Below are 288,358 nucleotides of genomic sequence, written 5' to 3'. Positions count from 1 at the left end.
CGGGATTCTCTGATCCAAGTCCATGCGACAAATAAACTTGAAGCTCATTTAGTTGTGAACTATCACCAAAATTATCACCTTGAGAATCCCTGAATTCCGTCCAAGAACTAATGGCTTTTAGGCCCGCAGTTCTTTTAGATGCTTGCGAACTAGACGAAGTAGGAGTTGGAACATTTGGTATAGCTTGATCTAAGGAAGGTTGATAAGCATTATAAATTGTTTGAGCATTTATTTTAATTGAGGCTTTTGCATCTCCAAGTGTAGCAAATTCCGCAGCTGAAAGTGATAAAGCGTTATAAATTTTTGAATACCAAAAGTGAGGACCTCCTAATTTCATTGTAGGATTTAACAATGCAGCAACACCAAAAATAGGGGGGATAGGGAAAAAATACTTTTTAAACTTAGCTTTCATAGAATTAATAGCTTCTTGATAAATTACTCCACCCTCTGAAAATTGAGCAAGTAAATCTACAACTGCTGCAATATAAACAAAACAGTTAGAAATATATTGGCCAGATAATTCATTTGTAACAATATGAAATTGTTCTAAAAAGTCTACAAGAATTTTAACATTACTCCAATATTGATCTGTAAGGTACTCATCATCATCATCATCATCACCATCACCCGCACGAGAATTATACCTTGCGCTTATTGGGTTCCTATATTCATATGCAACAACTAAACTTTCATACATGTAATTCCATCTAGTTGGACAAGGTTTAGGAACCTTTCTTTCTCTAAGGCCAAATTCATCACATTTTTAAAAATAGTCTCTAAGTCTACTTCTACGGTTTGAATAAAAAAGTCAATTAAGAGCCATTTTAACTTTTTCAATTTCTATATTTAAAACTTTCATACCAGCACCGACGATTAAATGGTAAATATGACAAATACATCTAACATGAAAAATATTACTAAATGCAGGATTTAGTGTAGTTGTAAGCAACCCTGTAGCGTTAGTGTTACTAGAAGCATTATCCATTGAAACCGACATAATTTTATCTCTAATGCAAAAATATCTACAAATATCTGCAACTGTGTTAGCAATAAACTTACTTGTGTGGCGTGAATTTATTATTCTATAAGCAATAATGCACTTTTGCATTATCCACTCCTCATCTATCCAATGACTTGTAACGGTTAGATAATCACAATCATTACCACTTCTACCAATATCAGTAGTAATAGCAATGCGACAATCTATATGAGTAAATAAATAGCGCAAATATTGTTCATATTCATGTTTATATTTATAAATATCGCTCTTTACGGTTGCGCGAGGTCATCCTTTATAAGTAGGATTAAAAACTCTTCTAATATAATGCACAAAATGAGGGTTAGAAGGAAAACTATAGGGTAAGCACATAACAGTAATCATTTTTGCCAATTCTTCACGATCTTTATTTGGATCATAATATAAAATGCCACCGGTAACACTGTTAATTCCTGGTTGAACTAGATTTGAACCTGTACTAGGGTTAACCGTACTATCTACACTTGTCCCCTCGTGCACAGCTTTCATTTGTAAAAATCTACCTTTATCTCTAGGGTGTTTCAATATGTGTCTAGTCAATCTACCCGTACCGCTACGGTCTCCAGTAAATTTATGAACTAGTTGAGACCCATAAGTTTTACACTTAGCCTTATTTTGTTCTCTTAGTTGAGTAAAAAAGTGCCAAACAAGAGATGTTTCAGGCCGTTTAGCAGGTTGTCTATTAAAAGTAGGGGTTACTACAGGAGGGTCAGACGGGACATCATTTGGGTTATTAACAGGACTAGTAGGTGTATCATTTAAATCCGGTTGCGTTTCATCTAAATCATCATTTTCCTCATCATTTTCAAAGATAGTTTCATTAGGATAAAGAGCATTCATAACTTCTTCATTTAATTGTTGACCCGGTGCAACATCATGGCAAAATTGACTATCGGAAAATTGAAAACAAGGGTTATCACTATCAAGAATAATAGGTGTAGGAGGACGGGTAACAGGTCTGGGTCGGGAAGCTGGGAGAAGAGTAGTAGCTTGGCTACTAGATTCACCAATTTTAAATTTTCTCTTACCCTTACCACCAAAAAAAATTTTCAAAGAAAATGCCATATTAATTTATACTAAATAAAACTAACAAAACTATAATATTAAAACTTAAGAGTTGGAACGAGTTTACCGAATTGACGAACAACTTCTTGAAAATTGAATATCGTTGAAGACTTGAATACTTCAATTCACCAAATTCACAATTTTTCACTAAATTGCAATAATAAAGTAAGCAATTATAGAAGAAAATTAGAGAGAGATTGAGAGAGATTGATGAATTTATGAGAAAAATTGAAAGAATGGGGGGGGGATATTTATAGTTGAGAATTAGAAAAAGTATAATTATAAAAAGTTTGGGGTTAAAGCAATGTTTGGGGGCCAAATGGCTATTTATTAAAGTGCATAACGAACCAATTTTGAAGCCCAACGGTCAGATTTTAAAATCTAGCCGTTGGGCATTTTTAATTTTTTTTTTTTAAAAAACAAATAGCCTTTGGGGCCCGTTTGTCCCGTTGGACCCGGTTGAACCGGCCCAGGCCCGCCTGCCGGTCCCGGGCTCACGGGCTATTTGTGTTGAACCGGCCCGCCGTGGTCTTTTGCATCACTTAAGCACAGGCCCACTTGAACCGGCCCATTAGGCCCGTAAGGTCCATTTGGCCCGCGATCCTGGGCCGGTCCCGGGCCCAGACCGGCCCACAGTATAGCCTTAATGTTGATACTTAATTTTTCCCTCATATATTTTAAACGGAAAAGGGTCATATTTATCCCTGTACTCTTTAAAAATAGTTATATTTGTCCTTCGTTATACCTTTTTGATATATTTATCCTTACCGTTATACTTTAGGATCATATTTGTCCCTGTACTCTTCAAAAAGGGTTACATTTGTCCTTCGTCATATTTTTTAACATATTTATCCTTACACTTATACTTTAGGATCATATTTGCCCCTCATCCATTAAATCCCCATGTCCCACCTTTCTTTTCCTACATGGTGCCTATGTGGATTTCTTTTTCCTCAAATTTAAATATGGTCAACTATTTAAGATAATTTAATTTAACCATAAACCATAAACTATAAACCATAATTTGGTTGTCTGCACTTATTTGTGTCTTTGGGCAGCCAATATATAAAATATAATGGCTTCATTCTGATAATTCACATTACTCTAATATTATTCGTCATTGTAGGTTTATGTTAAACCAGGTCGAAGATAAGGGGTGGAGCTAGAGTATTAGGTATGGTTTGAATGAACTCTATAGCTTTTGTTTAGATTTGTGTTCTATTAGGAAATACATTAAATATGTATAAATATTTAATTACGAACTTAATAACTAAAATGAGCTATGAGCAAGATCAGAACCCATAAACTTTAAATCATGACTCTGCCATCCAAAAAGTTGAATTATTTAGATATACTTTTTTAAATATGTAATTTTATTTTATTTTTGAAAAACATGAAAATTATATACTCAAATCACAAAAAAAAACTAGATGTTTTGACCCTTGTAATCGAATTCTTTCATATAAAATGAGAGGAGAGAGCAATATTTTCTTTTTGAGAAAAAATATGTTTGAGGAAAACATCCTAGACAATATTAGGCTTCTGGCAGTGCTCTATTTTAAGCACGGACCTTTGTCATTAACTCCATTGTTGTGCAACTTCTCGTAATTTAATTTGGTTACTGCAATAATTGTAAGCTGTATCAGATTAGTGATTTTGAGTTCAAAGTTCTTGTTTGCCAATATGTTGTCGCTGCTATCCGAAAAATATGGAGCTGAAAAAGAACTTTATCTTAAATAGGTGACCATATTTAAATTGGGTGGGCGAATTAAATTATCTTAAATAGGTGACCATATTTAAATTGGAGGAAAATGAAATCCACATAGGCACCATGTAGGAAAACAAAGGTGGGACATGGGGATTTAATGGATGAGGGACAAATATGATCCTAAAGTATAAGTGTAAGGATAAATATGTCAAAAAGTATGACAAAGGAAAAATGTAACCCTCTTTGAAGAGTACAAGGATAAATATGATCCTAAAGTATAACGGTAAGGATAAATATATCATAAAAGTATAACGAAGGACAAATACAACCCTTTTTAAAGAGTACAGAGATAAATATGACCCTTTTCCGTAATTTAAAATGTGCATACATATTTTCAAATATTGTACATGCATCTACAAACATGCACAAGTATTTTTACAATTTTTCTATAGGCCTTAATTCAATTTATTTCTATATTTTTAATTATATAAATCTTCAAGAATTATCCCCCATATTAATTTACAGTGATTTAGTCTTTAAGTTCATCATTTTTTGCTCATATAAGTGTTTAAATATTTTAAATGTATTTTTTACAATTACGTTTGGATTTTTAAGACTATAATTGCATATTTTGCAAAAATAGCCCCTACATATGCATAACTATATTATCTATACAAAAAATGACTTTTTATATATTTATAGTGTAATTAATTATTGTAAATCATCTTCATGCATAAAAATTATTTTTATCATTGCTATTTTTATAAATTATTTTATTAATTAATTGAGTATTTAACAAATAGCCCTTCAATTAGGTCTAAATTCGAACTCCCCCAATCCAAAACCAAATGAACTCTACCCGACCCAAATCCCTTCTAATCGTGGTCGTTGATCTTTGAGATCAACCGTCCACAATCACCCTTTCCTTTTTAAACCCAAATGACCCCCTAACCCTGTCACGACCTTAAAACCATACCCGGTCGTGATGGCGCCTCTCGTGAAGACAAGGCCAGCCGACAAAAACTTCCAATTAATTTAACAAATAATAATTCATAATTAAGTCATTAATAATGATAAATCCCATAATAGAGTGAAATATATCAACTGCGGAAAACCAAATACAACCCGACATCGGGGTGTCACTAGTCATGAGCATCTATCATAAGTCTACAAGTCTGAAAGAGTTTACACAATCTATTATAACTAGGACAAGAGAAATAAAATAGGAGGGAGAAACACAGGGCTGCGAACGCCGAGCAGCTACCTAGTGGACTCCGAGTAGCCTGCTTAGCAATCAACCCTCACTGGCGGGACCTGAAGCTCCTGAATCTGCACACAGGGTGCAGGGAGTAAAGTGAGTAATCCAACTCAGTGAGTAACAACAATAAATGAAGACTGAACGATAAGAAATCACGTAAAAATACAACAACATGCTATAAAGAAGCAGAGTAAAACCAAATAAACGTAATAAAACAGTGAAGTCTTATAAAACACCTTGGTTCAGAATAAGCTTCTTTAAAATACCCTTTTCAATAGTTAAACAAGAAAATGAAAAGCAGCTAGAAAATATAAACACATAAAATTCGCCCCTCAGGCACAATGTCAACAGAATCAGCCCCTCGGGCAGCAACACGGAACAACACCAACCCCTCGGGCTATATCTCATATCACAATGGGTACCTGCGCTTACTGGGAGTTTACAGACTCCGGGAGGGTCCCCTTACGGCCCAAGCGCAATATCAAGCCATCTCGTGGCATAATCAATAGGCTATTTGCCTCATATCAAGCCACTCGTACAACTCAGGCCCTCGGCCTCATAATCATAATCAGTACAACACTACTGCAGTGTGCAACCCGATCCCATAATAATCCTCACAACACAGGCCTTCGGCCTTACTCAGTCAGAAATCTCCAAAAGCCACTCAGGCATAGTAAAATATGATGCTCAGTCCAAAATATCATTTAAAGTGTTAAAAATAGAGTAAACATGGCTGAGTTATGAAAAAAGTATAATATAACATGACTGAGTACAGATAGAAAGTCAAAACAGTGAGGAAATAGCTGTAAAAATCCCCTAAGGGTCCAAATAGTTGGCACGAGGCCCAAATATGACATTCAGCCCAAAACATGATATAGCAAATAGTTTCCAATCAAATATGTGGTAAAACAGTCAATTAGGATGGACTAAGTCACAATCTCCAACGGTGCACGACCCCACGCTCGTCATCTAGCATGTGCGTCACCTCAATATAGCACAATGACGTGAAATCCGGGATTTCATACCCTTAAGAAAACATTTACATTCATCACACACCTCTATCCGGTCTAAACTCTAACCCGCGATGCCTTTGCCTCTCGGATCGACCTACGAATGCTCCAAATCTAACCAAAATCAGTGCAAAACCATCAAAATATGTTAAGGAAATAAAGCCCACTCGAAAGAAATCAAATTACAACACAAATCCCGAAATTGGCCAAACCCGACCCCCAGACCCACATCTCGGATTTCGATAAAAATTACATCAATAGAATCCTTATCACTCCCCTAGTTCAGTCATATCAAAATTACTAAAATCCAGCCACAAATGATCCCTCAAATCCCCAATTTTAGGTCTCCAATTACAAGCCCTAGTTCTTCAATATTAGGCTTAAATTCCACGATTAATTTGGTAGAAATCATATTAGGATTGAGTATTAAGTCCATAAATCTTACCTCCAAGTGTTTCCCTTTGATTCCCTCTTGAATTCTTCTAAAAAACCTCCAAAATTGCTCAAAAATGGTGAAAGTTAGATCCAAAATCGCGAACAATGGCTATTTAAACATTCTGCCCAGGCATTCAAATCCTTCTTCGTGAACGCGGTCAAAGTCTCGCATTCACGAAGCTCAACCTGACATTGACCACAAATTCCTCTTATGCGAACGCGGCCAACCCTTTGCGAATGCGATGAATCCACAGCTCAAACCATCGCGAACGCGTCTTCTCTCTCGCGAACGCAAAGCTTCCTGAATCCAACCCTTCATGAATGCGGGGCCTCCCTCGCAAATGTGAAGGCCAAACCTTCAGACTCACACTCTAGCCCTTCGCGAACGCGAGGGCCCACTCGCAAACGTGAAGCACTACAGTCTCCAACACTACAACAGATTTTTCTGCAACTTTTCACAATTTGAAATGGTCCGTTTAACCACCCGAAACTCACCCGAGGCCCCCGGGACCTCAACCAAACATGCCAACATATCCCATAACATCATTCAAACGTGTTACAACCTTCAAAATACTCAAAAAACATCAAAACACCAAATTCACATCGGACTCAAGCCTAAGAATTCCAAAATCTTCTAAATTCCGCTTTCGATCAAAAAGTCTATCAAACCACGTACGAATGACCTGAAATTTTGCACAAACATCCCAAGTGACACAACAGACCTACTGTAACTTCCGGAATTTCATTTCGACCCTTATATCAAAATCTCACCTATCAACCGGAAAACGCAAAAATTCCAATTTCGCCAATTCAAGACTAAATCTACTCCGGACCTCCAAAACACATTCCGATCACGCTCCTAAGTCCCAAATCACCTCCCGAAGTTATCCGGACCATCAAAACTCACATCCAAGCCCTTTATCACATAAGTTAATATCCGACTGTCTTTTCCAACTTAAGCTTACTCAAAAGAGACTAAGTGTCTCAAACATTACCAAAACCTTTCCGAACCCGAGCCAACCAACCTGGTAACACAAAATACAGCTGAGCAAGGAAACAAGATGCAGAAATGGGGGAAACAGAGTGGTAACTCATGAAATGACCGGCCGGGTCGTTACATCCTCCCCTCTTAAACAAACGTTCATCCTCGAACGAGTCAAGAAACGTACCTGAAGCCTCAAACAGGTGAGGATATCTTCTTCGTATCTCCCACTCGGTCTCCCAGGTAGCCTCCTCCATGAGCCGACCTCTCCAGTGCACTTTCATTGAAGCTATATCCTTTGACCTCAACTTTCGAACCTGACGCTCCAAAATAGCTACCGACTCCACATCATAAGTCAAATCATCATCTAACTGAACCGTTCTAAAATCCAAAACATGAGACAGATCCCTAATATACTTCTGGAGCATAGAAATATGAAATACCAGATGCACACTCGACAAGCTGGGTGGCAAAGCAAGGTGATAAGCTACCTCCCCAATCCTCCAAAACACCTCAAAAGGCCCAATGCACCGAGGACTCAATTTACCCTTTTTCCCAAATCTCATATCACCCTTCATGGGTGAAACCTTCAACAGAACCTTTTCACCAACTATGTAGGACACATCCCGAACCTTCCTGTCAGCATATCTCTTTAGTCTCGACTACGCTGTACGAAGCCTCTCCTGAATCACCTTCATCTTTTCTAAAGTATCCTGCACCAAGTCAGTCCACAATAGCCTAGCCTCACCCAACTTAAACTAACCGACTGGAGATCTACACCACCTCCCACCTCATATGGAGCCATATGAATACTCAACTAGTAGCTGTTATTATAAGCAAACTCTCCGAGTGGTAGAAGTGGATCCCATGACCCTATGGAATCAATGACACAAGCACGCAACATGTCCTCCAATATTTGAATAGTACGCTCGGACTGCCTGTCCGTCTGAGGGTGAAAAGCTATGCTCAACTCAACCTGAGTACCCAACTCTCGCTGCACTGACCTCTAAAACTGTGAAGTAAACTTAGTGCCCCTATCTGAAATGATGGAAACTGGGACACCATGCAAACGAACGATCTCCCGGATATAGATCTCTGCCAATCGCTCTGAAGAATAGGTAGTACACACATGAATGAAGTGCGCAGACTTGGTCAGCCGATCCACAATCACCCAAATAGCATCAAACTTCTTCAAAGTCCGTGGGAGCCCAACTACAAAGTCCATGGTGATCCGCTCCCACTTCCATTCTAGAATATCCATTTGCTGAAGCAAGCCACCCGGTCTCTGATGCTCATATTTCACCTGCTGACAATTGAGACACCGAGCTACAAATCCCACAATGTCCTTCTTCATTATCCTCCACCAATAATGCTATCTTAGATCCTGATATATCTTCGCGGCACCCGGATGAATGGAATACCGCGAGCTATGGACCTTCTCTAGGATCAACTCCCGAAGCCTATCTACATTAGGCACACATATCCAGCCCCTCATCCTCAACACCCCATCATCGCCAATAGTCACATCTCTAGTATCATCGTGCTGAACTCTGTCCTTAGGGACAAGCAATTGAGGATCATCATACCGGCGCTCTCTGATGCGATCATATAAGGAAGACCGAGAAATCACACTAGCTAATACCCTACTGGGCTCCAAAATATCTAACTTCACAAACCGATTGGCCAAGGCCTGAACATCAACTGCAAGAGGTCTCTCCCCAACTGGAATATATGGCAAACTCCCCATACTCACCGCTTTTCGGCTCAAGGCATCAACTGCCACATTGGCCTTCCTTAGATGGTACAATATAGTAATATCATAATCCTTTAGCAACTCCAACCATCTCCGCTGCCTCAAATTGATATCCTTATGCTTTAACAAGTGCTGGAGGCTACGATGATCAGTAAACACCTCACAAGACACACCATACAAGCAATGCATCCAAATTTTTAATGCGTGAACAGTGGTAGCCAACTCCAAGTCATGAACAAGGTAGTTCTTCTCATGGGGCTTCAACTAGCGAGAAACATAAGCAATAACTCTACCCTCCTGCATCAACACACACCTAATACCAACTCTCGAAGCATCACAATACACGGTGTATGAACCTGAATCTGATGACAAAACTAACACTGGAGCTATGGTCAAGGCAGTCTTGAGCTTCTGAAAGCTCTCCTTACACTCATCCGACCACCTGAATAGAGCACCCTTTTGAGTCAATTTGGTCAAGGAGATGTTATAGATGAGAATCCCTGAACAAACCGGCAGTAATAACCCATCAAACCAAGAAAGCTACGAATCACTGTGGCTGAGGACGGTCTGGGCTAACTCTGAACCGCCTCTATCTTCGTCGGATCAACCTGAATACCCTCGTTGGACACCACATGCCCAAAGAAAGCTACTGAACTGAGCCAAAACTCACACTTGGAGAACTTTGCATAAAGCTTCTCCTCCCTAAATCTCTGCAACACAACTCTCAATGCTCCGCGTGCTCCTCCTGACTACACGAGTACACCAGAATATCATCAATAAAAACTATAATAAATGAGTCGAGATATGGCCGGAACACACTGTTCATCAAATGCATGAACACTGCTGGGGCATTGGTCAGCCCAAAAGACATCACCAAGAACTCATAATGACCATATCGGGTCCTGAAAGCTGTCTTAAGAATATCCGAGTCCCTGATCTTCAAGTGGTGATAACCTGAACGGAGATCAATCTTTGAGAACACCCTCGCTCCCTAAAGCTGGTCGAATAAATCATCAATGCGTGGCAAATGATACTTGTTCTTAACTATTACTTTGTTCAACTGCCTATAATCAATGCACATCCTCATAGTGCCATCCTTCTTCTTCACAAATAGAACCGGCGTACCCTAAAGCGACACACAGGCCGAATGAACCCCTTATCAAGGAGTTCCTGAAGCTGCTCCTTTAACTCCGCTGGTGCGATACGATATAGTGGAATAGAAATGGGCTGAGTACCCGGCACCAGATCAATACCAAAATCAATATCCCTGTCCGGTGGCATACCCGGCAGATCTGCAAGAAACACATCAAGAAAATACCTCACAACTAGAACAGAATCAATATTGGGAGTCTCTGCAACGACATCCCTCACAAAGGCTAGATACGAAAGATAACCCTTACCAACCATACGTTGGGCATTCAAGAATGAAATTACCCTACTGGGAACATAATCAGTCGAACCTCACCACTCAATCCGCGGCACACCCGGCATAACTAATATTACTATCTTAGCATGGCAGTCCAAAATAGCATGACATGAAAATAGCCAATCCATGCCCAATATAACATCGAAATCGATCATACATAACAACAAAAGATCCACTCGGGTTTCTAGACCCCCAATAGTCACCACACACGACCAGTACACACGGTCTACGACAACAGTATCGCCCACCGAAGTAGATACTTAAACAGGTGAAATAAGAGACTCACGGGGCGTATCCAAATAATGAGCAAAGTATGATGACACATAAGAATAAGTGAAACCGGGATCAAATAATATAGAGGCATCTCTGTGGCAGACTGAGACAATATCTGTGATCACGGCGTCTGAAGCAACAACATTGGGTCAAGCTGGAAATGCATAGAAATAGGCCTGACCACCACCTGATCAACCTCCCCCTCTAGGGCGACTCCTAGCTGACTGACCTCCACCCTTAGTTGGCTGGGTGGGTGGTGGTGAAGTAACTAACGCTGAAGTCGATGGCTGACTCCTCTGCTGAGACGAACCCGCAAGACGATGAGGACACTACCTCCATATATGACCCATATTTCAATACTCATAGCAACTCCCGGATGCTAGAGACAGGGATTGAATGGAGCCCCTAGCACCGGAATGACTAGCAGATGCACCTGCCATAGAAGAGCCCTGAATTGATAGAGCACGAGACGAACTCTAAGCTGGAAGGACACTGAGTGATGACTGGCCCTGATGAGAACTGTGAGAACCATGACTCGATGACGTCCCACGATAACCTGGGAGAGCTGGCTGAGCATGCATGAATGGATGGCCTCTACCGTGTTGAAACTGACCTCTCAAAGGAGCACCACCATAACTATCAGATCCTTGAGGCCTCTTGGCCTCCCTCTTATCTCGCTCCTGGCGACGAACTGACTCAATTTCACGAGTAATGTCTACAACCTCATCAAAAGTAGCACCAGACACCCTCTCCTTGCTCATGAGGATACGAAGCTGATATGTAAGGCCATCAACAAACCTCCTAATCCTCTCTCTATCTGTTGGAACCAACCAAATAGCATGATGAGCTAACTTGAAGAACCTTAATTCATACTGCATCACAGTCATCTTTCCCTGACGCAACCACTCAAACTGCCTGCGTAGCTTCTCTCTGCGAGACTATAGCACATGCTTCTCCAAAAAGAGAACAGAGAACTACTGCCAGGTAAGGGATGCTGCACCAACAGGCCTACGTTTCTCATAAGCCTCCCACCAGGTTAAGGAAGCTCCAAAAAACTAAAAAGTAGTGAAAGCGACTCCGCTGGTCTCCAGAATATCCGCTGTACGAAGAATCCTCTGACACTTGTCCAAGAAACCCTAGGCATCCTCGCCCTCTGCACCACTTAACGTCGGAGGCTGAAGTCTACCAAACGTCTCCAACCTGCGCTGCTCGTCCTCTAGCATGGCAGGAGCTACATAGTTCTGAGCAGCTACAGCCGGCTGGGCTGGATGTGACCTCGGTGTCTGAAGTCCTTGCACGACCTGCTCAGGTGTGCGAGCGGCGGGAGTCTGAGTGCCTCCCCCGGCCTGAGAATTAGCTACGGCGGTAGTAACTGAAACCGCCTGAGCTAGGCCAGTGCATACTGATAGAATCTGAGCCAAGGCCTCCTGAAGACCCAGAATCACAATGGGCACAGCTGGTGCCTGAGCTGGTGCTGCTGGAGCATCCACAACTAGGACCTGATCCTGAACTAGAGCTGCTGGTGGATCTGCAAATGCCGCCCTAGCCGCTGTGTGAGCAACACCCCTGCCGCTATCGCAACCACGACCGCGTCCTCGGCCTCTAGTGGCCACAACTGGTGGTACTGGTGGTCGTCCATTCTGACCAATAGCGCGTGTCCTTACCATATGTGAGAAAATAGAATAGCAAAAGTTTAGTACTCGGATCAACAGATTCGCATGACAAGAATTTCAAGAATATTAAGTTTTTGCTAAAGGTTCTGCAGCCTCTCAAGGATAAATACTGACATCTCCGTACCGATCCGCGAGACTCTACTAAACCTGCTCATGACTCGTAAGACCTATGTAAGCTAGGCTATGATACCAACTTTTCACGACCCTAAACCCAGAGCCAGTCGTGATGGCGCCTCTCATAAAGACAAGGCCAGCCGACACAAACTTCCAATTAATTTAGCAGATAATAATTCATAATTAAGTCATTGATAATGATAAATCCCATAATAGAGTGAAATATATCAATTGCGGAAAACTAAACACAGCCCGACATCTGGGTATCACTAGTCATGAACATCTATCATAAGTCTACAAGTCTGAAAAAGTTTACACAATCTATTACAAAAGAGTTTACACAATCTATTACATAACTAGGACAAGGGAAATAAAATAGGAGGGAGAAACACAGGGCTACGAACGCCGAGCAGCTACTTAGTGAACGCCGAGTAGCCTGCTGAGCAATCAACCCTCACTGGTAGGACCTAAAGCTCCTGAATCTGCACACAGGGTGTAGGGAGTAAATTTAGTACTCCAACTCAGTGAGTAATAACAATAAATGAAGACTGAGCGATAAGAAATCACGTAAAAACACAACAACATGCTATAAAGAAGCAGAGTAAAAGCAAACAAATGCAATAAAACAATGAAGTCTTATAAAACACATTGGTTCAGAATAAACTTCTTTAAAACACCTTTTTCAACAGTTAAACAAGTAAATGAAAAGCAGCTAGAAAAGATAAACACATAAAATCCTCCCCTCGGATACAATGTCAACAGAATCAGCCCCTCGGGCAATAACATGGAACAACACTAGCCCCTCAGGCTATATCTCATATCACAATGGGTACCTGCACTAACTGGGGGTTTACAGACTCCGGGAGAGTCCCCTTACAGCCCAAGCACAATATCAAGTCATCTCGTGGCATAATCAATAGGCTCTCGGCCTCATATCAAGCCACCCTGTGGCGTAAAACTTAGACCATCGGCCTCATAGTCATAATAAGTACAACACTGATGCGGCATGCATCCCGATCCCATAATAATCCTCACAACAAAGGCCCTTGGCCTTGCTCAGTTAGAAATCTCTAAAAGTCACTCCGGAGTAGAATAATATGATGCTTAGCCCAAAATATCATTTAAAGTGTTAAAAATTGAGTAAACATGGTTGAGTTATGAAAACAATATAATATTAGATGACCGAGTACAGATATAAAGTCAAAGCAATGAGGAAGTAACAGTAAAAATCCCCTAAGAGTCCAAATAGTTGGCACAAGGCCCAAATATGGCATTTAGCCCAAAACATGATGATAACAAATAGTTTTCAATCAAATACGCAGTAAAACAGTCATTTGGGATGGACCAAGTCACAATCCCCAACGATGCACGACCCCACGCTCGTCATCTAGCATGTGCGTCACCTTAATATAGTACAACGATGTGAAATCTGGGGTTTCATACCCTCAGGACAACATTTACAATCATTACTCACCTCTATCCGGTCTAAACTCTACCTCGCGATGCCTTTGCCTCTCGAATCGGCCTCTGGATGCTCCAAATCTAACCATAATTAGTGCAAAACTATCAAAATATGCTAAGGGAACAAAGCCCACTCGAAAGAAATCAAATTATAACACAAATCTTGAAATTGGCCAAACCCAACCCCCGGGCCCATGTCTCGAATTCCGATAAAAATTATATCAATAGACTCCTATCACTCCCCGAGTTCATTCATATCAAAATTACCAAAATCCAACAACAAATGATCCCTCAAATCCTTAATTTTAGGTCTCCAATTACAAGCCCTAATTCTTCAATATTAGGCTTAAATTCCATTATTAATTAGGTAGAAATCACATTAGGATTGACTATTAAGTCCATAAATCTTACCTCCAAGTGTTTCCCTTTGATTCCCTATTCAATTCTTCTCAAAAAGCTCCAAAATCGCTCAAAATTGGTGAAAGTTAGACCCAAAATCGCGGACAATGGCTATGTAAACATTCTGCCCAGGCATTCAAATCCTTCTTCACGAACGTAGTCAAAGCCTCGCATTAATGAAGCACAACCTGACGTTGACCACAAATTCATCTTACGCGAATGCGACTACCCCCTCGGGAATGCGATGACTCTACAGCTTAAACTATTGCGAACGCGTCTGCTCTCCCGCGAACGCGAAACTTCCTGACTCCAACCCTTCACCAATGCGAGGTCTTCCTCACGAACGCCAAGTCCAAACCTTCAGCCTCATACTCTATCCCTTCACGAACGTGAGGTCCCACTCGCGAACGTGAAGCACTGCTGTCTACAACACTACAACAGATTTTTCTGCAACTTTTCACAACTTGGAATGGTCCGTTTAACCACCTGAAACTCACCTAAGGCACCCGGGATCTCTACCAAACATTCCAACATATCCCATAACATCATTCAAACTTGTTCCAACCTTCAAAACACTCAAAACAATATCGAAACACCAAATTCGCATTAGATTCAAGCCTAAGAATTTCAAAATCTTCTAAATTCTGCTTTCGATCAAAAAGTCTATCAAACAACGTCTGAATGACCTAAAAGTTTGCACACACATCCCAAATGATTCAAAGGACCTACTGCAACTTTCGGAATTCCATTCCAACCCCTATATCAAAATCTCACCTATCAACCGGAAAATGCCAAAATTCTAATTTCGTCAATTCAAGCCTAAATCTACTCCGGACCTCCAAAACACATTCCGATCATGTTCCTAAGTCCCAAATCACCTCCTGAAGCTATCCGAATCATCTTAACTCACATATGAGACCTTTAACACATAAGTCAACATCCAGTTAACTTTTCCAACTTAAACTTCCTCAAAAGAGACTAAGTGTGTCAAACCTTACCAAAACCTCTCCGAACCCGAGCCAACCAACCCGATAACACAAAATACAGCTAAACAAGGCAAGCAGAAATGGGAGAAACAGAGCGGTAACTCATGAAATGACCGACCGAGTCGTTACAAACCTTAGTCATTCTCCATAAACCGCCGCCCCTGAATCCCATCTTCTCTTTTCTCTCTGAGACCACCCAAACCCTAGATGCGCTGTCACCCCCTAAATATCCTAAACCCTTTCGACCCTCGACTAGATATGGAGTTATTTGGTGGGTTGCTACCCTATCTAACCTATTACTTCTGTTGATTGCTCAATTCTCGTTGTTTTCTGAAGGAACTTCGAAGAGGTTCGACTTAAAGTCGACCTAGAATTTTTGTTTCTTTATGAACACCGACTTGTGTTCATTAAACATTTGTGACTATCATTGGTCTGTGGGCGTGGTTAGATTTTTCCTTTAGCCTGCCCCTTTTATCAAATCCCTCATCTTTTCAACATAAATCTTTTCACATATTTGTAGATTTGGAGTGATTTTGATTTATCCAGTGGTTTTCTTTTAAAAAAAACTCTTGTTCTCTTTATTGTTAATCGATTTCAGTATTCCTCTGTATTAGGGTTTTGCTTCCTTGTTATTTGCTGTTCAAATCTTTTTGAATCAGAAAAGATTTTGATTTCCTACAGCATTTTCCTTAAAGATTTTCTGTTTTTCCTATTGTTAATCGATCCTAATGTTCTCTAAGAACTAAGGTTTCACTTCGTCTATTTCTATGAAACTTTTCTAAAAAAAAGTTCCTATGTGTTTGATTCTCTTTTTTCTACTGATTCTTCCATGACTATGTTCCAGTTTTTAGTTTGTTTGATTATTTAATTGTTCACTCCAATATTTGCCCATTATTTTGAGTGATTAACTGAGTACCTAAACTGCCTAGGATTCGAAATTTGCTTTGTTTTGCTGAGATGACTACTTCATATAATTTTTGTCTACTTTCCTTATTTTGGGACTCATAGTTGACACTACTTGCCTTAATTACTCTTGCTAAGCTTAATTTGGGGGAATTGATTGTTTTACCAACCCCAAATGATCACTAATTTACCTATTTACCTTATTTGTGTGTCTAATTGTCCTTGATACTGGCCGGAGTTTTGGTTTTCTAACTCTAATTGATTACCTACCTTTTTTGGACATCAATTCCGAGTTATTTTTGGATACAATCCCATGATTTTTGTCTATTGATTGGCCCTGTCATGCCTAATTGATGGACTGATTGCTTTTTTGCCTTATTTGCAAACCTTTAAACTATTTTACATTATTTACTCTACTCTACTGAATGCTATATAAGCTTCTCTCTTTTTCTTTAACACGCGCACATAGATATAGAAAGACACACAAAGTTCTTGCTCTCTTCCTCTATCATAGTCTTCTACTCTTTGTTTGTTGCACTGTCTAGCTAGCTGGAAGCTAAGGCTAGACCTTTGGACCTTGTTTGCTTCACTCTTCTATTGCTATCTCTTAACTGGTATGCCTTCAATTCAACCTATGTGTTTTCTTATAATCAACATGTCTTTTCTTCTGTTTAACTAAACCTATGTGTTTCCCTAATCAACATGTTTACTGCTATTCAATTAAACTATGTATTTCCTATTATCAGCATATCTACTTTTATTTTATTAGATCCATGTGCTTTATGTTTATTGTTCCTAATCAACATGTTTACTGCTATTCAATTAAACATATGTGTTTCCTTGTAGTCAGCATGTCTACTTTTGTTTAACCTATGTGTTTCCTGCAATCAGCCTGTCTATTTCTGTTTAATTAAACATATGTGTGTCCTGCTTTCAGTCTGTTTACTTTTGTTTTAACTAGACCTATGTGCTTCTGCTTTCAGCATGTCTGCATGATTGCTCATTGTTGATACCCAATTTTTCCTTGTATATTTTTAATATGCAAAATACTTTCAAAATAGCATGTATATGTATATATAAGTATGTCCAAAGGTTTTCCTATTTTTTTCCTTAATTTTTATTTTTTTTTATCAATTTATTGCAATATTTTATAAAGAAAAACCCAATAATTATTCTCAAAATTATATTTTTGGTAATTAATTTATTGGATTCTCATATTTGTGCTAAAACATAGTTAACACAATTTTTGCGTATTTTTACGAATTTATTTGGCATTTTTTAAAGCTAAATTGCATATAATTGCAATATTGGCCTCTTTTAAAATATAAATCATATTTATATTTATAAAATTGACTCCAATATTTTTCATTTGAAATTATGTATTATTAATCATTTTGGTGCCTTTAATTTATTTCCAGAAATTGTTTTACTATTTTTATAAAATAAATAAGGGGGAAATGGCTATTTTAATGATAGCCCATTTGCATTTCAATTTTAGCTAGATTTGAACCTCTAATTAGACCCAATTACAAATTCCATTACCCGGCCCAAGTACTAAACCTACCCGACCCACAACCCTTTAAAATAACCCGCCTGGCCCCCTTTTAATCCCAACTGTTGATCTAATAGATCAATGGTTCATATTCATCCCTTCCTTTTTTAACCCGACCTATCCCCCCCATAACCATGGCCATTTGCATCTGTAGCCGCCCTTGAATCCCCCCTTCTCTCAATTCTCTCTCAAAGCTTCTCGAACCCTAGCCGCCTCCCTCCACTTCCGCCGTAAAACCACCAGAATCCATGGCTTCCGAGGCCATTGAAGTCCTACACTGGCCTCCTATAACTCCTACACGCCTGGTTACTAAGGTATTAAGGCCGGACCACGAAGAAGTTTGGCCCAGACTTTGTTTGATTCGAGTTTTATGGCCATCTCCAGCCGGCTACGACTATTCAAGCCTGATTCCGACCTCTCATGCTTAGATCGATGATTTCCAAGCCTTTCTCACCCTTTGGGTTTCTTTCGAAACCCTAACCTTCGAGGTTCTTCTGATTCTTTTAGATCCATTGTAGATCTGTGTTCTCTTTAAGCTTTTAAACATTTTCTCAAAGTCTCTTTCAAAACTTTACCTTCAAAACCTTTATCTTTTCCGATTTAGGGTTTTGTTAAGTTAGTTCGAAGCCTTCTCTGATTTTTAGCGTGTTATACTGTGTTTCTTATGTTGTTCTTCTACTGTGTTTCTTTATGTTAAAGTCTTAGTCTTTTCTTAAGGTTTCTGATTTATTTTCTTTGTTGAAATTTTTTGCCTGACTCTCTTGTCTTTCATCTCTATCTCGATTGATGGTGAAAACCCTAGAATTTGGGGTTCATTCGAGTTTTGAGACTATTTGCTATGTGATTTGTTTGTTCCTCATCTCTGTGCTTGTTTTCAAAACCCTAATCTCTTTGGACCTATTCGAGTTCCTGAAGTCGTTTCATCTACTACTCAACTGAGTTTCGAGATCTTTGTTTCAACTTTTGTTTCTTTATATGATTCTGACTTCCTGCTAAACTCTAGAAGATCTTTTACTTGACCCTTTGCATGCTATTTGATACTCTCTCCCTTCTCCATTGCTGAGTTACTGAAACTGACCTATGTGACTACCATGTTCCTATAGTCTACTACTTACGGATTTTGTAATTGCATAACGCTTTCTTTTGTTTTAAATTCAGCCTCGCATACTTGTGTGCTCTTTATATGTGCTGAGCTTCCCCTCTAAATGACTTTCAATTTTTTGACTGATTCGACTTCCTTTGTGTAAGTCTGGTTGATTTCTTTCCTTGTTTGCTGATTTCCCTGTTACTTAGTTTGAGTCGAAAACTTTCCTTAGCCTTTCTGACTTGGTTTATTCATGAACCAGTAATTTCGAATCTCTAACTCCTTGATTTACTATGTACTGATTGATTCTTACCTTATTTATTTAACCGTGTATTTCAAAAATTCTTCCCTTAATTAAACTCATATATATTTACCCCTAGTTGCCTACTTTGCACAAGATGCTTACTTGATCTCTTTCCTTAAATAATTTTTTTGTTCATTACCGTTTAAGTTTGAACTCCTTAATTAAAGGAAGTTCTTCTATTGATTGATTTTAATTGGTACATGATTATTTTCTTACCTTATTTTCTGCATGTTTTCAATATATAAATACCATGCTCTTTCATTGACACAAACATACACCAACACTCGTAGTTTTTTTTTCTGAACTCACACTTACACCCATAAGTATTCTCTCTTGTCACTTGTACTCTGGTTTGTTTACAAGTCATGTTGTTTTTTTCTCTATTTGCCTCTTTGAACTAGTATGTTATAATTAAGATTCAGCACCACAACAGTGTGTTTATTTACTACCTTTACTTACATGTCTACTTACTGCTTATGTATAGTTCAATACTTACTTTAGCATGCTATAATTTCCTTCTGCCTATTCCAAATCCATTATGAATCCTAAATCCCACCTCTATGTGTTCATGCTATGCTTGAGGCATGGTAGTACTGAAAATTACTGCCCATGACTCAAACATGATCCCCCGGGATCCTAGCCTCTAATATTGTGTGTTCTGGCAGGCTTATAGGTATGCCAGCATCCTCCATTGCTGAGCATGCCTAGATTTTGCCCTTACCTAAGCAATAAACTCTTTGCAACTTCCCTACTCCCCTAAACCCCTTTTTGTGTACTTATTTGTAGCTGCTTCCCTCTCCTTTCCCCCATTTAGAATTCTGTTATTCACTTGCACACTTTTTAGTCCTTAAGTTCTACCCCCCTCTTGTGAGCCTTGACTTGGGACCCCATGAGATCCCTCTGAACTTGGACACTTGAGGGCTGGCACTTCCACACCGCACTTACCCCATTCTGATAATACAGTTTGGATGTGAGCATTGCCCGAAGTCCCATTGAGACTTTTAGGGAACTTTGGCACAATCAAATAGGAGAAAGGCTCTGGATCAATGGTTTTTTATGAGCTGGTCTATCTCATTACTCAAAGAGAAAGTCAAGAATCAGGCTTCATCTGGTTGTACTTTTCTTTATAGTTTCTGATGTAACTTTATTTATTCCGGGCTGTAATAATTTGTAATTAACACTTGGGGATGGTTAGTGAAAAGGGGTGGGTGACTATGTATGCAAAGGGTAGAAATCATGACTATAGGACTACTATATTCCTGCATATCCAACTTTCATATAGAAACTATGTCTATAGGTTTTCTGAATTCTGTATATTCAAATCATGCCTATTCTTCCATTCTGAATTCTGCATATTCAACTTCATATAGAAATCATGACTATAGGACTGTTCAATTCTGCATATTCAATTGCATCTAGATTCCATGCTTATAGGTTTAAAACATGTCTTCTGCATTTAGATACTATGTCTATAAGGCTTCTGCATTTTTATACCATGTCTACAAAGTTTAAAATCAGCAACGCATAGAAAGCATGCCTATAGGAATTCCTAATGGAATCTGATCCTCCTCACTCAAGTATAGATTTAAAAAACCTAGTAATAATGGTTACTATCAGTTGCAAAACATAAGATCAATTCGTTAAATCTTTCCTCTCTTTTGATAACCTGATTCCCTCACTAAGCAAGTTTAACAAGTATGCATTCAAACTGTTTATTTCAGGCCTTACTATTTCATCGCTTTCTGAATCCAGTAGATACCATGCCTATAGGATCTTTGTCCAATTTTTAACAAGCCTTAGGTTAATAATTATAAGCTGAAGCTATTTCCCTTAATTATTACAACCAACAGGCAGGCCTGATTCGGACTTCTTGTCTGAGTTATGAAATAAACCAGTCTGCCTCAATGTTCAACTCCTTGGTCTTTAATACTTTTAAATCGTACATAAACAGTATGTGAAAGTCATGCTAATTATGTGTTTGTTTGTTCAAAGAGGTATAACTGAGCCTCTGTTTGTGTATATGTTTCCCCTTAAATGTGCAAATGTGTTTTTGTATGTCGCCTTAGATTTTTACCTTTGAAACTCCAAATAAGCCAAATATCCCTTCCCTTTTAGGATTAGTAGTCCTAAATGCCTCCGGGACTCATATGATTGGGACGGGTAGAAGCATACAATAAGTAATCGAGACCATTCCGCGCTTTAATACCTTAACGGGATGGGAAGGGTAAATATGGATATGATGACCACGCGATAATGTCACGTGTAGCCCCTCATCGAGAAGTGATTACCGGGCATTGTGTGGGGTGATCCATATTATTAATAAACCTAGGACCCCCCTTTCCCTTATTTCTTTATTTCTTTTAGCATTTCAACTCCTTCTTTTAAAAAAACAGCTTTCTTTTCTAATTGCACTTCCTAACTCTGCTTATTTTCAAACCATTATATGAAATCCCCTCTTATTTGAGCCTTATTTGTCTGCGTGTTAATTGTACCCTAAATTCACAATAATTGTCTGGCCGGGAACCACACTAGTGGATTCTGAGGGGTGCCTATAACCTTCCCCTTGGTATAATTTCAAGCCCTTACCCAATCTTTGGTTGTTCAACTCAAAAATTCTTTTGGTGTCCTAATGCACCCCAATCATTAGGTGGCGACTCTTCAAATGCTAATCCCAATTCCCAAAAGGAATGAGTTGTCCTCCCAAATGTCATAAACCTGATTTCACGAGAAAAGGGGGCACGACAGCATGGCGACTCTGCTGGAGAATTTTTTTAGGCTTTTACCATTTTAGACTATTATTATGAATTTGTGCTTCTTTATGCGCAATTATCTGTTTATTTCATTCAAGCATTCAATTTTCTTTTTGATTGCAAAACTAACTTGTCTTTTTTTTTTCCTTTACTACTGCTTTCCTTTACTACCGCTTTAAGTTATGAAAAATTGTTGTATTTACTGCTTTCCTAACGTGCAAATACGTGACAATCTACTTTAATCGTTGCATAATCATGCTCAACATCATATTCCACTCGTGCCAAACAAAATACCATAGCAACACTTATAATGAGTGGTTGTGCTCTTCCGATGTTATCACTCCCTGAATCCGAAAAAGGTGAATTTGCGGTAAAACCAATCGATCAACGGTGTAGTTGACGGTTCCGTGCCTTTCCCCCTTGAGTTGTCCGCTCAAGGGTACCAGTCTAAAGCCCCATTGAAACCTTACTCTGTTTAACTGTGCATGCATCATGGTCAAACCTAGCCGAGTCAGTTATGTTGTCCGCATAATGACTCTTTAAGATAGCCTTGTCCAAAGTCCACTAGATTTCCCTAAAACCCAAACGGACGTTACCACGTTCTGTGCATTTATTTGGACAACTAAATGTTTTTATGCTAATTGTTGATATTAAATAGTCGATTCTGGTGGGGGTAAGGGCCTAACCCTTTTTGTCTTGTAGAAATATGAGGCACGAAGTCCCTAGATTCGGCATGGTCGCCAACATCCACAAAAAATTGCTAAGCTGGTGGGAGGATCTTCACTCTAGTAATCAAACCCTTGTCCGTATATATCTGTGCAACCTACCTTCTCTCCTGGAAACCCAACCCGACAACAAGATCATAGAAGGTGCCACTTTATACTGGGATTATGAGAGGTCCGTGTTTCGCTTTAGGGACATTGAAATGACACCCTTGCTACAATAAATAGGAGGATTAGCCGGTATACCATGGGAAACACTGGGATTGTTAATGCCTGAGAACCGCAAAGGCAGGGATTTTCTCAAAATGATGGGTTTGAAGAAGAATCCAGAACTGACATGTCTGAAGGAATCTTATATCCCATTCGACGATTTGTATGAGAGGTACGGTCACAACAAGTCCTACGGTACCTATCATGACGAATTTGCCATCACATTATTAGGGCATATTCACCGAAGGGTCGTTATATTTATGTTTTATTTCCTGGGGTTGATAGCGTTTCCAATGAAGAAAGCGAGGATCCATACCAGGCTGGCTATGATAACTAAAACTCTCATGGAGGGCATTAGTGGGCAACCTTTTAGCATTGTGCCCATGATTATTGCGGAGCTATACCGAGCCTTGGAGAAGTGTCAACGAGGAGCCAAACACTTCGAGGGCTGCAATTTGCTACTTCAGCTCTGGCTTATGGAGCATCTCCAAAGGGGTGAATACCGACAGGAAATTCAGTGAAGAGACTAGGATGATCATATCGCTTTCCATCATCCAAAGCGAATGAACTATATGCCCGACATGTTCGCCCAGCCAGAAGATGCCAGAGGATGGGTAGAGTTATTTGATAACCTTATCAAGGACCGGGTACAATGGATGTTCGAATGGTTCCCTACTGAGGAGTTCATCGCCCGATCCAAGGATGCACCATTTATGATATTAATCGGTCTGAGAGGAACCTACCCTTATGTCCCTCTCCGACTTATGAGATAGGCTGGTAGGAAGCAGATTATACCAAGGTTCGACAAGATGAGTCACATCTGGGATGACTTCCAAGCTGATGACAGTCCTTATAATTGCCAAGCTCAACATATGTGGCATTGCAAGATCATCATGGGAAGAGATACTATCGAGCCAGACAGATACCATGCTGATTACGCTCCCTACTATTCAGGCTGGTTAGAATCTAATCACAATGGTCTGGGTCAGCCAAGACTTGCTAGGGGCCACGAGATCATAGATGAGAGGGCCGAGGCATAGTTCAAATACAATCAACTATGCAAGAGGATCTGGGAATGTGAAAGCAAGCACCGTGAGATATAAGAAGCCAACCAAAAGCTAATCAAGGAGTGGAAAGACATGGCTATCAGTGCCAACAAACGACTGGGGTACTTGGAGCGAGGCATAGTAGAGCTGGAAAGGAAATTTCTCAAAAGAATCGAGAATTGCCAGAATGCTGAGGGAAATAAGGGCGGACATCTAGCCAAAGCTACCTATTGCTGGGACTTCGCGAGTTGGGAAAGCTGTTCGACAGAGCTGAAGATGCCGAGTCTGAGGAAGGTCTTTCTGAGACCAAATAGATAGGAGTTTCTCTTTCTTTAAGAAATGTAATAAGGCCAACGGCCACTACTAATATTTTATTTCCTGTTATTTAGTGTCAATTTGGGGCTTGTCTACCTTTTATTAATAAAATGAGGCATTTAGTATTCTAAGTTCTCCAAATCAACTTGTCGCTAGGCCTACCTCGGGCACATAGAGGTTCCCAAATAGGACACGATTTACACTATGTGTTTAAATATTGCAATATTTTCTTAATCCTTACTGACTTGTTACCTTTTTTGTTTTTACTTTTGTTCCCCTCCCCAAAGGTTAGTTCGTGCACTCTGGAAACATCATCTTATTCAATGAGATCCAGGGGCCCTCCTCCCACTCCTCCTCTTAGTCCTGTCAAAAATAAAAACAAAGGAAAAATGGAAGATTCGAACAATGCCAGAAAGGAGAACTCAACTGAACGGGTAGAGGTCACTCATGGTCTTGGTACTCTGGTTCCTAAGGAAAGTGCATCTCAGCTTGAAAAAAAACTGCTGAAATTCCAAGAAGAGCTTGATCAGGTTCGGAATCTGAAAATCTATCATTTTCCCTCACCACTCCAGATGTTAATTTCCCAAATGCTCAGAACCCCACACCTCCACAAAATATTTCCCGCTGCTCACCACCACTGCAACACCTGCCATACTTCCAACAATACTCTACTACTCATCCCAGAACCCCAAAACTCCACAAATGACCACTTTCACACCCATCATAATACCCCCATCTACGTGGAGACCATGCCACACTCCACCTAACCCATCTCAAGTGCACTCGAGTCTGATGATAAAGACTTGCTCATCAAGAATCTGGTTGGAGAACTCAAGAAATTGACTAGCTGGATTCGAGGCGTTGAAGGAAGCAAAGGAATTGAGGGTATAAACTATGAAGATCTTTGCATACAGCCCGATGTCCAATTGCCCGAGGGGTACAAACCCTCTAAGTTCGAGATATTTGATGGTACAGGGGATCCAAGAGTACATTTGAGAGCATACTGTGACAAACTGGTTGGGGTAGGGAAAGACGAGAGAATCTGCTTGAAGCTGTTCATGAGGAGCCTGAAAGGAGATGCTCTATCTTGGTACATTAGCCAAGATCCGAAGAAGTGGTCAAGTTGGGTAGGCATAGCGTCCGATTTTATGAATAGGTTCAGGTTCAACTCAAAGAATGCACTGGAGGTATTCTACATTCAGAACTAAAGGAGAAACTTACAGAAATGTTTCGCGAGTATGCTACTCGTTGGAGGTCCGAAGCTTCTAAGGTTAGGCCTGCCCTAGAAGAGGAACAGATGAACAAATTCTTTGTTTGGGCTCAAGAACCGCAGTATTAAGAATGTCTAATGATGATCGAAAGCCACAAATTTTCCGACATTATCAAGCTGGGTGAAAGGATTGAAGAAGGCATAAAAACGGTATGGTTACAAACTTCGAGGCACTGCAAGCCACAAATAAGGCCTTACAGTCCGGTGGTATGTCCAAGAAAAGGGACGTAGGAGCCATCATGGTGGCACATAAAACCAAATCCCCCATCAAATACCAAACCTACCCAATGCCGCCACTCACATATCAGCCTACTCCAAACTACCAAGCACCCTCACCCTCTTACCAAACTCCACCGCCCACTTATCAGTCATCTCCACCTCCCATATATCAACTTACTTCACCTAGATATTCCCAAGCCTACAATGCTCAACCATCCCACCATCAATCAACTACTACACACCAAAACTTCCCTAGACCTTGACCAAGTTTTGACCACAGACCTCCTAAACAATATACAACCATTGCTGAACCTATTGACCACTTGTACGAGAGATTCAAAGCCGTTGGTTATATCACCCCTATCCCTGCTGCAGCTCCTAAGAACCTTTCTCAGTGGGTTAACATAAACAAATCCTATGCATACCATTCCGGCAAGAAGGAGCACACCATCGATGAATGTCGTTCTTTGAATGATAAGATCTAGGCTTTGATTGACAACAAAATTATTATGGCAAAGGAACCCGTTCCGAATGTCCGCAATAAGCCTCTGCCAGACCATAAGGGTGGAGACGTTCACATGATTGAAATAGAGTATGATTGGGATCCCGAGGGGTCTATCAGAATGTGATTGCCCAAAGAAGCCAATAGTTACTCTTAATCCAATCATAGTTACTCTTAATCCAATCATAGTCCAGATTCAGCCATTTGGAGACACTGAGGTGAATCTGTCAGTGCCACTTGAGACACCAGCGCGAATTGAGGTCGAATTCGTGTCTCCAACAAATGCACCTACACCATTTGAAGTTGTAGTTTTGCCACCCAAGGGACATGCTCCGCTCGGAGTAAAGATAGCCATGCCGATCCCAGTGACGATGTCGGCGGCGACACCATTCCATACCAAGGCTATACCATGTGACTATACAGCCAAGGCAAGGAGGAAAGGCAAGGTTAGGTTCGAGGAAACTGTTGTCGCACAGGGTATGACAAGAACGGGTAGAGTTTATACCCCAGAACATCTAGCTGAGTCAAGCAAGGAGGCCTTCAATCGGCCTACCATCAATGAGATAGGTCTAGACGATATCTAGGGAAAGATACAGGACAAGGAATACTCGGTCATCGACTAGTTTAACAAAACACCAGCATAAATCTCCATACTTGCTTTCCTACAAAATTCCGAGGCACACAAGAATGCTCTATTGAGGGTGCTGAGTGAAGCATACGTACCAAGCAACATCACGGGTGGGGAAATGGCTAACATGGTAGGACAGGTGTTGAAGAGCCACAAGATAACTTTTCATGAGGATGAGCTGCCACCTGAAGGGTTGGGACATAACAAAGCACTACACATCACTGTGCAATATGAGGACCACTTCATCACCAGGATCCTAATCGACGGGGGTTCCAATCTCAACATTTGTCCATTGGTAACAATCAAGAAGTTGGGTAGGGGACTGGACGAGATAAAGGATGGAGCCATCAACGTGAAAGCTTTCGACGGTTCCCAAAGGTCCACCATTGGGGAAATTAGTCTGTGCTTACAGATGGGGCCAACTTGGTTCGATGTTGATTTCCAAGTGATAGACATGCTAGCGTCTTACAATCTGCTATTGGGACAGCCATGAATCCATGCTGCTGGGGCCGTAGCATCAACACTGTATCATGCAGTAGAATTCGAATGGAATCACTAGGAAGTGATCATTCACGGCGACGGTAGCAACCCCATATATTGTTGCCAGACCATTCCATCAATCGAGGGGAGAAAGAAGCTGGGAGGAGAGACTTACCTCCACATCGAACGGGTGAACGCTATTAACAAAGACAAATGGCAGGGTAACAAGATCAAGAGTATACTGAATTGGTGTGGGTACAAACCTGGCAAAGGGCTCGGCAAGAATCTCCAAGGAATCGCTAAGCCCATAAAGCTCAAGAAGCATGACACTACTTTCGGTCTGGGATATGAGTACACCTGGGAGGAATTCAACCACTGGTCGCCACCATGGCGGGGTCCTTACTACCCGCTGGAGCAGCCAATACCACACTTGGAGCAAAATTTCCAACCGGCCGATGTTATCTATGGGTCAGAAGAAGAAGAAGCACATACAACGATGAGGAATTTGTTCCTAGAAGACAATGACATGGACTGTTGTGTTGTTCTCGAAGTGGAGAGGGAGGAAGGCCCTACCATACAGGCCGTAAGCAGAGGGGCACACCTCAATAACTGGACCATCAGGACAACCAGAGCCCGACGAGTCTCGTGGTAGCAAGGCTAAAACAAGCATCATGCACTATTTTTATTTACTAAATAATTTTCCTTTCGCATTTTAATTCCCGTAATAAGATCTCAAATGTTCAAAACGATTGTGCAATTTATGAAAGCATTTTTGACTTTCCTTATGAATCAACACTTATTACTATTATTTTTTCTCAATACTTTACTTATACAACATTACTATTACCTGTCTTGATGAACCGATGACTGTGACGTGCAATAAGACAACGCAATAAATGGACACAAATTTAGAGGAAGATGAAATACCAGAAGAGGTTGTTAAAGAAGTTAAGAATTTTGAGAACAGACCTAAGTCCAACCTAGACGAGATCGATATTATTAACCTGGGAGATTTAGAGACTGTCAAAGAAACGAGAATCAATGTCCACTTATCGCCATCAGAAAAGAAGGAATACACAGAATATTTAAGTGAATATGAAGACATATTCGCTTGGTCGTATGATGACATGACTGGTCTGAGTACATCTATTATGGCTCACAAACTGCCAACCGATCCAACATGTTTGCCGGTAAAGCAAAAACCTCAGAAAGTTTAAACCTTACATGAGTCTGAAAATCAAAGAAGAAGTCACTAAGGAAGTAAAAGCCAATGTTCTCAGGGTAGTAGAATACCCAACATGGTTAGCCAACATTGTGCCAGTACCAAATAAGGACGGGAAGGTCAGAGTCTATGTGGACTACCGGGATCTCAACCGGGCCAGTCCGAAAGACGATTTCCCCTTGCCAAACATACACATCCTGATCGACAATTGCGCCAAGCATGAATTGTAGTCATTTGTGGATTGTTTCGCTGGGTATCAGCAGATTTGGATGGATGAAGAAGATGATGAGAAAATGGCTTTCATTATGCCGTGGGGAATGTACTGTTACAAGATGATGTCGTTCGGCCTGAAGAATGCAGGGGCCACCTACATGAGGGCCATGACTACCATCTTCCACAATATGATACACAAGGAGATAGAGGTGTACGTAGATGATGTTATTATCAAGTCCAAGAAAGCCACTGACCACATGGAAGATTTGAGAAAGTTCTTCAACAGATTACGGAGGTACAACCTGAAACTGAATCCCGCGAAGTGTGCATTTGGGGTTCTTTCCGGAAAACTACTTAGGTTTATTGTGAGTCGCCAAGGAATAGAACTGGATCCATCAAAGGTCAAAGCTATTCAAGAATTGCCACCGCCAAAGAACAAGAAGGACATGATGAGTTTCTTGGGGAGACTTAACTACATCAGCTGGTTCATAGCACAATCTACAGTTATCTGTGAGCCAATCTTTAAGATGCTGAAGAAGGGCACCGCTACCAAATGGACTGAAGATTGCCAAAGAGCTTTCGACAGAGTCAAGAAAGACCTGTCAACACCACCAGTTTTAGTTCTACCTGAGCCAGGTAGACCCTTATTACTCTACCTTATAGTATTGGAAGGAGCCTTCGATTGTGTTCTAGGGCAACATGATAAAACGGGGAGGAAGGAGCAGGCCATTTATTACCTTAGTAAGACGTTCACCCCGTATGAGACCCGGTATTCTCTGTTAGAGCGCACCTGCTATGCTTTGACTTGGGTAGTTCAAAAGATAAGGCACTACTTCTGTGCCTATACTACATACCTCATACCAAGGATGCATCCCTTGAAGTACATCGTTTAGAAGCCCATGCCCACTGGCAAGCTAGCCAAGTGGCAAATCCTGTTGAGTGAGTTCTACATTGTCTATGTGACTTAGAAAGCAATCAAGGGTCAGGCATTGGTAGATCACCTTGTTGAAAATCCCGTAGATGGAGAATACGAACCCCTGAAAACGTATTTTCCTGACGAAGAGGTATCATTCATAGGAGAGGACATTGCAGAATCCTATGATGGTTGGATAATGTTTTCAATGGAGCAACAAATTTCAAAGGAGTTGGCATAGGAGCAGTCCTAGTATCAGAAACTAGTCAGCATTATCCGGTGTCTGCCAAACTTAGGTTCCCGTGCAACAACAACAAGGCCGAGTATGAAGCCTGCATCTTAGGACTCAAGATGGCCATTGACATGAACATTCAAGAGATGCTAGTGATCGGAGATTCAGACCTACTTATACGTCAGGTCCGAGAAGAATGGGCAACGAAAAACTCCAAGATACTCCCATATATGCATCATGTATAGGAATTAAGAAAGAGGTTCACAAAGACAGAATTCCAACATGTTCCCAGAATCTAGAATGAATTCGCTGATGCATTGGCTACCCTATCATCCATGATACAACATCCAGACAAGAACTTCATTGACCCTATTCCGGTAAAGATCTAGGATCAACCAGCTTATTGTGCTCATGTTGAGGAAGAAGCAGACGGAAAACCTTGGTTTCATGATATTAAGGAATATTTGACGAAAGGAGAATACCCGGAGCTCACAAATCCTACTCAGAAGCGCACACTTCGGAGGTTATCCAATAAGTTCTTTCGCAGCGGAGGAATCCTATATAGGAGGGCTCCTGATTTGGGATTGCTAAGGTATGCCTACGCAAAAGAAGCATCCAGGCTACTCGAAGAAATTCATGCTAGGACCTGCAGTCCACATATGAATGGTTTTGTCTTAGCGAAGAAGATACTCCGTGCTGGTTACTTTTGGATGACTATGGAGATGGACTGCATCTAGTATGCCCGAAAATGGCACCGCTGTCAGATACATGCAGACATGATCAAGGTACCTACAAGCGAGCTTAATGCAACAAGCTCACCATGACCGTTCGCCGCTTGGGGAATGGATGTTATTGGACCAATCGAGCCTGCTGCTTCCAACGGGCACACGTTTATCTTGGTAACAATCAACTATTTTACCAAATGGGTCAAAGCAACATCTTACAGAGCAGAGATTAAGAAAGTCATGGCAGACTTTGTCCACGACCGCATCGTTTGCCGATTCGGGATTCCAGAATCAATCATTACCGATAATGGATCCAACCTCAACAGTGACTTGATGAAATCCATGTGTGAAACCTTCAAGATCAGACACAAGAATTCTACAGCCTACAAACCTCAGATGAACGGAGCAGTAGAAGTCGCCAATAAGAATATCAAGAAGATGTTAAGGAAAATGATAGAGTAGAATAACAGTGGCACGAGAAGTTATCGTTTGATTTATTGGGATATTGCACCACAGTCCGCACATCAACAAGGGCAACCTCCTATATGCTAGTTTACGGTACAGAGGCCGTCATTTCTGCTGAGGTAGTAATTCCTTCCCTAAGGATCATAAAGGAAGCTGAGCTCGACAATGCAGAGTGGGTAAAAAGTCATTACGGGCAGCTAGCTCTTATCGATGGAAAAAGAATGAATGCAGTTTGTCATGGTCAACTTTATCAGAACAGGATGTCCAGAGCCTTCAACAAAAGAGTCAAGCCGAGGCAGTTCACACCGGGGCAGCTGGTGTTAAAGAAAATTTTTCCACATCAAGATGAAGCCAAAAGGAAATTCTGTCCTAACTAGCAGGGTCCGTACATGGTTCACCGGGTTCTAACAAGAGGAGCCCTCATACTTGTAGAAATGGATGGAGAAGTCTGGCCAAAGCCGATCAATTCAGATATAGTCAAGCGTTACTATGTTTAATCTTTATGCTTTCCTATATGATGTAAATTGAACTACACCTGACCTAATTCCCATTTAAGAGGGTATACGTAGGTAGCCCTATGGGTTCGGTCATAATTCAATAAAACTTTTATTTCCCCCGCAATTGGAAACTGGGTCAGAATTTTGAGAAGGACCCTCAAAATTCCAAAGTTAATTTCAACCAATCATCGCTAGCAGTAGTCGAAAGCATCAATCCATTAAACTAGGGCAGAATTTTGAGGAGGACCCTCAAATTTCCATAACAAGAAGGGTTCCAATGTCTTGAACCACGTCGCAGTCGTTGGTTCATCAAAAGAAAACTATTCTTAATTATGTATTTATGTGTGCCTTTACTAAAGCATGCATTGCCTTGTTTGGCAATGCTACCCCAATGATACATGCAGTATCACTAGATCAAAGCCGAGCAGGTCAAGCAGATCCAGCGGGAATACGAACTAACCTCCCCTTTTACAAAACTCATAATTTTTCTTTGGATGCAGGCACTTGAATTGCAAAATCATCGAATATACTATACACTCACGAGACTCACATTGCTCAAGAATACAACTTTCTGAACCGTTGCACTTACTCATAGCCGCTATCTGCACGCAGTGTCCCCAGCAGACACAGTATCCCCAACAATTACAATATCGTAATCTGCTATCAGCTAAGAAAATTCTATTATCATTTTGCCCTTTTACTTCTTGCATAAGGCTACCATTCTACCTTCCGAGGTTAAGTTCTACCTTTACATCTACACTGGCTGAAAGATTGCCACCTTTACATTTGCATGGCTGAAAGAATAACCACCTTTACATTTGTATTGGCTGAAAGATCGCCACCTTTACATCTGCATTGGCTGAAAAATAGCCACCTTTACATCTGCATTGGCTAAAAGATCGCCACCTGATTTACATTTGCATTGGCTAAAAGATCACCACCTTTACATTTGCATGTCTGAAAGATTGCTGCCTTATTTACATTTGCATTGGCTGAAAGATCGCCACCTTTACATTTGCATGGCTGAAAAATCGCCGCTTTATTTACATTTGCATGGCTGAAAGATTGCCACCTATTGCATGTCATGGGTTGAAAGATCACCAAATTGTCCAAAGGTGTCATTGTTCGGAGGCATCATTTCCATAGCCCGAGAACGCCATGCCATGGCCCGAGGACTCCTTTTTATCTTTTGCATATCATTATTCAAAGGCATCATGGTTCGGAGGCATCATCATCATAGCCCGAGAGCATCATTTCATGGCCTTCGAATAATTTATTATACGCCTCATGGCCCAGGACATCATTGTCTAAGGACATCATCCTAACCGTCCGAGGAAAAACATTCATGGTCCAACGGGAATTTGCATCATATTTAAATTTACGCATAATATATGCTTGTGTTGCTTATTTTTAGGTAAACCGGTGAGTAACAACCATCTCAGTAGGTGCGATCCCGCTCCAGTTCCTGCAGCCCTGTTAGACTTTGACCATTCACCCCATCTTCAATATTGCGTCCGTTCTTGAAAGTCTCCACTGCCCTACTCCGCCGACGGATCCTGAACTACATACAGCCTGATTCCTGACTAGGGATATGTAGGTAGCTCAGGGGCTAGAGCACGACCTAGCTTCTTCGAGCCGTTGCGTTCGGTCAAAATTTGTCATCATATCTTTATCCGACAACTATTTCATCCTTCCCGGGTAAAGAGGGGCAGCTGTTGATACCCAATTTTTCCCTGTATATTTTTAATATACAAAATACTTTTAAAATAACATGTATATGCATATATAAGTATGTCCAAAGGTTTTCCTATTTTTCCTTAATTTTTAAAGATTTTTTATCAATTTATTGCCATATTTTATTAATAAAAACCCAATAATTATTCCCAAAATTATTTTTTTGGTAATTCATTTATTTTATTCTCATATTTATGCTAAAACATAGTTAACACAATTTTTGCGTATTTTTACGAATTTATTTGGCATTTTAAAGCTAAATTGCATATAATTGCAATATTGGCCTCTTTTAAAATATAAATCATATTTATATTTATAAAATTGACTCCAATATTTTTCATTTGAAATTATGTATTATTAATCATTTTGGTGCCTTTAATTTATTTCCAGAAATTGTTTTACTATTTTTATAAAATAAATAAGGGGGAAATGGCTATTTTAATGATAGCCTATTTGCATTTCAATTTTAGCTAGATTTGAACCTCTAATTAGACCCAATTACAAATCCCATTACCCGGCCCAAGTCCTAAACCTACCCGACCCACAACCCTTTAAAATAACCCGCCTGGCCCCCTTTCAATCCCAACTATTGATCTAACAGATCAATGGTTCATATCCATCCCTTCCTTTTTTAACCCGACCTATCCCCCCCCATAACCATGGCCATTTGCATCTGTAGCCGCCCTTGAATCCCCCCCTTCTCTCAATTATCTCTCAAAGCTTCTCGAACCCTAGCCACCTCCCTCCACTTCCGCCGTAAAACCACCGGAACCCATGGCTTTCGAGGCCATTGAAGTCCTACACTGGCTTCCTATAACTCCTGCACGCCAGGATACTGAGGTTTTAAGGCTGGACCATGAAGAAGTTTGGCCCAGACTTTGTTTGATTCGAGTTCTATGGCCATCTCTGGCTGGCTACAACTATTCAAGCCTGATTCCGACCTCTCCTGCTTAGATCGATGATTTCCAAGCCTTTCTCACCCTTTGGGTTTCTTCCGAAACCCTCACCTTCGAGGTTCTTCTGATTCTTTTAGATCCGTTGTAGATCTGTGTTCTCATTATGCTTTTAAACGTTTTCTCAAAGCCTCTTTCAAAACTTTACCTTCAAAATCTTTATCTTTTTTGGTTTAGGGTTTTGTTAAGTTAGTTCGAAGCCATCTCTGATTTTTAGCGTGTTCTACTGTGTTTCTTATGTTGTTCTTCTACTGTGTTTCTTTATGTTAAAGTCTTAGTATTTTCTTAAGGTTTCTGATTTATTTTCTTTGTTGATATTTTTTGCCTCACTCTCTTGTCTTTCATCTCCATACTCGATTGATGGTGAAAACCCTAAACTTTGGGGTTCATTCGAGTTTTGAGACTATTTGCTATGTGATTTTTTTGTTCCTCATCTCTGAACTTGCTTTCAAAACCCTAATCTCTTTGGACCTATTCGAGTTCCTTAAGTCGTTTCATCTACTGCTCAACTGAGTTTCTAGATCTTTGTTTCAACTTTTGTTTCTTTATATGATTCTGACTTCCTGCTAAACTCTATAAGATCTTTTACTTGACCCTTTGCATGCTATTTGATGCTCTCTCCCTTCTCCATTGCTGAGTTACTGAAACTGACCTATATGACTACCATATTCCTATAGTCTACTACTTACGGATTTTGCAATTGCATAATGCTTTCTTTTGTCCTAAATTCAGCCTCGCATACTTGTGTGCTCTTTATATGTGGTGAGCTTCCCCTCTAAATGACTTTCAACTTTTTGACTGATTTCAAACTTCCTTTATGTAAGTCTGATTGATTTCTTTCCTTGTTTGCTGATTTCCCTTTCCCCCTTTTAGAATTATGTTATTCACTTGCACACTTTCTTAGTCCTTAAGTTCTGCCCCCCTCTTGTGAGCCTTGCCTTGGGACCCCTTGAGATCCCTCTGAACTTGGACACTTGATGGTTGGCACTTCCACACCGCACTTGCCCCATTCTGATAATACAGTTTGGATGTGAGCAATGCCCGGAGTCTCATTAAGGCTCTTAGGGAACTTTGACACACTCAAATGAGAGAAAGGCTTTAGATCAATGGTTTTTTTAGCTGGTCTATCTCATAACTCAGAGAGGAAGTCAAGAATCAGGCTTCCTCTGGTTGTACTTTTGTTTATAGTTTCTGATGTAATTTTATTTATTTCGGGTTGTAATAATTTGTAATAAACACTTGGGGATGGTTAGTGAAAAGGGGTGGGTGACTATGTATGCAAAGGGTAGAAATCATGACTATAGGACTACTATATTCTTGCATATCCAACTTTCATATAGAAACCATGTCTATAGGTATTCTGAATTCTGCATATTCAAATCATGCCTATAGGTTCATTCTGAATTCTGCATATTCAACTTCATACAGAAATCATGACTATTGGACTGTTCAATTATGCATATTCAATTGCATCTAGATTCCATGCTTATATGTTTAAAACAGGTCTTCTGCATTTAGATACTGTGTCTATAAGGCTTCTGCATTTTTATACCATGTCTACAAAGTTTAAAATCAGCAACGCATAGAAAGCATGCCATAGGAATTCCTAATTGAATCTGATTCGCCTCACTCAAGTATAGATATAAAAAACCAGTAATAATGGTTACTATTAGTTGCAGAACTTATGATCAATTCGTTAAATATTTCCTCTCTTTTGATAACCTGATTCCCTCACTTAGCAAGTTTAACAAGTATGCATTCAAACAATTTATTTAAGGCCTTACTATTTCATTGCTTTCTGAATGTAGTAGATACCATGCCTATAGGATCTTTGTCCAATATTTAAGCAAGCCTTAGGTTAATAATTATAAACTGAATTTGTTTCCCTTAATTATTACAACCAGTAGGCAGGCCTGATTCGGACTTCTTGTCTGAGTTATGAAATAAACCAGTCTGCCTCAATGTTCAACTCCTTGGTCTTTAATACTTTTAAATCGTACATAAACAGTATGTGAAAGTCATGCTAATTATGTGTTTGTTTGTTCAAAGAGGTATAACTGAGCCTCTGTTTGTGTATATGTTTCCCCTTAAATGTGCAAATGTGTTTTTGTATGTCGCCTTAGATTTTTACCTTTGAAACTCCAAATAAGCCCAATATCCCTTCCCTTTTAGGATTAGTAGTCCTAAATGCCTCCGAGATTGATAGGATTGGGATGGGTAATAGCATGCAATAAGTAATCGAGACCATTCCGCACTTTAATACCTTAACGGGGTGGGAAGGGTAGATATGGATATGATGACCACGCGATAATTTCATATGTAGCCCCTTATCGAGGAGTTATTACCGGGCATTGTGTGGGTGATACATATATTAATAAACCTAGGACCCCCCTTTGCCTTATTTCTTTATTTCTTTTAGCATTTCAACTCCTTCTTTTTTAAAAAAAATAGCTTTCTTTTCTAATTGCTCTTCCAAACTCTGCTTATTTTCAAACCATTATATGAAATCCCCTCTTATTTGAGCCTTATTTGTGTGCGTGTTAATTGCATCCTAAATTCACAATAATTGTCTGGCTGGGAACTACACTAGTAGATTCTGAGGGGTGCCTAAAACCTTTCCCTTGGAATAATTTCAAGCCCTTACCCAATCTCTGGTTGTTCAACTCAAAAATTCTTTTGGTGTCATAATGCACCCTAATCATTAGGTGGCGACTCTTCAAATGCAAATCCCAATTCCCAAAAGGAATGAGTTATCCTCCCAAATGTCATAAAACCGATTTTGCGAGAAAAAGGGGGTGCGACACTCATATCTAAATTAGCATGTTCTTTCTATCATGTTTTAAGTGTTCACCTCTTACAGATTTCTGACTAACATTGCTCCCAATCCCTACTACCCCTTTGTATATGACTGTCTGATTGATCCTAGCATGTCATGTCTTTGTTTAGTGTTTGTCCATATACTCGCCTAGTAACAGCTAGTAAACTAAGTTGAAACTTTGCTTGAAGTGATCCTGTTTCTGTCTACTATTTGATTGCTGGAATTTTCTAAGTGTTCAATGACTCTGTTTGCTCCTTATCTCCTGAAAATCCAAAACTATTTTCTAAAAAATATCTCCTATTTTCAACTCCTACTCTTAGAACATCTAGGGTCATGCCCCTCCAGTGTGAGCATTGCCTAGGAGTCCATGAGACTCCTCTGAACTTTGACACACTGGGGCTAGCTCTCAAAACCTTGCTCACAAAAGGTTTCTTTAAAAGTTTTCTAGTGTGAGCATTGCCTGGAGTTCCTGAGGCCCTTGGAATATTTGACACATCAGGATATCATTGGGTGCACTATGAGAATATTGGCATTTTTATACTTGGTTGAAGGCCTGGCTTTTTAGGTTTACTGTCTGGGCCTATTCAGGATCCCTATAGTTTAGTAGTCTCTTTTTTATAATTCATTCATTCACTTTGGGTCTGCAATAATAATTCTTGTAAAATAGTTATTGGGGATATTAGTAAAATGGGAGGGACTTTTATATATGTTTTGTGGGGAAATCGGGTAGCAATTCTGCTCTTAGGACTGTTATGGTTATCTACCTGCATTAGCAATCATGCATGTAGATTGTTGTGTGCATTAGAAAACATGCTTATAGGTTTGTCATGTTACTTGCTCTAAGTTTTATTTATGCATGTTCACATCCGTGCTAGAAATCCTGTCTCTAGGTTATTGTTAACTCATCCTTAACAATCATGTTCATAAATTCTCCTATGTGCATTAGAAACCATGTTCTAGGACTTTCATATCATACTTGCGGTCAAATCGTATAAAATTAGTTTTTTTCCAGTAGCAATCACGCCTATAGGAAATAAGTATAAAAGCAATCCCAACACCTAGATATCAAACTTATATATAAAATTAGTTCTGCAACATTTGTGATTATTTTCAGCACCTAGACATCATGCCTATAGGACCTAATAAACCAATCTGCTTGCTTAAAATTATTTTACGGGTTTATTGCGGTTCTGATTAACGATTAGATATCATGTGCACAAGACATCTCTGATCCACGCCTACGAAAGCCTGTAGGCAGATTAAAATCTTGAAATTATAAAACTATGCTTTGTTTAACTGTTCGTGAATTGCCTAGATTCAGCTAGTCCTAAAATCAGTAGGCAACTAATTAAGTACCTTATGCCTCATTTTAATAAAACACTGCATATGTCCTGCTTTGTGCTCACCTATATATCCTACTATAAGACTTCTAAAGTGTCTGAAATACTGTTGTTTGAGACGTGAAATTGCCTGCTTATTTGTGGAGGTAAAATGTGAGCCTTTAATTGTTCCTTTATCTGACAGTCCTATTTGTTTTGCTTATCGCTTAGATTTTTTTCCTTTTAAACATTATAGGAGAATCTATATCCACCTTAACTAGAAGTTCTAAACACCTCCAGGAACATGAGTAAAGGACGGGTAATGCACGCATAGAGTACATTTAGCTAGAATCGCTTATATAACCACTAAGGGGAGGGTCATTGGGTAGTAAAGGATATGATGACATGTGCGCTAATACTACGTGTAGCACCCCAACTTGAGGAAGATTACCAAGTATTGCATAGAAGTGATCCCATAGGATAAAAAACCTAGGACCCCCATACTCCTTGTTTTTAACAAAATATCTATTTGTCTAAATTGCTTTGGTTGCTTATAAGACTAATTCACCTAATTCGAGTTCGGCCGGGACCCACCATTGTGGATCTCAAGGGGTGCCTAACACCTTCCCCTCGAGGTTATTTCGAGCCTTTACCCAATCTCTGGTAATGCAAACCAGTTTTATGAGTTATTTGCTTTAGGTGCCCGAACGCACCTTAAATCCGTTAGATGACAACTCTTCAAATTCCATACCAATTCCCAAATGAGTTGTCCCAAAAAATGTTGAAACCTAGACTCTGCGAGGAAAAAGGGTGCGCGATAACTTGTGTAAGTCATCGGTTGTGGTTTTCAGGTTAATCCGAATAAATATGAAGAATGATTCTCAGCTTGAAGCTTTGAATTTGAAAGGTTTGACCCAGTCTTGACTTTTTAGTATTCGATCTTAGGTTTGAGTTTTTATTATTTAGTTAGCTTCATCAGGTGATTTTAGACTTAGGAGCGCGTCCGGAATGGGATTTGGAGGTCCGTGGTAGATTTAGGCTTGAATTGGTGAAATTAAAAATTTAGCATTTCTGGCCGGCAATGAAAATCTTGATATCGTGGTCGGAATGGAATTCCGGAAATTGGAGTAGGTCCGTTTTGTTATTTGTGACGTGTGTGCAAAATTTTAGGTCATTTGGAAGTGATTGATAGGTTTCGGTGTCGTTTGTAGAATTTGAAGTTTCTAAATCCTTAGACTTGAATTCGAGGGTGATTTGATATTTTAATGTTGTTTTAAGTGTTCCAAAGTTTAGAATAATTTGAATGGTGACATGTGACTTATTCGTATTTTCGGTTGAGGTCCCGGGGGTGTCGAGATGATTTCAGATAGTTTTCGAAAAGTTTGGCCTTGAGTTGATGCTGCTGATTGTGTTGCTTCTGTCATTTCCGCACCTGCTGATTGGGGACTGCAGGTGCGAGGTCGCTTGTCTGAGTTGGGAGTCGGAGATGCAGACACTGTGGAGTTGGGTCTTTTCTGCAGAAGCGAAAGTTGAGTCACAGGTGCACAACCGCAGGTGCGATGGGGTTGATCGCGGATGCAAAATTGGTACATTTGGTGGGTTCCGCACCTGCGATTGAAATTCTGCAGGTGCAGTTTTGCTAGATAGAGAACCACCAGCTCGAGATTTGTTCTTTCATATTTCAATTTTGGGCTTAAGGAACTCGGAAGAGAGGTGATTTTTCAATGAATTTGAAGGAGCAACGTTGGGGTAAGTGAATCTTACCTATAATAGTTTAAATTTCATGAATCTATGATCTTATTCATCATCTAATTAGGAAGTTGGACAAGAAATTTGGAATTTAGGGCTTGAAATTGGAAAGTGGATTTTTAGGATTTGAGTGACCATATGAGGTCGGATTTTGGTAAATTTTGTATGCATGGACTCGTGAGAGGATAAGGATTCTATTAATTTGATTTTTATCGGATTCCGAGATGTGGGCCCGGGGGTTGGGTTTGACCAATTTTGGAAATTTTGATGTAATTTGATTATTTTTGCGTGGGCTTTGTTCCCTTAGCATATGTTGATGTTATGAATCAGGTTTTGGATAGATTCGAGGCGAGTTGAGGCCGAGTCGAGAGGCAAGGGCGCCGCGGAGTAGGATTTTCATCTGGTTTGAGGTAAGTAATGATTGTAAATGTTGTCCTGAGTGTATGAAATCCCGAATTTCACATCGTTGTGTTATTTTGAGGTGACGCACACGCTAGATGATGAGCGTGGGATCGTGCACCGTTGGGGATTGTGACTTGGTTCATCCCATATGACTATTAAGTCGTGTATTTGATTGAAAACTGTTTGATATCATTATGTTTGGAATGTATTGCTATGTTTTGGGCGGAATGCCATATTTGGGCCTCATGCCAACTGTTTTGTACCCTTATGGGGCTTTTTACTACTTTTCCTCACTATTTTGACTTAATATTTTTACTTAGTCATGCTTTGTTTTACTGATTTCATAACTCAGCCTTATTTACTCAGTTTTGATACTATAGTGATATTTTGGGTTGCACGCCCTATTTTACTGATAGTCCGAGTGGCTTGTGAGATTGAAGGCTGAGAGAGAGGCCGATGGCCTGATTGTGAGGGTGATGACTGAGAGAGGCCGAGGGCCTGGTTGTGAGGATTATATATTTATGGATTGGGCTGCATCCCGCAGTGAGATAAATTAAAAAAATGTTTGTGTGTGTGTGTGTATCTGTGTGTGTGGATCGGGCTGCACGTTGCAGCGATATAGCGATTGGGCTATAGGAGCCCCTCTGGAGTCTGCACACCCCCAGTGAGCAAAGTCGACTAAATATATTTATGGATCAGGCTGCAAGCCGCAACGATTAATATAAGGTACCTATTGAGCGCGAGTGCTGAGTGTGAGCGCTGATTGATGAGAATTTAGTCTCGAGTGACTGAGAGGCTGCCCGAGGGGCTATATATATATATGAGTGATGCTTTGCCCGAGGGGCTTATTTTTATGAAATTACTATTTTCACTCCTCTTTATACTGAGCCTCTATTGCAAATGTTGAACAATTGTTTTAAACAACTTTCATTGAGACTGGAGTTTTCAAAAGATGTTCGAAATTTACTTGTTTATTTGGCTTTGAAATTTTCATTGAGATTTTATGTTATGAGTTCTATAAATGATTTCCCGAGGGGCTATTTATGACTTATGTTGCCTGAGGGGCTATTTATGATTTACATTGCCCGAAGGGCTGTATTCGAGCGAGTTTTGCCCGAGAGGCCAACTACGTTATCCACCATTATAATCACTATTTCATCAATTGTTTTGAAAACCGCTGAAAGATGTTTTAAGTGGAGTTTTACACATCTTCAAATGATTTTCACCGAAAACTAAAATTTTGACGAAATGATTTGATTTATACACTGTTATGGAAGCACACTGTACTTACTGTGGTGTTATAATGTGGATTCTATTGTTTCCTATTGCTCAGTCTTTATTTACTTTTATTATTTACTGAGTTGGTATACTCACATATTCCTTGCACCTTGTGTGCAAATCCAGGTATTTCTGAGCTCGGTGGCAGGTTCATCGGAGTTAGCAAGGTAGCTGCCTGGTGATCGCAGCCCTGCTTTTCTCCCTTCTTATTCTCCCTTAGTGTATTTTTGTGATTTTCCCCGACTATGCTTGTCTTGAAGTTGTCAGAAAGTTATAGCAGATGCTCATGACTAGTGACACCCCGATGTCAGGCTTTCTTTTTGCACTGTTGTTTTATTTTAAACACTATATAAAGGTTTATTATTAAATGTGACAATCTGGCCAATCGTCTCATGAATTAACGCTTCGTTTTCCCAATTTCTACTTCTTTATGATTTGTTTATCCGTGTTATATGGTATTGGGTTGGTCGGATCAAGTTCGGAAAGGATTTGGTAAGGTTTGAGACAATTAGTCTCTTTAGAGTGAGTTTAAGTTGGAAAAGTAACCGGATGTTGAATTGCATGTTAGAGGGCTCGAATGTGAGTTTTGATGGTTCGGTTAGCTTCGGGAGGTGATTTGGGACTTAGGAGCATGATCGGAATGACTTTTGGGGGTTCGAAGTAGATTTAGGCTTGAATTGGCAAAGTTGATATTTTGGCGATTTCCGGTTGGTAGGCGAGATTTTGATATAGGGGTCGGAATGGAATTCCAAGAGTGTTAGTAGTTCTATTGTGTCATTTGGGATGTGTGTGCGAAATTTGAGGTTATTCAGACGTGGTTTGGTTGGGTTTTAGATCAAAAGCGGAATTTGGAAGATTTTAGAAAGGTTGGCTTGAATCCGATGTGTTTTGGTTGATTTGAAGTTGTTTAAGGTGTTTTGAAGATTTGTACAAGTTTGACTAAGGTATTAGGATATGTTTGCGCTTTTGGTTGAGGTCCCGAGGGCCTCGGGGTGATTTCGGAAGGTTGATGGGAAGTTTGAGACTTTATTTCAACTGCTGAATTTGCTGCTTCTCGTATTTCCGCACCTGCGATGTCACGACCCTAGTTCGCCCTCCGTGAACTATCATGGGCACCTAGTCTCTACGACCAGGTAAGCCTAACAAATGCAAAACATAACAAATCTTGCGGAAGAAATAATCAAAAACCAAAATAACTGAATGGAAACAATAGTTATAATGTCGCTCGGCATATACAACACAACATTCTCAAAACCAAGTACACTATCCCAAAACCCGGAAACTCACGGAAACACAAGCCTTTGGAATATCTAACAGTCTAACTCCAGAATATCTAACAAGAAAGAAAATACAGAAGGGCAATGTTTAACAGCTAGAATAGGAAGGGACTCCTCGGTCTGCGGATGTGACAGATGTACCTCAAAGTCTCTAGAGTAGTCGCCTCTCTCAATGATGGTAGGCCTGAGTAGCGGTACCTAGATCTGCACATGAAAAACATGCGCAGAAAGGGCATGAGTACACCACAACGGTACTCAGTAAATGCCAAGCCTAACCTCGGTTGGGTAGTGACGAGGAAGGTCAGGGCCCTACTGAGGTTAAATAAAATATAAGGATCAACAGTATAGAACAGAACAGTATAAAAAGTACAGCAGTAAAATAACACAGGATGTACAGGACAACAACAACTATACAGAAACAAGGTAAACACGGAAAGGAAATACATCTAAGCAACAATAATAACAATCGGGTATCTCCCAGGATACCGTCCTATAGTCCCATATGTACATATCCAGTGGATCTCCCGAGATCCCGTCCCATAGTCCAACTGATAGTGCGCGGGGATCTACCGAAATCTCGTTCCGTAGTCCCAAATGTAAATACCCAGTACTGGGGGAATCTATCAGGTGCATTCCCGTAGTTCAATATAACTGTGCAGGGGGTACCGAAATCCCACATCTGTAGTCCCAAAATAAACAGACAAAGGGGAGCTATTGGAATCCCACATTCGTAGTCCCAAAAAACACAGACAAGGGGGGAGCTACCGAAATCCCACATCCGTAGTCCCAAAATAAATGCACAGCAGCAACAAGAAAATATACAGAAATAGCAAAATTTTATATCAAGGCAACAAGTGATTCTAGCCTAGCATGCTGCACATAATTCAGGTAAGGCAGTTTGAGTAAGTAAAGCAGTTAAGTCACTTAGAAATGCTTTCCTAAGCTAACAACATGCTTAATAGTGCAAGTAATAGAAACAAGAAAGGAAACATACTAGTAATTACTTAAAGAAAATCAGATTTCCAACAATTAGCACAAGTACGCACTCGTCACCTCACGTACAAGACATTTCAATTACCAAATATACCAATCCTAAGGGGAAGGTCCCTCACACAAGGTTAGACAAGCCACTTACCTCGAACTGGCTCAAAATCAACCCAAGACCACATTCTTGCCACGAGTACTCGACTCCAAATGACCCAAATTTATTCAATTCAATTACATAATGTAAACAACACTTCAAGTAACAGATTCTATAATTAAATTCTAAACTAATACACAAAATTATGTAAAATAACCAAAACACCCCTCGGGACCACGTCTCGGAATCAGGTAAAATTTATATTTCCAGAGCCCTTGCACTCTCGCGAGTTCAGTCATATTAAAAGTACCAAAATCGGACCTCAATTTGTCCCTCAAATCATCACTGAAAGGTCTCCAATTAGACAAGCCCTAACCCCTTAATTACCACTGATTTATTTTAATCTTTCATGCTTAAATTGATAAAAATCATTCCAATAACGAGTTTAGGGACCAAAGATCTTACCCTAATGAACTCCTCTGAAAATCCCTCTTGAAAAGTGCTCCCCAAGCTTCTTCCCGTTTTGAAAAAGATGAAAAATGGCTAAATTTCGCGAAGGCAAGAATTTATATGTTCAGCCCAGCGATTTCCGTATTTACGGCCCGCTTCTGTGGAGCCAAGGTCGCACCTGCGACATTTCATTAAAGAAGGACTTTTCGCACATGCGACTACCTTACCGCAGATGCGGTGCCGCTTCTGCGGTTACCTGACCGCATCTGCGGTCGACTCCCTTTTTGCCTTAAACCGCTTCTACAACCTCTGAGCCGCTTTGGCAGCACCGCACCTGCGGAACTCAAACCGTAGGTGCGGTTATGACAGAACCAGCAGCTGAAGCTGCAACTCTAACTCCAAAATCTTTCCGTCAACCATCCGAATTCATCCTGAGGCCTTCAAGACCTCAACCAAAGGCACCAACAACTCACAAACCACTATCCAAACTTGTACCAATCCTTAAAACACCTAAAACAACATCGAAACCTCGAATTAACCATGGATTTAAGCCTACGAAATCCAAAATTCTCAAAATACACTTTCGATCAAAAATTCTACCAAACCTCGTCCGAATGACCTGAAATTTTGCACACACGTCACATTCAAAACTACGGATCTACTCCAACTTTCGGAATTCCATTCCGACCCTCGGATCAAAATCACACTATCGAACTAGAAACTTAAAAAATTCAACTTTCGGCATTTCAAGCCTAAATTAGCTACGGACCTCCAAAACACAATCCGAACATGATCCTAAACCCGAAATCACCCAACGAAGCTAACGGGACCATCAGATTTCCATTCCGAGGCCGTCTTCACAATGTTCCGACTATGGTCAACTTTCCAATACTTAAGCTCTCATTTAGGGACTAATTGTCCCAAAACCCTATGAAACTCGAAATCGAACATCCCGACAAATCAAAATAGCAGAAATAAACTCGGGGAAAGTAGTTAATAGGGGATCAGGGAATTAATTCTTAATACGGCCGACTGGGTCGTCACATCCTCCTACACTTAAACATTTGTTCGTCCTCGAACGAGCATAGAGACATACCTAAAGTAGTGAAAAGATGAGGGTAACAGTTACGCATATCCTGCTCGGTCTCCCAAGTCGCCTCCTCGACTGGCTAGCCCCGCCACTGAACCTTTACTGATGCAATGTTCTTTGACCTCAACTTTCTAACCTGCCTGTCCAATATTTCCACTGGCTCCTCAACGTAAGATAGATCCTTTTCCAACTGGACTGAACTAAAATCCAACACGTGCGACGGATCACCGTGATACCTCCAGAGCATCGAAACATGGAATACCGGATGAACTCCGGCCAAGCTGGGAGGAAAGGTAAGCTCATGAACAACCTCCCCAATATGCCTCAATATCTCAAAAGGGCCAATAAATCGCAGACTCAACTTTCCTTTCTTCCCGAATCTAATGACGCCCTTCATAGGCGAAACCCGAAATAGAACCCGCTCTCCAACCATATAGGAAACATCACGAACCTTCCGGTTCGTGTAACTCTTCTGTCTTGACTGGGCTGTAAGGAGTCTATCCTAAATCACCTTAACCTACTCCAAAGCATCCTGAACTAAGTCTGTGCCCAATAATCTGGCCTTACCCGGCTCAAACCAACCCACCGGGGATCTATGCCGTCTCCCATATAAAGCGTCAAACGGTACCATCTGAATGTTGGACTGATGGTTGTAGTTGTAAGAAAACTCTGCCAATGGCAAGAACGGATCCCAAGACCCTCCAAACTCAATCAAACATGCATAAAGCATATCCTCAAGAATATGAATAGTGCGCTCGGACTGTTCGTCCGTCTGAGGGTAAAATGTTGTACTCAACTCCACCAGAGTACCTAACTCATGCTGAACGGCCCTCTAGAACCGTGATGTGAACTTAGTACCTCTATCTGAAATGATGGACACTGGAATACCATACAGACGAACAATTTCCCGAATATAAATCTCCGCCAACTGCTCCAAGGAATAAGTAGTACACACATGAATATAGTGAGTGGACTTGGTCAGCCGATCCACAATCACTCAAATAGCATCGAACTTTCTCAAAGTTCGTGGGAGCCCAACTACAATGTCCATGGTGATCCGCTCCCACTTCCACTCTGAAAATCTCTATCTGCTGAAGTAACCCACCTGGTCTCTGGTGCTCACACTTCACCTGCTGACAGTTGAGGCACCGAGCTTCAAATCCAACTATATCCTTCTTCATCTGCCTTCACCAGTAGTGTTGCCTCAAATACTGATACATCTTCACGACACCCGGATAAATGGAATACCGTGAGCTATGGGCCTCCTCTAGAATCAACTCTCTAAGCCCATTAACATTGGGTACACAAATCCGACCCTACATCCTCAATACCCCATTATCACCAACAGTCACATCTCTGGCATCACCGTGCTGAACCTTGTCCTTGAGGACAAGCAAATGAGGGTCATCATACTACTGTTCCCTAATACGATCAAATAAGGAAGACCAAGAAACCACGCAAGCTAGAACCCGACTAGGCTCCGAAAGATCCAATTTAACAAACTGGCTGGCTAAGGCCTAAACATCCATCGTCATAGACCTCTCTGATGCTGGTAAATAAGCCAAACTCCCCAAACTCTCTGCCCGGTGACTCAAAGTATCGGCCACCACATAGGCCTTGCCCAGGTGATACAAAATAGTGATGTCATAGTCCTTAAGCAACTCTAACCACCTCATCTAGCGCAAATTTAGATCCTTTTGCTTGAACAAGTGTTGTAAGCTCCGATGGTCAGTATAAATCTCACAATGAACCCCGTATAAATAATGGCACTAGATCTTCAGGGCATGAAAAATGGCAGCTAACTCAAGGTCGTGGACCAGATAATTCTTCTTATGTATCTTTAATTGTCTAGACACGTAGGAAATCACCCTACCGTCCTGCATCAACACCACTCCAAGGCCAACTCTTGAGGCATCATAATAGACCGTATAAGACCCTGAACCTATAGGCGGTATCAAAATTGGGGTTGTGGTCAAAGCTGTCTTGAGCTTCTGAAAGCTTGCCTCACACTCCTCCGTCCACTGGAACCGAGCACCCTTCTGGGTTAACCTAGTCATAAGGGCTGCAATAGACGAAAACTCCTCCACAAAACGATGGTAGTAGCCCGCCAAACCAAGGAAACTGCAGATCTCGTAGCTGAGGATGGTTTGGGCCAACTCTGCACGGCCTCTATATTCTTTGGATCCACCTAAATACCCTCACTCGATACCACGTGACCTAAGAATGCCACTGAATCCAACCAAAACTCACATTTCGAGAACTTAGCTTATAACTTATTCTCTCTCAAAGTCTAAAGCACAGTACTCAGGTGCTGCTCATGATCTTCCCGACTCCGGGAATACATCATAATATCATCAATAAAGACAATGATGAATGAGTCAAGATACAGCCGAAACACATTGTGCATCAAATGCATAAAGGCTGCTGGGGCATTGGTCAGCCCAAATGACATAACAAGGAACTCGTAATCACCATACCGAGTCCTGAATGCAGTCTTCGGGATATCTGGCTCCCGAATCTTCAACTGATGGTAACCTGAGCACAAGTCAATCTTAGAAAACTTGAATGTCACGACCACAAATACCAACTTAGGGTCCTTACTACTGTGGTGTACTCATGCCTCTTTTGCGCATGTTTTTCATGTGCAAATCTAGGTAACACTACTCAGGCCTACCATCCTTGAGGGAAGAGACTACTTTAGAGACTTGTAGGTACATCTGCCACGTCTGCAGACCGAGGAGTCCCTTTCTATTCTAGATGTTAAACATTGCCCTTATGTATTTTCTTTCTTGTTAGATATTCTGGAGTTAGACTGTTAGATATTCCAAAGGCTTGTGTTTCTGTGAGTTTGGGGTTTTGGGATAGGCTTAACTTGAGGTGATCCTATCTTGTTTGTGAAGAAAAAGGATGGTTCTATGCGCATGTGTATTGATTATCACTAGTTAAACAAGGTTACAGTGAAGAACCATTATCATTTACCTCGTATTGATGATCTGTTTGACTAGCTTCAGGGCGCACGTGTGTTTTCTAAGATTGACTTGCACTCAGGTTACCATCAGTTGAAGATTCGGGAGCCAAATATCCCGAAGAATGCTTTCAAGACTCGGTATGGTCATTACGAGTTCCTTGTTATGTCATTTGGGTTGACCAATGCCCCAGTAGCCTTTATGCATTTGATGCACAATGTGTGCCGGCCGTATCTTGACTCGTTTGTCATTGTATTTATTGTTGATATTCTGGTGTATTCCTGGAGTCGGGAAGATCATGAGCAGCACTTGAGTACTGCGCTTCAGACTCTGAGAGAGAAGAAGTTATATGCTAAGTTCTTGAAATGTGAGTTTTGGTTGGATTCAGTGGCATTATTAGGCCACATGGTATGGAGTGAGGGTATTCAGGTGGATCAGAAAAAGATAAAGGTCATGCAGAGTTGGCCCAGACCATCCTCAGCGACTGAGATCCACAATTTTCTTGGTTTGGTGGGCTACTACCGTCGTTTTGTGGAGGGGTTTTCACCGATTGCAGCTCCTATGACCAGGTTGACCCAGATGGGTGCTCCGTTCTAGTGGACAAAGGAGCATGAGGTTAGCTTTCAGAAGCTCAAGACAGCTTTGACTACAGCCCCAGTTTTGATATTGCCTACAAGTTTGGGGTCTTATACGGTCTATTGTGATGCCTTGCGGGTTGTCCTCGGAGCAGTGTTGATGCAGGACAGTAGGGTGATTGCCTACGCGTCCAGACAGTTGAAGATACATGAGAAGAACTACCCTATTCACAACCTTGAGTTAGCTGCCATTGTTCACGCCCTGAAGATTAGGCGCTATTATTTATGCAGGGTTCCCTGTGAGATTTATACTGACCATCAAAGCTTATAGCATTTGTTCAAGCAAAATGAATTAAATTTGCACTAGAGGAGGTGGTGAGAGTTGCTGGAGGACTATGACATCACTATTTTGTATCACCCAGGCAAAGCCAATATGGTGGCCGATGATTTGAGTCGCCGACAGAGAGTTTGGGAAGTTTGGCCTATTTACCAGCATCGGAGAGGCCTATGGTGATGGATATTCAGGACTTAGCCAGCCAGTTTGTGAGATTGGATATTTCGAAGCCCAGTCGGGTTCTAGCTTGTGTGGTTCCTCGGTCTTCCTTATTTGATTGTATCAGGGAGCGACAGTATGATAACAATCATTTGATTGTCCTCAAGGACAAGGTTCAGCATGGTGATGCCAAAGATGTGACTATTGGTGATGATAGGGTATTAAGGATGCAGGGTCAGATTTGTGTACCCAATATTGATGGGCTTCAGGAGTTGATTCTAGAGGAGGCCCATAGCTCGCGGTATCCCATTCATCCGGGTGCCACGAAGATGTATCAGGATTTGAGGCAGCACTATTGGTGGAGGCAAATGAAGAAGGATATAATTGGATTTGTAGATCGGTGACTCAACTATCAGCAGGTGAAGTATGAGCACCCGAGACTGGGTGAGTTGCTTCAGCAGATAGAGATTCCAAAGTGGAAGTGGGAGCGGATCACCATGGACTTTGCAGTTGGGTTGCCACGTACTTTGAGAAAGTTTTATGCTATTTGGGTGATTGTGGATCGGCTGACCAAGTCTGCTCATTTCATTCCTATGTATACTACTTATTCTTCGGAGCGGTTGGCGGAGATTTATATTTGGGAGATTATTCGTCCACATGGTATTCCAGTGTCCATCATCTCAGATAGAGGTACTCAATTCACATCACGGTTCTGGAGGTCCGTTCAGCATGAGTTGGGTACTCGGGTGGAGTTGAGTATAGCATTTCATCCTCAAACCGACGGACAGTTAGAGCGCACTATTCAGATTCTTGAGTATATGCTCTGTGCATGTGTGATTGCATTTGGAGGGTTTTAGGATCAGTTCTTGCCATTGGCGTAGTTTGCTTACAACAACAGATATCAGTCCAGCATTCAAATTGCACGGTATGAGGCTTTATATGGGAGACGGTGTAGATTCCCGGTGGGTTGGTTTGAGCCAGGTAAGGCTAGATTGTTGGGCACAAACTTGGTTCAGGATGCTTTGGAGAAGGTGAAGGTGATTCAGGATAAACTCCGTACAGCCCAGTCCAGACAGAAGAGTTACGTGGACCGGAAGGTTCGTGATGTTTCCTATATGGTTGGAGAGCGGGTTCTTCTTCGGGTTTCGCCTATGAAAGGCGTTATGAGATTCAGGAAGAAAGGAAAGTTGAGTCCGAGATTTATTGGCCCATTTGAGATATTGAGGCATGTTGGGGAGGTTGCTTATGAGCTTGCCTTACCTTCCATCTTGGCCGGAGTTCATTCGGTATTCTATGTTTCGATGCTCCGGAGGTATCACAGTGATCCGTCGCACATGTTGGATTTCAGTTCAGTCCAGTTGGACAAGGATCTATCTTATATTGAGGAGCCAGTGACAATATTGGACAGGCATGTCAGAAAGCTGAGGTCAAAGAACATTGCATCAGTAAAGGTTCAGTGGTGGGGCCAGCCGGTCGGGGAGGTGACCTGGGAGACCGAGCAGGATATGCGCAGCCATTACCCTCATCTTTTCACTACTTCAGGTATGTCTTTATGCTCGTTCGAGGACGAACGAGTGTTTAAGGATGTGATGAAATTAACGCCATGATACCCTATTAACTGCTTTTCCCAAGTTTATTTTTGTTATTTTGATTTGCCGGGATGTTCGATTTTGAGTTTCGGAGAGTTTTGGGATGCTTAGTCCCTAAATGAGAGCTTAAGTGTTGAAGTTTTTGGTCTGATAGTGAGATTTTGATCCGAGGGTCGGAATGGAATTCCGAAAGTTGGAGTAGATCCGTAGTTTTTAATGTGACGTGTGAGAAAGATTTCAGGTCATTCAGACGAGATTTGATATATTTTTTGATCGAAAGCGTATTTTGAGAATTTTAGAGTTCTTAGGCTTAAATCCATGGTTAATTCGAGGTTTTGATGTTGTTTTAGGTGTTTTTAGGATTGGTACAAGTTTGGATAGTGGTTTATGACTTGTTGGTTCCTTTGGTTGAGGTCCTAGGGGCCTTGGGATGAATTCGGATGGTTGACGGAAGGATTTGGAGTTTGAAATTTGCTGCAGCAGCTCGTTTACTGTCATAACCGCACCTGCAGTTTGGGTTCCGCAGGTGCGGAGCCGCAGAAGTGGCAGAGCAAGTACAGATGTAGATTTGGAGAGGATCAGCAGGTTCCGCAGATGCAGTTAATTCACCGTAGAAGCGGTACCACACCTGCGAAAATTAGACTATAAGTGAAAGTCGTAGATGCGACGAAGTCCTCGCAGAAGCGGTCCAGGGCCGCAAATGCGGAAATCGCTGGGCAGAACATATAAATTCTTGCCTTCGCGAAATTTAGCCATTTTTCATCTTTTTAAAAATAGGAAGAAGCTTGGGGAGCACTTTTGAAGAGGGATTTTCAGAGGAGTTCATTGGGGTAAGGTCTTTGGTCCCTAAACTCGTTATTGGAATGATTTTTATCAATTTAAGCATGAAAAATTAAGGAAAATCAGTGGTAATTGGGGGTTAGGGCTTGTCTAATTGGAGACCTTTGAGTGATAATTTGGTGGACAAATTGAGGTCAGATTTTGGTACTTTTGATAGGACTGAATTCGTGAGAGTGTGAGGGTTCTGGAAATATAAATTTTACCCGATTCCGAGATGTGGGACCGAGGGGAGTTTTGGTCATTTTACCTAATTTCGCGTATTAACTTAGAATTTCTTTGTAGAATTAGTTATTTGAAGTGGTATTTACGTTATGAAATTGAATTGAATAGATTTGGGCCATTTGGAGTCGAGTACTCGTGGCAAGAGCATGGTTTCAGACTGATTATTGAGCCGGTTTGAGGTAAGTGGCTTGTCTAACCTTGTGGGAGGGACCTTCCCCTTATGATTGGTATATTTGGTAATTGAAATGCCTTGTACGTGAGGTGACGAGTGCGTACTTGTGCTAATTGTTGGAAATACAGTTTTCTTTAAGTAATTACTAGTATGTTTCCTTTCCTGTTTCTATTACTTGCACTATTAAACCTGTTGTTAGCTTAGGAAAACATGACTAAGTGACTTAACTGCTTTACTTGCTCAAACTGCCTTACTTGAATTCTGTGCAACATGCTAGACTAAAATCACATGTTGCCTTGATATGAAATTTTGCTATTTCTGTATATTTTCCTGTTGCTACTATGTATTTTTTTGGGACTACGGATGTGGGATTCCGGTAGCTCCCCCTTGTCTGTTTATTCTGGTAGATCCCCGCGCACTATGAGTTGGACTATGGGACGGGATCCCAGGAGATCCATTAGATATGTACATATGGGACTACAGGACGGTATCCTGGGAGATCCCCGATTGTTATTATTGGTGTTGAGTTGTATTTCTTTTCAGTGTTTACCTTGTTTCTATATAGTTGTTGCTATCCTGTACATCCAGTGTTATTTTACTGTCATACATATTTATATTGTTTTGTTCTATACTGTTGATCTTTATATTTTATTTAACCTCAGTACGACCCTGACCTTCCTCGTCACTACTCAACCGAGGTTAGGCTTGGCACTTATTGAGTACCGTTGTGGTGTACTCATGCCCTTTCTGCGCATGTTTTTCATGTGCAGATCCAGTTACCGCTACTCAGCCTACCATCCTTGAGGGAGGAGACTACTCTAGAGACTTCGAGGTACATTTTTCGCGTCCGCAAACCGAGGAGTCCCTCCCTATTCTAGCTGTTAAACATTGCCCTTCTGTATTTTCTTTCTTGTTAGAAATTCTGGAGTTAGACTGGTAGATATTCCAAATGCTATGTTTCAGTGAGTTTCCAGGTTTTGGGATAATGTACTTGGTTTTGAGAATGTTGTGTTGCATATGCCGAGTGACATTATAACTATTGTTTCCATTCAGTTATTTTGGTTTTTGATTATTTCTTCCGCAACATTTGTTATGTTTCGCATTTGTTAGGCTTACCTAGTCGTAGAGACTAGGTTTCGTCATGATAGTTCACGGAGGGCAAACTGGGGTCGTGACTCTGGAAGTATTTTGGAGATCCATCTCATGTTTTGGACTTCAGCACGGTCCAGTTGGAAGATGATTTGACTTATGATGTGGTGCCAGTAACTATTTTGGGTCGTCAGGTTCGAAGGTTGAGGTCAAAAGATATAGCTTCAGTGAAAGTGCAGTGGAGAGGTCGGCCTGTGGAGGAGGCTACTTGGGAGACCGAGCAGGAGATGCAGAGCAGATATCCTTATCTATTTGAGGCTTCAGGTATGTTTCTTGACTCGTCGAGGACAAACGTTTATTTAAGTTGGGGAGGATGTGACGACCCGGCCAGTCATCTCATAAATTATTGCTTTATTTTCCCCATTTCTGCTTTTTTATGCTTTATTTATCTGTGTTATGTGGTATCGGGTTGGTAAGGTTTGAGACACTTAGTCTCTTTAGAGTGAGTTTAAGTTGGAAAAGTCAACCGGATGTTGACTTTTGTGTTAGAGGGCTCGGATGTGAGTTCCGATGGTTCGGTTAGATTCGAGAGGTGATTTGGGACTTAGGAGCGTGATCAGAATTAGTTTTGGGGGTTCGGAGTAGATTTAGGCTTGAGTTGGCGAAGTTGATATTTTGGCGATTTCTGTTTGGTAGGCGAGATTTTGATATAGGGGTCGGAATGGAATTCCAAGAGTTGCAGTAGTTCTATTATTTCATTTGGGATGTGTGTACAAAATTTCAGGTTATTCAGATGTGGTTTGGTTGGGTTTTTGATCTAAAGCAAAATTTGGAAGATTTTAGAAAGGTTGGCTTGAATCTGACGTGTTTTGGTTGATTTGATATTGTTTGAGGTGTTTTGAAGATTGGTACAAGTTTGAATAAGGTATTAGGATATGTTTGTGCTTTTGGTTGAGGTCCCGGGGGCCTCGGAGTGATTTCAGATGGTTGGCGGGATGTTTGAGACTTTGTTGCAGCTGCTGAATTTGCTGCTTCTGGTATTTCTGCACCTGCGGATTGGGGACCGCAGGTGCGACGCTGCATGTGCAGGCATTTAGTCGCAGAAGCGAAAAGGGGCCTGATGAGCAGTGACTGTAGAAGCGATTAAGGTGACCGCATCTACGATGTCGCAAGTGCGGGTATGTGACCACAGAAGGGGACTAAGGGGAGGTATGTGATTTCCGCAGAAGCGGAGGAATAATCGCAAATGAGGTTCCGCAGAAACGATTAAAAGGACGCAGATGCAAAATTGACTGGGCAGAAAGTATAAATTTTGGCCTTCGCAAATTTTAGCTATTTTCACCATTTTTGTCTCGGCTTTGGAGTTTTTTGGACGATTTGAAAGAGGGATTTCAATGGAACTTCATTGAGGTAAGGAATTTGGACCTAAAACTCATTCCTATGCTATTATTACACGGATTAGAGCTATAAATCATGGAAATTAAGAGTGAAAATTGGGGAAACTAGGGTTTGTAAACTTAGACATTTGCTTTAGGATTTGAAGGTCCATTTGAGGTCAAATTTCAAAACTTTTGATATGTATGAACTCATGAGGAGATAAGGAATCTATTGATGTAAAAATTATCGAATTCCGAGACGTGGGCCCAGGAGTCGGGTTTTGGGAATTTTGAATTTTTGGTATTATTTGATTGTTTTCGCTTGGGCTTCGTTCCCTTAGGCATATTTTGACGTCATGATTGTAGACATGTGATTTTTGACCCTCCCCAAGATTTTCCATATTTTAGCACGTAAATATTTAATTTAGGCCTAATATAGCTATTCAACTCATTTTTACTCTTTTACTTTATTTTACTACAAGAAAATGAAAATTATAAAAAATATTTTTATTTTATATACCTTTCATAAAGTAAAAAAAAATACAAAAATAGTACCTTAATTTTATCTTTATATAATCTTGAAAAAATACAAAAAAAAATATGTAATAGTTTCATGTTTTAATATAATTTAGTTTAATTAATTAGAATTTATTTTGCATCATGTAGTATAGTTATCTTATATTAAGGGAATTTAGCTATGGTTTTAAATAATAATTCTTGGAGTCTTCTTAGCCTAAAATTGAAACACAAAAAAAAAGAAAAAAAGAAAAGAGACATGGTCCAACCCAATTACCCGTAGCCCATTCTTCCCAACCCATTAGCCCATTTAAGTGCAAGATTTAATCCTAGTCATCTATTTCCTTCTAATCCAATGACCATCATTCCTTCCCACTTCCATATAAAAGACCCAATTATAAAAACCCTACCCATAAGTTTTTCAATTCCTAGACCTAACTAAGAAAAGAGAGCCTACTCCCTAAGTTCACGGTAGCCATACACGATTTTATGGCTTGAAAGTTCCAAATCAACATCCTTTTCCTATAGGGAGCAAAAATATAGTGATGGAATCCAAATATATTTTCTGAAGGGAAAAGGTCTGAAGCAAACACCTTCAATTTCATGATTGTGCCAAATTAGTTACTACTATTAGAATTGAAAAGGACGAGACAATACTGGACATTGACAAATTTGCGCCTTTTGCCTAGGGCTCTTTTCTGATATTTATTCCCTAGTGGGGTACTTTATACCATTCAATCCCATTGAAGAAAAGTTACAAAACCTTAAATTGGCTCTTTTTTTTGGTAAAAATACACAAACATTGTCATATTATGTGGGTGTAACCGTAGGAAGAAAGAGAAATCACGGTGGAGATTGTTATTGGAGAATTGCAATTACCTTACTAATTACCTTACTGATGTTGTCAATTTCTTGGCGAAGCCTAATGAATCGGGCTACCGACATGTTTGGCCGATGTTAAGAGCACAAATGTCGAGCAGGGTCCGTGGTCAGATATTTGGAGGTTTTAGTTTATCGTCTAACTGAGGTCGATTTGGGTTTCGAGATTTCCGATGTCGATTCGAGGTTTCGGTTTGTAATTTCGGGGTTTCGGTCCAAAGATTGTTGCTTGTTTAGCCTGATTGGTTTGCAATTTTCATCTTGGTTCATCAATAAAAGGTCAATCTCTCAATTTTCATTCTCATTTTATTGTGTTATGATAGCTTGGTGCGCGTGTTAGTTGATTTGTGATTCTACGTTGTTTGAGTACTATGTCTTAGTTTTCATTCAAATTGTTTTAATTAGTTTTATTTCGATTGTGATGTATGCAGTCTTGGTTCTTGAATAGTTGCTTTTAATTGAGTAGATAGAAAAATTGGAGTTGTTTCTTTCTTGGAAAGGAATAAGAATGGGTCATAAGCTGTGTCTTGAACTATAAAGAGTCTAGGCCAAGTAATAGATCATGTTAGCTAGCCTTTGGCCCCAATAATATCTTGTTCATAAATTTGGCCTTATAACAATCTCAAAGATTAGGAAAATAGTTCAAATGCGTAGCTTGCTTTAGGCGAGCTAGTTAATAATATAACTTCCTAAACTCGGGTGCGCATTTATGTGACCCAAATCCAAATCTCAACAACATTGGATAAAATGTGTCGTGGACTGCGGGTGCATTTATGTGACGTGGTCCAAGATGTGTTTTAGATGGCGTTGAATCTTCCTAAAAATATTTAGATAAAAGCGGTTATAAAGTTAAAATTGTACCATAGGCTAAAACATGTGTTAAAATCAGATAATAGACCAATTATAACAGTTGAGCGGCCGTGCTAGAACCACGGAACTCGGGAATGCCTAACACCTTCTTCTGAGTTAACAGAATTCCTTACCCGGATTTCTGGTTCGCGGACTATAATACAGAGTCAATCTTTTCCTTGATTTGGGATTTGAACCGGTGACTTGGGACACCATAAATTATCCCAAGTGGCAACTCTGAATTTTAAATAAAAATAATCCCGTTTCGATTGTCCTTTAATTGGAAAAACTCCCTTATTATACTCCCTTTCGGGGGTGTAGTAAAAAGGGAGGTGTGACAGTGATTCTGATTTTGGATAGATTCGACGCGAGTGGAGGCCGATTCGAGGGGCAAAGGCGTCGCGGAGTAGTATTTTCACCGGTTTGAGGTAAGAAACCATTGTAAATCTGGAACTGAGGGTACAAACCCCGGTATTTGACTTGTTTTGATAAATACGGTGACGCACATGCTAGGTGACGAGCGTGTGGGCGTGCACCGGTAAGGATTGTGACTTGGTCCGTCTCGTAGCGACCATTAAGTTGCGTATTTTATTTGGAATCTTATATTATTCCGTACTTTAGTCATTTATATTGTATTATGGGTTGTACGCCATCTATGGGGCCTTGTACCGACCTGTTGAGACCCATAAGGATATTTTTACTTTTTTTCCTCACTTTACTTGTTGAAAGCATAACCTCAGTCATGTGTTACCTGTTTAAATGTTTAAAACTGGTTTTATCACTTCACTTCTAATTGTGAGGACTGTTTGGGCTGAGTTCCCTAATTTCTATTGTTGTGCCCGAGAGGCTGTGAGGTTAATGACTGAGAGAGGTTGAGAACCTAATAGTGAGGATATTATAGGTATATATTATAGATCGGGCTACACGCCGCATCGATACTTATATAGATCGGGCTACACGTCGTAGATATATATATATTGGATCGGGCTGCATGCTGCAGCGATATATATATATTGGATCGGGCTGCTCGCCGCAGCGATATGACTCTTGGGCTGTAGGAGCCCCTCCAAAGTCTGTACACCCCCAGTGAGCGTAATCGACTATAAATTACAGATCGGGCTGCACGCCGCATCGGTTACTATGATTTCTATTATTATGAGATATTAATGAGCCTGAGTGCTGAGAGTGAGTACTGAGTGACTGAGAGGCTGCCCGAGAGGCCATGTTCTGAGTGATACCTTGCCCGCGGGGCCAAGTTATGATATTTTCAGTGGTAACTCTTCTTTGAAATAGCCTTTGTTGGAAAAATTGCTAAGTATATGATTTCAAGTGTTTTAAACTGAAATTGATGATTTTACGACGAAACTGGTTTTAAACTGTGAAGTTGACCCGTTATCTTGTTGTTTATTCAGTTATATGATTTTTAGCTGCTCGTCACTGCTTTCAGACCTTATTTACTTTAGTTACTTACTGAGTTGGCATACTCATGTTACTCCCTACACCTTGTGTGCAGATCCAGGTGCCCGAGTGGTAGAGTGAGGGTCCTCGGCTGATCCAAAGGTCACCGGAGATTTCAAGGTAGCTGCATGGCATCCGCAACCCTGCTTTCTCCTTCTTATCTTGTTCTTTTCCACATTTTCTAGACTTACGTTGTATCAGACAGTCAGTTATGTAGTAGAGGCTCTAGACTCATGACACCAGATATTTGGGTTGTGTACTTCATGTTTATTTGACTCCCGCTTTATATTCTGTTTTTTAAAGACTTATTATGGAAATTTGGTATTTAAACCTATGTTAGAAATGGCTTACTGTAAGGAAAAGGAGTTGTGGTTAGATGATTGAGTTGGCTTGCCTAGTAATATGATAAGCACCATCACGACCGGTATTTGGGGTCATGACATTAAATAGATTTGATTTTATCCTAATAATGGAAAATACTTATTAGTTTTGGGTTTGTGTCGGCTGGCCTAGTTCCATGATAGGCGCCATCACAACCGGATTGGTTTTGGGTTCGTGACAAAAATATACTACAACGTGACTTCTTGCAACAAAATTGTAGCACCCCGGAAAATTTTGAAGTACTTAAGCGCCATTAAGAAAGTTGATTTGTGCTAATTATATTATTTTGTGTGGAGACGAGGAATATTAATATGATGGATATTAATTAGATATGATAATGAGTGTACGAGGTGTATTTGAAGTGATATAGGGCATAAGGAGAGCCCTTGGGACAAATCAAGTTGGAAATTACTTGATAGATTCAAGTTTCAAATGAGTACGCTTAAGACCTAACTTTGGACAATCATATATACATATATATATATATAAAGGTTTATGTTATGGAAAACCTATCAAATGAAAGGTCTTTGAGTCTAGTTTCTAACACTTCAAAATGTTTGTCATTTGGACATTCCTACAAGAAGTTATGCCAAAATTATAAAAGGCTGGCAGAGGAGTGTGCGGATGCGAAACATCCGAGGCTGCTTCCGAAAAAAGAGGCAGGCAGTGAAGTGCTGCCATAGCATCCAGGTCAGCATCCGAGCTCCTGAGAGGAGTGAACTGGGGATGTAAAGCATCCGAAGCCGCATCCGAAATCTAGGCCTATAAACACAATTTCGGGGTCCATTTTCCCTATTTCATTTGGACGAATCTTGGGGTTCTTCTTCACTCTCTCAACACCTCCAACTCCTCCCATCTTCAAGGTAAGAAATCCCTATTATCTTGGTGTGAAATTCCATCATTTTTACACTAGTATTGATAAAATCTACACATAAAATACTTAGATCTTCAAGAGATTTCTTCAAGAACTCAAAGGAGAGTTTTGCAAGATTTCTTCCAAAAAGGTAATCCTACACCCTTAGACTTACATGTATGGATTTATTAAGGGAATATAAGTATTAATTAGTATTGGAACGCTTTCTATGGATATTGGAAGCCATAAGTTCCGCGTTTAATTACATAACTATTGTAGAGATTGAAAGATGATTATTTAATAGAACTTTGTTGGTTGGGTGTGGATAGATGGTCATATAAGTGATGTTGAAAGTTATAAATTGGTTAATCATGATGGCAGGATAAATTATTGATGAATGGTGGTAGTTGAATGAGCTAATAATATGGTGAAGAGATGTAGAGATTTATGCCAATAAGGTATTTGATAATATGCTTAAATTGCTTAAGTTATGGAATTTGTTACTAATATTGGTTCCATTGGATGTTGCTATTGTAGATTGAAGGTTATTAGTATTGTGGATCATTGTAGATATCGACATGTTGGTGATGTTGAGTATTTTAATCAATGTTGGGATGATGGAGGAGGATTGAAAGCTTGTGAATATTAATAAAGTGAAAGCGAGGTAAGTTGATTAAAACTTACTCTTCTTGAGGTACTTTCTTTAAAAGCATGTTTCAAGTTAATACTTAAGTTGTTTGCAAATGTGCTTTCGTGCTTGTGGGGACAAACAAGTACGGATGTATTCATGTACTAAAATATTATATTGCATATGTAGTGTCATGCCATTTTGTAAAATTTTATTTTAAATCTTGTTGGCTAAATGACACTCAAGGTAAATGTTATAAGTTTTTATCAAAACTTATGTATTGACAAAAGTATACATATTTGAGTGCTAAAGAAAAGTTTTCATGGAAAGTATTTCTTATGGAAATTGATGTGCATAATAGCCCTTGTGATATCTTTTAAAGATTGATGTTAAATTGCTAAAGGCTTTAGCATGTAAAAGATTGTTTATTTAATTTTTGTTCAAATGATTTAGATTTTCCATAAATGCTATGATTTGAAAAAAATAGATCCTTTGAAGCTACTATGCTATGATCTATTTTTGAAGTATTAAATGTTTTGGGAGTTACTTGTGTTCACCGAGATTGACTTCAGATATATTGTGTTTGTCGTCATGAAACTACATGTGCTGGTGTAGGCATAGATGGCCACTTTGTGGTATAGACTACGGCAGAGTGCTCTCCCTCGAGAGAGTACTATTTTGTGCTATTATTAGCATGGCTGAGTCGATTCGCACGACACTACGATGAGACGACCTGAGCAAGTAGGGTACATGATACTTGTCGCTAGGTACATAACCTAGTTAACTTTCTTATGTCGGTGATGGTATAGTACTCCTAATAAAAGGTAAGGATGATTTTCTTATGTTTAGGCCTAAGGAGCCAAAAGTGATTTCAATGACTTAAAGCAAATGAATATGATTTTGTATGATTTTATCCAAAATCTTTGATTGGTGTAAATATTTTAAAGGTTTATATTGTGTGTTATATTTCACTTGGCTTTTGTTCAAAATGACAAGGTTCATGAATTGATAGAAATTCTTATCATTTTTTTTGAAATATTGGTGCATTATTCTTATAAAGTTTGTCCCAAGAACTTAAGTTAGAGAGAGTCTATGACACTTATTAAGTACCGCTGTGATGTATCAGCCCTTAGGGCCCCCTCCAGGGCCCTGCTTACTTTACATGTTTCAGGATGATGTATGATATGTGGCATGCGGTCAGACCAGGATGACTCTCTTTCTGAGGTATTATGCAGAACCATTTTTATTTCGTGGTAGCTATCATGTCCTTCCTTATTTTATTTTGTTGGAATTACTCCAACCATTGGTTCTATTCTTTGGTATAGAGGCTCCACAGATAGTTGTGAAAGGTTGTAGTAACGGGGTTACACACGACATTCATGAAAGTATATTTATTTTACTTAGTGTCATTGTTATTATCATAAAAGAGCGGCATGTGCGATTTTGAATTGGAAAATATTTTATCATTTAACTTGAAAATGTATAAGATTTTCAAGGAACTTCCGCAGTTAAATTGGTTTTCATGAATATGATTTGGGTGCATCACATGGTTTGGTTCGGTCGGATCGGGTAGTGTGTCGGGTGCTGGTCACGTGGTTTTAGATTGTGACAAACTTTGTATCAGAGCCCTAGGTTCTAAGTCGAGTCCTAGGAAGTCTATGGAGCCATGTTAAGTAGAGTCCCTCTTATCGGTGTGTTGCCAGCCACACTTATATCAGGGAGGCTATAATGACATCTAGGGAGTTTCACTTTCTTCATACTCAATATCATGTGTTTGTGCCTGAAGTGAGAGTACGGATTCTTTATCGCATTGTCTACTTGTTGAGGAAGATATAGAAGTGACGAGAATAAAGCTCAAGGTTCAAGTTATAATACAAGATTAATAGCTAGAAAGTGTCAGATTTGTTCAAAATGGAAGGATAAGTTGAGAATAAATTGGGAATAATACAGTTAACACGTATAACTTTGGTGAATAACAATTATCAATCGAATACTGAGAAATCATGGAAGAAAATAAGGTTATGATGTCATCTAGTATTGTCAGGATGGTGTCCTGACTTATAAAGAATTTTACTAATGGATGCGAATAAGGGCACCTATGTTAGATCCTGGATTTCAATTCAAGGTTGTTGTTCAAGATGTTGGAACGATTGTTTACTATGATAATCACTATTAACGAGTTTAGGAAAGGACAAAAAAAAGAGAATATTGTAAATGAAGATGTTTCATCTTAAACTATCATGACAAGATATAGAGAAGTTATAAATCCAATTGATAAGTCAATGTGAATCAGTCAAGTTTGTGGTAGACATAGTATGACTCATAAGGAGTATGGCATAGTTAAGACAGTGTGAACAATGACCAAAGACACATTCCCGAAGGAAAAAGAAAAAGACTTTCTTGATTATCCGGAAAGGGAATGTTATTAGATGAGAGAGATGACCCTTCATTATACTAGAGATTGGGTTTCCTCTGAGCATGATAGGTTATCTTTATGATTGTGTCATATGTAATAGAAGTGACACACAAGAAATAAAGTGCCACGTGTAAGTAAGAGTTGAGAATAGACGAATCATGCCATATGTAAAAGATGGGCATGACAACCTTGAGTTCCTCCATATGATGAATGTGATACAAATAAAAGTCAATCTCTAATTATGCATGCCAAGGCATGCGAGGATAAAGTATGGTGACTTAAATGGGTAAGTGTGAAAATATTTAGGCATGAGATGCACAAAATTTGTAATCTTGGAGGTTATAAGAAGCAATATAGATTGTCAGAGAAGGAAGAAAAAAAAATGATATGGAATAATAATCTTGAGTTTTTCTAATCGACGTATGTTGTATTTTATTCTGTTGAAATGATGAAAAATTGAGAATTTCGAAGAATGATCTCAAAGAAACTCTATATGTGCCCAATATTGAAAGACCAGTTAACTTGTGAGTGAACGAATCCTTATGATTTAAGAAGAATAAATGTTGGAATGGCTCATGGGCTAAGTTAAAGTTGTTGGAAAGTTATACATATAATGTGTACGACATAAGGCTCAAGAACAAAATTGAAAGCGGTTATGGTACGGATTGGAGATAAAGAAGTTACAAGAATTATAAGTCTACATGATAATGTGTCATAAATCCCTAACTTGATATGTATGGACAAGGTCAATGATACCATGAAGAATGGAAAAATATGCAAGTATATATTTATCATATGAAACGTATTGATATAAATATGTGGTATGAGCTATGGCCAAAGAGTTCACGTTATGATGTAGACATGAGGTAATAAGACCCTACATGCATGACATCTTTATCATAAGTATTAGCCTACTCAGGGGGGGAGGGGGGTGTCACGACCCCAATCCCGATCATGATGGCGCCCAACACACTGCTAGGCAAGCCCGACCATTCAACAACATTATCCCAAATTCTTATTCAGATTATAGATAAATATCACAGAGAATTTACTAAGTCATTTCATTCAAGTGTATAATTAATAATAAAATCTGTGGAAGTTCAATTAAAATACCACACCATAGCCCAACAGAATCCGGTGTCACGAATATGAGCCTTTAATACAGAATATCCACCTATTACAAGTTTTCTAGAAAAAATATGGAATAAAAGATAGAGATAGAGGGGAGAGATCAAGGCTGCAAACGCCATGCAGCTACCTCAATACTCCCGGATACTGCCTGCTCAGCTAATCAATTCCTCACTTAGCCTGTGGTGTACCTGGATTTACACGCAAGGTGCAGGGAGTAATGTGAGTACTCCGACCTAGTGAGTAATAAACATAAATAAAGGCTGAGAATAAGAAATCATGGAAAAATACAAAGTAAACTATAACTGGCAGTTTAGAACAACAAATAATGAAGCAACAAGTCAATTAAGTCAGAGTACCAAATACTGAGACAGGTATAACAGATAAAAACAAATGCATGAGTGCAATGCAATGCATATGATGGTACACTCTAGTACCCACTGCGGCGTTCAGCCCGAGCCATCCATTTATTTATCGTCGACGGCGCTCACTAGGGGTGTGTACAGACTTCGGAGGGGCTCCTACAGACCAAGCGCAATATCAAGCCATTCTCGTGGCATCAAATCTAGGGCCTCGGGCTCATATCAATCTCAGTATAATCAACCAAGCTCTCGGCCTCAATATCAATGTACTCAACCAAGCTCTCGGCCTCAATATCAATGTAATACTACTGCGGCGCACAGCCCGATCCATGTTCAGTCCAGGAACCATCATAAGCCCCTTGGGCATTTGTAAAACAGTAGTTCTCAGCCCGAAATATCATTTAGAATTATCATTTAAGTTTTTAAACCTTAGAAAGATGGCTGAGTTTGCAAAACAGTATTTAAAACCTTGGACTGAGGTCAAATGATATGCAAAATATGCGAAAGCAGTGATATCAATCCCTGAAGGATTCAAATAATTGGCAAGAAGCCCAAATGTAACAATTAAATCTAAGTAAGGATGATTCTCAATTTAGTTCAAGTAGAAAACACGGTACAAACATCTCTCGGGATGGACCAAGTCACAATCCCCAATGGTGCTCTACCCCACGCCCGTTATCCGGCGTGCAAGTCACCTCAATATAGCGTTACGATGTGAAATTCCGGGGTTTCAAACCCTCAGGACATCATTTACATCAATTACTCACCTCAAGACGGTCAAAGTCTAGCTCGCTATGCCCTTGCCTATCAAATTACCCTCCTCGTGTGATGAATCTGCGCAAAATCACAACGAATATGTCGCATTATGCTAAAGAAACAATACCCAATCGTAAGCAATCGAAAAATATCAAAATTCACGAATTTTACAAAACCCGAGCCCCGGGCCCACGTCTCGAAAAATTAGAAAATTAACATCACCAGATTTCTTGTCTCGCCACGAGTCTATACATACCAAGAACTCCCAAATCCGAGTTCAAATGACCCATCAAATCCTAATTGTTTGGTTTCAAAATTCAAGCCCTAGTTCTTGATTTGTAGGCTTATATTTCATGAATCTCTAGGTGGAATTCACAATAAAAATGAGTTCTAAGTCCAAGAAACTTACCTCAAGTCGTTCCCCCTTGAATTCCTCTTTAATCTCCACCAAGAAGCTCTCAAAATGATCAACCATGGCGGAAAAATGACCCAAAATCGCGGATGAAGTGTTTTATAAACTCACTGCCCAGAATTTTTCGGAAGTACTGTTCACGCGTGTTACTGTACACGGTACTGTTCACGGGGTACTGTACATGGTACTGTTCACGGGGTACTGTTCACGGGGTACTATTTCTGCAATTTTCTCCAATTTTACTATGTCCGAAATCACTCCGAAACACTCTCGAGCCCTCGGGGCTCCTAACCAAACACATACACTAACTCAAAAACATCCTACGAACTTAACCATGCGATCAAATCGCCAAAATAACGTCATATACCACGAATTAAGCTTTAAAATCCAAGAATTCTTTCAAATTTCATAAAACATCAAATTTTCCATTTTGAGTCTGAAACACGTCAAACGACGTCCGTTTTCAACCAAACTTTACAGAAAATGCTTAAACCATATATAAGACCTGTACCGGGTGCCGAAACCAAAATCCGGGCCCGATACCATCACTTTCTAATCAAATTTCATTTCCATTTTCCTTAAATATTTTCAGAAAGCAATTTTACTCAAAAACTCATTTCTCGGGCCTGGGACCTTGGAATTCGATGATTCTTGTTCCTATGAGTCACAAATAATAATACGAACATAGCCCTTTAGTCAAAACTAAATTTGAAGCTCATTTGCTCAGTTCAATACTCATTTCGCTCGTTAAACAATTAACTCATGTTTCGTGTCAAAAACCCAATCGCGACTTGATGAAATTAGACCAAACTTTCCAGATCAATCCTATAATTCATTATTTAAATTTTGGAAATCTCGAAATAAAATTTCGATCTCTAGAACTAAAAATGGACCTTTGGATCATTACATGATTATGCTCAAACGGCAAAAATCTTCCAAAAACTCTTCCAAAACTTATCTGAGCCTCATGGGACCCCGACCAAACATGCCAACATAATTCATAACATTATTCAAACCTATTCCAATCATCAAAATACCTCAAACAACATCAAATTACCCAAAACTCATCGAATTCAAGCCTAATTTTCTAAAAACTTCCGAAATACACTTTCGATCAAAACCCCGACCAAACCACGTCCGAATGACTTGAAATTTTGCACAGATATCTCGAATCACCTAATGAAGCTACAGAAACTCTCGGAATTCCATTCCGACTCTCGGATCAAAATCTCACCTATCAACCGGAATTCACCAAAATACTAACTTCGCCAATTTAAGCCTAATTCTACACCGAACCTCCAAAATTACTTCTAATCACACTCCTAAGTCACAAATCATCCTCCGAAGCTAACCGAATCATCGGGATTCAAATCCGAGCCCTCTAACATATAAGTCAACGTCCGGTTGACTTTTCCAAAACAAACCTTCCTTAAAGAGACTAAGTGTCTCATTTCCTACTAAAACCAATCCAAATCAACTCGTTCACACCCAACACTGATAATGAAGCATAAAGAAATAGGAAATGGGGAAAACGAGGCAGTAACTCCCGAGACGACGGGTCGGGTCGTCACATCCTCCCCAACTTAAACAAACGCTCGTCCTCGAGCGTACCCAGAGTTGTCCTAGAAGCCAACCAATAGCTGAAGGACTTTACCAAGAATATACCTGTGGGTGATCCCACACTACCCTATCTCGCATAGGTCCGATAACACAACATAGCTGAAATTTCACAATCCATCTAGTCCATAAACCATAGAACCACACTGCACCTTCCGAAATCATACACAAGATTAGAACTTCACATCCATACTCAGAATAAGCCTGAACCAGCTGTAATAACCCATACCTGCAACATCAGGTGCAATTATCTGATATACCACATAACTCAAACACTCGAAACGATAATTTCTATTCACAGTAGCTGCACATAATAATCGAATATCGATAGGAAACCTCTTAACAATTAAAGCCTCATTCCAATACTTTCACATACTGTCAATGATAAAGGAAACATGCAATAAATCATAACCATTTCCTATGTCAACCATTCATGAAGTCATTTCTCTCCTGGTAATTACCATAGCATATTTTGAACCGAACCTCAATATTTACCCATCACACATACTGAAATCGAATCGGTTTGCATTCATTAATGATTTCAACGATCTCTTCTAACCAAACACACTACTCAGGTGACGTGACACATCAATACATGCCTAAGCCACAACTTGCATAATATATGCACCAATAAGAAACGGTCTGAACATACTCAATTCATGAAAATGACTCAACTGAGAGAGCTGTACCTAAATCTCACCAGTACTGCCACAACACAAGGCTGAGACCCTGTCTCACATCATAGAAACAGGACACAAATTTGACCCGCAATGTCATGTTTCCACACAACTTTGTTGCAACGCGCGTTCCTATCCAAATACTACTCCACAGAAAACACCTCAAGTCACTATGCTTGAAATCGACAACCATGCTCAATTGATGTCTGGAGCCAAAGCAAAACATTACACCTATGGTGAAACAAGTAACACACACCACACAAACTTGATAGGACATAACTGGTATGTTATTCATCGAGCAATACCCAACTACTCATCCCGCTCGACTTCCACTACTACAACTCCTATCAGAGCCAGACGATCCGGTGCCTGGCACCAAATTAATACCGAAATCAACAACCTCGCCCGGCGACATGCCTAGCCATATGAAACTCATCTGAAAAGTCCCCCAACACCGGAACTGAATTAATGATAGCAACCTTTGCACTGACATCCATCACGAATGCCCAATTAAGAAAGCAATACTTCCCAACCGTCCGCTGGTCCTTTGAAATATAAACCACTCTGCTAGAACATAATCCAATGCACTTCATCACTCAACCCGTGGCATTTTCGGTATTGCCCGTAGTGCAATAGTTCAGAATCACTCAACACTAAGACAACCAGTCTGAATTCCGACATCACATCCAAAATCTAACATACTAGCAAACAAAGATCCACTCGAGCCTCCAAATCTCGATTGCCGCTAAACGGTGCCGAATACACACGATCCACTACCACAACCTAGCCTATACATGAGAACTCCCAGTCTCCAACTCCATATGGCACACAAATCATCATACCTGATTCCAGTTTCCACCATGCAAATACATGCACACCTTTGATACCCAATAATTCCACGACAGATACTCAAGTTTTTTTTCTGTGCTACTAAGCAAACCCGAATACCACCAGTGGACACACCAAGAACATGCCGCAATACTACCAAAATATCATCAGTTTAATCACATTACCTTTTTTTGAGACATATACTCTCATCAAATCACTTCCAATTAGCAATACCATTTCCTTAATCATCTGAAGATCATTCACCCTAATCATCTGAAGCTCATTTCTCTAATTACCTAAAGTTGCCCGTACTGCCTAAGAATGTTATGAATTTTCATTCAGAACTGAATCGTAACCTTACACGCGCAAATCTCAATCCTTCACGACATATCGCATATACCATATCATCCTAAGGTAGCATGAGGACTTCACCTCCCTTCCGAACCATGAACGTCTACGTACTCAACTAGTCAAGAACTTCCATTGATCCCATCTAGAAGAAAAAATCATTACACATCCCATGCTCTGTATGATATACATAGATCTTGTTCAAATTCTTACAATACCGACACGACGGATGAGATCTGTATAAATTCATAACACCGCCTAATCAACAATTCATTGGGTCTATACTTCTGGCAAGAACTATCACCTCATTATGAACCAAACAATGGTCTTAGCCCCTTAATTTACTTCATATACTCAGATTGTACTGATCTCGAATTCAATGATCTCGTCTCACCCATTATGAACTGCTCAGGCAATAAGCCACCCCATACATAATCAAAAGCCACATATGATGCCATAATATGCCAATAGGCTACCAATTCGAACGCGATACAAAAAAGAAAACGAACTCTGGAAGGAATTACCAATCCCACACACTAATACGGACTTTCCTTAGAAAACAGGAAGCAAGGCATACAAAATAGCATATAGAAAACTATACTCAACATCACACTGTTGCAAACTTCATACTTGGTTTACATCTTTAATCAATCAAGTGATCACATGCCACACTTATATAATCTTCCCGTGGGACACACTCCCACAACCTACCACAACAATATCTGGAGCGTACATCCAAACCACCGGTCGCACTAACGCTAAAGAGCGATCAAGAATTATTAACCAGGACGCAAAACCCTTTTTACAAAACACCGATCTTAAGTGATGCTGAAGACAATACCAACTTACCGTAAACATCGAAACTTATCTCTTGCTCATCCGAGCTCATGACATCTTGCCAAAAAATTTCCTTCACTCGTGCCATTCTCGGCCCAATTTCCACAACCAGAACTGATTCACCAGCATGCATCAAATCGGAACTAACATAGTACATAACCGTACAATCCGCTAACCAATAGCAAGCTCCCCAACTTGGCTCGAAGCCATAGATCACAACACACTATACTCATAACGCATATACTCCATTGTTACCTCAATACCATAGTGAGGTTAAACTCAAATCCTCTGTAAGCTTGAGTAAACATATTTCATCTAGTACTTCAACTCTTTGGCAATCTCGCAACAGTTAAACTCACTCTCTTAAGTGAACCAAAAATTTCAGACTTCAATACTTACAATTCATTTGCACATGAGATCTTCTGTCAATCACATGAGGATCACACCGCCTCAGCACACTTTGCAGGAGATAACCCACCTGCTTTGCCTCAATATAACATTTCCGTATACCTTCCACCGCCATAAGCATTACACAGTCACTTGATCTTCTTGAGTCTGTACTCATACCGCAACATGAAATTTACTTCACTCCCAACTAGGAGTCCTGAAAAGATTCTTTACACGCCTATAACTCGGGCTATAACTTGAATCAAGATAGACTTCAAGCATCTACTAATTCTTCTATCATTCAACAGACCCCTTCTCGTCGCTTCCAATTCATATGGATACGCCTCGTAGTACTAACATACTCCTCGCATAGCCACAACCGTCATTTACACTAACGGTGACACTACCGAACATATAAGTTCAAAACACTTGTTCACACAATCAGCACCTCGGCGCTCCAGCCATAGGCAAAGATCCAAACTCAAGTCCTCCAGACTGGCCCACCATACATTCACAGAAATAACACCTCGCCCCTCGATCAGGGAATCACAAACCATCGAGGCAAATCTGATACTGAGCGCTCATGCGCGCATACGAACGCGTGGAAGGAATTTCAAAAGTTTCTTTTCAAGATGAATCAAGGACGCACGATAAGAATTCAAGAATGTGAAGTTTTCCTAAAGGTTCTGCAACCTCTCGAGGATAAATACAGATATCTACCTACCGATACGCAAGACTCTACTAAACCGGCTCATAACTCGCGAGACCAATTAACCTAGGCTCTGATACCAACTTTTCATGACCCCAACCCCGGTCATGATGGCGCCCAACACACTGCTAGGAAAGCCCGACCATTCAACAACATTATCCCAAATTCTTATTCAGATTATAGATAAATATCACAGAGAATTTACCAAGTCATTTCATTCAAGTGTATAATTAAGAATAAAATCTGCGGAAGTTCAATTAAAATACCACACCATAGCCCAACAGAATCCGGTGTCACGAATATGAGCCTCTAATATAGAATATCCACCTATTACAAGTCTGTCTAGGAAAAATACGGAATAAAAGATAGAGATAGAGGGGAGAGATCAAGGCTGTGAACACCATGCAGCTACCTCAATACTCCTGGATACTGCCTACTCAGCTAAACAATTCCTCACTTAGCCTGTGGTGTACCTGGATCTGCACGCAAGGTGCAGGGAGTAATGTGAGTACTCTGACCCAGTGAGTAATAAACATAAATAAAGGCTGAGAATAAGAAATCATGGAAAAATACAAAGTAAACTATAACTGGCAGTTTAGAACAACAAATAGTGAAGCAACAAGTCAATTAAGTCAGAGTACCAAATACTGAGACAGGTATAATAGATAAAAACAAATGCATGAGTGCAATGCAATGCATATGATGGTACACTCTAGTACCCACTGTGCCGTGCAGCCCGAGCCATCCATTTATTTATCGTCGACGGCGCTCACTAGGGGTGTGTACAGACTCCAGAGGGGCTCCTACAGCCCAAGCACAATATCAAGCCATCTCGTGGAATCAAATCTAGGCCCTCGGCCTCATATCAATCTCAGTATAATCAACCAGGATCTCGGCCTCAATATCAATGTACTCAACCAAGCTCTCGGCCTCAATATCAATGTAATACTGTTGCGGCGTGCAGCCCGATCCATGCTCAGTCCAGGAACCATCATAATCCCCTTGGGCATTTGTAAAACAGTAGTTCTCAGCCCGAAATATCATTTAAAATTATCATTTAAGTTTTTAAATCTTAGAAAGATGGTTGAGTTTGCAAAACAGTATTTAAAACCTTGGACTGAGGTCAAATGATATGCAAAATATGCAAAAGCAGTGATATCAATCCTTGAAGGATTGAAATAATTGTCAAGAAGCCCAAATGTAACAATTAAATCTAATTAAGGATGATTCTCAATTTAGTTCAAGTAGAAAACACGGTACAAACATCTCTCGGGACGGACCAAGTCACAATCCCCAATGGTGCTCTACCCCACGCCCGTTATCCGGCGTGCAAGTCACCTCAATATAGTGTTACGATGTCAAATTCCGGAGTTTCAAACCCTCAGGACATCATTTACATCAATTACTCACCTCAAGACGGTCAAAGTCTAGTTCGCTATGCCCTTGCCTCTCAAATTACCCTTCTCGTGCGATGAATCTGCCCAAAATCACAATGAATATGTCGCATTATGCTAAAGAGACAATACCCAATCGAAAGCAATTGAAAAATATCAAAATTCATGAATTTGACAAAACCCGAGCCCCAGGCCCACGTCTCAAAAAATCGGAAAATTAACATCACCGGATTCCTTGTCTCGCCACGAGTCTATACATACCAAGAACTCCCAAATCCGAGTTCAAATGACCCATCAAATCCTAATTGTTTGGTTTCAAAATTCAAGCTCTAGTTCTTGATTTGTAGGCTTATATTTCATGAATCTCTAGGTGGAATTCACAATAAAAACGAGTTCTAAGTCCAAGAAACATACCTCAAGTCGTTCCCCCTTGAATCCCTCTTTAATCTCCACCAAGAAGCTCTCAAAATGATCAACCATGTAGAAAAGATGACCCAAAATCGCGGATGAAGTGTTTTATAAACTCACTGCCCAGAATTTTTCGGAAGTACTGTTCACGCGTGTTACTGTACACGGTACTGTTCACTGGGTACTATACACGATACTGTTCACGGGGTACTGTTCACAGGGATACTGTACATGGTACTGTTCACGGGGTACTATTTCTGCAATTTTCTCCAATTTTACTAAGTCCGAAATCACTCCGAAACACTCCCGAGCCCTCGGGGCTCCTAACCAAACACATACACTAACTCAAAAACATCCTACGAACTTAACCGTGCGATCAAATCGCCAAAATAACGTCATATACCACGAATTAAGCTTTAAAATCCAAGAATTCTTTCAAATTTTCCATTTTGAGTCCGAAACACGTCAAACGACGTCCGTTTTCAACCAAACTTTACAGAAAATGCTTAAACCATATATAAGACCTGTACCGGGTGCCGAAACCAAAATCCGGGCCCGATACCATCACTTTCTAATCAAATTTCATTTCCATTTTCCTTAAATATTTTCTGAAAGCAATTTTACTCAAAAACTCATTTCTCGGGTCTAGGACCTTGGAATTCGATGATTCTTGTTCCTATGAGTCACAAATAATAATACGAACATATACCTTCAGTCGAAACTAAATTCGGAGCTCATTTGCTCAGTTCAATACCCATTTCGCTCGTTAAACAATTAACTCATGTTTCATGTCAAAAATCCAATCGCGACTTGATGAAATTAGACCAAACTTTCCAGATCACTCCTATAATTCATTATTTAAATTCTGGAAATCTCGAAATAAAATTTCGATCTCTAGAACTAAAAATGGACCTTTGGATCATTACATGCTTATGCTCAAACGACAAAAATCTTCCAAAAACTCTTCCAAAACTTATCCGAGCCTCATGGGACCCCGACCAAACATGCCAACATAATTTATAACATTATTCAAACCTCTTCCAATCATCAAAATACCTGAAACAACATCAAATTACCCAAAACTCATCGAATTCAAGCCTAATTTTCTAAAAACTTCCGAAATACACTTTTGATCAAAAACCCGACCAAACCATGTCCGAATGACCTGAAATTTTGCACTCATATCCCAAATCACATAACGAAGCTATTTCAACTCTCAGAATTCCATTTTGACTATCGGATCAAAATCTCACCTATCAACCGGAATTCGCCAAAATATTAACTTCGCCAATTCAGGCCTAATTCTACACCGAACCTCCTAAATTACTTCCAATCACACTCCTAAGTCACAAATCATCCCTCGAAGCTAACCGAATCATCGAGATTCAAATACGAGCCCTCTAACACATAAGTCAACGTCCGGTTCACTTTTCCAAAACAAACCTTCCTTAAAGAGACTAAGTGTCTCATTTCCTACTAAAACCAATCCAAATCAACTCGTTCACACCTAACACTGATAATGAAGCATAAAGAAATAGGAAATGGGGAAAACGGGGCGGTAACTCACGAGACGACGGGTCGGGTCGTCATATGGGGGTTACCATCAAAATAAAGTTTTATGAAAGGACTTAATAGCAAGAAATATAATTTCAGAGATATACTACGGAATCTCATATATATATGCAGTTTGAGAACATGAGGATGACATAGAGATAAAATGTGTAATTCTTACATTTAGCATTGTGAAGATAGTATATGTTGTGAAAATGATATAATGATATATGGATTTAGCCTAAGGGAGTAGATTTAGCATAAGGGAGTCACACTAGTTCAACATACTTAAGCGTAAGATGAGAGGCGCAAGGCAGTTGTACTTGTTAGAACTGTATTAGAGCATGGATTGAAGGGTGAAATATTATAAGAAATCTCAACGCTAGAGTGAACATGAAAGAATGAAGTGGTAACTATAATAATGTCGTAAGGGCAAAAAATAATGGCCCTTAGAAAGATATGTTACAACGAGTAGCGACGTGGTACTTGGATACAAAAATGAATAAAGAAAGCTCCTATGAGTATAACCAATCTATCCTATCATCATAATAATGAGCATATCAGCATAATGATGAAATAAAAGTCAATGTACGATGAAAGACTAAAGCGCTAAGATAGAGATTTATAATTGAGAGAGATAAATAGCCTATTGTAGTGGGTGAACAAATTGATTGTCAATGAAAAGTTCTATGTGAGATATAAGTTTAATATTGACTTTAAGTGGTAAGTAAGAGTTTGAATTGGGTTTACTCCTAAGTGGGGGAGCATCGGAAAAAAAATGATTCACCTTAAAGATAATGGTTTGAGAAATAAGATATTTTATTTACTAGAGTCAAGATGAAGATAAAACATTTGGTAACTTCATGATGGAATGAGTACAATTACCATAAAGTTTTTGTTGGGATTCAAAGACTCATTACGAGTAATAGTTACAATGTTCTGCATCAGGGATATTAAAAGTTATGTCTGATAGTAAAATATTTAATGGGCAACTCGAATGTATTCCTACAACTTTGGGGGGATGTGTGATTTGAATTAAATTCAAGTATTGGCGGAGAACAAGGAAGTACTTTAAACTGTACGTGGGATTAAGTGGAATAAGAGGATATTTTAATGTGTGCACACTTTAGAACAAGATGAAATGGAAAAGGGTAATGTAATGTGCATTCCTGAATGAGAAAAGACTCTTCTATACAAAAAATAAAGTATTCTAGTAAAAGGCATGGGTTCAAAGAAGAGCACTAATATTAAAAGGGTGCAAGTACCATCGTGATAACAGTGACTCTCAACTATTGAAAACTTATGGGCTACGGTAGCATGTCTATGGTGCGAATGGAAATAAATGCAATCCCAAGTTTTGGTAGAAAAATATCACAAGATACTTAATGGGGTCAAGGAATTGTTAAAAGTTAAGAAATAAAACTGGAACACGGATGTCCGCGATTAGGTGGCAAACTAGTGTCATGAAATCAAATGAAGTGAGTTGAATTACTTTCAAAGTAAGCTTGTTGGCAATAATAGTTATCAAGCTAAGAGTCTAGCATGAGCTCTAAAGGTATGAGCGAAAGTAGGGATGTTAAATTACCATATGATGGATAAATCTGAGACAAATATCTTATTAATCTTTGGAAGGAATAAAAGGATATTCCAAAATAGTTTTGATGATTAGAGAATATTAAAAGTCTTAAGTGGGAAAACCTTTCCTGGAAACAAGACTCAAAAAGAGAAATAAACTAATTTAAAAGTATTGGTTATAAGAAAGTTTCAAGACTATGAGTCGGAATGGATAAGTTTACAGGTACCAAGTAGGCAATATGATTTGCTCTCACCAAGCATGAGCCATAGCTTTGAGAAAGCTGAGAATTTAGGAAGCATGAAAATGTGTCATTCTGCATTATCCAAAAAAATATTTATTAAGGACGTCCAATCACAGAGAAATTTTTGGCTTATTTGAACATACTTTTCAGGTACACCTTGACATATACATGACTAAAGAAAATGCATGCATGTATAATAATGATATGGTGGCTATGTATAGTAAAAATTATCATATATGTTACAAGTTAAAAGTTTTAAAGATTTACATTTGATGCACTTATGGTATATGTACGACTGAGTGGAGTCAAGATGGTACATTATATTGTGTATTATTAGTTGTTGAGCAATATTATTATTGATTCCCGTGTGGAGGCTTGTTCTGGACAGGTTAAAGTTTTTGACCCTTTGGGTCATCACTTGTATTGCAAGTGAATTCAGCATTCCGAGGCCTAAAAACCTCCCTTTTACCTCACCTTGATTTTCGTGTGTGTTCCGGACCTATAACCAGAAAGCCCTCTATGTGAAATAAAATGAGAAATATAAATTCCTATAGTTAAAAATTTAATTTTTGGTTGACTTTGGTCAATATTTTTAGCAAATGGACCCAGATTCTTGTTCTGACAATCCCAGGAGGTCCGCGGTAAAATATGGGACTTGGACATATGCTCGTAGATGAATTCTGAGGTCCCAAGCCTTAGAAATCAATTTTTGAAAGAAATTATTTTACTGAATTATCTAAGAAATGAAGAAAATAATTAATGTTTGAAATCATTATTATCAGGCTCATATTTTGGCTCTGGAGCCCGGTACAAACTTGTTATAGTATTTGAAAGATAATTGTGAAATTTGGTGAAAAACGGAGTTTATTTGACGTAAGTTGGACTTCCGGTTGAAGAGTTATGAACTTTGAGAGTTCTTGATGAAAATGTTGAGTTTTGAGGTTTAATTCATGATTGTACATGTTATTTTGTTGATGTGATCGCACGAGTAGGTCCATATGATGTCTTTGAGTTAGTATACACACTTGGTTTAGAGTTCCGAGGGCTCGAGTGAGTTTCGGGTAGGTTCTGGGATGTCTTAGGCTTAAAACATAGTTGTTGGGGGTTCAGAGAAGTGTAAGTCCTCTGAACAAACCAGTGCGGTCCGCACAAAATAGAATGCTGCCGCGGAGGGGCCTGTGCGGCCGCACTGGATTTTGTGTGGTCCGCAGTGAAGAAATATTTCACTGGTCCGACTTCGGAAGCCTATATCTTTTGATCTACAAGGAATTTTGAGATGATTCAAAAACAAAAGTTGTAGCCCTTCGTATCTAGTTTCCCGAGCTAAAGAAATCACAATTTGGATATTTGTAAGAAAGGTATGGCCAAAATACTAAAGCATGTCACTGCAGTCCACATGGGAGATGTGTGGCTGCACTCGATTTTGTGCGGTCCGCACAGGGGGTCTGAGAGGGGTATATTAAAATGGAATTTTCATTTATTTTTCATTTTTCAGAACCCCAAAAAATATAAGAGGCGATTTGTCAAACAACCTTTCTTCTCCAAAACATTGGTAAGTGATTTCTAACTCGTTTTCTTCAATCATTAACATCTTTCACATGATGTCAACTCAAAATCAATGATTTTCATGGGGGAAATTGGGTGTTTTGGGTAGGACCTAAGTTTTTAAAAAATTGGGGATTTGGACCTCGATTTGAGGTTCGATTTCAAAATAAATTATATATTTGGGTTTGTGGGGGAATGGGTAATCGGGTTTTGGTTCGAACCTCGGGTTTTGACCATGTGGGGCTGGGGCGATTTTTGACTTTTGGGTAAAACTTTGGAAAACTTATTTTCATGCATTGGAGTTGATTCATTTTGTGTTTATTGATATAATTAAGAAAATTATGTCTAGATACAAGCGAGTTGGAAGAGGAACCAAGGGATAAAGCGGTAGTTGAAGCTTGATTGTGCTCGTGGCTTTGAGGTAAGTGTTTGGTCTAACCTTAGCTTGAGGGATTAGGAGTCGAGTCCTATTTTCTATGTGGTAATTGTTGAGTACGACGTATAGGCATGGTGATGAGTATCTATACATTGGTGTCTAGCATGCCCGTGAGTCTTATATTGTGATTATCATAACTTTGTTGTATCTTTCATGCCTTGGTAATGGTTTCTACTTGTTGTGTAAAGTTTATGGAAAGAATTGTGACCTATGAACATTGAGGAGCGTTGGCTCAAGTTATATAACGAATTGTGAAAGTATAAGTGATAATTGAACTTCTAGATCATTGACTCGAGTTGTGAAGTGAATTGCGAGGTAAAAGTGAGAAAGGTAAGAGATCATTATGTTGCCACCCTTGTCGGGCTGTTGTTGCTTTATTTGTTATCTCCCTTGCCGGGATGTTAATATTATTGATGTTGTTCCCTTGCCGGGACTTAATTGTTGATTTGTTGTTCCCTTGCCGGGATTCTTATTATAATCTCCTTTATTTTCTTTCCCTATTGTTTGTGATTATTGTTTGGGTGAGGAAGAGAGATAAAGCACGAAGGGTGATGTCGTGCCGCATGATGTACCATTCTGTGCCGATTATATTGATTATATGAGGAAAGAGAGTAAAAGCACGAAGGGTGATGTCGTATACATTTTTATTATATGATTGCTTTGGTGAGGACGAGAGTAAAAGCACGAAGGGTGATGCCGTACACTTATCAATTTCTGACTCTTTGTTGATGTCCGATTTATATTGTTTCTTTCGTTTACTTGTTGTCTTTCTATTTGGAATCGATATCTCCCCCCGCAGCATGCTCCCCCTCCCATACTTGACTGTTTATTTCTATATTTCTTTTCTGCTGTATATAACTGAATTGCACAGGTTTATTTGGTAGTCTGGTCCTAGCCTCGTCACTACTTCACCGGGTTAAGGCCAGGAAATTACCAGCACATGGGGTCGGTTGTGCTGATACTACACTCTGCACTATGTGTAGATCCCCGAGCGGTAGCTTTTGAACCGTAGCATTGGGTGGCTGCCTTCAGTCCAGCTAGAGATCCCGAGGTAGTCCTACAGGTGTCTGCAGGCCCGGCGTTCTCTTCTATCTTTATGTATTCGGTTTTCATTTGCTTCCGAGACAGATTGTACTTTCCTTTCAGACATTGTATGTAGTAATCCATAGACAGTCCGTGATATTATGTCACCGGATTTTGGGTAGAGATGTATATTGGTATTGTCGTACTGGTTATGGTTAATTTATCAGATTAAGTCTTCCACTTGTATTTATTTATGGTTAATATTTCATTGTTAATCACATGTTAGTTTAAATTGTTGAAAAGGGCTAGTTAATGATTTGGTGATCCTATAATACGCGTCTTGCCTAGCTTTCACGAGTAGGCGCCATCACGACTCTCGAGGGTGGACAATCTGGGTCGTGACAAGTTGGTATCAGAGCTCTAATTACATAGGTTTTACAATTCACGGACAAGCTTAGTAGAGTCTGAGGATCGGTACAAAGACGTCTGTATTTATCCCCAGAGGTTACAGAGTTAGGAAAAACATCACATTTATTCTTTCCTGTCGTGCGGTTTGGTTTCTCAATGCTAATTGAATTTCTACTCTGTTATTTCGAAGATGGCGAGAACACGCGCTTCCTCATCTATCGATCAATAGACCGAGACCCCAATAGCAGCTCCCACGAGGGGCAGAGGGCGAGGCCGAGGCTGTGCTAGAGGCCGAGGCGTGGGCAAAGCTCAGCCCAGTGCAGTAGCACCAGCAGCGGAGCCTCAGGTTGACTTTGATGATGAGGTTCCGGCCCAATAGTTTTGGTGGGCCCAGCTCAGGTCCCAGAGGGGTTTATTCCTACCCTAGTACTCCAGGATGCTCTGGTCCATCTAGTGGGCCTTATGGAGAGTGTCACCCGGGTAGGCTTGCTTCCTGTAGCACCAGCCGTCTCTCAGGCTGGAGGAGGAGCCCAGACTCCTACTACTCGCACTCTGAAGTAAATGACTCCTCAGTTTCAGACTCTAGTGGCTCAGCCAGTTGGAGCAATTCAGCCAGGTATGGTAGCTCAGACCGGTGATAGAGCAGTTATGTCTGCCGATGCTTTATGGAGATTGGACAGGTTCACCAAACTCTTCCCTACTACCTTCAGCGGTGCATCTTCTGAGGATCCCCATGATTTTCTAAATAGCTGTCATGAGGTTCTCAGGAACATAGGGATAGTGGAGACCAATGGGGTCGATTTTGCTACTTTTCTCTTGTCGGGATCCACCAAGACTTGGTGGAGAGATTATTGCTTGGCTAGACCAGCCGAATCACCAGCTTTGACTTGGGAGCAGTTTACTCAGCTATTTCTAGAGAAGTTTCTCCCTATTACTCGGAGAGAGATTTATCAGAGGCAGTTTGAGCGTCTCCAGCAGGGTTCTATGACTGTTACTCAGTATGAGACCAGATTCATCGACTTGGCTCGTCATGCTCTTATCATACTTCCCACCGAGAGAGAGAGAGAGGGTGAGGAGATTCATTGAGGGACATATCTAGCCTATTCGACTTCAGATGGCCAAGGAGACGGGGAGTGAGATTTCCTTTCAGGAGGCGACCAATGTGCCCAAGAGAGTTGAGATAGTTCTATCACATGGAGGTGGTCAGGGGTCTGACAAGACGCCTCGTCATTCAAGCCGATTCAGTGGTACCTCGTCTGGAGGTAGAGATTCGTATGGTAGAGGCCATCCTTCTAGGACTTTTTAGTCAGCCCTTCAGGTTTCTCACGGTGCTTTAGGTGGCCATTGTTCTCACATGCAGTATTTTGATCAGCAGCCCTACAGTGAACCACCAGCTCCTATCAGTGCACCGCCACTCCAGAGTTTTCGGGGTGGTCATTCAGGTCGCCAGGGTCAGTCTCAGTTTCCTCAGCCGCAGCATTCAGGTGGATGTTTTGAATGTGGTGAGTATAGTCACATCCGGAGGGCTTGTCCGAGATTGGTGGGTACTCAGTTGCAGCAGCAGGGTTCCCGTGCTATGGTTTAGGCACCAGGTGTTCCACCGCCCGCTCTGCCAGCTAGGGGTGGGGGTAGAGGTGCTAGAGGTAGAGGTAGAGGTAGAACTCAGACCGCTAGAGGTAGAGGCCAGCCAGCTGCAGGCCATCCCAGAGATGTAGTCTAGGGTAGTGGGGCCTAGCCCCGATGTTATGCTCTTCCAGCCAGACCTGAGGTTGAGGCTTTCGATGCAGTTATCACAGGTACTGTTCTGGTTTGCAGCAGAGATGCTTCAGTTTTATTTGATCCAGGGTCTACATACTCCTATATGTCATCCTATTTTGCACCGTATCTAGTCATGCCTAGTGATACCTTAAGTGTTCATGTTTATGTGTCTACACGGGTGGATGATTCTATTGTGGTAGATCGAGTCCATCGTTCTTGTATAGTTGTGATTGGGGGGTCTTGAGACCCGTGTAGATTTTTTACTTCTGGACATGGTTGATTTTGATGTCATATTGGGGATGAACTGGTTATCACCTTACCTTGCTATCTTGGACTGTCATGCCAAGACTGTGACCTTAGCCTTGCTGGGTTTACCTCGTTTAGAGTGAAGGGGGACTCATGGTCATTCTACCCGTAGTGTTATCTCTTATGTGAATGCTCGGCATATGGTCGAGAAGGGGTGTTTGGCCTACTTGGCATATGTTCGTGATTCTAGTGCCGAGATTCCTTCTATTGATTCTATGCCTGTTATTTGTGAGTTTCCTAAGGTATTTCCTTCTGACTTACCGGGCATGCCACCCGATAGGGATATTGACTTCTGCATTGATTTGGCTCCGGTCACTAAGCCCGTTTCTATCCCGCCGTGTCGTATGGCCCCGCCTGAGTTGAAAGAGTTGAAGGAGCAGTTGCAACTTGATAAGGGTTTCATTAGGCCCAATGTTTCGCCTTGGGGTGCGCTGGTGTTGTTTGTTAAGAAGAAGGATGGATCGATGAGTATGTGTATAGATTACCGGTAGTTGAACAAGGTTACAATCAAGAATAAGTATCCATTGCCGAGGATTGATGATTTGTTTGATCAGCTTCAGGGTGACAAGGTATTTTCGAAGATTGACTTGAGATCTGGCTACCATCAGTTGAGGATTAGGGCATCTGATGTCCCTAAGACAGCTTTCTGCACGCAGTATGAGCATTATGAGTTCTTGGTGATGTCATTCGGGTTGACAAATGCCCCAGCAGCTTTTATGGATTTGATGAGCCGAGTGTCCAGGCCTTACTTGGATTCGTTCGTGATAGTCTTCATTGATGATATTTTTATCTATTCCATATCCGGGAAGAGCACGACCAGCATCTTAGAGTGGTTCTTCAGATATTGAGGGATAGTCAGTTGTATGCTAAGTTTTCGAAGTGTGAGTTTTGGTTGAGTTCAGTTGCATTCCTGGGTCATGTTGTATCAGCAGAGGTTATTCAGGTTGATCCGAAGAAGATTGAGGCAGTCAAGAACTGGCCTAGACTAGCATCAGCTACAGATATCCGGAGTTTCTTGGGATTGGCATGGTGACGAGTATCTATACGTTGATGTCAAGCATGACCGTGAGTCTTAAATTAAAATTGTTGTGTTTTGAATAAATACTATGAATGCCTAAGTTGTTGATTCTCTAAGTCGAACAAGGATTATGGTTATCCTCATGAAAATTACTTATGATTGAGTATTGGTGCTAGTTGAGGTAGTTAGATGTTGGAACAAGTTTGGTTATAGCTGATTTTCCCTTGCCGGGGCGTATTTACTAGACTGTGGATTCCCTTGCCAGGATAGTGTTGTTTCTTTATTGATCCCTTGTCGGGACTCTTGTTGTGATTGGTGTTGAACTGTATATTTGGATCGGGTTGCACGCCGCAACAATATTATATTTGGATCAGGTTGCACGCCGCAACAATATTATATTTGGATTGGGTTGCACGCCGCAACAGTGATAAATGATATGGATCGGGTTGCACGCCGCAACAGAGTTAGTATGTTTTGGGATCGGGTTGTGTGCCGCAACAATTGATAATACGAAGTATTTATAGATTGGATACAAGTCCTTATTGTTTTGCTGTAAATTCTAAATTGTTCTTATGTTTTCCTCTTAATTTACTGTTAGTACTGATATTCCCCCATATCATGTACCCCCTCCCATCTCTACTTTTTTATTCCTGTTTTATTTTCCGCTTCATATTATATAACTGCACAGGTTTATTTGGTAGTATGGTCCTAGCCTCGTCACTACTTCGTCGGGGTTAGGCCAGGTACTTACCAACACATGGGGTCGGTTGTGCTAATACTACACTCTGTACCATGTGCAGATCCCGGAGCGGCAGCTTTTGGACTGTAGCATTGGGTAGCTGCCTTCAGTCCAGCTAGAGATCCCGAGGTAGTCCTGCAGGCGTCCGCAGACCCAGCGTTCTCTTCTATCTTTATATGTATTCTGTTTTCATTTGCTTCCGAGACAGATTGTAATTTCCTTTTAGACATTGTATGTAGTAATCCGTAGGCAGTCCGTGATATTGTGTCACTGGATTCCAGGTAGAGATGTATGTTGGCATTGTCGTACTGATTATGGTTAATTTATCAGATTAAGTCTTCCGCTTGTATTTATTTATCGTTAATATTTTATTGTTAATCACATGTTAGTTTAAATTATTGAAAAGGGCTAGTTAATGATTTAGTGATCCTATAATACGCGGCTTGCCTAGCTTTTACGAGTAGGCACCATCACGACTCCCGAGGGTGGAAAATTCGGATCGTAACACGTATTTTCCTTTTTAATTAACCCAAAAGAATTATATTTTCTTATTTAAAAATAATTTTACCCTAATTTTATTTTTTATTATTAATAAGATAATTTATAGTAAATTTAATATTTATGACTCATTTTAGACAATAAATTTCATAAGTCTTTTTTTCTTCTTAAATTACGTATTCAACCAAATACTATTATATAAATTGGGCCGAAAGCAGCAAGGTATACTTCTTAAGTTCATCAAGACATTGTCCAGTTCCTGTCATATTTGGTGTTTCATGAAAAAAGAATTGTTGGAGAATCTACGTCAGCATTATATATATATATATATAAGGAATGGTCTTAGGTTGCCGAAATTTAATCTGGTATAGTCATGCATGAGCTCTGACGTATCCACAATAGAAGTCTAGATGCTCCCGAAATATCACGTGAAGTTTTGAGGGCAAGCATAGATACGACATGTATAACTAGTATACTAGCACGAGTATCCACACCATTTCACGCCTTCATGTTTTCATTTTATCAAATGACGGTATAGCTACAAATAACGGCATGCTTCAATTTTAAGTTAGTTGGACCGTCTGTATACATCATCCTCACTCTAGTTAGACCTATCAGTAGTATTTCTTAACTACGTAAAGATGAAAATCTATTACTAAACAAGTAGTAATAGCTACGAAGATATTGCAGTTTTCTTAATTATGTTTTTAATACGCCTTTCTACGTACGGACTTAATTTCTTTTCATGAATAAGTATATAAAAATTCTTTTTGATAATGCATAGCTGATCGGACTCAAATCCATGTCCACTTTGCAGTTGTTATAAATTTTGGATCTAATTCAACCCAAAATATATCCATAAGGTAAAATTCCCCAAGGTTATATAGTTAATTAAGGAGACAAACTAACAACTTAAGCTTGACTTCGAAAGTCTACCCTATAACATCTTAAGCTTTTAGACGAGATTATTACAAATTTCAACAATTTGCACACGACTTCAGTAAAAATTAATTTGATATTATTTCCCCCCATTCGATAATAATGATTTATTTAAGTGGTTTATAAATATTTAACTGCTCAATAACAAAACACTAAAAATGACTCCCTTATGAAAAGCATTAGAAAAATGGCTTTAATCAAATACTGTTTTTGCATGTGCGAGCAAAAGGGATAATAGAAAAAGGGACGTCAGAATTACATTTGAAACTTGCAAAAATTACAAATAATAAATATTAAATACTATAAGGATAAGACTACATGTCTCAGCGAGCTAGTTTTGGCTTTTCTCCAATAGCCACCGCATTGTTACAAAAATGACACGATTCTCAAGCTACCCTTCATAAGTAAAGCAAAAGAGAAGAAGCAAATGTTGTCGCATTTCTCCTCTTAATTAAATTGTGTATGAGGAACGTATTATCATAATAATGTTCCCACGTCCTTCATCCTTTGTTACGTTGAGACATAAAAATAATTGATCTGATGGGTTGAGATCAATTAGCTCTTCTGAAATCTCCAAAGGCTCAATTCAGCAGATTGTATTTTACTCCTACATGGAAAACTTGATCCTCTAAACACCTTTTCGGGGTGTTACTTTTTGGCTATTATAGACATTGAAAAGACAAGCAAAAATAAGAGAGTTAATTTTTAGCGTAAAATTTCGGCATCTTTGCGCTACATCCTGTGTCTCTTCATTTTGGAGTATTGGGCGGCTTGCGGCTAGTAAGATATTAGCATTCACTTTGTGAAATATTGTTTTATGATTATTACATGCTTGGAAATTTGTTGTTTTTATTATGTTTTACAGTATGTTTCCTGTGAAGTTTATTAGAATAATGTTTCAGGACCGTTAAACGCCAAAAAAATTTGTCTAATAAAATAGAACCAAAAGAACGTACACCACTCATCTTAACATTTTTGCGAACGGAATACTATTATTTTCTTTCAAAAAGAATGTAAAGCACAGCACCATTGAGAACTGTGGGATCTGTTTTTTCAGGCATCGGATTCTACTTTTTGCACCCGTAAGAAGTTATGCTTTATTATTCTTAATTTTTTTATTCATGATTCTTCTCTAGTATATTTACGTAACGATGATTTTTTGGATTTTTGTAAAGAGCCGTGTGGTTCAGTAACCGCCACAATATTGTAGGTAAAACAATGCTTAATTAGTAAAATTATCATATTAGAACTGCTGTTTTTTATGCAATTTTTTTCATTAATTCGAGCTCTATAGAAATCCTTTTTACGTCCATGGTAATTATCAGTGGTGAATTCAGAATTTGAACTTCATGGCTTTGATATTTAATTCTCTTAGCATTGCACTCCCAGTAGCTTTAAAATTATAGATTTAAAATTTAATATTTGTAGAAATTTTATAATTTTTCACGTATATATTTAAATTTCACATAAAAAATATTAGATGTGGTGGAGCCCTAGCTTAAAATTAACACCCCATTGCAACTCTTCACTAAAAAAGACGGGTGTGAAAAATACAAAAAAATGTTGAAGACTTAGAATTCTATATATTAAACGTTTAAGGGAAAAAACCAGTACCTAGCTAAACTGGTCATTATTCGTATATAGCTGCTTAATTTTGTTGAATTGGTTGGTCAACAGATAAAAATAATTATGGGATAAATTTAAAATGGTAATTTTTTTCCCCTTCCAGTGTAAATTAAATACTGCATCTACGTGCTATGATTTAAAGCTCCACTTGATTCAACTATTTCAAATGTACAAAATTGCTTAGTTGTTGGTTTTTAAATATCATTTGTGTTTTACAATTAATTAACTAATATCGCTTTAGTTGCAATTAATACAGAGTTAGCTCGAATGAAGCCTCAAGAGCGATAAAGATCGGAAGGCAATTTCAATACTCTAAATAAAAGGTACTTAATTGTATTCGTTCCCATTTACTATGTTATAAATAAAAGCTACTTGAGAGGCATTTGTGTTTCATTTCTTTCTGAGAGGTCAAGAGATAGAAACCCCTTGATTAGTACATATGTAAATATATAAATAATAAGTGAAATAAAATGATTTTAATAGATAAGTACATTGGTGAAAGGCACATTGGAGTATTAATTAAAAAAATATTTTTTTAAATTAGCGATTATTATGCAGTTAGTGACAAAGTTTTGATTATTTTCTTAGATGATGCTTCTAGTAATAGTAGTGCTATAGGAATTTTAAAATGAAAGGAACTCCATCTTTTTCTGATATCTTCTATATTAGACGTGTATGTCATTTTTTTTTTTTGCATGTCATATTTATAACCTAATTATAAAGGATGACCTAGAATTATTTTTCTCTACTCTTGATAAAATTTAACTTGTTAATTATATTTACTAATTATATTAAATTAAGTATGATTTAATATAAATAGGTAGCCGCCAATGATTTCCTATTTTCCAGGAAGATGGTTGGCTTCGCTTTCCCACATCCCATCCCCCCCTGCATATATATAACTTCTTCATTTATTGGGGATAGTTTCATTTATTCCAACCAAGTTTTGTCTCTCTCTGTTATTGCTCCAAAATGAGTGACCAAATATCAAAGTGGGACTTAAGCTTTCCTTCTTCAGCATATGAAGATGCTTGTAAGAAAATAACGTTGAGTCATTTAAAGGTTGAAGATGAAGTCTCTCAGACAAACTTTTTGGACAATAATTCACCACCAACTCTACTAACCTTAGGTATCCCTGGGATGGAAAATCACGAGCTTATGATTGATTTGCAGCAGTCACAACAGCAAGGCAAGAAGACTAGGTCAAGTCCCTGCCATGAAAGCCTAGATAGGAAATCAAGAGGGCTAAAGAGAAAATGTGGAGAAAATATAGAGCATTTAGTGCCTGAATTTGATGTGAGTTTGTTGTTCCCATCCTTGTATGTAATGACAATTGGCTCACTGTTTTTTTTAATTACACTACTAATAGGATTTGAACCCTCCACCTTAACAGTGAAAGGTAGGGAGCTCACCAAGCAATTTAGCCCTCAACCTTAAAACTAGTTAACTTAGCTCAAACATATCTCAATATTCGCTGTGCGTGTGACTTAATACTCCCTCCGTTCCAATTTATGTGAACTTGTTTGACTGCGCACGGAGTTTAAGAATAAAATGAAAACTTTTGGAATTTATGGTCCTAAACAAATCCAAATGGGGCTCACAGTATTTGTGTGGTTATAAAAGCTTCTCATTAAGGGTAGATTTGTAAGTTTAAGCTAAATTATTACCAAATTTAGAAAAGAGTCATTCTTTTTGGAACGGACCAAAAAGAAAATATGTTCACATAAACTGGAACAGAGGGAGTGGTATTTTTACTATATTATAATTTGATTATAATCCTGTTATTATCAGGCTAATGAAAGTGGGAGAACATCAAGAAGGAATGAAGATGGTTTGCAGCCTTCAAGAGCAAGTTTTGTAAAAATGCATAAAATGAGTGAGAAGGTCAGTCTTTCTTGAATTACCTTCTTTTTTTCTTAATTAATTACTGTAGAGGTATAAAGTTATTAGGCCTCAATCCTATAGCAATTATTATAAATAGTATACCCAGTAAGATAGATGGATAGTTCCTTATATATTGAACGTGGTTTATGTCAGTCTCACGAGTCATGGCTACTCATAGTATGGTTACTGGTAAGTGTGAAATATCATCTCGTTATACATTTTGTGTTAATGAATATGAATTTAGAGATTATGTATCTTGAAATTACATATGCTTCTTTAATTTATATTTGTGTCATATATACATGTAGAGACGTAGACAACGGATTGCGAAAAGGGTGAAGGTTCTGGAGGAACTAATCCCCAACTGTAACAAGGTAGATATTACTCGTTCACGTTAATTATTCTGTTTGTTTAAAACTTCTCTAAATATGAAATAATTTATTTCAGTACATTGCTTTCTTCTCAACTAGAATTTGCAAAAGAATAGAAATCCCCTTTGTTCCATTTAAACTTTATAAAGATTAATGCTCTTGTTTGCATGCAGTTCTAATATTGGTTTACCTAACTTTTCCCCAGCTTTTTAATGTTTTCTAATGTCGGCTAAATATGCTGTTTTGACCAGTCAGGTAGAGCCTCAGTGCTTGATCAGGCCATACAATACATTCAAACCCTACAACACCAAGTTCAGGTTACTCCCCTCATCCTTTATGTCTCAATGTGTGTTGTTTGGGGCGATGACTAGGACCGAGGCTAAAGCTAAATGGTTGGAAGAAGGTTTAATTGAACCCCCTTCATCGAAAAATATGTATATGTTGCCCAAATATAAGCTTTTAGTAGGGCAACAAATGAATCTACAAAATTGCTTCTGAGCAGCTAAGGTTAAAGTTCGATTAAAGATCGTTTTTCCATGTGGTAAAACTTCCTCGGGGAATATAAGGTTTTCGTGAAGCTGATCTTGAGCCGCCATCCAAGCTCAAATGCCGTCATTTTAGAGTATTTTTGGTGTGTAAAGTCTCTAATTCAGCGAGCTTTGGATATTAGTAATTCCTAAGAAAAGGCAAAGTCCGATATTTGACGAAGATTTTTCTATCAATAGATAGGAATGAGTGTTTGATACAGGGGATAAGATCCATTTGCTCTTTTATTTTATAGTATCTTTTCTGAGAGATATGTATATATCGGTTGTGTATCTCTTGAGTCTTGTCTATCTATCATTGATTCTAAAGTCTTTTTGTAGTTTCAAGTCCAAGTTTTTCGTATTCTTGCCTTCTATTTTTAATCCTCTTATTAAAATTTCTAGCTCCTCTATTAGCCAAGAAGAGGGATAGATAACAAGTTTGCTAATTAATTTAATGTACTTGCTTGCTAGGTGATGTCAATGGATGGATTTCCTGCATCCAATTTGCTTGCGAGAAATCTAATGATGCAGAGCAACAACAACAATATACCCAATGTGATCTCACAAATGATGCAAAGCACTCTCCAATTTAATCCTCACGTGCTCGTAATGCGAAGGGTAGCAGCTGGGTCCTTTTTCGGACTTGGAACATCAATGATGTCTCCACATTTTGCAGCAAGTTATTGGTCGTTACCGCATGCTGCCATTGTTAATTTGCTGCCTCTCATGCCTGGAATGGAACTACTTCGGCAACAAAATGATTTTCATTCGTCCCTTCCATATAGAAGATTTTTCCCCTGCGATATTAACAGAGAAGACAGTGATATGGAACAATCAAGCTCTATTAATCTCTTCTAGTGCTGGATCGTTATGTCCCAAAAGAAAATCAGTGCTTATTTGAAATTGCACTTCTTATAAGTTCTCTCCTGCTGTTTCTATGCGCAGCTATTCTTTTTTATATAAAACCTTAAGAAGTGTAATCGCCTTTTAGTTCCAAAAGTTACTAATAGATGAATAAAAAGGAAAATTATGCGACCTTAATGTGAGTAACTCGTGTTAGATTCATAATATTGTAGTTGAACTTGTCTTATCTACTGTTTAAACTGTATTTGTATTTATAAACGTGCGTTGCACGTTAATAATGGCACATGATGATTTAAATATTTATTTATATGAAAGAACAATACAATTTAATTAATAAAAGAATTTTATATATAATAATACAACAATTATTTAAATACCGAACAATATTATTACATTAGCATAATACATGAATTTAAAATAAAAGGACAACATCAAAACTTACACAAATAATTAATTTTATCATGTTAGTCAGATAATTATGTATTACAGTTTTAGAGTATTTAATGTGATCGTATATTAACGAACACTTCTTTGTGGACAATATTTTTTTGTGTATGTTTCCTCCGAATGCTTTGGTTGTTCCACCTTAACCAGAACTCTTGTTGCCGATCTTGATACCCCTCTTGAAAGTGCAACATACAACTGTTCGTGCAAGAAAATATATTGCGATAAATATAGTCCAATACTTAGGATGTTTGTCCTTGTACTTTATTTATTATATTTGTAAAACATAAACATACTAACAATTATTTTCACACAAATTTAAAAAGATATTCCTTACTTTTGAAAGACAAAAGTTAAATTCAGGGATAAGAATATACTTAGGAACACATTAACCGGTATCATAATTTTTGCATGTATGACGTTATTATCAAAACTTCTATATACCATCTGTGTGCTATCACATAAGCTATTCGGCGTATCTAAGTTTTTCAGTAGCATGACAGGCATATTTTTCTTCAAAATCAACCTATATACAATGGAAAGTCAATTTCAACTTAGTCTATTATATATACGGTGACACTAACATATGTAAGAAATAATAAACTTAATAACAAACATGTATGGTAGAAGGCCATTTGGTAGTATTCTTCTTGGTAGTAATTATTGATATCATTTTCTATTGAGTCAAAAGCAAAAAAAATATTTTGTTTTTACTATAAAATTCAGCAATCAACTTTTTATTTAGTTGATCAACATATTCATTTCTACTAGCTAGATATCTTTTTAATTCTATCATGTGATTTGCATAAATTGCGTTTTAATCTAATGGTAGAAATATTTTTATTATTGAAAATATTTCTCTTATTAAATACACTACTATTACCATTAGGATTGATAACCAAGTGTTCAGGAAGAACCAAAATCTTTTATTGGGTGTTCTTCTTTGTTTCCAACACGAAACAAGAAGACATTGAATACTGGATATGTTCTTACTTTATATTTAATAATAAAAAATATTATTTGAGTAGAAAATCAGTTCAAATATAATATAGAAATATATTATGGAGATATTTTTTTCTCAATTTCAACACTTTATGCAGTCTATTTAACATTACTTTTATATTTTTATGGTGTTGAACATTATGGAGTGGTAATGTATTGTTAATATTGGGGATTTTTATAAAATTAGTTATTAAACCTTCATGCATATTTTTAAAAAAAAATTTAATAGGTAAAATTTTATTAATTTAAAATATTAAATATTAAAATAATTAACACAAAAGATATTGTAGTTAAAAAGGGTTCAAATTAAATAAAAAAAAGGAACGTATTAGACACCTTTCGAAATCTGCATAAGGCGATTTCCATACTTATTTTTTTCCCTCGATTTCCAGACTTATATTAATTGGAATTATATGATTAAGACATACAAGTTATTATTCTAAGTGAGCTAGGCATTAAAGAAACAATAATAAATAAACAATAAAAAAGATAAACTTTAGATACTATAATAAAGAAAGTTTTATACGATAATCCAATTCGAGTACAAACTTTACATAAGAGAAAATAAGTATACAATTTATACTAATAGGATTCCTAACATGTAGTATTATGTCTTAAAATTAATAGGATTATAAGGATAATATGTAGAATTCCGGTTATGTCCTTTTATTATGAGTTATTATGCTTAATATTATAAGGTTATTTTTGTAAACCGACTTTGTATTTATGCTTTATAATAATATAGATTTTTATGTTTGACTAAATTAAAATTCAAAACTACGAATTAGACCACAAAAGAGGAAGCGAGTATTGAGATCGGAAAAGGGCTTAAATTACCCATATAGTTTGCTAAATAGCTTATAGGCGTCCTTCGTCTATCTATTTGTCGAGAAAAGCATACGACGTTGTTTCTATTATCAAAAACATCTTTCACGACTAACGGAAGGACTTGTGGAGCTTTCATTAAATGATATGACTATTGTTCAATGTGTTAAAGATACACTATAAATTATGTGTTTGTTATAGTATTCTTTATGGAATAATTATTTATTTATTCATTCAATGCAATAAAGTTTTATTTTAAATAGATCATGTTTTTATCTGTGTGTGCCATTTGCTTATATATAGTGGATGATTTAGTGTATAGAGTTTAGTTTATACATGGAAGATTAAATCATCGATTCTTATAAGTCATAATTTTATGTTCACAATTTAATGATGGAATTGGACAAACCATTGGACTGGTTGTAGCACAAGATTAAATATAATTTATCTTTGTTATGAGAATGATTTAATACCGACTTCATGTGCTAGTACATTTTGTATGTATTGAACGGATCAAGTAGAGATAAGTATTTTATATTGACTTAATAAAATAATTTCTCTAGTCCATTCAATGTACTTATACTCTTAATCTTGATATAATTATTATTAGTTGTTTGTGTCATTTATTGTTTTGATTTATTAAAAGATGAGATTATTTTGTGGTTCAATAAGCTGGTAAATTGGACAATAATGATATACATTGGCGAAATAATAATTAGTTGATAGAATCTACGTCTCGATTTTAAGATTGATGATATTCCTTTACGAAAGCTTATAAATTTTCATGTGTAAATTTGATCGATGAATTTTGTATCCGACATATGAAATAAGTTAAGCAAAAGTCTAAAGGAAGTAATCAATAAATTAAATTGTCAATAATTTAATTTGATTTATTAGTATCTGAATCTTAACATGTGGAGTTAAATAAGGTTTTATGGAATTTTTTTGAAATTGAACTAAGTAGTGCAATTACGAATTTTTGGTGGAATAATTCATAATTTATTATGGTAGAAATTAATTTCGAAGTTCAAAATAAATTCCATAATAAGGAGCCTTGTTAATTAAATTATGAGTCCCTACTGTCCCTAAATAATAGGAAATAAAGGAAACAATTCCTTGGTGGAAAAAAAACCCAACTGGTTTTGAAAAAAGGGTTTACCTTGAAAACATGACTATATATACATAGGTATAGGGCTGGCCGTATTTAAGTTGTAGTTTTCCTTGAAATTTTGCCCATCCGAAATTCTCTCTTTCTGGATATTATTTGGATAATACAGTAGAAGACTATGGAACGCTTCTAGAGGTCGTGATCTTGCTACTCTAGAACTGGAGACTGAGATCGATTTACTTTGTTCACGCATTAAGAGGTAACTCGTATAATCTCCATATGTGCTAATTATTTAATTTACACGTGAATATGACATCGCTATGATATATAATACAAAAATTGGTATCAGAGCCTACTCACGTCTAATTAGATACTTAGGATGATCATGAAAAAGGAACATCATGCTAATATGTAAGTTGTTAATTAAATGCAAAGATAAATATTTCTAAAACCTGCACTACTTTATGCATGAATATTTGTTCCGAAAATTTTCTCTATTCAATAAATCATGTAATATATGTTTATTATTGATGATATTTGATAAGAATAATTTAAAATTAAGTTAATCAGTGAAAAAACGCAAAAAATCATTTTTGGCCAAATTGGTTAGAAAATCGGAGGTCAACATATTGGCGGACTCCGATTGACTTGAAATTTATCGGAACCGGCCCAATCGTTTAGATGGTGTTTTGGGCATTTTTCTAATTTTCTGGAACTTTTTCTAAAAATATTTTAAGTTTTTTTTAATCTAGTTGTGGTAGGGATCGTTCCTTATGGTCTCCATGGTTAGATTCTGGTGATATAATAAATTTACACGTTGACATAGGTTGTCTTCCATATCGGATAAACTCATTATAGGTAATCATTAGGTAATACTAGTTGCTGATTACTTGTATTTACTCTCCATCTGAGTATGCATGTTGGTTCAATGGAACTAGTATCTTGAATGTTAATATTCGCTTGACTTAAATTAACAGTTTGCTCTCCATCTGAGTAAGCCCTGTTTAAATTCATGGAGTGAATAATCTGTCATTACATATGTATAGCTCTTTTCCCATCGAAACTTGTTATTCAAGGTGCATGGATTATATGTATGTAGCGTGTTTTGAATTGCAATATTCAATGAAACATGACTAATTTTGATCTATTTGCTTAATTGTCTCTCAGATTAACCATGACTGCTTTCAATCCCCTTGTTGCTATTCTTACTCAAAACAAACTCGGGGGTCCGAATTATATTGATTGGAAATGAAACTTGGATATTGTCCTAATTACTGAAGAAAACAAATTTGTGCTTGATGAGATGTGTCCAGAAAAACCCGGAGAAGATGCTACAAGTAATGAACAAAAAGCTTACCACAAATGGGTTAAGACTGATGAGATGACATGGTGTTACATTCTGGCATTGAACTTGTAACGACCCGGCCGTTCATCTTAATAATTAATGCCCTGATCCCCTATTAACTGTTTTCCCTGAGTCTATTTTCGCTATTTTGATTGCCGAGGTGTTCGGTTTTAAGTTTCGGAGAGTTTTGGGACACTTAGTCCCTAAATGAGAGCTTAAGTATTGGAAAGTTGACCGTAGTTGGAATAGTGTGAAGACGGCCTCGGAATAGAAATTCGATAGTTCCGTTAGCTCCGTTGGGTGATTTCGGGGTTAAGAACGTGTTCGGATTGTGTTTTGGATGTCCGTAACTAATTTAGGCTTGAAATGCCGAAAGTTGAATTTTGGAAGTTTCCGGTTCGATAGTGAGATTTTTATCCAAGGGTCGGAATGGAATTCTGAGAGTTGCAGTAGTTCTGTCATGTCATTTGAGATGTGTGTGCAAAATTTCAGGTCATTCGGACGAGGTTTGGTAGACTTTTTCATCGAAAGTGTGTTTTTAGAGTTTTGAAAATTTTAAGCTTGAATCCGATGAAAACTAGGTGTTTTGATGTTGTTTTGAGCATTTCGAAGGTTGGAACAAGTTTGAATGATGTTTTAGGATTGGTTGTCAGGTTTGGTTGAGGCTCCGGGGGCCTCAGGTGTGTTTCGGATGCTCAACGGGTCATTTTTGGAACTTAGGAAATTGCAGAAAATGTTGCAGCAGTCAGTTCTGGTTTCCTTCATTACGTTCGCGAGTGGGTTCTCGCGTTCGCGAAGAGGAGCTAGGACTGAGGGGAGTTTGTCCTTCGCGTTCGCGAGAGGGCCTACGCGTTCGCGAAGAGGCTGGATGGTTGTGTTATGCGTTCGCGATTGGGCTTCGCGTTCGCGGAAGAGGAATTGGCCCAATGGAGTTTTGTGCATCGCGTTCGCGTGGTGCCCGTCGTGTTCGCGAAGGTTCGTCTGTACAAAGCATCGCGTTCGTGGAGTAGGGGACGCGTTCGCGAAGAATGAAAAATGGTCAAAGTTATTTTGTGCTTCGCGAATGCGAGGCTTTGACCGCGTTCGCAAAGAAGGAATTTTCTGGGCAGATATAAGATTTCAAAATCGAGGGTTTAGCCATTTTTATCAAAACTTAAGTTTGGGAGCTCGGATTTGAGCGAGATTTTGAGGAATTTTCAGAGGTATCGATTGGGTAACGATTCTTAACTCACTTTTGCTTGTAACCCATTAATCTAAACATGAATTCATCCTTTAATTTCGGAATTTGTTGAAAATTAGGGAAAAGTTCTTAGGCCAAGAAATTGAGTTTTGATTGGGGATTTGACATCGGATTTGGATAATTTTTGTATGGTTAGACTCGCGAGAGTGTGAGGATTCTGAAACCATAAATTTTACCCGATTTCGAGATGCAGGCCCGAGGGGAATTTTTGTCATTTTACATAATTTGACGTATTAGCTTAGAATTTAATTGTAGAATCAGTTACTTGAAGTGTTATTTACATTATGCAATTGAATTGAATAGATTTGGGCAATTTGGAGTCGCGTACTCGTGCCAAAGACGTGGTGTTGGGTTGATTTTGAGCCGGTTCGAGGTAAGTGGCTTGTCTAACCTTGTGTGTGGGACCTTCCCCTTAGGATTGATATATTTGGTAATTGAAATGCCTTGTACGTGAGGTGACGAGTGCGTACTTGTGCTAATTCCTCTGTATCGTATGGCTCCTCCTAAGTTGAAGGAGTTGAAGGATCAGTTGTAGGAATTGCTTGATAAGGGTTTTATTCAACCCAGTGTATCACCTTGGGGTGCTCCTGTCTTGTTTGTAAAGAAAAAGGATGGTTCTATGCATATGTGTATTGATTGCCGCCAGTTGAACAAGGTTACAGTTAAGAACTGTTATCCTTTGCCTCGTATTGATGATTTGTTTGACCAGTTTCACGGCGCACAGGTGTTTTCTAAGATTAATTTGCGCTCAAGTTACCATCAGTTGAAGATTCGGGAGCCAGATATCCCGAAGACTGCTTTCAGGACTCGGTATGGTCATTACGCGTTCCTTGTTATGTCATTTGGGCTGACCAATGCCCCAGCATCTTTTATGCATTTGATGCACAATGTGTTCCGGCCATATCTTGACTCGTTCGTCATTGTCTTTATTGATGACATTCTGGTGTATTCCCGGAGTCGGGAAGATCATGAGCAGCACCTGAGGACTGTGCTTCAGACTCTGAGAGAGAAGAAGTTATATGCTAAATTCTCGAAATGTAAGTTTTGGTTGGATTCAGTGACATTCTTAGGCCACGTGGTATCGAGTGAGGGTATTCAGGTGGATCCGAAGAAGATAAAGGTCGTGCAGAGTTGGCCCAAACCATCCTCAGCTACCGGGATCCCCAGTTTCTTTGGTTTGGCGGGTTACTACCGTCGTTTTGTGGAGGGATTTTCATCGATTGCAGCCCCTATGATCAGGTTGACCCAGAAGGGTGATCCATTTCAGTGGACGGAGGAGTGTGAGGCAAGCTTCCAGAAGCTCAAGACAGCTTTGACCACAACCCCAATTTTGATATTGCCTATAGGTTTGGGGTCTTATACGGTCTATTGTGACGCCTCGAGGGTTAGCCTCGGAGTGGTGTTGATGTAGGACGGTAGGGTGATTGCCTACGTATCCAGACAGTTGAAAATTTATGAGAAGAACTACCTTATTCACAACCTTAAGTTAGCTGCCATGGTTCACGCCTCGAAGATTTGACTCCATTATTTATACGGGGTTCCCTGTGAGATTTATACTGACCATCGGAGCTTGTAGCACTTGTTCAAGTAAAAGGATCTAAATTTGCGCCAGAGGAGGTGGTTAGAGTTGCTGAAGGACTATGACAGCACTATTTTGTGTCACCCGAGAAAGGCCAATGTAGTGGCTGATGCCTTGAGTTGTCGGGCGGAGAGTTTAGGGAGTTTGGCTTATTTACCAGCATCAGAGAGGCCTATGGCGATGGATGTTCAGGCCTTAGCCAGCCAGTTTGTGAGATTGGATTTTTCGGAGCCCAGTTAGGTTCTAGCTTGTGTGGTTTCTCGGTCTTCCTTATTTGATTGTATCAGGGAGTGGCAGTATGGTGACCCTCATTTGCTTGTCCTCAAGGACAAGGTTCAGCACCGTGATGTCAGAGATGTGACTATTGGTGATGATGGGGTATTGAGGATGCAGGGTCGGATTTGTGTACCCAATGTTGATGGACTTCGGGAGTTGATTCTAGAGGAGGCCCATAGCTCGCGGTATTCCATTCATCCGGGTGCTGCGAAGATGTATCAAGATTTGAGATAGCACTACTGGGGGAGGCGGATGAAGAAGGATATAGTTGGATTTGTAGCTCGGTGCCTCAGCTATCAGCAGGTGAAGTATGAGCACCAGAGGCCGGGTGGGTTGCTTCAGCAGATAGAGATTCTGGAGTGGAAGTGGGAGCGGATCACCATGGACTTTGTAGTTGGGCTCCCACGGACTTTGAGGAAGTTTGATGCTATTTGGGTGATTGTGGATCGGCTGACCAAGTCCGCTCATTTCATTCCTGTGTGTACTACTTATTCCTCGGAGCGGTTGGCGTCGATTTATATTCGGGAGATTGTTCGTCTGCATGGTATTCCAGTGTCCATCATTTCAGATAGAGGTACTCAGTTCACATCACGGTTTTGGAGGGCCGTTCAGCATGAGTTGGGTACTCGGGTGGAATTGAGTACAACATTTCACCCTTAGACGGACGGACAGTCCGAACGCACTATTCAGATTCTTGAGGATATGTTTCATGCGTGTGTGATTGATTTTGGAGGGTCTTGGGATCAGTACTTGCCATTGGCGGAGTTTGCTTACAACAACAGCTATCAGTCCAGGATTTATATGGCACCGTATGAGGATTTATATGGGAGACGGTGTAGATTCCCGGTGGGTTGGTTTGAGCCGGGTGAGGCTAGATTGTTGGGCACAGACCTAGTTCAGGATGCTTTGGAGAAGGTTAAGGTGATTTAGGATAGACTCCGTACAGCCCAGTCCAGACAGAAGAGTTACGCGAACCGGAAGGTTCGTGATGTTTCCTATATGGTTGGAGAGCGGGTTCTGCTTTGGGTTTCGACTATGAAGGGCGTTATGAGATTCGGGAAGAAAGGAAAGTTAAGTCCGAGATTTATTGGCCCTTTTGAGATATTGAGGCGTGTTAGGAAGGTTGCTTATGAGCTTGCCTTACCTCCCAGCTTGGCCGGAGTTCATCCGGTATTCCATGTTTCGATGCTCTGGAGGTATCACGGTGATCCATCGCACGTGTTGGATTTCGGTTCAGTCCAGTTGGACAAGGATCTATCTTATGTTGAGGAGCCAGTGGCAATATCGGACAGATAGGATAGAAAGCTGAGGTCAAAGAACATTGCTTCGATAAAGGTTTAGTGGCGGGGCCAGCTAGTTGAGGAGGCGACTTGGGAGACCGAGCAGGATATGCGCAGCCGTTACCCTCATCTTTTCACTACTTCAGGTATGTCTCTATGCTCGTTCGAGGACGAACGAATGTTTAAGTGTAGGAGGATGTGACGACCCGGCCGGTCGTCTTAATAATTAACGCCCCGATCCCCTATTAACTGCTTTCCCCGAGTCTATTTCCGCTATTTTGATTGTCGGGATGTTCGGTTTTAAGTTTCGGAGAGTTTTGGGACATTTAGTCCCTAATGAGAGCTTAAGTGTTGGAAAGTTGACCATAGTCGGAACAATGTGAAGATGGCCTCGGAATGGAAATCTGATGGTTCTGTTAGCTCCGTTGGGTGATTTCGGCGTTAGGAGCATGCTCGGATTGTGTTTTGGAGGTCCGTAGCTAATTTAGGCTTGAAATGCCGGAAGTTGAATTTTGGAAATTTCCGGTTCGATAGTGAGATTTTGATCCGAGGATCGGAATGGAATTCCGAGAGTTGCAGTAGCTGTGTCATGTCATTTGGAATGTGTGTGCAAAATTTCAGGTCATTCGGACGAGGCTTGGTAGACTTTTTGATCAAAAGTGTGTTTTTGGAGTTTTTGGAATTTTTAAGCTTGAATCCGATGAAAATTAGGTGTTTTGATGTTGTTTTGAACATTTCGAAGGTTGGAACAAGTTTGAATGATGTTTTAGGATTGGTTGGCAGGTTTGGTTGAGGTCCCGGGGGCCTCAGGTGTAGTTCGGATGCTCAACGGGTCATTTTTGGAACTTAGGAAATTGCAGAAAATGTTGCAGTAGTTAGTTTTTAGTTTCGTTCATCGCGTTTACGAGTAGGTTCTCACATTCGCGAAGAGGAGCTGGGACACTGGGGGGGAGATTGTCCTTCGCGTTCATGAGAGGGCCCACGCGTTCGCGAAGAGGCTGGATGGTTGTGTTATGCATTCGTGATTGGGCTTCGCGTTCGCGGAAGAGGAATTAGCCTAGTGGAGTTTTGTGCATCGCGTTCGCGTGGTGCCCGTCGCGTTCACAAAGGTTCGTCTGTGCAAAGCATCGCGTTCGCGGAGTAGGGGACGCGTTTGAGAAGAAGGAAAAATGGTTAAAGTTATTTTATGCTTTGCGAACGCGAGGCTTTGACCGCGTTCGCGAAGAAGAAATTTTCTGGGCAGATATAAGATTTCAAGATCGAGGGTATAGCCATTTTTATCAATACTTAAGCTTGGGAGCTCGGATTTGAGCGAGAATTTGAGGGATTTTTAGAGGTATCGATTGGGTAACGATTCTTAACTCACTTTTGCGTGTAACCCATTAACCTAAACATGAATTCAACCTTTAATTTCAGAAATTGTATGAAAATTGGGGAAAAGTTCTTAGGCCAAGAAATTGAGTTTTGATCGGGAATTTGACATCAGATTTGGATAATTTTGGTATGGTTAGACTCGTAAGAGTGTGAGGATTCTGAAACTATAAATTTTACCCGATTCTGAGATGCGTGCCGAGGGGCATTTTGGTCATTTTTCATAATTTAACGTATTAGCTTAGAATTTAATTGTAGAATTAGTTACTTGAAGTGTTATTTACATTATGCAATTGAATTGAATAGATTTGGGCCATATGGTGTCGAGTACTCGTGGCAAAGATGTGGTGTTGGGTTGATTTTGAGCCGGTTCGAGGTAAGTGGCTTGTCTAACCTTGTGTGGGGGACCTTCCCCTTAGAATTGGTATATTTGGTAATTGAAATGCCTTGTACGTGAGGTGACGAGTGCGTACTTGTGCTAATTGTTGAAAATCCGGTTTTCTTTAAGTACTTACTAGTATGTTTTCTTTCCTGTTTCTATTACTTGCACTATTAAGCCTGTTGTTAGCTTAGGAAATCATGTCTAAGTGACTTAATTGCTTCATTTGATTTAACTGCCTTACTTGAATTCTGTGCAGAATGCTAGGCTAGAATCACTTATTTCCTTAATATGAATTTTGCTATTTCTTTTTATCTTCCTGCTACTGCTGTGTATTTATTTTGGAACTACGGATGTGGGATTCTGGTAGCTCCCCCTTGTCTATTTACTTTGGGGCTACGGGTTAGATTCCCGATAGATCCCCTTGCACATTTACTTTGGGATTATGGGTTAAATTCCCGGTAGACCCCCCATGCACAGTTATATGGAACTACGGCAATACACCTGGTAGATTCTCCCAGTACTAGGTATTTACATTTGGGACTACGGAACGTGATTCCGGTAGATCCCCGCGCACTATGAGTTGGACTACGAGATGGGATCCAGGGAGATCCTTCGGACATATATATGATGGACTACGGACGATATCCCAAGAGATTCACTGGATATGTAAAGATGGGACTACAGGACGGTATCTTGGGAGATCCCCGATTGTTACTATTGGTGCTGAGCTGTATTTCGACTATGAAGGGCGTTATGAGATTCGGGAAGAAAGGAAAGTTAAGTCTGAGATTTATTGGCCCTTTTGAGATATTGAGGCGTGTTGGGAAGGTTGCTTATGAGCTTGCCTTACCTCCCAGCTTGGCCGGAGTTCATCCGGTATTCCATGTTTCGATGCTCTGGAGGTATCACGGTGATCCATCGCACGTGTTGGATTTCGGTTCAGTCCAGTTGGACAAGGATCTATCTTATGTTGAGGAGCCAGTGGCAATATCGGACAGATAGGATAGAAAGCTGAGGTCAAAGAACATTGCTTCGATAAAGGTTTAGTGGCGGGGCCAGCTAGTTGAGGAGGCGACTTGGGAGACCGAGCAGGATATGCGCAGCCGTTACCCTCATCTTTTCACTACTTCAGGTATGTCTCTATGCTCGTTCGAGGACGAACGAATGTTTAAGTGTAGGAGGATGTGACGACCCGGCCGGTCGTCTTAATAATTAACGCCCCGATCCCCTATTAACTGCTTTCCCCGAGTCTATTTCCGCTATTTTGATTGTCGGGATGTTCGGTTTTAAGTTTCGGAGAGTTTTGGGACATTTAGTCCCTAATGAGATCTTAAGTGTTGGAAAGTTGACCGTAGTCGGAACAATGTGAAGATGGCCTCAGAATGGAAATCTGATGGTTCTGTTAGCTCCGTTGGGTGATTTCGGGGTTAGGAGCATGCTCGGATTGTGTTTTGGAGGTCCGTAGCTAATTTAGGCTTGAAATGCCGAAGTTGAATTTTGGAAATTTCCGGTTCGATAGTGAGATTTTGATCCAAGGATCGGAATGGAATTCCGAGAGTTGCAGTAGTTGTGTCATGTCATTTGGAATGTGTGTGCAAAATTTCAGGTCATTCGGACGAGGCTTGGTAGACTTTTTGATCAAAAGTGTGTTTTTGGAGTTTTTGGAATTTTTAAGCTTGAATCCGATGAAAACTAGGTGTTTTGATGTTGTTTTGAACATTTCGAAGGTTGGAACAAGTTTGAATGATGTTTTAGGATTGGTTGGCAGGTTTGGTTGAGGTCCCGGGGGCCTCAGGTGTAGTTCGGATGCTCAACGGGTCATTTTTGGAACTTAGGAAATTGCAGAAAATGTTGCAGTAGTTAGTTTTTAGTTTCGTTCATCGCGTTTACGAGTAGGTTCTCACATTCGCGAAGAGGAGCTGGGACACTGGGGGGGAGATTGTCCTTCGCGTTCGTGAGAGGGCCCACACGTTCGCGAAGAGGCTGGATGGTTGTGTTATGCATTCGTGATTGGGCTTCGCGTTCGCGGAAGAGGAATTAGCCTAGTGGAGTTTTGTGCATCGCGTTCGCGTGGTGCCCGTTGCGTTCACAAAGGTTCGTCTGTGCAAAGCATCGCGTTCGTGGAGTAGGGGACGCGTTTGCGAAGAAGGAAAAATGGTTAAAGTTATTTTATGCTTTGCGAACGCGAGGCTTTGACCGCGTTCGCGAAGAAGAAATTTTCTGGGCAGATATAAGATTTCAAGATCGAGGGTATAGCCATTTTTATCAATACTTAAGCTTGGGAGCTCGGATTTGAGCGAGAATTTGAGGGATTTTTAGAGGTATCGATTGGGTAACGATTCTTAACTCACTTTTGCGTGTAACCCATTAACCTAAACATGAATTCAACCTTTAATTTCAGAAATTGTATGAAAATTGGGGAAAAGTTCTTAGGCCAAGAAATTGAGTTTTGATCGGGAATTTGACATCAGATTTGGATAATTTTGGTATGGTTAGACTCGTAAGAGTGTGAGGATTCTGAAACTATAAATTTTACCCGATTCTGAGATGCGTGCCGAGGGGCATTTTGGTCATTTTTCATAATTTAACGTATTAGCTTAGAATTTAATTGTAGAATTAGTTACTTGAAGTGTTATTTACATTATGCAATTGAATTGAATAGATTTGGGCCATATGGAGTCGAGTACTCATGGCAAAGATGTGGTGTTGGGTTGATTTTGAGCCGGTTCGAGGTAAGTGGCTTGTCTAACCTTGTGTGGGGGACCTTCCCCTTAGAATTGGTATATTTGGTAATTGAAATGCCTTGTACGTGAGGTGACGAGTGCGTACTTGTGCTAATTGTTGAAAATCCGGTTTTCTTTAAGTACTTACTAGTATGTTTTCTTTCCTGTTTCTATTACTTGCACTATTAAGCCTGTTGTTAGCTTAGGAAATCATGTCTAAGTGACTTAATTGCTTCATTTGATTTAACTGCCTTACTTGAATTCTGTGCAGAATGCTAGGCTAGAATCACTTATTTCCTTAATATGAATTTTGCTATTTCTTTTTATCTTCCTGCTACTGCTGTGTATTTATTTTGGAACTACGGATGTGGGATTCTGGTAGCTCCCCCTTGTCTATTTACTTTGGGGCTACGGGTTAGATTCCCGATAGATCCCCTTGCACATTTACTTTGGGATTATGGGTTAGATTCCCGGTAGACCCCCCATGCACAGTTATATGGAACTACGGCAATACACCTGGTAGATTCTCCCAATACTAGGTATTTACATTTGGGACTACGGAACGTGATTCCGGTAGATCCCCGCGCACTATGAGTTGGACTACGAGATGGGATCCTGGGAGATCCTTCGGACATATATATGATGGACTACGGACGATATCCCAAGAGATTCACTGGATATGTAAAGATGGGACTACAGGACGGTATCTTGGGAGATCCCCGATTGTTACTATTGGTGCTGAGCTGTATTTCCTTTCCATGTTTACCGTGTTCTGTATAATTGTTGTTGTTCTGTATATCCTGTGTTATTTTACTACTATACTTATTTATATTGTTCTGTCCTATACTGTTGACCTTTATATTTGTTTAACCTCAGTAGGGCCCTGACCTTCCTCGTCACTACCCAACCGAGGTTAGGCTTGGCACTTACTGAGTACCGCTGTGGTGTACTCATGCCTCTTTTGCGCATGCTTTTCATGTGCAGATCCAGGTACCGCTGATCTCAGGCCTATCATCTTTGAGGAGGCAACTGCTTTAGAGATTTCGAGGCACATCTGTCGCGTCCGCAGATCGAGAAGTCCCTTTCTATTCATGCTTTTAGTATTTAGCCCTTTTATACTTTTTCTGTTCTTATTAGATTTTTCCGGAGCTAGAGCTATGTAGTATTGATCTCAGCTTGTGATTCGTGGGTTTCCAGGTCTTGAATTTATGTTTTGGTATTCAGAGTTAAACATGGTGTATGCCGAGCGACACATTTAACACAGTTATTGCCTTATTTCTGTTTTTAAATTGTTTTACTTCCGCAAGTTTTGGTTATCTTCCGCAAGTTTATGCTTACCTAGTCGTAGAGACTAGGTGCCGTCACGATGGTTCACGGAGGGCGAACCGGGGTCGTGACAGATCTTGTCCAAGTTTACACCTCAAATCAAGATTATGAGACAGTCGACTGCAATAGTAATAGCCAGCAAGGAGTCGGGGTCGAATTCCATAGGGAGCTATACGTGGGTGTTAGGAGTATATATTGTAGTACTTGATTTTGAACTATCTCAATTTACACTTCTACAAATTGGGGTTGGTTCTATGTTTAATTTAAACTAAGATTGCAAATCAAGAATTGAAACTAAGAAATTATTTTTATTATTTTTTAAGTTTTGTAAAAAGCCTAGGGCTATGACCGTCACCTAGGTGTTTGCCTAATGGGATATAAACCTTAATACTTATTTTGCTGGTCAGGGTGTATTATAACTATCAACACTAAATTACTCACTCAATACCTCTCAGTTAGAGAGTGATTTTGCCTAATTTGGCTTTCTTAAGACCAAATGAGTATTGCACAAAACGGTTGATAAAAGCTCAAGTCGGGTTATTACTATCTCTAGGTTGAACCTTTTAATTGGGATTATCAATCTCTCGATTGACCCAATTCCTTGTTAGAAAAGTTTTCCTAGACTAAATCTCTCTTTCTCAAGTAGAGACTAAGTTAAATAGGCATGAACTAATGTTTGTAACCATTAATTCCACAAATTAAAGCATGAACTAGGCTAAATAATAAACACTCAACCATAAACAAACATTAAATTAAACATCCAAAAGGTTTACATACTATGGTTGTGTCACAACCCTAGTAAAAATCTAACTTTCATGCTTGAAATTGAAGAAATAGAAGAAGAAATGGTAATAAACTCATATTGCAAAATTAAAATGATAAAATCTATGTTAAATATCCCAAAATATGAAAAACTACTAAAAGAAGTAAAGAGAAATAACTACTGTAGCTTCTTATCTCAACAGTTGACCTAAAATTATGAAACTCGTCTATTTATACAGGACTGAAAATTTCGGACAAAAATGGCCTTCGGGAGGTTCTGCGGCCACACAATTCCATGTGCGGTCTGCAGAAGTCTTCAAGTTGTTAGGATTGAAAATCTGCGGCTGCATAATTCTAATCTACGGCAGCAATGCACTTTTTCTACGATCTGCAGAATTGTAACTGCGGCCACATCTTGCTCTTCTGTGGTCCGCACTTTTACCTCTACGACGACATAACTCTTCTTCTGCAGCGCACAATTGTTGTGCGATCCGCACTTTTGGGAGACCTGGAATGCACATTCTCTGAACTTTTGGTCTTAGCCTTTGTTTGCAGCTGCACAATTCATGTGCAGACGATATTTTGCACTAAATTCTGATGGCTTTTCCTTCATCTTCTGCGGCCGCAGATGATATTCTGCGGTCCGTAATTTTAGGCTTCTGTGCCTTTTATGGTCTTGAGTTCAGATTACTCCTTTTTGAGTTGAATTTCATCTTGGTATTCCATCTTCCAATATTCCTGCAATTTAGCACATCTCATTAGTTGCGGGAACACAATTAAGAGTTTTTAGACAAAAACAAAAGCTAAAAGGTGCTAATAAGTAGTCAATATTGCCACTTATCAACTCCTCCAAACTTAAGATTTTTCTTGTCCTCAAGCAAATAAAATAGCTCTCACCTCCACAAGTTAAGGGCCATTCCAACCAATCAAAAGTGATTCATTCACACATCAATTGGTAGCAACAATTACCCACACTACTTGTGTATTATCAACAAGGCGGCAGTTAAACTTTTTCACATATAGTTCTAATGTGACACTTGAGCATCAAGAGTTGACTTTATTCATCAAGGAAGTTCGCTCTTTCATGTAGGTCATTGTAGATCCAAAACCCCTCATCTTCTACTCTCCATTTGCCTATCTCGCTTAAGAATTTTATCACTCAATCCAAAGATGTGCGAAAAGTTCACTCATCTCTCTCAAAAGAATGTCTCAAGTACGGCTTTAAGTACCATAGGCTTGCCCCTCATGTAGATCGCCACTAATGTAAGCTCACTCGGTTTGGAATCACGTAGGGCTTTTTCAGGATGCAGTGAAGGCTTTTGGACTAAGGTTGGATACACTATGGTTGAGTGGGTTCACCTTTCCTTAAGCACTCCATTTTTCTTGTTCTTGGCTCATGTTTTACCAATTCTTTGAGGCATTTTCTTTTCCTTGGAGAACTAGAGAGACTTAACATCCTCCTTTCTTGATCATGACATTCACTTTCTCCCTCTTTGATTTCTCCATGCCTTGCATCATTACTTTTCTTTGAATCCTTTCAACTTTTTAACTTATTCACTTTCTTTTTGAATTTTTCTTTTTATTCTTTTCTTTTCTTGCCTTTATTTCTCATCATTTCTTTTCTCCTTTCTTTTGTGTGCCTTAATACCCCTTTCAAGTTCTTCATCTCTCCCCCAAACTTACATTTTTAGTCAATTATTTCACAAGAGTGTTAAGGAAAGCTCTGGTGCCAAGAGAGGGTCACGACAAAACGGGTAAAGGCTTATAACATGGTTATCAAATGAGAAAGATTTGAGGCCCAAATGGGTTGACTAGGGATAACAACATAGGTGGCTAATGGAAAAATTCAATCGGGTCAAGGAGAGCCTACAATCACTTCTCAAGCCAAGCAAAACTTAAGATTTTGCATTGAAATACATTCGGAGCAAGTTCTAGACCATTTGCACTGGTACTTGGACTTGAAACAAAAACATCTCACCTCTCACGTAACTGGATTGTTAAAGAGGATAGAGTCGAGGGCCCATAACAACCATATTCAAGATTGAAAATCACTATGGTTCGATTAAACCACTCGATGATTGTCTAAGTCAGCACAAGGTCACTAACTAGAGCTGTTTCTTTCCAAAAAAACTTGTTTTTAATCATAAGCATGTAGTTAAGTGTGTTGGTACCAAGTGAGGCATGTTTGACTCTTAGAGCATGACTCAATTAGGTCTTTTTATTCATTACTACTATTATTACTACCTAGACAACAAAGACGGGCCCAATCACTTAAGAAGGTTGTCACGCCATCCATCATTGGGAAGAGTCACCCGGTTCACACAATAACTACCTTTGGAAAGAACAGTGGCATTAAGAAAACCAAAGGATTATTATCCATTAAAACATAAAAAGATGCTACTAAATCAACAAGAAGCTACGAAATTAAAAGAACCTACTAAATTAAATACTAACTAATAAGAAAACAAAATAAAGAAGCTACAAAGCAAAACTACTGAAAGCATAACAAATATACATAATGATAGAGGAAAAAGAGAATATATACAGAATAGGGATAAAGAAGAAGAAAATAGTATTAAGTTAATTACATGCCAAATGTCTCAGAATCATCAAAACATATCAAATAAACTCCACCCCCTCGAATAAAATTAAGCATTGTCCCCAATGCTTAACAAAATAAGAGTAAAGGAAAGGTAAGAGTGAAGAAGACTCCCTATGTCACCTTGGACATCTCCGTGTCCCAACAGCGTCACCGCCCTCAGTATCCTCTAACTGGATCTCATCATCCTCGACCCTAGGAGTGGCTGAGTTGGTGAACATCTGGCGCGCCATCTCAGCAGTGTTGGCAGCCAGGTCTGGCTCCTTAGATTGGCTAGCTGGTGCCACTGGAATTGATGGTGCTGCTAGTGCTAAAAGAGCTGGATCTATCAGTATGTCAAATGGAAGATCTCCAGCTGCTGCAAGCTTGGTCATCTCTGTCCGCAGCCTGTCAATTGATTTTTTGGATGCTTGGGATTTTCTCATTTTCTTTACTTGCTTTCTCAGCTCCTCAATCACTAATCCATACCAAGGTGTTCATTATGGTGGTCTGGTTCTCCAAGAGCTTCTTCAAAGTCTCCTCCACTGTTGGAGGAATCTGGGGTGCCAGAATGGATGACTGCACTGCAACAGTACTGGATATGTCAGACAGCTTTGCAATGGTTGTCTGCATCCAATTGTTTAGGCTCGCCAGTGTCTGGGAGACTCGCAGCGCAGATAGTGGATGAGTGGGCATAGGCACCAACTTCAAAGCCGAAGTAGAACATGTAATAGGTGTTGCTGGGGGAACAGAAGAAGGAGGTGGAGGCATATCTGTCGCACCGACTGAAGGCTTTATTGAAGCAGATGGCAAGTCAACTGTCTCTGCAACTACCATGGTGGGCTCGTCAGTTTGGCTCGCAGTAGTAGGAGGCTGACCCTTCTTATTTGGGTTTCCATCACCCATCAAAGAGTACCATGAGAAGGTATTCTTCACTCGCACCTTAGTATTAAAATCCCTAGGCTCCACCCGTGCATCCGTAAGGTACTCAGTAGTGGTGTTGGGATACCGGTAAGAGGTATCGCCTTGCCTAGCGACCACAGATATGTTGGCAAAAATCATGGCACCCACATTAATCGGGTACCCGGCCATGATGGAGGCGACTAGAACTACCCGTGGGATCAGAAGGTATGTCTCATTCTGACTCGGGTCTAGTCGGCTGCTGTTACAACCCATATTCACGTATGCTAGCTTATGCTGTAAGGTAGTCAATGTAAATACATGAAGAGATTATATTTAAGATGATAAGAAGTTAATCCTATTGGTCTTAAATGATACAAGAGTGTATAAGGGTGGTTAACAAGTATTAGAAGTTAACGAATCAAGGATGTTGTAACTCGTATTTTCGGGTAAACCTAGAGGTGGTTAATATTCTCAAGAGGTTGTGTTTTAAGGTATTTGAATGATATAATATCCATATCATAAGTCTTGAAGTCAAACGAGTTATGAAACAAAAGTTGTCGCAATTTAGGTTCATAATTTTACTTAAACTTTAGGTCAAATTTTACTAAGCTTTTCTCCCAATTTACTTGGAATTACAGGGTGATATACCACAAAATTGAATATATATGAGTCTAGTTTCCAACACATTAAGCCGTTCATCAATACGACCTCAGCGTAGAGAGATATTCACGTTTTCGCGAGACCTCGCCAATCAGCTCTCTATGGGGCCCATATAGGCAGTTTAAGACATACGGATATAAATAAGATGCCTCAACCCCTTTTTTAGTCATTCATTTTCAGTATATTCAGACCTTAAACCCTAAAAACATTCTCTCAAGTTTCTCTCATGATCCAAGACCCAAACAAAGGGCAAACAACACAAATCAAGTGTCGGGAATCCCGTGCCGCTAGCAAGTTTCTTGTTCTTCTTGTTGTTGCTAATTTTTGTGTTGTTCCAGCTCATGTGGGAGGTTGTTTTAAATGGTTTATGTTCTGTAAATACTCTCTCAAGTTTTTAATATCAACCCTAGGTGATTTCAAGTCTTCTAAAGTGATTCTAGTGCCAAAAAAACAAAATTGATTGCTAGTTTTGCTTCCTTCTTCTTGTGGCAGCATTGGAGGGATATTTCGTGGAAAATTAAGGTCAAATTGGAGTTGTTATTTTTGCTTAAAGTTAAGGAACCTCTTACTCTACATGTATTTAATATTATCCAAGTTGCGGCTAAGTCGTTGAAGCTAGAACTTGTGAAACATATATCGAAAGGCTTGGTAGTAGTGTTGTTGGTTAGTGGACTATTTTGGGAGGCTCAATATGATTATTATTGATGTTGTTTAGGCTGTTTGGTGATTGTTTTGACTTGTGAAAAGTCATATAAATAGGGGAGGTGCTGTCCGTTTCCTCGTAAAATAGGTTGTGGTCGATACATAATAGTTACGACGCCTAAACGATAACGATATTGTCATTTCTCTTATTGTATACTAAAGAGTCGTGAAATTTGCATAGTTTGGTATTAGGAAGTATATACAAGGTATGTGAGGCTATCCCTTTCCTTCTTTTGCACGATTTCGATTGTACATAATGTAATCGAGCTTCCAAAGATACTCTACTCTTAGAAGCTAGCAGTGCTTACATTGTTTCCCTTCTTATGGAAGGATTGATGTTGATGTTGCTTCTCTTATTCTTATGTTATCAATGTTGTTGGTACTTCCTGATTCTTACAAGATTCATGATGAGGAGTTAGTCCTAATAACGTGTACGGAGGATACCGACCTTATGTCACTCCGAAAAGTTTAGAACGTGATTTCATGAGTCGAACATGCACTATATATATGTATCTATTTTACTCTACTGAGCCGTGCTATAGTCGGCCAGGTACGACACCTATTGTGCAGCCACTGATTAATTGGGTTTTACCGAGCTCCATGTGGCCGCGTATGATTCTACCGAGCCTTATAATGGCCGGGTATGTTTTTACCGAGCCTATTATGGCCGGGTACGTTTTTACCGAGCCTATTATGGCCGGGTACGACATGATGATGATTCCCACAAAGGCATATGTTTTAAAAGTTTAGGTATATATATGTATGTATCATGCATTTCATGTCAGTAGCCCTTAGAGGTACCCAGATGTTACAGGTTGTAAATTCTTTATCCCTGTTTACATTACTGTTCTTACTTATGCTTTCCCGCCTTACATACTCAGTACTTTATTTGTACTGACATCCTTTTTATTTGTAGACGTTGCATGTGGTGTTGTAGGTCTTGATAGATAGGTAGACGCAGCTCCCCTGCCACAGTAGGCTGCCTAGTTCAGCGGCTATTGGCAAGATCCCTTCTCTGGACTTGCCGTGGTCTTGGTATGCATTTTTATTATAGACATTATGGGTATGTTGGGGCTCTGTTCCGGCAATGTTGTAGCACTTATGCTCCTTTAGAGGCTCATAGACAGGTGCCGACTCATGTATAGTTTGTTATGCCTTGTCGGCTGAATTTTTTTGTATAGTCTTTCATGGCAGCATTGTAGCTCGTACCTTATATATAGTTTCTTGGCTATCTGGTCATCCCGTGTTATGTATGTTCATGCCATTATCTTTCATTATTGGTTGTTCATGATCCATGTCTACATTTATATTGATCTTGTCGACCCTTAACGATAATAAGGAAGGTTAGATAAAATGTGCGTTGGTGCTCGGCAAATATGGCTCGGGTGCTAATCATGACCCTCCAGTTTGGGTCGTGACAAACTTGGTATCAGATCCAGTCTATCCTAGGGATTGTCTATGAGCCGTGTCTAGTAGAGTCTTAATTATAGATGTGTAGCGCGCCATATTTATAATCAGGAGGCTACATGACATCTAGGGTTGTTACCTTCTTCCTCAATCTAGATCGTGCGTAGAGTTGAGTCGTAAGTGTTCGTCTCTAATATTCACCTTGTTTTCGTTCGGCGATGCCTTTGACTAGGAAGCAAGCAATTAGTAGACGACATGATACAGCTACGGGAGAGGGTACCAGTCAGGTTCCTCATACCAGAGCAGGCCAATGTGAGGCACAGAGTGAGATGTCGTCTCATACCTCATCTACTTCCTCTCCTCCAGAGGATATTAGGAGGCACCCAAAACTACCAGTTCCTCCGTCTGGCACTACATACCAGGATATGCAGAGTGCGGTGCAGTTGTTGACTAGCTTGGTAGCTAATCAGGCTCAGAGGTAGAATACCGATGTTGTTGATAAACCGGTTAGTACGAGAGTTCGTGATTTTATTAATCTAGACCCTTCAGTGTTTACCGGATCAAACCCCAAGGAGGACCCGTAGACTTTTATTGATCAGGTTCATTGTACACTGCGGGTTATGCATGCTAGTGATACAAAGGCAGTAGAGTTGTCTTCTTATCGGTTACGAGATTTAGCGATTATCTGGTATGATAGTTGGGTGAGATCTAGGGGTCCAAACTCACCTCTAGTTGTGCAGAAGGAATTTTCTGAAGCCTTTCTTCATCACTACTTGCCAGTTGAGATACGACGAGCTAGAGCTGATAAGTTCTTGAACCTTCGACAAGGTAATATGAGTGTGCGAGAGTATAGTATGCAGTTTGATTCTATAGCAAGGTATGCTCCCCATATGGTGGCCGAGATGGGCGATAAGGTACATCTGTTCGTGAACGGGTTGGGACCACATCTAATAAATGAGTGCACGACAGCCTCCTTGGTGGAGGGCATGGATATTTCCCGTATTCAAGCTTATGCCCAGACCCTAGAGGATCGTAAGCGCCAGCAAAGGGCAAATAGGGAGCAGGATAGGGGCCAGCATAAGAGGGCGAGATTTGCAGGCTATTCTAATGACTTCAGAGGCAGTGTAAGGCCCTAGTCTTCGAGGAGTTTGGAACCACCTGTAGTTAGTGCTCCTTCATAGTTTCAAAGGCCTCGATATGATTGATTTACCTATTCTGTTCCAGGTCAGAGTTCGTGGGCATCAGGCTCGCAATATCACATGGATACTAGTCAGACGAGACCCCTAACACCACATTGTGATCAGTGCGGCAAGTCCCACTTTGGATTGTGACGTCGAGGTTCTGATGCGTGCGATTTTTGCGGAGAGCCTAGCCGTATAATGCGGGATTGTCCGAACAGAGGAGGTCGTGGTATGGCTCAACCGACTAGATCTGTGTTTGGTTCTTCCTCATCAGTTCGACCTCCAGCACGGGGTTTTCAGCAGTCGACAGATCGTGGTAGAGGTAGAGGTGCAGTGCCGAGTTCGAGTGGTGCTCAAAATAGAACCTATGCTCTAGTAGGTCGACAGGATCTCGAGTCGTCTTCGGATGTTGTTAATGGTATATTGTTTGTGTTTTCTTATGATGTATATGCGCTGATTGATCCGGGATCTACATTATCATATGCTACACCCTTTGTGGCTAATAAGTTTGGCGTTGAACCTGAATTATTAAGTAAACCACTTGCGGTATCTACTCCGGTAGGAGATTCTATGATTGCTAGAAGGGTATATAGAGGTTTCACAGTGATGATTTGTAGTTGTCAAACCTCAGCGAATTTATTTGAGTTAGAAATGGTTGATTTCGATGTGATAATGGGAATGGACTGGTTGTCCTCATGCTATGCAATTGTTGACTGTCCTACGAAGATGGTTAGGTTTCAGTTTCCTGGTAAACCCATCATTTAATGGAATGGGAACATTGCTACGCCGATAGGTAGGTTTATTTCCTATCTTAAGGAAAGGAAGATGATCTCAAAAGGTTACATTTATCATCTCGTTCGCGTTAGGGATGCGGAGGCGAAGCCGCCTACTCTACAATCAATCCCCATAGTCAATGAATTTCCAGATGTTTTCCTAGATGAACTCCCAGGCCTTCCTCCTGAAAGGTAGATTGATTTTAGCATTGATGTGTTGCTTGACACTCAAACCCATATCTATTCCTCCATACAGGATGGCTCCGGCAGAGTTGCGAGAGTTGAAAGCGCAGTTGAAGGACTTGTTGGATAAGGGCTTCATGAGACTTAACACTTCACCTTGGGGTGCGCCAGTTTTGTTAGTGCAGAAGAAGGATGGGTTGTTAAGGATGTGTATCGATTATCGACAGTTAAATAAGTTTACTATAAAGAACAAGTATCCACTTCCAAGGATTGATGACATGTTTGACCAACTTCAGGGTGCCAAGTATTTCTACAAGATTGACTTTCGTTCAGGGTATCATCAGGTGGGGGTTAAGGAGAAGGTTATTCCAAAGACGGCCTTTCGAACAAGATATAGATACTTTGAGTTCTTGGTGATGTCGTTCGGGCTAACAAATGCCCCAACAGCTTTTATGGATCTCATGAATACTATATTCAGGCCCTATCTTGATGTGTTCGTGATCGTATTCATTGATGACATTCTGGTGTATTCTAATTCGGAGGTGTAATATGCAGGTCACTTGCAGATAGTATTACAGACGCTTCAGGATCGTAAGTTATATGCTAAACTCTCCAAATGTAAATTCTGGCTGAACTCAGTAGCATTCTTTGGCCATGTGATATCTGACGAGGGTGTTAGTGTCAACACTCAAAAGATCGATGCAGTAAAAAGTTGGCCGTGACCTACAATACCATTACAAGTTTGCAGTTTCCTAGGCTATCAGGATATTATAGGTGATTTGTAGAAGGGTTTTCCTCTATATTAGCACCACTGACTAAGTTAACACAGAAAGCTACTAAGTTCCAATGGTCTGACGCTTGTGAATAAAGTTTCAGGAGCAAAAGAATCGATTAACATCCGCGCCAGTGCTCACTCTCCCAGAAGGAACAAAAGGCTATGTGGTATATTGTGATGCCTCAGGTATAGGTTTGGGTGCGTATTGATGCAACATGGGACGGTGATTGCTTATGCATCAAGACAATTGAAGAAGCATGAAAAGAATTACCTGACCCATGATTTGGAATTGGCTGCAGTAATATATGCTTTGAAGATATGGCGACACTACTTATACGGCGTCCATGTTGACATCAACACAGATCACAAGAGTTTACAATACATCTTCAAGCAGAAGGAGTTGAATTTGAGGTAGCGTAGGTGGCTTGAATTACTAAAAGATTACGATGTCGAGATATTGTACCATCCCGGTAAAGCCAATGTTGTGGCAGATGCACTCAGTCGTAAGTCAATGGGAAGCTTAGTACACATTGAGGCAGGTAGACAGGGGTTGACAAAAGAGCTTTATCAGCTAGCCAATATGAGAATCAGATTGTTGGATTCTAATGATGGAGGTGTTACTATACAGAATACAACAGAATCATCTTTGGTAGACGAGGTAAAAGCACGTCAATATGAATATCCTACCTTAGTAAGATTGAGAGAGCATTCAATAGTGTGAGATTACAGCTTTCGAGATTGGAGGAGATGGGGTACTGAGATACCAGGGCCGATTATGTATGCCTAATGTGGCAGGGTTGTGAGAGAAGATTATGATTGAGATTAATCAATCCCAATATTTCATCCATCCCAGCTCGACAAAGATGTATCATGATGTTAAGGAGCAGTATTGGTAGGATAACAGGAAGAAGTCTATTACAGAATTTGTAGCTCAGTGTCTTAATTGTCAACAAGTAAAGATCGAGCATTAGAAACCCGATGGATTGATTCAAAATATAGAGATTTCGACCTGGAAATGGGAGGTGATTAATATGGACTTCATTATTGGATTACATCGCTCTTATCATAACTTTGACTCCATCTAGGTGATAGTTGATCGACTTACAAAATGTGCCCATTTTCTGCCAGTTAAGACAACTTACATGGTTGAAGATTATGTGAAGTTGTATATCAAGGAGATTGTTAGGCTTCATGGTGTGCCGGTATATATTATATCAGACTGAGGAGCTCAATTTACGGCTAACTTTTAGAGGTCTTTTCAAAAGGATTTAGGCACACATGTGAATATCATCACTGCATTCCATCCGTAGACTGGCGGACAGGCTGAACGTACCATTCAGACACTTGAAGATATGCTACGAGCAAGTGTTCTAGATTTCAAGGGGAATTGGGATGACTATCTTCCGCTCATAGAATTCGCCTACAATAATAGCTACCATTCCAGTATTAAAATGGCCCCGTACGAGGCACTATATGGGAGGAGATGTAAATCACCAGTTGGATGGTTCGAAGTCGGTGAAACAGAATTATATGGGCCATATTTGATTCACCAAGCCATTGAGAAGGTGAAAGTGATACAAGAGCGACTGAGGACGGTGCACATCAGGCAAAAGTCTTATTCCGATGTTCGATGTCGTGATTTGAAGTTTGAGGTTAGTGATTGGGTTTTCCTGAGGATTTCACTGATGAATGGTGTTATGCATTTCGGGAAGAAAGGTAAGGTAAGTCCGCATTATATCGGGCCGTATAAATTCTTTGACGAATTGGACAAGTTGCTTATGAGTTAGAATTGCCATCCGAATTGGAATTTGTCCACCCGGTATTCCATGTATCTATGTTGAGGAAATGTATTGGAGACCCTTTTCGATTCGTCCCTATCAAAGATGTACAAGTTACAAAGGATCTATCATATGAAGAAGTGCTAGTGGCTATATTAGATCGACAAGTCCGCAAGCTGAGAATAAAAGATGTAGCTTCTGTCAAAGTATTGTGGAAAACAAGAATATAGAAGAAAGGATATGGGAAGCAGAAGAGGAGATGAAGTCTAAATACCCTTACCTGTTCCAGAATGAAGATAACGAGAATGCCAGGGGAACACAGGACGCATTAGAAGGTGAAACAACTCTATGAGGTAAGCAATAGCTTGAGAATACTCTTCATTGATACAAAATGGTGATATGTAGATAATGTACATATCCATAATGCTTTGTGTATCCTTGTGAGGCAATACGTTAGGTTTAACTGCTTGCAAGTTTGGCTAGTGTCCATAATCCACGATGATTTAGACTCCCCATAAACCCTTACATTCGAGGACGAATGTTTCTAAGGGAGGGAGGGTGTTACAACCCATATTCACATATGTTAGCTCATGTCGTAAGGTAGTCAACGTAAATCCATGAAGAGATTATCTTTAAGATGATAAGAAGTTAATCATATTGGTCTTAAATGATACAAGGGTGTATAAGGGTGGTTAACAAGTATTAGAAGTTAAACGAATCAAGAATGTTGTAACCCGCATTTTTGGGTAAACCTAGAGGTGGTTAATATTCTCAAGAGGTTGTGTTTTAAGGTATTTGAATGATATAATATCCATATCATGAGTCTTGAAGTCAAACGAGTTATGAAACAAAGTCGACAAAAGTTGTCGCAATTTAGGTTCATAATTTTACTTAAATTTTAGGTCAAATTTTACTAAGCTTTTCTCCCAATTTACTTGGAAGTACTGTGTGGGCTCGACATCCTCATACCCAAGTAAGTGTTCAGTGTGAGCTGGTCAAACAACACTTTTGTCTTTTTCTTTTAATGCTTCGCAATGGCGTAAAATTCCCCAACCAGATACTCCTTTGCGTCCACTATACTCTGGGTGAAACACATCCACCACATCCGCTCTCGGAACTGCCTCAAGACTGCCGGATTGTACTTTTCAAGGTCTTTCAATTGGAATTGTCACTCAAAAGTGAGCAATATTGTTGGCCACCACTCACAAAAACTGGATAAGGCAGCCAAATTGACAAATCGGTCTTCCCAGACCCCTTTCTTCTTCGACCGCTCAAGGTTGGCAATTGTGGCATCTCCCCCTCAACCATCATCCAAAATATCATCAACTGTAGTCACTGGTGCCTCAAGGACAGGTGTAGAGGAGGGCTTGGAAGCGTAACTGGCACTCTCTGACCCCTCGAAGGTACTATGTGATATGGAAGGCTCGTCCTTGAGCTGATATCTTCCTGGTGGTTACGATTGGACAACTGGCATCTCTTGGACCAAGTTACCCTCCGATGCTTCCCTAAATGGGGCGTAAGAGCTAGATTATGAGGACTCGACACCTTGCCATCTGCCTGTTGCTATCTTCTTTCTACTGTCAGGATGTTGGGAACTAGGCATGGGTCTCTTTCCTCGTCCTCGAGAAGAGTAACCCCTTCTCTTTGAAGTGTCGCCCCTTCCTCTAGATCGAACCATGTTCTATACCAAGCAAAAGCAGGTGTCAATTTCAATTAAATTGTAAACATGTAAGAACACACCAGAGAGACAGTGCACAACATATTGTAAAACATGATTTCAGGGTAGGGAATTGCGGTCCACAGAATATTGTTGGCGGCCGCAGATTGGGCATTGCGGACTACACATTTCTCCTTTACGGTCCACAGACTTGGATTGCGGTCCGCACAATTTTTATTGTGGTCGAACATCAAATTCCCAAAATTTCAACTTTCTAAAGAAAGAGATTGGGCTGTTTTGCGGCCGTACACACTTTTCTGTGACCGCGATGGGATTTCTGCGGTCGGCACAATTTCAAGTGCGGCCGCAAAATCATGCTTGACCAAAGACCCTTAATTTCAACTTCTGTAGACCTCACAATTTCTTGTGTGGACACATATTTCAAAACTTTTATGAACAGTGGTCTTAGGGTTAACATTTTTTTGCACAATCGACATGGTATTAACAATTAAGTATGAAAATCAAGTAACCCAGTCCCCGTAGAGAAATTATTAATCTACCCACAACATATTCACCCCACAACAATGTTCAAATAAATTCATAGACAAATAGTTCCAAATTTACTAAAAATCTAAAACTTTAGAGAAGTTAATCAAGATGATAATGCATACCAGAGATGAGTGAATGCAACAGATGAGTGATCAACAGTTGTTATGCTTGTGAGCGGCTACTTTAACAAGAAATTTTAATTTTTAGAACTTTGAGAGCTCAGAGAGGGAAAAAAGTTGTATAGTGACCCTAAAGTTACTATTTATACTGACGAGCCTGGCTTGAGGGATAAAGGGACGAGTGCAGCCACAGAATTCCTCCTGCAGTACGTACTCTATTACATGAGGCTCAAAGGCCTTTATTGATCTGCGGTTAGTAGAAATACCATCGCGGCTGCAGATATTTGTTGCGGATCGCAAATTTCCTTGCGCAGCTGCACTTTGGCCATTTCTCTAACAAACAAAATTTCAGAGAGTTTGTATTTTCCCTTTTCAATTTGTGCAGTCCACACTACAATTGTGCGGCCACAGTTCCCTTTTTGTTGTAGCAATCACAATTGTGCGGTCCACACTTCGTCCCACACTTAACCAATTTTCTGAGCACAGTTCCTATAAAGCACACTCATCACTGCAACACACTTCAAATCCAGCTAGCACAAAAATAACACCTATCTACAAAAGAAGAAAATAAAAAGAAAAATAAACATAAGTTGCCTCCCAAGAAGCGCCTGATTTAACGTCGCGGCACGACACAATTACTATCTCTTGAAATGAATCACCGCCACAACGTGGCCATCACCAACTTTTCTCAAATAATGCTTCACCCGGTGATCATTGACTTGAAACACCTCATCATATTTGTTCTTCAAGTCCAATGCATCAAAGGGTGTCATACCCACAACTTCAAACAGGCCACTCCATTTAGACTTTACCTTCCCGAGAAACATCCTCAATTGTGAATTGAACAAAAACACAAGATCACCCTCTTTGAACTCTTTGTCCCAAATGTAATTATCATGAAGATATTTCATCTTCTTTTTGTATAAGGACGAACATGTGTATGCATGGTACCGGAACTCATCTAACTTGTCACACCTCCTTTTCCTACCCCCGGAAGGGTATAAGGGAGTTTTTCCAATTTAAGTGACAATCGAAACGGGATTATTTATTTAAAATTCAGAGTCTCCACTTGGGATAATTTATGGTGTCCCAAGTCACCGGTTTAAAATCCCAAATCGAGGAAGTTTGACTCTATTTACGATCTGCGAACACAAAAATCCCGGTAAGGAATTCTGTTAACCCGAAAGAAGGTGTTAGGCATTCCCGAGTTTCTGGTTTTAACACGGTCGTTTTGATCATACCCGGCTTAATCAAATTGTTTAATTACTTATTTTAGAACCTATGTGGATTTGCCTTTTTAATTAAGAAAGTTATCTTAAAACAAGTCACACGTACGTGTACCCATTTGTTTGGCGCGTCAAAAATCATGTCACGCGAACGTGTCCACAATTAATAACACTTTAAAATTATTAAAAAAGTTTGGCCAAAGTTGCGCGAACGTATACTCCGGTTTTGTTTTTTAGAACCGTAATTATGTCACGCGAACGTGTACACCACTACGATGATGGATTAAACGTGCCTAGAGCCAACTCCGAATATCATTTTAATGTCTAAGTTATAAAATTAACACAAGAGCCATAGGGATTCAATTATGGATGGCACACCTCGGCCTAAAGAACTACATCTAATTAACGAGGACTATATTAATAACAAATTTATTATTATTGCGAAAGTTTGGTCAAAGTTGCGCGAACGCATACTCCAATTTGGCTTTTAGAATCGTGATTATGTCACGTGAACGTGCGCACAATCACAATGATAAATTTAAAATGCGTCTAAAGCATTGTCTACGAATATTTATTTTTTCTAAGTTTGATTCTATTCACATAATCTAATTTGAACTAAAATCAGTGCTCAACTTAATCATTATCAGTCTCCAAAATGGGCCGATTCAAAGTCTAGCACGAGAGTAAAGCACTAGCATCCTAATTTTACAGATTTAAAACCTTGCATACATGGTCCCAATCTCATTCATATATTTTAATATTAGAAGAAAAATCACAACAAGCACATTCATCATAGTAGTCATTTAGTATCACCATAAATTCACTATTGATATCCAACATATCCTTCATTTTAACACACAAATTGAACTATTTTTTAAAGCTAAACCGAAAGTTCAATCAAGAGAAGAAAAATCCATGAATAAATTTTATCCATACGTCTGAAGAGCAGTTGAAAATAATCACATCTCACTTAATTTACAGCCACAAGAATGGCATTAAAAAGAAAGATACAACATAAGACATTAAAATCTAACAATATTGTAATACTATAACAGAAAGCTTGGATGTTACCTTAAATCAAGCCAAAAATCTTGTGGAGCTAATAACAGAGATTGGCAGACTCATCAACAAAGATCTAGCAGCAATCCACAGTCTCTCAAACCGCTAGAACCCCGGACGGAACTCGAACCGGAAGCCAATAGACAGTACCTCGACGTACGATTGAAATGGACTCCATGGACAACGACCTCGAAGCTCGTTAGAAAACTCGAACTAAACCAGAAAGACAAAACCAATGGTCTCCTTAACAGTGGCTCGCGATTCGAAGTTGTTTCGGGCTATTTCACGTTGTTTCGATGGAGGTTTCGAGCAGTGGATCAAGGGCACTGATCTTTATGGTTGGTGTCTATGGAGATTTGCTTCAAGGCTCTGTGATGTGAAGAAGATGACGACGGGTGAGCTACTCAGCTCTCGTTCCTCATCTCTCGTCTATGTTTCTGTCCGACGATCGTGGTATTAGTGGTGTGTAATGACTGAGCGAGATTCTCGCTGGGGGGAGGGTTTTCGTTTGTGTGTTCCGACAGGTTCACCGCTGCTGGGGAGAGGAGGAGTGAAGGGTCATTTTTGGGGTGGGGTTTAGGTGTAACGGCGGATAGCTAGCTTAGGGATCTCTTTCATATTTTTTGCCTTAGGTCCCTTGGTCTTGTATTGTTGGAATGAAGAAGAAGATCCAAAGGGGTTGTGTTGTGTTGAACGGCGGATTTCATCCATCCAGGTCCTAGGTCTAGTCTTTGTATTTTAGGCTAGTTTTTGTACAGTTTTTTTTAGGTTAAGGGGTATGGACTTAGGAATTATGGGCTAGGTCCGAAAATTAGGTTTAAAATTGGTTGTTTGACCCCAAATTTTATTCTTTCTCCGTGAACAAGCCTAAAAATACCACCTTATTTACTAATTAATCCTACTTAAATAAAATAACTATTAAAATAACAACCATTAAAACAAACCTATTTTTTGGTATTTTTCAAATATCATACTAAAATAAAAATAAGGTACCATTTTTTGTATTTTTTTACTTTTACGAAAAGTAATAAACTAAAAGCAACTACAAAGAGGAAATATTTTTGTAATTTATTTTATAAAATAAAGTAAAAGAGTCAAAACTAATTTAAATATCGATATTAGGCTTAAACTAAATATTTTACGCTAAAATGGGTGAAATCTCGAGGAGGGTCAAAAATCACATGTCTACAGCTGCCCCTCTTTGACTGGAAACACGAAGTATTTTCAGACAAAGAACAACTAGATAGATTTTTTGACCCGACCTTTATTTAGCGAGACCAAAACTAAGAGAAAAGAGAATGTGACCGAGCCCTGGTATCTGAGCTGCCTACATATCCTTGGCTATAAAGGAATCAGGCCACGTATATTTTAGAAGTAGGAAGAGTGATGGAGTATACCGAGAGGGAGATCCGGTCGAGGTTCCGGTCCGCAGTCCTGTTATTACATCAAAATCAAAAAAATGAAAAATACTAACTAAGCATGTCAACTATGAGTTACAAGATTCCTATCTATAAGTCTTCTGAAGCTTGATCTTGAGTCTTGAATGGTTCTTCATGTAGACTTTAGATTTAAACCTTGGCACTTGTTAGCTGCAGGTGCTAGCTCGTTCTTCTTTAGCTTTTCGGATCAAGACCGGACATGTAGTGCTTGTGACTTCAACCACGTCTTGATCAATTCACGTCTTTCTCTACTTCTGCATTTTGGATTCATTTTTCTTTTTTCCTTTTCCTTTTTCCTTTTTTTATTCTGGATTGAGACTATTTCTGTTGTCATCTTGGACTGTGGACCCGCATTCTTACCGCGAGCTTCTGCTACTTCTAACTTGAATTGAACTCTGAAATGACTTCCCTTGTTCTCCAGGTGGGTGTCTGATTGCCAAAACTTGAACTGTCGTCTTTGAAACTTGAACCGTTTTCCCTTGTTCTCTAGGTGGGCACCTGATTGCTGAACTTGAACTGTCTTCCTTTGAAACTGCTTTCCTTTGAAACTTGAATTGTTTTCCTTTGTTCTCCAGGTAGGCGCTTGATTGCTAAACTTGAACTGTCTTCCTTCGAAACTGCTTTTCTTTGAAACTTGAACTGTCTTCCTTTGTTCTACAGGTGGGCACCTGATTGCTGAACTCAAACTGTCTTCCTTCGAAACTGTTTTACCTTGAAACTTGAACTGTTTTCCCTTGTTCTCCAGGTGGGCGCTTGATTGCTGAAACTTTCTATGTTCCCTCGGAACTGCTTTCCTTTGAAACATGAATTGTCTCCCCTTGTTCTCCGGGTGGGCGCCTGATTGTTGAAACTCGAACTGCTTTTCCCTGAAACTGCTTTTTCTTGAAACTTGAACTCCCTTCTCTTGTTCTCCAGGTGGGTGCCTGATTGCTGAACTCAAACTGACTCCTCTTGAGACTTGAGTTCCTTTCCCTTATTCTCCAGGTGGGCGCCTGACAGCTGAACTTGACCTGCTTTCCCTTGAAACTTGAGTTATTTTTCCTTGTTCTCCAGGTGGACGCCTGATTGATGACACTCGAAGTGCTTTCCCTTGAAACTTGAACTGCTTTCCTTTGAAACTTGAGTTGTTTTCCCCTGTTCTCTAGGTGGGCGCCTAATTGCTGAAATTCGAACTGCTTTCCCTTGAAACTTGAACTGCTTTCCTTTGAAACTTGAGTTGTTTTCCCTTGTTCTCCAGGTGGGCGCCTGATTGCTGAACCTGAACCGCTTTTCTTTGAAACTGCTTTCCCTTGAAATTTGAACTGTCTTCCCTTGTTCTTCAGGTGGGCACCTGATTACAACAAAACAGACAAAACAAAAGAAATTTTTCTGCCCCAGTTTGATATTGGGAACATCTGTGAGTGTTAGCCAATTCTTGTTATCAAAATAAGTTCTAAGCTAAATTCCCTTATCTTGAAAAATTTCAAACCATGTCTCATCTCAAAAGTGAAAAACTTAAATACTAAATTATACTTCCCAAAAGTAAAACTCTTGTCAGACCTTCTCACTTGCAAGGGTCTCAAAACTTACTAAATCCCATTATCCAGGAAGTACTAGAAACTTACTGCCGAGCCTATCTAGCACCTGCTTTCCTCACGGAGGGTTTCTCCGGAACAAACAAAATTTTATGCCCCTGTTTCAATCAAAGAAAACTTGTGAGTTTAAACATGGTGGTTGGTTTGCGACCTTGACTTTGAGGGCGATTGCTCCTTCACTTCCCATGATAACTTTTATTTCAAATCAAAAGACCTTGCCTGTTTATTGACTTACCACTTTCTCTATCACCCTTATCACGGAAAATACCTCTGATCCGTTCAAACCTAATACCATTCATATGTTGCATTGTGCTCATGCATTGACATATACTGAACCTCTGTGTTTCACATGAATCCCAAAGCACATCAATTGCCACCCACTCAGTGTGCATGCTATTCTTTCCTGACTTAACCCATTGGCCTTGGCCTTGAGGTCTATTTCTCCTTCCCTTGCCATGATAACTTTGATTTCCGCTTGGAAGACCTTATTTGTTATTGGTTAACCACTTTTTCTATCAACCTTATCATAGAAAATACCCTTGATCCGTTCAAACCCAACACCCTCTACCCGTTGCATTGTTCATGAATTGACATATACCAAACCTTTATATTTCACATGAACCCCAAAGCACGTTGATTGTTACCAACTCAGTGCACATACTGCTCTTTCTTGACTTATACCACTTTGATGCACTAGTCAGACTCCGCTTTGTGCAATTGGAAAGCTGGTAGCATATTTTGAAGTCATTTCTCACTTGTTTTGACCAAACTGACTCATAAGAGGACTTGAACAACAAAAGGATCAGAGTAAGGGACAATGGAAAGACATGAAATCTAGCAAGAAAACTACAAAGTAGAAACTTATCAAATGTGGATACCAACTCTAATGACCATGACACACATTTTTAGATTAATGGCCTAATCTGTCAAGAAAATCTAATGTTCAACTCTTATTGTACCTCTTCGTCGTGAAACTGGGCTTCAATAATCTGTTTATTCTATCTGATTCACAATCCTTGTTCGACTTGTGGTGCCCGAAGGGTTTTCACCATCAAGCCTCTTTCATTTTATTCTTTCTCTCAACTCACTGTCATCTTATGGTGCCTGTGCAGGTTTTTCCCAATAAGACTCTCTCATTTTGTTCTTTTCTTTTAATTTCCTCTAATTCTGCAGATGACAAGGCATTACCCATAGTAAAAACATCATGTGTTCCTGGCATGTCTAGCCCGACACTCTCGAAGATTATCTGGGAGGACTTTGTTGGACCGTAATGTAGCTTTTGGATAAGGTTAGAAAGAAAGGATATCATAAAGGCTCTAAACAACTTGAATGAGTTCAGAATTACAACTTTTGGAATTAGATCTTTCACAAAACCACAACTTCTATCCCAGTTTCTTTGCCTGGGGAATTTCGAACTTTATTTTGATGGGACCGAATCGTGAGGCTGCCTACGTATCCGTAAAAAGAATCAGGTCGAATGTAGTTCATGACATAGGAATCGCTTTGTTTTTTGTACTTTTTTTTCTTTTCTTCTTTTCTCTCTTTTTTTCTTTTCCTTCTTTTTCTGTTCTTTGCTTTGCTTTACTTACTTTTTTTTCAATTTCTTTTCTCTTTTCCTCTTCTCTTTTTCCTCTCTTTCTCTTCTTTACTTATCTTCTGTATCTGTATTTATGAACTTTACTACTGATTCCAAAAGAGGGGTATGAAAGAAAACAAATAAGGCTCAAAATGAGGTAACAAAGGATAAAGTATTTAGATAGCAGAAAGAGGGCTTCCCAATCTCTAAGAATACTAAGTGTAACACATGCAACCTGAAGATGAAAAATGAAGATCTTGCATAGCATTTCGTTTGCAGCATCGGCGTTGGTATCACAGATATGCCTTCCACCTTTCTTTAGTGCCTTGTCAAGTACAGAGCTCTTCTTGGATGACTTCTTCTTCAAAATGGATGTGCTCCGTCAGTTTGGAGCAAACTCCCTTAGCTTTATGTTGTAACTTGAGATGTACTTGAACTGAAAGTTGCTTGTTTCAAATTGTCTGGGACGCACTTTCTTGTAACAAATTCTTGTCGTCCTCTTAACTTCCCTAACCATCTTCCCCAGTTTCACACAAGTCGGGCTTTAAATGATCTCAAAATATCCAAATTTGTACTTATTTCCCTCAAATGTTCCAATCATCTTCAAACTTGTTTCATTGCTTCATGATTAAACTAACTTTTAAGATAATGCCTAGAATTATGCATGCATGTCATGTCACTAGAGCCAGCATGAAAAGAACTATAAATGAAGAAGATAACTAAACAAAAAAAGACTAGAAATAATAGAAAATAGAAAATTGCATTAGACAGACGGTGAAAGAGTTTGAACAACATAAATTGGGGTTACAATCCTGGAACAAACCTAGATAACACTAAAAGAGTTACTACGACTAAACAAACTAGGCAAAAACAAAAGGATAGAAGGGTTTGAGTCACAAGACAATGCCCAGATTACAACCCTGAGATAACCCGGACAATAGAAATGACAACAAAATAAACTACCAAGATTCCTTCCGGCTAGCCACGAAAGGAGCATATAAGAATTATCATATTCCTTTTCAACACAAATCATACCCACCATATGCATCTCATTATGAACAGGCGATGGACTTTGGCTAGTGTCTACTACATCTGGATTTTGCACGACAATGTCACCTGCATCAATAAGCTTCTGAACTACTCTTTTCAGATGCCAACACTTTTTTGTGCTGTGACCGGGGGAATTAGAGAAATATGCTCACCTTTGAGAATAATCAAAATTCTTTGGAAGAGGGTTCAACATTTTTACCTGAATCGGCTTTAACATTTCCAATTGCCTCAACCTTTGGAACAAACTGGCATATTATTCTCCAATGGGAGTGAAAGTCTTTTCCTTTTGTTGTTGCCTTTTCATTTTGTGCTCTGGACTTGGTTGGAACCCTTTGCGGGTAGGTGGTTGATATGCTTGAGGGGGCGGGTAAGACATTTGTGGAAGTGGTACGGGTCATCACGGGCCTTGTGGATGTGGAACATATGGTAGTGCATTGTGGACGGAGTATTGGGAAAGTGATGTACGACTTTGGGGGCCTTGTGGAGAGAAGTAGCATTGGGGAGGATTATCTGGTGCATAGGGATATCCATGGGGTCGATATCGAGGCTGAAAGCGTTGAGCAGGAATGCTCACCGGATCCTGTCATTGGCGCAGCTCAACAACATCTTCTCTTTCTTCCACCCAAACTTACTGAGATGTTCTGAATGTCTTCTGTAGTATCTTTCAATGACGAATAACTCATGATTTTGCCTGACTTTATTCCCTCTTTTACCATCTCCCCCATTTTAACCACATCATTGAAAGGTTTACCCAAGGTCGGGATCAAATGACTGACGTAGGTGGGCCCCTAGGCTTGTAGGAAAAGCTCAACCTTTTCTTCTTTACCAATCGGGGGACTGACTCGAGCAGCCTATTCCCTCCATCTGAGCCCAAACTCCCTAAAGCTTTCCTCCGGTTTCTTTTCCATCTTGGATAGGGAGGAGCGGTCTGGGATAATGTCTAGATTATACTGAAATTGTCGAACAAAATCTTGAGCCATGTCATCCTATGTATGCCACATATTGACATCTTGACGATTATACCATTGTAAGGCTACCCCAGTCAAGCCCTCGCTGAAATATGTCATCAACAAATCCTTTTTCCCGCCAACACTTCTCATTTCGCTGCAATAACCTCTCAGATGGGCTACTGGATCTCCACGCCCATCGTACAAGTTAAACTTTGGCATTTTAAACCCCGCGGGCAGATGAACATTAGGGAGCATACACAAGTCATTGTAAGACATGTTAATCTGATTTTCCATCCCTTGCATGCTCCTTAAGAACTGCTCTATACCTTTTAGCTTCCTGAATATCTCATCTCGCCCTTCTTTTCCTGTGACCTTTTCATTTTCAACATGAGGCTCATTCCAAGGGTTTTGATTGTATGAGTCAGGAACCTTGTGGGCAACCTCTGAGGGGTAATATTGGGCATCATGAGCTTTGAGTAGGTGTTCATTGTTGAGGATAGCGGATATGACAGGAGGGCAATTTTGGGGAAAGGTAATTAGAGGACGAGTGATGGAGCTACTAGGGTGGTTGGGAAAGTTGTGATAAGCGGGTGGATCTGGAAAGTATGGGGGATCATCTGACACTATGACCGGAGTTTGGGTAAGGGTAGCATCTAAGAAGCTAGGTGGTGGCGGGGGTGGTGCCCTCCCAGTCATCCAAGCCTGATACATATTCGCAATGTGTTGTCTTAACATCCTTACCTCTTCAACCAACCCATTTCCCTGTTCAACCAATTGCTTTTGGGCACCAGTATCAATCGACTCGATTCCGTTGCCGTCTGCCATTGCCTTTCGACCTTATGTTGTAGAGAAGAGTTACCACTTTAAGAACCACAAACCAACCACCCTTCTGCTATAATGAGGATAACATAGAGGAACAAAATGCAGACATCATGTTAGCGTTAGGGCATTTAACAGTTAAAAATATCATATTACGTGCAATGCACCTAGCAACAATTAACGGTTCAAGAATGAATTCGAGGGTCACAAGATCACTTGGCATCATCCCAATTTGTTCATTTCAATCTTCTCTTTTCTTTCATTTTCTAACACTTTCTTGCTCATTTTTCTTCCTCTTTTTTTTAATTATCACTCTTTTCTTTCCTCTCATTTCTCACATCCCATAATTTCACCCTCTTTTTTTTGTTTTGTTTGTTTCCTTCTTTTTCCTTTTTCTTTTAATAAAATAAAAAAATGATTCGATCGAACCCTATGTAGGTTGCCTATGTATCATGACGCCGCATTAATCAGATCTTTGCGTAGTTCGGGAAGATCGGAAATAAAGTAAACAAACTAACGTTTTCTTTTTCTTTTCTTTTTCTTTTTTTTTACCTTGATGACTACTCTGATGAGAAAAGAGAAATAAAAGAAGCAAAACAGTTTTTTTGTTGAATTTTCTAGACTTAATGTTCTATATCCTATTCTAAACCCAAGTTTAAACGAGCAAATATTTTTTTCCCTTTTTTTTTGAAACAAATACTCTATGGGAAATTATTAAGGAAAAAATCCTAGAAGAGAAAAATATTTTTGATTTTTTTAGGAAGGAAATTTAAAGAATAAACCAAACAAAAATATTTTAAATTTTCATTTGATATCCCTGAAGAAAGATTCGAAACGAGAAATGAATCAAGATAAAAATGTTTTTGGATTTCAGTTTTTGATTACCTAAGGAAGAAACTCTAAAGATAAACAAAAGATAAAGTATGTTTTTTCTCTTCTATGTACAATATCCTAAAGTTCTAATGAAAATAAAAAGAATTTTTTTTCATTTTTCATTAATTTTCCAAAGAAGAACCTTAAAAGAAAATCTTTTTGGATTTTTAGAATTAATACCTTAAAGAAAACTTTTTAAAGAGGTACTAAAAGAATTTTTTTTTTGAATTTTTAGTCTTAATGTACTAAAAGGAAGTATAAAAGCAATTTTTTATTTTGAGTTCTAGATATTAATTCAATAAAGGAAAACCACCTCAAATGATTTTTTTTATTCCTAGAATTAGTATTCTAAAAAAACTTCTAACGGCAATATAAAATGCAACATCTCTTTTTTTTTTGGATTTTTGAGTTATAACATATTTTTTCAAATACAAAATAGGAAGTACAATAACAAAAGATTCGACAAATTTACTAGACTATGACAGACTCTAACATACCCTAAAAGACTCGATATTACTTGTACAAAACTAAAAGGTAAAATACGACATAAAAAGAAAAACAGACTCAAAACATATAAAAATAAAAAAATGAAAATCTCCTTAAGCAACTCCTCGATGAGCGATCCTGACTAGATGGTCCTGGGGCGTCTGTCATGCTCAAACTCCGGTAAATAGATCCACACCTGTATGAAAAAATTAAGACCAAATAAAGTTAAAGACCTAGAACGCTATGTGAGACAATAACACTTCCTATTGGATGCATGCAAGACATGATTGAGGCTATTTTTGCAAAATTAACCTATGTGGCTAAAAGGTGGCTAGGAGTGCAAAATTTGGCTAAGACCCCGCAAAGCCAAGAATCTAAGATTTACTAGGAAGACCGAACCCTATGTGGGTTGCCTACGTATTACGCCCCGAAAGGCGAGAATCAGGTATGCGTAGTTCGGGCAGATTAAATACGGGCGAGAATTAAAAAAATAAATAATTTAGAGAAAATATATCTTTTGTCTTTTTTTTTTGAAAAATGATGAAACACGTAAACTCTTTTTGGATTTTCTTTTCCCTTTTTTTGATTTTTTGATTTTCGAAAAATGATGAAAAGGTGCAAAATCTTTTTTTTTCATTTTCTTTTTCTTTTTCTTAACAAAAATGTGAAATAAAACATAACTGGGCCCTACTTACTTTATTTTCATACTTCAACCTCTTTTTTTTTCTTTTTTTTTTCCATTTGCCCTCAACTATCATTGGTCCGCCAAATGACCCTTTTACCCTTGAAGATTGCAACATGTAGCACATAGGATGCATCAGGATGGTCTTTTATTTTTGGATATACATGTCCTAGACGGACCCAACTCCTGTGTTGAGTCCCCAAAGTCAAATGCACATGATGCAAACAAACGTTCCTACTAGGGATCCGACATGAGGCTGTGTTTTTCTAGGTTTAAAATCTAGGGTTGTGCTCTAGACCTGGCTTACCCGAGCGGACAACTCGAGCCGAAGAGGGGGCAACGTACCGGGAGCACTGAAGTCTACCCGGCCTTGTTGCTGGCCCAGCCTCATTCTATTTGATATAACTTCTACAGAAAAAGCGGGTCACGCGAACGTGTGCACCATTTTTAGAAGACTCAGAGGAGTAGCGTAAGAAGACAGTTATACACAATTTAAATAATATCAAAGCAGTAAATAAATAGCATTTAGCACATTAGGTCCACAAATGCGATAATATGAATAATAAATAAAGCTAAGTAAAAATCATAAAAACAAGCTCGAATTCTTGAACCCTGAACCAGAAGTTTTGGGTTCATATCCCTAGCAGAGTCGCCAGAGCTGTTACACCTCTTTTTTCCTACCCCCGGAAAGGTATAAGGGAGTTTTTTCTAATTTAAGTGACAATCAAAACGGGATTATTTATTTAAAATTCAGAGTCGCCACTTGGGATAATTTATGGTGTCCCAAGTCACCGGTTTAAAATCCCGAATCGAGGAAGGTTGACTCTATTTACGGTTTACGAACACAAAAAATCTGGGTAAGGAATTTTGTAAACCTAGGAGAAGGTATTAGGCATTATCGAGTTCCGTGGTTTTAGCACGGTCGCTTTGATCATACCTGGCTTAATCAAAGTGTTTACTTATTTTAGAACCTATGTGTATTTGCCTTTTTTAATTAAGAAAGTTATCTTAAAATAGGTCACACGTACATGTACCCATTTGTTTGGCGCGTCAAAAATCATATCACGTGAATGTGTCCACAATTAGTAACGCTTTAAAGTAATTAAGAAAGTTTGGCCAAATTTGCGCGAACACATACTCTGGTTTTGTTTTTTAGAACCGTAATTATGTCACGCGAATGTGTACACAACTACGATGGTAGATTAAACGTGCCTAGAGCCAACTCCGAATATCATTTTAATGTCTAAGTTATAAAATTAACGAGGGCCATAGGGATTCAATTATGGATGGCACACCTCGGCCTAAAGAACTACATCTAATTAACGAGGACTATATTAATAACAAATTTATTATTATTGCGAAAGTTTGGTCAAAGTTGCGCGAACGCATACTCCAATTTGGCTTTTAGAATCGTGATTATGTCACGTGAACGTGCGCACAATCACAATGATAAAGCGTTGTCTACAAATATTTATTTTTTCTAAGTTTGATTCTATTCACATAATCTAATTTGAACTAAAATCAGTGCTCGACTTAATCATTATCAGTCTCCAAAATGGGCCGATTCAAAGTCTAGCACGAGAGTAAAGCACTAGCATCCTTATTTTGCAGATTTAAAACCTTGCATACATGGTCCCAATCTCATTCATATATTTTTATATTAGAAGAAAAATCACAACAAGTGCATTCATCACAGTAGTCATTTAGTATCACCATAAATTCACTACTGATATCCAACATATCCTCCATTTTAACACACAAATTGAACTATTTTTTAAAGCTAAACTGAAAGTTCAATCAAGAGAAGAACAATCCATGAACAAAATTTATCCATACGCCTGAAGAGCAGTTGAAAATAATTACATCTCACTTAATTTACAGCCATAAGAATGGCGATAAAACGTAAGATACAACATAAGACATTAAAATCTAACAAAATTGTAATACCATAACAGAAAGCTTGGATGTTACCTTAAATCAAGCCAAAAATCTTGTGGAGCTAATAACAGAGATTGGCAGACTCATCAACAAAATCTAGCAGCAATCCACAGTCTTTCAAACCGCTAGAACCCCGGACGGAACTCGAACCGGAAACCAATAGATAGTACCTCGACGTATGATTGAAACAGACTCCATGGACAACGACCTCCGACGACCTCGAAGCTCGTCGGAAAACTCGAACTAAACCAGAAAGACAAAACCAACGGTCTCCTTAACAGTGACTCGCGATTCAGAGTTGTTTCGGGCTATTTCACGTTGTTTCGATGGAGGTTTCAAGCAGTGGATCAAGGGCACTGAGCTTTATGGTTGGTGTCTATGGAGAATTTTGTCCAAGGCTCTGTGATGTGAAGAAGATGACGACGGGTGAGCTGTTCAACTCTTGTTCCTTGTCACTCGTCTATGTTTCTGTCCGGCGATCGTGGTATTAGTGGTGTGTAACGACTGAGCGAGATTCTCGCTGGGGGGAGGGTTTTCGTTTGTGTGTTCCGACAGGTTCGCCGCTGCTGGGGAGAGGAGGAGTGAAGGGTCATTTTTGGGGTGGGGTTTAGGTGTAACGGCGGATTGCTAGCTTAGGGATCTCTTTCATATTTTTTGCCTTAGGTCCCTTGGTCTTGTATTGTTGGAATGAAGAAGAAGATCCCAAGGGTTTGTGTTGTGTTGAACGGCGAATTTCATCCCATCCAGGTCCTAGGTCTAGTCTTTGTATTTTAGGGCTAGTTTTTTGTAGTTTTTTTTAGGTTAAGGGGTATGAGCCTAGGAATTATGGGCTTAGAAATTATGGGATAGGTCCGAAAATTAGGCTTAAAATGGGTTGTTTGAGCCCAAATTTTATTCTTTTCTCCGTGAACAAGAATAAAAATACTACCTTATTTACTAATTAATCCTACTTAAATAAAATAACTATTAAAATAAGACCAACTGTTAAAACAAACCTATTTTTTGGTATTTTTCAAATATCATACTAAAATAAAAATAAGGTACCATTTTTTGTATTTTTATTTTTACGAAAAGTAATAAACTAAAAGCAACTACAAAGAGGAAATATTTTTGTAATTTTTATTTTTTTATAAAATAAAGTAAAAGAGTCAAAACTAATTGAAATATCGATATTAAGCTTAAACTAAATATTTTACGCTAAAATTGGTGAAATCTCGGGGAGGGTCAAAAATCACATGTCTACACGACTCATTCAAGTGTGCCACCCTCAAGTTGGCGGCGACATCCCAATCAAGATTCAACTTCTTTAAAGCCCACATGGCTTTGTGCTCAAGTTCCACCAGAAGATGACAAGCTTTATCGAATACCGACTGGTATGGAGACATTCCGATAGGTGTTTTATATGTCGTCCAGTAAGCCCATAAAACATCATCAAGTTTCTTGGACCAATCCGTCCGGTTAGCATTCACTGTTTTGGACAAAATAGTCTTTATCTCCCGGTTGGAGACTTTCACTTGACCGCTTGCTTGTGGATGACAAGGAGTCATGACTTTATGAGTGACACCATACTTGGTGAGTAAGGTGTCGAACGCTTTGTTGCAAAAATGTGACCCCTCCATCGCTTATGATAGCTCGCGGAGTACCAAACCTTGTGAAAATATTCTTCTTCAAGAATGCGACCATACTTCTTGCCTCGTTTTTGGGTAGAGCAACAGCCTCAACCCATTTGGACACATAATTAACGCGACCAAGATGTAGGTATTCCCACAAGTACTCACAAAAGGACCCATGAAGTCAATGCCTCATACATCGAAAATATCAATCTCCAAAATGGGGGTGAGGGGCATTTATTTTTCTTTGAGATTCCACTGGCCCTTTGACATTCATCACACAGCTTGACTAGATCACTTGCATCATTTTAAAGAGTGGGCCAATAGAAACCGTAGCTTAGCACTTTGGCAGTCGTTCTTGCTCCACCATGGTGACCACCATATGGTGAAGAATGACAAGCCCAAGTATTTCACATTGCTCCTCCTTCGGTACAAATCTTCTAATCACCCCATCCGTGTAAATCCAAAAAAGGTATGGTTCCTCCCAATAATAGTCTTGACAATATTGTTTGAGATTCTTCCTTTGGTTTGAAGAGAACTCATTCGGGATGATACCACTCACAAGAAAATTTGCTAGATTCGCAAACCATGGCACCTCCTTCATTGAAATAGCCAAAAGTTGTTCATTGGGGAAGGAGTCATTGATTTCAAGGCCATCATGCGGCCTCCCCTCCTCCTCCAAACGAGACAAGTGGTCCGCCACTTGATTTTCACTCCCTTTTCGATCTTGGATGTCAATATCAAATTCTTGCAATAAAAGCACCCATCTCATCAATTGGGCTTTGGAATCTTTCTTGCTCATAAGATAACGAAGTGCCGCATGATCCATGTGGACAATCACTTTTGCACCCATCAAGTAAGGGCGGAACTTCTTAATAGCAAATACAATGACAAGGATCTCTTTCTCCGTAATGGTATGTTTGATTTGGGCACTATTCATGGTCTTACTAGCATAGTAGACCGGATGAAAAATCATGTTGATGTGTTGCCCCAAAACAGCCCCAACCGCTACATCACTTGCATCGCATATGAGCTCAAAAGGAATACTCCAATTTGTAACGGTAATAATGGGAGTAGTAGTCAACTTGAACTTTAGTAATTCGAAATCTACCAAGCAATCATCATTGAAGTGGAACTTAGTATCTTTCTCCAAAAGCTTGCACAACGGGTTCACCACTTCAGAGAAATCCTTGATGAAACATCAGTAAAACCTCGCGTGGCCTAAGAAACTCCGCACGCCTTTCACCGAAGTTGGAGGTGGAAGTTTAGAAATCACCTCAATCTTTTCCTTGTCGACTTCAATGCCATTCTTTGAGATCTTGTGGCCAAAGACAATGCCTTACTTGACCATGAAATGATAATTTCCCCAATTTATTACCGAATTTGTTTCCTCACATCTTTCCAACACTTTATCCAAGTTTGCGAGACAATCATCAAAAGAATTCCCGACCACCAAGAAGTCATCCATGAAAACTTCAAGGTAATCCTCTACCATGTCCGTGAAGATCGACATCATACACCTTTGAAAAGTCGATGGTGCATTGCACAACCCAAATGGCATCTGCTTGAAGGAAAAAGTACAATTAGGACATGTAACTGTAGTTTCCTCTTGATCCTCCAGAGCAATAAGAATTTGGTTGTAGCCGGAATACCCATCAGGGAAATAATAGAAAGCACGACCGGCCAATCTATCAAGCATTTGATCTAGGAAGGGAAGTAGAAAATGGTCCTTTCTTATGACTTTGTTGAGCTTATGATAGTCCATACACACTATCCACCCAGTCACTATTCTTGTAGGAATCAACTTATTCTTGTCATTGGTGACCACCGTCATGACCCCTTTCTTTGGGAGACATTGAACCGGAGAAGTCCACGAACTATCGGAAATGGGGTAGACAACCCCGACATCCAACCACTTGATGATATCCTTTTTGACAACCTCTTGCATAGCTTTATTGAGTCTCCTTTGATGTTCAATAGATGGTTTGGCACCTTTCTCCAAGTTAATCTTGTGCATGCAAAATGCAGAGCTTATCCCCCGAATATCTGCCAATATCCATCCAATAGCCTTCTTCCTCTTTTGTAGCACCCCCAATGTAGAATCTACCTACACGTTAGTCAAACAAGAGGAAAGAATAATCGGTAAAGTATAAGAAGGGCCAAGAAATTCATACTAAAGATGTGGAGGTAATGACTTCAACTCCAAGATAAGAGGCTCTTCAATTGAAGGCTTTATAGGAGGAGTTGTCCTATTTTCAAGATCCAAGGACAATTTGCGTGGTTCATAAGTATACGACCACATTCCTTGCAAAGAGTTTATGCATTCCACGAAGCCATCTATCTCGTCATCATCAAAGTTGAGCAAGATAGCCTCCAATGTATCATCAAAATTCATCACAACACTTGTTTCATCCACAATCACATGGGTCACCAAATCCATGAAAGAACATACCTTATTGCTATTGGGTTGCCTCATGGACTTACACACATGGAAAAACACTTTTTCATCACCAACCTGGAAGGTAAGTTCTCCGGCTTTCACATCAACAAAATCCTTCCCCATAGCAAGGAAAGGTCTACTAAGAATAATCGGCACCTCATAGTCAACCTCACAATCAAGAATGACAAAATCCTCCGGAAGAATGAATTTATCAACACAAACCAAAAAATCCTCAATCACTCCCAAGGGTCTCTTCATGGTACAATTGGCCATTTGTAATCTCACAGATGTAGGTCTTGGTTGCCCAATTCCCAATGTCTTAAAAACCGAATAGGGCATCAAATTGATACTTGCCCAAGATCACAAAGCGCTTTAGCAAACTCGACACTTCCAATGGTACCAGGGATTGTGAAAGCACCAGGATCTTCCAATTTAGGAGCCATTGAATGCACAATTGCACTCACTTGATGAGTGACTTTGATAGTTTCAAAATTCATCGACCACTTCTTTTTCACCAAATCCTTCATAAACTTTGCATAACCGGGCATTTTCTCCAAAACTTCAACTAATGGCACATTGATTGAAATACTCTTCATCATGTCAATGAACTTTTTGAATTGATTTTTGCCATTTTTCTTGGCAAGCCTTTGAGTATATAGAGGAGGAGTCTTAGGCAATGGTACCTTAGCCTTTTGTATTACCATTTCCGGTATGTCAATAACATGATCCCTAGACGGGTTCACTTTCTCTTGAGTCTTTTCCACATTGTTATCAATATCAATCTGCATTTCATTATTTGCTTGCACCACATTGTTCGGGGCCTCATCTCCTTGTACCACTTGCTCATCATCTATAAGTTTCCTTTGACTAGAGGTAGGTGCATTCCCACCTTTTCCACTCCTTGTAGTAATGGCCATGGCATGTCCTATGTTGTTCCTACCCTTTGGGTTCACCACCGTGTCACTTGGTAGTGCCCCCTTAGAACGAGTATTTGGAGCTTGAGAGATTTGCCCCATTTGAACTTCCAAGTTATCGATAGATGTATTGTGGGAGGCAAGTTGGGCATCAGAATCAACATTCTTCTCCTTCATTTGCTTGAACATGTTCTCAATATGCCCCATTTCATTATTAGAAGAACTTGGACCATGGGATGGATAAGGAGGCGGGTTGCTCAGTTGTTGATACATCGGGGGTCTTTAAAAGCCCGACCCCCTATTGCCTTGATTATTGTTCCACCCCCCTTGATGGTTGCCTCCCCAATATCCTTGATTTTGCCACTCCAATTACCTTGGTTATTTCCTCCACTCCAATTTCCTTGATTGTTGTTATTATGCCAATTTCCTTAATTGTTGCCACCACTCGAATTACCTTGGTTGGTAGAATTCCAATTACCTTGACTACTTTGAGGTTGCCATTGTTGTTGATTCGGGCCTTGAGAGTTGTTTCTTTTCCCTCGAAACTTGTTCACATATTGCACTTCCTCCTCTTGTTCATTGTAAGATTCATCTTGATCAAAACCACTATCTTCTTGCACATAATTCTCCATTAGGTTTTGCGCTTGTGGACCCTTGGTCCTTTTTTTGTTCACCATCATGCTTACTCCCTATATGGCATTGACTTGCTCAGGAATTTGCACTTGTTGAAGTTGAGCCTTTGCTAATTGATTCATCGTGGTGATCAATTCGGCAATGGCTTGCCTATGATCATGCAACTCTTTATGAAAGTGAATCATATTTGGATCACCTTGCAACACGTTACCCCAACTTTGTCATGCCGATAATGTGTCTACCATTTAATCTGAAATCTCACAAGCTTTCGCATATGGCGTTGTCATGAAATTTCCACCGGCAGGTTAATTTACCACGCACTGATTGGTCGTGTTGATCCCCTGATAGAAAGTTTGTTTAATCATAGCCTCGTCATGTCGTTATTGGGGAACTCTTTGACCGTTGGGCTATACCGCTCCCATATCTCATGTAACGGCTCATTGGGCTCTTGTTTGAATGCTATAATCTCATCTCCAAGAGTAGCCATATGCCCGGGAGAAAAGAACTTGGAAATAAATTTCTCTGCCAACTCATCCCACGTATGGATGGAATGGTTTGGCAATCTCTCCAACCAATCTAAGGATTTTCCCCATAGAGAAAAGGGAAATAGCCTTAACCTTAAAGCATCCTCAGAGACATTTGTCTATTTACTCCCCCAACAAGTGTACACAAACCCCTTCAAGTGTTTGATGCATTTTGACTCGGAGCCCCGGTGAAGAATCCTCGTTGCTCTAGCAATGTGAGCATTACATTTGTGATTTGAAAGTTTCCCGCCCTAATACGGGGTAGGACTATGGCACTTGCATACACTTCATTCGGCAACACCCGGTGAGGAGCCACTCTTGGTGGAGGTGGGGGTGGAACTAGGACGTTGTCTTAAGGCTCTCGACCACTTCTATTTGCTTGAGGTTTATGAGAAACCTCATCAACATGGTCATCATCAACATCCACATCCCCTAATGGTATGTTTCCGAGTTGATCATTGTTGTTTGCCATTGTGGTACCTACAATTGATTCACAAAAATCAGTAACAAGGAAGGAAAAGAAGACAATCCACACACAAAACCCAATACATAGCTAAATCAATTTTTAGCTCCACGGCAATGGTGCCAAAAATTGATCTCGTCCAAGTTCACACTCAAATCAAGGTTATGAAATGGTCGATTGCAATAGTAATACCCAACAAGGAGTCGGGGTCGAATTTCACAGGGAACTATAAGTGGGAGTTAGGAGTATATATTGTAGGATTTGAGTTTGAACTATCTCAATTTATAATTCCACAAATTGGGGTTGGTTCTATGTCTAATTTAGACTAAGATTGCAAATTAAGAATTGAAACTAAGAAATTATTTTTGTTGTTTTTCAAGTTTTGTAAAAATCCTATGGCTATGACCGTCACCTAGGTGTTTGCCTAATGGGATATAAACCTTAATACTTGTTTTGTTGGTCGAGGTGTATTATAGCTATCAACACTCAATTACCCACTCATACCTCTTAGTCAGAGAGTGATTTTGCCCAATTTGGCTTTCTCAAAACCAAATGGGTATTGCACAAAACGGTTGATAAAATCTCAAGTTGGATTATTACTATCTCTAAGTTGAACCCTTTAATTGGGATTATCAATCTCTCAATTGACCCAATTCCTTGTTAGCCAAGTTTTCCTAGACTAAGTATCTCTTTCTCAAGTAGAGACTAAGTCAAATAGGCATGAACTAATATTTGCAACCATTAATTCAACAAATTAAAGCATGAACAAGGCTAAATAATAAACACCCAATCATAAATAAGCATTAAATTAAACACCATAAGGTTTACATACTAGGGTTAGGTCATAACCCTAGTAAAAATCTAGCTACTCATGTTTGAAATTGAAGAAATGGAAGAAGAAATGGTAATTAAACTCATATTTCAAAATTAAAATGATAAAATCAAAGTTAAAATATCCCCAAATATGAAAAACTACTAAAGGAAGTAAAGAGAAACGACTACTGTAGATGCTGATGTCAAAAGATGACCTAAAATTGTAAAACTCGTCTATTTATACAGGACAGGAAATTTCAGACAAAAATGCCCTTCGGGAGGTTCTGCCACACAATTTCATGTGCGGTCTGCAGAAGTCTTGAAGTTGTCAGGATTGGAAATCTGCGGCCTCATAATTTTGATATGCGGACGCAATGCACTCTTTCTACGGTCTGCATAATTGTAATTGCGGCCACATCTTGCTCTTCTGCAGTCCGCACTTTTACTTCTGCGACCACATAACTCTTCTTCTGCGGCTGAACAATTGTTGCGCGGTCCGCACTTCTGGGAAACCTGGAATGCACATTCTCTGAACTTTTGGTCTTAGCTTTTGTTTGTGGCTGCACAATTCATGTGCGGATTGCATTTTGCACAAAATTCTGATGGCTTTTCCTTCATCTTCTGCAGCCGTAGATGATATTCTGTGGTCCGCAATTTTGGGCTTCTGTGCCTTTTATGGCCTTGAGTTCAGATTACTCCTTTTTGAGTTGGATTTCATCTTGGTAGTCCATCTTCCAATATTCCTGGAATTTAGCACATCTCATAAGTTTCGGGAACACAATTAAGCGTTTTTAGACCAAAACAAAAGTTAAAAGGCACTAATAAGTAGTCAAAATTCCCACTTATCAGGCATCTATGTCGAATGTTCTGCAACATCAGCATCAGTCTATAGAGTTTGCTTGTGAGATTCTTGAAAATCTCAAAGAGATGTTTGGAGATCAGAATCGTGCGGCTAAGCAGATTACCATGAAAGCTCTTCTAAATACCAAAATGGTTAAAGGTTCATCTTTTAGGGACCATGTTCTGAAGATGATGAGTCTTCTGAATGAACTGGAGGTCTTTAGAGCTAATATTGATATATATATGCAAGTTGAGATGATCCTACAGACTACCTGATAGTTTTCAGTAGTTTCGCCTGAATTATAACAAACATGAACAAAATGGATTTGTCACTTGTGAAATTGCTGAATGAGCTGCAGTTGGCAGAGACTATTATCAAGAAACAAGCTCCTCCTGTGGCACTAAATTTTGAGATAGGTTATTCTTCTATGCGGAGAGGTGGGCAGAAGAAGAAAAGGGCCAAAAACCCTCTGTTTGAGGTGCAACTGCTGGTGTGAAAAAGCCTAAGGGCAAGTGTTATCACTGCAAGAAGACTGGGCATCATAAGACACAGTGTCCGGCTTATTTGGCTAAGATGAATAATAAACCAGGTGATTTACGTCTACTTGTCTTTAAAACCTCTTTAGTGGTTGTTTCTACCAAGTCATGGTGTGTAGATTCAGGAGCCACTAATTATGTTTGCACTTTTTTGTAGGGGTTTCAGGTAATGCGGCGGTCAAGTAGAGGAGAAGTCAATGTTTATCAGGCAGATGGTTTGGCAACTCCAACTTTAGCATTAGGAAATATTAGTATTTCGTTTGGTAGTAATAGAGTATTAACTTTAAAAGACACATTATATGTACCTTCCGTTAGAAGGAATTTAATTTCAGTTTCTAGCGCTATAAGAGGTGGTTATAACATTAATTTTCATGATATTGATAAATGTGTTATTAGTCATAATAAGTGTTATCTCTCTTTGGCTGCATTGATTGATGGTCTTTTTATTGTTGATTCTATTCCTAAACTGTTGCAGCCTAAAGAACTAAATTATATTGATTTACCAAATAAGATAAAATGCTCTTCTGAATTGAGTGAAACTTATTTATGGCACTTGCGTTTGGGTCATATAAATCTGAACATGATTTCAAGGTTGGTTAAGGATGAACCTTTAAGTTCATTAAAAGTGAAGGACCTACCAACTTGTGAATCTTGTTTGGAGGAAAAAAATGATAAAACGAAATTTTCCCTCAAAAGGAAATTGAGCAAGTGATAAATTAGAGTTAATTCATTCTAATTTGTGTGGTCCAATGAATGTCCAAGCAAGAGGTGGCTTTGCGTATTTTGTGACTTTCACATATGATTACTCAAAGTATGGATATATTTATTTGTTGCGTCGAAAGTTTGAATATTTTGAAAAGTTCAAAGAATTTAAGACAAAGACTGAAAAGCGACATAATAAATATATCAAGACATTACGATCTGATCGTGGTGGGAGTACCTCTCTACGGAATTTATTAGTTACTTATCAGAATGTGGAATTACATCTCAACTATCTGCACCTAGAACACCACAACAAAATGGTGTAGCTAAAAGAAGAAACATGACTCTTATGAAAATAGTTAGAACAATAATGAGTTATTCTAGTTTGCCTTCGTCTTTTTGGAGACATGCCTTAGAAACAACAAATTTCGTTCTTAATTTAGTTTCTTCAAAGTCAATACCATTGATCCCTACATAATTATGGACTGGGTGCAAGCCTAGTTTGCAGCATATAAGAGTTTAGGGTTGTCTGGCATATGTGCTAAAAGGAAAAACAGATAAATTGGAGGCGATAATCGATGTATGTGTGTTTTTGTGGGTTATCCAAAAGGGACAAAAGGTGGTTTATTCAATTGTCCTAAAGAAAATAAGGTAATTATTAGCACAAATGCCAAGTTTCTTAAAGAGGACTATTTGATGAACCATGTTCCTAAAAGTAAACTTCTTTTACAGGAATTAAGCAAAGGAATGGAAACTCAGTCATCTGAAAAACAAAACGACCAGGTGCAAACCCTGGAAGTCGCATTTGATATACCAGTGCATTTTAATAGTGGGAAAATATCAATATACTTGATGTCCCGCAAGAACAAGTTCCCGAAGTCATATTGCCACAAAGTTGTGGGAATTATGTTGAGCAAACTGCACAACAAGATAAAGTCGTTGATATCCAGTGGATAGCATGGAGACTTAGGTTCCTGATAAGGATGTGGTTCAACCACAACATCATGATGGTGTAGTTGCAACTGATGTAGTGCGTAGTCATAGTGGGAGAGAAACAAGACAGTCAGTTTGTTATACGCTCTTGGGAGAATCATATGATAGGATCCCTGAGGAGCCCACTACCGAACCTGTCGATTGCGACAAAGCACTACTTGATAAAAATGCTGATAAGTGGGGTGTTGCTACGAAATCAGATATGGATTTTATGTACTCTAATCAAGTATGGGATCTTGTAGAACCACCTGATGGGGTTAAATTTATCAGATGCAAGTGGTTATATAAGAAAACGAGAGGTGTAGACAGAAAAGTGCAAACTTTTAAAGTAAGGCTAGTAGAGAAAGGGTTTACTTAGAAAGAAGGGATCTATTATGAGGAAACTTTTAAGCCGGTAGTCATGCGTAAGTCTATTAGGATTCTCTTATCCATTGCTACTCATTATGATTATGAGATTTGGCAAATGGATGTCAAGATAAATTTCCTTAATGGAAGTCTTGATGAGTGAATGTATATGATGTAACCAGACGGTTTCGTGGAAAGTGACAATGAATATATGTTGTGTAAGCTTAAAAGGTCCATTTATGGACTGAAATAGGCATCCAGGGCATGGGACACTTGTTTTGACAAGGTGATTAAAACTTTTGATTTTGATCAATGTCTTAACGAGTCTTATGTATACAAGAAGTGGGATAGAGATAAAGTGATGTTTTAATCTTATATGTAGATGACATATTGCTCATAGGAAATAATGTGGGCATGTTGGATTTGGTTAAGGAATGGTTGTCCACGCACTTCGATATGAAATATTTGGGAGAAGCGGCTCATATTCTTGGGATCAAGCTCATGCGAGATCACAAGAAAAGGATATTAGGCTTATCCCGGGCTCTTTATATTTGTACAATACTCTCTAGGTTTAGCATGCAAGATTCCATGAAAGGATATCTTCCTTTCAGGCATGGAATTGCTCTATCAAAAGATCAGTCTCCTAAAACTGATGAAGAGATAGAAAAGATGAAAACGATCCCTTATGCATATGCTATTAGAAGTCTTAAGTATGCTATTATGCACTAGACGTGATATCTACTTTGTCGTGGGCATTGTTAGGATGTTTCAGTCTAATCCTGGCGGAGAGCATTGGACTCCGGTTAAGCATATAATCAAGTATCTGAAAAGGACTAGGGATTATATGCTAGTCTACCATTCGGATGACCTCGTACCTATTGGGTACACTGATTCGGATTTCTAATCAGATAAAGATTCTAGAAAGTCTACCTTAAGAAATGTATTTACTCTGGGAAGCAAAATATGTGGCAGCCTCGAAGGCAGCCAAAGAGGCGATTTGGCTCGGGAACTTCCTAAGAGAGCTGGGTGTGGTTTCCTCGATTCAAGCTGCAATTACACTCTGGTGAAATAATAATTAGTTGACAGAATTCATGTCTCGGTTTTGAGATTGATGATACTCCTTTATGAAAGCTTATAAGTTTTCGTGTGTAAACCCGACTGGTGAATTTTGTATACGACACATAAAATAAGTTAAGCGGAAGTCTGAAGGAAGTAATCAATAAATTAAATTGTTAGTAATTTAGTTTGATTGATTAGTATCTGAATCTTAACATGGAGAATTAAATAAGGTTTTATGGAAGAAGTTCAAAATTGAACTAAGAAGTGCAATTACAATTTTTTAGTGGAATAATTCATAATTTATTATGATAGAAATTAATTTCGAAGTTCGAAATAAGTTCCATAGTAAGGAGCCTTGTTAATTAAATTCTATGGTTCCTACTGTCCCCAAATAATAGAAAATAAAGGAACATTTCCTTGGTGGAAAAGAAAACCGATAGATTTTGAAAAATGGTTTTACCTTAAAAAACGTGACTATATATACATGGGTACAGGGATGGTCATTTTTAAGTTGTATTTTTCCTTGGAATTTCGCCCACCCAAAATTTTCCCTTTGTAGATATTATTTGGATAACACTGTAGAAGACCGTGGAACGCTTCTGGAGGTTGTGATCTTGCTACTCTGGAACTGGAGACTAATCGATTTACTTTGTTCACGCTTCAATAGGCAACTCGTATAATCTCCATATGTGCTAATTATTTAATTTATACGTGAATATAATACTGAAATTGCTTCCGCTGTGATATATAATCCAACACAATGGACCACGTGGTTATGTGGAACTGAATCAAAAAATGCATCTTATTTCGACCCATTTACCTAATTCGACCCCAGGTTTTGTTTGGGTCATAAAATTACATTAACCCGTTTACCTGATCCTATCAAAATTGAATTCGGATATCTCACCACCCACCAGGAAGTTTTCTTTCTCAATTAACTACCCTTAACTTAATTTCTCGAAGATGACAACGATTTATCTAAGGTATTTTAATTCAATTTTATAGTGTAAAATAAAGATTTCTTCCCTCACTTTTTCTTTAGTTATCTGTAACTTTAGGGGATTCGTATTTGGGAGCAGCGACTATGGTCGTGAGATAGGTAAGGGGGTAGAGGAGGTGATAAGAGCAACGACTATGGTGGTGGCAGCAGTAGCTACGATGATGGAGTCACAGAGACAGTGGCTACAATTGTGAATATAGTGATTGCGGTTAATATGATGGTGGAGGTTAACTTCTGATGGCGGTAGTAGCGCAAAAGAGGGGAGGAATGGGGGGAGAAAGAATTTGGATGTAATCAAGAAGAAGATCGGAAAAATGGGGAAGTTATTGGGAACAACATGAGAGTTCTTTAGGAGGAGGAACGAGTGGAAGAAGTATCCTACGTTGACTAATCAAATCCGCCACGCTTTCCCTGGTCTTGGCATCGCCGTCATCGATTTCTCCATCTACTGCGTCGGCGAATTTGCTTACAACAAGATGTCTGCCCTTCTCACTCCATCTCTTCCGCCACTGCTTCTCACTCTAACATACTTTGGGTTGGATCAAGTAAATGGTTCGGAAAAAAAATCCAATTTTTGGTTTAGCCCCACATAGCCACGTGGCCCGCTGAAAATTTGCCACATCATTTAATGAAAGCCTCTCATGTTTTGTCATTAATTAATCGTGGTGCAGTTTTGTTAATAGAAATAACATCTTATGGTTTTTCGGATTAATAGATGGACATGGGGTATTTGTAAGCCATTTAGCAAACGATAGGGGTAGTTTAGGCCTTTTTCCGTATGTAGTATACGTTTTACATGGACCTCCTAAAAGTTTAACAGCTTAGTTGTTTACTGCGAAAGTAGGGCTGATTTTCAGAAAGAATCGCATTTAAACCTGAGAATAGTACTGCTAAGACAAGTAATGCAGTAAGCAGCACATTTTCTTCTATAGTATTTATTATTTATTAAATAAAAAATAGTTACAAGTGTTTCAGACACCTGTTATGTAGCCATTAACAAACTTTGTCATAGAGTAATTGACTCAAAATCTTTTCCTTTCCTTCACAGGTCCCCTTGGAATCTTGTTAAGAACTTTGTTATCAAATTTCTTGTACAATTTCTTCATATCTTGGTTCCCTTTGCTTGCTAGATAATCCACTTCGTCTTGATACTTTTCATACATAGCTGGTATTGATGCCAGGCACAGAAACCCTAATAACCCATTCAACACACACAGAGATTAAAGTCACAGTTCCTTAGGTAGGAAATGTAAAAATACAAAAATATTATAAAAAAATTAGATATCCAATTGGTAAAATTCTTATAGAAGAAAAGCCGTTGAATGGAAGTACAGACTACAGAATTCCAAAAACCTTACCAAGATAAAACAGATTCAGAGAGCTGAAATAATTTCCAATAACTGACAACACCCAGAGGAAAGTGATTGCCTGAGCCCAAAAATACCAAATAAGTTATTTAAAAAAAAACTGCAAAAAGAGAATAAAATTGCAATACTATAGAATATCTTATATGTACCAGAAAAAAGGTTCTAAAATCTTTTCCAGATGAAATGTCATAGAACTTCGATAAAATGGAGTTGAATTTTCTGCATAACCATCTGTATGTCGAATCTGATATCATAATTGCGCGTAAATCAGGAGGAGCCCTGAAGAATTTAAAATAGAGGAACATATTATTATCAGCATATAAAGAAATTAACTCATAATTAACAGGAGTAATTAATGAACTTGTTGTGAAGCCATTGCTTGAAAATTAGTAATTACCAATCGACAAGTCCAGCCCCAGTAGACCAAATGAATAGAATCAACATCAAGATCATGGAAATGTGACACAAAAGGGAAACAAAGTTGTACTCCACAACTTCAAAAAGGAACCAAATTATTGTGAATCCAACTAGAATTGCAGCTGATATTGTCTTGTCCCTCCATAGTAGAATATCCGCAACTGTCGAGATATTAAAAGGGGAAATAGAAGTCAATTTAGTGGGCGTTTGGACATAAGTGATGAAAGTCATTTTATAGGAAAAGCGTTTTCCTTCCTGAAATATATTTTTCGGTGATTGATTGGTGAGTGAATGTATTAAAAAAAACAAAAAAAATAAAAAAAATCAATCATAATATTAGTAAATCAAAGATTGTTTTGATGAACTATTTTTTGAGTACGAATTAAATTTAATAATTATGTTTAAATATTTTGAAAATTTTAGTTATAAGAAAACCGCCCATGGCTGAGGGAAGTTTTTTTCTCCTTTCATAAAGAATGTTTCCCTTAGAAAATATTTTCTCGTAACTAAAAATTAGAAAATGAATTCCACATTAAACCTCTTTTTTACCAAACACAGCCAAAAAAAAAAGAAAAAGGGTCACCTTTTCCTCCTCCAAGAATTGTATGAATGGGTCTTTGACAAGCAAATAATCTTTTGGGAGGTGCTGAAGTTGAAGGGCGGGGATCATCAGAATCAGAAGAATAAATCGGCATGATTTATAACTTGAGGAAAAATCTATATTGAACAGTTGTTAATATCTAAAACAGATGATGATAGAGTTAGAACAGTTGAGTTTTTATAAGTAGTTGTAATTCAAAAGCTAATTGGCTGCTAGCTAATTAAGTAGAAGCAATACAAGCAAAGAAAGGAATGGCTTTAGCATGGCTTGGAATATTTGCTTTACATGAAACTTTCCCTTCTGTTGTAACTCTTTGTTTTTGGACAATTGTTACTTAGAGTGTGTTTGGCATAACGGAAAATATTTTTCAAGAAAATATTTTTTTTGAAAAACATGTATTAATCTTATTTATTTTCTGGTGTTTGGTATGCAAATTAAGGATAATGACTTCTCAAGAGTAATTATAAATAATTTCGATATAATAAACATCAAGCCATAAACTTTCAAACCAACAACCTTCCGAACCCACAAATTTTATAAACTTTTGAACCGCTAAACATTCAAAACCGCAGAATTTCGAACCCGTAAACTTTATAATTTCTAAACCCGTAAACTTCCAAACACATAAACCCTGTAAACTGATAAATTAAAAAACTAAAACTGAAAAATATATTTAAAAAATATTTTTTCGGAAGAAGGGTGTCACGACCCTAGTTCGCCCTCCGTGAACTGTCGTGACGACACCTAGTCTCTACGACTAGGTAAGCCTAACAAATGCAAAACATAAACGAAACTTGCGGAAGAAATAATCAAAAAAGCCAAAAATATCCGAAGGAAACAATATTTAAAATGTCGCTCGGCATATACAACACAACTTCTCAGAATCTAATACACTATCCCAAAATTCGGAAACTCACAGAACCACAAGCCTTTGGATATCTAACATGTCTAACTTCAGAATATCTAACAAGGAAAAGAAATACAGAAGGGAATGTTTAAAAGCTAGAATAGAAAGGGACTCCTCGGTCTGCGGACTGGGTAGATGTAACTCGAAGTCTCTAGAGCAGTCGCCTCGCCTCACGGGTGGTAGGACTGAGTCGACGTACCTGGATCTGCACATGAAAAACATGCGCAAAAATGACATGAGTACACCACAGCGGTACTCAGTAAGTGTCAAGTCTAACCTCGGTCGGGTAGTGACGAGGAAGGTCAGGGCCCTACTGAGGTTAAATAAAAATATAAAGTTTGATAGTATAGCAAAGAGCAGTATAATAAGTACAACAGTAAATGCAACACGAATGAAAAGACAACAACACCTACTACAGAAGCAAAGTAAACACAGAGGGAAAATACGGCTCAGCACAAAGAAAGCAACCGTGGATCTCCCAGGATACCGTCCTGTAGTCCCAAATATAAATATCCAGTCGATCTCCCGGGATACTGTCCTGTAGTCCAACTCATAATGCGAGGGGATCTCCCGGAATACCGATCCATAGTCCCAAAGGTAAATACTCAGTACAGGGGAAATCTACCAGGTGCAGTCCCGTAGTTCCAATGTAAATGTGCAGGGGGATCTACCGGAATCCCACATCCGTAGTCCCAAATATAAACAGACAAGAGGGAGCTACCGGAATCCCACATCCATAGTCCCAATGTAAATACACAACAGCAACAAGAAAGTATTCAGAAATGTCAAATTTCATATTAAGGCAAACAAGTAAGTCCAACCTAGCATGCTGCACAGAATTCAGGTAAAGCAGTTTGAGCAAATAAGGTAATTAAATCTCTAAAACATGCTTTCCTAAGCTAACAACATGCTTAATAGTGCAAGTAATAAGAATAGGAAAGGAAACATACTAGTAATTACTTAAAGAAAATCGGATGATTTTCAACAATTAGCACAAGTACACACTCGTCACCTCACGTGCAAGGCATTTCAATTAACAATAATACCAAATCCTAAGGGGAAGGTCCCCCACACAAGGTTAGGCAAGCCACTTACCTCGAACTAGCTCAATTCAACCCGGAACCACGCTCTTGCCACGAGTACTCGACTCCAAATGGCCCAAATCTATTCAATTCAATTTCATAATGTAAATAACACTTCAATTAACTGATTCTACAATTAAATATTAAGCTAACTCGTGCAATTAGGTAAAATGACCAAAATGCCCCTTAGCCCCACGTCTCGGAATCGGGTAAAATTTACATTTCCAGAATCCTCACACTCTCACGAGTCTAACCATACCAAAATTATCTCAATCCAATATCAAATCCCCAATCAAAACTCAAATTCTTGGTCTAAGAGCTTTCCCCCAATTTTCATACAAATTCAAAAATTAAATGATGAATTCATGTTTAGATTAATAGGTTACAAGCAAAAAAGAGTTAAGAATCGTTACCCAATCCATATCTCTGAAAATCCCTCAAAACCTTGCTCAAATCCGAGCTCCCAAGCTTAAGTTTTAATAAAAATGGCCAAATCCTCGACTTTGAAATTTTATAATCTGCCCAGGTAAATCCTTCTTCGCGAAAAGGATCCTCGCGTTCGCTAAGCACAACTTCACTTGGCCCAGATTTCCTTCATCGCGAATGTGATGCCCCTGTCGCGAATGTGATAGCAAACTTCTCCCTCCTACGCGAACGCGGGACCCTCTTCTCGAACGCGTAGGCATACGACCTCTCAGCTTCGCGATCGCGAAGCGTTAAGCTTCCACCAGCCCCAGCTCCTCTTCGCGAACGCGAGACCCCACTCGCGAACGCGAAGAAGGAAACCGAAACTAGAGACCTACTGCATTTTCTGCAATCCTCTAAGTCCAAAAATGACTCGTTGAGCATCTGAAACACACCCGATGCCCCCAGGACATCAACCAAACCTGCCAACCAATCCTAAAACATCATTCAAACTTGTTCCAACCATCGAAACACTCAAAACAACATCAAAACACCTATTTTTCATCGGATTCAAGCCTAAAAATTCCAAAAACTCTAAAAATACGCTTTCGATCAAAAAGTCTATCAAACCTCGTCCGAATGACCTGAAATTTTACACACACGTCACATTAAACACTACGGAACTACTCCAACTTCCGGAATTCCATTCTGATCCTCGGATTAAAATCTCACTATCGAACCGGAAACTTAAAAAATTCAACTTTCGGCATTTCAAGCCTAAATTAGCTACGGACCTCCAAAACACAATCCGAACACGCCCCTAAGCCAAAAATCACCCAACGGAGCTAACAGAACTATCGAATTTTCAATCCGAAGCCGTCTTCATACTGTTCTGACTACAACCAACTTTCCAACAGTTAAGCTCTTATTTAGGGACTAAATGTCCCAAAACTCTCCGAAACTCAAAATGGAACATCCCAGCAAATCAAAATAGCAGAAATAAACTCGGGGAAAGAAGTTAATAGGGGATCGGGGAGTTAATTCTTAAGACAACCGGCCGGGTAGTCACATCCTCCTACACTTAAACATTCGTTCATCTTTGAACTAGCATAGAGACATGCATGAAGTAGTGAAAAGATGATAGTAATGGCTGCGCATGTCCTTCTCGGTCTCCCAGGTCGCCTCCTCGACCGACTGACCCCGCCACTAAACTTTTACTACAACAATGTTCTTTAACCTCAACTTTCTAACCTGCCTGTCCAATATTGCCACTGGCTCCTCAACATAAGATAGATCCTTGTCCAACTAGACTGAACTGAAATCCAACACGTGCGACGGATCACCGTGATACCTCCGGAGCATCGAAACATGAAATACCGGATGAACTCCTGCCAATATGCGAGGTAAGGCAAGCTCATAAGCAACCTCCCCAACACGCCTCAATATCTCAAAAGGGCCAATAAACCTCAGCCTCAAGTTCCCCTTCTTCCCAAATCTCATAACGCCCTTCATAGGCGAAACTTGAAGCAGAACCCGCTCTCCAACCATATAGGAAATATCAGAAACCTTCCGGTACGCATAACTCTTCTGTCTGGACTGGGCTGTACGGAGTCTATCCTGAATCACTTTAACCTTCTCCAAAGCATCCTGAACTAACTCTGTGCCCAATAATCTAGCCTCACTCGGCTCAAACCAACCCACCGGGGATCTACACCACCTACCATATAAAGCCTCATACGGTGCCATCTGAATGCTGGACTTATAGCTGTTGTTGTAAGCAAATTCCGTCAATGGCAAGAACAGATCCCAAGACCCTCCAAACTCAATCACATACGCACGGAGCATATCCTCAAGAATCTGAATAGTGCGCTCGGACTGTCCACCCGTCTGAGGGTGAAATGTTGTACTCAACTCCACCCGAGTACCCAACTCATGCTGAACGGACCTCCAGAACCGTGATGTGAACTGAGTACCTCTATCTGAAATGATGGACACTATAATACCATGTAGACGAACAATCTCTCGGATATAAATCTCCGCTAACCGCTCCAAAGAATAAGTAGTACACACAGGAATGAAATGAGGGGACTTGGTCAGCTAATCCACAATCACCCAAATAGCATCGAACTTACTCAGAGTCCGTGGGAGCCCAACTACAAATTCCATGGTGATCCGCTCCCATTTCCACTCCGAAATCTCTATCTGCTGAAGCAACCCACCCAGTCTCTGGTGCTCATACTTCACCTACTGATAATTGAGACACCGAGCTATGAATCCAACTATATATTTCTTCAACCGCCTCTACCAATAGTGTTGTCTCAAATCCTGATACAACTTCGCGGCATCTGGATGGATAGAACCGCGAACTATGGGCCTCCTCTAGAATCAACTCTCGAAGCCCATCAACATTGGGTACACACATCCGACCCTGCATCCTCAATATCCCATCATCACCAATAGTACATCTCTAGTATCACCGTGCTGAACCTTGTCCTCGAGGACAAGCAAATGAGGGTCATCATACTGACGCGCCCTGATACTATCAAATAAGGAAGACCGAGAAATCACGCAAGCTAGAACCCGACTGGGCTTTGAAAGATCTAATATCACAAACTGGTTGGGTAAAGCCTAAACATCCATTGCCATAGGCCTCTCCGATGCTGGTAAATAAGCCAGACTCCCCAAACTCTCTGCCCGGTGACTCAAATCATCGGCCACCTTATTAGCCTTGCTCGGGTGATACAAAATAATGATATCATAGTCCTTAGCAACTCTAACCACCTCCTCTGGCGCAAATTTAGATCCTTTTGCTTGAACAATTGCTGCAAGCTCCGATAGTCAGTATAAATCTCACAAGACACACCGTATAAATAATGGCGCCAGATCTTCAAGGCATGAACAATGGCAGCTAACTCAAGGTCGTGGACACGATAGTTTTTCTCATGTACCTTCAACTATCTGGACGCATCGACAATCACCTTATCGTCTTGCATCAACACCGATCTGAGGCCAATCCTCGAGGCATCACAATAAACCGTATAAGACTCCGAACCTGTAGGCAATATCAAAATTAGGGTTATAGTCAAAGTTGTCTTGAGCTTCTAAAAGCTCGCCTCACACTCCTCCATCCACTAGAATGGAGCACCCTTCTGGGTCAACCTGGTCATAGGGGCTGCAATAGATGAAAACCCCTCCACGAAACGGCGGTAGTAACCCGCCAAGCCAAGGAAACTGTGGATCTCTGTAGCTGAGGATGGTCTGGGCCAACTCTATATGGCCTCTATCTTCTTCGGATCCACTTGAATACCCTTACTCGATACCACGTGGCCTAGGAATGCCACTGAATCCAAACCAAACTCACATTTCGAGAACTTAGCATATAACTTCTTCTCTCTCAGAGTCTGAAGCATAGTCCGCAGGCGCTGCTCAAGATCTTCCCGACTCCGGGAATACACCAGACTATCATCAATAAAGACAATGACGAACGAGTCAAGATACGACTGGAACACACTGTGCATCAAATGCATAAAGGCTGCTGGGTCATTGGTCAGCCCAAATGACATAACAAAGAACTCGTAATGACCATATCGAGTCCTGAAAGCAGTCTTCGGGATATCTAGCTCCCGAATCTTCAACTGATGGTAACCTGAGCACAAGTCAATCTTAGAAAACACTCGTGCGCCCTGAAGCTAGTCAAACAGACCATCAATACGAGGCAAAGGATAACGGTTCTTCATTGTAACCTTGTTCAACTGGTGATAATCAATACACATACACATAGAACCATCCTTTTTCTTCACAAACAAGATAGGAGCACCCCAAGGTGATACGCCGAGCTGAATAAAACCCTTATCAAGCAATTCCTATAACTGAGGAGGAGCCATACGATATGGAGGAATAGAAATGGGCTAATTGCCCGGCAACAGATCAATGCCAAAATCAATATCTCTATCAGGCGGCATGCCCAGAAGGTCAACTGGAAACACATCGGGAATATCCCGTACTACTGGTACTAAATCAACTAAAGGGGTATCAATACTGACATCTCTCACATTAGCTAAATACGCGTCACACCCTTTCTCAACCATACGTTGAGCTTTAAGAAAGGAAATAACTCTACTGGGAGTGTGATCTAAAACACCCATCCACTCAACACACGGTACACCTGGCATAGCTTGCGTCACGGTTTTGGCGTGACAATCAAAAATATCATAATGGGGCGACAACCAGTCCATGCCCAAGATAATGTCAAAATCTACCATGCTGAGCAACAATAGATCGGCTCTGGTCTCAAAACCACTAAGAGCAACCAAACACAACCGATAAATGTGGTCCACAACAAGAAAATCTCCCATAGGAGTAGAAACATAAACAGGGAAACTCAAAGAATCCAGAGGTACACCCAAATGCAGAGCAAAATAAGAAGACACATAAGAGTAAGTGGAGCGTGGATCGAATAGAATCGATGCATCTCTGTGACAAACTAGTATAATACATATGATGACATAATCGGAGGCAACAACCTCGGTACGGGAAGGAAGGGCATAGTATCTGGCCTGACCTCCCCCTCTAGGGCGACCTCTACCTCTCCGACCTCCACCTCTAGCTGGCTGAGCAGGTGGGGTAGCAACTGGAGCTGTAACCATAGCCTGAGAACTCTGTGGGGTACGCTGTGGCTGAGAAGTCTGTGGAGGTGCACCCCTCCTAAGTCTGGGGTAATCCCTTACCATATGGCATGTATCACCACACTCAAAACAAGCTCTAGGAGGACATGGCGGTTGTGACTGGCTCGGGCCAGGTCTGCTGGACTGACCACTTAAAACACCCAACGCAGGAGGCGCACTAGATACTGGTTGTGCATAATAAGGCTCCTAGGGCCTAGGAGGAGCTGGAATACTACTGGCTGCTGGAAGAGTTGAATGAACAGGGCGACTCATATAACCCTTACCATGACGACCTGCAGCTAGGGCACGGGCACTAGATAATGGCCCGACTCTCGAGGCCTCTTGGCCTCCCTCTCCTCTCTCTCTCTAGCATGCATACCCTCAATCCTCCTAGCAATGCTCACCACCTGCTGATAAGAAATATCCATCTCCAACTCGCGAGCCATACTAGACCTGATGTTGGGAATAAGCCCCTCAATAAACCAACGAACCCTCTCGCGAACAGTAGAAACCAAGGCTGGTGCATGTCTAGCCAAGCTAGTGTAACGGACAGCATACTCTGAGACAGTCATAGCACCCCCGGCGCAAATGCTCAAACTTTGCGCACTATGTGTCCCTGAGGCTCTGAGGGACAAACTCTCTCAGGAACAGATCTGAAAACTAGGCCCAAGTTAGTGAAGCAGCCTCGTCCGGACTATCTAACTCATAGGTGCGCTACCACTCATAGGCGGCTCCTCAAAGCTGGAAGACAATGAAAGAAACCCCACTCGATCCTGATATACCCATAGTGCGGAGGATACAGTGACACTCCTCCAGAAATGCCAAGGCATCATCTGATGCTAATCTGTTGAACACCGGAGGGTCATACTTCTTGAACCTCTCAAGTCTCCGCTGCTCATCCGCTGAAGTCGCTGCCCTGTCCTCCGGCTGAACTGGCACTGCAGGCGATACAAGAATAACCTCTAGGACCTGATCAACATGCACTCGCTGCTTAGGAGTGCGGGCGGTAGGAGTCTGTGCTCCTCCCCCGGCCTGAGATGTGGCTGCAGCAAGGGGAAGCAACCCTGCCTGAGCCAAAGTGGTGTACATGCTCATGAACTTCACTAGAGTCTCCTGAAGTGCTGGAGCAGTAGTAGCAGTAGGCGCATCAGGTGCTTGGACTCCGGCTGGAACTGTTGGTGGTACATCGGTGACAGCTCGCGTAGCTGCTCTGGCTACACCACATGCGCGTCCTCGGCCTCTACCCTGGCCCCGACCTTTGACGCCTGCAGTAGGGGGCGCATGTGTCTCATCATCTCAGGTAGCACGTGTCCTCATCATCTGTGAGAGAATAGAAGACAAAAGTTTAGAATTGTGATGTCAAAATATCGCACGATAAGGAAGTCAAATGAAGTAGAAATTTTCATAACAGTTACATAGCCTCTCATAGATAAGTACACACGTCTCTGTACTGATATGCGAGACTCTAATAAACCGGCTTGTGATCCATGACTTCTTGGTACTTGGTGTTCATGTTCTGTCACGACCCCAGTTCGCCCTCCGTGAACTCTCGTGATGTCACCTAGTCTCTACGACTAGGTAAGCCTAACAAATGCGGAACATAAACGAAACTTGCGGAAGAAATAACCAAAAAAGCCAAAAAATAACCGAAGGAAACAATATTTAAAATGCCGTTCGGCATATACAATACAACTTCTCAAAATCTAATACACTATCCCAAACCTGGAAACTCACAGAAACACAAGCCTTTGGATATCTAACAATGTCTAACTCTAGAATATCTAACAAGGAAAAGAAATATAGAAGGGCAAATGTTTAAAAGCTAGAATAGAAAGGGACTCCTCGGTCTGCGGACGTGGCAGATATACCTCGAAGTCTCTAGAGCAGTCGCCTCACCTCACGGGTGGTAGGACTGAGTCAACGTACCTGGATCTGCACATGAAAAACATGAGCAAAAAGGGCATGAGTACACCACAACGGTACTTAGTAAGTGTCAAGCCTAACCCCGATCAGGTAGTGACGAGAAAGGTCATGGCCCTACTGAGGTTAAATAAAAATATAAAGTTTGATAATATAGCAAAGAGCAGTATAATAAGTACAACAATAAATGCAACATGAAGGAAAAGACAGCAACAACTACTACAAAAGCAAAGTAAACACAGAGGGAAAATAGGGCTCAGCACAAAGAAAGCAACTGGGGATCTCCCATGATACCGTCCTATAGTCCCAAATATAAATATCCAGTGGATCTCCGGGGATACCGTCCCGTATTCCAACTCATAATGCGAGTGGATCTCCCGGAATACCGATCTATAGTCCCAAAGGTAGATACTCAATACAGGGGTAATCTACCGGGTGCAGTCCCGTAGTTCCAATGTAAATGTGCAAGGGGATCTACCGGAATTCCACATCCGTAGTCCCAAATATAAATAGACAAGGGGGAGCTACCAGAATCCCACATCCATAGTCCCAATATAAATACACAGCAGCAATAAGAAAGTATTCAGAAATGTCAAATTTCATATTAAGGCAAACAAGTAAGTCTAACCTAGCATGCCGCACAGAATTCAGGTAAAGTAGTTTGAGAAAATAAGGTAATTAAATCACTTAGACATGCTTTCCTAAGCTAACAACAGGCTTAATAGTGCAAGTAATAAGAACATGAAAGAAAACATACCAGTAATTACTTAATGAAAAATTGAATTTTCAACAATTAGCACAAGTACGCACCCGTCACCTCACGCACAAGGAATTTTAATTAACAATAATACCAAATCCTAAGGGGAAGGTCCCCCCACACAAGGTTAGGCAAGCCACTTACCTCGAACCACTCAATTCAACCCGGAACCACGCTCTTACCACGAGTACTCGACTCCAAATGGCCCAAATCTATTCAGTTCAATTTCATAATATAAATAACACTTCAAATAACTGATTCTACAATTAAATTTTAAACTAATATACGCAATTAGGTAAAATTACCAAAATTCCCCTAGGGCCCACATCTCGGAATCGGGTAAAATTTACATTTCCAGAATCCTCACACTCTCACGAGTCTAACCATACCAAAATTATCTCAATCCAATGTCAAATCCCCAATCAAAACTCAAATTTTTGGTCTAAGAACTTTCCCCCAATTTTCATACAAATTCCGAATTTAAATGATGAATTCATGTTTAGATTAATGGGTTACAAGCAAAAAGGAGTTAAGAATCGTTACCCAATCGATATCTTTGAAAATCCCTCAAAACTTTGCTCAAATCCGAACTTCCAAGCTTAAGTTTTGATAAAAATGGCCAAACCCTCGTTTTTGAACTTAAAGTTTCTGCCCAGGTAAATCCTTCTTCGCGAACACGGGAGGACCCTCGCGTTTGCGAAGCACAACTTTGCTTGGCCTAGGTTTCCTTCATCGTGAACGCGATAGCAAATTTCTCCCTCCTACGGGAACGTGGGACCCTCTTTGCGAATGCGTAGGCATACGACCTCTCAGCTTCGCGAACGGGGGACCCTCTTCACGAACGCGAAACATTAAGCTTGCACCAGCCCCAGCTCTTCTTCGCGAGCACGAGACCCCTCTCGGGAACGCGAAGAAGGAAACCAGAACTGGAGACCTGCTGCATTTTCTACAATCCTCTAAGTTTAAAAATGACCCGTTGAGCATCCGAAACACACCCGAGGCCGTCGGGACCTCAACCAAACCTGCCAACCAATCCTAAAATATCATTCAAACTTGTTCCAACCTTTAGAACGCTCAAAACAACATCAAAACGCCTATTTTTCATCGGATTCAAGCCGAAGAATTCCAAAAACTCTAAAAATACGCTTTCGTTCAAAATGCATATCAAACCTCGTCCGAATGACCTGAAATTTTACACACACGTCACATTAAACACTACGAAACTACTCCAACTTCCGAAATTCCATTCCAACCCTCGGATCAAAATCTCACTATCGAACCGAAAACTTCAAAAATTCAACTTTTGGCATTTCAAGCCTAAATTAGCTACGGACTTCCTAAACACAATCCGAATACGCCCAAAATCACCCAACGGAGCTAACGGAACCATCAGATTTCCATTCTGAGGCCGTCTTCACACTGTTCCGACTACGGCCAACTTTCCAACACTTAAGCTCTCATTTAGGGACTAAGTGTCCCAAAACTCTTCGAAACTCAAAATCGAACATCCCGGCAAATCAAAATAGCAGAAATAAACTCGAAAAAAGCAATTAATAGGGGATCGGAGTGTTAATTCTTAAGATGACCGGCCGGGTTCCCCTAGGGGGGTGGGTGGACGGGGGCAGGAAAAAAAACAGAAATTTAAAATTACAAAAAAAAGTAAGAATTTTTTTTTTTGGGGGGGGGGGGGAGAAAGGGGTAGGGGTACATAAAAACAAAAAACAGAAATTTAAAATTGCAAAAAAAAAAAAAAATTAAGGTAAACAAATAATTTTTTTTGCTGGAGGAGGGGGGTGAGGGTAGAGGGGTAGTAGGGTGGGTGGTAACGGAAAACTTAAATTTGAAGGGAAAAAAAGGCTTTTTGGGAGAGAGGGGATGGAGGTGGGTTGGTGAGTGCGGGGAAGGTTGAGAAGGAGTTTTGGAAAATGTTTTCCCTTCTCTTGATAAGGAAAACATTTTCCTCAAATTGGAGGAAAATAAGTTCATAAGGAAAATATTTTCCAAAATATTTAAGCCAACCAAACATAAAAAAAATTGAAAAATATTTTCCGGTAATATTTTCCTACATACCAAACACACCCTTAATCTTCTAATCCATTCAATTGCTTCAAAAGTTTGTGAATACGATATGGATGTAAAAGTTGGCCTTTTCTTTTGGCTGTTACCTTTTTTTTCTTTTCCAGGTGAGGGAGATTGGAAAATTCGGTGATATTCGAATCTTTACATATATAAAATATAGGACTATGATTTATATATAAGCTACCACTTAATTGTCAAAGAAGTCAAAAATTTCTAGCTATGTTCTCTCTTTAACTCGACATATCTTTTTCTGTCGTATCCATATTACTTGATTAATACTGGGGAAAAACTACTCAATCCATAAATAATTTCAACCAAAACTAGCCCATACGATCTATTCAAAAAGACCCAAATGTCATTTTTATCTAAAAGGTTTTCAATTAATTCCAGTGTAGATTACAATTTTTAAGTTATTTCAATTTGCTCATGTATGAAGAGAGCCTTAATTCAAATATAGCTAATACCATTTCAATCAGCAAGCTAATGACAAAAATTCAAGTAGAAAGAAGTCAGAAAGAGATAAATGAAAATCACAAATGCAAGTTTGTCGATACAATAACTTAGTCAAATAATTTGAAAAGTGAACAAGATGAGCTAAAACTCTATTGAAAGCTATTGAAACTCGGTTATGCTTGAGTTTAAAAATTTGAGGTTTTGAACGAATGGGTGTTGTTGGAATAGATTAGATACATCTTTAGGAGCTTGAAACTCAATTTGGGATAAATTGGTGGAGATTTAAGGTGGTTTGAATTCAAATCTGAGCCAAATTCGAAGTAAAAGACGAACATAGAAGAAGATGAGATGTGTATTACACCATGTATATTCCGTGTTTGTGTATCCCTTATGTATCATATGTGTATGTCTTGTATATCCACGTAAGCCTGTGTGTGAGATTTGTGTGATACATGTTTGATACATGTGTCACAGATGGACTTTTTAAACTCGAATTTAACTACAAATTTTGATTCTAAATCCCCTCCGATCTTCCTCAAATTTTATATATTGCCTCATCTATTTGTTCTCAATGAATTTCAACCATACCCATTTTAAAAAAATCTTTTTTGTACCTAATATTTTAAAATATTGAATATTAGTGGTAACAAATTTTGACTCCAAACTATTCCGATTCACCTTCAATCTTTCTCAAAATTTGTATAATACCTCATCAACATATATTCAATGAATTCTAACAATACCCATTAAAAAAATTGTTTGCCTACGTTTTCAAATGTTGTATATCATTAATATTTTTTTTTTTGCTATTTTTGATAGCAGGACTAAAATAGCCTGGTAAGTAATATCTTTCTATTGTAGAGACATACTAACTTTTGACTATTACATTTTAAGTGTTTGGTACGATGAAAAATATTTTCTAAAAATTAGTTTCTCATTTTTTCGTTTTTGATTGGCTTAAATATTTCAAAAAATATTTTCCTCCTGAATTCATTTACCTCTAGTTAGCGGAAAATGACTTTTCTATCAAAAAGAGGATAAATATTTTTAAAACTTTTTCTCAACTTTTTCCACTTTATTCCCCATCCCCACCCCCACCCACCCACCCCATCCCTCACCCTGCAATCCCCATCTACCGCCCACCCATTCCCCTCCCCCTTTCCGCCACCCCCTTCTTAACATCGCCGCGCCACTCCGGTCATTATACCCCAACCTATGTTTGTCACGACCCGGTCGGTCGTTTTGAGTTTTAGCATTCCGTTCAATAGTTTGGGATCTTGAGTGGCTTCATATTGTATGTTATGACTTGCGTGCATGGTCGGTTTCAGTTTTCGAGTGATTCAGGATTGATTTGGAAGAATGATTCTCATTTTAGAAGTTTAAGTTGGAAAAGTTGACCGAGGTTTGAGTTCTATGAAAATGACCCCAAAATGGTATTTTAATGGTTCCAATAGGTTCGCACTATAAGTTTGAACTTGGATGTATGCCTGCAATTGAATTCGGATGTCCCTAGGTTGATTTGACTTGTTTTCCCGAAAGTTGTCAATTTGAAGGTTTAAAAATTCCTTAGGTTTGACCGTAGGTTGATTTTATGGATATCGGGTTTGAATTTTAGTTTTGCGACTTGGAATAGGCCCGTTTCATTATTTGGAACTTGTCTGCAAAGTTTGTGTCATGACCCAATTTCTCATATAGGCCGTGATGGCGCCCAACATCGCCGTTAGGCAAGCCAACTGGGAATTAACCATGTGATTATTCCTTTTTATAATTTAGAAATAGCTGATTTTAATTATTGGATAAGTCAGAGGTGAGAAATTTGATAAAACAAAGTGTAAACAATTATAAGACAAGTATGGCGAAATAAATACTCAAAAGTCATCAAATGTTTAGCATATTTTCCAAGACCTGGTGTCAAAAGTGCATGAGCTACTAGTAGAATATACAAAACTCTAAACAACTGTCTGAAATAAGGTAGACGGAACGTAAATACAAAAGAGACAGAGACTCCGGGTGCTGCAGGTCGGGCTTAGAAAACCAGCTCACCACTAAGTCTTCGGGTACCAGAGGTGCGCGCTGGGGCGACTGCCAGATCCTGCACGATTAGTGCAGAAGTGTAGCGTGAGTACATAAACAACATTAACCCAGTAAGTATTCATTCTAACCTCGAAAAAGTAGTAACGATGGATCGACATCGACACTTACTATGGCCAACAAATAAAATACAAAAAGTCAAAATAAGTATAGGTTATGTAAATAACAATAATAACACAATAAAAAGCAGTAAATAAATAATTCTTTCATTAATAGTAAAGTCCAAGTCAATCTGTGTCATTAAATAATTATAACCTCCCAAGCCATAAAATAATATTAAATATAATTAGGCTCTGAGTATTATCATGCACGATTTATGCCGAGGTCATACGACCCGATCCCAAAAATATACAGTGTGCACTGCCGAGGGTCAAACGGCATGAACCATAGATGCATCTATTAACCTGCTGAGGCGAATGACCCTCTCCCATGAGAATAGAGAAGTTTACCTCACTCACAGAAGTACTTGCGACACGAGAGGACATGGATTTCTCAGAGTTATTAAATATTCTTCAATTCTTTCCCGGAAAAAAAATAAATCTAACTTGGATGTTTCAACTTTAAAATCCTAGTCTCAACACTATTCAAGATAATTAATATGCATAGCAAATATGACAGTACAATTAAAGCATGATGTAAATGTAAGACTACCCAGACACCTCTTGGAATATAGCTACGCACAGGTTCTCGTCACCTAGTACATACGTAGCTCCCCACATAAGTAATTCATAAAAAAGTATATACCTAAGGGGATGAGTTCCCTCTTACAAGGTTAGGCAAGAGACTTACCTCGGTCTCAAGCTTACTTCCGGTCCACAGATATGCTCTAAATCCTCAACTTGGTGCCAACAACCCGAAACTAGCCAAATATTATATAAATAAGTCAATGTGTACTCAAAAGTTCTTAATCTAACTATTGGAGTAATTACCCAACCAAAATCGAAAGATTCCTAAAATTTATTACAGGACTCACGTGCCCGGATTCCAAAAATTTTCAAAGAATAATGTTACCCATAACCTTACGAACTCAAATATATCAATTTCACCCAATTCCATAATCATTTTCATGGTTAAATTCCATTTTTGTCAAAATCTAGGTTTTCCAACTAAACCCATAATTTCCACAATTTTACATGTGTAAAATCTACTCATAATCTATGTATGTAACTTACATTGGATAGAAATTATTTACCTTCAATAGCTAGGTCGAAACCCCTCTCCAAAAGCTCCAAAATCGTCCAAGGAATGAAAGAAATGAGTCAAAAATGGTCTAATCCCGCTACTAAAAATGGTTCTGCCCAGTGATCCAAGCACAAGCCCAGGGGAAAATTGCCCTTAGCGAACGTGAGAGAGACCATGCGAATGCGAAGGCTTGGCAAGACTTCCCTTCGTGAACGCGGGCCACTGCACGTGAATATGTAACACCAGTTTCTAGTCCCCCATTTTCCTTCTTTGCCAACACAGAACCTTTCTCGCGAACGCGAAGAAAGAAACCAGAAGCAATAGATAACATATTTTGGACTCAACTCCAGGTGGTCCGAAACTCACCCGACCCACCCAGGACCCCCTCCAACTACACCAGCAAGTCTATAAACATGATACGGACTTGCGCGAACTCTCGAAATACGTAAAACAACAACGAAATTAAGAATCACACCCCAAAACCAAATTGAATCAAATTACGAACTTCAAGATTCCAATTTTCTCAGAATGCTAAATCATACTTAGACTACTCGGAATGACACCAAATTTTGCTCGGAATCCCAAACGGACCTCAATAACACCAAATCCTACTAGGTGAAAACCCCTTTCTAAAAGCTCCAAAATTTCCCAAGGGATAAAAGAAATGAGTCAAAAATGATCTAAGTCCCGTTTTTAAAATATTTTTGCCCAGTGATCCTTAATCACGATAGGGTATTTGTGATCGCGAAAGCCAAGCACAAGCACATGGGAAAATTGCCCTTTGCGAACGCGAGAGGGACCATGCGAACGCGAAGGATTGGCTAGCCTGCCCATCGGGAATGCAAGGGCTCCTTCGTGAATGTGGGCCACTACACGTTAACGCGTAGCACCAGTTTCTAGTCCCTTTTTTTCTTCTTTGCCAACACAGAACTCCTCTCGATTGCGAAGAAGGAAGCTAGAAGCAGCAGATAGCAGATTTTGGACTCTACTCTGTGTGGTTTGAAACTCAACCAATTCACCCGGGACCCCTTCCAACTACACCAACAAGTCTATAAATATGATACGAACTTGCTCGAACTCTCAAAACACGTAAACAACAATGCAACTAAGAATTGCACCCCAAAACCAAATTTAATCAAATTATGAACTTCAAGTTTCCAATTTTCTCCGAACACGCCGAATCATACTAAGACTACTCAGAATAATACCAAATTTTGCTCGGAATCCCAAACGGGCCTCAATAACACCAAATCCTACTAGGTAAAAACCCCTTTCCAAAAGCTCCAAAATCTCCCAAGGGATGAAAGAAATGAGTAAAAAATGGTCTAAGCCCCATTTTTAAAAATGTTTCTGCCTAGTGATCCTTAATTGCGATCGCGAAAGCCAAGCACAAGACTAGGGGAAAATTTCCCTTCGCGAACGCGAGAGGGGCCACACGAATGCGAAGGCTTGTCTAGCCTGCCCATCGCGAATGCGAGGGCTCCTTTGCGAACGCGAAGAAAAGCAGTGGCCACCCCAGCTCCCCTTCCTCTTCGCGAACACGGGCCACTACACGTGAACACATAGCACCAGTTTCCAACCCCCCTTTTACCTTCTTCGCGAACGTGGAACCTTCCTTGTGAACGCGAAGAAGGAAACCAGAAGCAGCAAATAGTAGATTTTGGACTCAACTCCAGGTTGCCCGAAACTCAACCGAGCCACCGGGGATCCCATCTAACTACACCAACAAGTCCATAAACTTGATAAAAACCTAGTTAAACTCTCGAAACACATAAAACAAAGCACGAAACTAAGAATCGCTCCCAAAAACCAAATTGAATCAAATTATGAACTTCAAGTTTTCAATTTGATCCGAACACGCGGAATCATACTTAGACTACTTGAAATGATACCAAATTTTGCGTGCAAGTCTTAGCCATATGGAACTATTCCCAGGCTTGGAATCCCAAATGAACCTCGATAATACCAAATCCTACTTCAAACCAAATTTAAAGAACTCTAAAACCTTCAATGTGCCAACTTTCACTATTAAGATTCGAAACACTTTCGGTTCATCCAAAACCCGATCCGAACATACGTCCAAGTCCAAAATCATCATACGATCCTATTGGGACTTTCAAATCCCGATTTCGAGGTTGTTTACTCAAAATATTGACTCATGTCAAACTTATCCCCCTTAGAGAATATTAGGGAACTAAGTGTTCCGATTTCAACCCGAATTAACCATCCCCGCAAGTCATAAAATAGTAAAAGCACATACGATGAGTCTTATTTAGGGGAACAGGGATCTAAAAAGCAAAATGACAAGTTGGGTCATTACAGTTTGGTATCATTCCGGGTTGATTTGATAGGAATCTGACGCCTAGTTGTGTTTTGTGGAAGTTATTGAGTCTTATTGTAGATTTCATGTGTTTTGAGGTCTGATTCATGATTTCGGATGTTATTTTGGTATTTGATCGTATGAGCGAGTTCGTATGATAATTTTAAATTTGTGTGGAAGTTTGGTTTGGAGCCCCGAAGGCTCAAGTATGTTTCGAAGGTGTTTAGGATTGGATTGAACTCATTTTTGGTTGCTGGAGTGCTGGTGCTCCAGTTAACAATCATAAGCACCAGCATCACTATCTCAAAGGGAACAGTAAGGGGCAGGTGTCGCATATGTGATGCCTCACTCGCAATTGCGAAGCTAGGCTGGGATTGGGTAGGTTCGCATTTGCAATCATTTGGTGGAATTTGCAAGGGGAGAAGACTTCGCAAATGTGAAATCAATGTCGCATTTGTGACATCCCTTTAGGCTGTCAGGCACCTCAATTGCAAGTTCTTTTCCGCAATTCTAATGGTTCGCACTTGCGAACCTAGTGTCACAATTACAACATCTGCACTTGAACAAAAGGGTTGGGCAGACGAGATTTGGATTTATTTTTCATATTTTGGAACCGTAGACACGGTAGGAGGTGATTTGGAGAGGACATTTTTCATATACAATCATTGGATAAGTGATTTTGATCAATTTTCAACTATGTACATGATTATATATGAGATTTAACATCAAATTCATGAGAATCTAAAACAAATTTTGGGAAACTTTGTCTATGTTTTGAAAAATAAATATTTGGGATTTGAGAGTCGAGATGGACTCGAATTTGAAAAAGAATACATATATGAACTCGTGGGATCATGGGTAGTTGGACTTGAATTTTGATTGGGCGAACCCGGAGTTGACTTTTGAGGGATTGTGTAAATATCTTAACTTTATTTAATGGAATTGGTTTTTATTGCATCATTTGATGTTATTAAGTCAATTTTGGTTAGATTGAGCCAAGGGGAGGTGAATTTTAGAGTAAAAAGCATTTTAGAGTATTGATTGAGGGCTTTTAAAGTAAGTATCTTGCCTAACTTTGTGTGAGGGAACTATCCCATAAGGACTGGTTTGATTGCACTATTTTAATTATGTGAAAGACGTGTGCACGAGGTGACGAGTTTGTACATGGTCTTATATGTAGAAATTGACCAATTTATACTCTTAGGTTCCTTAAATGCCTTTACTTGAAGTTGATATATCATGTTATATCTTCCATTGTCAAGTTTACCCTTATATGCTTTAATTGAAGTCACTATTACATGTTCTATCTTTAAATGTCAAGTTTACCCTTATATGCTTTAATTGAAGTTGTTGCTTTTTTTATTGTCATGTTACCTCTTTATTGTTAAGTTATTCTTATTTGAAGTTTTCATTACATGTCACCTCTTTCATCATTGAGTTATTCTTATTTAAAGTTGTTATTACATGTTATCTCTTCTATTGTCGGGTTTACCCTTATATGCACTTGATTGATGTTGTTGTTATATGGAATATCTTTCATTATTAAGTTTATTCTTCCATTTTATTGTGTTGTTGTAATTCTTGTGTTGATCTACTTTCTGTACTCTTGTGTTATTATTATTGTTGTTGTTGTTGCACTCAGTGTTATTGAACCATGGTCTATGTATTGTTGTGGTTATGATAATGTTGTGGCATATGGGCACGTGTGGTGTGATTTATTATGCTGTGTTATTGTATTTTTGGCATATGTGAAATTATTAAGAAGATTGTCGGGTGTTTGCATGTGAGTTGTCCGTGCTATTTTTATTATTGATATTTGCACATGCAGCGAGACAAAGTGGCTATATATTTTGGGTTTGCGCATTTGGAAAGATAAGGTGGGATAATTATTGATACACGTGTAGTGAGACAAGGTGGGCATTTACTATATTGTTGCGCACGCGGTAAGACAAGGGGCTATGTCAGGGATGATTTGTGATGGCGTGGGGGCATTGTTATTGATGATATTTGTGTGGTGGTGTGACTTCTATGTGTGTGGCATACATGTTATGAGTTTTGTTGTGTTGTTTTCAATGTGTTATTCGGTGTCTCTAATTGTACCTGTTGACTTGAGTTGTGATACTACACTTGCACAAACATACACCGTAACATGCCATCTATATCAGTCTAGGAGTATAAATCTTGATGCTCATTGATCATGTACATGTATTCTTGTATACTTGCCTTCTGTGTGTGGTTTGGACCGATGGAACATGAGTTATCCACGGGAATATGAGACATTTTTACTTGTGGCACGTGAGTTGTCCGTGCGGATCTGAGGTATTAAGTAATGGCACGTGAGTTGTCCATGCAGCACGTGAGTAGTCTGTGTGGTTGTGATTGATATTGTGGGCACGAGGTGACATGTGTATATGAATAATGATCTGAGACTCGCGACTTGTGAATATAAGGTGTTGTACCTCGGGGTGATTCTCGTTATAAACCTTGTGTTAGAACAACTGAGTACTTTGATGTCATATGTTTTTCCTTGTTTGGTTTCACTGGTACCTTTGTTGTGTTCTGATTATTTTGTTATGTTATCACATGTTTATTCCTTGTTGTTATATGTTGCTTTTACTTTTCATTGCTATATTTATATTGTCATTCTCTCCATGTTGGCTTCATATTGACATTCGTTCCTCTGTTAGTTTTATATTATACCTTGCAAAGGTCATTACATCTAGTAGGTGTCTTGTCTCGTACCTCGTCACTACTTCACCGAGGTTAGTCTTGATACTTACTGGTACCGATTGTGGTGCACTCATGCTACGCTTCTGCATATTTTTGTGCAGATACAGGTACTTCGGAGCGTGCCGGTAGTTAGTTAGCTGCTTGTGATTCGACGTGGAGACTTCAAGGTATACCTGTCAGTGCGTTCGTAGGCCTCAGAGTCGCCTTCAATTGTCTTTCACTACCAGTGTTTACTTTCATTCTAGAACGGTTGTGTATTAAGAGAGTTAGTGTACCTAGTAGAGCTTATAACTCTATACCGCCGATTTGGGAATATTATGATTGTTGTATTGTTCGGGTCTCATTAAGGTATCTACCAGCTTAATTTAATATCTAGGTGGTTATTTCTGTTTGATTCTCATTGTGTGTTAGGCTTACCTAGTCTTAGAGACTAGGTGCCATCAAAACTACCTAAGATGGGATTTTGGGGCCATGACAACATCTCTCCCCTGCATTTTTCCATTTCGTCTCATTTAATGTTTGCGTAAATTATATATTTTACTATCTAACCAAAAACTGAAATTTCATAGAATGATTCATATAATATATAACTTATTTTTAACTTTCATGTCACGATCCAAAATTCATTAAAGATCGTGATGGCGCCTAACACCGCTGTCAGGCAAGCCAACAATACCTGATTAAATCAATTACTCATTTTAGTATTTTGAAATCATAATTTTTCCTTCAATTAATGATGATAAATAATATCTATAGAGTAAATGACAATAATTTCCCAACTACACTACTGAACAACTCATAAGTACCCCAAAAACTCAGTGTCACAAGTACATGAGCATCAACTAGGAAGATAAAATAATGTACAACATCTGTCCGGAATACAAATTAGATAATAAAAATATACATGACTATGAAGGAAACTCTGCTAGCTGCGGATCATAACATAAGATGCAGCTTACCGAAGTCCCCGTTTTAACCACGCCTTTGCTTTCACAAGGCCACCAAACATATATGTACTTGCACAAAAATGTGCAGCAAGTGTAGTATGAGTACGTAAATAAACGCGTACCCAGTAAGTATCTAGCCTAACCCTGGAGGAGTAGTGACGAGGGATTGACATCGATACTTATTAGTGGTCCAATAATATCAAGTACAGTAAAGAGGTAAATAAATATGAGGCCGAGTAAATAAATAAAATAAACAAGTATAAAATAAGTGGTACAAATTACCCTCTTTACAATGAACACAAGCTCTCTATTAGAAATTCCCTCCTTAACTGAGCATATATATGGATATAGTGGGTCTCATAAAATAGGTTGTCATAATATAAATCAGGAAAACACACAGATACACTAGCTTCTTGCCAAATATTACGCACGATTCCATGAGGATATGTTATAGGAAATGCCGAGGCGTGCAGCCCGATCCAACATAAATATTTAAACTGTACACTGCCGAGGGTCAAACGGCACAAACCATAGATGCATCTATTAACCTGCCGAGGCGAACGATCCGCTCCCATGAGAGTGTGGTACATAAATCCTGCTGAGGCGAACGACACGATCATATAAGAAGTGAAATACATAATCCTGCCGAGGCGAACATATAACAAGTGCAAGAAAACAATAACAAGATAATACAAAGTAAAACTGGGAGGGGACACGCTATCGTGGAGTAACAGATAAAAATGAAATATCGGAAATAAACAGAAGAAACCTTGGTTTACATGATATATATATATATATATATATATATATATATATATATATATATATATATATATATATATATATATATATACACACACACACACACACCAGTCTAAACTCAAGTAGTAATGGGAAGTAAAAGAATCTAATAGACAGAAGATAACTCAAATAGTACAGTTATAACATGGCGTGAACCTTAATCTACCTGGACAATAATATGAATGTATCTAGACACGGACTCTCGTTACCTCGCACGTACGTAGTCCCCACAACAAATAACATACATCATTTTCAACATCTAGGGTAATTTCCCCCTGACAGAGTTAGACAAGAGACTTACGTCGCTCTGAAGTTCGATAACTAGCTCCAACGCCACTCTAACACCTCAAACCGATGCCCAACACTCCAAAACTAGTCAACAATGTAAAAACCAATAAAAATATACTATAAAACTCATAACAATTCAATTTATAACAATTTCCAACTCTGCTTGAAAAGTTGATAAAGTAACCCTCAGGCCCACATGCCCGGATTCCAATTTTTTAAAGTAAACTTTAACCATAACACCATGAAATCAAATATATAATTTATTCCAAATTCCATGTCCAATTTCGTGGTCAAAATCCAAAAATACCAATTTCTAGGTTTTTCTTCAAAATCCTAAATTTCTACAAATTTTCATGTCTAAATCCATATATAATCCAAGTATTTAACTTGCAATATGTGGGAATCATTTACTTTGACATAGACGATGAAGATGGAGCTCCAAAATCACTCCAAGACCGGCTCTCATGGAGGAAATGAAGTGAAAATGGCCACAATCCCGTTTTAAAACAACTCATTGCCTAGTCCGACCCTTTTTTGCTAGCATTCGCGAAGCTCAACAACCTCATGCCCATAAATCTCTCATTGTGTTCGCGACCCTATGACCGCGTTCGTGTAGGTCAACTACCCTGCCCCTTTGCGTTCGCATCCTTATCTCTGTGTTCGTGATCGGTTTCAAGCCTGCACTACTATTGAGTAGCGAGGGTGGTCGATGCAGTTTTACCCAACTAGGTCGGGATCGAATCCATATGGAGTTAATTTATTTGTAATTAGGTATATATCTAAGTCTAGATGCGGGTTTTGCTCTTAATTACACTTCCACACACTTTGGGATTGATTTTACTTCTTACTCTATTCTATTGTATGCAATATTTGAAACTAAGTATAATGTTTTTGTTGTTGATTTTCAAGAGTTTAAAGAGACTAGGGTAGTGACTTCTACCTAGGTCGATATCTAACGGGTAGCAAGAATCTAGGGCAAGCTTTATTAGAATGGGGTCGTAATATAGCTATCACACCCAAGTACTCACTCTATACCTCTCGGTAGCTTGAGTGATTTTGCCCAATTTGGCTTTCTCAAGTCCAAATGGGTATTCATACAATTCAAGTGATATTAGCTCAATTCGGGTATTACTATCTTTAGGTTTAACCCTTTACTTGGGGCTATCAATTTCTTGAATTTACCCCAATTCCTTGTTAGCCTAGTTTTTCTAGACTTAGTCCCTCTTTATCAAGTAGAGACTAAGTCATAAAGGCATGAATCAGTGTTTGCAACCACTAATTCTATAGTTCTAACAAGAACTAGCTAAATATCACTAACACATACATATTCAAGCCCTAGAATTCAATACACATTAAATACCCACACTAGGGTTGGATCACAACCCTAGCTATGGGTCTAGATACTCATGGAAATAACAGAAATCAAAGATGAAATGAAGATAAACTTTATAATACTAGATTAAAGGATGAAAATCTAATGTTAAAAGATGAATCTAGTACAAAATTTTCAAAAGCAGTAAACTCAGTCGTCTCAACTCTCAAGTTCTCCTCTAATACATAACCTGCCCTAAAAATGACAAAAATATCTATTTATACTAAGATGAAAATATTTGACCAAAATGCCCCTTCGGAGGTTATGCGGCCGCGCTCTTGCTTTTGCGACCGCACAATTCTGAGCGCGGTCCGCGTTCTTCAATTCTAGATCTGGGTTGAGCTGAGCTTTCGCGGACTGCATACTTTCGACCGCAACTGCACAAGGGACTTCCGCGGCCACATAATTATACTACGGACCACACTTCTCTCTTTTGCTCAAATTATAAGCTCTATGAACCTCATCATCGCAGTCCGCGTAATTTCAATCGTGGCTGAACAGGGAATTTTGCAGCCACACATTTCTGGTGTAGTCCGCTCTCATCTTTAGCCCAAAGTTCACACTCTCTGAATCTCCCTTATGCGGACCGCGTAATTATGCTCGCGGTCGCACCATGGCTTTCGCGGCCGCACAATATTTGTGCGGTCCGCGCTTCAGAACTTTTTTCCCAGCCTTGGTTTTTGTTCAACTTTTGACTCCTTTATGAGTTGATTAAGGTTCCTTTGGTTCATTTTGAACAATTCCTGCAAGCAACCATATTTCATTAGTTTCCGGGAATACCTTCAAGCAATTTTGGCCTAAAACACAAGTAAAAGAGAGCAAATAATGGGTTAAAATCCCTACTTATCAATTCGCGTAGGCCAAACAGCCTTAGGCCCAGCTCCCTCCCCTTCTTCTACGCGTTCGCGTTGCCTTGGCCGTGTTCGTGAAGGATAAATCTTAGCAGCCTCAAAGTCCTTCTTCGCGAACGCGGGACTCCCATTGCGTTCGCAAAGGAGGAAATAAGACACCGACACAACAGTTCCATAACAACCCGAAATGATCCGAAACCATCCCGAAACACACCCAAGGCCCCCGGGACCCCGTCCAATCACACAAACCAGTCCCTTAACATACCACAGACCTGTCCGAGTCTCAAATCACATCAAAAACTTCAAAATTATGAATCGCACCCCAGTTCAAGATTAATGAATTTAGAACTTCAAACTTCTACATTCGATGCCGAAATCTATCAAATCACGTCCGATTGACCTCAAATTTTGCACATAATTTACATTCCACATTACGGACCTACTCCAAATTCCGGAATCGGAATCCAACCCCGATATCAAAAGGTCCACTCCCGGTCAAACTTCTAAAAAACCTTCAAATTTCTAACTTTCGCCAAATGACCCCGAAATGAACTACATACCTCCAAATCCACATCCGGACACGGTCCCAGTACTAGAATCACCATATAGAGCTATTCCTAGAATCAGAATCCCAAATGGACATCGATAACATACAAATATACTTCCACCCCAAATTTATGAAATCCTTCCAAATGCCAACTATTCACAATAGGCGCCGAAACGCTCCTGAGTCATTCAAAACCTGATCCGAAATACGCCCAAGTCCAAATCATTATACAAACCTTATGGAACTTTCATATCCTAATTCTAAGGTCGTTTACTCAAAAATCAAATCTTAGTCAATTCTTCCAACTTAAAGTTTCCGATATGAGAATTTTCTTTCCAAATCAACTCTGAACTTTCCGAATTTCAATTCCGACCATGCGTACAAGTTATAATACCTAAAGTGAAGCTACTCATGACCTCAAACTGTCGAACGACATGCTAGAGCTCAAAATGACCAGTTGGGTCGTTACATTTCATTCGATATACATATAAAAAAATACAACTACAATAGAATACAACTAAATACAATTTTCCTACAAAATTCGCACAACTTTAATACATATTTTTCTTCTTCGAATTTTGATCCAAAAATTCATCCAAATTCAACTCTAATCTTCACTAAATACCCTCAAAATTGAGATATAAACTCCAAGGAATATTCCTGGTCGTTTTCAACAGTAGCCAATCTAAATAAATAATATTTTTTAAGCCTAAACCGAATGACTTAAAATTTTGCACACACGTTACAAATGACACAACGAAGCTACTGCAACTTTCGGAATTCCACTCCGACCCCTATTTCAAAATCTCACCTATCAACCGAAAAATGCCAAAATTTCAATTTCGCCAATTCAAGACTAAACCTTCCACGGACTTCCAAAATTCATTCCGATCATGCTCCTAAGTCTCAAACTACCTAACAGAGCTAACCAAATCATAAAAATTCTGATCCGAGATCATATACAAACAAGTCAAATCTTGGTCAAACTTTTCAAATTTAAAGCTTCAAACTGAGAATTGTTCTCCCAAATTCATTCTGATTACCCTGAAAATCAAAACCAATGATTTACATAAGTCATAATACATCACGCGGAGCGAGTCATGCTTGCGAATTGGCAAGTAAAGTGCAAGAGCTTAAAATGATCGGTCGGGTCGTTACATCCTCCCCCGCTTAAACATATGTTCGTCCTCGAACGTGCCCAGACTTGTTCCAAAAGCCAACCAATCGCTGAATAACCTTACCATGCATATACCCAGGGGTGATCCCACGTCACCCTATCTCATATAGGTCCGATAACACAATTTAGCTGAAATTTCACAATTCATCCTAGCCCATAAACCTTAGAACCACATTTCCACCACCGAAATCATCCACAAGATCAAAATCTCACATCTATACTCTGACTAAGCCCGAACAAGCTGTAATAACCCGTACCCGCAACCTTGGTGCGATTACATGATATACCACAGAACTCAAACGCTTGCAGCGATAACTTATAATCACAACAGCTGCACACAACAATCGAACATTGATAGGAAACCCCTTATCAACTAAAGTCTCATTCCAACACTTTCATATATTTCCATTGATAATGAAACATGCAGTAAGCCATAATCATTTCCTCAGATCAACCATTCATGAAGCCACTTCTTCTTTTGCAAAGACCATATCAAATTTCTGTGCCGAACCTCGATGTTATCCTTCCAACATGCTGAAATCAAATCTATTTGTAGTCATTAAAGATCCCGACGATCTCATCTAATCCAACACAACTACTATGGTGACATTGACACATCAATACAGACTAAAGCCATGACTTGTACAATCCGTGTACTAATAAGCCACAATCCGAACTTACTCAAATCATGAAAATGACTCAAATGAAATAGTTGTACTGCAAGCTCACTAGTCCACCACAACACAAGGCTGAGAACCCGTCATATATCGTAGAAACAGAACACACGAATCTAACACGCATGATCATACTTCCTTATAGCTTCGCTCCAATGCGCGACCTCATCCAAAAACTGGTCCGCATGAAACACCTTAAGTCACTATGCTCAAAATTGACAACCGTGTACAATATAATGTCTAAAGCCAAGACAATCATCATAACCACCGCGAAGCAATTACATAACACCACACAACTCGAAAGGACATAACCGATACGCTATATACCGAGCAATACCCAGCACTCTTCCCGCTCGAATTCCACTGAGAGGTCCTAATAACACCGCATCACATGTGCCTGTAACCACCAAATCCTAACTGCTCTCAACACGGAAAGGTAACTCATAGATCCTCCCTGATTACTAATAGCTCAATAACAGCCGAATCAACACATCCCTCACCAATGGCAACTCAAAGTCAACAAAGCCATCTCAATGCAAAACACACATCCATATAGGTCTACCAATGAACCACACATCAACTCTCGTCACACACAACAGATAAATAATCCTTCGAAGGTTCATAATGACTGAATCATAACACACACTATCATCTGACAAACATATCCACGTCTTTGTCGTCCACAACCATGAGCTAACATGTATATGAGAACTTCTAGTCTCCAAGTCCATAAAGCACACGAATTACCATATCTGATCCCAATTCCGCCGCTCGTATATATAACACACCTCTAGTACTCAATCATCTCATGTTTGGTACACCTATAATTCTTTTGATCCACCAAGCAAACTCGAATATCATCCGTCGATCAGACAAGATAGTGCCACAATACCAATAAAGCATATGTAACCCGAACACATCGCCCTTTCTAAAATGTTGTACCCTCATCAAGCCATACCAATCAGTGATCTCATTTATCTAGTCACCTGATGCTGCCTATGATATCTAAGAATTTGTGACCTTCCATTCAATTCTGAACCGTGTCCTTACACATGCAAATCTCAATTCTACACAACATACCGCATAAACCGTACCATCCTAGGATAACCACGAGAACTTCATATCCCTTCCGGGCCACAAGAAGCTACATACTCAATTAGCCAAGAACTTTCCATTGAACCCATCTAGAAGAAAATCACTACACTCCCCATGCCAGTAGAAAACGTACACCTCCAAACCGTGGCAGAAAGCCATCAAGAACTCTCCAAATTTCATTTGCACAAAACTAACCCATCAGGACTGAATCCTTCTAACTAAACCAAGATACGCAGGCCACTAAAACCCAAGAGCATTGTCGCGAAATACCTGTATAAACTCATTACCTCATATGCATCCAAAGAACAAATCATATCCTTACCACACCGATCCGGCCTACTACCAAGCTATCTCATCTATCCGAGTTTCCTTCTGATCTACCGTCAGCTTGAGACTTCTTCTTGCTACAACACCATAATTCTTCAACCCAGACTCACCACACGATACCCAAGCACAAAACCACACCATCTAAGACTCATAAGCCACTGAATACTCTCTTAAATATTTCCAAAAGCACCACATTCAAAATACTTTACTCTGAAGAGACTTCCTGCGAATCTAAATTTGTTACCTTTACCTACCTGATACAGATACATAGAATCCCATAATTGATATAGAAATGCCACAGATCTTGACCTTATCCAATGAAAACTCAGTTTCTAACCACGCATACAACTTGAAAATACCCAATTGTTACATGTAAAATCTTGAACACATTAGAACCATTCTCGAGAGTCATCCACTCTACTAAAACCACAATTAGCTCGATCAAAAGAACCGAACAACCTTTGCTTCATTAGCACTTCAGACAATGCAGAATGCAACCTCATCCCAATATAACCAATGTGATGACCTTAAATTGAATTCTGTGTTTCTGAGGCCTTAAAAACCTTAGTTAGGGTCACCTCAATTTGCATTCATAGTCCGAACGTGTAGCCGGAATGCTTAAATATGAAAATCTGTGAAAATGATAACAATTTGGTTATAAAATAAGTTAATTTGACTTCGGTCAACGTTTTGGGTAAATGGACCCGGACCCATGATTTGACGGTCCCGGAGGGTCCGTAGGAAAATATGGGACTTGGGCGTATGCGCGGAATTGGATTTCGAGGTCCCAAGCCCAAGAAACAAATTTTTTAAAGAAAATTGTTTTCTGAAATTGTTTAAAGAAATTTGAAATGAAATTTGCTTAGAACGTGGTGGTATCGGGCCGTATTTTGGTTCCGGCATTCGGAACAGGTCTTAGATATGATTTAAGACATTTCTGTGGAATTTGGTGAAAAACGGATGTAATATGACGTGATTCGGACTTAAATCGCAAAATTGATGTTTAAAGAAGTTTTGAGAAAATTTCATTGATCTCAAAATTTAATTTGATGTTCATGATGTTATTTTGATGATTTAATTACACGAATAAGTCCGTAGGATGTTTTTGAGGTTTTGAGTGCGCCTGGTTTGGAGTTCCGAAGGCTCGGGTGAGTTTTGGGTAGGTTCTGGGGTGTCTTAGGCTTAAAAACTGAGCTGTTGCAGGCTTAGAGAGGTGGATAACCTCTGAACAGGCCAGTGTGGTCCGCATGATATGTACTACTTCCATGGAGAGGCCTGTGCGGCTGCACTAGTTTTGGTGCGGTCCGCGGTGAAGAACACTTTACTGATCCAATTTCGAAAGCCTATATCTTTTGATCCCTAAAGAATTTTGAGATGATTCAAAAACGAAAGTTGTAGCCCTTCGTGTATAGCTTCCAAAAAGAAAAAGAAATAACAATTTGGAAATCTTTAGAGAATGTTATGGCCAAAATACTAAGACCTATCACTGTAGAACACAGGGAGGCCTGTGCGGCCGCGGTCGATTTTATGCGGTCCGCACAGGGCATCTGAGGGCAGTATATTTAGACGGGAGTTTCAGTTATTTTTCATTTTTAAGACCCCAAAAACATAAGAGGTGATTTTTCAAACAACCTTTCTTCTTCAAATCAATTGTAAGTCGTTTTTAACTAGTTTTCTTCAATCATTAACATCTTTTAACATGATTTCAACTTAAAATCAATGATTTTCATGGGGGAAATTGGGTGTTTTAGGTAGAACCTAGGTTTTTCAAAAATTAGGGATTTGGACCTCGATATGAGGTCCGATTTCAAAACAAATTATATATTTGAGCTCGTGGGGGAATGGGTAATAGGATTTTGGTTCGAACCTCAGGTTTTGACCATGTGGGCCCGGGGGCAATTTTGACTTTTTGGGTAAAACTTTGGAAAACTCATTTTCATGCATTCAAATTGATTTATTTAGCGTTTATTGATGTAATTAAGTAACTTGTGGCTAGATACGAGCGAATTGGCGGTGGAATCAAGGGGTAAATCTATAATTGAAACTTGAGTTGTGTTCGAGGCATCGAGGTAATTATTTGGCCTAACCTTAGTTTGAGGGATTAGGAGTTGTGTCCTATTTGCTATTTTCTTCTTGCTGAGTATGACGTATAGGTACGGTGATGAGTATCTATACGTTGGTGTTATGCATGATCGTGAGTCTTATATTGTGATTTTTATGATTTCGTTGTATTATTCATGCCTTGGTGAAGATTTCTAATTGTTGTATAAAGTTTGTGGCAAGAATTGTGACCTACGAACATTGAGGAGCGTTGGCTCAAGTTGTATACCGAAATTGTGAAAGTATAAGTGACAATTGAACTTTTAGAGCATTGGCTCGAGTTGTGAAAGTATAAGTGATAATTGAAACTCTAGAGCATTGGCTCGAGTTGTGAAGTAAGAGTGAGAAAGAGAAGAGATCATTATGTTGCCCCCTTGCCGGGCTATTGTTGAATTGCGGTTCCCTTGAATTGTGTTCTTAATTGATATTACGGATGCTTAGGTTGATGATTCTTTGTGTTGGGTAGGGATTATGGGTATAGCTGTGGTAGTTAAGTGTCAGAATGAGGTTGGTTATAGCTGAGGTAGTTAGGTGTGGTGACGAGTTTGGTTATGGCTGAGGTGGTTAGATGTTGTAACGAGTTTGGTTATAGCTGAGATAGTTAGGTGTGGCATCAAGTTTGGTTATAGCTGTCTCTCCCTTGTCGGGACGTGATTGCTCATGCTGTCGAATGTCGGGACTGTGTAGACCTTATCGATCTCTTGTCGGGACTCTCATTATAATTGTAAACATTATATATGGATCAGGTTGCACGCCGCAACAACATTATATATGGATCGGGTTGCACACTGCAACAATATTATATGTGGATCGGGTTGCACGCCGCAACAACATTATATATGGATCAGATTGCACATCGCAACAACATTATATGTGGATTGGGTTGCACGCCGCAACAAAGATATAATGAAATGGGAATAGGTAGTACGCCTACCACAAGATATAATAAAATGAGAGTGGGTGGTACGCCTACCACAAGACAAGTGAAATGGGAGCAGGTGACACGCCTGCCACGAGATATGAAAAGAAAGTGAAATCTACCTTTATTCCTTTTTTCTTATTAGTGGGTGGTTTTAATTCCTTAATAATTCTCTTGATATTCTGTTTTAACTACTATTCCCCGAAGCATGTCTCTCCCTCCCAACTTTACTTGTTTATTTCTGTATTTCTTTCCCGCTGTATATAATTGAACTGCACAGGTTTATTTGATAGTCTGGTCCTAGCCTCGTCACTACTTCGCCGAGGTTAGGCTAGGCACTTACCAGCACATGGGGTCGGTTGTGTTGATACTACACTCTGCACTCTTTTGTGCAGACCCCAGTGTTGTGGACTTCAGACCGCAGTGAGATTGCTGATTCTTGATCATCAGGCGACCCGAGGTAGTCCTGTAGGCATCCGCAGGCCTTGGCATCTCCTTCTATCTACTTTTCTGTTTCTTACATGTATTTCCAAAAACAATGTTGTAATTAATTCTTTCAGACCTTTATTCGTAGAATTCTTAGACCGTCTGTGAAACTGTGACACCAGTTCTGGGTAGTCGAGACTCAAACAGTTGTAATAGATATTCATGTTGAGATGGCTTATTGTTTTCTTCCGCTTATGTTATATTCCGTTCTTTAAATGTCATTTCTTCTTAATTGTTAAAGAGAATAAAATTGATAAAAAGGTAGATAGTTCAATAATTGGCTTGCCTAGCTCACATTAATAGGCGTCATCACGACTCCCGAGGTGGGAAATCCGGGTCATGACAACCAAGCAACTTTCTGCTCTATGCACCGAGCATCTTTTACCAACAACAACTCAAGACATTCCGTGATTCTCACACGCCTATGAAGCATGACATAACCTTTGTCAAAATTTTCCTTTACTCGAGCCATCCTAGGTCTCAATCTCCGTAAGCCATAACGGATTCACCAGTACGCCTCAAACTGGAGCCAACATAGCACATAACCGTGCAATCAACTAATCAATAGCAGACTCCCCCACGTGGCTCGAAGCCATAGACCAAAACACACACAATAACTCGTAGTGTATATACTCTATTACTGCCATAATACCCTAGTGAGATTAAACTCAACCCTTCATACACTCATGAACACATACAACCTAGTACTTTAAATCTTATGCAAATATCACATTCACCCTCGTAACAGTCAAGGCCACTCTCTTAAGTGACCCAAATTTAAATTTCAACACATATAATTCACTTGTAAATGAGACCTCCTAACAGATGCCATAAGGATCACACAACCTCAAAACACTCCGCAGGAGATAACCCACCTGCTTTGCCTCTAACTAACATTTCTATATACCTTCCACCGTCATAAACATCACGCAGTCACTTAGTCTTCCTGAGAATGAACTCATACCGCAACATGAAATTTACTTCACTCCCAATTAGAACACATGAAAAGACTCTTCACACACCCATAACTCGGAACTATACTTCGAATTAAGATGGAAATCAAACACCAAATAGTCCTTGCTGCCCCAAAGCAGACCCTTCCCACCTTCGGTTTATATGAACACATCTCGTAGTCATAACATACTCATCACGCAGCTATCCAGTCATTACTTCTAGCAATAGGGCACTATCAAATGTGTAAGTTCAAAAACACTTTCTCACACAATCAGTACCTCGGTGCTCAAGCTATAGGCAAAAATCCGGCCTCGAGTCCTCCATACTGGCCCAACATCAACACACAGAGATCACATCTCGCCCCTCGATCAGGAAATCACAAGCCATCGATGCACATTTGATACCGAGCGCTCATGCACGTATACGAACGCGTGGAAGGAATTCCAAGAGTTACTTTTCAAGCTGAATCAAGGATGCACGATCAGAATTCAAGAATGTGAAGTTTTTCCTAAAGGTTCCGCAGCCTCCCAAGGATAAGTACAGACGTCTCCGTACCGATCTGTGAGACTTTACTAAACCTGCTCATGACTCGCGAGACCTCTGTAACCTAGGCTATGATACCAACTTGTCACGACCCAAAACTCAGACCTGGTTATGATGGTGCCTCTTGTGAAGACAAGGCCAGCCGACACAACACCCATTTTAACCCTTTAATCATTAAGAGTCATTTTTAAGCCTTCAATTTAACAAATGTCTCATAATAAAAGTTTGAATGAACGGTGCAGAAATAACATACAAGCCCGACATCGGGGTGTCACTAGTCATGAGCATATACCAAGGTCTGAATACAACAAAAACCGTCAAAAGTGTACTAAGTACAGTGATGAAAATAAGAGGAAGGAAGCAGTGCTACGAACGTCGTGCAGCCACCTTGATAACTCCGATGACTCCGCGTCTGAGCAATCAACACCCGCTACCGGGTTTCGAAATACCTGAATCTGCACACGAGGTGCAAGGAGTAATGTGAGTACTCCTACCCAGTAAGTAATAAGAGTAAATAAAGACTGAGCAGTAGAAAACGATGAATCCACAAATATGATAACTCAATAGGCACACCAGGCTTTCAATCAAAATACGAGTCAATCGTCTCATTTAAAATTCAGCCTTTGGTAAAAATCATTTAAAAATGCTTTCCAACAGTTTCAATAGGGGTTTGATACCATTTATAATAAAATAGATGAAAACCATAATCGGCCCCTCGGGCTAAAACTTAGTTCATAGACAACCCCTATGCATAATAGAATTTGTGACATTCCTTTCAAATCTGAACAGTGTCCTTACACATGCAAATCTCAATTCTACACAACATACCGCATAAACTGTACCATCCTAGGATAACCACGAGAAATTCATATCCCTTCCGGGCCACAAGAAGCTACGTACTCAATTAGCCAAGAACTTTCCATTGAACCCATCTAGAAGAAAATCACTACACCTTCCACACTCCTCATGCCAATAGAAAGCGTACACCTCCAAACCGTGGCAGAAAGCCATCAAGAACTCTCCGAATTTCATTTGCACAAAACTAACCCGTCAGGACTGAATCCTTCTAACTCAACCAAGCTACGCAGGCCACTAAAACCCAAGAGCATTGTCTCGAAACACCTGTATAAACTCATTACCTCATAAGCATCCAAAGAACTAATCATATCCTTACCACAACGATCCGGCCTACTACCAAGCTATCCCATTTATCCGAGTTTCCTTCTGATCTACCATCAGTTTGACACTTCTTCTTGCTACAACACCACAATTCCTCAACCCAAACTCACCACACGATACCCAAGCACAAAACCACACCATCTAAGACTCATAAGCCACTGAATACTCTCTTAAATATTCCCAAAAGCACCATATTCAAAATACTTTACTCTGAAGAGACTTGCTGCAAATCTAAATCCGTTACCTTTACATAACTGATACTGATACATAGAATCCCATAATTGATATAGACATGCCACAATCATCCAATGAAAACTCAGTTTCTAACCACACATACAACTTAAAACTACTCAATTGTTACATGTAAGATCTTGAACACATTAGAACCATTCTTGAGAGTCATCCACTCTACTCAAACCGCAATTAGCTCGATCAAAAGAACCGAACAACCTGTGCCTCATTAGCACTTCAGACACTGCAGAATGTAACCTCATCCCAATACAACCAAGTAACTTCCTGCTCTATGCACCGAGCATCTTTTACCAACAACAACTCAAGACATTCCGTGATTCTCACACACCTATGAAACATGACATAGCCTTTGTCAAAATTTTCCTTTACTCGAGCCATCCTCGGTCTCAATCTCCGTAAGCCATAACTGATTCACCAGTACGCCTTAAACAGGAACCAATATAGCACATAATCGTGCAATCAACTAATCAATAGTAGACTCTCCCACTTGGCTCGAAGCCATAGATCAAAACATACTCAATAACTCATAACGCATATACTCTATTGCTACCATAATACCATAGTGAGATTAAATTCAACCCTTTATACACTCATCAACACAGACCACCTAGTACTTTAAATCTTATGCAAATCTCACATTCACCCTCGTAACAGTCAATCCCACTCTCTTAAGCGACCCAAATTTAAATTTCAACACATATAATTCACTTGTAAATGAGACCTCCTAACAGAAAACATAAGGGTCACACAACCTCAGAACACTCCGCAGGAGATAACTCACCTGCTTTGCCTCCAACTAACAGTTCTCCATACCTTCCACCGTCATAAACATCACGCAGTCACTTAGTTTTCCTAAGTCTGAACTCATACCGCAACATGAAATTTACTTCACTCCCAACTAGAACACATGAAAAGACTCTTCACGCACCCATAACTCGAGGCTATACTTCGAATTAAGATGGAAATCAAACACCAAATAGTCCTTGCTGCCCTAAAGTAGACCCTTCTCTCCTTCGATTTATATGAACACATCTCGTAGTCATAACATACTCATCACGCAGCTATCCAATCATTACTTCTGGCAATAGGTCACTATCGAACGTGTAAGTTCAAAAACACTTGCTCACACAATCAGCACCTCGGTGCTCAAGCTATAGGCAAAAATCCAGCCTCGAATCCTCTAGATTGGCCAACATCAACACACAGAGATCACATCTCGCCCCTCGAATAGGGGATCACAAACCATCGATGCACATCTGATACCGAGCGCTCATGCGCGCATACGAATGCGTGGAAGGAATTTCAAGAGTTACTTTTCAAGCTGAATCAAAGACGCATGATAAGAATTCAAGAATGTGAAGTTTTTCCTAAAGGTTCCGCAACCTCCCGAGGATAAGTACAGATGTCTCCGTACCGATCCATGAGACTCTATTAAACCTGCTCATGACTCGTGAGAACTATGTAACCTAGGCTCTAATACCAACTTGTCACGACCCAAAACTCAGACCTGGTCGTGATGACACCTCTCATGAAGACAAGGCCAGCCGACACAACACCCATTTTAACCATTTAATCATTAAGAGTCATTTTAAGCCTTCAATTTAACAAATATCTCATAATAAAAGTCTAAATGAACAGTGCAGAAATAACATACAAGCCCGACATCGGGGTGTCACTAGTCATGAGCATCTACCAAAGTCTGAATACAACAAAAACAGTCAAAAGTGTACTAAGTATAGTAATGAAAATGAGAGGAAGGAAGCAGTGCTGCGAACGTCGTGCAGCCACCTTGCTAACTCTGATGACTCTGCGTCTGAGCAATCAACACCCGCTACCAAGGTTCCGAAATACCTGAATTTGCACACGAGGTTTAGGGAGTAATGTGAGTACTCCAACCCAGTAAGTAATAAGAGTAAATAAAGAATGAGAAGTAGGAAATGATGAATCCACAAATATGATAATTCAATAGGCACAATAGGCTTTCAATCTGAATACGAGTCAATCGTCTCATTTAAAATCCAGCTTTTGGTAAAAATCATTTAAAAATGCTTTCCAACATTTTCAATAGGGGTTCGATACCATTTATAATAAAGGAAATGAAAACCATGATCGGCCCCTCGGGCAAAAACTTTGGTCATCTACAGCCCCTCGGCATAACAGAAATTCACAACCTTTTTTGTAACTTAAAAACTTGTTTAAATGAAAGATTATTATAAACATTTGTTCAACATTTCCAATAGAGGCTCGGTCTAAAGATGAGTGAAAGTAATAATTAAATCAACATATTCAATAGAAACTCACTTTAAGGAGGAGTGAAAAAGAGTAAGTTCATAAACAGGCCCCTCATGCAAAACATCACTCATGTACATGTATATCTATAGCCCCTCGGGCAAGCCTCTCAGTCACTCGTGACTCAACTCTTACCAATCAGCGCTCACACTCAACACTCACTCTCAATAGGTACCATATAGTAACCGCTGCGGCGTGCAGCCCAATCCATATATATAGTCGACTGTGCTCACTGGGGGTGTGCAGACTCCGGAGGGGCTCTTACAGCCCAAGCTCTATATCGCTGCGGCGTGCAGCCCGATCCATATACATACATACATACATACATACATATACATATACATACATACATACATACATATACATACATATACATACATACATATATATATATATATATATATATATATATATATATATATATATATATATATATATATATATATATATATATATATATATATATATATTGCTGCGGCGTGCAGCCCGATCCATAGATATATAATCCTCACAACCAGGCCCTCGGCCTCTCTCAGCCATTAACCTCACGATCAGACCCTCGGTCTATCTCAGTCATAAACCTCACGATCACTCGGACCATCAGTAAAATAAGGAACTCAGCCCAAATAGTTTTCACATTTTAAGAAGTAAAGTAATAAAACTAGATTTAAACAATAAACAAGTAAAACATGACTGAGGATATACTTTCAAAATAAATAGAGTGAGGAAAAAAAAATAGTAAAAATGCCCCTAAGGGTCACAACAGATCGGCACAAGGCCCCAAACATGTCATACAACCCAAAATATAATATCAATCTCTAAAATATGGAATATCATAAGATTTCAAATCAAATACGCGACTTAACAGTCGTACGAGACAGACCAAGTCACAATTCCCAACGGTGCACGACTCCACGCTCGTCATCTAGCGCGTGCGTCACCTCAAAGTAGCACAATAATGTGAAATCCGGTGTTTTAAACCCTCAGGACAACATTTACAATCATTACTTACCTCGATCCGGTCCAAACTCTAGCCCGCGATGCCCTAGCCTCTCAAATCGGCCTCATATCGCCCCGAATCTATCCAAATTCAGAATCGTATCATCAATACATGCCAAAGGGACAAAGCCCACACGAAAAAATCAAATTAAACCTAAAATCCAGAAAATTGGTCAAACCTGACCCCTGGGCTCACGTCTCGGAATCCAATAAGAATCACATCAATAGAATCCTCATCCTCCCACGAGTCCATACATATCAAGATCATCAAAATCGGACCTCAATTGTCCTCTCAAATCCCTAATTTAACTCTCCAATTTCAAGCCCTAATTTCCCCAACTCTTTCTCTAATTCTTCCCACAAGTTTCATGATTAAACAATGACATAATCACTATAGACACAAGATGCGAAGCCCAAGTAGCTTACCTCTCTATCAACACTTGATTCCCTCTTAAAATCGCAGCTTGGAGCTCCAAAATCGCACAAAAATGGTAAACAAATAACTGAAAATTGCAAAGGGGCATTTTTATACATTCTGAACAGCACTTCCGTACCTGTGATCCCAAAAGCGCACTTCGCTTCCGCTTCTGCGGAAAAACACCCACTTCTGCGGATTTCACTTACTCCTTCAGATTCCACATCTGCAACCCAGGTATCGCACCTGCGGTCCCGCAGATGCGGTCAATGTCTCTGCTTCTGCGGCCAGCGCCGCTTTTGCGGTCTCCTTTATGCACCAACGACATCGCACCTGCGGTCCCCAATCCGTAAGTGCGGAAATACCAGAAGTAGCAATTCCAGCAGCTGCAACAAGGTGTCAAACTTCCCGTCAACCATCCGAAATCATCCCGAGGCCCTTGGGACCTCAACCATACATGCCAACATATCCATAACATCTTTCAAACTTGTTCCAACCTTCGGAACGCTCAAAACAACATTAAAACACCAAATTTGCATCGAATTCAAGCCTAAGAATTCCAAAATCTTCCGAATTACGCTTTTGATTAAAAACCTAACCAGACCACGTCCGAATGACCTGAAATTTTGCACACATATCACAAATTACACAACGGAGCTACTGCAACTTTCGGAATTCCATTTCGACCCCTATATCAAAATCTCACCTATCAACCGGAAAATGTCCAAATCTCAATTTTGTCAATTCAAGCATAAACCTTCCACGGACTTCCAAAATGCATTCCGATCACGCTCCTAAGTCTCAAATCACTAATGGAGCTAACCAAATCATAAAAATTCTGATCCGAGATCATATACAAACAAGTCAAATCTTGGTCAAACTTTTCAAATTTAAAGCTTCAAACTGAGAACTGTTCTCCCAAATTCATTCTGATTACCCTAAAAACCAAAACCAACGATTTATATAAGTCATAATACATCACGCAGAACAAGTCATGCCCGAGAACTGGAAAGCAAAGTGCAAGAGCTCAAAACGACCGGTCGAGTCGTTACAGGGACAATGACATAAATAACCTTGAAGGAAGTTGGTCTTGAAGTTTTGACCTTTGAGGTAGGTCACTTAATCAATTGGTAAAATTTCAAAAATTTAACAAATCTTGTCCCATGAGCAAACTTTTAACTTTTTCCCTTGAAGGTTGGCCTATTGGTTATATGACCTGTCCAAAAGCGAAGATTTTAAAACTACTCTTTATGGTATTCTATTTCTATCATTTTCTCTATAATTGACATATAGTTAAATAATCGCATAAATCCTTGGGTGGTTCACTTTACTTAAAATGAGGTTTGTCCCACTCAAACTTGATATCTCTTGTGAGCTAATTCAATTAGAGGGAAAAAATTTAACCACCTAATGACTATACCAAAAAAAAATAATTTATTCATAACTGCTATTTTAACTAAACCAAGCAATGTCACTAAACATCTCTCACATATTCTTGTGAAGACTAAATTTTCAATAAGTCCCAATATATTGATATTTTAAACCCTTACTTTTTCCTTCTTGTATTATAATTGATTGTTTTCAATATATAAAAGGTATTTTCGTCTTTTGGATGTTTCCTTGTATATAGGAAAACTTATATGTTAATCCTTAATTTCTCCATTCAATCTATTCTCACTTTCTTACAGATTTATATTAGATTAAGCACATACGAACTGTATATCTTGGTAATTTGTATGTAATATATAAAAACCTATATCTAATCTCCTTTCTGAAAAAACCTTCAATCGATAATTATGTGACGACCCAACTGGTCGTTTTAAGCAATTGCATCCGGTTCGGCAGTTTGAGGTCACAAACAACTTCATATTATGTGTATCAACTTGCGTGCGCAGTCCGGACGTGAAACTAAAAATCTTTTATGTGAAAATATAAAAAATATAGTAATTTCTAAAGTTAAAATTTAGTTTTTAGTTGACTTTGGTCAAATTTTTTGGTAAACAGACACGGATCTGTGTCCTGACAATCCCGGAAGGCCCGCAATAAAATATGGGACTTGGGCGTATGCCGAAAATTGAATTCCGAGGTCCCTAGCCTTAGAAAATAATTTTTGAAGAAAATTGTTGTGCTCGTTTTTAAAGAAAATAAAAAAATGAATTAATGTTTGAACTCGTTGGTATCGGGCCCGTATTTTGGTTCTGGAGCATGCTATAAGTTTGTTATGGTATTTAAGTCCAATCTGTAAAATTTGGTAAGAACCGGAATTGATTTGACGTGATTTGGACGTCCGGTTGAAAAATTAGAAAATTTGAGTGTCCTTGAGAAAATCATGAGTTTTGAGGTTAAATTCGTAGTTTTTGATGTTATTTTGATGATTTGATCGCACGAGCAAGTTCATATGATTTTTTTAGATTTGCGTGCATGTTTGGTTTGGAGCCCTGAGGGCTTGGGTAACTTTCGGATAGGTTTAGGCTATGTTGCGCTTATATTTGGATGTTTCATCATGGTTTCTTCAAGCAAATGCGAACTTTTGGATTTGCGTGCATGATGGTTTCTGGTGTGTTCACAAATGCGAACTTTTTCATCGGATTTGCGGTGCCCAGTTCGCAAATGCAAACTTTTTGTCGCAAATGTGACTTCCGCCAGCCCTGCTTTATTTGCAAGGGTTCGCAATTACGAACCTTGGGTCGCAAATGCGACATCTGAGGCCTGTTAAATGAGGTTTTTGACGAGATTTTCACCCATTTTTCAATTTTCTCAAACCCTAAACTTCCATGGGTGATTTTGCAAAGACCCAAACTTCTTCAAATCATTGGGTAAGTGTCTCTAATCAATTTTTAACTATATTTTGTAATTATATCTTAGCTTTAACATCAAATTCATGAGAATTTAAAGGAAAATTTGGGGAAAATTATGAAATCTTTCAAAAATGTAAAAAAAGATGATTTGAATGACCAAATGGTATCAGAATTAGATAATATTTGTATGGGTGAACTCGTAGCGGAATGGGTGTTCGATTTTTGTAAATTTTATCGTGTTCCGAGGTGCGGGCCTGGGGAGTTCACTTTTGTTGACTTTTTGCAAATTGTATAAGAATCATAGTTTTGTTAATTGAAATTATTTTCTCTTGCATTGTTTGATGTATTCAAGTCGTTTTTGGCTAGATTGAGCCGAGCGTTGATGAATTGGTAAAGAAAAAGCTAAATTGAGTATTGAATTGGCCGGATTGAGGTAAGTATCTTGCCTAACTTTATGTGGGGGACTTCCCCTTAGGATTTGAGTCTTCTATGCTAATTGTATTCCGTGCACGCAAGGTAACAAGTGCGTACTCAGATTTATTTGTGGGAAAGTTTCCTCTAGGGTTCTTAAGTCCTTATGCCCATTATGTGAAAAGTATCCTGTTATGATTGGGTTTAATAATTACTTGAATTGCCTCTATATGCTTCATATGATGTTGTTAACTTTCCTCCAATTCCTACGTGTTACAGTGACCCTTAATTGCCTCAATTGAAGTGATTGTCTCCCTTATTGTTTTGGATATTTCTTGATTGTGAGTTCTTCTATGACTTCGGGCATATATGTTACATGTCCAATTGTTGTGGTTACCGGTGTAGTATCACGTGCTTATTATGTCTTGTTGTTTTGTTGAGGTTATCGTACTTCTTGGTTTCTTTTCCGTGACCCTTATGATGTACTTGTTGATTCCCTTTCCGGGATGTTATTGTTTACGATATTGTCGCCCTTGCCGGGATGTTGTTGTTATACTCTTGTTCCCTTGCCGGAATTCTTTTATTCTTGATGTTGAATTATATTTGGGGATCGGGTTGCACGCCACAACGGTATTATATGAAATGGGATCGGGTTGCACGCCGCAACGGTATTATGTGAAATGGGATCTGGTTGCACGCCGCAACGGTATTATGTGAAATGGGATCGGGTTGCACGCCGCAACGGTATTATGTGAAATGGGATCGGGTTGCACGCCGCAACAAGAAAGAATAAAAGTGAATATTGATTCTCATGGAATACCGGGTGGACAAATTCCAATTCTGATGGCAATTCTAACTCATAAGCAACCTGTCCAATCCGTCGAAGAATTTTATACGGCCCGATATACCTTGGACTCAGCTTACCTTTCTTCCCAAAACGCATAATACCCTTCATTGGTGAGATCCTCAGGAAAACCCAATCACCAACCTCAAACTCTAGATCACGACGTCGGACATCAGAATAAGATTTTTGCTTGCTTTGTGCCGTCCTCAATCGCTCCTGTATCACTTTCACCTTCTCAATAGCTTGGTGAATCAAATCTGGCCCATATAATTCAGTTTCACCGACTTCGAACCATCCAACTGGTGATCTACATCTCCTCCCATATAGTGCCTCGTATGGGGCCATTTTAATACTGGAATGGTAGCTATTGTTATAGGCGAATTCTATGAGTGGAAGATGATCATCCTAATTCCCCTTAAAATCTAGAATACATGCTCGTAGCATATCTTCCAGTGTCTGAATGGTACGTTCAGCCTGTCCGTCAGTCTGCGGATGAAATGCAGTGCTGAGATTTACCTGTGTGCCTAAACCCTTCTGGAAAGACCTCCAAAAGTTAGCCGTAAATTGAGCTCCTCGGTCTGATATAATAGATATGGACACACCATGAAGCCTAACAATCTCCTTGATATACAACTTTGCATAATCTTCAGCCGTGTAAGTTGTCGTTACTGGCAGAAAATGGGCACATTTTGTAAGTCGATCAATTATCACCCAGATGGAGTCAAACTTATGATAAGAGCGAGGTAATCCAATAATGAAGTCCATATTAATAACCTCCCACTTCCAGGTCGGAATCTCTATATTTTGAAGCAATCCACCGGGTTTCTGATGTTCTATCTTTACTTGTTGACAATTGGGACACTGGGCTACAAATTTTGCAATAGACTTCTTCATATTATCCCACCAATACTGCTCCTTGACATCATGATACATCTTTGTCGAGCCGTGATGGATGGAATATCGGGATTGATGAATCTCATTCATAATCTTCTCTCGCAACCCTGCCACATTAGGCACACACAATCGGCTCTGGTATCTCAGTGCCCCATCTTTTCCGATCCCAAAAGCCATACTTTTACACTGTTGAATGCTTTCTCTTAATCGTACTAAGATAGGATCTTCATATTGTCGTGCTTTTACCTCGGCTACCAAAGATGATTCTGATGTATTCTGTACAGTAACACCTCCGTCATCAGAGTCTAACAATCTGATTCTCATATTGGCTAGCTGATGAAGCTCTTTAATCAACCCCCATCTACCTGCCTCAATATGTACTAAGCTTCCCATTGATTTACGGCTGAGAGCGTCTGCCACAACATTGGCTTTACCGGGATGATACAATATCTCAACGTCGTAGTCTTTCAATAATTCAAGCCACCTACGCTGCCTTAAATTCAACTCTTTTTGCTTGAAGATGTATTGTAAACTCTTGTGATCTGTGTAGATGTCAACATGGACGCCGTATAAGTAGTGCCGCCATATCTTCAAAGCATATATTACTGCAGCCAATTCCAAATCATGGGTTGGATAATTCTTTTCATGCTTCTTCAATTGTCTTGATGCATAAGCAATCACATTCCCACGCTGCATCAATACGCACCCCAAACCTATACCTGAGGCATCACAATATACCATATAACCTTCTGTTCCTTCAGGAAGAGTGAGCACTGGTGCAGATGTCAATCGATTCTTCAGCTCCTGAAAACTACGTTCACAAGTGTCAGACCACTGGAATTTGGTAGCTTTTTGTGTTAACTTAGTCAATGGTGATGATATAGAGGAAAATCCTTCTACAAACCGCCTATAATATCCTGCTAGCCCTAGGAAGCTGCGGACTTCTGATGGTGTTGTAGGTCTCGGCCAATTCTTTACTGCATCGATCTTCTGAGTGTCGACACTAATACCCTCATCAGATATCACATGGCCAAGGAATGCTACTGAGTTCAGCCAGAATTCACATTTGGAGAGCTTAGCATATAACTTTCGATCCTGAAGCATCTGTAATACTATCCGCAAGTGGCCCGCATGTTCCGCCTCCGAACGAGAATATACTAGAATGTCATCAATGAATACAATCACGAACACATCAAGATAGGGCCTGAATATAGTATTCATGAGATCCATAAAAGCTGCTGGGGCATTTGTTAGCCCGAACGACATCACCAAGAACTCAAAGTGCCCATATCTTGTCCGGAAGGCCGTCTTTGGAATATCCTTCTCCCTAACCCTCACCTGATGATACCCTGAACGTAAATCAATCTTAGAGAAATACTTGGCACCCTGGAGTTGGTCAAACAGGTCATCAATTCTTGGAAGTGGATACTTGTTCTTTATAGTAGACTTATTCAACTGTCGATAGTCGATACACATCCGTAACGACCCGTCTTTCTTCCGAACGAATAGGATTGGTGCACCCCAAGGTGAAGTGCTAGGCCTAATAAAGCCCTTATCCAGCAAGTCCTTCCACTGCACCTTCAACTCTCGCAAGTCTGTCGGGGCCATTCTGTATGGAGGAATAGATATCGGTTGAGTGTCAGGCAACACATCAATGCTAAACTCAATCTCCCTTTCACGAGGAAGGCCTGGGAGTTCATCTGGGAAAACATCTGGGAATTCGTTGACCACAGGGATTGATTGTAAAGTAGGCGGTTTCGCCTCCGCATCCCTAACGCGAACGAGATGATAAATGTAACCTTTTGATATCATTTTCCTTGCCTTAAGATAGGAAATAAACCTACCTTTCGGTGTAGCAATGTTCCCTTTCCATTCAATGACGGGTTCACCCAGAAATTGGAACCTAACCATCTTCGTACGACAGTCAACATTTGCATAGCATGAGGCCAACCAGTCCATTCCCATTATCACATCAAAATCAACCATTTCTAACTCAAATAAATTTGCCGAGGTTTGACGACTACAAATCATCACAGTGCAACCTCTATATACCCTTCTAGCAATCACAGAATCTCCTATCGGAGTAGATACCGCGAGGGGTTTACTTATCAATTCAAGTTCAATGCCAAACTTATTAGCCACAAAGGGTGTAACATATGATAATGTAGATCCCGGATCAATCAACGCATATACATCATAAGAAAACACAGATATAATACCTGTAGCAACATCTGGAGACGACTCGAGATCCTGTCGACCTACTAGAGCATAGGTTCGATTTTGAGCACCACTCGAACTCGGCACTGCACCTCTACCCCTACCACGACCTGTCGACTGCTGAAAACCCCGTGCTGGAGGTCGAACTGATGAGGAAGAACCAGACACAGATCCAGTCGGCTGAGCCATACCATCACCTCCTCTATTAGGACAATCCCGCATCATATGGCCAGGCTGCCCGCACGAATAACATGCATCAGAACCTCGACGACACAGTCCAAAGTGGGCCTTGTCGCACTGATCACAATGTGGTATTGGGGGTCTCATCTGACTAGTATCCCTGTAATGTTGCGAGCCAGATGCCCGCAAACTCTGACCTAGACCAGAATAGGATCGATCATATCGAGGCCTCTGAAACTTTGGAGGAGCACTAGCTCTAGGTGGCGCCGAACTCCTCGAAAACTGTGGCCTGATGCGGCCTCTGAAGTCATCAGAATACCCTGCAAATCTCGCCCTCTTATGCTGGCCTCTATCCTGCTCCCTAGCTGCCCTCTGCTGGCGCTTACGATCCTCTAGGGTTTGGGCATAAGCTTGAATACGGGAAATATCCATGCCCTCCACCAAGGAGGCTGTCGTACACTCATTTATCAGATGTGGTCCCAACCCATTCACGAACATATGCACTCTATCACTCATCTCGGCCACCATATGGGGAGCATACCTTGCCAAAGAATCAAACTGCATATTGTACTCTCGCACACTCATATTACCTTGTCTAAGGTTCAAGAACTTATCAGCTCTAGCTCGGCATATCTCAACTGGCAAGTAGTGATGAAGAAAGGCCTTAGAAAATTCCTTCCACACAGCTGGAGGAGGGTTCGGACCCCTGGATCTCTCCCAACTATCATACCAGAGAACCGCTAAATCCCGTAGCCGATAAGAAGCCAACTCTACTGCCTCTGTATCACTAACATGAATAACCCGAAGTGTACGATGAACCTGGTCAATAAAAGTCTGTGGGTCCTCCTTGGGGTCTGATCCGGTAAATGTGAGCACGTGATTTTTGTTTTACACGACAATCTCTCCAAAAGAATTAATAAAAATTAATAACAAATGGTCCTGCTGTACAAATTGGATTTTTACATGGCACTTTGTTAATTATTTATGATTTTTGCCCATTTTTATTAAAACAAAATACAAAATGTATGTGTCGTGCGTAATGTGAACCGTAATCCGATTGTTAAATAGGAAATCACAAAAATACGCATTTCTTTTGTCCTGATTTGTTGCTTTGTTTAAGTTTACCTACTTTTAACATTTTATACGCGTTAAATAAATATGTTAAGTGTTAATTAATGGTGTCTAGTTTTATTTAATTAGGTTGTGTATTTAGGAAATTAGAAATAAAGAAAAAGAGGGAAAAATTTGTTTTAAAACGAATTTTGGGCTACAAACATTATAAAATCTGAAGCCCAAATGAACGGCCCAATCCACCAGTCCACACAGCCCACCCCCAGGCCGCAAAACGACGTAGTTTAACACCAAAACTACGTCGTTTCAATGCCGATCCATCTCAACCATTCAAACTAAACTGATCCAACGGCCAAGATCTCTCACCCCGAACCCACTAACAGACCCGACCCGTCTCACCCGGACCGACCTCAACCCTTTACCCTTGAAACGACGTCGTTCCCTGTTAGTCGAAGGATCCTGGCCCTTCATCATGTTTCATCCAACGGCCAGGATTCACCTATCCACTAACTATATAAACTTGCAACCATACCCTGCCCCTATCCAATACCCCGGCCTTCGTCTTCACAGACCCTTCCCCTTCAAACCCTAGCCGCCCCCATCTCCCTTCACCAAAAACCCGGCGGCATGAACGCCGGTGACCTTCACCTTAACACCCTAGAATCCCCTTGCCATCCTGAACATGGATCTGTTAACTACTTAACTCGAATCCCTTCCCACCTTCTCGAATCTTCGTTTGAAGATTTGAGTCGGAACTTGACTTACACCGTTTAACCCCAGTTTCACACCAGACACTCCCCAGACCCCCCTCGTGACCAAACCATGCTTGGTTTGGTCCGAATCTGACCAGGGAAGCACGAATTCCGGATCTAATTCTTGGAACCTTAAGGTTCCTCGTCACTGGTCCGTATCTTGTCCAAGCCGAAGAGATTAAGGTCTAATGGACCTTAATCGAAGTGTTTCTCATCTGAGAAACACTTCGATTAGAGTCCGTTCAGCCTTAAGAAAGGTCTGTTCGAGTCCAAGCTAGGGTCTTTTGATTTTTCGGGTTTTAAGGTAAGTTTGCTTTCTTTTCTTTATTTGTTTTAGTCCATGTGATTGTTCTAAAGGCTGTTCATGTTTTGTGAAATCTGTGTTTTGAGTTTTATTAACTGTGTCCTGTCCACCTTGCCCGAACCTTTGTTTGTTTGATTGAGTTTCTTCTTCTACTTGTTCTGATAATGTGTATGTATGTATTTGTTGTGCAATTAGTTAAATTTCAAATTTGAACTGATTAACTGATTCCTCGGGTACAATTCTGTTTAGTCAATACAATTCGAATCATGTGTCCTATACTGTTAAATGTCTGATTTTGGTTTCGATTGTATGTGTTATAACTAATATAGTCGAGTCAACATATGTCGTCAATTAGTTTCAGATGTTTGAACAATAAACAAATCGATCTGCTTCTGTTAAGCATTGTCTGAATCAGTTAGGAATTGAATTTAGCTACTTATAGTTGTTAATCTGAATCAGAAATATAAAAAGATTGGTTTTGTTTAGTTGCAGTCAGAATTGGAAGGCATGTGCACTTGTGCACAACATGTGCACTTGTGCACAACATGGGCATAAAGGCCTTTGTTACATTTAAAATAGTTTGACAGCATATGTTGTCAGATTATACCATGCTGCCCACATCCTGCTTTAGTTTAGAAATATTAAACCTCACTTAAAAGGTAAGTCTACCAGGGAATATCATGGGAGTTTGTTCTTATTTAAATAGTCAGTGGAATCTGAAAATAAGAGAGCACATGGGAGGGTGTTTGGGTGATTGATGAACAGGCTGTTAAGGGCAGACTTTAGGCTTATAAAAGGAAGAACTTCCATCAGTTTAAAAAAAACTGAACATTTTTTGAGAACTAAGTTCTGAAAGACAGAAAACTGGAAAAGAATTCTCTTTGATAACACAGACAGGCAGAATTAGAAATTACACCTTTTGATTTGCTGTTTTGATTTCACTAAATCTTGACCTGTTTGTGCAACACTGATTTCTCCCAAATCCCAACTGAGTCTGCTTGGTTGTTGTTGTTTTACTCGGGAACTTGGTCTAGTTAGGGTCTTGATCCCACTCTAATTGTTTCGTGAGTTGTTGTTGCTGCTATTCTGTGTCCTACTGCTACTGCTAATTCTGTTTCTTGCTGCTGCTGATTTCCCTATCTTCTTCCTCTTCTCCTTTGCATTTTTAGTATTTCCAGGTACACATCTCGAGTCTTACATTGGTGTAGCTGATTGTAACATTGAAAAGCATGAATAGAAAGATTTGAAGGAGTTACAATCACCTGTTATTTACTGGCTGCCCCTTCATAAATGTTGTTAAGTTGTGTAAATTTTAGTTTATAGCTAATAGAGAATACATTGGTAAGTTTGTACTTAAGTAAAGTTTATGTTAATCTGAAACTGCGGTATTTGATTCGTTTAGTTAGCATACAGGATGTAAATACGATCCATGGAATGTGACACTATTTATACAATTGTTAAACTTAAACTCATTCTTTTAGCATGTTTGAATAGGTAGGGGCAAATGGCTGTTAAATCTAGCCAAATATAATACAGTTTCGAATAATCCAGTTTCGATTTTTTTAGGCAGTTTATAGGACTAGTTTTGAACATCATCAGTAACATCTTTTAATAAGGAACTCTATTAATCCTGTTTAAGCAATTTGATTTAGATTCGACTTAAGGATGTTGTCGGATTAAGTATTGCATTTCATCAATCTCATATGTAATTTCTTTGTTCAACCAAAGCATTTTCGTAAGGTATGACGTCTTTTCACTTTATAAGTAATTAATCAGAAATTGATAGGAGTCCGGTTTAGGCCAAAGCATATACTTCGATTAGCATACATCTTTCTTTCTTCTATTTCTGGAAACAAAATAATAGAAATGTAGTCACTTTAGGATATCCTCTTCTAAAATAATGAGACGAGCCTCGCTAAATAAAAAATGCAAATTGCGGGGCCCTCAACAACTAATCATAATATTTAGAATTCAGGCTAGGCCGTTTAGTGAATCTCATGGCCTTCTCAAAAAATAATAACGCGTTAGACTCTTTAGGCGCGGCTTAATTAAATCATATTCTTAAATTCGGGTGCACATTGATGTGACCCAAATCCAAATCTCAACGAAGTTAAAATGTGTTGACGATCACGGGCGCATTGATTGTGACGTGGTTCGAGATGCATTTTCACGACGTTGCAATTCTATAAAAATAAGTGATAATGATAAAAGCGGTTTAAACCTAATAAAAGCACGTAAGTCATAACATATATTTAAATCAGATATTTAGCCATTATAACAATTTAAGCGACCGTGCTAGAACCACGGGATTCGAGGGTGCCTAACACCTTCCTTCGGGTCAACAGAATTCCTTGCATAGAATTTCTGGTTCGCAGACTTCATTTGGAAAAGTCGAAAATTTCCTCGATTTGGGATTCAAGATAAACCGGTGATTTGGGACACCAAAAGTCAAACCTTTCCCAAGTGGCGACTCTGAATTAAATAAATAATCCCATTTCAAATATTGTCACTTAAATTGGAAAAACTCCCCTCGCGCATTTAACCCTTTGGGGGCGGGCGCGCAAAAAGGAGGTGTGACAGCTCTAGCGACTCTGCTGGGGATGTGCTGACCCAGAACCACTGGTTCAGGGTTCAAGAATTCGAGCTTAGAATAATTGTTATATTTGGCTTTATTATCTGATCTTTATTATATGTTTTTGCATAACGTGCTAAATGTTGTCTTTTACCGCTTTGATATTATCTGAATTGTATATAAACTGTGCCGAACCCTTCTCTTCTTACCTCCGGGGAGAAGCTCGCTGGTCGAGACTCCCTATTCTGTTAGTGTCAATACCTGAAATAAGAAAGAGGTCGGACAAGTTACAAAGCCGGACGATCTCGCGGGTCCCCGGTACGTAGCCCCCTCCTCGACTCGAGTTGTCCGCTCGGGTACACAGTCTAGAACAAATACCCAGGTTACGAACCTAGAATAACTTGACTTCATGCCGGATCCCTAGTAGGAACGCTTATTTGCATCATGTTGCATTTGACTTAGGGGACTCAACACAGGGGTTGGGTCCGTCTAGGACAGGCAACCTGAAATGAAAAGACCATCCTGCTGCATCCTATTTGTTTTGCGCATTTATTTGCTTCAGTTCCGCATGCTGACCGGTTTTTTTTTAAAAAAAGGGAAAAATAGCAGCGTAGGGAGATAATTACTTCTTTTGGAAAAATCAATGTCCGAGTAGTGTCGAAACCTCACCGGAATTTCTTCTAAAATATATATATAAAAAAAAAGAGATTGTCTTCTAGTTTGATTTTAAAAAAAATATATAAAAAATTTCTTTCTATCATTTTCAAAATCAAAAATAAAGAGAAGGTATTGATTTAAAAGTAAAAAAAGCGGAAAATTCATAATTCAAAAAAAAATGTTGTTTCTTTTGTAGTACCCCTTTTATAAATTCAGACTAATAGTCCAAATATTTCCTAAAAAAAATAATAATAAATATTTTCTTTAGTGTTTATCTCTTTTCAAAAATAGTATAAAAATATACATTCTTGTTTTCTAGGTTTATTTGATTTTCTCTATTCACGATAGCGAGAACTACGCCGGTTTGATTCTCACCGGATGTGAGATACGTAGGCAACCCTCGTCGGGTTCAACCCCATTTTGCTAAAATAGCCAAAATCAATAAATAAAAAAAAAAGAAGTTGTGTCAATTTTTAAAAGAGTCATAAATAAGTCAGGTGATGTTGTTTTGTCGTAAATAGCCGAATGTTCCCGAAAAGGGACGCCGGAAGGCTGACTTTGCATGAACAGCTACTTTTGGGTCTTGTTTAGCATTTTTGTCCAGTTGACCCACACAGCCTTAAAATCTTCGTCCCCAAAGTGTTTAAAGGCCGTGTTCAAAACTTGATCCCCTTTGTAAAATATTTTGGAGTCAAGTCATTTTTGTTAAAATCACCTTAATAAATGTGCAGGATGAGCACGATGCAAAATGAACATTTTTCAATAATGACCAAAATCCCTGTCAAGTTACGGCTATGGTGGAATGATCTAGGTGTTGAAGGACAAAATGAGGTCAAGAAATATCTGAAAGGTCTTGTGGGTTTGTTGGAAATCCAGCCTCGGGGAGATATCATAAGAGCTTTGGTTACCTACTGGATATATCTCGTTGGTATATCTGGGACGACCTGGCTCAGGACTTTGTCAGGCAGTTTCAATATAACATCGACATTGCCCTGATAGGAATTCATTGTCAAATCTAAAGAAGAAGTCTTCGGAAAGCTTCCGAGAGTATTGTAGGTGGATCCATAGCAGGTACTCCAGTCCACCGACCGTAGCTCCCCTTCACTTTCCCCCATAAGCATTGGTGAGCCCTTTTCCTCCCGGGGACTTGCGTGGCTCATGCCACTTTTTATTTCGGAGTCTTGTTTTGGTTTTTGATGTAAGGTATAGCCAGAGCCTTGTTACCGGCAAGTATTGTATCACTCTTTTGTATCCCTCGAGGCTCCGTAGACAGGAAATGTGGGTTATGTACTTATGTATTTTGGGCAGTATAACTTGTAAATCACGCTAAGTAATTATGTATGCTATGTAAATCTCGTAAGAATGTGTTTAAATTTATAAATGGCTATTTCACTTGGTTATTGGGAAATGGAAACGCGGGGTAACACGTGGAATAGGAAAGGCACCGGTAGCGCCCCTCGGTTTTGGGGCGTGACAGGAATATGATGCATTTTACCCTCCTTCTTGCTTAAGTTTTCATTAGAAATGTGTACAAATAATCTCAAAGGCTCACAAGTTGTGCTTGATTGCAGGTTTGATCAACAAGGTGACAAGGTGTCAAAAACCAGCTCAAAAAGGAGTGAAACTTGTATAAGTACCAAGACAAGACAAAGCTAAGTAAAAACAGGGCCAGTGTGGCCGCACACCATTATGTGCAGTCCCAAAAAGTGAAGTTCAGAGAGGTTGCTTTTCAGGCCATAAGACAATGCGGCCGCAAAGGGTTTTGTGCGGTCTGCATTGGGTTCACCACGGTCGCACTCGATTTTGTGCGGTCCCCAGAGCCAAGGTTCAGAGAGGTGGCATTTTGGAGGATAAAGCCCAATGCGGTCCGCGGTCCATTTCATGTTGACCGCACTAGAAGCCACCGCAGCCGCACTCGATTTTGTGATATCCGCATTGCCCAAGTTCAGAGAGCAATTTATTGGAGCCTACAGCCTTAGTGCGGCCGAACTCAATTTTGTGCGGTCCGCACTAGCCCTGCAGGGGTACTTTTGTCCAGAATTTTTAGCTTAGTATAAATAGCTTCTTTTCCCATTTTTAGGTGATCAGATAGTTTTGTACTCAGAGTTGTGCTCGTGACTTCATTTATTTTACCTATTTTGAGTAATTTTTGCTTAATTTCAACATTGAGTCTTCAAGTTTAATTTAACAATTATTATTATGAGCTTTTCTTCATCTATTACCTTGTTTTCTTCTCTAATTATGAGTAGCTAGGCCCATAAGCTAGGGTTGTGGCTCAACCCTAGTATGGGTAATTGATGAGTCTTGTGTTTTAGGGCTTGATTGACTATGGTTGTTTGATAACGTTGGCCACGACCCCAAGAGATATGGGTGGTTCTCGAGGAGTGCAACCAGGGCCGGTAAAATCTGTCAGGCTAGTCTGAACCTTCGCCATGAAGTTAGCTATCCCATCCCTATTTCTTTATCATTAATGTATTTTGTACTATGTTGGAATTTTCCCTTTTATAAAAAGGGAATCTCTATCATCTAAAAACTCTTTCTGTTGCTTCATCTACTCCACAAAATATACAAGAACTTTCTCTTTGCTCTCTAGCATATTCTCTCAATATTATTGCCTCCATTTATTGTCTTCATACTTGTTCTTCATTTATTGCTTATATTGGTCATAAAGAGCATCCATTTATTTTATTATAACTATTAGTCACATAGTAAATGCCTTCGATAGCTCATAATCGAACCCCATGATCGACCTCGAAGCGCAGAATCGACAAGCTTGAGGCCCCAAAAAACTGACCTATCGGTTTGATTACATCTCTCTTCTTAACTTTATTTCGTCTCTAAATCTTATATACTTAGCATCAACTTCTTAACAAACTAGCATAAAGATAGATCATGTATTCTTAGAGTCCCATCAATAAATTTAATTGCTATTACCATTTTCACGGTAAACACGGTATAATACCCGTCACAAGGAAGTTAGTAACTTCCGCAAACCATAGCATAATATTCACTGTTACGGAGAGGAACTGCTCATTAGGAAAAGAATCATTAATCTCAAGGCCATCACGGGGCCTCCCCTCCTCCTCCAAGCGGGACAAGTGGTCCGCCACTTGGTTTTCACACCCTTTCCGGTCCACAATCTCCAAATCAAACTCTTGAAACAACAAGACCTATCTCATCAACCGAGCTTTGGAATCCTTCTTCGTCATCAAGTATCAGAGTGCACAATGGTCGGTATGAACTATCACCTTGGAACCCATGAGATAAGGCCTAAATTACTCCATTGCGAACACGATAGCCAACAACTCTTTTTTCGTCACCGTGTAAGTCACTTGAGCATCATTTATTGTTTTGCTTGCATAATTCACTGAGTGAAACATTTTATTCACTCTTTGACCCAAGACCGCCCCAGTCGCAATATCATTCGCGTCACACATGAGCTTAAAAGGCAAGCTCCAATTGGGTGTTGTAATAATAGGAGTGGTGATCAACTTGTACTTGAGGAGTTCAAAAGCTATCATGCATTCCTCATTGAACACGAACTTGACATCTTTTTCCAATAACTTACACAAGGGATTCACTACCTTAGAAAAGTCTTTAATGAATATTCAATAGAACCCCGTATGACCAAGAAAACTTCTAACCCCCTTGACTGAGGTAGGAGGAGGAAGCTTTGAGATCACTTCAATTTTAGCCTTGTCCACCTCTATGCTGTGCATAGAGATCTTATGGCCGAGGACAATGCCCTGCTCGACCATAAAGTGGCATTTCTCCCAATTGAGCATAAGATTGGTTTCTTCACATTGGTCCAACAACCTGTCAAGATTCTTCAAACATTCATCAAACGGGTCACCCACAGCACTGAAGTCGTCCATGAACACCTCCAAAATATCCTCCACCATGTCAGTAAATATGGCCATCATACATCGCTGGAATGTAGCCGGTCCATTACACAACCCAAATTGTATTCTAGAAAAGGCAAAGGTACCATACAGACATGCGGAAGTGGTTTTCTCCTAATCGTCCGAAGCAATTAAAATTTGGTTGTACCTAGTATACTCATCTAAGAAATAGTAGAAGGCACGCCCAACAAGTCTATCTAGCATCTAGTCAAGAAAAGGCAATGGAAAATGATCCTTGAGGGTCACTGAATCGAGGCCAACCCTGAACTACTATTGAGTAGCAAGAGAGGTCGAAGCAGCTTTTACCCGATGAGGTCAAGATCGATTTCCACAAGGAGCTAGATATTGGAGTTGAGTGTCTATCCAAAGTGGAGTTATGTATTTATTCCAAATTACACTTCTAAACATTTTGGGTTTTGATTTTACTTCTAATTGTATAATACTACGATGCTAAATTATGCTAAATAAAGCTAAGATTAGACTATTGAGAATTGATCAAATAGATAAAAGGCACTAGGGTAGTGACTTTCTCCTAGGCGGTTAATTAACGGATTCTTGAGTCTAAGGCTAGATTGTCATATTTGGGGAGGATGATATAACCATTGCACGATTCTACTCTCTAAACCTCTCGATGGTTCAAGTGATTTTTCCCTAATTGACATTCTCAAGTCCAATTGGGTATCCAAATTTGTGCAAGCAATTGAGGTTCAAGTCAGGTATTGCGATCTCTAGGTTTAACCCTTTAATTGGGCTATCAATCTCTTGAGTATTCCCCAATTCCTTGTTGGACCAATTTCAGAGACTTAGGCTCTCTTTCTCATGAATATCCAAAGTCAACTAAAGAGTAACTAGTGTTTGCAACCACTAATTCAATAATTAAACATTTCCGAACAAAGAGGGGCAGCTGTGAGCACGTGATTTTTGTTTTACACGACAATCGCTCCAAAAGAATTAAAAAAAAATAATAACAAATGGTCCTGCTGTACAAATTGGATTTTTACATGGCACTTTGTTAATTATTTATGATTTTTGCCCATTTTTATTAAATCAAAATACAAAATGTATGTGTCGTGCGTAATGTGAACCGTAATCCGATTGTTAAATAGGAAATCACAAAAATACGCATTTCTTTTGTCCTGATTTGTTGCTTTGTTTAAGTTTACCTACTTTTAACATTTTATACGCGTTAAATAAATATGTTAAGTGTTAATTAATGGTGTCTAGTTTTATTTAATTAGGTTGTGTATTTAGGAAATTAGAAATAAAGAAAAAGAGGGAAAAATTTGTTTTAAAACGAATTTTGGGCTACAAACATTATAAAATCTGAAGCCCAAATGAACGGCCCAATCCACCAGTCCACACAGCCCACCCCCAGGCCGCAAAACGACGTAGTTTAACACCAAAACTACGTCGTTTCAATGCCGATCCATCTCAACCATTCAAACTAAACTGATCCAACGGCCAAGATCTCTCACCCCGAACCCACTAACAGACCCGACCCGTCTCACCCGGACCGACCTCAACCCTTTACCCTTGAAACGACGTCGTTCCCTGTTAGTCGAAGGATCCTGGCCCTTCATCATGTTTCATCCAATGGCCAGGATTCACCTATCCACTAACTATATAAACTTGCAACCATACCTTGCCCCCCTATCCAATACCCCGGCCTTCGTCTTCACAGACCCTTCCCCTTCAAACCCTAGCCGCCCCCATCTCCCTTCACCAGAAACCCGGCGGCATGAACGCCGGTGACCTTCACCTTAACACCCTAGAATCCCCTTGCCATCCTGAACATGGATCTGTTAACTACTTAACTCGAATCCCTTCCCACCTTCTCGAATCTTCGTTTGAAGATTTGAGTCGGAACTTGACTTACACCGTTTAACCCCAGTTTCACACCAGACACTCCCCAGACCCCCATCGTGACCAAACCATGCTTGGTTTGGTCCGAATCTGACCAGGGAAGCATGAATTCCAGATCTAATTCTTGGAACCTTAAGGTTCCTCGTCACTGGTCCGTATCTTGTCCAAGCCGAAGAGATACGGCTTGAGAAACACTTCGATTAGAGTCCGTTCAGCCTTAAGAAAGGTCTGTTCGAGTCCAAGCTAGGGTCTTTTGATTTTTCGGGTTTTAAGGTGAGTTTGCTTTCTTTTCTTTATTTGTTTTAGTCCATGTGATTGTTCTAAAGGCTGTTCATGTTTTGTGAAATCTGTGTTTTGAGTTTTATTAACTGTGTCCTGTCCACCTTACCCGAACCTTTGTTTGTTTGATTGAGTTTCTTCTTCTACTTGTTCTGATAATGTGTATGTATGTATTTGTTGTGCAATTAGTTAAATTTCAAATTTGAACTGATTAACTGATTCCTCAGGTACAATTCTGCTTAGTCAATATAATTCAAATCGTGTGTCGTTACAGTTAAATATCTGATTTTGGTTTCGATTGTATGTGTTATAACTAATATAGTCGAGTCAACATGTGTCGTCAATTAGTTTCAGATGTTTGAACAATAAACAAATCGATCTGCTTCTGTTAAGCATTGTCTGAATCAGTTAGGAATTGAATTTAGCTACTTATAGTTGTTAATCTGAATCAGAAATATAAAAAGATTGGTTTTGTTTAGTTGCAGTCAGAATTGGAAGGCATGTGCACTTGTGCACAACATGTGCACTTGTGCACAACATGGGCATAAAGGCCTTTGTTACATTTAAAATAGTTTGACAGCATATGTTGTCAGATTATACCATGCTGCCCACATCCTGCTTTAGTTTAGAAATATTAAACCTCACTTAAAAGGTAAGTCTGCCAGGGAATATCATGGGAGTTTGTTCTTATTTAAATAGTCAGTGGAATCTGAAAATAAGAGAGCACATGGGAGGGTGTTTGGGTGATTGATGAACAGGCTGTTAAGGGCAGACTTTAGGCTTATAAAAGGAAGAACTTCCATCAGTTTAAAAAAAACTGAACATTTTTTGAGAACTAAGTTCTGAAAGACAGAAAACTGGAAAAGAATTCTCTTTGATAACACAGACAGGCAGAATTAGAAATTACATTTTTTGATTTGCTGTTTTGATTTCACTAAATCTTGACCTGTTTGTGCAACACTGATTTCTCCCAAATCCCAACTGAGTCTGCTTGGTTGTTGTTGTTTTACTCGGGAACTTGGTCTAGTTGGGGTCTTGATCCCACTCCAATTGTTTCGTGAGTTGTAGCTGCTGCTATTCTGTGTCCTGCTGCTACTGCTAATTCTGTTTCTTGTTGCTGCTGATTTCCCTATCTTCTTCCTCTTCTCCTTTGCATTTTCAGTATTTCCAGGTACACATCTCGAGTCTCACATTGGTGTAGCTGATTGTAACATTGAAAAGCATGAATAGAAAGATTTGAAGGAGTTACAATCACCTGTTATTTACTGACTGCCCCTTCATAAATGTTGTTAAGTTGTGTAAATTTTAGTTTATAGCTAATAGAGAATACATTGGTAAGTTTGTACTTAAGTAAAGTTTATGTTAATCTGAAACTGCGGTATTTGATTCGTTTAGTTAGCATACAGGATGTAAATACGATCCATGGAATGTGACACTATTTATACAATTGTTAAACTTAAACTCATTCTTTTAGCATGTTTGAATAGGTAGGGGCAAATGGCTGTTAAATCTAGCCAAATATAATACAGTTTCAAATCATCCAGTTTCGATTTCTTTAGGCAGTTTATAGGACTAGTTTTGAACATCATCAGTAACATCTTTTAATAAGGAACTCTATTAATCCTGTTTAAGCAATTTGATTTAGATTCGACTTAAGGATGTTGTCAGATTAAGTATTGCATTTCATCAATCTCATATGTAATTTCTTTGTTCAACCAAAGTATTTTCGTAAGGTATGACGTCTTTTCACTTTATAAGTAATTAATCAGAAATTGATAGGAGTCCGGTTTAGGCCAAAGCATATACTTCGATTAGCATACATCTTTCTTTCTTCTATTTCTGGAAACAAAATAATAGAAATGTAGTCACTTTAGGATATCCTCTTCTAAAATAATGAGACGAGCCTCGCTAAATAAAAAATGCAAATTGCGGGGCCCTCAACAACTAATCATAATATTTAGAATTCAGGCTAGGCCGTTTAGTGAATCTCATGGCCTTCTCAAAAAATAATAACGCGTTAGACTCTTTAGGCGCGGCTTAATTAAATCATATTCTTAAATTCGGGTGCACATTGATGTGACCCAAATCCAAATCTCAACGAAGTTAAAATGTGTTGACGATCACGGGCGCATTGATTGTGACGTGGTTCGAGATGCATTTTCACGACGTTGCAATTCTATAAAAATAAGTGATAATGATAAAAGCGGTTTAAACCTAATAAAAGCACGTAAGTCATAACATATATTTAAATCAGATATTTAGCCATTATAACAATTTAAGCGACCGTGCTAGAACCACGGGATTCGAGGGTGCCTAACACCTTCCCTCGGGTCAACAGAATTCCTTGCTTAGAATTTCTGGTTCGCAGACTTCATTTGGAAAAGTCGAAAATTTCCTCGATTTGGGATTCAAGATAAACCGGTGACTTGGGACACCAAAAGCCAAACCTTTCCCAAGTGGCGACTCTGCATTAAATAAATAATCTCATTTCTAATATTGTCACTTAAATTGGAAAAACTCCCCTCGCACATTTAACCCTTCAGGGGCGGGCGCGCAAAAAGGAGGTGTGACAGTAAACACTGGAGGGTCTATTTAATAAAATCACGAACTCTTGTACTAACTGGTTTCTCAGCAGCACCTGTATTCTGCCTCTGAGACTGAGCAGCTACCAAGCTAGTCAATAACTGCAAAGCACTCCGCATATCCTGGTCTGGAGTGCCAGACGGAGGAACTGGAGGCGCTGGGTGCCTTCTAATATCCTCTAGAGGAGATGGAGTAGATGAGGTATGAGAGGTCATCTCACTTTGAGCCTCACTTTGTCCTGCTCTGACTTGGGGCACCTGACTGGTACCCTCTCCCGCTGCTGTATCAAGCCGTCTACTAATCGTTTGCTTCCTAGTCGAAGGCATCACTGAAAAAAACAAGGTGAATATTAGAGACGAACACTTACGACTCAACTCTACGCACGATCTAGATTCAGGAAGAAGGTAACAACCCTAGATGTCATGTAGCCTCCTGATTATAAATGTGGCGCGCTACACATCCATAATCAAGACTCTACTAGACACGGCTCATAGACAACCCCTAGGACAGACTTGCTCTGATACCAAGTTTGTCACGACCCAAACTGAAGGGCCATGACTAACACCCGACCCCACTTGTCGAGCACCAACGTACATTTCATCTAACCTTCATTATTATCTTTTAGGGCTGACGAGATCAATATAAATGGTAGACCTAGATCATGGACAACCAGCAATAAAATATGACGGCATGAACATACATAGCAGGGGATGACCAGACAATCAAGAAACTACATATAAGGTATGAGCTACCACGCTACTATGAAAGACTATACAACAAAAACTAGCCGACAAGGCATACCAAACAATACATGAGCCGAAACCTGTCTATGAGCCTCTAAAAGAACATAAGTGTTGCAAGATAGCCGGAACAGGGCCCCGACATACCCATAATGTCTATAACAAAAATTGCATACCAAGACCAAGGCAAGTCCGGAGAAGGGATCTCGCCAATCACCGCTGAACTGAATAGTCTACTGTGGTGGGGGAGCTGCACCTGCCTGTCTATCAGGACATGCAGCACGACATGCAGCGTCCACAAATAAAAGGACATCAGTACGAATAAAATACTGAGTATGTAAGGCAAGGAACCATAAATACGATCAGTAATGTAAGCAAGGATAGAGAATATACAACCTGTAACATCTTAGTACCTCTGAGGGCTACTTACATGAAATGCATGATACATATGTATAAATACATAAACCTTTAAAGCATTCGCCTCTGTGGGCATCATCATCATCATATCGTACCCGACCATAATAGGCTCGGTAAAAAAAATGTACCCGGCTATTATAAGGCTTGGTAGAATCGTACCCGGCCACGTGGAGCTCGGTAAAACCCAACTGATCAGTGGTTGCACAATAGGTGCCGTACCCGGCCAACTATAGCGTGGCTCGGTAGAGTAAAATAGATACATATATATAATGCATGCTCGACTCATGGAATCACATTCTAAACCTTTCGGAGTGACGTAAGGTCGGTATCCTCTGTACACGTTATTAGGACTAACTCTTCACTATGAACCTTATAAGAATCAGAAAGTACCAACAACATTGATAACATAAGAATAAGAGAAGCAACATTAACATCAATCGTTCCATAAGAGGGAAAACAATGTAAGTACTGCTAGCTTCTAAGAGTAGAGTATCTTGGAAGCTCGTTCATTACATTATGTACAATCGGAGTCGTGCAAAAGAAGGAAAGGGATAGCCTCACATACCTTGTATATACTGCCCCAATATCAAGCTATGCATTGTCAAAACTCCTTAGTCTACAATAAGAGAAACGATACTATCTTTATCATTTAAGCATCATAACTATTATGTATCGACCACAACCTATTTTACGATGAAACGGACAGCACCTCCCCTATATATATGACCTCACACCATTCAAAACAGTCACCAAACAGCCCAAACAACATCAATAATAAACATATTGAGCCTCCCAAAATAGTCCACACACAGCCTAATCACTCCATACAAACGACGACCACCATAGTCGTGTCAAACAACCTGGAAATGTTACGAATAACTATCAGCCCATAACCCTACATATATATGGTGTTTCTCCACACCCTTCCTCCTCCAAAACTCCACAAGATAGTAGTAAAATACGCAGCCCAACAACAACGCAAAACAGTCCACAAAACAATAACATTACTACCAAGCCTTTCGATATATATCTCACAAGTTCTAGCTTCAATGGCTTAGCCGCAACTTGGATAATCTTAAATACATATAGAGTAAGAGGTTCCTTACCTTTATACAGAAAGAAAAACTCCAATTTGACCTTAAATTTCCATGAAATATCCCTCTAATGCTGCCACAACAACAAAAAAGCGAAACTAGCAATCAATTAGTGTTTTTCGGCACTAGAATCACTTTAGAAGGCTTGAAATAACCTAGGATTGATATTAAGAACATGAGGGAGTATTTACAGAACATAAACCCTTTAAAACAACCTCCCACACGAGCTAGAACGACACAAAAATGAGCAACAACAAGAAGAACAAGAGACTTACTAGCGCCACGGAATTCCCGACACTTGATTTGTGTTGTTTGCCCTTTTTGGGTCTTGAATCTTGAGAGAACCTTGAGAGGATGTTCCTAGGGTTCTAAGGTCTGAAAATAGTGAAAAGAAATGACTTAAAACGGGTTGGAGGTATCCTATATAGGTCCAAATATCTTAAACCGCCTTAGTGGGCCCCATAGAGAGGTGCTTGGCGCAGTCTCGCGAAAATGCGAATATCTCTCTACTCCAAGATCGTATCGATGAACGGTTTAATGCATTGGAAACTATACTCATAGATATTTAATTTGGTTGGTAGATCACCCCATAATTCCTTGTAAATTATGAGAAAATATTAGAAACATTTGACCTAATGTTTAAGTAAAATTATGAACCTAAGTTGCGACAACTTTTGTCGACTTTTGTTTCATAACTCGTTTGACTTCATGACTTATGATACGGATATTATATGATTAAAATACCTTAATAAATGACATCTTGAGTGTATTAAGCACCGCTAGATTACCTGAAAATACGAGTTACAACATCCTTGATTCGTTTAACTTCTAATACTGGTTAATCACCCTTATACACTCTTGTATCACTTAAGACCAATAGGATTGACTTCTTATCATCTCAAAGATAATTCCTTCTTGGATTTATGTTAACTAATATATGGCATGAACTAACACATGTGGATATGGGTTGTAACATTTTGTTCCACAGTGCTAATCATCAATTTAAGCATGAACAATACATAATAAAATCAAAACAATCTTAATATAAGACTCACGGGCATGCTTGACACCAACATATAGATACTCGTCACCTCACTTATACGTCGTACTCGATACTAACACATAGCAATTAAGATACAACACCTATTTCCTCAAGCTAAGGTTAGACCAAACACTTACCTCAGATTCCACGACCAAAATCAAGCCTCAAATACCGCTTTCCCTTTTGATTCCACCTCCAATTCAATTGTATCTAGCCAATATTAACTTATATCATTAATTGAATCCAAAGAAACCAACTCAATTGAAAAATTACAGATTTCCCCAACATTCTTCTAAGAAGTCAAAACCCGACCCCAGGCCCGCTTGGTCAAAACTCGAGGTTCGAACCAAAACTCGTTCACCCATTCACCCACGAGCCCAAATATGCAATTAGTTTCGGAATTCGACCCAAAATCGAGGTCTAAATCCCCAAATTTGTAAAATCCCAAATTCTCTTAAAGAACAATATTTAGACCTAAAAATCTAATGAGTGTTGATGGAAAATGAAAGAAATGAGCTTAAAAACACATACCTATGATTTGGTGATGAAATCTCTCTTCAAAAATCACCCAAGGTCTGATTCTAGGGAAGGAGATATGAAATTTTGGTAAAACTCCCGTTTCTATTCTGTTTTTAATCACTGGACAGACCTTCTTCGCGTTCACAAAGCATTGGCAAGAAGAGCCTTCGCATTCACGAGCCAATCGCCGCATTCGCGTAGAGTATTTTCCCCATCCCCCAGGTCCCTGCCATAGTGGCCTTCGTGTTCGCGATAGCCAGGTCGCATTCGCGAAGGGTAATGCCACAATGCTCCGCGTTCACGATCTGTGCCTCGCATTCGCGTAGAAGGAATTTCCTTCAAACAAAATTTACACTACGCGTTCGCGAGAGTTCCTTCGCGAAACCGAAGAAGAAAACACTTGTGCACCTGCAACAGCTATGACAACAGAAATCTCTAAGTCCAAAACATCCAGAAGCCTATCCAAAACTCACCCGAGCCCTCAGGGATCCAAAACAAACATGCACACAACCCTAAAAACATCATACAGACTTACTCGTGCGATCAAATCGCCAAAACAATACCTCGAAATACGAGTTTAGCATCAAAACAAAGAATATCTCAAGGACTCTTAAAGTTTCTAATTTCACAACCGAGGGTCCGATTTATGTCATATGAATTTTATTTCTTACCAAATTTTACAGGCACAACTTAAATACCATATTAAACCTGTGCCGGGCTCCGGAACCAAAATACGAGCCCGATACCATCAAATTCAAACATCATTAAATTTCCAAAAACTCTTACATTTTCAGTTAAACAATTTCTTTCAAAAATTCATTTCTCGGGCTAGGGACCTTGAAATTTAATTCCGGACATACGCCCAAGTCCCATATTTTTCTACGGATCCTCTGGGATCGTCAAATCATGGGCCCGAGTCCGTTTACCCAAAATGTTGACCAAAGTCAACTTAAATTTAATTTTAAAGGCAAAATTAGCATTCTATCAAATTTTTTGACATAAGGGCTTTCCGGATATGCGTCCGGACTCTGCACGCAAATCGAGGTGAGACAAAAGGAGGGTTTTAAGGCCTCAAAACACAGATTTGACTTTCACAAAAAGTAAAAGGTCATCACATACTTTGAGTGTAGTATTCAAGTTAGAGTTAACTTGAAATTGTCGTAACAGTCTAAGGCTGGTTGCCAAAAAAGGTTAGAGGTAATCCTTAGTACAAAGAGTTTTATAAATGTTGTTTTTGGCTCAGGTGTTTTTCACATAAAAGTACTTATGTTCTTTACTTTCTGCACATTTATTATTCCACAACAGAAGTATAAGGAACACATAGAAGAACGGGGTCCTTTTATAATTTGTGCACACGAAACATTGGACACTACATAAATTATCCCCCTCTTGTGTGGTATTGAAGTATAAAACATCAATTGGTATCAGAGCAGGTTATCCTTTAAGAGGCTAACACCTTAGGAGAAGATCAAGATGAGTGTTGGAAATGGAAACAACATGACAGGAAGCAAGAATCGGTTCCTTTCACTTGAGGATCTTAAGAGAGGTAATATCTTCTTTGGAAACGGAATGAAAAGTGAGATCATTGGGGTTGAAAAGGTTGGTAAATCTGATTCTCACTCTATTGAGAATGTATCCTTTATAAATGGACTAAAGTACAGTCTAATAAGTGTATCACATTTGTGTGATAGAGGTATCATGGTATCCTTCACCTTCTTTTTCCTTTTTTAGTAATCCACTAAGCAGTGCCTAGGGCTAGTTTTTATATATATAGAAAGTTGGAAAACAAAGTGTCACGAAGTACTAAAAAATGAAAGAAATAAAACTTGTAAACTACATAGAACCTTTTATCAAAGTTGAGTGAGATGCTCAACAATGATAGCACATGAGATCTAGTGTAGATATTATAACTTAAAACTAGCCCTTGAATCCTGTTACACTTAATGTCCAGCTGATTAATCCTCTCTTTGCAAAAATAGCCATACACTGCCCAGTAACTCTTATTGCACAATAGCCAACTCGTTTATAGCCTCCTCGAATATGTTTAATAGCTGCTGCCCATTCTATGATATGGACCAATTTTCCTTGATCGTGTATCCTTGTATGTTGAGTGATTGAATTCCACTTCTACAGTATGCCATTCAAGTAGTTGGTAGCCTTCACCTCTACAAAATACTTTGTGATAAATCTTGCCATTGACAAGAGAGTTTTGCAGGGAAAAAGGTTGAAGTACATATATGTTATGAATCTGTCCACACTTTCAGATAATGAACTCACTTGCTTAAGTGTGTTGGATAACGATCCCCTCCTTTGGTACAAGAGACTTGGACATGCCAGTCTAAGCAAACTTAATAAACTAGTCTCCAAAGACTTGGTGATAAAGTTGTCTAACATTAAGCTCAAGGATGATAAAGTTTGCTAGGCTTAAGCAAGGGGGAAGCAGGTATGATCCTCTTTTAAAAGCAAGAAAATGGTAAGTACCACCAGGTCGACAGAACTGATCCATATGAATTTGTATGGACCAATGAGAACATTGAGCAGATGTGGTAAGAGATATGTTATAGTGCTTATTGATGGTTACTCTAGGTTTACTTGGATATTGGCTTTTAACATCTAAATATGAAGCATTTGACATGTTCACTTCATTTGTTAAAATAATTCTGAAACAACTAGGTAATCAACTTGCATCAATTATGTCTGATCATGGTACTGAATTTGAGAATGCTAATTTTGCTGGATTTTGTGATGAATTTGGCATAGATCATATTTTTCCGCTCCTAGGACTCCACAAAAAACGAGTAGTTGAAAGAAAGAATATGACATTGGAAGAAATGGCTAGGACTACGCTACTTGCTAGTAAATTGCCCCATAGTTTCTGGGTAGAAGCTGGGAACACTGCATGCTACATCATAAATAGGTGAATGACTAGACCTCTTGTTGAAAAGACTCCCTATGAGTTACATAAAGGGAGAAAACTTAATATATCCCATATTAGGGCATTTGGATGCAAGTGCTTTGTGCACAACAATAGTAAAGACTCCCTAGGCAAGTTTAATCCCAGAAGTGATGAGGGAGTATTCTTGGGATATTCTTCACATAGTAAAGCTTATAAGCTTTATAAACAAAGAACTATGTGTGTAGAAGATAGTGTACATGTGATTTTTGATGAAACTAACATTCTTTCTAAGAGGAGGAATATGATGATGAAGCAATTGGTTGGTAAAAACTCAAGTGAAACCACAGCCCATACTGAAGCTGCACCAGAAGAAGGAACATGTGAAGGAATAGGTCCTTCCACCTAGGGCAACCTGACAGGGGGAACTAAACAAAGAGGACTTGGTCCTCAAACCTCGAGGGAACCTGTCCATAAACATGATCCTCAGCAACAAAATATTGAAGAAACATATAAGGGAAACCGGTTGGTTATGAAACCTTACAAGTATCAAAGTTCTCATCCCATTGAGAATATAATTACTAATCCAATCTCTAGAATCAAATCCAAATCTTCTTTAAAGAATCTTTGTGCTTTTGATATATTTTTATCTCTTATTAAACCTAAAAATATTGTTGAGGCTTTGCAGGATACAGACTGGGCGAATACAATGCAAGATATACTCAACCAATTTAAGAGAAGTCAAGTTTGGCATCTAGAACCAATACGCAAGGACATGTAAGTATCTGGTAGAAATTGGGTCTTAAAAAACAAACTTGATGAATATGGAAAAGTTACAAGGAACAAGGCAAGATTGTGGTTCAAGGTATAGTCAAGAGGAGAGAATAGACTATGATGAGACATTCACTCCAGTTGCAAGATTGGAAACAATTATACTTCTAATAGACTTTGCATATTACATGGAATTCACTCTCCATCAAATGGATGTTAAGAGTGCCTTCCTCAATGGCTATCTAAAGGAAGAGGTGTTTGTAAAGCAACCTCCGGGCTTTGAAAGCAATGAATATCCTGATCATGTGTACAAGCTTGACAAGGCACTTTATGAGATCAAGTAGGCTCCAAGGGCATGGTATGAAAAATTGTCGAAATTCTTGCTTGAGCATGGCTACAAGAGAAGTAAAATTGACAATACTTTGTTCTTGAAAGAAAAAGGTAAAGATCTATTGGTAGTTCATATATATTTTGATGATATATTTGGAGTAACTACTGATAAGTTAAGTAAAGAATTTGCTAAACTAATGGGAAGTGAATTTGAAATGAGTATGATGGGTGAATTTAATTTCTTTTTTGACTTACTAATTAAACAAAATTCAAATGGAACTATGATCCATCAACAATGTATGCTAAAGAGTTGCTTAAAAGATTTAAAATGGAAGACTCTAAAGATATTAACACTCCAATAGCAACAACCACAAAATTAGATATAGATGAACATGGTTCATCTGTTGATAAGAAGTTGTATAGGGAAATGATAAGCTCTGTGTTATATCTCACTGCCAGTAGACCTGACACTATTTTCAGTATAGACCTTTGTGCTAGATTTCAGGCAAATCTAAAGGAGTCTCATTTAACTGTTGTCAAGAGGATCTTGAGATACCTAAAAAGCACCACTAACCTCTGTCTATGATATCCAAACGAAAAAAAACATGAAAGTCTTACATCAGAAAACAAAGACAAGGTGATGAAATAATGATCAAAATTAGATTACATTACTCATTATTTTATATCACATGACTGATGAAGGAATTGAAAAAAAAAAGATAATCATTTCACGTATTAATTCAAATAAGATTAACCTTATTGCCATATTTGTCATTTCATATATATAAGCACCTAGTTATTAATAAAAGAAAAGTTAATGACAGAATAGCACCAATAAGTGAATAACCTAGGGATTGAAATCACAAAGAAATATAAACAGTTCTTTGTTTGTTTTATTTGTCCCTTTGCTTTTCTCCATGCCACTCTCTAAATCGGTTTACTAGAATTTAATCCTCATTGATCAAAATTAATAACCTGATTAAGCTAGTACTTAAGTTGCACGACTTAAATTATAATAAAAAGCTAAAGCTACCATTGTTCCATCTTTTTAGTTTCCTGCTCAACAGGACGTGAACCAACACCAGTCCCCATTTCTACTTTGTGTCCTTCCTTACGAGAAGCGGATTGAGAATTTAAAGTTGGAAATTTTACCTCCTATAGCAAACTATTACACCATATTTATTATAAACCAAAATAATTTCAAAATGTTATTATTTATACTACCTTTTTAATGTTATAGCAAAAGAGGTATTTATTTATCCCTACCACTGAGGCATGAAATACGCAAATTATGTTCTTTCTCTCTTTCAATCATCAAGATTCTCAATTGTTGGCCTAAGTAAGTTTGTTTTGATGATTGCCAAAGGAACTCAAGCATGAGCCAGGTCCATACACAGTGTACACAGACACGGGCAAATTCGAGCACAAGGAATGCATGTGAAAGAGATAAGCTTAAAAGGTCATATATGATATCTCCTGAATGAAAAGGTTACATAATTGATAAGGAGAAAGACTCCTTACTCGAAAAAAGTCTATCCTAGATAAGGGAAGAGTCAGAAGTTGAAGATAACTAGAACGCCTCCACCAAAGAAGAGTATAACATCAGAACTCTAGGATATTTCCTATTCTACTAACTATATATTTCAGGATGTTCACATTTCACAGGAACGCACAAATAATGAATTTAAACGTGAGTTGAGAGCAAAATAGCGAGGCATTTTGCAAGCAATTCCTGTGTGATTCAAGTGTACGAACCTAAAGCTACATGAACCAGATAGAAGAACCAGTTCCAAGTGTCTATCTTTTATTCTAACTTCATTGTAATAGGGTTTTTGAGTTGTACCCTTCAGTTTTATCTAGAAGCAATTATACTAGGTACTTTGAGTATGGTATTCAAGTTAGAGTTAACTTGAAATTGTCGCAACAGTCTGAGGCTAATTTCGACAAAGGGTTAGAGGTAATCTTTAGGTTTACAAAAAAAATTGTAAATGATGTTTTTGGCTCAAAAATTTAGTGAAGTGTTGGGAAAAATCCTACTAGGTAGTAGGTCGTGGTCTTTTCACCTTTCGAGCCAGGTGTTTTCACATAAAAATACTTGTGTTCTTTACTTTCTACACATTTATTATTCCGCAACAGTAGTATAAGGAACACATAAAAAACTAGGTCCTTCTATAATCTGTGTATGCGAAAAATTGGACACCACACAAATCATCCCCCTTTTGTGTGGTATTGAAGTATAAAACATCAATTGGTATTAGAGCAGGTAATCCTTGAAGAGGCTAACACCTTAGGAGAAGATCAAGATGAGTGCACCACCTGGAAATTGGGAAGGGCAATCCACTGCTAGGCCACCACTCTTTTATGGCCAGTACTGCTCTTGATTGAAAAATAGAATGAGAGATAACATTCAAAGAGAGGACTATGAGCTATGGGTCATTGTCACTGATGGTCTACTGGCAACCTTGAAGAAAAATGCTGAAGTAGTATATGTGCCAAATCCAAGAGCGGATTGCAATGCTGAGGACTTAAAGAAGTGGGAGAAGAATGCAAAAGCTTAGAAATGGCTTGTTTGTGGGCTTGGTCCAGAAGAATCCAAGGGTGTTCCACTGCTAAGAAATTTGGGACACATTACAAGTGGTCTATGAATGAACAACTCAGGTAAAGAGATCTAGAGGAACTCTACTATATTCTCAGTATGAAAACTTTGATATGAAGAATGGGGAAACCATTCAGGATATGTACACAAGGTTCACTACATTGACAAATGAACTACAATATCTTGGAAGGATTATCCCTGAATAAGAAAGAGTTGAGAAGATACTTACTAGGGTCTTCTCGATCACTTGGGAAAAGCAAGATCACTGCCATCTAAGAATCAAAGAACATTGCCACTCTCCCACTAGATATTATTGGGAATCTCACTGCCTATGAACTTAAGAGACAAACCATGAAAATAGATATACCTAATAAGGAAATGAGCTTGGCACTCAAAATCACTAAAGGTTCTGATTTGGAAAATAATGAAATAACTATGATCACCAAAGACTTCAAGAAGTACCTGAGAAGAGGAAAGGATTCTTCAAGAAATGGAAGCTATACCTAGGCAAAATCTCTTGAGAAGCGAACCAATGATGGCTGCTACAAGTGTGGAAAGACTGATCATCACATTAAAAACTGTCCTTTATGGGAAATTGAATGGGAAGAAGGAAATAACTAAACGAAGGAATAGGAAGAAGGAATAGGTTCAACCCAAGAAAAGCAACAACAAAGGTTCAACTAAGGCTATGGCTATTGCTTGGGGAGAAAGCTCAGATAATGATGATGATGATGATGATAATGATGAATGAGCACTTATGGCCATTGAAGAATCTGATGAAGAAACTAAGGTCAAGTGAAGGGAGCAGCCAAATATGGTACATGGATAGTGGCTTTTCAAAGCACATGACAGGAAGTGAGAACCAGTTCCTTTCACTTGAGGATCTTAAGGGAGGTAATGTCTCCTTTGAAAATGGAAAGAAAGGCGAGATCATTGGGGTTAGAAAGGTTGGTAAGTCTGATTCTCACTATATTGAGAATATATACTTGATAGATGGACTGAAGTACAATATAATAAGTGTATCACAATTGTGTGATAGAGTTAACATGGTAGCCTTCACCTCTACAAAATGCTTTGTAATAAATATTACCACTGACAAGATAGTTTTGCAAAGAAAAAGAGTGAACAACATATATGTTGTAGATCTATCCACACTTTCAAATAATGGACTCACTTGCTTGTGTTGGATAATGATCCCCTCCTTTGGCACAAAAGACTTAGACATACCAGTCCAAGCCAACTCAATAAACTAGTCTCTAAGGACTCGATGATAGGGCTACCTAACATTATGTTCAAGGATGATAAAGTTTGTGAGGCTTGTGCAAGGGGAAAGCAGGTAAGATCCTCTTTTAAAAGCAAGAAATTTGTAAGTACCACCAGGTCGATGGAACTGGTCCATATGAATTTGTGTGGACCAACGAGAACATTGACTAGAGGTGTTAATAAATATGTTATGGTGCTTATTGATGAAGCGTTTGACATGTTCACTTCATTTGTTAGAAAAACTCAGAAACAACTAGGTAATAAACTTGCATCAATTAGGTCTGATCATAGTACTGAATTTGAGAATACTAAATTTGCTGGATTTTGTGGTGAGCATAACATAGATCATAACTTTTCTGCTCCTAGGAATCCACAACAAAATAGAGTAGTTGAAAGAAGAATAGGACATTAGATGAAATGGCTAGAACTATGCTACTTGCTTGTAAATTGCCCCATAGTTTCTAGGCAGAAGTTGTGAACACTGCATGCTATATCATAAATAGGTGAATAACTAGACCTCTTATTGATAAGACTCTCTACAAGTTACTTAATGGGATAAAACCTAATATATTCCATCTTAGGGCATTTGGATGTAAGTGCTTTGTGCACAATAATGGTAAAGACTCTCTAGGAAAGTTTGATCCCACAAGTAATGAGAGAGTATTCTTGGGATATTCTTCACATAGTAAAGCTTATAAGATTTATAACAAAAGAACTATGTGTGTAGAAGAAAGTGTACATGTGATTTTTCATGAAACTAACATTCTTTCTAAGAGGTAGGACAGGATGATGAAGAAATTGGGCTGGTAAGAAACTTAAATGAAATCACAGCTCAGAATGAACCTGCACCAGATGAAGGAACATGTGATGGAATAGGTCCTTCCACCCAGGGTAACCTAACAAGGGGAACTGAACAAAGAGGAACTGATCCTCAAACCTCGAGGGAACCTGTTCCTCTGCAACAAAATATTGAAGGAACATCTAAGGGAAACCAACTGGTTATGAATGCTTACAAGTAACAAAGTTCTCATCCCATTGAGAACATAATTATTGATCCCACCTCTAGTATCAAAACCAGATCTTCTTTGAAGAAGCTTTGTCCTTTTGATGTGTTTTTATCTCTTATTAAACCTAAATATATAGTTGAGAATTTGCAGGATGCAGACTGGGTGAATGCAATGCAAGATGAACTCAACCAATTTAAGAGAAGTCAAGTTAGGCATGTAGCTCCAAGACCCAAGGATAGATCAAAAATTGGCACAAAATGGGTCTTCAAAAACAAACTTGATGAAGATGGAACAGTTACAAGGAACAATATAAGATTGGTGGTTCAAGGATATAGTCAAGAGGAGGGCATAGAATATGATGAGACTTTTTCTCCACATGGAAGATTGGAAGCAATTAGACTTCTTATAGCCTATGTTGCTTGCATGGAATTCACTCTCTATCAGATGGATGTTAAGAATGTCTTCCTTAATGACTATCTAAAGAAAGAAGTGTTTGTCAAGAAACCTGCGGGCTTTGGAAGCAAGGAATTTCATGCTCATGTGTACAAGCTTGACAAGGCACTTTATGGACTTAAGCAGGCTCTAGGGGCATTGTATGAAAGATTGTCGAAATTCTTGCTTGAGCATGGCTACAAGAGAGGTAAAATTGACAATATATTGTTCTTGAAATAAAATGGTAAAGATCTCTTGGTAGTTCAGATATATGTTAATGATATAATCTTTGGAGCAACTACTGATAAGTTAAGTAAAGAATTTGCTAAACCAATGAGGAGTGAATTTGAAATGAGTATGATGGATGAGCTTAATTCCTTTTTAGGCTTACAAATTAAACAAAATTCAAATAGAACTATGATCCTTTAGCAGAAGTATGTGAAAGAGTTGCTTAAAATATTTAAAATAGAAGACTCCAAAGAAATCGACACTCCTATAGCTACAGCCATAAAATTGGATATAGATGAACCTGGCTCATTTGTTGATCAGAAGTTGTATAAGGGAATGATTGGCTCTTTGTTATATCTCACTGCTAGTACACCTAATATTGTTTTTAGTACAGGCCTTTGTGCTAGATTTCAGGCAAATCCAAATGAGTCTCATTTAACTGTTGTAATGAGGATCTTGAGATACCTAAAAGGCGCCATTGACCTCTATTTATGGTATCCTAAAGGTAGTAATTTCAACTTAGTAGGATATGTTGATTCTGATTATGCAAGTTTTCTTATAGATTGAAAGAGCACCTCAGGTATGGCACATTTTCTTGGCTCATGTCTTTTGTCTTGGGCCACCAAAAAGCAAAATTATGTAGTCTTATTTACTGCTGAAGCTGAGTATGTTATTGATACCTCATGTTGTGCTCAATTATTGTGGATCAAACACCAATTAATGGACTTCAGAATTGATGTAAGTTGTATTCCTATATTTTGTGATAACACCAGTGCAATTAGTATGACTAAGAACCTGGTTCATCACAAAAGAACTAAGCACATAGATCTTAGGCATCACTTTTTGAGAGACAACTATGAAAAGCGTTTAATCACTGTGGAATTTTGTGCTACTGACAAGCAAATAGCTGACATCTTCACAAAAGATCTAAGTAGAGATTACTTTAAAAGAAACATGTTAGAATTAGAGATGATTAAGATCACCTAAAAGGAACCAGTTCCAACTCAAAAATTGGTTAGACAATTTGTGAATTTTGTATATAATTAGATAAGATTTTTCTCAGTCTCATACTTTCACTAGTGTACTCTTGTGCCATGTGCTAAAATGTCTCATTAATCTCTAACGATATTATCTTTATTTTCTTAGAAAATTCAGACTTACACAAGAGAATTCTCAGTGAAGAACTTGGTCCATCAAGATTACATGGTATGCACTCTCCACTCTACATATTTTGAAATAATTATATTTGGATCATGATAAAAAGGAGTCATTTAATCCTAGCCTCCCTCAAGCTTATCCGTTACAAAAAGAATCAATTTCACCAAAGGAGAGTCCCTAACACAATAATTCCCTAGATTCTAGGGAGAGTCTCCAACGTCTTTTCAAACTGACTCCTAGTTTGATTAGACTTACGAGCTTTAGGAAAAGCTGTCATTACCCAATTAAACTGTCTCTCTTTAAATTTGATTTGGACTTACCCATTTTTCACTTCTAAACTTCCTTGCCGTCAATAAACTCTCCCTATATTTTCTCATCTTCTCTAAACACTTATCCAAACACAACAATGGAGACCCCTTCTGAGAATCCCTCATCACCACCCAAGGAAACTACACCAACACCATCTATCACACCTTCAGCCACACCTAGATCTAAGAAAGGAAGATTTAAGATGATTGCTCGCAAGGTAGTCACTGGAGGAGAACAAATCAAGAAAATTAATGATCAGTTAAAAGCAAGCTAGGTAGAAGAACCCTAGAAATCTGAAGAATCATTTGAATTTGCAACTGAGTGGGGAAGAAACTGTTTCATTTGAAATAGAGCAAGTAACTTATGGTCCTAAAATTGCGTCTGATATAATTTCTGGAGTTGTTGAGAATCTAAAAAATAGATTTATTTTGGTTGGAACTATGGCTGGGGTTGAAATCACTGAATCTGGGAAAACTGGTGATGAAAATAAAATATATAAAAAAAAAGAAAAAGAAAAATAGAGTGAGGGTGCTCAAGGTGTTGTAATGGGAAAGGGAAAAGAAGAAGTGGTTGAACATTCACCCACTCATGTTTGTTTGACTGAAGAACCATGAGCTATGGTATTGTGGAGTGAGGAATCTACTAGAGAGGAAGAAAGGCTGCAAAAAGAAGGGGGTAGTGGGTCTGGAGATGCAAGTGCAGTTGAGGGGTTGGTTATGTTGAGGAAGAGTTTCCAAAAACATGTTCCATCTATGAAGGAACAACTCAAAGACCTATTGAAATGATTGTCGGACAGTTACAATCCAAAAAGGAAGAAGAGTTTAGGAGTTAAAATTCCTAGAACTGCTAGGGCAACAAGAAGAGAAAGTGTCACGACCCGGATTTCCCACCCTCGGGAGTCGTGATGGTGCCTACTCGTGAAATCTAGGCAAGTCAAGCGATATAGATTCATTCCCTTTTTATTAAGCCTTTTCAACAGTTCAATATAATTGGTGATCAACAGCGGAATCATGAAAAATAACCAAAAATGTGGAAGACGAAAACTAAATAGTTTAACTAAACACTGATACATAAATTCGAGATACAACTCTACCCAGAATTTGGTGTCACAATATCAAAGACTGTCTAGGAATACTATAAATAAGGGTTCGAAAGATAACTACAAGCTGTTTCAGAAATACATAAGAGAAATAGTATAGAAAGATAGAAGGAGACAACAGGGCCTGCGGACGTCTGCAGGACTACCTCGGGTCGCCTGAATGGACTAAAGACAACACCCTCACTGGGGTCCAAAAGCTGCAGCACCTGGATCTGCACACAGTGCAGATGTAGTATCAGCACAACCGACCCCATGTGTTGGTAAGTGCCTAGCCTAACCTCGGCGAAGCAGTGACGAGGCAAGTACCAGACTACCAATTAAACTTGTGCAGTTAAATCATATACAATGGAAAATAAAAGCAGATATTCACAATTAAAGATAGGGAGGGGAAAGCATGCTACGGGGAGTATCAGATAACAACAAAATACCAAAGATGAATGTAAAGAAACCCGAATTTAATTGCCAACAATAATGAGGAAAAACAAACACAGTATTCACTTTCATTTCTTTCTTGTTGCAGGCATACAACCCGATCCCATTTCATATATCTCATTGCAGGCGTGCAACCCGCTCCCATTTCATATATCTCATTGCAGGCGTGCAACCCGCTCCCATTTCATATATATTGTTGCAGGCGTGCAACCCACTCCCATTTCACATATCTTGTTGCAGGCATGCAACCCGATCCCATTTCAAATATATTGTTGCAGGCGTGCAACCCGATCCAATTTCAAATATTTCTGTGGCGGCATGCCACCCGCTCCCATTTCATATATCTTGTTACAGGCGTGCAACCCGATCCTATTTACAAATCAATATCAATCACAAAAGAATACTGGTAAGGGAACAAGAGTATAACAACAACATCTCGGCAAGGGAGACAATATCGTAAACAATAACATCCCCGCAAGGGAGATAATATCATAAACACTAACATCCCAGCAAGGGAACCAACAATGATAATCAACATATTAAGCATGAATAAATCCCAATGGAGTCACAACAATTACAACACTAGACTCGCGGGCATGCTTGACATCGACGTATAGATACTTGTCACCATGCTTATACATCGTACTCCACAATTAAAAAATAGCAATCAAGACACAACTCCTAATCCCTCAAGCTAAACTTAGACCAAACACTTACCTCGATGCCACGAACACAATTCAAGCCTCAACTACCATTTTACCTCTTGTTTCCACCACCAACTCTCTTGTATCTAGCCACAATTTACGTAACGATATCAATAAATGCTAAATGAATCAATTTTAATGCATAAAATAGGTTTTATGAAGATTTTCCCATAAAGCCAAAAATTGACCCCGGGCCCACATGGTCAAAAATTGAGGTTCAAACCAAAACCTGATTACCTACAGACCCACGAACCCAAATATATAATTTGTTTTAAAATCGGACCTCAAATCGAGGTTCAAAACCCCAAAATTTGAAAAACCTAAGTTCTTCCCAAAATACCCAATTTCCTCCATGAAAACCCTTGATTTTGAGTTGAAATCATGTGAAAAGATGTTAAAGATTAATGAAAATGAGTTTGAATTGACTTACAATCGATTTGGAAGAGTAGTCATTGCAAAATCGCCCAAAGGTGTTTTAGTTTTGAGAGGGTTTTAAAAATGAGAAATTTTCGGCTAAGTTATGATTTTGCAGGTTGTAAATGTCGCAATTCCGACCCGGATTTCGCAATATTGCGAACCCCTTCAAAACCTGATAACTTCGCAAATGTGAAGTATACGTCGCATTTGCGACCATGGGCATTTCTGATCACCTTTGCAATTGCGAGAGACCTGTCGCATTTACAACATCGCAGTTGCGAGGAAAGGACGCATTTGCGACCAAGGCCTGCCTGGCCAGTCTTCGCAAATGCGAATTTTTATTCGCAAATGCGAGCTCGCGATTGCGAGCCAGGCTTCGCAATTATGAAGTCTGCATACCTGCAACACACAACAATTTTTTCTAAGTTCAAAATACTCTGTGGCTTATCCAAAACTCACCCGAGCCCTCAGGGATCCAAACCAAACATGCACGCAAGTCCAAAAATATCATACGGACTTGCTCGTAAGATCAAATCATCAAAATAACATTAATAACTATGAAGTTAACATCAAAATCAAAGAAAAATCTCATGAACTTTCAAAGTTTCAAATTTTACAACTAAGGTTCTGAATCATGTCATATGATCTCCGTTTCTTACCAAATTTTACAGGCTCGACTTATGTACCTAATAAGACCCATACCGGCCTCAGGAACCAAAATACGGGCCCGATACCACAAAATTCCAATACATTCAAGTTTCCAAAAACTCTTAAAATTTCAGTTAAACTAGTTTCTTCAAAAAATTCATTTCTCGGGCTTGGGACCTCGGAATTCAATTCCGGGCATACGCCCAAGTCCCATATTTTCCTACGGACCCTCCGGGACCATCAAATTACGGGTCTGGGTCCGTTTACTCAAAATGTTGATCGAAGTCAACCTAAATACATTTTAAAAGCAAAATTCATTATTTTTCACATATTTTTATATAATGTCTTTCCGAATACATGCTCTGACTGTGCACGCAAATCGAGGCAAGACAAAAGGAGGTTTTAAGGCCTCAGAACATAGAATTTATTTCTAAAACAAGTGATGAACTTTTGGGTCACCACATTCTCCCCCTCTAAAACAATTTTTCGTCCTCGAATGGATATAAGAAGGAAGTACCTGAGTCGGAGAAAAGATGGGGATAACGGCTTCACATATCGGACTCGGACTCCCAGGTCGATGCCTCAACAGGCTGACCTCTCCATTGAACACAAACAGAAGGGAAACTCTACGATCTCAACTGACGAACTTGCCGATATAGAATAGCTACCGGCTCCTCCTCATAGGACAAGTCCTTGTCCAACTGGACAATGCTGAAGTCTAACAGGTGGGATGGATCGACGTGATACTTCCGAAACATGGACACATGAAACACTAGATGCATGGCTGATAAGATTGGAGGCAACGCAAGTCTGTAAGCCACCTTTCCTACTTGATCAAGAATCTCAAACGGGCCAATGAATATAGGGCTAAGCTTGCCCTTCTTCCCAAATCTCATCACGCCCTTCATAGGCAACACCCGAAGCAACACCCGCTCACCGATCATGAATGCCACATCACGAACCTTACGGTCGGTATAACTCTTTTGGCTAGACTGAGCTGTATGAAGCCTATCCTGAATGATCCTGACCTTGTCCAAGGCATCCTGTACTAGATCCGTACCCAACAACCGAGCCTCTCCCGGCTCAAACCATCCAACCGGTGACCGACACCGCCTACCATATAAAGCCTCAAAAGGAGCCATCTGGATACTCGACTAGTAGTTGTTGTTGTAGGCAAACTCTGCTAAAGGCAAGAACTAATCCCATGAACCTCCAAAGTCCATAACACAACATCGGAGCATATCCTTTAAAATTTGAATAGTATGCTCGGACTACCCGTCCATCTGAGGATGAAATATTATGCTCAACTCGACCCGTGTGCCCAACTCACGTTGAACTAATCTCCAGAAATATGAGGTAAACTGCATACGTCGGTCCAAAATGATAGACACGGGCACACCATGAAGACGAACAATCTCTCGAATATAGATCTCAGCTAACCTCTTGGAAGTATAGGAGACTGCCATAGAAATGAAATGTGGTGACTTGGTCAGCCTATCAACAATAACCCACACTGCATCAAACTTCCCCTGAGTCCGTGGGAATCCAACAATAAAGTCCATAGTGATACACTCCCACTTCCACTCAGGAATCTCAATCTTCTGGAACAAGCCACCAGGTCTCCGATATTCGTACTTTACTTGCTGACAATTCAAACATCGAGCCACATATGCAACAATATCCTTATTTATCCTCCTCCACCAATAATTTTGCCGCAAATTCTAATACATCTTAGCAGCGCCCGGATGAATAGAGTACCGGGAACTGTGGGCCTCCTCTAGAACCAACTCTCGGAGCCCATCCACATTAGGCACACAAACGCGACCTTGCAGCCTCAAAACTCCATCATCTCCTAATGTAACCTGCTTGGCACCACCATGATACACTGTGTCCCTAAGGACACACAAATGAGGATCATCATACTGCCAATCTTAGATATGCTCCAATAAATAAGAATGAGCGACCGTGCAAGCTAACACACGGCTGGGCTCAGAAATATCCAACTTCACGAACTGATTGGCCAAAGGCTAAACATCCAAAGCAAGCGGCCTCTCACCGACCGGAATATACGCAAGGCTGCCCATACTGGCTGACTTCCTACTCAAAGCATCGGCCACCACATTGGCCTCTCTCGGATGATATAAGATGGTGATTAGTCCTTTAATAGCTCCAACCACCTTCTCTGTCTCAAATTTAGCTCCTTCTACTTGAACAAGTATTGTAAACTCTTGTGATCCGTGAACACCTCACATGACACCCCATAAAGATAGTGCCTCCAAATCTTCAACGCGTGAACAATGGCTGCTAACTCCAAATCATAAATCGGATAGTTCTTCTCATGAATCTTCAGCTGACGTGAAGCATAAGCAATGGCATTGCCATCCTACATCAACACCGCACCAAGTCCAATACGAGATGCATCACAATAAACTATATATGGCCCTGAACCTGTAGGCAAAACCAACATCGGCGCTGTAGTCAAAGCTGTCTTGAGCTTCTAAAAGCTTGCCTCACACTCATCCGACCACCTAAACTGGGCACCCTTCTGGGTCAACCTGGTCATCGGGGCTGCAATAGATGAAAACCCTTCCATAAACCGACGGTAATAGCCTGTAAAACCCAAGAAACTCCGGATCTCTGTAGCTGATGCGGGTCTAGGCCAGTTCTTGACTGCCTCTATCTTTTTTGGATCCACCTGAATACCCTATGCCAAAACAACGTGACCTAGGAATGCAACTGAACTCAACAAGAACTCACACTTTGAAAACATAGCATACAACTGACTATCTCTCAAAGTCTGAAGAACCACTCTCAAATGCTGATCATGCTCCTCTCGGCTGCGGGAATATATCAAAATATCATCAATGAAGACTATCACGAATGAATTAAAGTAAGTCTTGAACACTCGGTTCATCAAATCCATAAAAGATGTTGGGGCATTTGTCAACCCAAATGACATCACCAAGAACTCATAATGCCCGTACCGAGTGCAGAAAGTTGTCTTAGGGACATCAGATGCCTTAATCCTCAACTGATGGTAGCCAGATCTCAAGTCAATCTTCGAAAATACCTTGGCACCCTGAAGCTGATCAAACAAATCATCAATCCTTGGCAATGGATACTTATTCTTGATTGTAACCTTGTTCAACTGCAGGTAATCTACACACATCCTCATCGATCCGTCCTTCTTCTTAACAAACAACACCGGCGCACCCCAAGGTGAGACACTAGGTCTAATAAAGCCTTTATCAAGAAAGTCTTGCAACTGCTCCTTCAATTCTTTCAACTCAGGCGGGGCCATACGATACGGTGGAATAGAAATGGGCTGAGTGCCCGGAGCCAAATTAATGCAGAAGTCAATATCCTTGTCAGGTGGCATACCCGGCAGGTCTGAAGGAAATACCTTAGGAAACTCATGAACTACAGGCACAGAATCCATAGAAGGAACCCCAGCACTAGAATCACGAACGTATGCCAAATAGGCCAAACACCCCTTCTCGACCATACGCCGAGCCTTCATATACGAGATAACCCTACGGGTAGAATGACCAGGAGTTCCTCTCCACTCTAAATGAGGCAACCTAGTAAGGCTAAGGTCACAGTCTTGGCATGACAGTCCAAGATAGCATGGTAAGGTGATAACCAGTTCATCCCCAATATGACATCAAAATCAACCATGTCCAAAAGTAACAAATTTACTCGAGTCTCAAGACCCCCAATCACAACTATGCATGAACGATGGACACGATCTCTACCGTGCAAAATAAGATGACACATAAGAGTATGTAGACCCTGGATCAAATAGAACTGAAGCATCTCTACTACAAACCAGAATAGTACCTATGATAACTGCATCGGAAGCCTCAGCCTCAAGCCTGCCTAGAAGAGCATAACATCGGGGCTGGGCCCCACCACTCTGAACTACAGCTCTAGAACGACCTCCTACTAGCTAGCCTTCACCTCTAGCGGCCTGAGCTCCACCTCTAATACCTCTACCTCCACTTCTAGCACTCCTACCTCCATGTCTAGCTGGCTGAGCGGGCGATGGAACACACGGTGCCTGAAACATGGCACGAGAACCCTGGTGTTGAGAACTGTCGGTCCTCGAGGGCAAAATCTAGAAATATGCCTCATGTCGCCACAAGTAAAACAAGCCCTCGGCTGCTGGGGCTGACGACCCTAAAAACTCTGAAGCGGAGGTGCACTGATAGCAGCTGGTGATGCACTATAGGACTGCTGATTAGAATATTGCATGTGAGAACCACAGCCACCTAGGGCACTGTGAGAAGCCTGAAGTGCTGAATAAAACGGCCTGGAAGGATGGCCCCTACCAAAAGAATCCCTACCTCTAGACGAGGCACCACTGAACCTACCAGAATGACGAGGTCTCTTGTCAATCCCCTGACCACCTTCCTGCGATAGAACCATATCAACCCTCCTGGCCACATTAGCGACCTCCTGAAAGAAATCTCACGCCCCGTCTCCTTAGCCATATGTAATAGAATAGGCTGAATAAGTCCCTCAATGAACCTCCTTACTCTCTCTCTCTCTCTCTCTCTCTCTCTCTCTCAGTTAGTGTGAAGTATAAGAAGAACATAATGGGCCAAGTCAATAAATTTGGTCTCGTACTGAGTAAAAGTCATAGAACGCTGCTGAAGACTCTCAAACTACCTCTGATAGTTCTCCCTCTAAGTGATAGGAAGAAACTTCTCCAGAAATAGCTGAGAAAACTGATCCCAAGTCAAAGCTGGTGACCCGGCTAGTCTAGCCAAACAATAATCTCTCCACCAAGTCTTGGCGGATCCAGACAAACGAAAAGCAGCAAAGTCAACCCTATTGGTCTCCACTATCCCTATGTTCTTGAGAACCTCATGACAGCTCTCTAAATAATCTTGGGGATCCTTAGAAGATGCACCGCTGAAAGTGGTAGTGAAGAGCTTGGTAAACCTGTCCAATCTCCACAGGGCATCAGTAGACATAGCTGCTCCATCACCGATCTGAGCTACCATATCCGGCTGAACTGCTCCACTGGCTAAGCTGCTGGAGTCTGAAACTGGGGAACCATCTACTCCGGAGTGCGAGTAGCAAGAGTTTAGGCTCCTCCTCCAGCCTGAGAGACGGCTAGTGCTACAGGAAGCAAGCCTGCCCGGGTGACACTCTCCATAAGGCCAACAAGATGTACTAGAGCATCCTGGAGTACTGGGTATAAATGAACCCCTATGGGACCTGATCTGGCCCCACCGGAACTGCATGAGCCAGAACCTCATCATCAAACTCAACCTGAGGCTCCGCTGCTGGTGTTATTACTCTAGGCTGAGCTCTGCCCCTACCTCGCCCTCTAGTACGGACTTGGCCTTGCCCTCTACTTCTTGTGGAATCTGTTACTAGGGGCTCGGGCTACTGATCAGTGGATGAGGAAGCACGCGTTCTCGCTATCTGTGAAAGAATAGAGTAGAAATTCAATTAGCATTAAGAAACCAAACCGCACGACAAAAACCAGAACAGGAAGTTTTTCCTAACTCTGTAGCCTCTAGGGATAAATACAGATGTCTCCATACCGATCCCTCAGACTCTATTAAGCTTGTCCATAAATTGTGATACCTAAGTAACCAAGAGCTCTGATACCAACTTGTCACGACCCGGATTTTCCACCCTCGGGAGTCGCGATGGCGCTTACTCGTGAAATCTAGGCAAACCGAGCGATATAGATCATTACCCTTTTTATTAAGCCTTTTCAACAGTTCAATATAATAGGTGATCAATAGCAAAATCATTAAAAATAACTAGAAATGTAGAAGATGAAAACTTAATAGTTTAACCAAACACTGATACATAAATCTGAGATACAACTCTACCCAAAATTTGGTGTCACAATATCATAGACTATCTAGGAATACTACAAATAAGGGTTCGAAAGATAACTACAAGTTATTTCAGAAATACATAGGAGAAATAGTATAGAAAGATAGAAGGAGACGCCAGGGCCTGCGAACGCCTGCAAGACTACCTCGAGTTGCCTGAATGGACTGAAGACAGCACCCTCACTGCGGTCCAAAAGCTGAAGCACCAGGATTTGCACACAGTACAGAGTGTAGTATCACCACAACTGACCCCATGTGCTGGTAAATGCCTAGCCTAACCTCGGCGAAGTAGTGACGAGGCTAGGACCAGACTACTAATTAAACTTGTGCAGATAAATCATATACATCGGAAAATAAAAGCAGATATTCACAGTTAAAGATGGGGATGGGAAAGCATGTTATGGGGAGTATCAGATAACAACAAAATACCAAAGAGGAATGTAAAGAAACCCAAATTTAATTTCCAACAACAATGATGAAAAACAAACATAGTATTCACTTTCATTTTTATCTCGTTGCAGGCGTACAACCCGTTCCCATTTCATATATCTCGTTGCAGGCGTGCAACCCACACCCATTTCATATATATCATTGCAGGCATGCAAGTCACTCCCATTTCATATATCTTATTGCAGGCATGCAACCCGCTCCCATTTTATATATCTTTTTGTAGGCATGCAACCCTCTCCCATTTCATATATCTTTTTGCAGGGGTGCAACCCGATCCCATTTCAAATATCTTGTTGCAGGCGTGCAACCCGATCCCATTTAAAATATTTCCATGGTAGCGTGCCACCCACTCCAATTTCATATATCTTGTTGCAGGCATGCAACCTGATCCCATTTACAAATCAACATCAATCAAAAAAGAATTCCTGCAAGGGAACAAGAGAATAACAACAACATCCTGGCAAGGTAGACAATATCGTAAACAATACATCCCGGCAAGGGAGACAATATCATAAACAATAACATCTCGGCAAGGGAACCAACAATGATAATCAACATATTAAGCATGAATAAATCTCAATGGAGTCACAAGAATTACAACACTAGACTCACGGGCATGCTTGACACTGACGTATAGATACTCGTCACCATGCCTATACATCGTACTCCACAATTAATACATAGCAATTAAGACACAACTCATAATCCCTCAAGCTAAGGTTAGACCAAGCACTTACCTCGATGCCACGAACACAATTCCAGCCTCAACAACCACTTTACCTCTTATTTCCACCACCAGCTCGATTATATGTAGCCACAATTTGGTTAACGATATCAATAAATGCTAAATGAATCAATTTTAATGCATGAAAATAGGTTTTATGAAGATTTCCCCAAAAAGCCAAAAACCAACCCCGGGTCCACATGGTCAAAACCCGAGGTTCGAACCAAAACCCGATTACCCATTCACCCACGAACCCAAATATATAATTTATTTTGAAATCGGACCTCAAATCGAGGTCCAAATCTCCAAAATTTGAAAAACCTAAGTTCTACCCAAAACATCCAATTTCCCCCATGAAAACCTTTGATTTTGAGTTGAAATCATGTGAAAAGATGTTAAAGATGAATGAAAACGAGTTAGAAATGGCTTGCAGTCGATTTCGAAGAGTACTTGTCTTTGAAAAATTGCCCAAAGGTGTTTTAGTTTTGAGAGGGTTTGAAAAATGAGAAATTTTCGGCTAAGTTATAATTTTGCAGGATACAGATGTCGCATATGCGACCAGGGTTTCGCAATTGCAAACCCCTTCAAAACCTGCTAACTTTGCAAACGCGAAGTATACGTCGAATTTGCGACCATGGGCAATTCCGGCCACCTTCGCAATTGCAAGGGACCTGTCGCATTTGCGACATCGCAATTGCGAGGAAAGGTTGCATTTGAGACCAAGGCCTGCTAGCCCAGTCTTCGCATATGCGAATGTTTATTCGCAAATGCGAGCTCGCAATTGTGAAGCCTGCAGACCTACAACACACAGCAATTTTTCCTAAGTTCAAAACACTTTGTGGCCTGTCCAAAACTCACCCGAGCCCCCGGGGCTCCAAACCAAACATGCACGAAAGTCCAAAAATATCATACGGACTTGCTCGTGCGATCAAATCATCAAAATAACATTAATAACTATGAATTTAGCATCAAAATCAAAAAAATCTCATGAACTTTCAAAGTTTCAAATTTTACAACTAAGGTTCTGAATCACGTCATATGATCTTCATTTCTTACCAAACTTTACAGGCTCGACTTAAATACCATATAAGACCTGTACCGGGCTCCGCAACCAAAATACGGGCCCGATACCACAAAATTCCAATACATTCAAGTTTCCAAAAACTCTTAAAATTTCAGTTAAACAATTTTCTTCAAAATTTATTTCTTGGGCTTGGGATCTCGGAATTTGATTTTGGGCATATGCCCAAGTCCCATATTTTCCTACGGACCCTACGAGATCGTCAAATCACGGGTCCGGGTATGTTTACCCAAAATGTTGACCAAAATCAACTTAAATTTATTTTAGAAGCTAAATTCATCATTTTTCACAGATTTTTACATAATGGCTTTCCGGATACATGCTCGGACTGTGCATGCAAATTGAGGCAAGAGAAAAGGAAGTTTTAAGGCATCGAAAATTAGAATTTATTTTTAAAACAAGTACATAAAGGCTACCTCTTCTATCCTTGCAGAGACTCCTCCTACAAGAGGAAGAGCTACAAGGAGTCAGAAGAAGCAAAGTGAGGCTGAACTAGAAAAAGCCCTAGAAGAGATTAAAAGAAAAGTTGCTTCAAAGGGAAAGAAGAAAGTGAGTGAACCTGTTAAGGCAGTTGAAATTGAGGAGATGGACCTTGTTCTTTGTGATGAAGACAAGGCTGAGGAAGAAGAGGTTGCGACTCCAAAGACAAAGAAAAGAAAAACTTCCAAAAAAGAAGTCTCCTTCAAAGACAAAGTCTGCAGAGCCTTCTACCTTGGCGAAAAGAATTTGATCTACCATGAAATCTAGAAAAGTGAAAGTAGTGGAGGAAGAAGAGAGTGAAGAAGGAGAAACCGATGAAGAACATGACAAGAAGGAGAAATTTGGTAAAAGAACCATTTTGAAGGGTAGACTCCTCAGGGACTTGGAGGAGGAAATCATGGTGATGCTGCTGGAAAAACTGCAACTGCAGGGTTGGAAGGACATAGTCCTTTAGATTGATAGAAGGCTTGCCAGAGCTGAAATTGTAGAGTTCATGGAAAATTGTGAGATAACAAAAAACAAAGTCACCAGTGTGGTGAAAGGGGCGACTATGAGCTTTGACGACAAGGAATTGGGAGAGATTCTGGGTGTACCTGCTAAAGGGTACAATGACTACAAAAAGCTCAAATGTCCAAGCCTAGAGAATGTACCCACCTCCCTTGCCATTATAAGAAAGTTTGCTTACAATGAGTTAGAGCTAGAGCCCAAGGTTGTATACAAAAGTGGGATGAAGCCTGCCCACAAAGTGCTTTTCAAATTTGTTAACAAAGATGTGTTGCCCAGGTAGGAATGAATCTAGTACCTTTATTTTGCTTTTATGCTTTGTGGATGACTAGTATCAATGATAATCAACTGTTTTTGTACTCTGACTGTTTGTTGATGCTTCTTAGATAGCTAATATCATTAGATTGATAAATGGATTTTGACTCCATTATTGCATTTGAAGTAGCCCCAGTTGCCATAAGTGATATCTATTAAAATTTGGTTATCTAACATAATTATGCAACTTTTCGATGATGCCAAAAGGGGGAAGATAGGTTGTGCTTTTTTTTACTTTGGACTGTGATGTTTCTAACCTAATGAACCTGGTCCTTGATGATTTGTGACTTTAAAATAGAAAGTGTTCTAACATTGTGTTGATGATTAGCTGAGTTGAAACAGGTCTTATGCTTATGAAAAGCACAGAGTTTGTCATCATCAAAAGGGGAGAATTTGTTGGCCTAAGTAAGTTTGTTTTGATGATTGACAAAGGAACTCAAGCATGAACCAGGTCCATACACAGTGTACACAGATAGGGGCAAATTGAAGCATAAGGCATGCACGTGAAAGAGATAAGCTTAAAAGGTTATATCTGATATCTCCTAAGCGAAAAAGGTTGCATAATTGATAAGGAGAAAGGCTCCTTACTCGAAGAGAACTCTATCATAGATAAGGGAAGAGTTAGAAGTTGAAGATAACTAGAACTTTTCCACCAAGGAAGAGTATAGCATGATAACTCTAGTTATTTCCTATTCTACTAACTCTATATATTTCAGGATTTTCTCCTTTTACAGGCATGCACAAACGATGAAGTTAAACTTGAGTTGAGAACAAAATAGCAAGGCATTTTGCAAGCAATTCTGCTTTGATTCAAGTGTGCAAACCTGAAGCTACATGAACCAGATAGAAGAACCAGTTCCAAGTGTCTGTCTTTTATTCTAGTTTCATTGTAGTAGGGCTTTTGAGTTGTACCTTTCATATTTATATAGAAGCAATTGTACTAGGTACTTTTAATGTAGTATTCAAATTAGAGTTAACTTGAAATTGTCGCAATAGTCTGAGGCTGATTTCCATAAAGAGTTAGAGATAATCCTTAGGTGTACAAAGAGCTTTGTAAATATTGTTTTTGGCTCAGTGATTTAGTGAAGTGTTGGAAAACATCCTACTGGGTAGTAGGTCGTGGTTTTTTCACCTTTTGAGCCAAGTGTTTTCCACGTAAAAATACTTGTGTTCTTTGCTTTCTGCATTTATTATTTCGCAATAGTAGTATAAGGAACATATAGAAGAAACAGATCCTTTTATAATCTGTGCACACAAAATATTGGACACCACACAAATCACTCCCACCATATGTGGTATTGAAGTATAAAACATCATCAATCCTCTCTCTTCTCTCTCAAATTTTCACGGCCCTAACCCGGACACGGTCGTGATGGCGCATCTCTTGAAGACAAGGCCAGCCAACTTTTCCCAATTCGACATTAAATAGTTAAAACAGCAGTTCTGAAATGCAACCCCAAATGGTCCTTCAAATCCTCAATTAAAGGCCTAAGTTCCGAAGCCCTAGTTTCCTCAGTTTTTACCCTTAATTTCAATGATTTCTACTTCTAATCCATGAAATAATAGTATAGGAATGAGTTTTAGGTCCAAATTCCTTACCTAAATGAAGTTCCCTTGAAATCCCTCTTTCAATTCGTCCAAAAAACTCCAAAGCCGAAGTCAAAAATGGTAAAATAGCTCAATTTCGCGAAGGCCACATTTTATACTTTCTGCCCAGAACTTTTCGCATCTGCGGCTATATTTCAGCTTCTGCGGTACCGCATCTACGGTCCAAACTACCGCATATGCGGTCCTCACTTAAACTCCCCATTCCGCATCTGCGATCCCCTTTCTGCATCTGCGCCATCACAGATGCGGTATTCCAACCGCTTCTGTGGTTCCTGACAACTTCTCCCAATTCTGCTTCTACGGCCAGCCTTCCCCTTATGCGGCGCCACACCTGCGGTCCCCAAACCACAGGTGCGAAAATACCAAAAGCAGCAATTCAGCAGCTGCAACAATTCCAAACTTCTCATTAACCATCTGATATCACCCCGAGGCCCCTGGGACCTCAACCAAAAGCACAAACATATCCTAATACCTTATTCAAACTTGTTCCAATCATCAAAACACCTCAAACAACATCAAATCACCCAAAACACATCGGATTCAAGCCAAACTTTCTAAAATCTTCCGAATTTTGCTTTTGATCAAAAACCAAACCAAACCACGTCTGAATGACCTGAAACATTGCACACACATCCCAAATGACATAAAGAAGCTACTAAAACTCTCGTAATTCTATTCCGACCCCTATATCAAAATCTCGCTTACCAACCGGAAATCGCCAAAATATCAACTTCGCCAATTCAAGCCTAAATCTACTCCGAACCTCCAAAACGCATTCTGATCACGCTCCTAAGTCATAAATCACCTCCCGAAGCTAACCGAACCATCAGAACTCACATCCAAACCCTCTAACACATAAGTCAACATTCGGTTAACTTTTCCAACTTAAACTTCCTTAAAAGAGACTAAGTGTCTCAAACCTTACCAAAATCATCCCGGATTTGATCCGACCAACCTGATATCACAAAACGCGGATAACAAAGCATAAAGAAACATAAATGGGGGGAATGAAGCGGTAACTCATGAGACGACTGGCCGGGTCGTCACATCCTCCCCAGCTTAATCAAACGTTCATCCTTGAACGAGTCATGAAACATACCTGAAGCCTCAAACAAGTGAGGATATTTGTTCTGCATCTCCCGCTCGGTCTCCCAGGTAGCCTCCTCCACGGGCCGACCTCTCCACTACACTTTCACTGATGTTATATCCTTTGACCTCAACTTCCAAACCTGACGACCCAAAATAGCTACTAGCTCCACATCATAGGTCAAATCATCATCCAACTGAACCGTGCTGAAATCTAGAACATGAGACGGATCCCCAATATTCTTCCGGAGCATAGAAACATGAAATACCGGATGCACACTCGACAAGATGGGTGGAAAAGCAAGCTTATAAGCCACCTCCCCAATCCTCTGAAGCACCTCAAAAGGCCCAATGAACCGCGGACTCAATTTCCCTTTATTCCCAAATCTTGTAACACCCTTCATGGGTGAAACCTTCAATAGAACCTTGTCGCCAACCATGTAGGACACATCTCGAACCTTCCTATCAGCATAAATCTTTTTCCTCGACTGCGTTGTACAAAGCCTCTCCTGAATCACTCCAAAGCATCCTGCACCAAATCAATCCCCAATAGCCTAGCCTCACCGGGCTCAAACCAACCCACTAGAGATCTACACCGCCTCCCATACAAAGCCTCATATGGAACTATCTGAATACTCGACTGGTAGTTGTTGTTATAAGAAAACTCTACAAGTGGTAGAAACTGATCTCATGACCCACCGAAATCAATGACACAAGCACACAACATGTCCTCCAATATCTGAATAGTGCGCTCGGACTGCCCGTTTATCTAAGGGTGAAAAGTTGTGCTCAACTCAACCTGAGTACCCAACTCTCACTACACAGACCTCCAAAACTACAAAGTAAACTGAGTGCCCCTATCTGAAATGATGAAAACTGGGACACCATGCAAACGAACAATCTCCCGGATATAAATCTCTGTCAACCGCTCTTAAGAATAGGTAGTACACACAGGAATGAAGTGCGCGGATTTGGTCAGCCGATCCACAATCACCCAAATAGCATCAAACTTTCTCAAAGTCCGTGGAAGTCCAACAACAAAGTCCATAGTGATCCTCTCCCTCTTCCACTCGGTAATATCCATCTGCTAAAGCAAGTCACCCGGTCTCTGATGCTCATATTTCACCTGCTGACAATTGAGACACCGAGCTACAAATCCTACAATATCTTTCTTCATTCTTCTCCACCAATAGAGCTGCCTCAAATCCTGATACATCTTCGCGACACCTGGATGAATGGAATACCACGAGCTATGGGCCTCATCCAGAATCAACTCCCAAAGCACATCCACATTTGGTACACAAATCTGGCGCTGCATCCTCTATACCCCATCATCACCAATGGTCACATCTCAAGCATCATCATATTGATCCCTATCCCTAAGGACAAGCAAATGCGGATCATCATACTGACGCTTTCTGATGCGATCATATAAGGAAGGCCGGGAAACCACACAAGCCAATACCCGACTGGGCTTCGAAATATCCAACCTCACAAACCGATTGTCCAAGGCCTAAACATCAACTGCAAGAGGTCTCTCCCTAACTAAAATATATGCCAAACTCCCCATACTTACTACCTTTCAGTTCAAAGCGTCGACCACCACATTGGCCTTTCGGTTCAAAGCATCGACCACCACATTGGCCTTTCTTGGAAGGTACAATATAGTGATATCATAATCCTTAAGCAACTCCAACCACCTCCGCTGCCTCAAATTAAGATCATTTTGCTTGAACAAATGCTGAATACTGTGATGATCAGTGAACACCTCACAAGATACATCATACAAGTAATGCCTCCAAATCTTCAATGCGTGAACTATGGCAGCTAACTCCAAATCATGAACGGGGTAGTTCTTCTCATGGGGATTCAACTGACGACAAGCATAAGTAATATCTCTACCCTCCTGCATCAACACACAACCAATACCAACTCTCGAAGTATCACAATACATGGTATATGAACCTAAAGCTGAGGGCAAAACCAACACTGGAGCTATGGTCAAAGCTGCCTTGAGCTTCCGAAAGCTCTCCTCACACTCATCCGACCATACAAATGAAACACCCTTCTGGGTCAACTTTGTCAAGGGCGATGCGATGGATGAGAATCCCTGAACAAAACGGCGATAATAACCCGCCAAACCAAGAAAGCTGCAAATATCTGTAGCTGAGGACGGTCTGGGCCAACACTAAACCGCCTCTATCTTCTTTGGATCAACCTGGATACCCTCAATGGACACCATGTGCCCTAAGAAAGCCACTACACTAAGACAAAAATCGCACTTGGAGAACTTTGCATAAAGCTTCTCCTCCCTCAATCGCTGCAAAACAACTCTCAAATGCTCCACGTGCTCTTTCTGACTACGCGAGTACACCAGAATATCATCAATGAAGACTATGACAAACGAATCGAAATAAGGCTGGAACACGCTATTCATCAAATGCATAAACAATGTTGGGGCATTGGCCAGCCAAAAGATACCACCAAGAACTCATAATGACCATATCGGGTCCTAAAAGCTGTCTTAAGAATATCTGAATCCCTGATCTTCAACTGGTGATAACCGGAACAGAGATCAATCTTGGAGAACACCCTCGCTCCCTGAAGATGGTCGAATAAATCATCAATGCTAGGCAAAGGATACTTGTTCTTAATTGTTACCTTGTTCAATTGCCTATAATTAATGCACATTCTCATAGTGCCATCCTTCTTCTTCACAAATAGAATCGGCGCACCCCAAGGTGACAAGCCGAATGAACCCTTTATCAAGGAGTTCCTGAAACTGTTCTTTTAATTCCTTTAGCTCCGTTGGTGCCATAGATACAGTGGAATAGAAATGGGCTGAGTGTCTGGCACCAGGTTAATACCAAAATCAACATCCCTGTCTGGAGGCATGCCCGACAGGTCTGCATGAAACACATCGGGAAAATCCCTCACAACTGGAACAGAATCAATATTGGGACTCTCAACACTAGCATCCCGCACAAAGGCTAGATACGAAAGACAACCCTTCCTAACCATACGCTGGGCTTTCAAGAATGAGATCACTCTACCGGGAACATAATCAGTCACACCTCGCCACTCGATCCGTGGCACACCCGGTATAGCCAATGTAACTGTCTTAGCATGATAGTCCAAAATAGCACGATACGGATATAGCCAATCCATGCCAAAAATGACATCGAAATCCACCATGCTCAATAGTAATAGATCCACTCAGGTCTCCAGACCCCCAATAGTCACCACACATGATCGGTACACGCAGTCTACAATAACAGTATCGCCCACCGGGGTAGATACATGAACAGGTAAAGCAAGAAACTCACGGGGCGTACCCAAATAACGAGCAAAATATGATGACACATAAGAAAAGGTGGAACTAGGATCAAATAATACAGAGGCATCTCTGTGGTAGACTAAAATAATACCTGTAATGACAACGTCTGAAGTAATGGCGTCTGGCCTGCCTGAAAGTGCATAGAAACAGGCCTGACCTCCCCCTGATCGACCTCCCCCTCTGTGGTTACCCCTGGCTGACTGACCCCCCACCCCTAGCTGGGTGGGTGGGTGGTGGTAAAGTAACTGGCGCTGAAGCCGATGACTGACCCCTCTGCTGAGATGAACTCGCAAAACGACAAGGACACTGCCTCCACATATGGCCCATCTCTCCACACTCATAACAACTCCCAGGTGCTGGAGAAGGGGACTGAAGGGAATCCCTCGCACCGGAGTGACTAGCAGATGCACTCGGCATAGAAGAGCCCTGAACTGATGGAGCACGGGTCGAACTCTGAGCTAGAAGGGCACCAAGTGATGACTGGCCCTGCTGAGAACCGTGATAACCATGACCCGAAGATGCCCCACGATAACCTGGGCGAGCTGGCTGAGTAGACCTGAATGAACGGCCTTTGTCGTGCTAAAACTGACCCCTCGAATGGGCACCACTATAGCTACCAGATCCTCGAGGCTTCTTGGCCTCCCTTTCCTCTCGCTCCTAGCGACAAATAGACTCAATCTCTTGGGAAATATCCACAACCTCCTCGAACGTAGAACCAGATACCCCCTCCGTGGTCATGAGAATATGGAGCTGATAAGTAAGACCATCCACAAACCGCCTAATCCTCTCTCGATCTGTCGGAACCAACCAGATGGCATGATGAGCCAACTCAGAGAACCTCAACTCATACTGTGACACGGTCATCTCCCCCTGACGCAACCACTCAAACTGCCTACACAGCTCCTCTCTGCAAGACTGAGGCATAGACTTCTCCATAATGAGAACGGAGAACTGCTATCAGGAAAGGGGTGCTGCACCAATAGGCCTACGCCTCTCAAAATCCTCCCACCAAGTGAAAGCATCTCCTAAAAACTGATAAGTGGTAAAAGCGACCCCACTAGTCTCCAGAATACCCGTTGTACGAAGCATCCTCTAGCACTTGTCCAAAAAGCCCTGGTCATCCTCGCCCCATGTACCGCTGAAGGTCGGAGGTTGAAGTCTACCAAATCTCTCCAACCTATGTTGATCATCCTTTGCCATGACATGAACTATATAGTCTTAAGCAGCTATAACCGGCTGGGATGGATGCGCCCCCGGCGTCTAAAGACCCTGCACGACCTGCTCAGGTGTGCGAGCGGCATGAGTTTAATTTCCACCCCCGACCTGAGAAGTAGCTACGACTGTAGTGGCTGAAACCGACTGAGTTAGGCCAGTGCAAACTGATAAGATTTGAGCCAAGGTGTCCTAAAGACCTGGAATCACAAATGGCACAGCCGGTGCCTAAGCTGGTGTTGTAGGAGCGTCCATAACAGGGACCTGATCCTGAACTAGGGCAGCTGGTGGATATGTAGGTGCTTCCCTAGCTGCTCTGCCCCTACCACGACCACGACCGTGTCCTCAGCCTCTGGTGGCCACAGCCGGTGGTACTGGTGGTCGTCCACCCTGTTCGGTAGCGCGTGTCCTCACCATCTGTGACATAATAGAATAACAGAAGTTTAGTAGTCGGATCAACAAGTTTGCATGACAAGAATTTCAAGAATATGAAGTTTTTCCTAAAGATTTTATAACCTCTCAAGGATAAATACAGACGTCTCTGTACCGATCCGCGAGACTCTACTAAACCTGCTCATGACTCGTGAGACCTACGTAACCTAGGCTCTAATACCAACTCGTCATGACCCTAACCCGGACTCGGTCGTGATGGTGTCTCTCGTGAAGACAAGGCCAACCAAATATTCCCAATTCGATGTTAAACAGTTAAAACAGCAGTAAAACAGTCTAAGACATGATTAATAATCTGAAGTAGCAGATAATATCGATAAAAATGTAGAAGTACAACCCAACACAGCCCTAACCGGGGTGTTACAAGTCACGAGCATCTAACAACACTAAATACTCAAATGTAACTACAAAGTTTAACACTGAACTAAGGACATAAGGAAAAAAGATAGGGAGGAGCTCCGGGCTGCGAATGCCAACAGCTACCTAAAGTCTCTTCGAGATCCGCCTGAAGCTGAAATGAATCAGTACTCGGGAGTGGGACCAGCTACACCTGAATCTGCACACAGAGTGCAGGGAGTAAAGTGAGTACTCCAACTCAGTGAGTAACAAATGTAAATAACGATTGAAAGTAAGAAAACACGTAAGGCACAAGGCATTCTATAATGAAGCAGTAAAATCATTTAAAAACAATAAACCAGTGAAAGTTAAGTAAAATCCTTTTTCAACAAGTAAACAGGTAATTGATAAGCAGTTAAGGTAAAGTAAACAAATAGAAGTTCGCCTCCCGGGCACAGTATCAACAAATCCGCCCCTCGGGCAACAGCTCAAAATAATACCAGCCCCTCGGGCTCAATCTCACATCACAATGGGTACCCGCGCTCACTAGGGGTATGCAGACTCCTAGAGGGGCCCCTTACGGCCGAAGCGTAATTACAAGCCATCTCGTGCCATCAAAACTAGATCATCGGCCTCATATCAGTCAAGCCACCTCATGTCATACATATCTCAGGCCCCCGGCCTTACTCAGTCAAAAATCCTCACAAGCCCCTCGGGCAATAGTAAAACAGTGTTTCTCAGGCCAAACATCATTTAAAATGTCATTTAAGTATTAAAACTGAGTAAATATGGCTGAGTATAAAAACAGTGAAAAATAACATGACTGAGTTCAAGTGTAAAGTCAAAACAATGAGGAAATATCAATAAAAGGCCCCCGAAGGGTTCAAATAGTTGGCACTAGGTCCAAATATGGCATTCAGCCCAAATAATGATGATAGCAAATAGTTTTCAATCCAATACGCGGTAAAATCATCAATCGGAATGGACCAAGTCACAAACCCCAATAGTGTACGACCCCACGCTCATCATCAAGCGTGTGCCTCGCCTCAATATAGCACTACGATGTGCAATCCGGGGTTTCAAACCCTCAGAACATCATTTACAATCATTACTCATCTCGAACCGGCTAAATCTTTAGCTCGCGACGCCTTTGCCCCTCGAATGAGCCTCCACACGCGTCGAATCTATCCAAAATCAGAATGAGGACGTCAAAATATGCTAAGGGAATGAAGCCCAAGCGAAAACAATCAATAAAGGGCACAAATACCAAAATTACCAAAACCCAACCCCCTGGCACATGTCTCGGAATTCAATAATTTTTACATCCACAGATTCCTTATCTCCCCCACGAGTTCATACATATTAAAAGTTCTCAAATCCGATGCCAAATGGCCCTTAAAATCCTCAAGTAAAGGCCTAAGTTCCCAAGCCCTAGTTTCCTCAATTTTTACCCTTAATTTCCATGATTTCTAGTTCTAATCCATGAAATAATAGCATAGGAACGAGTTTTTGGTCAAAATTCCTTACCTCAATAAAGTTCCCTCGAAATCCCTCTTTCAATTCATCCAAAAAGCTCCAAAGCCGAAGTCAAAAATGGTGAAATAGCTCAATTTCGCGAAGGCCACAATTTATACTTTCTGACCAGAACTTTTCGCATTTGCGACTATATTTCTGCTTCTGCGGTACCGCATCTGCGGTCCTCACTTAAACTCCCCGTTCCGCATCTGCGATCCCCTTTCCGTATCTGCGCCATCGCAGATGCGGTATTCCAACCGCTGCTGCGGTTTCTGACAACTCCTCCCAATTCCGCTTCTGCGGCCAGCTTTCTGCTTATGCTGCGCCGGACCTGTGGTCCCCAAACCGCATGTGCAAAAATACCAGAAGCAGCAATTCAGCAGCTGCAACAATTCCAAACTTCTCCGTTAACCATCCGAAATCACCCCGAGGCCCCCGGGACCTCAACTAAAAGCACAAACATATCCTAATACCTTATTCAAACTTGTACCAATCATCAAAACACCTCAAACAACATCATATCACCTAAAACACATCGGATTCAAGCCAAACTTTCTAAAATCTTCCGAATTTCGCTTTTGATCAAAAATCCAACAAACCACGTCTGAATGGCCTGAAATTTTGCACATACATCCCAAATGACCTAAAGAAGCTACTGAAACTCTTGGAATTCCATTATGGCCCTTATATCAAAATCTTGCCTACCAATCGAAAATCGCCAAAATATCAACTTCGCCAATTCAAGCCTAAATCTACTCTGAACCTCCAAAACTCATTTTGATCATGCTCCTAAGTCATAAATCACCTTTAGAAGCTAATCGAACCATCGGAACTCACATTCGAGCCCTCTAACACGTAAGTTAACATTCGGTTGACTTTTCCAACTTAAACTTCCTTAAAAGAGACTAAGTGTCTCAAACCTTACCAAAATCATCCCGGATTCGATCCGACCAACCCGATATCACAAAACACAGATAACAAAGCATAAAGAAACATAAATGGGAGAAACGAAGCGGTAACTTATGAGGTGACTGGCTGGGTCGTCACACAAATTAGCAGAATCGTCGATGCCATCATCGTGGTCGTCTTCAGTATCATCATCCACTATTGCTCATCTGGCCATGGCTACACTAGAGAAGATCTAAGGGCCAGGTTTTTGTTCATCTCCAATTTTTATTTTAATACAATGTATACAATATTTTGCTTGGCTGAAAAACACCATCTCCAGCGAACTTTCTTTCTCTCTTTGCTATTTAGTCACATAAAATGATACAAATACATTGTATTCTATATAATCACACTCAAATACATTGTATTTTTGAATAAATACATTATTATTTTTGCATGTATTTATGTATTCTGAAGGTCTGAATGTTTTTTAATACAGTCGAGTATCACTGTGTTTTGTGATTTTTTGTTGTTTGAATACAGTCGAATTGAATACAGTGAATTGAATACAATGTATAATAGTGAACAATGAATATCTATAATTGAATACAACGTATACAGTCGAATTGAATAGAATGTGGTATACACCCTATTTCTTGATTTTTTGTTGTTTGAGTACAACTGAATTCAATATAGTAAAGTTGAATACAATTCAATTCGTTATTAAACACCCGTAATCAATATTTTTTAAGCAGATTACCTCATTATATTTATAAATACAGTAGCACGAATACAGTCGCATAGCTGGACTCCTCTATTTTTTAGGCTAATTTTGTTACTGTATTCATGAATACAGTAGCGCAAATACAGTCGTGCAACAACTACATAGTAGTTATCAAAAGTAATTATGTATATCGTAGCTATAGAAAGTAATTTTGTATATGGTCGCTATAGGAAGTTAATAGCTATTAAACAATAGTAATTTCTGAAAATTCTTTTTTAAAGTTTATAAATTTCTATAACATTCTTAAGTTAGTACTACAACAATAATTGAGTTCGCGCTAAAATATTTACAGATATTTAATAGATTTCTTAATATACATATGTATGATTTAGACAAAAGTTACTTGATTCAAGGGAACCCGTAAGGAACACATAGATCTGCCTCTGTTACTTACTAAAATCTCTCCTCCACAAAAATATTATCCTCTTTCTTGTATTACTTGGATAAAATTTCTTTAGTTTTTTCTCTTTTATTTAAGTATATTATGATGTTTTGTTTCTACTTTGTGTCCTTCATTAAAATAAGTATAGGGAGGTGATGTTTGGTTAAAATTTCATATTTTTACATGTAATTTAACTTGCATTATGCCTCGATCTTGTTAATTTATGTGTGAAAATTTGTGACTCGAGCTTAATAATGGTATTTTTATATGTAGGAGTCAATTGGAAGTGAGTTGGGGAGTTTGCATGCAAATTGGCGGCAAAAATGGAATAATTTGGAGGAAGTATAAGTTTGGTGCCCAGGTTGGTGTCAGGCACCAACCAAAACGCCAAAGATAGAAAACCAAAAAGTTTGTTATCCTGGTTAGCGTCAGGCACCAAGCGAGATGCCAAAGAGAGAATTTTGTCTTAATTCAGATGGGACATTGGCGATTTCAACTCTACACGTCCTAACATGTATAAAAGGGGTTCTAGACATATTTTTGAGAGGGGTCGAACATACATTGGACCAAGCGAGAGCACGGAGCCGCCGTGGAGGCCGGAATTAATTAGATTCCATCTTTTTCCATCAAACTTAGTAATCTTTACGTTTTTTGGATGATTTGTTATTTTTTTACTATGTCTATGTGTAGCTAAACTTTGCATTCTAGGGATAGTCATGAATATTGATGTTTATGAATTACATTACCATTAACTCAAGTTATCATCTTTGGTTGTTTCTCAAATTCTGTGCATACTTACTTACTTGTTTGGCTAGTAGTTGAGTTCTATTTACTATATATGCTATGCTAGCCGTGTTTATATTAAAATAGAATTAGAGAGAGCATAAGTTTGAACCCGTGGATTGGGGAAAGATTTCGCATTTATGATAGGAATTTACCTAATAGTCTTGATTAGTTGAATACCGTGTTATATTCATTCATGATAGAATCAATACCATAGGAATATAGGATTGATATATTGTGGATAGACGGATAGTATTATGGAAACATGCTATTTATATAAGCGAACCAGTCAACTAGCAACCATAGATAATTCGGATTAACAGGTGTATTTACGAACTTAATAGGATTGATAAACCGACCACAACCCTGGAATCTATATCTCCCTTGGTTACGTGTTTAAATTTCGCAATAGTACTTGTAATAGAAAAACCACACTATCGATTACCTTGGACATTAAATCTATTTTAGTTTTCTTAGTTAACGATTAATCTAAGTCACTGTGGATTCGACATCTGACTTTCGAGTCACTTTATTGCTTAACGGCTATGTATACTTGCGTGTACTTGGGGAACCATCGAGTTTTTGGCGCCGTTGTCGGGGACTTATTATTGATTGTTTATCTAAGTTTAGCTTTTAGTTGATTTTTGTTCAAGTTGTTAATTTTCTTATTTAGTTAGTATTTTATTTTCTTGTTTTGACATGACATCTTGGAATGAAAATTATTTAAATGATGATTATTCGTACTTTGGTGATCCTTGTCCATATTGTGGAGGACCCCAGTGATGGAAAAATTGTCAGAATGTTCCCAGGAGCGGGTTGTGCGCACAATCTCAATCCTATGAGTGGAATATTTATAATATGTGTGGTCGTCAAGATGGTCATTGGGATGGTTGTCCTAATTCTTTATATCCGTCTTCGAGCCCTTATTAGGATATTTCTGATTATTTTTGTGAGTTTGATAGGAACAAAGTGGAGAATGTGGAATATGATGCTCAAACTATGGGCCTGTTGAGGCAATTATTGGAACAAATTGTTGAGTGCCGAAAAGACTTTGAAAATCTCAAGGCAACAATGAAGAGAATGAAGGCCAAAGTAGAAGAATGGGCTGAAACATTTAATGATCAACAAGTTGCAGAATTAGTTGATAGTCAAGAAGAGCCTAAAATTGGACAAGAGAGTGAGTTCCAACAAGAGGAAACTTTCAAAGAAGAGGAGATTTTGAGCCAAACTTGGCTAATGGAACAAATTGAAAGATTAGAAATACATGAGGTTCAACGTTAAAAAATTGCAGATGGGATGAAAGACTTAATATAAGGAAGAGCTAAACTAGGGCAAGCAATTGAAAATTTTGGCACTGTTATTCATGACTTGGGAGCTCAATTGAATGTAAAGATTATTGCGTCTAACGCCCAACAAAATAGTTTTGAGTTGTGTGAAATTGAGAATGAGCTTATATGCCAAATTGAGGAGCTAAAGGTGGAGAGTCAATCATTCAACCTTACTTTTATTGATGATGTCCATGTTGAGGAAAGCATACTAGAGTTATGTGAGGAAGTAGATAATGTTATTTGAAGACTCTAGCGTGTGTACATATGAGGATGTAAATGGTGATACAATTCTAGAGTTGGGGCGCATTGGTCCTCATTCCATCTATTTTTCAACATTGTGTTTGGATGATGATATGGGAATTGAGTCATTCGAGCCTTTGGAGGAGCCAAAGGACGAGGAACAAGGTGCCTACATTCTAGAATTTATTGTGCCAGAGAGACATAATTACAACTCTCATTTGAAGGCCAAGAAGTGTAGAATGCGAAATTGGTTACTTGGCTCAATTACATTTATCCCACCACCCTGAGAGCATAGAAAAAAGATTGAAGCCAAATTGGGGGCTCAATTCACAAGTTCAAGATAGAAACAAAAAGTAGTTCAATTCAAGTTGTGACATTAAATCATGCGTTTGTTGAGAGGCAACTCAATTTTCGTAATGACCCGACTGGTCGTTTCATGAGTTATAGACTTGTTTCCCTTATTTATGCTTCTTTATGTGTTGTATTTCATCATATCGTGTTGGTTGGTTAGGGTTCGGAGTAGTTTTGGAGTGAATTGAGACACTTAGTCTCTTTTGAGAAAGCTTAAGTTGAAAAAGTCAACCGGATGTTGACTTATGTGTAAACGATCTTGGGTGTGAATTTTGATTGTTTGGTTAGCTCCGTTAGGTGATTTTGGACTTGGGAGTGCGTCTGGAAGGTAATTTTAAGGTCCATAGTAGATTTAGGCTTGAATTGGCGAAATTGGAATTTTTGCGTTTCTCGCTTGGCAGTGGAAATTTTGATATCGGGGTCAGAATGAAATTATGGAAATTGGAGAAGGTCTGTAGTGTCATTTGAGACGTGTGTACAAAATTTCAGGTCATTCAGACGAGGTTTGAAAGGTTTCGGCATCGTTTGCGAAATTTGGAAGTTTGGAAGTTATTAGGCTTGAATTCGAGGGTGATTTGGTGTTTGGATGTTAGTTTGAGTGTTTTGAAGGTTTGAAGAAGTTTGAATGGTGTTATGTGACTTGTTGGTATGTTTGGTATAGGTCCTGAGGGCCTCGGGATGAATTTGGATGATTATCGGAAGAGTTGGAATTTAGTTTGTGCAGTTGAAGCTGATGCTTCTGTTATTTCCGCACCTGCAGATTGGGGACCGTAGGTGCGAGGTCGCAGATGCGAAAGGGGGATCACAGGTGCATATTTTTCCAACTGGAGCTTGAACGTAGGTGTGGAGGTGTTGTCACACATGCGAGGCTGCAGGTGCGAGGGGAGAGCCGCAGATGCGGAAGTGGGCGGATAAGTGGAATCCGCAAGTGCGCTCTTTGGACCGCAGATGTGGTAGCGCAGGTAAGCGTATGTGGACCGCAGGTGCGAGACTTATGGGTGGAATGTATAAAAGCCATGCTTCGCGAATTTTTGCCCATTCTTCACCATTGTTGGACGGTTTTTAAGCTTTGGGCTGTGATTTTCAAGAGGGAATCGAGGAATATCGATGAGGTAAGTTACTTGAGCTCTATTACTTGTGTTCATGACGATTTTTCCACAGTTTAATCATGAAATTAGTGGGAATTTGGGGTGAAGTCGAAGGGGTTAGGGCTTGAGTTTTGGAGAGTTTGAGTTGGGGATGTGAGGGACCATTTAAGGTCGGATTTTGATGAATTTGGTATGTATAGACTCGGGAGTGAAAGGAGTTTCTAGTTTTGTGATTTTTTTTTGGATTCCGAGATGTAGGACCAGGTGTCGGGTTTGGGTGAATTTCAGGATTTTGGTCTAATTTGATAATTTTTCGTATGGAATTAGTTTATTGGCCTATATTGATTGCATTGTAATGCTTTTGGGCAGACCCGGGCGTTTGGAGGCCGATTCCAGAGGCAAGGGCATTGCGGAGTAGGGATTTGACCGGTTCAAGGTAAGTAATGATTGTAAATCTTGTCCTGAGGGTATGAAACCCCGGAATTCACATTGTTTCTCTATTTGAGGTGATGCACATGCTAGATGACGAGCGTGTGGGCGTGCACCGTTGGGGATTGTGACTTGGTATGTCCCGTAGCAACTATTAAGTTGCGTATTTGACTGGAAACTATATGATACTTATGTATTTTAGAAAGAGTTTCTATGGTGCCATATTTGGGCCTCGTGCGAAGCTGTTTGGACCTTTAGGGGCCTTTTCTTATTATTTCCTCACTGTTTTGACTTAAGATCTATACTCAGTCATGTTATGTTTTACTGATTTCATAACTCGGCCTTTATTACTCTATTTTGATGCATAAAATGATATTTTTGGGCTGAGCACCCTGTTTTACTGGTAGCCCGAGTGGCTTGAGAGGTTTTTGACTGAATGAGGTAGAGGGCCTGTGTTGTGAGGATATTATGGGAACGGGTTTCACGCTGCAGCATGCTATTACCGATTTGTGATTATGAGAGGCCGAGGGCCTGATTGATTATGCCACAAGGTGGCTTGTTATAGCGCTTGGGTTGTAAGAGCCCCTCCGGAGTCTGCACACCCCTAGTAAGTGCGGGTACCCTGAGTGAGTGATATGATGTTTTGCTCGAGGGACTGTTCTTGATTCATGTTGTTCCCTAGGGGTTGTTTACGAGTGACTGTGAGGCTTGCTCGAGGGACTGATTCTGAGTGATGTTATGCCCGAGGGGCGGTTTATGATTCATGTTGCCTGAGGGGCCGTATACGAACTATGTTTTGCCCGAGGAGTTGTTTTATGATTTTTATCACTTCTACTCTAAATTTCATTAAGCCTTTGTTGAAATTGTTGAAAAGCATCTTCAAATGATTTTTACTGAAAATTAGATTTTAAACGAGATGATTTGACTCATATACTAATTTAAAAGGCATGTTGTACATACTGAGTTTTCTTTATGTGGATTTTATGTGTTTTCTACTGCTCAGTCTTTATTTACCTTTATTACTTACTGAGTTGGCATACTCACATTACTCTCTGCACCATGTGTGCACATCCAGGAGTTGTTGGACGTGCTAGCGAGCGTTGATCTTCATCCGCTGCGGATATTTGGAGTTGGCAAGGTAGCTGCATGGCGATCGCAGCCTTGTTCTTTTCCATCCTATCTCCCTATAGATATTAGTAGTTGATTTCCAGACTATTTCAGTCTTACTATATTTCGGAACAGTTGTAGTATTTTCTCATGACTTAGTGACACCCGAGGTCGGGCTTTTGTTTCCGCATTTTGGTTTTTTGAATTTATCTCTTTATGGAAATTTCAGTATGAAAGGTAATTATCTAAATTCTAATGAAATGTTGTATTGTTTTGGGAATGTGTCGGCTGGCCTAGTTCCACGATAGGCACCATCACGATCGAGTTGGTTTTGGGGTCGTGACAACTTTACTGCATTCTTTTATTTTATTTTTATTATATCATATTTATACTGTCTATTTTTATTTTATAGGATTATAAGCATAGGAAGCAAAGCCATTGGAAGAGTGCAAAAGTGAGCTAGATGGTGAGAACTAAGTGTGGGGTGCCCACACAAAGGACCATGCTTGGGGGAAGTCTGAATACCTCGGGAGCCGCGATTGCTTCGACCTTTGCCTTTCAGGGAGTTTCTTTTCCACCCTCGTTATTTTTTTACTTTATTTGTGCATTGAGGACACTGCACTCTTTTAAGTGTGGGGTGGGAGAATTCCTCTAGATAATTAGTAATAGTATGTTAGTAAAAGTATTAACTTTATTATTTTGATTTTAGCTTCTTATTTTTGTTTTCGTAGTTGTGTAGTATTTTAGTAGCTTAATTTTTATTAAATATGAAAAATAAGAAAAATCAAAAAGAAATTTAAAAAAAAAGGATTTTTCCCGACGATTGATCTCCTAGACAGTTTTCTTGAGGGATTAAAGTCTAAACAAAAATCCTTAAATATGTCTTTTAGTTTTCTCTAGGTAGTAATAATCCCCCGTGGTTTTTCTTAGTGCCTCGGTTCTTTTTCATGGGATGTAGTTTGAATCGTGTAGTAATTCTTTTTTAGAGTAGGGTAGTATTTAAGAAATAAATGGAGGAAAGATGAGATTTCTAGGCGTCCTTGACTTATTTGATAGTAGCATATTTAGGATTTGGTATGTATAGTATCTTTTTTATATTTTAAAATTGTCATGATGCCTTGTTTGATTGGATAGCAAGTTTCGTAACGCCTATGTCCCATATTCTTGACTTATGTTCACTTTGTTCTTAATGCTTAATATCTTGTGGCTCCGTAAATACTTGCATTAGTTTGAGAGTCGGAATGAGACCGTCTTTAGTGAGTCATGTGCCATGTGTGAAGTGAGATTGTTTTTTGTAGTCCATGTCATTGTACTTGTGTCTAGAACTTGCCCCGTATGTGAATTGAAGCAAAATTTTAGGTGATGCTCAGTTTAAAAAATGATTTTACGTTGACTTTGTTCTTTTTGAGCTTAATGCTTTTCGCAAATAAAATCTATCCCTAGTTAACCCTTTTGAGCCTATAGACTTTTATTTGGCACCCACATTACAGGCCTATATTCCTTTTTGTTCTTAATTGACATTATTTTGATCCTTATACCTCTTAAAGCACGTTAATTGTGAAATGAGCGCTAAAAAAGTAAGGAGGGAATTTGGGTGTCTTACGAGTGGAACCAATAAAAGGAAGAAAGTTGCACTTGTTTTGTAAAAAAATACACCACCAGCAAAATTGTAAAGAAAAAAAATCTGAAAAAAAAAGAAAGAAAAATATAGATGAATAAATTGACATCTTGTTCTTGCTAGTGGGTATGAATTAAAGTAGTGCCTAAAGAAAGATGAAACATTGCTAGGGATGATTTTAGTTGTGAATTGAAGTTGGGATTGAAGAATTTGCGCTTACAATTGATTATGTGATGCGTTAAAGTGCTTAGGAGGGTTAGTCATTATTCCTAAATATATCATATCCATCTCTTAGCCCACATTGCAACCATGAAAAAGTCCTAATTGATTTTAGATCGAGCGAGCCTACATTAGTGGAGATTTACATTAAGGGCAAGCTATGGTACCAGTTGCATGCATGTGACTTCTTTTGTGAGAGTGAGCAATTTTCTTTGATATATGAGTCCTTAAAATATATTTGAGTATTTGATTTAAATGTATAGATTCAACTTACTCTCTTGTTCTTATTGTGAGGGCACATGGTTTCACGAGGCATAGGTAATCTTATTAGACTTCTCTATGATGTTAGGTGTTCAATCCATGAGTGCGTGGTGACACTAAGTCGGCTTTAGAAGCTAGGATTGTTAAAAGCATGTCATCTTTATTGTGAATATTTTTGAAGAATGGCATAAGTTAAGGGAAGTGTAAGTGATTGCATATGCTATAGTTTATTGTTTCTATCAATCATGGTCATTGGTGTAGTGTGCTTCAAATGTGTAAATATAAAATGCTCAAAGATAGAGTGAATTGTTGGTTGCTCGAGGAAGAGAAAGAGCTTAAGTGTGGGGTGGTGATGTTTGGCTAAAATTCCATATTTTTGCATGTAATTTGCCTTGCATTATGCCTCGATCTTGTTAATTTTTGTGTGAATATTTGTGACTCGAGCTTAATAATGATATTTTTATGTGTAGGAGTCAATTGAAAGTGAGTTTGGGGAGCTTGCATGCAAATTGGCGTAAAAAATGGAAGAATTTGTAGGAAGTATAATTTTGGTGCCTAGGTTAGTGCCAGGTACCAACCAAAATGCCAAAGACAGAAGACCAAAAAGTTTGTTGTCCTGGTTGGTACCAGGCGCCAAGCGAGACACCAAAGGGCGGAGTTTGTCCTAATTCGGCTGAGACTTAGCGATTTTAACCCTACACGGGCTAAACCAATTTTTGAGGGGGATTGAACATACTTTGGACCAAGGGAGAGCGCGGAGCCGCCATGGAGGCCGAAATTCATCAGATTCCATCTTTCTTCCACTATTTTGCTACCATATCTATGTGGAGCTAAAATTCGCATTTTAGGGTTGTGGTTGTCATGAATATTGAAGTTTATTAATTACATTACTGTTAATTCAAGTTATGATCTTTGGTTGTTTCTCTGATTCTGTTCATAATTGCTTAATTGTTTGGCCAGCAGTTGAGTTCTATTTACTATCTATGATATGCTTGGGAAAGCTGTGTTTAGATTTAGAACAGAATTAGAGAGAGCTTGTTTCTGAACTAGTATCTCGGGAAAATATTCGCGGTTAGGATAGAAATATACCTAACAGTCTTGCTTAGTTGAATACCGTATTATATCTGTTCCTGATAAATTCAATACCATAGGGATATAGGATTGATATATTGTGGATAGACGGATAGTATTGTGGAAACATGCTATATATATCAACGATCCGGTCAACTAGCAGCCATAGATAATTCGGATTAACAGGTGTAATTACGAACTCAATAGGATTGATAAATTCACCACAACCCTGTGTCACGACCTCAAATTTCCATCGTCAGGACCGTGATGGCGCCTAACATTGTACTCGCTAGGAAAGCCAACGTTTTAGAATATCTTACCTTTTTCCTTTATCTTTTAAATATTTAAGACTTAACAAAATAAACCTGCGGAAATAAATGGAAGAGAAAACAATTTAAAAGCTTAACTTTATGCAATAACGAAATCCGAAATAAAATCCACCCAGAACTGGTGTCACAACTCACGAACAGTCTACGAATAATACAAATAATAGTCTGAACGAAAAGTTTACATCTGTCTCGAAAGTTGATAAAATAGAGATAAAGTAGGATAGAAGGGGACACTAGGGCCTGCGGACGCCTATAGGACTACCTTGGGTCTCCTATGGACTGAAGGCAGCAACCTCGAACTCTAGTCAGCCACTAGCTCCGTAATCTGCATAGGAACTGCAGAGTGCAATATCAGTACAATCGACCCCATGTACTGGTAAGTGCCGAGCCTAACCTCGATGAAGTAGTGACGAGGCTACGGCGGGGCATAAAACTATACAACCTGCAATAGTTTATACTAAACAAAAAGGAAATACATGATGTAATAAAGCAATAACTGGCACTAAATGAATCCGGAACCCAACTGTTTTACTATTATTCAAATATAACCAATCCTTAAAGGTGTTTCAACATCACAATAATGGACCTCCACGGATATGAACTCATAACAACAACTGATGCGGTGCGCATCCCGATCCCATCACATAAACAACAACAGTATCTATATCCACCCTTATTCCTCCTTGTTGCGTCGTGCAACCCGATCCCACTTGTCCACCCTTATTACTCATTATCACATATCACCCTTATTCCTCCTGTTACGGCCCGCAACCCGATCCCACATGTCCACCCTTATTACTCCTTGTTGCGGCATGCAAAACGAAATCATCAGACAATCACATTCACCCTTATTCCTCATGGTGCGGCGTACAATCCGATCCCAATATATATAAATCAGCACCAAACACAAAAAGACAAAGACAAGTGTGTCATCAATTAGTTCAAATCCTCCACAATACTTATACCTCAATCCATACAAAGGAATATCACTACAGTTATGAAACTTCACCTGTATAAACCACTCAGCGAGACCAACCAAGGTGTACCATAAGGCACCAATAAACCAATAAAGACCAACAGAGTAATAAAACGAAACATGAAACAATTGAATACTTCAATAAAGAGAGCAACAGTTAATAAGAAGCAATTAGACATGGAAATAATTATGAACAAGTAGCAATTAAGACAAGAAATAGTATAATAGGAAACAGGGAAGGGAACAAGCTAAAAATGGTAATTTAGTAACGCATAGGTACTCGTCACCACACCTATATGCTACATACATGGAATTTCACATAGAAAATAAGTCGGGGATTCCTATTCCTCAAGTCAAGATTAGACCAAACACTTACCTCAAGCCAACGGGTATTTCAAAACTCAATCACTGTTTTACTTCTCGATTCCACCATCAACTCACTCGTATCTAGTCATATTTAACTTAACAACATCAATAAATGCTAAATAATTCAACTCCAATGCATAATTATAGGTTTTCTACCATTTTTCCCACAAAGTCAAAAACCGACCCCCGGGTCTTCTTGGTCAAAACTCGAAATTCGGACCAAAATCCGATTACGCATTTACCCCCGAGCTCGGATATACAATTGGTTTTGGAATCCGACCTCAATTTGAGGTCCAATTCCCCAAATTTTGAAATTTCTAAATTTCACCCAAAAACACCAAATTTCCCATGAAAAATCCCTAGATTTTGTGATGAAATCTTGCAAAAAGATGAGATAGATTGAAAGAGTTGAGTTAGAAATCACTTACCTATGATTTGGAGAAGTTTGGGTCTTTGAAAAATCGCCTAGGTAGGTTTAGGGTTTGAGAGAATTGAAAAATGGGTGAAAATCCTGTCTAAGTCCAAACATATCAGCTGCAGATGTCACTATTTTCACCCATTTTTCACCACTATTCATTGTCACACCTCCTTTTCACCGCCCCGCGAAGGGGTGAAGGAGTTTTTTTCAATTAAAGGACAATCGAACGAGATTTGTTTATTTATTTCAGAGTCGCCACTTGGGAGATTTAGGGTGTCCCAAGTCACCGGTTTTAATCCCTAATCGAGGAAAAGAATGACTCTAAATTACAGTCTGCGTACCAGAAATCTGGACAAGGAATTCTATTAACCCGGGAGAAGGTGTTAGGCATTCCCAAGTTCCGTGGTTCTAGCACGATCGCTCAACTGTTATATTCGGCTTATTTATCTGATTTTAATAATTATGTACTCAGTGCGAATTATGACTTTTTTTGCCGCTTTTATTATTATTATTGTTATTTTTAGCAAAGAATTGCAACGTCGTGAAAACGTATCTCGGGCCTCATCACAATCAATGTATCTGTGGTCATAGACACGTTTCGACTCCGTTGAGATTTAGATTTAGGGTTGCATAAATGCACACCCGTACTTAAAGAAGTAATTTTATTAAAGACGCGCCCTAAGCGACTAGCGTAGTGTTATTTTTGGCAAGGCCGTGAAATTTTGCTAAACGGCCCGTCCCGGAGTCTAAGCAACTTTACAAACACGTATAGAGGGCCCCGCAGCTTGTGATTTACTTGGCGAGGCACGCCTCATTTTTGTTTTAAAAGGATATCCTAAAGCGACTATGTTTTTCTATTTTTCCGTTTTTCGTCCGTCTCTAAAAATGAAGGAAGAAAAGGTCTTACTTTATTTACATGATTACGAGTTAATTATAGTTGGGTTCCGAATATGATTCGTAGAATCTGAAAATGATGCAATCAGGGCAGTCCGTTGCCAACGTGGGCCCAGGCCCAACATGTATGGTACAAAACTGGACCTGGGCCATCTCATTCACATGTTACTACCTAGTTACATTATACTACACATGCTTACAGTTTGCCAAATTAAAGAACTTGGCAATCTAATTTTAATCCTAAACCATTTACATGCTGAAATTAACCAATAGTATCTAGCTAAACAATATTCCTACAAGTTCCGAAACGGGCTATTTGTTTAATGAGCTAACTGTTGAATGTTTAAGAATAGTCTAAATCAGCTAACATGCTTTTTGAGACATGATAATCATCAAACAATAACGAACTAACTGAACAGAGCTACTACACCATTAGTCTTTTTAACTAGCATACACAGACAGTTCGTCCACTAGGCTACTGTCAGATGTTCCATTATATATATCAAACAACTACATGATTCTAATTAGAGGAAGCTAAATAATGTACATATACAACTAGAATTCATAATATAACTAAGATAAATTCAGAACTTCAACTCTTCATTTCATATTCATGCTTCAGTTTTCATTCTACAAGAACCAGTGTATCAATTTGTGTACCTGGTATTTGGAAAGCAAAGAAGAGGAAGATCAGTAGAAGCAGCAGTAGCACACATACAGCAACACAGCAGGTACAACAAAACCAATGAAACCAGTAATAACAGTAGCAGAAATCCCATGAGCAGATTAAAAACAAGAGAAGAGCCCAGTAGCTCAATAAAACAGTGCTTGAAAACCAACAGAAATCCCAGGAAATACCAAATTCAAACCAAGCAGTACCACAAAGCATTTACAGTCAAAGCAGAAGAGAGACAGTTGCAAGAAAATTGTGGCTTTCTGATCGTGAACCCTCAAAGAAGAAAACAAACTGAAGCTCTTTGATGTAAAGCCTAGCCTTAAACACTCACTCTATCACTGACTTAGCAAGATAATAGCACAGCCTATATGCACTCTATTTCTCTAGAGTTTCAGGTTAAATCTCCAGCCTCAACACTCTTGTTTTTCTCTAGCTTATGAGGATCAAAGAACCAGCCTTAACACTTAAACTATTTTCTGGACTTTTTTTTTTCTTTTTTCTTCTTTTTTTTCCTTAATTACTGAACTTTTAGGTGTTAAAAATTAAGCCTATTCAACTCTAAAAATTACTGAATTCTGATGATAAAATCCAGCAGGTTTTTAACTTGAACTATGAATATTTTTCCTTTCTTCAAAGTTCATCTTCCATTCTCTCTTAAACTCTCCAAGAGAAACTGAATATTTTAGCTTTCAAAATGTTATCCAAGACTTCTTGAAGAACTGATTTCCTTTTTAGTATTTTTCAGAAGATGTTTTTTTTCTTAGTCTTCTCTATATCTCTTCCCCTTTCTCTACAGACCTCATCCCCCTCTTATACAAGTCTACCTTCCTTCCAAACCTACTGCCCGACCCCCTTTTCCCTACTAAATCTAAAATTTTCCACTTAAAATCCACTAAGGAAAACTTTTAATTATTTTCAGCCCCCCATTCCCTTTTGTTCCCCATTACCAAATTAATTAATATCCCACTAACAAAACACTAACACTAAAATATTGTCTTAACTGTTTCATTCCTAAATCACCCCTGAAACCCTACTGTTATCACTTCATTACCCTAAGCTTTACAAGTCTGAAGTTACATTTATGTAAGTTCAAACCTAAAACTCAATTGGTTAAACACTTAAATAACTACAACTATATCCAACTCACAATCCTATTCAGACACAAAGATTTAGGGCAGAAGAACAGAAGAAAATCGAAATGGTATTAATCAGGGCAATGAGATAAACGAGTAATCTGGTTAAAATAAACAAGACTGAAAACAACAGGTTCAATTCATTACACATTTAACACAGAAGACAAAAGAAATGGTAAACCTACTAGAAAACAAACAGGAACTACTCTCATGTTTTCTCTAATTTTTTAAGCAAATTACTTGACGACACTTGATTAATCGATTATACAGGACATAATGTAAAACAATTATCGACAATCAATCAGGAAAAAAACAACAACATGTGATTCAAGTAACATTTGACAGAAACAGTGAGTTGTAATACAACCAACAAATCGACGAAACTAATCATATTGATTATACAAATTATAACACATAACATTTACAGCAAACAGAAGCAATGATAGAATTGAACCAAATAAAAGGTCTACTGAAGATGAACAGAATTAATTAAAAGAAAAGTAGAAAAATCACACAAACTACTAAAACATGCAAAGAGATACAAATAGAACACATGAACAGAAGGAAGGAAAGGAAAAATACCTCTAAATCTTAAGAACAAAAATGACCCAGTCTCGAACCGGACTCGACCTCTTTGAGGTCGAACGGACTTTAATCGAAGTGTTCTCAACTGAGAATACCTTGATTAAGGTCTATTAGACCCCAACCTTTCGTTTAATTGGACAGACCCTAAGGTTCTGGATTTCTAGGGTTCATACAGTCGATATGGGGCTTGAAGGTTTCTGGTTAGATTCGAACCAAACCAAGCTTGGTTTGGTTACGAGTGAGGTCAGGGAGTAACTGGTATGAATTTGGGGTGGTTTAGCATAGATTGGGTTTTGGCTCGAATCTTCAAATAAAGATTTGAGAAGATGGGGATTGATTCGAGCCAAGGGAGTAGTGGATTCGTAACCAGGGTGTTAAGGTGGATCTATGGTGTTAAGAAGGTGCTCGGCGGCGTAGTTGCCGCCGGGTTTCAGGCGAAGGGGAGCTATGGTGGCTAGGGTTTGACCTAGGTTCTGTCTCTGAAACAAGAGAGACGAAGTGAGGAAGGGGGGGCGTTTGGCTATGGGGGCGTGGGGTGAGAGATGGGGTCTTATATACGAAGGGGAGGGATGGATCCTGGCCGTTGGATCAGGTGATATTGATGGCCAGGATCTCTTTACTTAAGGGAACGGTGCCGTTTTGATTGAGTGGGGATTAGGTCGGTCTCAGACGTGAGTGGGTCGGGTCATGAGGGAAAGCTTGGGAGCCATTAGATCAAATGCAATGAACGGTCCCGATCAAATACAACCATACGGCGTCGTTTGGTTTAATGAAAGAACTGAGCTGGACCGTTAGATCTGTTTGATCAACGGTCCAGATGGAAAGTGCCAATACGGCGTCGTTTCCTTCATCTGAGAGACCAGCTAACCGGACTGGGTCAAATGAGTTGATTTGGGCCTGGTTTTTGGTCTCAATTTTAAGCTCACATCTGAATTCCTTCATTTTTTGAACTCTTTTTATTTTCCTTCTTTAATTTCTAATTTAAACACAATTCCTAATTAAATTGTAAAATCAAAAATAAAACTACACAAATATTAATTAACACTTACAACAATTAACACACAAATTAAAACCTTAAAATAAAATCACACAATGACAACAAATAGAATAAAATGCATATTTTTGTGATTTTCCTTTTAGAGCCAAATGATGGTTTAATTAATTCCTAAACGCATAATTAAATCCTAAATATGCATGCAACATGTATTTTTGTATTTTTCAATTAACTACAACAAGGTAAACATTTACGGACAAAATAATTCCAAAAATGTCACGCAAATTCTCAAAATTGTACCCGAAGGCAACTCGCTTTATTTCTTGATTTCTTTTGGAGTAATTTCCGTGAAGCAAAAATCACGTGCTCATAGCTGCCCCTCTTTGTCCGAAAACACAAAGAGTTTTCGTGCAAAGATAAAGTGAGCGGATACGAGCGATTTTTGCCCGTTGGAGTATTCCGTGTGAAGCATTTTTTGAAAAAGATTTAACCGAACTTTTGCTTCAAAGGTTTCCTACATATCCCTGGCTAGAAGGGAATCAGGTTAATGTAGTTCAGGAAATTTTTGTAGCTGGGACTACCATGGGATTGCCTTTTGCTGTTACTGCGGCTACATGTTGTTGCTACTTCTTTTCGACCTCCTTATTACACCATTGCTTAAAGATAAATAAGTTATACTAAGCTATGAGTTATGCATTACAAAATTTTATTCTCAAACTTGGTCATGTGACTGGTGTTGCCTTGTTGCCTTGTGTTTCCCTCTAATGTTGCCTTTACTTCTGAAATGACTTGTATTCTCCCTTGATTGCCGATCTCGAACTGTTTATTTCCTTCTTGTGAGCTTCCCGTTATTTTCCTTCAAATCTTGAACTGCCTTCCTCTGCTGGGGATTTTGTTGTCTCCCGCTGCTTTACTGACTTCAACAACAATTACTTCTTAAAATATAACATCTCCATTCTCCAGGCTGGCTCCTGATTTCAACAACTCATTAAATGCAACACCTCCATTCTCCATGCGGGCTCCTGACTTCAACTACTTATTCAAAATAATTCAGCCTCCATTCTCCAGGCGGGCTCCTGACTTCAACAGCTTCTTCAAAATAATTCAACCTCCATTCTTCAGGCGGGCTCCTGACTTCATCAGCAACTTTGAAAATAAATCAGCCTCTATTCTCCAGGCGGGCTCCTGACTCCAACAACTTAAAAATAATTCAACCTCCATTCTCCAGGAGGGCTCCTGACTTCAACAACTTCTTAAAAATAATTCAGCATCCATTCTCCAGGCGGGCTCCTGACTTCAACAACTTTTTTAAAAATAATTCAGCCTCCATTCTCCAGGCGGGCTCCTGACTTCATCAGCAACTAAAAAATGTAACACCTCCATTCTCCAGGCGGGCTCCTGACTCCAACAACAACTTAAAAATAATTCAGCCTTCATTCTCCAGGCGGGCTCCTGACTTCAACAACTTTTAAAAATGTAACACCTCCGTTCTCCAGGCGGGCTCCTGACTTCAACTACTTCTTCAAAATAATTCAGCCTCCATTCTCCAGGTGGGCTCCTGACTTCAACAATTTCTTAAAAATACAACACCTCCATTCTCCAGGCGGGCTCTTGACTTCAACTACAGCTTAAATGTAACACCTCCATTCTCCAGGCGGGCTCCTGACTTCAACAACTTGAATCATCTTCTTTCAACTGTTTCCCTTAAAAACTGGAGTCTTATTCCTCCGAAATCTGCTGGGGACAAATGCCGGTGTTTTATTCACAACTATGTTATTTTCCTTCTTCACGGACTACTTCCTTTAAAGTTGGTGCCTTCCTTCCACTTGGAACTACTTTCCTCAAGCTAGTGTTTTCACTTCTCTGAAACCTGCCGGGGATATCACTGCTGGGGAATTATCTTCCTCCTTTTAACAATGGTGGGGATGATATTGATTCAAAGGCCATTACTTTTACAACTCTGGGTTATCTTGCTTCTTCCAATATTGCTTTTCTTTTAAAACTTGTATCTCCCTTCTCGTATACTGCTGAGGATTTTACTTCCTTCAAAACTTGTGTTATCTTCTCTCTTTCCCAAATGGCTATCTGATTTCAAGAAAATTTTCGTAATGAGAGACAATTTTCTGCCCCAGTTTGATAATCTTCTTTGTGACCCTGTCTTCCTGCTGTCAATAATATTTCCTTTTCCTGCTTTAAATCAAAGAAAAATTTGTTAGTTTAAAACGGGGCGAGTGGTCGTGCCACTTCTGCTTGGGATGGTTTTTTCCCTCTTTTTTCCCTGCTTTGCTATAAAACTTGCTGGGGATGATATTATTTGTTGGGGCTGATATTCCTGTTGGGGATGGTTTTTCTTTTCTCTTCCTTCCCCGCTCTGTGTTGTCCGACCATTGTGGAGCTTGGTCGAGAATCTGTCGGAGTTGTTCCTGTATCTTGCAAATCTGCTGGGGATCCTCTTGGAATTTGATCCATATCTTTTCAACTGTTGTTCTTTCTGTTTTTCTCCGACTTCCCCTGGAAATTTGGGCCTCTTGGGATCTAGACCCATTCATCATTTGGTCTTGCGACAAACTTCTTTTCGCTTTGTCGCCTTATCTTTGGCCTGTCCTATTCGCATTTTTCTTTGCCCCATTTTGGCCACTGGTAGTAAGCTCTGAAAATTCTTTTCAAAAACAAACTGCTGGGGAGGTAAAGTCTTTAAACCAAGAAATGAAAAAGTGATGATTTAAAAAAATAGAAAAAGAAGAAGTCTTTCTGAACAAATGCTGGGGAAAAGGAAAGAAAAGAACTTATCTAAATGATATAACCAATCCCAATGATCATGTTGTGCATTCTGGATTGATCAACCCAGTCTATTCGTATCAATCAATCTTTCGGATAAGCTCATCTCGCTGGGGATAAATAAACACTCAACTCTTTGCCAAATGTTGACCATTTCCGCCAATCTTGCCTTGTCGCCTCATAGTGCCCTTCGAGGGGTTTTCACTAATAAGACTCTCTCATTTCTCTCAACTCCCATCGCTTTATGGTGCCTGTGAAGGTTTTCACCGATAAGACTCTCTCATTTTATTTCTCTTAACTCTCGTCGCCTTATGGTGCCTGTGAAGGTTTTCACCGATAAGACTCTCTCATTTTATTTTTCTTTCACAGCTGGGGATTGGAGTGTTACTGATAAGATTCTCTCTACTGGGGACTCTTTTGCCTATCAATTCATTTCTAGCTTATGATCCTCTTCTCTGCTGGGGATCAAAGTGTTATTCCCGACTTCCATTTGCATGACTTGGCACTTCTCGGATACTGATCGGGAGGTCATTTTTGGACATCAATATGGGTTTTTGTGTATGGCTAAAAGAAAAGGGGTATCAAAAGGGTTCAACATCATTTGATGGGTAAGCATTAAAACTCTTGGAATCGAACTTTCTTCCCAAAATTACCAATACAAACTTCTGCCCCAGTTTTTCTTGCTTGGGGATTTTTATTTTTTGTTACACTATGTTACACTATGACCGAGCCGTGAGGCGCCTACATATCCTTCTTTGAGGAATCAGGTCAAACGTAGTTCCCAATTCCTTTATTTTCTTGTGACTTTCTTTTGTCTTTATTATCATTATTTTTCTCTTTTTCTTTTTTCTTTCATTTTAATTACTGATTCCAAAAGAGGGATATGAAAGAATAAATAAGGCTCAAAAGGGGAAGCAAAGGTTAAAGTGTTTGGATAGAAGACAGAATTGCCTCCGTCATTTCATTCTCCGATAAATGCCAACTACAAACAAACAACAATTACAATCAAAAGAAATCATACATAATATATCTTAACTGTGTCGGAATTGATAGCCATGTAGACGCATTTCCCTTCGATATCTGTTAAACATAAAGCGCCATTGGACAACACTCTGGTTATAATGAATGGTCCTTGCCAATTCGGGGCGAACTTGCCCTTTGCTTCTGCCTGATGTGGCAGGATTCGCTTCAACACCTGCTGCCCCACTTCAAATTTTCTGGGGCGCACCTTCTTGTTGCACGCTCTCGCCATTCTCTTTTGATATAACTGGCCATGACACACAGCTGCCAATCTCTTTTCATCAATCAGGTTCAACTGCTCCAACCGGGCTTTGACCCACCCGTCATTATCAATCTCAACTTCAGCGACAATCCGAAGGGATGGAATTTCAACTTCCACCGGTATTACTGCTTCAGTTCCATATACCAACAAATAAGGTGTTGCACCTACTGAAGTCCGAACAGTAGTGCGATAACCCAACAATGCAAATGGTAATTTCTCATGCCATTGTCTGGACCCTTCTATCATCTTCCTCAGTATCTTCTTTATGTTTTTGTTGGCTGCCTCAACTACTCCATTCGCCTTGGGACGATATGGGGTGGAATTTCGGTGTGCAATCTTAAACTGTTGACATACCTCTTTCATCAAATTGCTGTTAAGATTAGCACCATTATCCGTGATGATCATTTTTGGGACCCCAAATCTACAGATGATATGGGAGTGAACAAAATCCACCACTGCCTTCTTGGTTACCGACTTGAAAGTTTTAGCTTCAACCCACTTAGTGAAATAGTCGATGGTCACCAGAATGAACCTATGACCATTGGTAGCTGCCTGCTCAATAGGTCCAATGACATCTATACCCCACGCAACAAATGGCCATGGTGCTGACATTGTATGCAATTCTGTCGGTGGAGAATGAATCAAATCTCCGTGTATCTGACACTGATGGTATTTTCGCATGAAATTGATACAATCACGCTCCATAGTGAGCAATAGTACCCTGCTCGAAGAATCTTCTTCGCCAATACATATCCACTCATATGTGGCCCACAAACTCCAGCATGTACCTCTGTCATAATTGTCGTGGCTTGACTGGCATCTATATATCTCAGCAATCCCAAATCTGGGGTTCTTTTGTACAACACTCCTCCACTGAGGAAAAATCCATTGGCCAATCGCTGAATGGCTCTCTTTTGATCTCCGATGGCCTGCTCCGGGTATGTCCCCATCCTGAGGTACTCCTTGACATCATAAAACCATGGCTCGCCATCCATTTCTTCCTCTATCATGTTGCAATAAGCATGCTAATCACGAACCTAGATATGCAACGGGTCAACATGAATTTTGTCTGGGTGATGCAACATTGATGCTAAAGTGGCCAAAGCATCGGCAACCTCATTGTGAACTCTTAGGATGTGTCTGAACTCCACTGATCGAAATCACTTGCTCAGATCGTGCAAACATTGTCGATATGGTATGAGCTTCAAATCCCGTGTTTCCCATTCACCCTGAATCTGATGCACCAAGAGATCCGAGTCTCCCAAGAACAAGACGTCTTGGAACATCCATGTCTGCAGCTAGTCGCAGACCCAAAATGCATGCCTCATACTCAGCCATGTTGTTGGTACAATAGAAATGCAGCTAAGCCGTAACAGGATAATGACGTCCTATTTCATAAATAAGTACCGCTCCTATTCCAACTCCCTTCGCATTTGTGGCTCCATCAAAGAAGAGCTTCCAACCTGGTTCCTCAGGTAATTCCAACTCATCTATATACATCACTTCTTCGTCAGGAAAATACGTCATCAACAGCTCGTATTCTTCATCAACAGGATTCTCAGCCAAGTGATCGGCCAGTGCTTGTGCTTTCATGGCCGTCCTCGTCACATAGACGATGTCAAACTCCGTGAGTAATATTTACCATTTCGCTAACCTCTCTATGGGCATAGGCTTCTGGAAAATATACTTTAGTGGATCCAAGCATGAAATGAGATAAGTAGTATATGATGACAGATAATGCTTCAATTTCTGGGCCACCCAAGTCAGGGCGCAACATGTCTTCTCGAGTTGAGTGTACTTAACCTCATATACTATAAACTTCTTGTTGAGATAATAGATGGCTTGCTCATTCCTTCCTGTAATGTCGTGTTGCCCCAGCACGCAGCCAAACAAATTCTCCAGGACCGTTAGATAGAGAATTAAAGGTCTCCCCGGCTCAGGTGGAACCAACACAGGTGGATTTGATAAATATCCTTTGATCTGGTCAAATGCCTCTTGACATTCTACAGTCCATTCTACCGCGGCATCCTTCTTCAGTAGCCGAAAGATGGGTTCACAAGTTGCTGTGAGTTGAGCAATAAATCTGCTGATGTAATTCAACCTTCCCAACAGACTCATTACTTCTGTCTTGTTCTTCGGCGGTGGCAAATCTTGGATAGATTTGATCTTTGACGGGTCCAGTTCAATACCTCGCCGACTGACGATGAATCCCAACAGCTTTCCATATGGAACACCAAAGGCACATTTGGCTGGGTTGAGCTTAATATCATACCTTCGAAGTCTTTGAAAAAACTTCCTTAGGTCTTCTACGTGGTCTTCCTGATGCTTGGACTTTATGATCACATCGTCCACGTACACCTCAATCTCTTTGTGGATCATGTCATGAAACACAGTGGTCATTGCTCTCATGTACGTAGCCCCAGCATTTTTTAAACCAAATGGCATTACCCGGTAGCAATAAGTCTCCCACGACGTAATGAATTCCATCTTTTCCGCGTCTTCTTCATCCATCAGAATCTGATGATACCCAGCATAGCAATCTACAAAAGATCCAATCTCACGTCCGGCACTATTGTCGATCAAGATATGGATGTTGGGTAAAGGAAAGTTGTCCTTTGGGTTTGCCCTGTTCAGATTGCGGTAATCGACACACACCCTGATCTTCCCATCTTTCTTCGGCACCGGCACCACATTGGCCAACCAATCAGGATATCGAGTGACACAAATAACCTTTGCTTGTAGCTGCTTGGTTACTTCCTCTTTAATCTTCACACTCATATCCGTCTTGAACTTCCTCAATTTTTGCTTGACGGGAGGGCATGCCGGGTCAGTGGGCAATTTATGAACCACTAAATCCATGCTTAACCCCGACATATTATCATACGACCATGCAAAAACATCTTTGAACTCAATAAGTGTTTTTATTAGTTCTTCCCTGATATTTGGTGCAATGTGGATGCTTATTTTAGTTTCCCTGATACCGTCTGCGTCCCCTAAATTGATGGCTTCTGTGTCATTTAAGTTGGGCTTGGATTTCTCTTCAAACTGTCTTAACTCTCTGTTTATCTCTTCGAAGGCTTCATCCTCATCGTATTCCAATTCATTATCATAATCGACCTCTTGTATAGTTAGTTCGGATTCAGATTGATCTTTTAGACTAGGTTGAATATCTGTTGTGCATGCCATGTCATTAGAACCAGTATGAAAAGAACTGTTCAGAAAAGAAAAGAAGAAAACAGAATTAAAACAAAAATAAAGAGAGAAAATTTTTTACTTTATTAAACTACGGGATAACAGAGTTTCACACTTTTGCGGAATACAAAGATAAAACTAAAACTGGATTACAACTCTGAATAATCCCAAAACACAAGAAAGAAAATCCAAAGCCTACTACCAAGACTCCCTCCGGGTAGGAAGAGGAGTAGATGTCCAATTGTTGACCTTGGCCTTAGGACCCACAAACTGTATGTCTGCCTTACTGGAACCCTCTCCAGCTTCTATCATGTTGACATCAGCGAACATCCTTTCAAAGCCCTCATTCAAATCTCCATCTGGCCCGATCAGGGGTCCGAGAACTTCCGGGACTGCCAACTTTCTGCACCCTGCTCTGACAAATAATCTGGATAGGCGTGGGATTGGCTTAGGAAGGACCCAGACTCTTTTTTTCAACTTGTAGGCCCGTTTTACATCCGCTGTGGTAGGCTTGAATCTTAACCCAAAAGTATCCAGGTTCTTGGGCAAAGAAACTGGCTGGACTATTCCCTGCAGATCAATCCCCAGACCTTTTCCTGGTACAAACCCGCTGTTCAACATCTCTGAGGCTATCATGAAGGTCGCAGCTGCGATTCTGGGAAGTGGAAGGCCCCCACCCTCAGGAATTTTGTCTACTGAGACTATATCAAAAACCTGATAAACCCATAGGCCCTTGTGATCGTTGGTTTCTATGAAGGGCACAATGGCATCAATGACGGCATGTGTGCCGTCATCCCCGTGTACCACAATCTCTTGTCTATCCCATTCAAATTTGACCATCTGATGCAGTGTAGAAGGCACTGCTTTGGCTGCGTGGATCCAGGGTCGTCCCAATAGAAGATTATACGACACCGCCACATCTGTCACTTGAAATTCCATGGTGAACTCGACCGGCCCAATTGTCAATTCCAGTATGATATCACCCACTATGTTAGTACCGCCCCCATCAAAACCTCGGACGCAGACGCTGTTCTTGTGGATCCTATCATCAGCAACCTTCAGTTTGTTCAGAGTGGCCAAAGGACAGATATTGGCACTTGACCCATTATCAATTAGTACTCGAGTGACCACCGATTCTTCGCATTTCACCGTCAGGTAGAGTGCTCTATTGTGTTTTGTACCCTCTACCGGTAACTCATCGTCAGAGAATGTCACTCGGTTTACCTCGAAGATCTTGTGCACTATTTTCTCCAAATGGTTCACTGAGAGCTTTTCCGGGACATGGGCTTCGTTCAGAATCTTCATTAATGCCTGACAATGATCGCTTGAATGGATCAACAAGGATAGCAACGAAATCTGGGTAGGGGTATTCCTTAACTGCTCTACAATGGAGTAGTCCTGTGCCTTCATCTTCTTCAAAAACTCCTCTGCTTCTTCCTCCGTCACTAGCTTCTTTATTGTTACAGGATTGGCCCTTCTCAATTCTGCGGGAACAAAACACCTTCCCGAACGAGTTAACCCCTGGGTCTCGCATACTTCTTCTACAATCTCCTTCCCCTTGTGCATCACTGTCACTTGACTGTAGCTTCATGGCATAGCTTTCTCACTTGTTATCGGCAACTGCATTACTGGCCTGATAACAACTGGTTCTATGCGGGTCCCCTTCACTACCAACACTGGTGTGCTTGATACTCCCTGCAGCATTACCCTGACTGACTCTGGCTTCTTCGCAGCAACAGACGAACCTTTCCCCACTATCACAAATGGCTTGTCATCTACCTTTCCCAACTGTACCATTGCCTTTCCACTGGTCGGCTTTTCGTTTGGACTGGCACGAATCATCATTACCGTTTGTGAGGGTTTCTTGGGCTCTCCTCCTTCGTGCATTAGTTCGATCATGTGAGCCTCGTGGTGCACCGGCAATGGGTTCTCATTGATGTTGGGTGCCTCTAGTGCCTGAACCTCGATCCTATTTGTGTCAATAAGATCTTGTACGGCAGTCTTCAACTTCCAACACTTCTAAGTATCATGCCCGGGAGCCCCCGAACAATATTCACAGCTTACTGAGTGGTCTAGATTTTTGGGAAGGGGATTTGGCAATTTGGGTTCAACATGACTTAATAGGCCTAACTGCCTCAACTTGTGGAACAGAGTAGTATATGTTTCTCCAAACGGAGTGAATGTTCTCGACCTCTGCACCCTTTCGTTCCTGAAAGTCTGATTCTCATGGAAGCTTGGCCCTGAAGGATTCCTGTAGGCCCTTGGTGGTGGATATGTGTTTTGTGGAGGTGGATATGTGTTTTGTGGAGGTGGATATGTGTTTTGTGGAGGTGGATATGTATGTTGGGGAGTCGGCGCACGCCATTGCGGGCGAGCCGGAGGCTGGGCGTAAGTTTGCGCATGATGGACGGAGAAATGTGGCTCTTGTGGTGGATAATAGGGTTGTGGAGGGTTGTATGGAGTGTGTGGATAATTTGGGTAATGGGGTCTGGGTTGGTAGCGAGGGGAAGGACCTCTTGATCTGGACCAAGTACCTGCTTCGACTGTTGCGACCTCCTCTCTCTTCTTTTTCCCGAGCGCACCTCCCGTGCCACTTTGGATAGCCTGAGTTGTAGCCTTGATTACTGAATAACTCATTATCTTGTTGGACCTGAGTCCTTCTTCAACCATACCGCCCATTTTTACTACTTCATTGATAGATTTACCAACTGATGTCACCAGGTGACCAAAGTAAGTTGGCTCCAACGTTTGTAAGAAGTAGTCCACCATTTCACCTTCCCTCATTGGTGGATCGACTCTTGCTGCTTGTTCTCTCCAACGGAATCCGAATTCCCTAAAGCTCTCTCTAGGCTTTTTCTCAAGCTTTAACAGTGTGAGACGGTTGGGGACGATCTCAAGGTTATACTGGAAATGACCTGCAAATGCTTGTGCTAGATCGTCCCAGGTATACCACCTGCTAGGATCCTGTCTCGTGTACCATTCTAATGCGGACCCGCTTAAACTTTGACCGACATAAGCTATCAGCAGCTCATCCTTTCCACCTGCCCCTCTCATCTTACTACAGAAGCCTCGTAAATGTGCCATGGGATCACCATGTCCCTCATATAGATCAAACTTTGGCATCTTAAAACCTGCCGGCAATTGAACATCGGGGAAGGGACACAGATCTTTATAGGACACACTGACTTGGCTGCCCAATCCATGCATATTCCTGAAGGATTGCTCCAGCCTTTTCAATTTACGGAGCACTTCGTCCTGCTCCGGATTCTTAGCTGGCCTCTCAGTTTCTGTCGGGAGCTGAAGGTGAGGGGTGTAAGTATACGGCTCGGGTGCTTTGAAGGTGAGTTCAGGAGGATAGTATTGGTTGTCGTGAACCTGAAATACTGGTTCATCGGATGATTTTTGCAATGTGGCGGGTGGAGGTGCCATGAAAATAGGAACAGCTGGTGGAGGAGGGTTTTGTTTAGGTGGTGAAGCTTGGGGATTATAGGAAGTTTCCCCTTGATAGTATTGGGCAATGGGGAAGCTCGTTGATGGACCAGTGGAAGGGTGTTCCGGAGTTCGAGCTGGTGAAAGGGTAGGAGTAGGGGGAAGTATTGGTGATGTTTGTCCCTTAGCCCAGGCTAGGTGCATCCCAACTATCTCTTGTCTCAACCTGTCTACTTCCTCCTTCATCATTTGCATCTCCGTCTTTTCCTCCTCAACACTTTTGTCCGAACCAGACATACTTTCTGGAATGGGCCCTTTAGATCTTGTGTGGTAATGGTAATCTGCCAGAACGTTCTAACGAGCTAACTGCTTTGAAATCTCTTTCTTTGATATAAACAACAAACTTGTTAGCGTTAGAGTTTAACACATATTGCAATTTCACATTGGAAAATGCAATGTTCCTAGGCAGTTTAACCATTTCTAACATGTTTTTGCTTCGATTGCATGCATCATCCCGGCTTACTCTTTCTTTTTATATCCTTTTTTCCTTTCTTTTATTCACAATGCCCCTTTTTAGTGATGGTTGAATCTTATGTGGATTGCCTACGTATCATGTCCCCGCATGAATCAGACCGGGCGTAGTTCTGCCACAAATAAAGACACAAAATTTTTTATTTTATTTTATTACCAAAATATGCTATTACAAGCTACCTATTTGAAAAAGGACAAACAAAATACAGACTCCATACTATTAACATTGTTTGATATGAAAAGAGAAAAGAAGGGTAGACAACAGACTTTTAAAAGCAACAATGCAGCCTTGAACTAGGGATACATTAAGGCCTTGAATTTTGGTGCCCGCGAGGCATTGTTCGGCCTTTCCGCGGGCTTTGGTGCAAGGCCTCTTTGCAAGCTTTTTAATTCCCCCATGATCTGATGGACATAACCCGTGATTGAGGCAAAAAGGGTATCACGGGGCATTTCCTCACAGGTTAGGCACCTCATGGTGATGTAGTGCCCAATCTCATTGATCCTACCCCTGATTCTATCCCTTTCCATACACAGTTGTTCTATTCGTTGATTCTTTAATCCCAATACTTGAGTGTTGTCAACGAGCCGATCTTGGAACCTCTCCATTTGTTCTTCCATTCGGGCTATTGAATCATAGCAACGCTCCATGTCCGTTCTAGAATCTCGGGCTTGTTTAAGGACCCGATCTCTGAGAGTGGAATTTGTTTCTCTTAATATTTCAATGCTCCCTTCATAATCCTTTCTCACTTGCCATAGGTGCTTTTTCCGCGCTGCTGCACCTTTTGCTCATCTGGCCCGCATTCTTGCTATGCTAGCCTCGGATCTTTCCAAGTCCTTTCGGCTTTCAATGACCTAATTCCTTAACCCTTCTATCAGCTTTTTATCGGACCGGCTTCTCCGTTGGTTGTCGGCATCTATTATGACTTGTCGGTTTTGAGCTCTAAGGAAGTCATTTTCTTGGGCTGATTTCTTTCTGTCCCCTTCATCGGCCGCGGTCTGAATTTCTCTTTCAAACTGAAGATTTGTGACCTGCTGCTTTAACTTGCCTATTGTGGCCCTGTATTCTTCTTCTTTCGCCAACCAGTCCCAATGCTCTTGTGAGGACTTGGCAAACTCTTGAAGGTGAGGTCTTTTAGCCGGCCTTCCAGATGACACTTCCCCTTTGTACCAAGCCTGATATCCGGGTGAAACTTTGCCTCTTGCCCGATTCAGTACACAAGTATTTGCTTCTAAGTATTGACATTGGCTCCAAATCTGGCGGACCCTTACTTCAGGAAACTGGCCATCGGAACTGATCTCAATCACTTGGGTGCTCAGGTCCTCATCTTTCGGCACTATCTGACACCTCCCAAGTTGCCTCAAAACCTGATACGGCGCATAAGGTTGAATGCTCTTAAGCCTCATCAAGAGGAAATGGGGCCTAGCTGCTGGCATATATATGACTTCGTCGATCGGTAACCATCCCAGTGTCCACTGTATTTGACTGGCGTTGAGGGTCCGAAAGTATGAGGTCCATGCCGAGAATCCTTCAGATAAGCGGACCTCATTAATTCTGGTGTAGAACTCCTCTATGCAGGTTTTCTTAGAAGATCCATGGCTCAGGAACTGGGCTCGGTGACATAGGTATTCGGTCATCCACATTTGCAATAACAAGTTACACCCTTCGAAAAAGTTCCCTCCGGCTTTGCAGGCCGTGATAGCTCGGAAGATATCAGATACAATCATGGGCGCAAGCGTGCTGTCATCTTGAGTGAGCAATGTACTGACGACCCCAGCTACCTTTATGTCAATATTCTCGTCTTTTCTTGGGAACACTAAAAACCCTAAGAAGGTTATCATGAAAGCAACTCGTCTGTGTTCATCCCACTTTCGACGGTTACTTTTGATGTACAACTTGTTTTCTGGCTTGTCGAATCCTCCTACGTGGCCGTATCTTTGGTATATGAAGCTCAGAGTGCAAAAACCTTTTGCCAAGTCTGGGTTATGGATCGTTCTGACTATCTTTAACGAGTCCAAAAATCGGTGCACCGCTACGGCTCTTGGAACAACCAGGTATTTAAGCCTTAACAGAACCTCAGCAATACCGATGTACCCGGCTATTTCCTCTAAAGTCGGGGTGAGTTCAAAGTCCAAGAAGTGGAAGACATTGTGCGTCGGGTCCCAGTAAGTGACCAGTGCCCTTATAATATCCCCTCGAGGCCTGATACCCAACAAACCCGTAAGACCTTTCAGATGTTTCTTGACTTCATCTCGCCCTTCTTTGCCTAAATCATTCCACCATAGCCGCAACTGGAGGGGAATTTTATTCATGATTGAAAAAGGTTCATTTTGAGTCGTGCTCATTTTGCACATTTATTAATGTGATTAAACAGAAGAAAATTTATTTGACTCAAAACGATTTGATTATTTTTCATAAAAGAAAGACCCGATTTTCCGAACACAACCTTTCAGCACTTCATGAAGATTTTAAGGTTGTGTGAGTCAACCGATCAAAAATCCAAAAAATGACAAGAGTGGCCGTTTATGCAAAGTCAGCCTTCCGGCGTCCCTTTCGGGAACATTCGGCTATTTCTGACAAAAACTTCGCCCGAATCTATGACGAAAATTAAAATGTGACATTTTTTGTCAATTTTTGCAAAATGGGAGGTTGGACCCGACGAGGGTTGCCTACGTATCTCACGCCCTGTGAGAATCAAACCAGCGTAGTTCGCCCAGCATAAATTAAACTTGTAAACAAGACTCCTTTCTTTTGTTTTTCAAATAAATCAAACTAAAAAAGACAATTTTTTTTTCATTTTTCAAATTTTCGGCAGGGTTTTGACACTACTTGGACATTGGTTTTATTTTTCTAAAAATAAGTATTTATCTCCCTACACTGCTATTTTTCTTTTTCTCTTTTTCACAATTTTTCAAAAATTCCCGATTTCAGAAGCCGGTTAGCATGCAGATCTGAAGCAAATAAATGTGCATAACAAACAAGATGCAGCAGGATGGTCTTTTTTCATTTCAGGTTGCTTGTCCTAGACGGACCCAACCCCTGTGTTAAGTCCCCTAAGTCAAATGCAACATGATGCAAATAAACGTTCCTACTAGGGATCCGGCATGAAGTCAAGTTATTCTAGGTTCAACCTGGATATATGTTCTAGACAGTGTACCCGAGCGGACAACTCGAGTTGAGGAAGGAGCTCCTTTCCGGGAACCAAAAGGCCAGCCGGCTTAGAAACTTTCCGAGCCTCTTTTATTTCAGGGTATGACACTAACAGAATAGGGAGTCTCAACCAGTAAGCACATCCCCGGAGGTGAGAAGAGAAGGTTTCGGCACAGTTTATATGTACAGTTCAAATAATATCAAAGCGGTAAAAAAACATCATTTTGCACATTTAGGCCAAAACATGTAATAAGATCAAATAATAAATAAAGCCAAATATAACAATTCATCTAAGTTCGAATTCTGAACCCTGAGCCAGAGATTCTGGGTTCGGTCCCCAGCAGATTCGCCAGAGCTATCACACCTCCTTTTCACCGCCCCGCGAAGGGGTGAAGAAGTTTTTTCCAATTAAAGGACAAACGAATGGGATTTGTTTATTTATTTCAGAGTTGCCACTTGGGAGATTTAGGGTGTCCCAAGTCACCGAATATAATCCCGAATCGAGGAAAAGAATGACTTTAAATTACAGTCTGCGTACCAGAAATCTGGACAAGGAATTCTGTTAACCCGGGAGAAGGTGTTAAGCATTCCCAAGTTTCGTGGTTCTAGCACGGTCGCTCAACTGTTATATTTGGCTTATTTATCTGATTTTAACAATTATGTACTCAGTGCGAATTATGACTTTTTTTTGCCTCTTTTATTATTATTATTGTTATTTTTAGCAAAGAATTGCAACGTCGTGAAAACGTATCTCGGACCTCGTCACAATCAATGTACCCGTGGTCATAGACACATTTCGACTCCGTTGAGATTTAGATTTGGGTTGCATAAATGCATACCCGTACTTAAAGAAGTAATTTTATTAAAGACGCGCCCTAAGCGACTAGCGTGTGTTATTTTGGGCAAGGCCGTGAAATTTTGCTAAACGGCCCGTCCCGGAGTCTAAGAAACTTTACAAACACGTATAGAGGGCCCCGCAGCTTGTGATTTACTTGGCGAGGCACGCCTCATTTTTGTTTTAAAAGGATATCCTAAAGCGACTATGTTTTTCTATTTTTCCGTTTTTCGTCCGTCTCTAAAAATGAAAGAAGAAAGGTCCTACTTTATTTACATGATTACGAGTTAATTATAGTTGGGTTCCGAATATGATTCGCAGAATCTAAAAATGATGCAATCAGGGCAGTCCATTGCCAACGTGGGCCCAGGTCCAACGTGTATGGTACAAAAATGGACCTGGGCCATCTCATTTACATGTTACTACCTAGTTACATTATACTACACATGCTCACAGTTTGCCAAATTAAAGAACATGGCAATCTAATTTTAATCCTAAACCATTTACATGCTGAAATTAACCAATAGTATCTAGCTAAACAATATTCCTACAAGTTCCGAAACGGGCTATTTGTTTAATGAGCTAACTGTTGAATGTTTAAGAATAGTCTAAATCAGCTAACATGCTTTTTGAGACATGATAATCATCAAACAATAACGAACTAACTGAACAGAGCTACTACACCATTAGTCTTTTTAACTAGCATACATAGACAGTTCGTCCACTAAGCTACTGTCAGATGTTCCATTATATATATCAAACAACTACATGATTCTAATTAGAGGAAGCTAAATAATGTACATATACAACTAGAATTCAGAATATAACTAAGATAAATTCAGAACTTCAACTCTTCATTTCATATTCATGCTTCAGTTTCCATTCTACAAGAACTAGTGTATCAATTTGTGTACCTGGTATTTGGAAAGCAAAGAAGAGGAAGATCAGTAGAAGCAGCAGTAGCACACACACAGCAACATAGCAGGTTCAGCAACACAGCAAAACCAATGAAACTAGTAATAACAGGAGCAGAAATCCCAGGAGCAGATTAAAAACAAGAGAAGAGCCCAGTAGCTCAATAAAACAGTGCTTGAAAACCAACAGAAATCCCAGGAAATACCAAATTCAAACCAAGCAGTACCACAAAGCAATTACAGTCAAAGCAGAAGAGAGGCAGATGCAAGAAAACTGTGGCTTTCTGATCATGAACCCTCAAAGAAGAAAACAAACTGAAGCTCTTTGATGTAAAGCTTAGCCTTAAACACTCACTCTATCACTGACTTAGCAAGATAATAGCACAGCCTATATGCACTCTATTTCTCTAGAGTTTCAGGTTAAATCTCCAGCCTCAACACTCTTGTTTTTCTCTGGCTTATGAGAATCAAATAACCAGCCTTAACACTTAAACTATTTTCTGGACTTTTTTTTTCTTTTTTCTTTTTTTTTTTCTTAATTATTGAACTTTTAGGTGTTAAAAATTCAGCCTATTCAACTCTAAAAATTACTGAATTCTGATGATAAAATCCAGTAGGTTTTTAACTTGAACTATGAATATTTTTCCTTTCTTCAAAGTTCAGCTTCCATTCTCTCTTAAACTCTCCAAGAGAAACTGAATATTTTAGCTTTCAAAATGTTGTCCAAGACTGCCTGAAGAACTGATTTCCTTTTTAGTATATTTCAGAAGATGTTTTTTTTTCTTAGTCCTCTCTATATCTCTTCCCCTTTCTCTATAGACCTCATCCCCCTCTTATACAGGTCTGCCTTCCTTCCAAACCTACTGCCCGACCCCCTTTTCCCCACTAAATCTAAAATTTTCCACTTAAAATCCACTAAGGAAAACTTTTCCTTATTTTCAGCCCCTCCTTCCCTTTTGTTCCCCATTACCAAATTAATTAATATCCCACTAACAAAACACTAACACTAAAATATTATCCTAACTGTTTCATTCCTAAATCACCCCTGAAACCCTATTGTTATCACTTTATTACCCTAAGCTTTACAAGTCTGAAGTTACATTTATGTAAGTTCAAACCTGAAACTCATTTGGTTAAACACCTAAATAACTATAGCTATATCCAATTCACAATCCTATTCAGACACAAAGATTTAGGGTAGAAGAACAGAAGAAAATCAAAATGGTATTAATCAGGGCAATGAGATAAACGAGTAATCTGGTTAAAATAAACAAGACTGAAAACAACAGGTTCAATTCATTACACATTTAACACAGAAGACAAAAGAAATGGTAAACCTACTGGAAAACAAACAGGAACTACTATCATGTTTTCTCTAATTTTTTAAGCAAATTACTTGACGACACTTGATTAATCGATTATACAGTCCATAATGTACAACAACTATCGACAATCAATCAGGAAAAAAAACAACATGTGATTCAAGTAACATTTGACAGAAATAATGAGTTGTAATACAACCAACCAATCGACGAAACTAATCATATTGATTATGCAAATTATAACTCATAACAATTACAGCAAACAGAAGCAATGATAGAATTGAACCAAATAAAAGGTCTACTGAAGATGAACAGAATTAATTAAAAGAAAAGTAAAAAAATCACACAAACTACTAAAACATGCAAAGAGATACAAATAGAACACATGAACAGAAGGAAGGAAAGGAAAAATACCTCTGAATCTTAAGAACAAAAATGACCCAGTCTCGAACCGGACTCGACCTCTTTGAGGTCGAACGGACTTTAATCGAAGTGTTCTCAACTGAGAATACCTTGATTAAAGTCTATTAGACCCCCAACCCTTCATTTAATTGGACAGACCCCAAGGTTCTGGATTTCTAGGGTTCATACAGTCGATTTGGGGCTTGAAGGTTTCTGGTTAGATTCGAACCAAACCAAGCTTGGTTTGGTTACGTGTGAGGTCAGGGGAGTAACTGGTATGAATTTGGGGTAGTTTGGCATAGATTGGGTTTTGGCTCGAATCTTCAAATGAAGATTCGAGAAGATGGGGATTGATTCGAGCCAAGGGAGTAGTGGATTCGTAACCAGGGTGTTAAGATGGATCTATGGTGTTAAGGAGGTGGCCGGCGGCGTAGTTGCCGCCGGGTTTCAGGCGAAGGGGAGCTATGGCGGCTAGGGTTTGACCTAGGTTCCGTCTCTGAAACGAGAGAGACGAAGTGAGGAAGGGGGCGTTTGGCTATGGGGGCGTGGGGTGAGAGATGGGGTCTTATACACGAAGGGGAGGGATAGATCCTGGCCGTTGGATCAGGTGAGATTGATGGCCAGGATCTCTTCACTTAAGGGAACGATGTCGTTTTGATTGAGTGGGGATTGGGTCGGTCTCAGACGGGAGTGGGTCGGGTCATGAGGGAAAACCCGGGAGCCGTTAGATCAAAAGCAATGAACGGTCCCGATCAAATACAACCATACGGCGTCGTTTGGTTTAATGAAAGAACTGAGCTGGACCGTTAGATCTGTTTGATCAACGGTCCAGATGGAAAGTGTCAATACGGCGTCGTTTCCTTCGTCTGAAAGACCAGCTAACCGGACTGGGTCAAATGAGTTGATTTGGGCCTGGTTTTTGGTCTCAATTTTAAGCCCACATCTGAATTCCTTCATTTTTTGAACTATTTTTCTTTTCCTTCTTTAATTTCTAATTTAAACACAATTCCTAATTAAATTGTAAAATCAAAAATAAAACTACACAAATATTAATTAACACTTACAACAATTAACACACAAATTAAAACCTTAAAATAAAATCACACAATGACAACAAATAGAATAAAATGCATATTTTTGTGATTTTTCTTTTAGAGCCAAATGATGGTTTAATTAATTCCTAAACGCATAATTAAATCCTAAATATGCATGCAACATGTATTTTTGTATTTTTCAATTAACTACAACAAGGTAAACATTTACGGACAAAATAATTACCAAAAATGTCACGCAAATTCTCAAAATTGTACCCGAAGGCAACTCGCTTTATTTCTCGATTTCTTTTGGAGTAATTCCCGTGAAGAAAAAAACACGTGCTCACATTCATCACTATTCATGGATGAATAGTCGCTATTACTGTAGCATCTAGAAAACTTTCAGAATGTGATTTTGTTTCTTGCGTAGTAGGCAACCATGGATGCTGCAACCTCTCCCCAGCCTTTGGCTGTGGGAGAGGCAACTCAGAACACTCAAGATACAGCTCAAAACAGTACGCCAAAACAGTCATATGCTGAAATGATGCAACAATCCAAATATGCGGCAGCTTCGTCAAAATTGGAATTAACTCCAGTTCATATGATCCATGGTGAACCAATAGTTGAATTCACAGTTTAAGAGGTGAACAAGTTCACCATCGAAGAGGGACTGCATCAGGCAGTAATTCTCAAATTCTCATACGGCAAACCTGACATCCAACAGTTAAGACAGATTATACCAAAACAACTTGACATCAAAGGTAAATGCAACGTTGGACAGCTAGAATATCGGCATATCTTGGTAAGATTTGATCTTTTTGAAGATTTTGTTCAGGTATTATCAAGAACAACTGGTTATGTTAAGGAAAAGGGAGACGAGTTCTTCTTTAGGACTTTCCCATGGACCATGGGATTTAACCCTCGAGAAAAAACGTCAAAAGCTGTGGTGTGGATTTCGTTTCTTGATCTGCCAGCCAATTTTTTTACAAAAAAGTTGCTATTATCCATAGTTGTTGCTGTGGGAAAGCCTCTTGCAGTAGATAAGGCAATGCAAGATCGAACACGACCAAGTACGGCACGAGTTAAAGTCTTGATCGATTTAATGGACAAACATCCTAAGAGAGTCAAGATAAACATCGTCGATATGAAGTCTGGAAAAAATGTTAAATACTTCCAGCAGATCGTGTTTGATAATTTACCTAAATATTGTACGTGTTGTAAACATTAAGGACATGAAGAAAAAGCGTATCGTTGGAGGACAGAGGAAAAGAATGAAAAAGCACTTCAGGTGGAGGAATCTGAAGAACTGGGCAGTCTTGATAAACTGGAGGGTGATGCTAGGGATTTGTTGATTGCTATTCAAGCAGGACAATTGGTTGAAGGTGTTGAAAAGGCATCTGGCCAATCTGGAGACAAAGGAGTTGATTGTGTTAATGTTGAGGATGGGAATCGAGCAGGTGTTGAATCAACTGTTGTAAATGATAAAAAGGTTTCTGCTGAAGCAGGGAAAAATTCGGTTTCAGGTGCAAATATTCCAGTTGTTGCAGCCATTGCAAGAGTGTTTCAGGATTTGATGAATGCAAAAAATAATGCTGGAGAGTCTAAAGATGCAGCTATCGAATCTGGGCAACTTCAACTGATGATGGATGATAGTACATTAGCCCCAGCTCTTCGAGCATTTTTTGACAAAAATAATGCAGCAGTAGCAGAAATATTGGCTGAGCAAAGGTTACCAGTGACAGGTGGTAATGCAGTAAATGGAAAACTAGCAGCTAGGGTGGTGTCAAACTTAGAACCTCTTGTTCCTTCAAATGGTACAACTGATCGAGGTGGTGTTGCTACAGTTGATGCCACTGGGAATATTGATATGCAGGAGGTAATCAATCCAGCTGTTGTATCTGTTGAACCAGTGGAGGATGACAAAGGACTGGACTCAATAGAATATTCACAAGGTAAAAAAATGCATTTGTAACAGATCCTGTAGTAACTGTTGGTGCAGAGCAAAATATGTTGCAGCTGGAACAGGTGAATCAGTATCCAAATCCTATAATGCAACTCAACAAAGCAAAAAACTCGGGGCACACAGCAGATTTTCTACAGGAAGTTTCCATGAACTCTTCTGCAGTATCCAAAAACTGGGCAGATCAGTTTGAAATGGAGAAAGATACTGCTGACAGTGATCAGGCAATTGTGACTACCAAATCACAAAAAGTCAGTACATTTAAATCTGGGCAGCAGCAGCATCGTCAAGAAGATGTCTATGCGGTTGGTCAATCTCATGCGCGGAAACACAAAGGTACAGTTGATGCATTGTTGCATCCAAATGCAGGACAATTCATGGCTGGAACGCAGTAGCTGATTACAGGCAGTCCACTACAAAAACAACAGCACTATGCAATGACTTCAAGCAATGCAACAGTAGACTGGGAGATTTCAAACCATGACAGGGCACTATTGGATGGTTTGGATAATCCAAAACCTCACAGATATGCATACTCAGCTGGCGAAGATGATGTTTCTACTGATGATAATATTCAAGAGAGTGACGATGAAGACTTACTCTCAGTTGGCTCACCACTTATGCAAAGAAAACAGAATGCATCGACTAAGCATATCAAAAGCAAGCTTAACTACAATGATCCTGTTTTTGTCCATAGTACATCAACAAATGCAACTGATGTTAATACTAAACCTGGGCAGCAGCAGTCCAATGCAAACAGAATTGGGCAGCAGCAGTCCAATGCAAATGCGACTGGAGATGTAATAATGGTAACTGATATACCTGCTATTTCTTTGGAGGACAGAATGTTGTTAGATGCTTTGGACAATCCAAAACCACACAAAAGTCCATACCCATCATTCTCAATAATGAACACACTGAATCAGAAAATTTCAGTGACAAACATACATGAACCATGTAGTGCAAATACATTGAAGAGGCATAAACCATTGTGGATGGTTATAAAAGATGAAGCAAATCAAAAGCTTGAGGACAACTTACGCAGTGCCATCTCCGAAGAAGCAAAAGAGGAGGAATTTATTGAATCTTGTCCGGAAGAGGCGGCTAGAACTGGAGAATTCGCTCATAAGAACAGTGTAAAAAATAAGGTGACTCAAGAAATAACACTTAGGCAACTCCCAATGAGAGTTGCAAAGAAAAAAGGGGTTGCCCCCTCCACATCTACGAAGTACAAAAGATCCGACAAGAAATGAACAACTTTGAAGATTATTTGAAGACAGTTCAAGAGGATTTTAAGGAAGTTCAAATTGAAGAACTCACAAGTTTGATAAATGAGGGGCATGATACTAATTTCTACATTGTTTTAGTTTATCATTTTCAAAGCATCATCACTTGTAATAGCGTCATAGAGTGTGTTATAAACTCTATGGCGATCATAGAATACTTGGTACTCTCAAGTTCATATTTTTTACATGCTTGCTAGAAGATGGGGCTTTTCAATGCCTCAATAGGAATAGTATGGTAAGGTTTAGCTCGGTTTGTGTTGCCTTGCCCCTATGCCGTTGAGGCTACCAAGGCATATAGGTAACAATTCTGATGCTAGTGTCCCCCTTATTTGTACTTTTCCTAATTGTTGTATTTTCTTTTTGTTATTAATAAAAACCTAGCCCTAGGCGCTTGCCTAGCGGAATGCAAAAAAAAAAAAAAAAAAAACCTCTCCACAAATGCGGCTAAAAGATTGCATTTGCGACCAGTCCCCTCCCAGCTTTTACTTCGCAAATGCAAAGACTGTTGGCCCAGCTACTCTTTGCAATTGCGATGAGTTACTCGCAATTGCCACAGTGACAGGCCTCGCAATTGCGAACTCTGGTCTCGCAATTGCGAGATCAGGGGCCAACACCACATCTGAAACCTGCAATAATTTTTCTAAGTCCAAAATACCCCGTGGCCTATCCAAAACTCACCCGAGCCCTGGGGGCTCCAAACCAAACATGCACCCAAGTCTAAAAACATCATACGAACTTGTTCGTGTGATCAAATCGCCAAAATAATATCTTAAAAACGAATTTAACACCAAAACTCATGAATTTCACAAGATAGTTCAAATTTCTATTTTCTCAACCAAGGGTCCGATTTATATCAAATTTCTTCTGTTTTTTACCAAATTTCACAGTTACGACTTAAATACTATATCAAACCTGTATCGGGCTCCGAAACTAAAATACGGGCCCGATACTAATGAGATTACACACTATTCCATTTCTAAAAATGCTTATGCTTTCCAGCAAACAATTTTCTTCAAAAATTCATTTCTCGGGCTAGAGACCTCGAAATTCGATTCCGGACATACGCCCAAGTCCCATATTGTACTATGGACCCTTCGGGGTCGTCGGAACACGGGCCCGGATCCGTTTACTCAAAATATTGACCGAAGTCAACTTAATTCCATTTTAAAGGCAAAATTTAGCATTTTTTTCTCAAATTTTCACATAAAGGCTTTTCAGATATACGCCCGGACTGCGCACGCAAATCGAAGAGAGACAAAAGGAGGTTTTTAATGCCTCGGATCACAGATTTGACTTCTAAAATAAGAGATGACCTTTTGGGTCATCACACCCTAGAATCTATATCTCCCTTGGTTACGTGTTTAAATTTCGCAATAGTGTTGTAATAGAAAAACCACACTTTTAATTACCTTGGACAGTAAATCTTTTTTAGTTTGCTTAGTTAATGATTAATCTAAGTTTCTATGGGTTCGACATCCGACTTTCGAATCACTTTATTACTTGACGGCCACGTATACTTGCATGTACTTGGGGAACCAACAGATTTTTGTTGTGTGTGAAACTAACTTTTTCCGGACAAGTATAAAGTGCATATTATGTATTTTTCCTTAGTAATCTGAGAATCCACAAGCTAAAAGTTATCTTTAGAATACGATACAAATGATTTACTCACTGTGCGTGTTATATTATAATGTATAAAAGTAAATCATTTTGGGTTGAGGATATACTTTGACAAAATTATTGACCTAGTCATATATTAAGGTTTATTTTCTTTTGATTAGAGTCATTGAACTTGGTAAATGATTTAATCATGTGACTGTTTGCGCCATTTGACAATCTTTTAATTTCTCACTTTTGACCAGGAAATACAAAAATCAACGCTGACATTTAACATGCATTGGACCAATAAGGTTTATTCTCTCTCTCTCAGAAGTTCTTAGCAAAAAAAAAAAAAAAAAACTTTATGTCAATCTCAAAGAATTATTAAACCTCCAATCAAACAACTCCATAGTCCATAGAAGCAAAATAGGTTCCTATCTCACCAAATTATTAGCAACATATTTATTTAGTTATTTTATCGTTGTTATAACTGTTTTAAAACTGTAAAGCTGTAGAGAACAATATTTTTTTATGAAATAATGTCAAACATTTTGAAACAACTTTTTGACAATATTTTTTTATGAAATAATGTCAAACATTTTGAAACAACTTTTTGTAATTATGGAATATTATTGCTCACATTTAAAAGAAAGAAATTTATGGTTTTCACTTTTCATATGGAAATTTTTATGGGCATATGACCAAATGTCCAAATATAAATAATCCAAATAGCCATTTATCCAATCGCTTAAACCAAAAATAACCTACAAATATATAATATATATGTTTAATCTATGTATATAATATGTTAATTATGTATAATTAATGTATAAACTATGTATACCTCCAGAAAAAAATAAACGCTGAAACCAGCAGGCTATTTATGTAAAAATTCCTGTCCAAAATCGCCTGGGCTACCCAAAAGTGAGTTCCAATCTCCTGGGTCACCCAAAGCGATGGGTTCACATGTTAGGTATGGGAGAGAATGATTTAGGATTGTCAAAATAGCACGGGTTAGCCAGTTTTCGGACTGGTAATTCAAAAATAAATAACGTTTGTAAAATTATTAAAAAATAGCCGTTATTTTACTGCAACACGAAAAGTTCCAGCATAATATACTGGAGATTGGTACACCTGTGTATGAACTTCCAGCATATTATGTTGGAACTCCAACACACTAAAAGTTCCAGCATAATATACGGGAGATTGGAGCAACTGTGTATGAACTTCCAGCATATTATGCTGGACCGCTATATTATAGTTCCAGTATAATATACCGGACTTCCAGTATAATATACTAGACTTCCAGTTAACTCCAGTATATTATGCTGGAATATTTTCCGGATTTTAAACAGTATTTTCGTTCAAGTAATCAAATATTTGCCTATGAATGTCATCAGTGTTAAAAGTTCAATTGCCCACTGTATCTTGTAAAGCATTAATTCTATTTTTTCTTCTTCTCTGAAGAGTAGTCATGTGGAAAAACTTAGTATTTGCATCACCACCGTTTAGCCAAGATATCTGAGATTTAAGCTTCCAAAAATCTTCATCTAAACGAAGAATGTTACTGTAATCAAGAGTTAATTGTTGCTCTAGATTTTGAAGGAAATTACTAGTAGGACAGTGAACAGAAGATTGAATACCCATAAGTCTAGCAAGTAACTTACGCTTACGTGTGAATATATTTCCAAAAGTGTACTTATTCCAGTGAATAGCAGCCTCTTGGAACTGCTTTGTGGTACTAAGGAGGTCTGCACTATTATCCCAAATGTCATGTACTAGCTTGTGGAATTGAGGATGTATTGTCCACACTGTTTCAAACTGGTAGATTTTCTTATAAAAAGGTCGTCTAGATTCTAAAATTAATAATAGAGGACAGCGGTCCGAGTAAGTACGGGGTAAATGTTGAACCGATGCCTCAGGATATATGTTAATCCATTCATAATTTGCTAAAATACGGTCTAGTCGTTCTAAAATTGTGTGACCATGACGACGTTTATTGGTCCAAGTGTACATGCTTCCCCTAAACCCTAAATCCATCAAGTTACAAGCATTAATAAAATTATTGAACTTATTCGCTCTACTATTACTTATGGGCAGGCCTCCAAACTTTTCCCGCGCACTAAGTATTTCATTAAAGTCCCCTCCTATCAACCAAGGACAAATTACATAATTTTTCTTAAAATAATGTAAGTTATCCCATAAGGTATTTCTGTTAGTG

The 288,358-nt window shown here is 39.7% G+C and overlaps 1 protein-coding gene across 1 annotated transcript; it reads right to left on the bottom strand.

Annotated features, from left to right (window-relative positions):
• Window positions 1-146,822: 146,822 nt before the first annotated feature.
• On the bottom strand, window positions 146,823-148,488 carry LOC107827022 (reticulon-like protein B9). The gene is made up of 5 exons (XM_016654078.2): window positions 148,298-148,488; window positions 147,695-147,875; window positions 147,447-147,576; window positions 147,289-147,358; window positions 146,823-147,122 (listed from the first exon to the last, which is right to left on the bottom strand). Exons 1-5 carry the CDS (start codon window positions 148,407-148,409, stop codon window positions 146,953-146,955), a joined length of 663 nt encoding a protein of 220 aa, XP_016509564.2. The 5' UTR covers window positions 148,410-148,488; the 3' UTR covers window positions 146,823-146,952.
• Window positions 148,489-288,358: the final 139,870 nt, after the last annotated feature.

This window comes from Nicotiana tabacum, chromosome 16 (assembly GCF_000715075.1).
Source record: "Nicotiana tabacum cultivar K326 chromosome 16, ASM71507v2, whole genome shotgun sequence".
In the NCBI taxonomy this organism is placed as follows: Eukaryota; Viridiplantae; Streptophyta; class Magnoliopsida; order Solanales; family Solanaceae; genus Nicotiana; species Nicotiana tabacum.
This window is presented reverse-complemented; position numbering and strand designations above follow the sequence as displayed.

Excerpts from the sequence above, each read along its gene's own strand:
- LOC107827022 (XM_016654078.2), bottom strand. The coding sequence starts at position 148,409 with ATGCCGATTTATTCTTCTGATTCTGATGATCCCCGCCCTTCAACTTCA. Across the intron at positions 147,577-147,694 it reads GGGGCTGGACTTGTCGATTG|GGCTCCTCCTGATTTACGCG; the intron begins GTAATTACTAAT and ends TAAATTCTTCAG. Across the intron at positions 147,123-147,288 it reads TCTGAATCTGTTTTATCTTG|GGTTTCTGTGCCTGGCATCA; the intron begins GTAAGGTTTTTG and ends ATGGGTTATTAG.